Source organism: Zosterops lateralis (assembly GCF_965231275.1).
Source record: "Zosterops lateralis genome assembly, chromosome: 10".
NCBI classification, from domain to species: domain Eukaryota; kingdom Metazoa; phylum Chordata; class Aves; order Passeriformes; family Zosteropidae; genus Zosterops; species Zosterops lateralis.
In genome coordinates this window covers 14,570,403-14,786,761 of record NC_139770.1, presented here as the reverse complement: position 1 = coordinate 14,786,761, position 216,359 = coordinate 14,570,403, and the positions used below count along the sequence as shown (strand labels likewise).

The following is a 216,359-nucleotide window of genomic DNA, read 5'->3' as shown; positions in this document are numbered from 1 at the left end:
ATGTGCCCTCAGGGAGGGAGAGAGGGCTCTGTGCTCTGTGTGCTCCTGTGCCACTGCTTTGCCAACTGTGTCTGCACATATTGTACCCTCATCAGTGTGTTGTGGGTCTGTGTGCTGGGCCAGCAGTGCAGTTGTGTGTCCATCTCTAAATCTTCCATGATTATGACTCTCATTGTGATCACTCATTGGTGTAAGTGAGAAAGAGGGTGTAATAAACTTGTGTAATTTGTTTTCTATTTATTGTCAAGCTCTCCCACTTGTAAATAACACAAATTAAACTTCATCAATAATCCAGTCAATGTGCACTATAGCAAATCTTACATGTGTTTCTGAACTGGGCTGCAGATCAAATTGGAATGCGTTTCTTAGAATGTTTATAGCACACATACTGAACATTCTTTTGCATACTGAAAAACATGAGAAGCAATGTTAAGTTCATTATATAATTACTATAGAATGGTTTGGGTTGTAAGAGACCTTAGAGGTCATTTAGTTCCAATCCCCCCTTTAAATTTTATATATTTTTATTTTCTAAATCTAGTATTTAGTATAGCAGTATTTCAGGTAACCCAATTTTAAGTTTTGTCCCTAGATTTAATATTTTTTTCTATGTATCTGCTTTGAGGTTGATTCTGCTGCTTTTTTTGTACCACAGTGTTTTTGTGTAAAGTCACTTGAACTTCATTTTTAAAACCCAATGAAATAAGACTTCTTTGTACTCTTCTTGGGATTGTTGAATAAGAGTCTGTACATATGTTGTGAATATTGTTACTCTTATTCATGACATGTATATTTGTAGATGAAAAGCAATGTGAATAACTGTCATTGAAATACCTTTCATTCAATGAATATCCAAAACTACCAAGGTAATTCAGTGGGGCAACACCAGAGTTATTTTTGCAGAACTTATCAATAATTGCTTTAACTAGGAAACTGTTTTTTCAACACCAATATCTGGATAAACATCTGATGTACCAAGTGTGAAACTTAATCTTCAGGGAAAGATTTTATTGATATTTGAATTACAAGGGACAAGGTACTCTGTTAACTACTGTCTCAATCTGACTTCTTTCAAATGAAATGCTTGATACCTGTTCAGAGCAGATAAATAGTGAAGCCTTTTATGCTGAAATACTTTTAAATCTGCTGAAGGAAAGGAATTTCCAGGTTGAACTCACATGTCCAGAAGTTCTAAGTACATTTAGTTATTGAAATCATGTAGTCATCTACATTTTGATTGGGAAAGAACACTATATATGTAGGTATTTGCATAGGATTTGTGCTACTGAATTCTGCTCTAGAAGTTAGAGTACTGACTCCATAGCTGGCTTGACTTTTGGCAATGCCTTTTGCAACAGTTAATCCCACAAAAGTACTGTGCAATGTATGAATTTACACATTATATAGCAATAACTTATTAAGTACTGCTTAATTTGTGTGTACCTTGCCAAATCTATCCTTTGGCTACAATTTCAAAAAAGAGGTCTGAAGTCAGCCAACATGAACTTTCTGACTTTGGGCATTTGAAAATCTAAAAGTTAGAAGAATTTACTTTTTTAGGGGGGAAATGCCAATGAGTGTGTTAGAGTGGAGCTGGAGCAGAAAGTTTTCACAGTGCCTGGCACTGGTGCATTGGAGAGGTGATTCTCTCTGCTTTCTTATAGGGAATGCCTCATCTGCAATATCCCCCAGAACAATCCTTTGGCATTTTTGTGATGGGCCTTATGCAGAGTTTATTTTTTCATTGCACAGAGCTACTTGGAAGGAGGGGAGGAGGAAGGGCCTGAGTTTCTGGTGCCATCACTGTAATGAGAAATAAATTAGATGTAAGGAGCATTTGTGTTGGGCCTTATCATTTGGAGCTGTCATGCTGTGTTGTGACTAATGCTTTTTCCCACTTTATTGTTGTTGAAATCAATGGCAAAACTCCATTTATGTTAAGAGCACATGACAAGATCCAGAATAAGTGAAAGAAGCAGATGACTAACAGTAATGGATATAATTGGGAAAAACCATTCCTATCAAAGGATATATTCAGGGCTGATTTAGAGCACTAGGATCATTAGTATCAGACTCAAAACAAGATAAAGGCAACATCTATTAAAGGCACATCCACTGTGCACAGAGGGACAGAAGAAAAGGGTCTCTTCATCCATTTTAATCGGGGGGGGGGGGAGTGACTGCAGATGGTAGTTATGTAAATGATCTTTTAATTAATAAACAGGAGTATTTCTCTTTGCCCATATTTATTTTTTCAGATTAAACTTTTGCTTGTGCAAACAGTGCCCTCAGGCTGGTACACAGCAATGGGCATCTGTGCTTTTTCAAATCATTATCACTAGATTAGAAATTTTGGCCAAAATTCTGAGTATTGAGTACTAGCTTGCAGCACCTGGTTTCAGTTGATCCACATTAGGGTTGGGTATTATCCCTTCTCTGGCCTGTTTTATCTACCATTTTTGAGCCTTTCTTTCACTGAAGCAGCATTTCTTTTCCTGGCCTTCTGAATTTTCTTGTCCTTGGCAAGGGGCTGCCTGAGAGCTGCAGAGCAGCAGAGTTACCTGTGCTCCTGGCTCATGTGCTGTGCAGAGGGATTGCCTCATAGGTCAGGGATGAGCTATTTAAGAAGTTGATCTGAAGGTGGCCTCGCTTAATGTGATCTCAAACACCGCTCTGACAATATGAAGTGGCTGTAGTCTTTTTTTCCTTCTCAAAATGTATGCATGGGCAAGCACTTGGTGTAGCCATGAACCTGGACTGGAAGTATGGAGGAGAATGAAGCTGGGATATGGGCAGGTTAGCTATTTGCCCTCAGCTTTTGTTGTGGCTCATTTGGGATCTAAGTCACATAGTTCAAGCCACTGTCTTCCTTGGTGTGGTGCTACTGTGTTCAAGGAGTATAGGAAGATGCTGTTAAGTGTGGGACTGTGGGTAACCTGATTAATGTCTCTAACTCGACATTCATGTCTCCTGCTTGGTTTAGAGGAATGAATGGCCAGAATCCAAACTGCTCTTCTGTGACAGTGTTGTGCAGGGGAGCTCAAATTCTTTGAATCATTGCTTTTAGCTTGGTTGATCAAATGTACCAAATGGCTAAATTACAAGTGATGCCAGGAGCCTTGATGTGATCTCCAGTATTTATGTCCATCCAGTTTGTGAGTTGCATGGACACTGTGCTCTGCAGCCCTGAATCAGCAGGAAAGTTAGGTTAAGAGTTTAAACATTTAAACATTTAAGCAATAGAGAGATTGACATTAGAAAGCTAGAGATGTAAGCAGTTAAGGAAAATCTGCAATCCAGCTTATTGCTAGCACAGATCTTTGGTATTTTTACTTAAAAACAGTGGGTTTAAACCCCGTCTGTTTGTGGATCTGAAACCATATTTTGGTGGAGATATGAACCTGTGACCAGTACATTTATTGTAATTGACTGAACCTAAAAATGCATGACTTTAATTTCTTCCCTTAGAGTCTTTAGAAGCAGTTTCTGGACCTTGAGGATTCATGGCTTAGAATTAATGGCTTACTTTGACTCAGGAGAATTGCTGACTTGCAGAACTCAGTAGAAACAGGCAGAGATATGTAAATTTAATTTCTGGTTGCCGGTTAATTAGAAGAAAATGTCCTGTATCTTGGGGAGAAAAAGGACAGGACATGGCACTTGGGCACCTCTGAAGCCCCAGTTCTTGGCTTGAGCAGTAACCTGGTGACTCCAGCTGCTCTCCTCTCACTGTGCCTGGCTGTGGCTCCCTGCCCCACGGAGTGTGTTGATACAACTGTTGTAATATAATGCTATAAATGAGATCAGTGAGTGGGGGGCTGAGCCATAAATAATCAGCTTTGAACCGGGATTATGTCACCAGTCCTGTGAGCACTGGTGACACGGCCGGCAGGCAGGGGTGGCACCTCGGGGGGTGTGCAGGGGAGGAAGGGGCTCAGTGCCCGGGACACACCGCCAGGGCTGGCAACCTGTCAAGAATTGCAACTGTGTGCTGTGAGATGACATGTTAGGGTGCTGCATGTTCAAATGTGGGCTGCTACAGCGCTGTGGTTGGGTCCCTGGCATCAGGCCTGGGGTGTAGGTGGTGCAGAGCTGAAGGTGAGGGTGGCTGGCCCTGAAAGGCAGGTTGTGTGTGAAGGTATCTAACTGCTCCACCGCGGGCATGGAGGGCAAACACACACTGCTACAGCAGGCTGAACAGGGAGGTGCCACTGCTAACCTCTGGGAATGGAAGGGCAGAGCTATGCCTTGCCTCCCTGCCTTTCCTGGGAGCCACATTAGGGATGCACATAGTGCAGATGCAATTTCTGATGCTGAGCAATATTCCCAGGCTGTACTTTGTAATATGGCCAAGCTGTTGGAGTGCCCATGGAGGAGATGCAGGTTGATTCCTTTCTTGGCTGTAGATATGCCTTGTCATCAGTGCAAGTGCAAAGTGAGCTTTGGAGGGGTAAAGTCATGGCCTAGCCCAAATCTAGCTCTCACTGCTGGGATGAGGCTCAGAAAAGGGTGGGCAAGAAAGACCTTGGCTTTGTAACCTCCTAATTAGAGCATTCCCATTGAAGTGGTCATTAGGTCCTGCTAACAGGCTGTGATAGGCACTCAGTAAAATGTAATCATTCCCCCAGGAGTGAAGCAGCCACATCTTCCAGGTTGCACCTGTTGAAGGTGTTCTTGTCCCAGCATCTGTAACATCTCTCTGATTTTGTCAGGGCTCTGCCACTGGTTAGTGGTTAACGGGTCATGGGGAGAATGACAAGGCAGAGAAATAAAATGTTCTGTCTATGTTAATGGTTGAAATTGGGAAGTCAACCTCAGCTGGGCTTCAGACTGAGTCAAAGGTGAGAACAAATATGGTGCCAATCCATTATTTGGAGGATTTAGTCCTGAGACTTGTGAGCACAATCAAAATAGCTTGGCAAAGGTGCAGCTGAAACTGATGACTTGTACAGCTCTGCAGTGTCATAGGATGAAGCACTTATAACTAATTTCTGTAAGAACCACATTTTAAAGACAGAATAATTAATATTTGGCAAATAACGTGTGGAGGTAGTAGTCTTTACTGTGTAGCAGCAGTATATCCATTATTGAAAACTGCTGAGAAAAAGCAATCTACAAATGCCATGTATGGAAATCTCTTAAACTGTGCTTTAATGTTGGAGAAATTAGTAGGTTTTCAGTTTTCCTGGCTTTTGACTTTTTGTGAGCTATTTGGCTGCTTTTCTACATTCAGATTTCAAAAATATGATGTTCAAATCAAATGCAAAAGTTCAGCTCTGTTCAGAGACATGTAAGAGCAGTAGTGGCTGTTGTCCAGAAGCCCAAAGAGGTGGGTCCCAGAGACAGCAGAAGTGCATTAGCACCATGCTCTGCCTCTGCAAGCCTTCCCTCCTCATCCTAGCCTAAAGAAAAGGCTGCAGTCATGTGTTTATACTCTTTCCAGGACTGGAGGGGTCTGATGTCTCTTTAAAATTAATTTTACCATCTGTAGTGTCTCATGCTTGCTTTTACTGATATCTTCCTCTCTTTCTCCAGCAGACAAGTTTTAACACAAGCTGGAGAGGATGTTTGTTGGTAATATCAGTAGGAAAAATGCTGGTCTTGAAAGCCTCTCTATGATGTTTGAGCTACTGGAATAAATTACTGCATTGTGTATCAATGTTTTTTTTTTTTTAAGGGTACTTTCCGTATGTGATTACTCAGCCCTGTTTCTGTACCTCAAGAGTTTCTGTACTTAAAATAGCCATACTTGAGCCTAGTTTTGCATAGTTGTTCTGTGGTAAGATTTCAAGATGCTGCAGTTGATATTTTGGGGTTTTTCAATGCTTCTGAGGACACTGGCATGATATTACATTTCAGTCCTACCATAGCTGGTTTCTTGTAGAGAAGAAAACCATACAAATGTTTTAGAAGAGGATGTTAAATAGTTTGCTTATTGTTAAATAGTTTGCTAGAATCTGTAGACAAATTAATGAATATTATGTATACATTTATTTATATTAGAAATAATATAAATATCTATTGCATACAATAATAATATAAACATACAGTTCATTTTTATAAGTAATGTATATTATTTGTGACTCTACTTGTTTTTCTTGTGCTGCCAATAACTAGGATTGCTCACCTGGAAAATAATTTGTTTTTACCATACAAACTATTGCCACTTACCCAGGTTTTGTATTTTAAGGAAGTGATTAATGCTCCCTGTCAAGACTGGTCTGTTGCTGTTGGCTTTTTATGGAAGCTTCTTCCATTCATGCATCTATTTCTGTATATTAAGTTTGTCTTTCTTGGCTTATTTCTCTTCAGAAGCAGATCCTCTAACACAGCTCAGTTGCAGTTGTCACACCTGTGCTCAGAAAAAGACTGTGTTGAAGGGATGGTTTTGCTTTGGGTTGTACTGTGAACAGAATGACTCTTGCTAAATCTACCAAAAGACACAAAACCGAGGGGCTGCCTTGGAACTCTGCTGACACCTTGTATCCCAGAGTGGTTTGTGGAGTGACATCTTGAGTCTGTTGCCAAGTTGGAGGTGTGATATTGTGATGATTTTGGTTCATCTTAGGCTTGTGTTTATTGAAAGTAACTACAGGCTCAGGCTATTTGCTAACCTTTTAGGAGATGTGCTGATGACAGCAGATACTGACTCTAGCAACAATCTATCCTTAGAATTGATGTCCTCGTTTTCAGTGTCAAGAAGAAATCATGCAGCAGTGTCTGTAAAAGCTGTCCCACTTTAATATTCCCTGTTTCATATTTTTGAAACACTTAAGTATTTGGGGCTATTAAACTTTCACTTCTGGAGTCCTAAATTAACTATAAAAGGATATAGATATCTCAGTTGTCGAAATTTAGTAAAGACTATTGGTAGTGGGGACTGATCTAACCATCCACGTTTCATTGTCCTTGCTTTCCCATTTTGTGCCTTTTTACTGAAAACATAGCAGTGATCTTTCTTGGCAATCTTTAGTTGCTGTTCTGGTTTCGTACATGTTGACCAGAATTTTTAAAATTTATTTTTATTTCCTATTCCTGCCTCAGAAGAGGTAACTTGCATGACTACTTCTGTTGCCACTGGATTTTGGACAACACCTGACTAAATTGACCTATACCTGTGTTATGTCTGCCTGGCTTTTGGCTGTCCCTCTAATCTGCAGACTTGGCTGACAAGTTGCTTCCTGATAAGACAGAGTTGTTAATGATGGTCGGCTGCTAGCAGGGGTCTATTATCTTTGCTGGCTGTTTTCCACTGACAACTATTTTCTTCCTTGCTTCCAAAACTCATTACCATCTTTTACTTTGAATGTTCTTGTGAGGCTAATACTTATTTGTTTTATTCTTTGAATTTACACAGAACTTTGCTAGCTTTAATTAACAGGCATCCATCTGTGCTCTCAGAGCCCTGATGGTAATTAAAATTAAGCATCTCTACATTGTCCAAAGCAATCTATAGAACCAAGTTTTTCAAAACATTTCTGGAAATGTCCATGTGTAGGGGTTTCTCCTGCTGGCTTCCCTTAGTTTGTGGTGTTGTGGTGCAATCACTGCTGTGAATTAAGCATGTATTGTAACAGCTTTGCCTGCTGCTTCTCTTCAATGCTTAGCAGGTTTTTTTTTTATACACTTCTTACACACAAAGGAGTGGCATTTCCAAGGCACCCAGTGCCTGCAGCACAAATTCACTCCTGGTGGAATAGGCATGCCAGAATGACCCCAGCAGGGCCCCAGTATTGCTGCTCCTATGGCTTTCTGATCTGGACAAGCCATGGTTTTGGGTTTGGGGTAGGGCTAATGTTATGGTGAGGGTCAGGCTTAGGGTTAAGGTTGAGAGTCAAATATCCTACAGCTCCAAGAACAATGGGGCAGTGAAGGGCATGCCAAGGTGATCCTGGCAGGGCATCAATATTGCTGCTCCTGCATCCTTCTGATTTGAACCAGCCATGATGTTGGGATTGGGGTTGGGCCAGGGTTAGTGTTAGGGTAAAGAGATTCAAAGACCCTACAGGTCCAAGAACACTGGTGCTGGAATGGGCATGCCAAGGTGATTCTCCCAAGGTCACTCTTTGTGTGCGTTTTTACTATCTTGAATAGGGCTTCATGAGTTTTTTACAGTAGTAATACTTCACATTATATACTGGAGTTCACACCCTTTGCCCAAGGGGGAGAAGCTCCTTTGCCCACAAGCTCCTGTGAAATGGCAAGGCAAAATAGAGTGATGACATAAATGGAGGTTTTGTTCTAGATCATCCTGTGAACTGTATTGTTAAAGATTGTGCTGATAGTTTGCAGGAGGCCTAGCAAAGGAGGCTGTTTCTGGAGATTGTGGGTTCCAACCTGCAGCACCAGGTTCCTGCCCCAGTGCTCCCTGACCTGTAGGATACTGAACTCTCTAAACCCTAAGCCTAATCTCAACCTTCACCCTGAACCCAGCCCAACCCCAAACCCAATACCATGGCTGGTCCAGATCAGAAAGCCGTAGAAGCAGCGATGTTGATGCCCTGCTGGCATGGTTTTGGAATGCCTTTTCTAGCTCTGACGTTTTTGGAGGTGTAGTATATTTGACTTTCAACCCTAATATTAATCCTAACCCTAACCTTAAGCCTAGTAAAGTGCAAAACAATTGGTTTTCCCCATTCAGTGTCTTGAGTTCTAATGACCTTCTAGTAATGAAAAGGAATTGCTTTCATTCATTGATTCTCTCTCTTCATTCTCATCTCAAAAGCTGTAGAGTGCTTTTTGGAAACTACTATTAGATATCAGGGATTATAGTTTTTCCCTATGTTGCCAACTTGCTCTATGAGTATTAGTTCATTTGAACCTTCTTATGTCTGTATTGAGAGGCCTCATGGCAATGAAGGAGGGGGAAGGTGATGGGTTTATTGCACCACACACTGTGCTAACAACCTCACATGAGGTGCTTGCTGCCTGTTGTCTTGACACCTGCTTAGGTAAGAGCAGTCTCCAGTGAAAGTTTAGTCCTCCTTAATCTGGTAGAACAGAGGTTGCAGGACAGAAGGCTGGAGGGGTAATTTCAGGACAACTGGTAACCTTTAGGTAAAACTTGCCTCAGCCTTGAGGCTGGCTCAGTTCACAAGGGAACTGTGTAACCAACTTGTATTGTGACATTGCAGATACCACAAAATAAGCAGTGTGATTAATATTACTTAATGGGGAATTTTTATCTTTAAGATCGCTGTACTAGTGAATTGCTGATAAGGATAATGGGAGTTATGATGACAAGCAGATTCCAAGGATTGGGCTTTTTTGTCCCATAGGCTGTTCATATCTATTTTGAGATTTGAAGCTATTAGTTTGCCCTGTCTTTAACATGTTACTAGACAGAGTATCTTGTAACCCAGATGCTGTCAACATTATTCACACTAAAGTTTTCTTCTGGCACTTGAAACTGTGTGCCTGCTGTATCTTGCATACATCTGCGTTTTTGCTGTTGGAGGGACAGATTTGGGGGGCAACAAAAGGGGAGATTGAGGGTAGAAAAAACCACACTAAATATCTGAGATATGAATGGGACCAGAGGTTTTAAACAAACTGTACCTCACAGTTTGTTAAGGCCAAATATTTTTAAGTTGCTGCTTTGGTAGAAATATGTCAAAAGGCTGGTAACACAATCTTAGAAGCTGTTTTTTCCCCCAGTAACTGTTTAAAATCATTATGCTTCTGACTTGCAGATCTGGCATCATTAGTGTATTGATTTTCATATTTAAAAATATAAATTATATAATCCTTACACTGGTAGGTCTGGCATCCTGCACTTATTTAGCCATAAAAGACAACATTTATAGGTTGAAATTATGTATTTTATTGGGACATCTGATCCAGCTGGAAGAAAGTTGGAAAGCATTTGGGCACAAGATCTGCACATTAGTGTAGGCTTCAAGCTAAGGACATTAGCTGAAGAACTGTTGCACTTGCTGTAACCTCCCTGTATTAATCAGCTGAATAATTTCAAGGAATTTACAGGCAATTGTAGGTATGTAAAAATGCTGTTTTCTGGAAGACAATTCATGTGACTGTTTTGAAGGGCTGAATGTAATTTAGAAGCAGGCATATTTGCCAGAAAAAAGCCTTCAGATTAAAGGACTTCCAGCTTGTTTTTTAAGGACCATAGACTGCTTCAAGAATAAGACTTCGGGATAATTCAACAAAAATAATTTGTTGGCCAAAAGTAGGATTGACTGAAAAAGTCCATGTTTTATTTGTCATGGCTCAAAGGACTCTTCAAAAGACCTCTTATGTTTGGACTTTCTGGGAAAATTGCTTTTCAGCCAAATCTGAGCCTGTGAATAACAGCAGAATAAGCGCTGCAAGTCGTAATCCCACATTAAATTGTCACTCATAGTCAATGTTACTTTCTTTTATTTTTTTTTTTCCAATTGTGGAGTTGTTGGAACATGGGCCTGATTCCAAAGGGGGAAGCATTTAGTTGTAAAATAGGATGTATGGTGAGTGTAAGACTTGGGGTCTGAGCTGTTAATCCCACTCACGAGAGGAGAATTTGGAGACAGAAATCACTTGTTTCAGCGTGTGCTTGGAGGACCTCCTCATTACTGGTGGCTTTCCCTTTGTAGTTATTTCCCCACCACTGAAGGGGAAAATGTTTAATGTAAGTAAATGCAGTCTAACATGGAGGCTGGTAGCACTAGAGCTAGGAGTAAATTAAGAAAAGGCTCACTTTTGTGTGTGTATTTATGCAAGACAAGTGCTGAAGTCAGAACTGTATCTGGTTCCGTTTCCTCTGTAAGTCCATGTAAAAGCATGAGAAGAAGTATGTTCATGTATTTAAAAAATGTCATCTATACACTATTTTCAAACTTTAGAATACTGTTCCCAGATTAAAAAAGCAGCCTGACACCAGTTAGTGATAATTATTAATGCAAGCAGCTGATTCATGCTAGATGCTGTAGACAGGACACTTTCAGAAGAATACTCTTTGGTCCAAACTAATCCTGTGGGATGTTTTTGTGCATGGAACTGAGTTTGCCCTTATATATTTTCTACCCTGTTGTCCATTGTGTAAATTGCTCAGCTGACTGAAGGTGGTTGTGTACTCATGAGGAATCACAGCAGACAATTCCCTCTGAGAAACTTCAGGAGGCTGATACAGCCCCTGCAGCAACCATGTGGGGCAATTCCCTTTGGTAGCTGTGTCAGATGTTGCAGATTCTCCTGGGTAGGATTTCCTGTTCCAGCATCGCTGTGACTGGAAGCTCCTGGGAATGTGAACCTGACAGGCAATACATCTGGGCTGGGATCTAGACTCAGTCACTCAAAACCTTAAAATTATCAAGAAGTTACTTACCCATTGTGAAGTGCTTTGGGGGAATCTCTGTGTTTGAACTGTTTAGCATCTGCGTGTTTTACTTTGTGGAAATACGTAAAAGAAGAGAGAGGCAGCCTGGAAGAGCAGGTGGAGAAAAGATGAGTAAGGGGAATGAAACTGGAAGCAAAGGGAAGAGGTTGAGGGCTGCAGTGTTGCTGGAAGGGAATTTGTGAATTGACCATTGTTATAAATTAAATAGCCAGATTAATAATCAAAAGCAAATTTTATTTCACTACAAACAGCGATCATGGGAAACCACAATAAAAACGACAACACTGATCCCAGGATGGGTGTTGGGTGAACCCCCATTCGGCCCCTACCGCCCCAAACCTTCCCAGTTCAGGAATCCAGACTGAGGGGCCGGTTTATATACAGTTTATTTCCCCTAAGGCAGGTTCTTTGTCCGCTTTGCTCAGTTCGCATATTCATGTGTCTTCTTTTGGGACTTCTGTTTTCTGAGACTGCTTTGGGCAGGGAAGGGCTTGATGCCTTGATTAGATTTCTGAAGCCGGCATTGGGATGCACACTCATGATGACTCTGATTGTCTTATCCCAGATGCATATCAGGTATCAATCACCCAGGTGCGGCCCGACCCAGCCCTGGTAACATCCATCTCCGACTGCAGCATCTCTTTTCTGTTGTAAATTTGTATTTCTTCCTCGGAGCTGCCCGTGCTTCGCAGTTGCAAATCGGCCTTCCCTGGTCGCAGCTTGCAAGCTTTCAATTTTAGATTCTTTTATTTCTAAGCACGAGTTACTTTATACATATATCACATATAATAACCATAAAGTCTTGTGACCAGTACACACTGCATGTACACTGATGTACACACTGCATGTCCACACTGCATGGACACTGATGTGGTTTGCAGTGCATCCATTTCCTCCCTCTTCATCCCTTCTCTCCAATGAACGCTGCTCATGGCCTTGCTGAGGTTTGACCGTTTGCTTTGTGGCTCATTCTGGATCTCTTTAAGGTCCTGCATAAAAGAGATACTGTGCTGCTTGGTTGTGAACTTGCTTTATTGTGGATGAATTTGTAAGTCTAACTTTACTATTTTTGGGACTGTAAGTCTGCAGTGTTCCCTTTCAGTGGAATAAAGATGTTCAGGTAAGGATAGTGTGATTTACTCTGCCAATAAATTATTGATGAGAGGCAACTAAAGAAATAATGTGGGTTTTTCTCTGGCAGTTGGGGTCTGAAAGGCAAAAGTTGCAAATACTATTTCTTCATGATACCCAAAGGCATAGTTCTTGCAGGTTTGTTAGAACAAAGACTATGGATGTGAAACGTTCCCGTCTTTCTGGGTTGCTGACAGACTCTTGGTGTGACGCTCCAGTGTGGGGTCGGTAACAATCCCACCCACCTCCCTGCAGGGCTACAGAAACTTCTGTGCCTCAAAGCAGACCTGGCCTGGTGGTCACTGTTGGAAGCCCTGGGATTAAGGCACTAGAGAGGGAGGGAGGGAGGAGAGCTCTCTACAAGGCATGTCTAAGTACTTAATGCCATAACTCAGCATCACATGTTTCTCACCTTCATTCTCCATTCAAGTCTTTTTAAACACGATCAAGAGCATGTTTCTTTGCTTTATCTAATTGAATTAGGTCGTTAGATTGAATTAGCATACAGTAAATTGGCAAAGCAGCAGTCGCCTACAAAAACAGAGCCTGGGCACTAAGCACAGCTCAACATCTTTTCCTAAAAAGAAAAGCCACCCTTAAAGGAGAGAAAGTGAGCTGAATTTGCAAAAATGTTACCTTTTATTCCTTGCTGGATCCTCTGAGATCGCTCCCAAATCAACGCTCAGCAGAACAATGGGGCCATTGTCTGTGGGCTGGCAGCAGCATTTGCACAGCTTGCCTCAATGAATATTTTGTCAGAATGGTTTCTGCATTGCCAAACTATGCTAACCCCCACCCCCCAAGCTGGAGCTAATTAGTAATGCATAACAGAGGAAGTGGCTTTGTTTCTCGTCCTCTCCCCGAAAGAATAATTTGACCTGCTAACAGATAACTTTTGGGACTCTGGGAAAACAGGCCACAAAAATGTTTTTCATATAGTAAAGATGCAGCAGGAGGAATTGACTGTTTTGTAGAGGCTGTCTTGGGATTGTTTGCTTGCCAAACACCAAATATTCCACGGAAAACTGACTTTGTTTCTCAGAATTTTCCTTTTTCTCCCCTCTGTTGTTTTTTTTTACAAAATTGGATATACTTATTATAGTCCTACTGTAAAACATGTAGTTCACAAGCCCATGCTCTGTCACACCCACCATTTCTTAGTTTATCATCAGGAGTTTGTATGATTTGTTTTCTTCCTTTGTCCACCCACACCACAGCATCCCTGTGAATTCTTTTGTGGAGGCCACGGCTTTCTGAACCCTTTAGATGAGCTGTGAGAAAAGCATTATGAGCAATGCAGTGGCCTCCTCCAGGCTGTGTCTCTTCTGAAGATGGCAAAATGTAAATAAGCTGTTTGTACAATTCCAGAATCATTCCTGTTTTATAGCTAAGAATGGCTCAAGTAAAAATTTAATTTACAACATAGCTGAGGGAAATGCTTAATTATGCACCAGGAAGGAGAAAATGGTTAAGGGGGAAATGACAACAAGCCCAAAAAACATCAAAACTAATGTATGCTGTGAAAATCCATAAGAACCGAAGCAGACAACATAATTTATAAAAAACTATATAGGTTTTCTCTTTCCTTGAAGGAAGAGACATACTCTGCATTAATGTTGCCCTGAACAAAGCCCTTTTATCTTCTAGGGCTGATTTTGTATTCAGTGATATTAAAATAATTCTAATTCAAATTAAAATTACTTCTTGTCTTGAAATCACCTAAAGATATGTTTGACCCTAATTTCTGATAACTTATTCTTCAGGTACTGCTTTTCATCACTGAGCATTTTGCTCTTTTGTAAGCTGCATCCTTTTGTTCATGGGAACTCTGACCACCATCTCAGGCCAGAATAATTCAGTAAGGTTGCTCTTGGGTTTGCCAGCAAAAGTGAGAAGTCTTATTTTCTTCCTTTATTAAAAGTTCCAGCTTTTGGTGTTACTGAGGATAATGGAATGGTTGTAGCAGTAAACCTGAATAGAAACGGCTGCAGTTGTTGAACTTCTCATAACTGGTCCTAGGCTGTATTTGTGGATCTCTGGAATTCCATTGTTTGTGAAATATGTTGTTTAAATAGAGAAGTGAATTCTGCATCCCACAGAAGATATCATCAAATTGGGTGAAACTGAACATGTTGAGTTATAAGTGTTTTCTTGTTGGTTGTATTCTTAGTATTAGTATTTTTAATTAGAGCATTGATGGACAAGACTTCTGTTACTGTCGAGGCCTTAGCACAGTTAAAGTTGTCACATGCACAATTCTCATCTTCTCTTTCCATGACTTCAAGGCGACTATTAACTTAACTATTGTTTCAATTTAGCATGATTTACTGAGAACTTTTGTGAGACATGAAACAAAATTTTACTGAAATAGCTGTTTGAACACAACAAAAGATGGTGATGAACCTACTCTATAAAATACTTCCCTGAAAGCAGTTTTGGGTTTGCTTTTGCAAATAAATCTTTCTTGAGTGCAGCTTAAAGGCAGTGTCAAAATGTGCTTGACTGTTTCAAGTTTTTGATCTTGATAGGAGAATTATCAGAAACAGTTAGGAAGTCAAAATAATCATGGAATTAAGAGAAGAGGTGAAGACTGAGAGTTACTGAGAGCATGACACTTCTATCACTGGTAGAAACTAATATTAAAATGAGAGATTTGCTTCTAAAGAATTATATAAGGTGTATATTGCTTTGATGCCTTTCTTTAAAATCATAACCTTTTCTAAGATTTCTGTATGATGTCTGAGAAGGTTGAATGTAAAATGGTGCATTCTCTGAAAAGCTGGGACACTTTAGGGATCATGCTTAAGTGATTAGACTTGAAATCTCAGTCCTGGTGTCAGGACCTGGGAAACAGGAGCAGTGTCATCTCTGGTCAGTAGATGATTGTCCCTGGTGTGTGCAGTGATGCCACTGGCTCAGACAGTAAGAGAGTGTGTAGGATACTGGTATTATGATCTCATGAAAAGGCTGTTGACCATACACCAAATATCTTCTCCATCCTGCAGATGGTCTCCCTCCTGTATAATATGGCAAAGAATTTATTTTCCATCTATTGCATTTTATTCGAGGGAATCAGTGTACCTCACAATAGTCCTGTATGTTAATTCTTCTGTCTGCTTGTAAATTGATTTTGTGATAAATTCACGGAGACAGAAATTGCTTAAGGCTGTCTCAGGAAAAGTAGTTAGACACAAGACAATTCTCCTGTTTGCTTTGCTTTTTAATTGCAAAGCCTGGCTTTCAATTATGCATACTATTCAAGAATTTCTCCTCAGTGAGTAGCCAGTCATGAGGCAGTGTGTTTCAGGGGAGGTTCTTCAGTAGCTTTATCCCTAATATCAGAGTGTATGGGAGCTTTTTGAGCAGCTCTGCAGGGATGTACATCATCTTCCTGGACCATATGTTCATAAGGAACAGGAATGTTCTTCCAGTATTTTTCAGGCACAATTATTAAACTGTTTCCTGTTATTTCAGTCCAAGTGATCAACTGTGGCATTAGCATCATGTGGGGAGTTGTGATAACGTGTCCAGGGTCAGTTTCTCTGAGGAAAAGCAAGATGCACATTTTAAGGGATTAGTAGGGGCATACCTTTACTTCAGTCCAGGGTAGAACTGATCCTCGTGCAGACTCAAGGACCACAGCTGTGGTGAAGCTCCACTCTGAAAGAGCCATGCTTTCGAAGCATGGTCTGAGCTATTGAGAACAGGCTTGTGCAGGCCCTGGTGGATCCCAGGGATGTGCAGTCTTACTGACATGGATAAGAGCTGTCTAGCCCAAAGCCAGTTTGAGTGTGTTCTTATGTACTGCAGACACAGTTCTCAACTGCATTGCAGATAAACTGTATATATAACTTGATTTATGTATGTACATATTTATTCACCCTGAAATAGAGAAACACAAAGACTGTGTGCAGCATTATCCTTGCTGTGCAGAGTCTTCCAATGGCAATAAGCTGATTTCCAGGGAAAAGCTGTGCCTTATTTGCCTCAAAATGTTTTCCAACTGCTTAGTAGGGTATCTTACAGTTTTGACATCAACTTGCATCATCTTAAAGATGGGTACAGGCTGATGCACAGCAAAAACATTTGAGGAAACTGTCTGTGACCTACCTTCTGTGTGTCCTGTGGTACCAATGTAGTGTGTGTGTGATGCTCCCAGTGGTTAACATTTGGTGAACTGCAGTCACCTCAGAAAAATTGGAGAGCATGGTGTATGCCCAAACTGTCACAGAGTCTAAGATTTTTAAATAGGATTCCTTTATTATGGCCCTCTTTAACTCTTTGAGGGTATGACTACACTTTCTATTTATTTTCAATGAAGTGTTCAAGTGTATGAAAGTAGTGATATGTGAGGTGCCATAAAAATGGGGTAATCTGTAGCAAAAAGAACTAAGTGCACTCCCAGCAACTGTTGGGGGAGGAGGGGGAGAAATAGCAATTTAGCCAAAGGTTCAGAGAGAATAATTTTATGCCTTCACCTGCCTTTTTGCAGCTTCTGTGAGCACACAGCAGAGCCAGATTTAAAGTTCAACATGGCTCTAATTAGTGACCGAGGAAAGAAGGTGTATTTGTGTGTCAGCTGGAAAAATGTGCCTTCAAGGACTTGGCTTTGTTGATCTTAGATCTGGTTTCAAATTGGCTGACTTGCAAAACAGCCTTTTAAATTTAGATAATGCTTCAGAATGACTGTCAAAACAGTAGAAAAACCAAAAAAGTCCTATATATCTAACTCTGCAGTGTATGTGAAAAGCAGCTCTGGGAGCAGCATGGCTGACTGTTTTAAGTGATGTGCCATAGGCATCCAGCTGTGCAGATGTAAGGCTTCTTCCTCTGGAAACACATGTGCTTCCCTTTGTGTTTGCTGAGGCATTATCCAAACAAATATACAATATTTTCTTGGGAATGGAGCTGCATTTTTAAATGCTCTAGTGGCCTCCTCAAACAGTCTGGAAGAAATACAATTGGCTGCTGTATACATTTGAAGACAGAGGAACAATCACACCTTTTCCAAACAGGGTTACATAGAATAGAGGTTGGAGATTTAATGCTTATCCACAGGAAGTGGTGAGATTTTTCTGTAGCCTCCCAAGCTGTCCAGTGCAACTTTGTCCTGCTGTTCCAGCAGTGATTCTAGTTTTTTCAGATACATCTGTACATTTATGGGAGTATTCAAGCACAGAGAGGTTTAATCTGCTGCTCTTTTGGGCTCGGGTTTTGCAAAAATATATTTGCCTGCCTAGGAGTTCTATGGTTACTGAAGAGTTGTAGGATTCAAAGAGAGCAGAGTAGCTTACAGACTGATGCTAGAAAGAGCTGCTCAAAAGCTGGAGTTTGTTTAGGCAGTTTTGGGTTTGCCTTTCAATTCAGTTTTTATACTCAAACTATGTGTATGTACTTTTCAATAAAATGGGGAAAAAAGTAAATACTTATTGTGGTGTCAATTGATCCTTTTTCCCTAGAAACAAAGTAGGGTTTTGGATTGTTTCACCACTATAACTCTTGTTCTCTGAAAAAAAATGTAGAAATATAATTTCCATCTAGTTGAACACTTGTTTTGAACATTTCTTGGTATTTTTCCAGAGAACCTCATCTGAAAATGCAAAAAAAAAAAAATAGGTATTTAGACATCTTCAAGAATCCTCATCTACACTTTTTTTAAACATGTGTGCTGAATTTGGCATGGGGCTATGAGCATTTTGTTTTCTCTTGGAACTCCATTTCTTTGAGTTTGGAAATGGATGGAGAGAAAATGCTCCATCATGATTTGCTATTTGATGAGAGGCAAATGGTGTTTTCCATGTGCCCAGTGTTTGTGAGGGGACATTGCACAGACTTGTGTATTCTGTTATTTCACGTTACAAGACAAGCTCAGGCAAAACAGACCTTGTCCACGAGGCCTGTGGGGCTTCCTGGAGCTGCAGGTGGTGTTTGGAAGCACTAGAGTTGGAGGAGCAGCCTGGCTGATGCTGCAAACTGGGCTGGTATTCAGAGCACTTCTGCATTTGTAAGTTATTAGCTGCAAACTGCTATTGCCAAGCCTGGTCTTCCCCAAGTGTGTACATACGTGTCAACAAATTAGAGCAGGAGAACAAGTGGCCTGGCACTCCTGGCTTGGCTTACTCCCAGAAAAAGATCCACCTTCACAGTCTAGATTTCTCTTGACTGTGGAGAAGCAGGAATGAATTTAATATTCTGGTTAATAAACAGGATACTGGATTAAAGCAAGGGTAATGCACCAGAGTGGGGAATTGTTTGTGCTGCTCTGCTTGTCTCTTCAGGCTTTTTGCCTAGCTGGCCAACACCCAGGGAGCACCAACTGCTTTGCTCCAGGAGAGCAGCAACTGAGGGAAACTGGTTGGGAATTAGGTCCTGCTTCCCATTCCTGATGATGAGAGGCACTTACTGAGTGTAGCAAGGGATTTGATGGTTTTTCTAAGGAAAGCAGCTTGCCAGTACTCCAGAGGGAATGGCAGCTGCTCAGGGAAGAGGAGCAAAGCATTGGGTGCAGTGGTGCATAAGGCCAAGCCTACAGCTGTAACAGCAAATGTTATTTTAGAAACTCTGAGCTGATTCAAATAACAGCCTGGCTGAACAACTTCAGCATGTAACACTGCCTCAGCATGTAACACTGCCACGATGAAGGCATTGTGAGAGACCTGCCTGAAGCACCAGGGCAGCTGGAGGTCAGCAACTAAGGAAGCAAAATAGAGCAGCCTGGGAAGAGGTTTCAGGCTTGATCAGACACATGGGACTGTGGCTGCATTGGGTGCCCACCTGGATGCAGAGAGAAACTGTGGGCAATAGGCAGAGCAGCTGCCCTGGGGGTATGTGCAGACAGGGCAGCAGAGTCAGTGCTGCACATGAGGTTGTCACAGGCACTCTGGATGTGTGCAACAGGAAACATGCTCACAAGCAAAAAAGGGGAGAAAAGTCAGGCTTTAGTCATTAGCAGAAAAGGCTGCTAATGTTGACTATGATGTAGTCTAAATTGAAAGAGGAGGAATGGAGCATGGAGAGGGAAATGTTGAAACATAGTGGGCAAGAGGGATCTGGAGACTGAAAATGTCTTGGGACCAAAAAGTACACCTCTGTGAGCAGCTTCTACTACAAATCATCCTGATCCTCTGTGCCATAAGTTTCTCCCCTTCATAAAACAGGGACACTAACAATTGTCAATCTAATGTTGTGGGTATGTGCCCATCATTTGTGTGTGGGAAGGCCCCGAGACCCCCATCATCTTGTTATATCAAGTGTCGTAAACACCAGAAATGCCCAGACAGCTTTTAAAATAATTCATGTGTCATTTAAGTGTATTTATGTACCACTGTAAGGAAGCTGTTAGGAGAGCCCCAGCAATATGCTACAGCTTAAAAAAAGAGGACATGGGTGGGAAGTGAAGAATAACCGTGAAATGGCAAAAATCAAATAAATGAATCTCACAGAGTTTTAATTCTTAGTTATAGATAGGAAATAAAGGCATATAGGCAGAACTGAGGACGATCTTTCCTGACCTTTCAGTGCAGATGAAGATTAAAACCAAATAAGACTTGGGATACTTAGGAGAAAGGGGCACAGAATTAGAATGGATTATGCTGCTCCTGCTGTGAGAATAAAGGTGTTCATAAGTTCTTAGTCTGTAACTTCTGTGGCTTAATGAGGTGCATATTGTTAATTATATGACTGGAATAATAAAAGGATTATTTGGTGTCCTATATGCGTTATCTAGCCAACAATGTGGTATCTGGTTTTTTTTTTTTTTTTTTTTTTTTTTTTTTTTTTTTTTTTTTTTTTTTTTTTCCGAGTGAATAGTGTAGGCAGAGTGCATTCAATCCCAATCTGGTTAGAGGGAGGGTTGTTAAATGGGAAGTGGTTTATTGATTACTATTTTTGCAAGCTGTGATAGCCTACCTTCATCACTTTGAGAGATTCTTGTTTTGCCCTTTCACTTAGTGCGAGGTCATGGAACAATTGATTTGGCATTTGGTACAATTTGCAGTTAAAGGTATGAAAACCATGGGTGAGGAACTAAAATGGTTGCAGTGTTTGTTTTACTTCTTCTTCCTGCTCTTCTACCCTCCCCCAAATGATTACTTGCTGCATATTCAAGGAAGATTAATAATCAGATTGTCAATCTGTCTACAGATTTCAGCTTGATCAAATGCTCATCTGGATCAAATAGTTTTCTCCAGCAGTGTTGAAGACAGAATAGGATTCTTCTGCTCTCATCCACACTCTCCCTCCCTTTCCCTTCACTAAGAGAGCAGCAAATCCATATTACATGCTGTTATCAAAAAGTGTAAGTCAACATTTGGGGTGTGTGCATGGTTATTCTTTATAATTTTTTTTATTTTTAATCCTTTAAAAGGTTCTTGTTTAACATTACAGCTTTTAAATTGCAAAAAAGTGTGGTTTGACTGTTGTCTGAAGACACAATTTTGAATTTTAAAAACCTGGAACACACCACAAACTAACACTCAACAAACTATCTATGGCAAAGATGCTCTGTTGTGATGTTAGATATTGATTTGACATAATCTCCCTCATAATGCAGCATTTCTTTCTCCACAGGGGATAGAGTGGTCCTGCTGTAGCTTGAAGGCTGCCAAAACTGGTGGGGATTTTTATGCAGTATGGATGGGCAGTGGTTTGGCAGCAGCAGCAGCACTCGGAGGCAGCAGCTGAGTGTGACAGAATTCCCCAGCAGCACAGCTGGGGTGGCTGTGCTGCCTGGCCCCCCCTCACTGCCAGGGCTGGGCAGAAATGCCCTGCTGCACCCTGCACTGGGCACCTGAACAAATACATGGCAGCATTTGCCCTCTACTGAGGGCAGGCACAGTCAGAGCTGCTGCTGCGTGTGCCTGGGACTCACTGCACTCTAGGGTAAAATACGTTGTGACACATATTAGCTAGAGTTTATGATGGCTTATGCCCAGAATATATCATATTAGCTATAAGTTCCTATAGGAGACACTATTCTGGGTACTGGGAACAAAAATGAAATATAGACTGCAGAGATGTCTTTCCTTTTTCTTTATGAAGAAGAGTTTGTGATTAGAATAATGTCATAGAGCAAGTGCAAAAAGACAAACCAAATTCTGTGGTCTGGTATGTAAGACCATTCTAACTTAAAGAAATCTGTAAGGAACAAATTGTCCTTAACTCTATTTTCACAATGAAAATGGATAAATCTAATTAAAACAGAGAGAAATCTAATAAGCCCTTTGTCTTTAGTGATGATGGGACACTTAAAGCTGTCAGTAGCCCAACTCTTTCTGTGTAACCTCTCTAGGTAAGAGATTGCTCCTTGTGCTTTCTTAAGGAACATTTTCTGTTAACGAGCCCTATTTAGAATGTGCAAAGAGTTAATTATATCCAGTGCTTAATGAGTTCTTAGCTTCTGAGAATTTCTCTGGCTAAGGCAGAGAACTGTTGACATATTTCATAGGCAAACAATTTGCTGTTATCTCTGCTGTGGTGAAAGACTGCAATTGCTTTACCTTCTTAGGTGCTGGTAGTAGAGCAGAGAGGTGGATAATAGGAATGGGAATTCCCTGAGAAAACTGCTATAAAAAATGTGCTGTGTAAATTCCATGAGAAGTTTCTTAATTTTTGTAGCCTTGCTCTTTCAAGCCACCTAGCTTCAGGAAACGTAGTTGTATATAATGAGCTACCTGTGCCACAGAGGCATTTACAGAGGAAATGTGGGAATGAGGTGGCAGTTCCCCTAGATCTGGAAATAAGATGAAGCTGCCTGATTATTCCTTTACTTCATAATGGAGTTTGTGTTTATAATAAAAGATAAGCTTATTAGTATTGCAGTTGCTTCATCTTGTAAACTGCACTTGAAGGTGTGGGGAAGGCTTAAGCTGTCTGTCATGCCTACTAAATTTTATCTTTAACAAGAGTCTGTGCTTGAGAGCTATTGACTTTCATCCCTTAGAGCTGGGGATGCCCAACACTGGACAGGAGGGAACATTTTGGTTGTTTTTTGCTGATGTAAGTCAGGAGTAAAAATCCACAGATGTGCTGACATGGTTACAGTGAAAGAGAGAAGAATGGATCCCTAAGTTGTTGTTGTTGTTGGTTTTTTTTTTTTTTAAGGAATGCTGGCTACTGCAGTGGAAGTCTTCATGTGTGAATGATAATGACAAATGAATCAGGAAATGAATGGAGGAGAGCATGTCAGGAAATGGCAATTAATATCAACTGAAAATAAAATGAGCTGTATACAGCACTTAACACAGCCAGGAATGAAAAGGACAGGAGCAATACAGTTAATATGGCTTATTTCATCATATTTTTTTTTCCATGGGCCTGAAAGCCTGAAAATAAGCTGGAAGCAGCAGACTTTGTCTAATCCCCAAGCACCTCCCTCTTTTCCAGTGTAGCTAGGGGAACCTGGCATTAGTCATCACTGCAGGTGACTGGGGAGCAGGAGGGATTTATGGCTGAGAAGTGAAGGGTTTAGAAGTCAGTCACAATTCATCTAATCACAGCAACTGAACTGACTTTAATTAGAGAGCATTTGGTGTGTTGTTGGCAAGCTTTCCCTCTATCATAAACAAAGACACCAAATTAACAAAAAATACTTGCCAGCCCCCTTACCTCCTACAAAAAAACATTAAAAAGGCAAGTGGCAAAGACATATCTGATAAAGAATTATTACTGGCAGGGATGGAAAAGCATCTATTGATCTGCTTCATGTAGGCATGTCTATAACTCAGATGACCGTGTTAAGATGAAATAGCAGGTAGAGAGATGTGGTTTAGTATTAGAAAAGAAGGAATCTGCCTGTAATAATTATACACATGGGCAAAGAACCTTTTAAAGCAAATCAAACTGAAGCTTGGTCCAAATTCAACTCTACTATACTCTACTGAGGGCAGTAGTGTTACGCCAAGGATGGATTTGTCTTTTAGGCCTTCACAAAGGGGATGGTATTGAGGCTGGTTAAAAGGATTGACAATACACTGGTCTCACTAGGGGGTATTCAGAGCAGTAAAAGCCCTGGCCTTTTTTTGCCAGGCAAGTACTGCAGAGAGAGCTGAGGGCTCTGTGCTCCCCTCAGTGCCACAGGGAGAGATCTTTCTTTTTGTGAAAGGGAAAGGTAGTGATGAGAGAGAGAGAGAGATGGCAGCCTACCTGCCTATAGGAGTAGTCATTACCATGAGAGGAAATAATCAGCCCTTTGTCTGCAGAGGTGGAAACAGCCAACAGCCTTGCTGAACAAATGAATATGTTCAATCAGGTTATGCACATCTCTGCTGGGGCAGGAAAAGGAAGCAGTTTCAAAGCAAGTGCAAAGCTCATCTGGTAATGCTAGTCTGTGTTTTATTTACAGTTCATAGTGCTTTCAACTCTGGCTTCTTTGTCCTTACTAAAGCAAAGCACTGCTACACATCCCCAGACAAACAGCCTTCCAAAAAGTGACTCTGAAATGATTCTGTTGATTCAGTGAGTGGTAATGTTTTTTTTCTGACTCAATCCTATAGCACTGGAAGACCAGGGGACACTGCTATCTGTCATTTAGCTCAACACTAGTAATGAGCTCTTGGTAACTTCTGACAGAGAAGGCGCCTGTCCATCTTTCTGAGAAAATGTAAGAGATGTATTCCTGTGGAGAGTCAGTTGCTTCAGCAAGAAAAATTAGGTTGTTCTAAATGAAATTTTTGTCTATTGCTTTACACAAGCCTGTAAAGGTGTAAGGGCTGAAAGTACCACTTCTCTGCTTAAATTTTGCTCTAAAAAGCAGAAGTGAAGAGAAAGGCTTTCCTTGGCTCATGCTCCAGTCTCTTTCCCAGCTGAGGTGAACTTGGCTTGGGCAATTTAAAAAAGCATAAGAAGTAAACTCATTTTCTGTGAGAAGATGAAAATCTTCAAGTTTCTGAAGGGTGTAAATTCCAAGAAGAAGGAGGCTTCATTTACATAATGATGAGCAACATGCTGGGAGCAACAGATTGAAATTAAAGGAAGAAAAATTTAGGCTTTATATCATGAAATATTGTCTTTCAATGGAGCCTATGTGCCACTGGCACATTCTGAGGAAGAGACAGACCATGCCAGCAACTGGCTCTTTTAAAAGTGGGAAAGCTGAAGCTGATCCCCTGATCCTGGCAGTAGCTGGGGATAGTATGATGGTCTGAGAGCAGCATCAGTTCAGTGAAACTGAGGTTATCATTTTGTTTGTGCCTCATGCTGAGTGCTGGCATATGTGGCAGAGATTTGGGTCACTGCCATGCTCCCTGGCAGGAGCCATGCAGTGCTTTCCAAGCTATGGGCATGAGTAGGCATCTATGCCTTCAGATCTAAGAAACACCCTGAGAGCTGGTTGTGAAAAAATTTCTTCTCAATATAGTATATATTAAATATATAAATATGTATTAAATATATTTTATGCTCCCCTTTGGCACTGGAAAACTGAAGTACCTAGAGGAGATCAGGAGACTTGCATTGGTGACCATGTACACAGGCTTGTGGCAGAAACAAGGTGACAGAGGTGAAGGAAAGAATCAAAACCATAGTTGCGATAGGAGACCCAAACTATAATTCCCAACCTTTTCAAACTTCAGGTAGAGATCCTTTAGGCCTTGGTTTCTGGCTAGGGTCTGTCCATTCTCAGAACTGGTAGCACAAAGCTTGTTCCTCTCAGAGTGTGACTGTTGTCTAGTGTGTAGAGTTTTTGCAAGAGAAGTAAGAAGCAGCCTCTGATGCAATCTGCTCCCACCAGATGGGTCAGTTTTTATTTGTAGTGTTCAGCCTCAGCTCTCTGCTGCTCCGAATGTAAACCCACCATAATTCTATCCATCTGAACACACATTCCTCAGCCCATCTGCAGCTTGTCATACAACAGGGGCAAAGCAACAGATTTTTGTTGGAGTAAATGAGACCCCTCAGTTATCTAATAGTTGTTGATTTGCACAGAATTGCTTCCAGCAAACATAATTTGTTGCTTTGTTGAGTAAGACTAGGTGAATTCAAGTTGTCAGTTTCCTCATTAATATTTTGAGTGGGGTGGAGATCAGAGGAAATTAAAAAAGCCCCACAAAACCTAAACCACCACTCCCCCCTCTGAAGGCCAGGAAACAGAGCAGGAATGCATTATATGGCATGTCCTCTGTAAGAGTGGTTCAGCCAGCAAGAAAACATCGGTGAATAAACCCACTCTCAGAAATGTTCTCCTTTAACTGCCCTTAGTAACATCCCAGCTGTGTAACAGCAGTGCCTAAGTCCCCTGTCCTCCTGCTCCTTGGAGCACTGACCTTGAGTTCATCTTCTGCTTCAGCAGAAAAGATGATTCCAAAAGCTCTCAGAGCTTTCCCTCCCTGTACTGCAGCGTGTCTGAGTTCAGCTGAGGGCACTCACTGCCTCCCCCGTGGCTGGGTTGCTTGGCAGCACTGGCAGAGGAGGCCAGACATGCACAGTGACATGTGCCTGGCATGCCTGTCCTGGGAAACTTTCTAAGCTACATTCCCCAAATACAGTGGAGGCTCCATTCGTGCATCTGATCCCCAGACGCAAAGGAAGGTGGTGCTTTAGGGTGAAAGACAGACAGGATATTTTTGGTGTTATCCCCTTTAAGTTAAAACTTCAGTTCAAAGATCAGTGAATTTTTTTGATGTCTGCCTTCTGAGTCTTTTGATTTCTGAAGTCAAACTGGTCTCCTTCCTTAAAAAAAAACCAAAAAAACCCACAAAAAACCAAACAAATAAAAAAAAACCCCAAAAAAACAAACACACCACAAAAAAACACCAATGAAACAACAACCCTGTAAAATATAAAAATGCAAACCAGGTTCCTAGTCAGAAGGATATATTCTCTCAGAAAAAAACCTATTGGCAGTGCATTAGAGAAATTGGCTGCACTGTTCAGATGCATGCACTGTTCCATTCTTCAGATTGCTGTAAAACCTACTTTAGGTACTTGAATTCAAGCTGCTGATGCAAGACAAGAAAAAGCAGCACCAGAGAAAGGGAAACATTTACAGGGCAAGGGGCAGTGTGCATGGCAGGCACCTTTCTTAACACAAGAATACTGCCTGCTGGAACTAAATTCTCAGGATTCAGGTTTTCACACATAATGATAAACCTGGAGCTGGGCTAATGTGAAGATTAAGATTTCAGCAGGCAGATCTCAAATTAAGATCACACTGGTTCCCCATCACCTTCTTCTAAGGTGAACCACACCTGTTTTGCTTATATCTGAGAATCAGGATTAGAACTTAGGTATCTCAGGGCTGTTGGGGAGGTTTCCAGCAGCATCTGTGTCACCAGCACTGGAAATACAGGTGGGAGGATGTGAGATCTGCCTGGTGTCCCAGCTGTGGTGGCTGGGAGGGTTTCCCAGAGTTGGGCAGGCAGGGCTGCAGGCTGTGAGTGCTGCTGCTCCTTGTCTGGAGCCCTGTGCCCAGAGCCTACTCTCCTCTGTGCCTTAGGACTGATGGTCTGACCTCCTCTGGCCTCTCAAACTGAATAACACTTCAGGTTTTAAAATGTCCTAATTGCACTAAATCATTTTAAAATATGGTGAAAATAGGCAAGGCAAAAAAAAAAGCAAGGCAAAAGAAATGGGAAACTGATGCTTCTCAGTTACTTTTGTGCACTCAGCTTTCTTTTGAGCAATAATAAATTAGATTTTGTGGAGGAAAAAAAGGGCATTTTTCTGCTGTTTTGTTTGAAAAAGATTTTTTTAGTTTGTCCAAGAGAAACTTTGAAGAAAATAAAGTTTTTTCTTCTAAATGTAGAAGTCCTGATTTTATACTCGCAGAGGTGATTTTACTGAGGGAAGAATTCATGTACTTTGTCTCTTCAGAAAAAGTTTTTTTTCTTTTTTTATAAATGTTGATAGATACATTCTTTTTTTCCCCAGAACTTTTCTTAAACAAAATACCAAACCAAAATAACTCTTAAACACCAACTTTTCAAATCCAGGGAATGTGCCAAGTTCTTCCAAATATGATTTCTGTTGTATAGGTGTCCTTTTGACATAAGGATATGTGACACTTGAGAATATCCTTTTTCCCTGGAAGAGGATAAAATGAATATTTACCAAAAGGATAGCGTATATAAATGACTTATCATTTTTTAAAAATAGAAATCTGTCAACCATGTGCAGCTGGGTGTTTAATTCAGAGTGAATAATTTATGCAAGAAATTTCTCTTTTGTTTATTCATAAACTGGAGTTAAGCCTGAAATTAAGATTACGTTAAAAAAAGAATTTGACAGATGCTTTTCCTCGTGATCATATTAATAGACAGTTGTCCTTCCTTTAACTAGTGTGAGTTTCCTGGCTTTGTTGTCTTGTTCCCATTTAAACCTCTGGGGGTTTTGAGGCTTGTCATGGAAAAAGATTATTGCTGTGGGATGGAGCTTATTTGGTTGAAGCTGACGGGGAGCCAGGAAAGAGAGGAAGTGAGCTGGTTTGAGAGTGCTGGAGTTCATGTGATAAATGGCATTCTTTACTATCCTGTCACTGGCTGGAGTAGAGAGATACTTCTCCTTTCTTATCTGGGAGGCCCTGTGCATGTCCCGCATCCCCAGAGGGGCTGTGGGCTGTAGCAGTTGGGCTGGAAGCAGCCTAAAAACACTGTCAGCTAAGGTTCAAAGAGATGTTGGTGTTTTATGATGGTTAATCCTAGGGGGGACAGAAATTTCTTCCATCTGAAATATTTCCTCCCCTTCTGTACTAGAATAAAAGCCTAAAATTTCTTATGAGGACATTAAGTAAGCATTGTTGTTTCATAACTGAATTATTTTAAGATTTGCTTGTGAATTTGGGTATAGTATATGGGCAAATAGCATCACTCTATATTAATTTTTAATGCAGGAAAATTAATAATAAATAGGCAAATTTTTAACCAAAACAATCAAAATGATTTATGTTAGACTTCTGTTACATGGAACCTTTGATGAAATCACCACAATACTGTACAGTCTTTGATTTTGATGCAAAGGTCTTTTTTTGTTGCAAAACATCTGAGTGGCATTTTTGGCCAGTTCTACAGTAAGTGCCCTGCAAAACCAAGAGATAATTGAACCATGCCTGAGTCACTCTGAATTCCATAACCTATGGACAGAACTGCAGTGGAACAGCAAAGGTATGATTGTTCAAGAAGAAATAAATATAGAAAATGAACCATCAGTGAATGCCAAGCCCAGGGTTCTCTGACTTTGTCCTGCCAGCTCTTGCACTGACTTTGCCAGTTTCCTGCACTGTTGAGACAAGAAGGAATATTCTGTCTATAGAGGGGACAAAAAAGAACATGACTGATTCTGAGGGCAGGAGGCTTTATGGCTACGTTCAAAGGGATGTTTCTTGCTGACCCTCCCCTTTGTACACACACTGTTTTTCATGGGTCTCCAGGCAGATCTGGCCCCTCTAAAGGCGACAGGCAGGGGAAGCAGGCCTGTGAACAACAGTTTGCCATCTTCAGGGAAGCATCAGCATAACACTGTGGCAGCAGACACTGAGGATAAGTGCTGGGAATGAAGGATTTGTTTCTCCAGCCTTCAGGGGTGGTGGCTTCTTGTCAAACCAGTTTACCTGGGAGTAAAGTGTGGAAATACGAGTCTTTGCAGGAGGAGAGTGGGAAGAGTGTATTTCTTGTCTGCCTGGAATGGCTGCTGTCCATGCAGGTGTGGGCAGGCTCCTGCTGCCTTGGGACCTTGCAGAGCACGTCATCCTTTGAGGGGTCCTTCACAGGAACCTCCTTAGGGAACCTCCAATGCCTTATCCCCAGTGACTGATAACTATAATGGCTGGAAAACTGGGGCAGAGTTTGCTGAGGAATCATTTGTCAAGTAGGTGGAAATGGGTTGAAAAGTCAGGGATAAGGGCTGGAGGCTGTACTTTAAGGAAAATAGATATTAATGGATTTTCTTCATTGGACTGTGGTTTGAAGGTGTTTAAAAATGTTGTAGCTGTAGCTTAGCTTGCTAATTATTCAGAGATTTTAATGTCTAGGTAATAAAAAAATGTCTATAAGAACTGTGTGATGACAGGGGATGTATAGTGAAGTTGACCAGTTTAATTAGAAAGTCTTTTAAGACATCTTAGTTTCAAAGAGTTTGGGTCTCTGCTTCATAGTAGGAAGATGTATGATGATGAATTCCTGTAAACTGGAGAATTCTTTACTGTGGCAAAAAGTGAAAGCATTAGAGCTTCAATCTTCAATTTATGCCTGAAGGAGAAGCCTCAGAGGTGTTATGAATTATTTTCCCTGTATGCAGTATATCCCAGTATAAACTGCAGAGCTCATCTGTGTTTGTAGCTGCTTGTGAAGTGTATTTTCTTCATGTTTTCAGGATTTGGAAGAACAGATGGTGAAAGCTCGTCTAAATAAACTGAGTCCCAACCAGGGCTCTCTACTTGCGCAAATCCTGGATGTTAAAAGCACAAAAAATCCAGGAACTCAGACACTGGTCAATGCTAACAACCTCTTCTCAAGCCTTGCACTATTGTGTCCTGAAGTGATACCTTTTTGTATAGAAATTTCAGAAAAAATCCCCATCAACCAAGGCTGTTCTGAGCATGAGGCCAAAACATACAGAAGGCAAATGCTGGAGCAGCCAAGGGAAAATAAACTGCAACACACTGGGCTTTCACACAAACTGTGGCTCTGCTGAGAATTCACACAGACTGTTCCACACCACCTTGGCTGGGAGGCTGAACAAAAGATGAGGTCATCACTCCTCAGGCTTAGCCTGGTCCACCCCAGGTAGCCTTCAAAAAAGAAAAAGGAAATTAAAAAACCCCAAAACAAATCCAGCACCAATGGCCTGAAGGGGGTCAGTCCTGTTTCAGTTACTAATTTATTCCTTACACAGAAGCTGAGTCACCCTGTGATAAAATCAGTTTCATTCCTGGAATAGGGAGCTTATTGTGCCAATCAAAATAAAGTGTGTTTTATGCTGTATTTTTTGTCATGGAGGCTCTGCTGGTAGCAGTGTGTGTTTTGGCACTTCTTGGGCTAATTTCAGTGTGATTTTAGGGCTGTAATAGGTCTCAGTGTGAGATCTTCAGTATTCATCAGTTGCAAAAATTAGATTATTTAATAAGAAGCCCATGAATTTTAGGAGTTTAAGTTTAGACTCTCTTTCAAAAATTGTGTCTCAGTTTAACATGAAGCAAATCTTTGGACAGCCTTGGACTTGTAAAAAATGAATTTAGTAGTGAAGATGGATGGGGGGTTATTATATGCTGCTCCAACCTTTCCTCAGTCAGGTTTCTGTAAGAAATGAAGGGGTAGATGGCTCTTCTCTGCCTCAGTTCTCCAGGCTGGAGAAGTGTGATTTCATGGACTATTTGCTGGCTCAGGTCACTCATCACAGTGGTTAGGCAGATTCAGGGATACTGAAATAACTTTCTAAGTAATCAGAAGGCACTGACTGGTCTAGAAAAAAATCTGGAAAGTCCTAAAGGCAATTTTTTTTTTTTCTGTAGTGGTTTTCCTTACTTCTGTTGCATGCTGTGTTGAGCATGTGTTTATAACAAAAGCACCTAGTGGATGTCTGAGGTGGTTCAGATAATACTCATGATGCAACCATTGCTAAGCCTTTTGAGGAGCCACATGAAGTAAATTATGAGCTCTGGCTATTTTTAAGGGTACCAATGTATCTTTGTTTTTCTCTAATAAACCTTGTTAACTAGGCCCTAAATAGTTTAAACTGTCTGTGGAACAAACCAGATTTCCTCAGACCTGATTAAGTTGGGACATAAACCAAGCTTATAGGTTTTAAAATTATTATTGCTTCATGCAAATGCATTCAAACTTTGTTTTTGACTGTATCTTTATAGTACCCACTAAGTGAGTCACTAGTTGTTCATTTAGGGTATTGCATGAACAGGAAGGAATATTACAAATTACTTTTATAGTTGTATGGATAGAAGGTGGATGTTACTGTAAAATAGCCATAAGTGTTCTATTCCTTGTGAAGTTCAGCTGGAATACCTGTCTTTGGTTACAAACACCAATAGTGCTCCTTAGGTATATATGATTTTCTTAGGTGAAAGTTAACTTTTGGCAACTGTGGTGTACATTTACCCTCCCAGAGCACCTGAACTACACTAAGAATTGAAGAATCTGTATCCATGTACCTGATTTTTTACTGAAATTCTCCTCCAGTGCTTGAAAGTTTCAGTTCAGGGATAGACCACTGCAGTTTTCCTATGCACCAGGTCCGTGTGAAAGCCTGTCAGATGATGGCACATGGGGGAGCTCATGCAGAGGGGGAGGATGCTTGTTCTGAGCCAAATATAGGGAGTTTGAGGGTTCCTACCAGATCTCCATTACTGGTGTTTAGGTCTGCAAATATCAGGGGCTTGATGGTTGTAGACAGATTCTTGCAGTAAACAAAAGAGTTCAGAAATAGAACAGCGTTTTCTTAGTTTTTTGCATGGGCCTGACGGTTCATTCAGCAGAAAATGGAGCACTTGTCTCAAGTGTCCACTTCACACTAGCTTTCATTAGAAAAGGTGCTCCAGTCACTTCTGTAATCAGCAGTGGCAGCAGTACTCTCTGAGTACCAGCAGGAAAACGTGCCTGGACCACGAAAGAGCAGGAGAGCAGCACCACATTCCCTGCTCTGCCAGCTGGAAGCTCTGCTTGCTTTGCTGCAGTTAAACGTGAGCTCTCCCATGGGTTGGGTGAGGGAGCTGTCCCTCCTGGAGCTGCTCCAGGCTGTGGGAATATGTGCAAAGAGTGAAAAGAGAGGGTTTGGATTTAGGGTGTGTGTTGGTGCTCTTGCCTGTGTGCCCAAGCCTTTGAGAGCCCGTCCTCACTGAGAGACAAAACCATGCAGACAGAGTGCTCAGGTGATGCTGCTGCCTGGCATTGCAAACCTCATATCAGCCTCACTGAGAATTGCTCTGAGGCTTTTCTTAAGGGTTTTTTCTCCTCTTGGTTCCTGTAGTTAAAAATACATGAGCTCTTGCTCTTAGCATCTGTAGTGATAGAGAAGTGCCTAAAGGATATTTTGATGTGTTTGACCCCCTAATTTTGAGCACAATCACCACTTGGGGTAGAAGTTATGTGGTTCATACAACCTTGCATCACATAAACTTCTTTTTGGAGAACTATTTAAAATTGTGCTGGGTGTGGATATCATGCAGAAGGAGAATTGGACTTCATAATTTTGTTAGCTCAAGGGATGGGAAAAGTAAAGTTTTCATCTTAAAGGTAAACCAGGGAAGGTGTAAGAGATAACTGGGTGAAGAAAATGAATAGTTGGTGAAGGAGGGAGAGATTAAATAAGAGGACTTACATATTTAGTAATTTTTCCACTCTTCTGCAAATATAAGGCTTGTATTGCTTTTATTGCTTTCCAACAGTGCTGTTGGAGGATTAGCCTTTCATCTTTGGCCTTTTTTCTTAATTTTCTTTAAATTTGGTCAATTTTCAGCTGGTAGCTGTTCCTGCCTTTAAGTGGAATGCCTAAGGTTTGCAATATAGTAGTGTCAGGGCTATCTATGGCTCAGTATAGTTTTTAGGAGTGTTCTTTGAGATAATCCTTAGTTTCTCACTCTGCTTAATTTGGGTTTTACCCTGCAGTTGCTATGAATATCTTTCTGATCTTTTTCAATTTTAATCTCCTTGGCACCGCTTCTTTCCACCCTTGCATTGCCTCTCCTTTCTTCATCACTCATTTAGTAGTGTAGTTTTCTCTTTTATATTTTCATTTCCAGTCAAGCATGCATTCCAAATTTACTTTACCTGTGGAATAAGAAAACTCATTATGCTTATGGGATATTATCATGTTTCAATTCACTTATATATAACTTGTCCTAGACTTGCATGATGTCTAATATCATGGCATAAGATTATTTCTTTCAGTGTTTAGCTTGTTGAGGGTAAGGCTCCATCTAGTCTCAAGTCCTTATTCAATAACTTACCCATATTTTTTTATGTCCATCTGCTTTTGCTGTAGCACACCAGAAACAGCTTTGTGGTAAAAAGTGATGTAGAACAGTAGCTGGAAAACACTCCTGGATATTCTCTACTGGCTTCCTGCACCAGAATTTCAAGCTCTGCTGGGTCCTCAGAAGGATGATTAATTTGACACACTCAGATTTGGGAGCCTCTGAGGCCTGAAACAATATTTGTTCTTCCACACCTCGGATATGATTTTTGTAGGGTAATAATGTTGACCAATAACATTGAATTAGTTGGGGAAAATGTGGCTTCTGCTCTGACACTGGTGGGGAAAAAAAAGGTTTATTTGTTTGGTTATTTGGGCTGGTGGGAGGAAGCCAGTGTGGTTGTTTACACTGGGAAAGCTAGAAAGATTGGAATTCCAATTTCCTCACTGGAAACATGAAGCCTGTGGGTTTTTCCTGCAGAATTCCATGGAAGTATGAGAAAGTCTTGGCTGGTGGCATTTCTAGCACTGCAGCTGTAGTGGGTCCATGCTAGTGGTCCAAGGAGCTGTTAGGAGCAGAGCCAAAGCTGAGATGGACCCCTGACACACCTTGGGGTAACCACAGGAAAGTCTCTTTTTTGCAGAGGAAAGACAAGCCTGGGCCATAGATTGGCACCACTTCCCTGACTGACATTGTTTTGGGTTTTGAAGAATTAGTCTGCATTTTAAAACATGTGCCAGGATGCTCAGTAGGCAGTTTTAGGACTGGAAGTGTGATTTGCACCATAACCTGTTGAAGAGGATATTCAGCTGGCTGATGCCCAGCACTGCACTAGCCTGTCTTATTTTAATCACTTGAAAGACATGGATAAAGAGGGAGATAATTACTATATTGGCAAAGTTTTCTTTTGTACTGTTCAGAAACTTGCACTCTACGATGTGACCATGATGTAAAAAATGCATAGGTTACCAAGAGCAAAACTTCCAAACAGCAATAAACCAATATTCAAGGAAACATGTTTTGTCTGACTCTCCTGAACAGTAATATCTACCACAAAAACTAATTGCTGAGCCCAAGGAAGGGCAGGGTTTCATGATCTGAAAATTGATAGGTATTGGGACCAAGAGTGGGGGATAAATTCATATTTGCTTAGAAAATTTGGGTCAACTGGAGAACTTTCAAGTTCTGAAAGAGAGTTTCTAAAATAAACTTTTGACGATTCCTTTACAGTTCACTAAGCAGAACTCATGTCTGTTGGGATTATATTGCTAGAGAGGAGCTTCCTTGTATTAAGTTATTTAAAATGCTCAGAACTGGTTTGCTTTAAGATGTCAATAAAGGCTATTTGCCACTTTGCTAGGAGGAAGTAGGGGAAAAACAATTTTGTGTCTAGAATTATAGAATCACACAATATGCTGATTTGGAAATAGTATTTTCCAATTTCTGCAGTGGCTCTCAGAATATTGTCTTGGTTCTCTGAAGTTTATAGTTAATATTTGTATCCTAAGAATTCTCAATCTCTGTGAAAACAAAGAATTTCAAAAGCACACGTGTAATGCTCGTGCATCTAAAATACAGATCTGATTATTGCTGCATTTGTGTTGTACCCAAGTGTTCACAGCACTCAGGGTGTCATAGGACTCGTATTTCTCCATGGCTGGTAGCAAAACACAGTGGAAGAAAGGAAAGAGATCAGCTCAGCAAGGCACTTGAATAAGTTGCTAGGTGAAAAGGATATGAAGAGCTCTCAGGGCTTCAAGGCAATTAGTTTCCTGGCTGAAGTTATACACAGGGTTCATCAGTTGGAGATAGCCCTAATGTTGTTATTATTGAAAAGTTTAAAGTTCAGCTTTTAACACAGCAACATAGGTGTTTGCTTCCAATGACCCCTGTTTTCAGTGAGGTTACCAAATATTGCAAGTCTCTGAAAGTTATCATAGTGATCTGATATTTTCAGTAGAGTGTTTTATTAGACTGGCTCTGCTGTATAGCCAGGATTTGTTCCACTGCTTTCAAACGTAGCAAAATGCCCTTCATAGTTCTGTATAAAATGTCAGTTATTACTTTTGAAACCTGAAAGGTTTAGCAGTATTCCAGATTTCCACCTTGCCTCACATTTTGGCCTTCATTCTGAATATGCAGTCACTAGATTTTTGACAGTATATATTACATTTCATTTTCCAAGCAGTGTTTTATTAGATTTTCAAGTAGAAGGAATAGATTCACATTTATCATGAGTGACTTGCACATTCAGTCAAACACTGTGTGATATTGAGTAGTTTAAATCTCCAGTGTATAAACTGTAAATTAACATTAAAGGCCTCTCTTAACATTTATTACTCTGTTTAAACAATCATGCAGAATTACTAGTTGTCAGTAATTTTTTCTTGAATACAAATATGTCTTTTGTTCTAATGCTGTTGTAACTCTCTTGAGCACTCTCTCATGAGTGTGTCATGAAAAGAGTATCTTAAAACAGGGAAATGGTGAGTGTAAGGGACAACTGAGACTCTTATTGCCAGTTAGCAGGTGCTTCAGGCTTGCTTGCAGCTCATATTGCTAATTTTCCTAAAAGCCAATGATACTTTGGTTGCTGAGCATGATCCCAGTGATAAATGCCCTTCCTGCTGGGACCACTGATTCAGCCTCTTTGGTCGTGTTAACATAAAAATCTGACCTGTGAAGATGTGAAGTTGATTATGACTTGTCTGTCATAAGGGATGACTTTCTTTACCAAGTAAAGAAGCCTTTAAGGCATAGGGGTAGAACAGTGTTTAAATAATTTGTTGCAGAATTTTTTTATAAATAGAGAATTTCAGACCCCAGAGCTCTTCATTTATCATTGTACAAATGTGAGAAGCCTGGAGATAGGCACAATAAATAAATCAGGAAGCCTCTGTACAATATGCTTCAGGATGCAGTTCAGAGTAGAATCTAAGAGCAAAATTTTGAAGAGCTGGTAATTTCCAGTTCATGTTGCAGTTGTGAAAAACAGCTTTGCATCTTCATTACACTACAGCACTTTATTGATTTCTAGTATAATCTAGGGACTGGAATCCATGCTTCCCAAGAAACCTAGTAAGCCTGGTGACATGCCCTCAATACTTGCCAAGACTGAAACCAGAAAATGGCTACTGAAGTCAGGACAGTGTTAGCACCTACCCCAAGAGCTTCTTGCTGTGCTGCCACAACTTCACCTCACTCCAGTGTCTCTCTGCCTGCTTCTCCTTCCTCTGTTCTCTGCTGTCTCCCAGTAATTGGCCACAAAACCTTCCCTCCTTACCCATTCTCCATCCTCACTTGCAAGCTGCTGCACATCTTTTCCCAGCCCATGCAGCTAAACAAAGCAAAACACAGAGCTGGAAATTCAATAGTTCTTCTAAGAACTTGTTAATGCCTGAATAGTATTTGTTTTAAACCACATGAGAATTAAGGCCCCTTGAAGATCTTTGATTAGAATTTAAGACAAAATAAAATGCCAGTTTAAGCTTCTGATCCTTTGTAACAGCACATCTCCATTGTGTTCAAATTTATTCTTAAAATGTCTGTTCTAGAGTCACACATAACCAGAAATTAATTACACTGGAAAAGAATGACTCAAACTTGATTATATTTGTATTTTAGGTTTTATTTGTGGTGAAATTAAGACCTGTCCATCTTTAGGACTATTAATAGAGACAGTTTGATTTTTATTCTTCCAGATCTTCTAGATCATTCTTCTTGCCCATTGTCTTTGTATACAAAGAATGATCTTCCTTAAAAACTCCTGATGTTTTGACTTTCTTAGTAGGAACATCGTCACACATAGTTAGTTGAAACTTAGACTGTGAGGAAAGGCACGTCTTCTAACAAGAGAATCCTGGCTCTGTCCCTGGTTTTGCACTGCTCAGTTGCTGTGTGCCAAAGCTGCTCTGTACTAATGCTTGATAGTATATGGCAGCCAGCTGTATGTATGGCTGAGCAGTTGGTTATCCATTTACTGTGTTTATGCAGAACAATGAACACTTTGATACCTCTCTCTTGTTTTTTTTTTTTTTTTTTTTTTTTTTTTTTTTTTTTTTTTTTTTTTTTTTTTTTTTTTTCCCTTTTGTGTCTAACCACCACAGTCCTCATTTCTATTGTAACACTGAGTGCCCAGCATAAATAGAGAGACAGACAAATTTATCCTTGGAGCAGATAGTCTGAAGATATAACTGTTTTACAGAAATATTTGATTAGAAACAACTCTTCTTAAACAGTAAAAAAAGGAAACGTTTGGGTTCTTACAGTATATGTTTAGAATGATCTTTCAAAACAAGAAAACCTTTCCTCTATTTAAGCTTTGCAAGTTGCCAAGCTGAAATGATAAATGCCTTGTGGAATGGCTGCTGGGTTCAAATAGTGGTTGTGCCCATTCAGTGCTGCCATGAGGGGTGTTTGTTGCTGGTTTCATACACCTCGATGTCTCCTACCATCACTGTTCAGTTTGTGGCAGCCTAGTGAAGCCCTCTGTGGATCAAGCTATAAGGTGCATTTAGAAAGCAAATATTTGGCTGGGTGTCAGGAAAAGTCCATACTGTGAGCATGAAGGAGCTTTATCTATCAAGAATGAGGTGCATCACATACTCCTTGGACAAGGAATCTTCTGCTTCTTCCTTATAAATGTAAAAGCTACTGAGTAGTTGTGTGTAGATCTTGTCAGGCCCAGTTGTAGAAAAGAGCTGTTATCAAGTAAGCATGAATGTTAGGAAGCTATTTCTCTTCATTTCAACTTACTGAAGAGTCTAAGCAATATTCAGAGGCCTGTGTACATGTAAGGGGCACAATGCAGTCAAGTGCTGAGACAGAACATTTCTTAATGGACTTAGAGTGGGCTGATACTGCCCATGGTCTTTATACTAAAAAAAGCTATAGTCATAAAACCTGCACATGGTTGTAGATATATGGATATGATAGCAAACTCCTTTCCTGGGAGGAGCAGGCCTTTAGTTGCTGAAATCTAAATTTTCTTTGATTTTTTGTGCTTAGTACATTTTTTTTTTTCTGAACTCTTGTTCACATAACAGGATCTTTTGTTTCTTTGTTTTGGTCTTCTTTCTTGTGATTAACATTACACTGCTCATGCCAATGAATTCTTCTGTGGTTGATCTGCAGTGTGTTGAAGCTGGAGTTTGTATCTTCCTAGCCCTAGGTCTCCTTCCTGAATATCTTCCTTGCCTGTTGCCTGGATGGAGCCTGTGCTGTCCTGTGCTGGCACTGGAATGTGAGCAGACAAGTCATAGTTTTCGGTCAATTCATCATTATTGATGATATAAACTGTGTCGCCATCCTTCAGTTGATCCTGTATTCAAACAAAGAAAAAGATCTGTGGGAGAGAGACTCCTGAGGGAGATTTTTGTTAAAGCTTAAATCAACAACAACTCTGATGCAATTTCACTTTCATTTCATTTCATTACTTGCTTATTTTCTCAGGTGTTCACTTACCATCTTGTTGATTAAAGCCAATAGTTGCTTACCATGTTTTGCTCTCAAGCAGCATTGAGAAACATAACCTACCCTTCCGATGTTGTAGATAATTTCAGTGCTTAAATATTGCTGATAGGTAGCCAATACTTTCAGCATCTGGATAAATTGTTTAGAATATATCATTCACATTTGAAGCTTATAGTATTTAGTGGCCATTTATGAAAATGTACTTTGTGTTCTCCACAACTGAAAAAATTGTATAATTCTTAGCATTAAAAGTAAAAAGTTTTAGAAAAGGGACTCTACTGAAGTGTTCAATCTATAGTGGCAGATTTTGGCTAACACCTTAAGCTGCTGCTAGTCAAACAAGCTGGGTACTTACCCCATATGCAGTGGGGCTGGTCAGAAGCCTGGCAATGGGGTTGCACCATTCAGGTAAGGTCGATGTGAGAGGTGGCCCAGTGTGGGTTAAGAGAGGCTTTAGATATCTGTGAGGTTTGTTAAAGGATATTTGCATAGAGATACTGGTGGCAACATGCTTCTCTATTGCACTAAGAAATTTCCTTATAAAGCACAAGAAAATCATCTAAGAAAATGGAAATATGTAAAATGCTATCTCTTTACATTCCCCCCACCCCCTCATTACTGCATATATTCACCTGTCATCAGTCTTGTCTAATGTTTGTCAGTAACAGCAAATAAACAACCTAAAACCTCCCCCAAACCCCACACCATTTGATGCTCAAAACCTATCTTGAAAGGGTACCAGAAATGGCTGAAAGGAATGTCATGGAATACATAATGCAGCAGAAGCTGAAACACAGGAGGTGTATACTAGATTGTCTCCTGATCAAAATGCATAAGAAATCACACTTGGAGTAAGATGTAGAAGACTAAACAGGACAATTTAAATTGCCATTCTATCAGTTAATTATATAGGAATAGTAACAAATGTTTTCTTACACACCTGTATTTAGCCTTTTGGAAAAAATCAATGCATTTCTTCAACAGACAAAGTATATTTAATCAAATATTAAATTCCTTTTTCACTGGGAGTTGTTCTCTGTAATACTTAAGCATTCAATGCATTTCTTTTCCACTTCATCCATCCACTCTTCTTTATATAAAATTATGTAAGTTAGGAACAGGCTTTATGCTATTGTCTCATACCTGTCTTTCCAATCTTTTCATCCAGAAGTGCTTTATTGAGATAAAAGAAAAACCTTCTCATCTTGAGCAGTTACATCATCTGCGTATCTGACAATAACAGCTCTCCCGTGAGTCCTTCAAGTTGACTTCTCTTCTCTGCCACTTTTACTCACAAAGTAATTTTTAGCGTTCTTTGGGAAGCAGATCTGTCAGCTATTTTTGATGCTAGGGAAAATTTACTTTATTGATTTGTCATCCCACTTTCTCTCCCCTGCTCCTTTCTCTTGCCTTCTTGCTTGTGCCATCTTCCCCAGTCTTTCTCCCTGCCTCCTTAAACAAGAAAGGAACAAATGTAACAGTAGTGATTCAGGTTCTGCAGCAATATTGTAGAAATGCTGAGGAAGGACCACAGAGTCTTGGGCCTGTCCACACCAGTGCCTCCTTTTCTTTCATTGTTGGCTGTTTAAGGTATCACTGCTTTATACACAAAATACAAATTCTTTATCCTGAAGAAATGTAAAATATGCTTCAGATCTCAGTTAAAGATTGAAAGGTGAAATAACTTGCTGTGTCCTATACCCTACAGACACAGACATTGTTCTATAGTGGTGTTTGTATGTGCACATTTTGTATTTATTTTTAAAAGTTAAGCTGCATCTGTCAGAAGATTGGGTGATTTCTTCATACAAGGTCATCTATTAAGTTTGTGTGGAAAAATTAATTGAGTCTACATCAGAAAAGATGGTGAGATCTTAATATAAGTTCTTATCAGAACCATGATCAAGGTGAGAATCTCATGAGATCTAATTGTGTAGGGAAAGTTTAGATTTGTCTAATTTCTGTTAAAGTCAAGCCAAACAATCTTTTCTGATCCATTCTCAATTTCATCTGAAACCTCCAAACTGCCAGGCTGCTAAGAGCTATTATTAAAAAGCAAAGTATGAAAGCCATTAATTAGAGTTGTTGTTTTCAGCACTTCAGAAAAACCTAATTAGAAGGCCAAAAATGGAAATACAAGCATAATTCTAGTTTTTAATCTTTGGAAATATTTGCTTTGTTATTACAAACAACTTGAATTGTTTGAACTGAGTTGTCAGACTGAGCGTGAAAAATACAGGCTTGTAAGGGAAGTTGCATTTGATTATACTGAGTTCTGTCTCCTCTGTTCTTTCGTTCTCTTCCAGAATAAGTAATTGAAGATGAGTATTGCTCTACCTTTCTTAATCTGATGATGTCTGAGCTAGGCCTTACTTGTAAGCAGCCTTATAATTTTCTAATGAGCTTTTATCCCACTCTGTAAAAATGAGTCCTATTTTTGCTCACACTTGCGCAGAGCTTTGACCACACAGGTAGGGGCTATGTGCTGAAGCAGACAATCTACCCAGCCACCAGAGTAATGTTCAGTCCCTAGAGCCACTATTACTTTTAGCATAAACTTTTATCTGGTGTGTTTAACTGGCTAGTGTTTAAGTATGTGGATATTCTGAAGTTGAGTGATTACTTCATTTTGCAACAGGTTCTCTAAATTCCTTAATTTTGCATTTGCTCTGACACATTCATTGTGTGTTGTCCATGCTTCTGCTCTGAAGCCTCTTGAGATGCATTTTAAAGTAAATGCAATTTTCTTGTGCTTGTTGTGTTGATTCTGTAATAAATTATTTATCTTTGTTCCTTATTTAACTAGTTATTATTCAGCCCACTCAAGGAACTTAAATTGCACTGGCCTATTTTTCATTGTTTTAATAACCTATGCCATAAATGTTTCCTCTTTATAGTTGACACAGTTGCTTTATAGTATTACAGACATAATCACATCGTTTAGGGCAGCATAAAAGAGGAAGAAAAATCTATGTGCAGTGCTGACATTTCAAACACAAATCAGATGTGGGTCCTACAGCATTTCAAGGCTGGCAAGAAGCCTTATCACACTCCAGCTGCTCTGGTTTCATCTCCAGGGAGATGTAATTTAAATAGTGTAATAGAAAAAGGTAGATGTTGCACTAAGGCTTCTTTAAAAATTGGAAGAAACTAAGTGTAAACCTCTTGGCATGACTGGGAAATTCCAGTTGGATCAAATTCAGGCCTGTCCAGTTCAGGGATAGGGAGGAGATAGCAGGGCAGCACTGCTCTTGCACTTCAGCCCTCCCTGGGCAGCACAGCCCATCTGCACGTCTGTGCCATACAACAGCCTCTGCTAAAGAATGTTATTAATATTGGAAAGGTGGCAACTTCTGAGGTGTGAAACTGGATTAATGATGCCAGTATAGGCACATGCATAGAATTTTAATCTATATATAATAAATGCCCTGCTTTTATAATCAAATTCCCATTTTCCCATTGATCTCCTGGCTCCTGCTCTCAGTTCACAGACTGTGGAAGATCAGACAGCTACAGAAGCTGAGCTGGGTAGTGCCACAGACCTCCTGGCCCTGGTACAGTGGAGGCTGTGGGAGAGAGAAATTCAAGACAAGAACAAAAGTGAAGACACCGTGTCTGGTCACTCTGACTGCTCTGATCAGAGAAGATGCAATAAAGACATTGCTGATGCAAAAGTATGTAACAGGGACTTGATAACCAAAAAGATTGTGTTAATAAGGGTACAGGGGCAAAGGGGTCCGAGTGGAAAATGTTGTACAGACGTTAGAGAACTATAAATACTGCTGATTAGTGTAACAAACTAATAAAACTAATAAAGCTTGCATAGCATGGTCCGTGTCCTTCAATCACTGCAACATACCCAGAAATGTTTACCCTGGTTTGCCTCATTGCTGTTTGACCATCCCTTTGCCCAGGCAATTTCAGTCTTGCCAGGCACAGTTCTTCTCCCTTTCCATCTTACTGACACCAGGCTCAATATCTAAATCTGTTTCCTCAGTCCTGGTTCAGCTTCTGTCTATTCTGAGTTTGGCTGGTCTGATGTCCTCTTTGCTCTAAGTGCAATGTATTTAAAAATAATCTCATGAGGATTTATCAGTAATCAAACCATGGAATTGTGATTTTTTTTAACATTGTCTGAAACAAACATCTATGATGGAAATCTTCCCCCTGTATAGCTCCTGCTTCACAAAGATACAGGTAACCTGAAAGAACATTTTAAAGTGAGAAGTCTCAGGTAAATCTGAAGAGAAACACTACTGCAGTTAGCTATACTGCAGAATGTTTAGGTTTTCCATCATACAGAAACTGAAGATGTAAAAAAAGTTTTGACTTAATATTAGGATGAAAAATCAGAACCTAAAAATTTCTGCGACCACGCTTTAATTGACATGTTCTATCAAATTTTGAGGATGTTGAGTATCAAAAATCACTATCTTTTTGATAAAATAGCATTAGCATGTTGTCCTAGGGTGACTTCAAAATACTTGCATCCCCAATCATCTGTTCCATATATGCTGGATATTAAGCTCTGCACCTTTAAGACTGTTCAAATGTTCATGTTCAAAGACATGTTCAAATAGGGAAAGAAATTCTGGCAGAAGTGTGGTGGCTGTTTATGTTGGAGTCCAGGACATCCCCTTGGATGACCTGAGACCTGGGAAAGAGAATTTGAGCCCTGGACAGGGGGGTGTGGAACCAGTCCAGGGGGGTTGGAAACCTTGGCACAGAGCCCAGGAAGACACTGAGTTTGATCTTAGCCCATGGGAGAAACTTCCAGCATTAGGAGAGGAATTGCAAATCACCAAGAAGTGAAAATAGTAGTTTAGCACAGTAGAACATACAAAATTCAGTAGTTTTAGGATTCTTAGAATAGAAGTAAATGGGGGACAAGATGGTGGAATTTGGGTGGTACCTCGTGTCCCTCTCCTTCTTCCTCGTCCTCCATCTTCTGGGGTGGTGATGAAACAAGATAGTTAGCGTGGATTGGGTCAAAGCAAAAGTGACCCTCTTAGTGTAAGCACTAGGCATTAGTGTGAAATAGTAAATATCCTATACGTAATTATCTGTATAAATGTAAAGTGACGTCCCATTGGTGGGCAGTCGCCTCGTGTCCCAGCCGCTGTCCGGACCTCGGCTGGGAGCGGAGAAAAACTTTGTGATATCAAATAATAAACAACTTGAAAAACCAAAAAGTAAGGCCTTAAAGACTCCGCTTCTTTGTACCAACGCGACTCAGGGTTTTTAGAAGGCCAAAGACTTTAAACAACTTGAATCTCAAGTGAGAAAACCAAACCCAAAAGTTTAGATTTGGACTTCAGAGTTCACTTTCCTTTTGTCAGAGGAGCAGAATCCTAGTCCAACTGTGGCTGTGCTATGAAAAATATCATAGTAAGAGAAAAATCAACTTGCTGGGGTGGGGGACCACCCCCCATAAACCAACCACCACAACAAAAATATTCAAACCCAAGCACCCCACTCATCCCCTCAGCAAAGACGTGGTGCCAAGTGGAAATACATGTGGCAGCTCTGTAAAGCCCTGCATTTGGCCCCAGAGGTGGTTTGCTTTTTGCCTGATCATGTAACGGGGGCTCTGTAACAGAGGGCAATCCCATCTTCCTCAAAGGAAAATATACTCACATTATATTTACTATTAAAAACCCCCAAAGTATAAGAATTCTTGTGATATTAATCAAAATTACATAGAGCAATTTTTCAGAGGATGTTTTCTTATATCAGACTGCTAAAAGTGCACATTTATTACATATGTTGTTTGATATCCTACTGCTAGGTGTTATATTTCTGCTGCAGGCATGAATCTCTAAAAGTTAATGTCGCCATTCCCCAAATCCATCCTTTGTGCAATGTTTTTAAGATTTCTTGAGCTTCTCAGCCTTTTGTTTTAGTGTCCTTTTTGTGCATGTTTTGGAGTCTGAATTTTGAGATTACTTATGAGTTTTTAATATTACTTTTTGTTGTGCTTATGGAGAAATATAATTAAGAAAGGTATGAAAGTAAAGATGCGACTTCTATTTTTTTCAATCTGTTTTCTGTAATAAGGAAAACTCACATTTTGCTCTTTGTTAGAGTTCAGTTTGTCTGTGTTGTTTTTTCAAAGGATGATTTGGTATGAGTTATGTGTTAGCCTAAAGAGCAAACATTTCCATTTTGGTAGCGTTTGAGTGGGAGCAGACAAACCATGAAACTTTTCTGTGGCTGAGTCGTGCACGTGGCTGACTCCTGCTACCAGCTGACTGAGATTATTTGGGTGCTGCAGAGCACAGCTTTTGTGCATGACTGATCTGGGGAGGCACAGGGACATCGCCAGCTCTAAAGTGCATGTACAGCAGATTAAAATGCCCCAAGGGAGGAGAGGGGTTTTAGAGGGAGCTTTCCTCCTGGCTCTTGCAAGAGAGGATGCTCTACATGCTCTCATGTACCCTGGAATTTGTAGAGGATGGGGAGTTAGCAGTATAGACTGGTTGAAAAATTGGGCAATGGTTATGTTAGATTTAATTGTTAGAAATAACAGATGTGTGTTTGAAAAGCCTGTGAGATGTATGGTTATTTAACATGTAAAGGTAAGTTAGTCTGGACTGTGAAGAAAGCTGAGTAGGAATCACTAAATCTGGTATAAGTTATATTTTAATTTTAACTTATAGCTGTTACTAGCAAATTCTGCTCTAGTTCTTTGTGACTTTTTAAAATCCTTTCAAGGAGTGGTTTAAAAAAATTTAAAAAGCCCTGCTACTATTGTAGCTTAAAATACTTAACAACTGAGGATAAAAGGAATAATACTGTAGCTCTGCAAAGTTAAATCATCAGGTCTCTTTTTTTTTTTTTTTTTGAAGATTCATTCTTTCTCTCTTTGTCTTTCTTGTGTCTGAAAGACAGGAAAGTAATGAAAATCAGTATTAATAAAATCTGGTTCAATGTGTATTTAGAGGAAAGTCTGTCTGACTTAAATTCCAGATCCAATGTAATGTCAGACTTTAAGAATTAACTCTGGTTTTTTTTGCAGAATAGGGCTAAAATTTTGCTGCTTTCAACTTTGAAACTGGAAGCATTGCAGAGATGTGGGCAAAATGGAGGAAGTGGAACTGACATCAGTCACATCTTTTTCTATAGAAGTAGCTGCAGACTGAGAAGTGGCTTGTTCTCTTATATGTGCTGAGTATGATGTCTGGGGTATTTGCAGACCAGAGTCTTAGTTGATAGCTCCCTGAGGCAGAGCAGAAAATCAAGACATCTTACTTAAGTTATTTGAAGTCTATTATATCCTGAATATAACGCCTCCATGTAAGTAAAATTCAGAGACCTAAATGGAAACCTGCTTATGTAACTGATAAGTGGTAATGCAGCTACTCTTGAAAATAGGATAGAACATGTAAAGGATGTAAGAATACTCATATAAGATTAAAAAGAATATATGAAGAGATAAATTAACATTAGAAAGAGGTTTGGAAGATGCAGACTATGTGAGGCGGATAGAGTAGAAGAAAAACCTTCCCTGCCAGTTGTATAGTAATAAGGAAATGAATCTTCATCTGACAAAAAAAACCAACTGCCCCTCAAAATAGCCTCCCAACCCTCCCCAAACAAAATAACCACTACACCACCAAAATAAAAAGCCCAAACAAATGAAAAATACCCAAAACCTCACAACCACCTCAACAGCACCACCAGAGATGCAGAAGGCAGCTACACACAGTGAACAGGTAAAGAGTGTTGCAACTAATCCCATCGATGTTCAGGACATGCATGGGGCTTTTCTGACAAATGTGTGATTTTAAGTTGATGTCATTGGTATCCCTATTTTCAGACACCTTACAGCAGGACATCAGGCAGACATTTAAGCTGCCAGTCTTGCTATTTCACCAGCAAAGAGAAATGGCCAAATCCAAGACCTTTAACTCCAGCACTGCAGGATAAAACTAATTGGAATGAATTGAGATTAGGCTGAGTTTCTTTCCCGTTACTGGCTGTAAAACAGTCTAAACAATTAAATTAGACTTAGATGCCTAATAATTAAGTATCTAAAACTTGAATCTCACCTTAGAACATGAGAATATAGAATTCCTAAGGCAAAATATAAGAACTCAATGTGTCCTCCATACTAGGGAAACTAGTAGAGTATAAAAGGCATCCATTTTCATAATTAGAAAATACTGCATTAGATACATCTAGAAGAAAAAGGAAGGCAAAAAGCATATAAATTTCTGTGTAACAAATATGTTACCAAACCCAGCAAAAACTTCAAAAATGTTAAGCTAGGGAAAACCTGAGTGAATATGGGATTCATAAAAAGAAATTTGACCTCAGAAAAGTTAAAAGGATTTCCTGGCATGTTTTAAGGAATAGTAATTTCTCAGGACATTCCAAAACTGCTCTGCCTGTAGCTTGGCAATAGGGTTTCTTTCCTGCAGAAAAGGAACTTCTGCATATGGTACATTTAACATGATTACAGAACTGGAGATACCATTGGTATGAGTAAGACAAATTATTGCACTAGAAAGGATGAACACTGCTGTGACCTGGCTGTGCACAGACCCTTCAAGCCTTAGAAGTCTCTGGTGCCAGCTGCCTCAGGTGAGATCACTTTGAAGCTCTTCATGTGAAGTGCAGCTTTTGTATAAAACACTTGAACCCTGGTGCTGGCAGAGGGAACTAATTTAGAAGCACAGGCAAGTTAGCAGGGGTTTCTGCACTCTGTGTGGAAGATTGTTTCATGAGATTGTCCTTGGCATCACCATCTGGCAGAGAAGTATTCCAGAAAGCAGATGTGTGAAGAATGAGAGAATGAGGGCTGGCAGTGGTTACACCCCTTGCTAATGGCAATTTAATACCAGTGGCACCACAAATCTAATCATTTGCAGGGTGCAGGGAGAATAAACCTTAAAATTTAAATGCAGTGAAGTGTAACTACAAATTGTTTTTGATCAAGTGAATTACTTCAATGACAGAGGAGAACAGAGAAGGTCTGATTCAAATAAAGTGAAAGCTTTCAGAAACCTTTCATCAATAAATTTTGTCAGGTAAAATGAATCTGCACCAAGACAGCTCCTGAGGATAGCAGTGGTTGAAGTGGCTTTGCCCTGTAACAGGAGAACCTTGGACCAGGAAAATGGTGGAAGTAGAGGGTAACAAGAGAATAATGTAATCAAGAGTTTCCAAACAAATGGGCATCATTCTGCTCAAACTACTTCTGCTCAAAAGACTGCAGTGAAAGTAAGGCAAGAAAATGGCTGTTAGAACTTTGTGAGTAATAGCTGGAGTAATAGTCTTGCTATGGGCCTCTTGTGATGCAGATGGAGAGCTAAAGCCAGTGCACCAAAATTATGTTCAAATAGAAGAATAATTACTTGGCATTTTTTCAGGAAGTCAGATGAGATATTTAATCAAATACATGAGATATAGCAGCACAATAATAGTTAAAATAGTTCACAGATCTGTGGAGAGGGTTTTTAAGAAATCTCCAGGTTCTGTACTGCCATGAGTTAAAGGATGCTCTCAGAGTTTTGAAGGTACAACTTGAAAGGAAAATATGATCCCTTAAGAGAAAAACCCTGTAAAGAACTTCCTTTCTTGCAGCATTTAGTAGAAGGATGAGCAAAAAATGTGGAAGAAGGCTTGGAGGAACAATATCTCTTTTATTTTGATGCTTGCTTGTTTTTGTAAAGATTCTAAAAAATAAGAACAAAAGTGATAATTCACTATGTATTTTAGAAAAGAAAATCTGTATAAAGACAATAGAATCTCTCTTCCTTTATTAGAAGACTGTGGTATAAAGAATAAAACAGGAGATTGGTGTCATGTCAGAAGGGAACAGTAGCTCCAAGGAAAACGAAAATTCCAAAAAAGCTTTTTGAGGACTGTTTGGTACAGTAATGAGGATAGACTGGAGTGCTACTCTCTTGGCCCAGTATGAGTGTACAAACAGAACTTGTAATCAGGGATGTGTGTGTCCCCATGGAATGTAAAAGCAGGATACCAGCGTGACCTGTGCTAGTGAAGCCCTTTAGTGAGCTGACAGCACCTGCAAACATCCAGTGTAGTCATGGAAATATAGCACTGCTTTTGATTGTGGCAAACTCTGCTCATTCTAGATATGGAAGCAGATTCAAAAGCTGTGTGGCGAGATCAGGACATGGTTTAGCATTTTTAAGAAGTGTATTTTACTCAGTAGCATGTTGTATTCTGGCCAGATTGGTAATGAACATGAGGTCTAGGACTGGCTTAAAATAAGCTGTCCTTACATCTCCCCGTGCTGAGTTGAGCTGCTGAGAGCAAAACAACCTTTCTGAAGCCTTGCTGATACAGAGTCTGTTTAGTTTAAAACATCCTCTGAAAATCTGTACTCTTATGTGGTCCGAAGATTGTGTTCAGATTCTCCAGCAACTTTTTCCAATATGTAACCCATGTTATAGACACAATTAGATAGCTGGATGAAGTTGGCATTCTTTAATAGGTTTGTGAAAAAAAAACACATTAAGAAGGGGAGGGCTCAGTGTCGAAGATATGAAGACACATTGCCCAGGAATAGGTTCTGCTGTGATCCAAAGAAAGCAGCCTTCTGGCAGGCCAGATCCTTGCTGCTGTAAGGATATTTTAATACAGAGAAAGACCCTCTAGAAAGCCTTCACAAAATAATGTTCCCTAAGAGGTATGGAAATTCTAGTGCAAAGAACAATTGAGGATAATTTTTCAAATTACACTTTTTTTTTTGATGTTCCTAGTTCTCCTGGGTTCTATCTGTGTGACTACACTTTCTAAACCCTCTCCAGTTACTTAGCTCTGCTTCATTTATCTTGCTAGCATTCTGTAGGAGCACATCATCTTAGCTCCTCTTTGTTCTCCAGCAGTGGAATGAATACTTCATTGTTTCTGTATGTGAACCTGTAGTTCTTCAATGAGTTCTACAATCCTGTATTGGCTTTGTAATAATTATAATTATATATAATTATTAGCTTATAATTATAATTATTATCTTGAAGTTTGTCAACAAAGCAACACTTAACTCATTTAGCATATTGAGAAAAATGCTTTGTGCAATGTATTTAAATTTGAAGTAGTTTTTTTTGTTCTTGTTGTTAAACTCCTATCTCTAACATATAAGAATACAATTACTGTAATAGACTATACTCTCTTATTCTGGAAAAAGAAATCTCCAAATTGCATTCTAAATCTTGTGGAAATTGACACCAGTTCAAAGATTCCTCTATTTCTGCAGAACTGTTGTTAGCAAGGTGCAAAGGGAAAGCACTACCTCAGCCAGAACATGATTAGTGATAAATAGCTTTCAGAGGCTCAAATGTTTATTTTACTGCAGGTGTTGAACAAAATAGGTGTCCCTGGCAATAGATACCTTCAGAACTGTCACAGAAGCTGACTTAAAGCCCAGCTAAGTAGACTCAATCTCCATGAACATCATGATGATGAATGTTTCCCTGGTGAACAGCAGTAAGATTACCAGGCAGTGGCAGTATCCACAGTAAGTAGTTTTGTGTGGCTATAGATTGCCCTGCATAGCTGGGCCCATCCCCTCTGCATGCTGTGTCTGTCTTCACTCCTGTGCTCTCCAGTTCCTATCCTGGTGTTTTGCACAGCCTCTGCTTCTCTTGCACAAGGACTGCTTTTCCCTCCTTTCCTCCTGGCCCTGTGCTCCCCGAGGAGCTGGAGCAAACCTGTTTGTGACCGGCCCTGGGAATGCAGCAGGGCAGGAGGGAGCTGGGCTGGGGCAGGTGCTCCCAGTGCCCCTGCCTGGGATAGTTCCTGTCCCAGGGACAGATGCTCATCATCTGGGGAGTTAAGTGAACTCCAACTCAGAGATGCTGGTATGGTCTGATCTGCTTTTTGTCTACAAGTCTTAATAATATGGCAGGAGCTGTTATCCAGTGTGTGAATGATCATTTGTGGGTGTCAATGTCATGAAAGATTTAAATAAGGTTGCCACTCTTTAGTTATACTTTCTCAGCCCACACAAACACCCTGAAAGGTCAATTTTCTTTCATTCATTTGGATCCCTGACATTGCCATGGTCTAGATAAGATATTGACACTTAACTAAAATACGTATTTTTTACTCTGTAGCTAATTGTTTTCCAGGGCACCATTAGAGCAGCTCCCTCTGCTATTTCTGGTTTATACATGTCTAGATAGTAGACAAGAGCTCTCTTGTCTACAGTCTAGAGATGTATATGCCAAATAATTTAGGAAGTCTGGCCCTTCCTAAATTATTATTTTATGTATCTGTCCATGATGGTGGGTGTTGTTTCAGATTCTTTCATAGCAGTTTTTGATCCACCCTCAGGAAAGCTGTTTGATCAGTGAGGGATTTGAACTAAATTTCTGCAAGACATTAAATTATCATTTATAATAGAAATATCTTTGATTTCTCAGTAGGAGAGAATTCTGGGTTTAGATGCCTGACAGTTCAATGAAAAGTCAGAATTTTTCCAAGGGCTTTTTCATTCAGTTGAAAGCTGATTTTCAGTTGAAAAAAATTTGACCATCGCATTTAATACAGCTTTGTCTGACTTATGATAGTAGTCAAAGACAGAGATTTGTAAGTATTCTGGATTGAGGATGGCTATGTATGTGTCTGACCTCAGTACTAAACAAAGTCTTTGAATCACTTTTGAAGGAAAAGGGTAGTTCAAGGACGTGGAGTTACATGGAAAATTGGATAAAATGCAATGTGTTTTTAACAAAAGCTAATTGTGTCAGATTAGACCAGTATCTGTCTTTGATAAGACCTGTTTGGCTAGACAAGGTTGAAGTAGCAAATCAAATCTATATATGTGGTTTTAAGTAAGGCACATAAGGTGTGTTGCCTCACGGGACATTATTATTTGAGAGAGACAAAAGGGAATAGTATGCATTTGAAGACAGATAAGAAATTAATTTCCTGTTTGGCCAGCTTGGGTCATCTTAGAAAGGGCATTTAGAAAGGGAAAAGAAAGCATATGGGGTGTGCCTCAGGCCCACGTCTTTGCAATAGAGAGCTTTGAATCTGGTGGTGTTGCATGGCTGTCCTGTGCTGTGTTTGTAAATATCAGCTACTATACAATATCTTATGTCCTCTCTGTATCATTCCCTCTTTGGTTTTCGTATTTCTAGATGTTTTTCTCAGTATCATGCTGATTGTCACTTACAGTAAAGCACTCTGACATATGAGAAGTGCCTGAGACGTGCATGTTTCCTCTCCTGTCACTCTGGGGCACTGAGTCATTGTCCTGTGAACCTTCTCAGGTGAGCACTGAAAGGAGCCCGTGACACATGAAGTGGAAGGAATTTAAGATGCACAAAGGTCTAATAGCAGAGCAGTCTTTTGACATCACAGCTTTGACAAAGAAACTCTTAAAACATCATATTGAGAGGCAAGCAGAACTTTTTATCCTGAAAGAAAAGATGACAGCAGATTATCTTTTATGGCTGCAGTAACACTGTCTGAATGGTTAAATCAGGCTTCTGTGTTTGTGTAAAGATGAGATGGAACTGGGAGCAGACCTATCATGGTTTTGAGATTCTGTGTGTCAGGTTATTTTATTTGCCTGCATCTCAATTCTGTCACTGAGAAATGGAGAGAACTCATTCAATCTTTGGCCATAACCTGCTGAGCTACATCCACTTCAAGTTCTGTTCTTTGCTTCATCAATGTACAGAAAATACTCTGCAGTTTCCTTGAGGAATTGAGACTGGCAGGTCCCAGCTCCCAGGTAGTATCTGTGCCTTTGCTGTAGCAAGTGAATATTGCATGGTCTCTACCTGCAGGGTTTGACTTTCAGTTAAGGCACAGTTGATCCCTCTGTGTGTGTGTGTTTGTGTGATAACATTATGGGGCGGCCTAGCAAAGGGCAGAAAATTCAAATACACAATACCAGTACTAATATTAGTTTGGTTTTCTTATTGCCAGTGTAATGCTACCTAAAAGCTATTTTAGGTACTCATATAAACATTTCCATTTTGAATGTTTTTTTGGAATATATTTGTGATTCACTTTCTTCTGTCCTCCAGTTCTACACCTGCCCTAATGAGCTTTGTCTTTTAGATGCCAAGATGAACTATTATACACGTGCATTTGTGTGCTTATACCATGAAAATTAGTGTGAACTTGGAGGAGTTGGGAGGTGGTAACAAGGGACAAGGAGCAGCATAATTGGATGAATTTTGCAATTGGAAGATTCTGACCCTCTATCAAGCAAGCAAGATGAAGGAGTTGGGAGAGAAGACTCATCAACTTGTCATATTTAATTCATTCCTGATGTTTGGATGGAGAGTTGGCAGATGAGAAAAGCCTTCAATGAGAAGGTGGATAGAAAAAGTAGTAACATGTGCACCGACCACTCAAACATATCCTCCTTTTTTGTTTCTTCTTCCATTTGACTCTTTCTTGTCTTTTTCCCTGGGTTTTCTGCTTGACATAATTTTCACAGATAACTCCCACCCTATCATTCCTCTCTCAGTATTAAGAATTGTCCTTCTACCTCTGTTTTTCATCATCTTAGAATGTTATCTACAGATTACATTTTCCAGACTGCATGTTCTTTGTGTTGTCCCTTTTACTTCCACTGAGTTTTCTAGACAAATTCTTCAGAGAAGCTTTAACTAGTTTAAGTTCCTTAAAATATTATAATATTATATTAAAAATATACTATGTGATGGAGGGAGGCATAGAAAGAAATTATCTGTATACTCTATGGTATTATGTCTTTCAGGTTGCTGTCATGTAGGGTGTGGGAAAACTTTGGTTTTTGTGCAGTGTTGAGCACAGCAGAGCCTTTAGTTACTGATTGTTCTGAGAAAAAAAGAGTGTAGAAGTAATAATAAAAAAAACAAGCTGATGATTTCTCATTAATATTGTGACGTTTTCTATCATTATGTTTGTTCCCCATCATACCCCCCCAAATATTAAGTATAAAAAGAGATTTACAATTAAAATGGTGCCTACTCACTATTAAAGATCAAAATTGAAACTAGAAAAAGTAAAAACTCAAATCCTAAGAAATAATTAACTTGTTGTTATTTTTGTTCTGTTTCCTGTCAGTACCCTTTTACCCAGTGCAGGAGTGATTTTCTCAAAATGAGTTTCTCTTTGACTTTTGGGCATTAATGTGCCAATTTTCTTTCTGCTACTGAATATTATCTGATCCTGAAGCTGGCTCCAGTTGAATTAATATTGCTGTCAATCACAGCTGCTTATCTGAGTCTTATTGGGGCTGAAATTGAAAATTCCTTAATAGTGTGGTGTTAGAGCTTAGGTATTTCCTCTCAATGGCCAAATCACCTTCCCTCCCTCCTGGCTCCTCTGCATTCCCCATTCTGTGACCAGCTGCAGGGCTCCAGCCTCAGGCCAAGTCTTGGGTTGAACCTGTGCATTCCACCTGTGAAATGTGAGGGATGCAATGGCAGGAAGGGGTGTTAGCTGAGATTAGGAACCGGCCAAGTTCTTCAACTTTTGCACTGCAGCAAAGCTGTTGGTGCAGCAGCTGCTGGAAGGTGAAGCTGTCCTATCACACATGAAGGAAGATTCTAACCCAGGCTACCCAACCTCTTTTCCCAGGTTTTTCAGGATACTGTTTCCTTCCCCTCTACTGCACAGCTCCCAGGAGATGTTGGAATAACAATGTCCAGATATCTGTCCTCAAACTAACAACTCATATTAATAATTAATAATTTTGTTTGCTAGCAAGGCTTGTGTTTACAAGGACACATAACTACATTGTGAGCAAAATTTGATAAAAATCATGCTGGGGAAAAGCCAAAAGAAAGCATTAAAGGGTTTTTATAAAGTCAGAGTGGGAAATAAAGTTATAGAAAAGAAACTAAACCAACATGCAATTTTGAAGTATTGAGGAAGAACTCAACACACTAAACTCACCATTTTAAAAATAATCTCTATGATTTTCTATATATGCCTATATTAAGGGCACAATTAATTTCAATAATTTTAAGACTTAATCTGTGTTTATGCATGGCATAATATTAAGTCGAATTTCTACCCAGCTAAAGCATTGATTTCTGCTCCTTCAGAGAACTCACAAAACAAAGATAAAAGATCCTTTTTGCAACTTGTTTTATGCACCTTCTCTTTTATATTTGCTATAACTAGGTTGTGTCACATACTCTGTGGAAAATTTGGTTTAAATTGATGAAGCATAGCACAAGCCGAAGCAATGACATGACTTCTAGCACAGCCCAGTTTTGATGTTTAGGAGGTCTTGGGAAGTTATCAAAAGCACAAGACTCAAAAATCAGAACCAGAGGGAAACACTTTCTCTCAGACAGGTTTTCAGACTTCTTCCTCTGTTTACATTTCTGAGTAAATATTCTCAGGTTTTGATTCTGTGGAATTAACATAACGATTCATATGAAACAGTTTGCAAAATAGGTATAAGTTTGGCTTGTTTCAGAAAAAACTTTTGGAGTCCCATCCACATTAGAGTTTTTGATGAAGACAAAGCATGCTGATGGGTATTGGAGCACACTGAATCCCATTAGCCCACTTGTATGTGTGCACAGATGAATCTATTCACACCAGGAGCCAGGGCAGAACAGATGTTACCTTTGAAAAATTGATTTGTTCATAGAGTTTATTTATTCTGTTTGTGCTATTAAAGTTTGGCATCTCTCCAAAGAGCTGCTAGAATGCTCAGACTTTTTGCTGGGTTTTGCTATTTAATTTGTTAGCTTTGGGTACATTTATATTCAGGGCTGTACCACTGAAACTTAAATCAGGTAATTCAATCATAAATTAGGTACATTGAGTGTCTAGTGCACTAAAGGTGCCCACTCCAGGTTTTACCTGACTTTAAGTCAGTTTGAAAATATCTCTATGGAGCCAGTGTGACTTTGAATAAAGATTGGGTGTAAGTTCTCCACCTGCTTAATGGGGTAATGCTGAGGACAGGGGAAGAGAGATTTTTCACAAGTAACATCACAGACCAGCAGTCACATAAACCAAACTGCCAGATGAAAATAGCAAGCTCCTGCAACACAGTCCTGCAAAGATGGATTGCTTCCCTTTCCCCTTATCCTGTCTAGCCAGTGTGGCTGGGCAGGACTTTGTCCTGAAACAGAAGTACCCTGTGTCACTGCCTGGGCTGCAAACCTCCCTTAAAAACAGAGAAGGAAGTAACTAAATTTTGCCATCAGAAGTGAACCAAGTGTGGTGGTAGTTACTTAATAATGTAAAAAAGGTAATGAAAACTTAAATGTAGTTATGATATGGTTTTGTTATAATAGGTCAGGGGGTGCAGTTCTATAGTCCTTGTTAATAAACCATTTGCTCAGCAAGCCCCTGACCTTCTCATTTGTATAGAGAATGTACACATTTGTATAGAGAATCTCACTATGTGATGTACACAAGAGTTATGGAACTCCATCTGCTGAGGTTCTATAAAGTCCTTATGAAATATGTTTGTGAAACCGGTTCTTTGGGATATTTGGGTGTTGCAGCCCTCAGCACTGCATCACCCAACTGCTGGATCCCAAAGTGCCTGTGGGACTTGTGAGTTTGAGTTCTGTAATAACAAGGCTTAGTCATAAAGAGACTTTGGAGTCCTGATGAGTGAAAATCCACTGCAGCTACATTGAAATGAGATGCTGAGAGAGGGTGGGAAGCAAAAATACCTCTCCCTGTTTAGCCCTCTGCTCTGGGAGGCACTCACATCAGTGGATCTGTCCTGGGGTCTTGAACTAGAATCTCATGTTAGATATTCTCTGTGGGAAGCACTGCTGCCTCCCATAACTCCAGGCACCTCATGGCCCGGGGGAATGGAGCACATTCCAAAGCCTTGTTTCACATTCACTTTGCCTCATCCAGAGCTGCAAGGTGAACGACAGTGAGGGCTACATGGCATTCTGTGATAGTCTCTGTGGGTCCCATCTGTGACAGTAGTACTACTATTTATCTATTTAGATGTAAGCCTCAATTTTCCTCATATGAGGCAAAGACAGGCTTCAGTGCACTGATCTCTCTGCCTCAGGGACTATTTAATTGTTTAGACAATTAAATCACAAGGTAAAGTTGTTTTATTGTGAGAAATCAAGAGAACTTTGTACCTGAAGGGGTTTTTCTAAAAATTGAGATTTATTCTCTGATGCAAACATGTGGCTCTTTATAGCTTAAATAGCCAGTGAGCTCTGCTGGGATGGGGAAAACTGCCCTCAAAGGGTCTTGTCTTCTTGTGAGCACACCTACAGAACAGGAGCAGGGTGGCAGCACAGGCAGGGGATGCCAGTCTTCATGCGTGCTCCAGGATGGCAGCACTTAGTGCTGAGTTGAAGGCTTTTTGTGCTGGTGGGAATACAGACATCTGGGTCAAGAATTTACCACCACAGAATGCAGGTGCTTCTGGAAACAGTTCACAAATAAGGAGTATCATGTCTGTGATATAGATTGATAACCATCAGCATATGTAAAGGCTTGGGGGCTTCTAACTTGTTCTGGAAACTTTTTCTGGAAATTATAGAACTCTGGGATACTGCTTCTCATGCCCTGGTAATTTTAGTTGGGTACACTGAAAGTGTGTTCTTGAATCCAACCATTTTGTTCCTTTGGGTTTATCCTATGAATCATGCTATAGCTTTATGAAACAAGATTACAGCCCTAAATATATCAGGAGCATAATGTATATATATATTATTTTAGCTCAGCACTGCAGCCATTTTAGAAAATTATTTACACAGAGAAGCACAATAATATAAGAAATACGTCATGCGAGATGTCTATGCAAATCAAATCAGTATATACTAAAAACCAAGAAGTAATTGATGCCCTTGGGTGACAGACTAAAGACGAAATAGAAAAGTGATAAATAGCATAATAAATCTAAGTATTATTAGAATTAGGAAATCTGTTTAGGATATCTGCCTGCAAAATGGAAGAATATTTTATGGAATTTAATTTACAGTAGTTAGCCAAGAAGACTATTTACTGTGCAAAAATGACAGCTATTCTTTAACTTTGGGTTGGTCTTCTCTGCTTTCAAATGCAGCATGGTCCAGTGCTGAGTGCACTGATTTCTGCAGGCTTAGATGCTTATCCAGAAGATTGTTGTCAAGTCACGTTAAGGATTTCCTGTACTGAGAAAGCCAGGTGCATGGGGCATGGTATTTGGTAATAAAGTGGGCCCTTTTCTAACTGTTAACTGCTTTTTTCTTTTTAGTATCCAGCTAGACATATCTTTTGTGTGTTTGAAGCTGGATACTAAGAAAAGGGGCTGTTGGAGTCAGTAAGAAAGGTGTTCATAGCAAATACATACAGAAAAAAACCCATAGCTAAATGAATATATTGGGGAAAAAGAGTAGCTTAACAACTCAATTTTGCCCACATGAGGTAGTTCTGCTCTAGGAGTATTTTTTAGTCATCTTAGTATTACTTTAAAACAGTAGGCAAGTGGAGTAGTGCTCTGCTAATTAATCAAAAATAGATGGACTTGTCCTCTCAACACGTTCTATCTTTACAAGTCTTCTCAGGCCATTCCTTTAGCAACTCAAGGTCTGCCTACTCTGTTCAGAGTCTGCTCCACAGCAGCCAGGAGTGTGGAAAACAATAATCCTAAGTGGATCAAACTATTGAAAAAAGCAGGAAAGCAGAGACAGCTGGTAGCACTGGAGACTTTCAGTGAGAACTCACAGAAAAGGGGGAGGACTGGCTAATTTTCTTCCCTGGACCATTTTGCTTATCTCTGTCAACTGAACCTTATTATGATGGAATTAGGTTTGTGTGTTGCATTTCAAATATCTTGTAGTGTTTTGAATATTGTTGGCTTTGTGGATTAGTTTTAACTTACTCTAGCTTTTAGAAAAAGAACTGATGTCCCTGCTTGATATCTATCCAAAGAACACCAGGAAACATTCAGGTTTCTACTCTTGAATCAAAACGTATTTTTTAGTTGTAACCTGAAATATGTTTACTAATCTCCTGCTTTGCTGAAAGCATATTCTTCATTGAGAAAAAAAAAAAAAATCCTTAGTGTTGTTTCACAGTTACTACAGTATGAGTAAACACAAAGATCTATTTTATTTTTCATTCATTGTATTTCATTGGATTTACTACCAGGCATCAGATTTAATAGGGACTTATCAGCTTGTGCATTAGGCAGTATAAATTTTTTACCTGGCATTATGTATTTATCATGTAATTCAATGATATTGAGACACATTCTGTCTCTCCTATGCAGAACACTCAAAGACTTCTACTCAAGACAGAAATGAAATCAGTACAATGGTTTTACATCCTAATTTTAAAAAGTGCTTAAAATGGAGAATAATGGCTTAAAACTTCCTGTGTGAAGATACTACTTATCTGTCCTCTGTTCTGAAGCTCATGAGATGTCTTTCACACCTATCAAAGCAACAGGACCTAATCCTTCTTCCTATGGCAGACATCACTGCAGGCACAGACACCACCGCGCTGTGGTGTGAGGGCAACTTGGGCAACTTAAAAGAAAAAAGTCTGTCTTCAAGAAAGTCTTCTTGATCTGATTGATAAATGTTACTGATCAAACTGATGATGGCAGTATAACAGAAATCACAGAATATTCCATGTTGGAAGAGACCCAGCAGGATCACTCAGTCCAAATCCTGGCCCTGCACAGGGCACCCCAACAATCTCACCCTGTGCCTGAGAACCTCATCCAAGGACTTCTTGAGCTCTGTCAGGCTGATGCTGTGACCACTGCCCTGGAGAGCCCATTCCAGTGTCCAACCACCCTCTGGGGGCAGAACCTTTTCCTAAGATCCAACCTAAACCTCTCCTGACACATCCTCAGGCCACTCCCTCAGGCCCTGTCACAGGTCAGCACAGGGCAGAGATCAGTGCCTGCCCCTCCTCTTCCCCTCAGGAGGAAGCTCTACCTGCACTGAGGTGTCCTCTCAGTCTCCTCCAGGCTAAACAAAAAGAAATGACCTCAGCTGCTCCTCATACAGCTGCTTATGGCTGGTTTGGTTTAGACTGGCAGACAGTATTGACTTCTTCGCAGAAATGCGACAAATGAAAGGGTGGATGGGGAAGACATTGCTCTGGGATTCTCATCATGATATTAGATAAAATTCAGAGCTCTGCCATGAACTTCAAGATAAGGGAAATAAATCTAGAATATGATGAAGATACCTGTAGGTCGCATAAGTATGTCAGCCTACTGTAAACATATAGCTTTTGAGATGAGATTCAAAGATAGCAAAACAGAGAAAATGTTATAAAATGCAGATTAATAGGAGAAGAATAAGGCTGTGCCAAACTTTTTAGACTTTCTTCTAAATCTAGGGATGCTAGTGAAAAAACAGGGCTTGGAGCTATTCAGTTAATCTATGAAGACTCTATGTGGTAAGATAGATTCTCAAAGAGCAGTGTTTTACATAAGCTTCACTTTGTTCAAAGTTTCCAGTTAGTAGTTAATATTTTATTTATCTGAATAGTGGAAGAAGGTGCATTTTACTCCCTTTCTTACTACCTGTGGTACTTTAAAGGATTTTCCCCAAATTAGATTATTGCAAAGAAAATAATAGCCTGATGAGAGCTGAAGTGAGAGAAATGTACTGCACTTCTCAGGTAACAACAAGTGCTCATCTGGCTTTTCCAAGACTGGCCAAGGCTGACATTCCAGCTGCAGAAACCAGTGAATCATTCCCTTAGAAAACATATATATCATTTTTCCTCCCTTACAGGAAAAGAAGGGTGAGAAGAAAAATGTACAGTAATCCATGGAAAGGGAAAATGTCTAACATGAATTTTCAAATAGCAAATGAAATCATATTAATTTTTGGGAAATTGTATATTTTTAGTTATTGTAAGGTGTTTGTAAAGATTAAAATGTACTTTGTGTTTGTGGAGAGCAGGAAAATAAGAATACACATCTTTTAATGTTGGCAAGCGTGTGCAGTTTGGAAAGGACAGCTGCTATTAAATTTTTTCCCAGTAGGAAGTACTCTGAAGTCATCAGGCTTCCACATATAAGTAGGTCAAGAAAGGCTTCTTCCAAAATTTTTACTTTTTAGCTCCAAACAGGAAACTACTCCTCATTTTCATGTCCAAAAGGCCATACTAAACCTGACCTCGAGCTTATGTACAGTTTTACTTGACCTTTATTTAGAATCCCTTCTGCTAGAAAATTGCCTTTTGTTGTCATGAAAGATATTCTTCACTGTCAAAATGAGTCAGTATTCAAAGAGAAGAGCTTTCAATCCAGGATAGGGGTGCAGTGGAATCCTGACTTCAGTGATGTCAGTAGAAATGTTTCTGCCTATTCTGATGCCACTAATATTTTCTTCCACCTATTTTATTATGTCAATTACTTTCCTTACATTTTTTCCCTTCTGTTTTTTTCTTCTCTGGATTATAAAAAAGAACCCTTTTTTTTTTTTTTTTTAATTTATTTTTTTTTTCCCAATGGAGCAGCATATGTGTTTGTATATATAGAAGCATTCTGCATTTATGCAGTGGCAGTTACATTGTGTAACTGGCATTTTTCATCACTCCCATCTTTATGAAAGAAATGGTATTACTTTTGTTTGTCTTCAATTGTTAACATGTGCACAAAAGCAGAATTCACAGACTTGGTTCTCATTCTGTTATTTCTTCTAAATATCAACCTGTTTTTTTGTAGCAAGAACAGTGACCCTGCCTGCAGACAGCACACTTGATAGCATAAGAAATGCTCACTGGCCAGTTTTGTGTCTTGCTTCTCTCGTGACAGCAAATCTGATGAGAAAGTTTTGATAAGAGCTGGAACAATAGCAAAATAGAGATTTATGAAGTTATTTTTTTCCACCAGTGTAAAACATTCTAAGTCTGTTTTTTTTCTCTCCAGACTGCCTTCCATACCATGAACAATTTTCCTTTCTATTGGCAAGTGCTTTTATATCTTATGCTTGTGGAGAAAAAAAAAACACCTTATAAAAAGTGTGAATCATCTTTGAAAGCAAAGTTGCAGGTGCAATTTACTGTTACTGCATCTGTAGAAATGGATATCTGGTACTTAAAGGCTCTATACTGTGGTTTATTCAACTGCAAAAAGAACAGGGATATTTATATCATGCATGCTTTTGAAGGAGTAAATATTGTAGGTTGGTTTGAGACCCCTGCTGACAGACTTTGCTTACACATGCATTAAAGGCCAAAGAGGCCCAAATCTGTGTGTATCAAGAAGATAAAAAGCTTCCCTTGATTTCACTGGTATTGATCATGGCCCATGCAACTCTGGCCAGTTACATAGGGAAACTGCTGAGATTTAGAGCACAGAAATCAAAGGTCCTTTACCTTGCAAACCTCTGTCATATGCTAAAGTTTGTAAGTAGAAATTTCCTTAAGATTCTTCTCAAAAGTTCAGGGTATTTGTAATTCAGCAGTTCTTGAATATGTAGTGTATTTTGTGAAATTTGACTCCTAAAATTAGAGACATTTTTAAAGGGGAGAAAAAGAAATCACAGAAGTTGGGCAATACTCTTGCTTTTTATGTCCAAGCTGTATTAACAAATTAAGACATATAGCAGCAGCATGAAAACAAACTTGCATACTGTTTTGACATGTGCATCTCATGGAAGGATTGCTAATTGGTGAAAATGCCAATCATTAGAGAAAGTGATTCATGCTCAGAGGTGGATGATATCTACTGGTGCCACATGGCATAGAATCAATGCTGTGGGAACCAGTCATGACCAATATTTGAAGCATTTGGGAGAGATTTCAGCATTCAAAATAGGACTTCCATAGAAATAAAAAGCACAGATAAGGGAGAGTTGGTTTTTAGGGGACCATTGGTGTAAAGAAGAACAAGAAATTGCTGAAAGAAAAAAATTATGTATCCATATTTTAAATTTTGTTAAAAAGGAAAAATGATGTCACTTGCCCACTCTAGGCTCACACAGTGGTGCTGAGGAATCACCACAGACACTCATCATGGGAGTCGTGTGGTCTGAGGGGTCCAAGGGCCCAGCTGTTTGATGACAGCTGGATTAGGTGGAGTTCCCTAAAGCCCTGCCTGGGGAGGGGTGGTGCTGCCTCTGGGGACACACAGCCCCAGGCATTGGGGTTCAGTGGCTATCTGTGCTGTGCTGTGCTGAGAGAGGGTGGAGAAGGGACTGGGTGAGCCAGAGCTCTTCTCTTCCCTAAATCTTCCCCTGTGCCCTCAGCACTGAAAGATATTGTTGTTCATAAAAATAAAATAAAATAAATAAAAAAAAAAAAAAAAAAAAAAAATCACGTAGTTTTTCGCACATCCTTATCTCCCAAAACTGGAAGCAAAGCTTTTACCTCAATGTCTGAGGAGCTGTCAACTCTGTGAGCAAGGACATTGTTTGCTTTATGTTATGCCAAAGTTGGTTCTTCAGATTTGTCCTTTATCCTCTCGCTCCAAAGGTGCACCCAGTGCTGCTGTCACTGTGCCACTGTCGCTTCCCCGGGCTGCTCCCGCCTCTGGCCCGCCCCTCGCTCGGCTTAGGGGGGATCAATTGCTGGGGAATCGACTCAGATGTCAGGACAGGCACTGCTCTGCTGGGAGCAGACAGGCAAGACTTGTCATAGTCATTAAATCTAGTGAGATACAGAACATGCTCTCGTCTGTCAGGAATAAAGAGCAACTGAAGTTTCATTAACAGGGCATTATCAAATGCTTGTGAACATCAGAAAATAAGCTTCCATTCACACGAGGTTAACAATTTGCCTTCTCCACTGCCTGTTAGTCACAGCCTGTTGGTGTTAGAGCTTACAATTTGCTAAGCAGTGGCCATGCTGGGGTATATTTAACTGAAGAATGAGAAACCTCGAGAGACTTGCACTTGAATTGTAAAGAACAACATATTTAAAAGGTTTCTAAATGAAATATAAGCTAAAATGTGTTGCAGCAACAAAGGGCTGATTTTCAAATGGAGGACAACTCAGTGCTCTTGGGGGTTGGGGTAGGGAAGAAATTCAGCTACTTCAGAGTTTCACAGATTACCAAGACACAATTTTGTTAATGGAGCACTGGGGAGAACCTTTTCTTCCTGCATCCTTTGCAGACAGGTGCTGGGGAAAATACCCCAATGAGCTTTTCTGAATCACAAGTTTGCTGGCTTGTAATTTTCAGGCAGAAGGAGGAGAGCTATGTTTAAATATGTGTTCCTGTATTTCTCCCCTTTTAGATCAGTTCAAAGTACTGCAATTTGTCCTAGTGAGGAAGAGTGCAGATAATTACACTGGTGGGAAGCTTTGTGTGGAATTATGGAAGTTGCCTTCCACAGTAAATAGAGATGTTTTGAATGGCTCAGTTTGGAATTGTACTATATTGTGTATAGCTTAATTAATATTTATGAAAAGAATTGTTCTTATTTTCACATATATCTAATTCGTGTCATTTAATATATCTGAAACTTAAAAAAAATGTACTATATGCGTATGTACAATAAAATCTGCATGTAGCTCTTAACATCAGTCATGAGGCAACTTTAAAATATGAAAATACCATGATAATACTGAGAAAATGGATGATTCCAATAAAAGTAATGAATCTATGAAAAGAATGCCTGTTGATTTATGGTGATCTTTTAACTTATATATATATATAGGGGGTCATCAAAGTCTTGTTTCTTCTATGCAGGTGGTGTTATTAAATAATAGATGACATGCAATAGTTCAGATCAGTCAAATAAAACCTTAGGGTGGTCAAAAGGACAGGATCTCACTGTTTTTTTTTTTTTTTTTTTTTTTTGAGTGAAGATTTTACATCACTCTTACCACCCCAATGAAACAACTGGAATGAGTCACCAAGGAAAATTCTGCCCTCAGGTACAGCAAATCTAAAGCAGAGTAACTGACTCCATCTGTGCTGGGTTTAGCACTTGGAGCAAGAGCTGTTATTTCAGGAGTCATATCAATTCCAATTCCATTCATTCCAAAAGGCTTATTTTGGATTTACTTTTTTGTTGGGCTGTTTGTTATTTTATTGATGCTAATACAAGATGGCAGTGAATGTGTGCTATTTTTGCATGCAATACATCTATATACTTTTCCTGAACATTGTTTTTACAAGAATTTGTGTAACTGTAGGGGTTTTTTTAAACAGATCAAAAAAATCAGCAGTGTGCTCCAGTGCCATGCCTTTTACAAATGTGGTTGATGTACAGTCCAAGGGGACTAGCTGAAATTCTTTGCAGAATCATTACACCTCCTGATCTTCCAAGCTCTTTATCATTTACTGTGAAGGGTTTTTTTGCTAGAAGACTTTACTCACCTCTTTTGTTTCCCCTTCCCTGAAAGTTGTGCACTCTAGCAGCAGTCATCAAAACTGCAGGTATTAAGAATCACAGGAATCTAATAATCTCCTGACTGTGATAGATTATAGCTCGTGAGAATTAGTCTTGAGCATTGTTTGATAGTTACAGTTTTGCACACAGTAGCTCTAAAAAATGCTCATTGCTGAGGAACGTACACCCACCCCTGCAAGCAACTAGAATTCAAATGAATGGTAATGAGAATTGTTCATGCACCAGAAGGAGAAAAGAATGCAAGAAAAGTCATTTCTCTCCTGGAGCAGCCTGTCTCCTTGACTGTCAGGAGAAGGAACGCATACCTTAGGAAATCAGTCTTCTCTTGTTAATTCCAGCTGAAATGGCTCAAAAAGGTTTCTTCCAAGTGTTTTGACAGAAAGTACAGAGAAGGATAAGAGATTTATTCCTCTGATACTTCAGCTGGAACTAACAGAGGAAGGCTTTTAAAAAAGAGTATAGTGAGGGGGCTCCGTAGTCAAAATGGGAGCTTATGCATTATTATCCAAGTTAAAATAAAACTTCTACATCTGAAAAATTCAAAGCAAAAAGAAGGAAAACCTTGCTGAAAAACAGAAGCTTCTTAACATGTGGGAAAAAAAAAAAAAAGGATTTAGTCCTCTTGTCCAGTTCCTTATAAAAAAGGGCTCACAAAGGTTGGTGCTGACAGCACATCTTACGAGAGAAAGTCAGGAGGGTCCTCATGCACCAAATGCAAAGCAAATAAGCATTTTAATTCAATCTGTCAAAATTAATTAGAAACAAGTTTAGGAAAGCTCCTCACAAGCAGATGAAGCATTAGCTTGTTAACGTTAATTCCCATTCTGTTGTTGTGATAATCTGAGTCATAGCTATTTGCTTTGCAGCTGATCAACTGCTCTGCAGAAAGCTGGAGTAGAAAACACCTATTGTAGTGACAAGCCGTGGAGAGGGAGGCAAGGCCTTGCTGAAGCTTCTGCTGCAGAAACTCTCTCCCCATCCCAGAGAGCAGCACACCTTTCAGGGAAAGGGGATGGGAGAGGCTCCCCAGTGTATCCTATGAGGAACTCCTGAGAAAGCACTTGCGATGCATTTGCCTTGACTCCCAGCCTGATGAGATGCACAGTTCTTGCTGACAGCTGCATTTCACAGCTGAGCTCCTTGATCTGTTCCTGCCCGTGCATTCAGGAGGCAGCAGCTCCGGCTGGGCACAGCTCTCCCGTGTGGGTTCAGTGACAATTCCCTCACACATGGAGGCAGAGCAGCCACGGGAGCATCCGGGCTCCTTTGTGTGGGCTGGAGCTGCCACTGTGTGCATGAAATCACACCCCAAACTCATTCCATGCCTTGTGTCAGGTTTGATCTGAGCAGTTCTGATGGGATGTCCCTGCACACCCCGCTGTGTGCAGGGGTATTGTGCACTCTCAGAACTGCTGTGTGCCCAGGCTCAGTGAGGTTTGGTCCAGGACATGTCTATTGTCATCAGACCTGTCTAATATTAGGAAAATATTTTAAGTGTGTCATTACTGGAATAGGTAGCAGATTATTATCCTGTGCTGTACAGATGATAGATATGTTAATAGAGGAAGACTGAGAAAGCAATCCAAGATATAATGTTCATTTTGCAGTTGCACCATAATGGAAGCATCCTGTACTTATGCTTAAAAAATAGGATCTAGCTCTTCTGTGTGCAAAAGTAAAACTATCACCATAAATAAAAGGCTGTTTTGTTAAATCTGTAACAGCAGAGCCTAAAGCAAAAACATAGAGAAGTAGGTGTATTTATTGCTATGTAAGAAGTTAAAGCAAAAATGTATTTTTCAGCTATACTTTGTGTGCTTGGAAAAATTGGTGAATGTACATAAAAGGAGCCCAGCTGGCATTTTACCCTGGTAAGGCTAAACCACAAGTTACCTGCATTATTAGCCACTAATCTCCTTAGGTTCCTAATCATATCTCTGCCCATGCTAAGAAGCAACCTGGGCTGGGAAGACACGTATCAAAGTGGTGGATGCCTTAGTGCCCCTGTAATTTGGAAAGGATTGTGAAGATATTTCATTTCTGCCTTGTTTCCTAAAGTGACATGGTAAGTTAGTTGCCCTTGTACCATCCCTAACTCATTGAGACAGCAGTGAATTCTACCAAAAAAACCCCTCCTGCTGCCAGGTGAATTACCGGCCACTTTTTTTACATAATAGCCTAGGTGTTAAAGCACTGATCTGTGAAGGGAAAGATCAGGATTTTTGCTTCCTCTTAGCCCAAGAGGGTTTGAAACCACTGTTTCTGTTTCCTAAAAATATCCTAGCAGGCATGATAGAGATCAGCCTGTGCTGAGGCTATGCTTTCTCTCTTCAATCCTGCTGCTGAGGTTGTACTATTGTGTAAATGAGAATGAAAGCTGGGGAAATGACAGTAGAAAAATATTATATTCAATGTGGTTTGTATATGAATGTATGTTACATTTTAATATTATTTTTTATTCTTTCCTTATATTTAAAAACTAAGATGTTTTTGAATTGACAATCAAGGACAACTAAACATAATGGTGTTTTTATACTGCCTCTTTAAATTTGTGTGGCAACTTATGGAACAATCTGATCCACAGTTGTTTTATCTGCATTTCCATGGATTGTTAACCAACTGCATTTTCTGCATCACATGGAGTATAAGTCTTCAGTTTAGCTGGGAGGACCAAGCCCTAATGACCAATCACAATCTTTTTTCCCTCCAGTTCCAACTGATACTTTTTATGATACAAAATATCAATAGCAATTTAACTGTGTCCTAGCAGCCTGTACCTATATGTATTTTTTACTTGTGAGTTTTAACTAAATGGGAATGAACCTCACATGCAGTCACTTGTGCAGCAAGTGTAACCATCTTTTATGCATTTGAAACTTTTGGATGCCTACAGTACATGAAAAGCACTCCATGGGTACTTGCATTATTGAATATTTCATTATAATGTAATTCTGTATTAGATATTCTATTTATGCAGAATCCAAAAATAGTTCATGCTGTGTAGCAATGCAAATTTTGGTGAATAATCCACAAAGAATTTCAAAGCCTTAACCATTTGTGACATGCACTATTCTGTATCTTTAATCTCATTAAATTCAACCTTTGAATAAATTATACCAATCTTTTTATGAGTAAAAACCATTTATGTGCTTCCCCATTAAAAAGTGGTCTATCACTTCTTATCTTAATGGTATTGGAAATATTAGGGGTTATTGTTACTGCTCAAAATTTCTCAAACTGCTTTCAGATGCTCAATCAAGAGTAGAAGTGTAAATCAGATTTCTGCACTTGAAGGCTGTGCCCCCCTTCCCACCTGGCAGCTGCTCACCAGAGAAAGAGACAACATCAGCAGTTTCATGGCCAAGGCTGTGTAGGGTAGTGCAAGAGCTGAGGAAAAATCCACTTTCCTCATGCTTCATCTCAAGGAATCCAGCTTAAACCAATGAGGAATTAAGGGAATTTCCCACAGTGTGGGGAAACAGTGGATGTGAATAGGGAGGCTTTGTTTTACCTGCAGTATCTGAGACTGAAGTCAAAGCTGAGCAGTGAAAGGCCTGCAGGTGTGCCCTGCCAGCTCTCCTGGCCTGTGGGAGCCCAGACTGCAGGGCTGTGCTCAGTCAGGCTCTGCTGGTGTGGCAGGAGCTGAGTTGAGACCACAGGTCCTTAGAGGAACAAGCACCAAAATTAAACAAAGGGGAAGCTTCCTCTTGAACTATTTAAGAGATGTTGCAAAGCTCGGGCTTTCTACTTTTTAAAATAGATAGCACTGAGCAGAAGTTTCCCTACTGAGGATATAATAAATAGCAATTTACTGAATCAGTTCACAAAATCATCAGCTTGCTTTTAGCAAATTGAGTGAAACATTCCCTATAAACTCCTAATGAATAAATGGCAAAGCACTCTAAGTCCATCAGCACTAGGAACTTTTAAAAATTTGAATGAGATTTTACTATTAATAGCACAACTGTGTTCAGTACATAAATACATGGAAGAACAAAATAAAAAAATCTGCAGAATTGTCTGCCTAGATAAGACATCTTTTGCAATACTTTTAAATAAGTACTTAAGAGATTTTTTTTCTTTAGGCAAAATAGTACACGTTAAAAAAATTGAAGAAAATAATCAGATCAAAATACTTATTCCATTCCTTCATGTATTTAAGTATGCATTTCAAGAAGCTTGTATTATAGTGCAAGATGAAAGACAGCCTTTGTCATGGGACTTTTACATCCTCTGACAATAGTTAAAATGAGCTAGTCAGATGTGAAGATCTGCTGCAAGACCTCCTGCAAACTTGTAGTCAGCCCTGTACCAGCGTATTTATTCCTCTGCACTGTCCTCTCCACCTTTCCTTGGCATCCCTTGAGAAGAAGAGCTGAATTAAGAACTGGTACTAAGATTGGTTGATTCAGTCTATCTGAATGCAGGATGATGTTCATGTTCTAGTGAATCATGAGCCTATTTCAATATCAGAAATAGAAAATGGCTCTTGAGTTTCTCTGCTGCCAAAAATTGCTTCATTTTGAATTGCTGATTGCCGGAGTGTTCTTAAAATTATAGGCAAAACCATTTTTTTTTCCTCTCACGTTTGCACATTTGCCTCAGCCTTATTTGTGGTGCTGTGTCAGGGTGCGAAACTAGTTTAACTAAACTTGAAACTATGAAAGCCCAAACAAATTAAGGGGACCAATGGCACTTTTTCTGGAACAACAACAACCTAAAAAGGGGAGGATGCCAATAATACAGAGCAAACTTCCAAATAAGACTTGTGTGGAGGGTCTGGTTCACACCTACTTGAAGACACTGGAACATTCATTGACTTTATAAGGAGTTTGCATCCAGATGCCAACTTTCTGTAAAAGAGTTCAATTCAACAATATTTTCTGATGGGAAATCATTAATGTGCTCTTTGCCATTCCTGGTTGATAACGTTAATCATCCTGATTCCTTTAGTCTCACAGCTTTTACCGGAATACCACTGTAATTTAACATTAATAGCAGCCCCTTACTAGGAAGTATTACCAATTTCTTGCCTAGGTGATGTTATAATTAGCAATGTCTTGCTGTGACAATTGCTGCTGTGAAAGAAGTGCTATTTATAGATGGCATTACAGATGCAGCATGTGCTACATGCACATCCAGGCATTCCAATATACATTAAATGTCTGGAAACACAACAGTGGAAGATGCACATGCAGAAGAACACTTTAAAACACTTTAGATGTACTACAAAAAAACTTTTTGCACATACAAAGATGTAAATGAAATAATAAGAGACTTGAAAGAAGGTTTTAAGTTATGCTTGATTAAATCTGTGCTATAGGCTTCTGGCACTCTTATATCATACTTGGGTTTCTTGGGTGCTATTAAGTATTGTCAGCCAACAAACTATAATTTCATGCTTGAGTGAACTAATACAAGCCTAGGCTTCTGCTTCTTTGTACAGTCAGCCTTCAGTTTGCTGTAATAGTAAAGTGAGAAGGGGAGGGAAATAAAGAATTGTCACACAGAATGATAATACTTATCAGTATAGTCAGATACTATGATGGTTTAAGCTATAATTTGTTTGGGTCAATAAACTGTGAGTCTTTTTACTTCACTAAGCTTTAGATCAACTCCTTCAGGTTTTGTATTTTCATTTGACAGGTACTTTAACAGGCAGCTATGCAGGTAGAAGTAAGCTGCAGAACAGGAAGACATTTTTTGTTTGGTTTGGGGTTTTTTGTGGATTTTATTTTTTTTTTTTGAGTGGTTTTGTACTGGAAAGACTAAAATATATTTCCTCCATGAACAATTTTATTTTTAAATTATAAAATCCCATATAGAATGATGTTTGTGATTTCTGTCTATTGCAGGTTCTAATCATTCTTATATATAACATGAAAGAAAGTGATACAGCTGCATAAAGAGGCATATACTTGTACTGAGCCACTGAGAATCTGTGAGAAGTCTCTATTCAGCTGAGGTCCCTATTATCAGAGAACAGCACACACAAAAGGTATAATATGGCATTTGAGCCAGGATGTTAAATAAAAAAGCTGGTAATTCTAAGCAACTGTACACAATAAGATCAAGGTCTGTTTCTGCCTTAGATGCTGTGCAAAACTTTTATAAAAATCAATGAGCATTTGATGCAATGAACAGAAAACAAAGCCCAGCATCTTGATATTGTAAAAAACCCAGAAATTTTCATGTAACACCTTGTATTTCATTTTACATTAATAATGTTATTTAAGTCATGCTTAGTAATTTGTCATTGTAAAAAAAAAAATATCTGGACGTGAATGAGACTTTCAAATAATTGGCATGAGGGAAACTTTACAAATGAGAACGATTTTACTCGCTCATTCAGTGCGGAATTGTTTCAGAATTATTTATCTATGTTTCTTTCTGTGAATGGAGGACAAACTGAGGTCACTTTTTATTCTGGTTAATTATTAGCCATGTTTATTAGGTTAATTTGCAGACTTTCAACAATCCTTGAAAGAGTATGTCCTTGAAAGAGTCAGAAAATAGCACCAGATCAGCTCTGCTGATTATCTGTGCTGTAGAAAAAACAATGAGTTTTTCTAGACCATGTACTTGAAAATGTGTTTTGGGAATGAGCTTCAAACCAAGTTCAGGAAATTGTTTCTAATGATAAAAGGCCTTCTGGGGACCCTCCCAGTACTGCTTAAGTTTGCACTGTTTGAGGAAGCCTTTTCATACAGTCAGCTGTTTTTGTCGTGCTCATCTGATGAGATCCACTATAATTCATTTACTGTGGTTTGTGATTGCCTCTCAGCTTTTATGATGATCTGCTTTTAACACCTGCAAAGCTGATTCTTGGGCTCTCTTGGCATTTCTGTGCTATGCTGGCTACCTTTCCTGCCAGCCAATTCTACAGCAGTGCTTCTGTGGTACCTGCCTTGGCTTGAGCTGTTATCTAATGCTGCTTTGGTTCCTGACTGGACTGAATTCTCTCCCAGATAAGATTCTTTTCTGTCTGAAAACTGTGTAGCAAAATGAGTTTCTGGGCAAAAACTAAGACCCTATGTGCTATTTTGCTGCTTGCACTGAAGTGCTAAAAGAAGAATAAATTTGCTAATTAAGACACTTTTAGTTCTCCAGCAGGTAAAGGAAAACAGTGTGCATATGCATGCTTACAGACTATTCCTTGCCTTTTCCTTCTAAAATGTCTCTGATATGAGAGTGACAAGCCAGCCCAGAAGGAAAATTCAGCTGAAAAGACCACAAAATTCTGAGTTTATCTTTGATTGTCAGTTCACCCTAGAATGCACTTTTGCTTTTAGTAGGTTTTCCATTTTCTCCTGGGCACAGAATAGTACTTATCTTGCTCAATAGTCAGCCATTATGTCTGTTTTATCCACGTACAAAGCACAGGAGAAATAAAATGATAGGTGCCCTGATAAGGAGGATAAACTTTTGAAGTCTACGAATAATGGAATTCCTTTTGGCTGATTGATTTCAGGTAAGTGCAAAGGACATAAACAGCTTTTTTTTTTTTTTTTTTTTTTTTTTAGCCAATTTGAAAGGCATGAATCTGAATGAGGGATAACTGCAGTTTAAGCAGAAACACATTTAGGAGTTACTTTATGGAGAATTGTCTCACTCTGTCCCAGACACCTGCTTCTATTCAGTGTAACTTAGTTCCTCAGATTGAAAAGAAATCTGTATAGAAGGAAAAAGCTCTCCTCCCACTACTTTCCAGGTATCAATGTGTGTGAACCACTCAAAAAGCAGAGTTTTGTGCAAAGTTAGACAGCTATTTTGTTCTTTGGTAGCTTAGAGCAGTGCCAAGGGTGCAATAGGCCTGTCATTGCCATACTCCTAGAAGCGATCCCAGCCAGCTGACAACAATCACAGTCCCTCTCCTGCCTCCCTCTGGCCCCTCCCTTATGCCAAAGATAGACAACCTTGGTGCTCTGTCATGTTAGTCTTGGAAGGCCACATCCTGTGCAGTGCCACAAAAACATGATTAGACTTTGCTGCAGGTGGGTCCAAAACCTGTCTTACAATTTAACACTTACAAAGTATTTAAAGGAACTTACCATGCATTTAATGTCTTTGTCCCTCTTCCTTCCCTTCCTGATTTCTTCTGTTTAATCTTGCATATGTTTTCCTGTTATGCAGTAAGTGTTTTGTTCTCAGTGCAAGTTTCAGTGTGTACTGTCCAAGTACATGTCCCACAACACAATGTGGACTTCTTCGTATGATGATGGTGAACATTTCTATCCAGAAATACCTTACTGTGTACATTGCACTCTCCTTTTCTCATCTTCAATTTCCATTATTTTGGCATTATTTTTGTGTTTTAGTGCAGCAACCTCAAGTCCTTCCTTCTCTTCTCACTATAGAGCAATAAAAAGCTGGAAGAAAATTGTAGTTATCTTCCTGATGGATGCTACAGAACAGCCAGCAAGAGCAAGAATTGTCCCACATGAGGAAGCAAGAATTAGATGGATTCTGGGAGAGAATGAATCCCTAGTGGATGAAGAGCCTTGTATAAAATTATATGAAGCCAAAAACATTTGCAGGGTTTAATCTAGAGCAGCTGGAAAACCAGGTGAAGGTTGCTTGCAAGATGCTTTTATTAGACTAACTTCCCTTCATGTTTAGAATTGTAGCTGGGATTCCAGGCCTGTGTAGAGGAGGAATTCCAGCTCTAGTCAGGTACACAATGTCTTAGGACTATGCAGGCAAAAGGAGTAAGCAAGTAGAGAGGCTGGGACAGAGCAGAGTTAAAAGCAATTTACTTTTAGTTGGGAGTAAGGCTAGAACATTTTTGGGGATGCTGTGCAATGGAAAAGGTTTGCTTGCCATTTGCCTGAGCTCTGCCCATAAACATGCAGGCTCTTGCCCTTGCAGGATGAAATTTCTACCTACATGTTCGTTTGTTAACTAAACTTACCTATATCTGCTTTGAAAAAACACAAAAGCTGAAAGATGTGCATATAGTGCTGGATTGTAAATCTGTGGTGTCTTTTCCCTGATAAATTCTTGAAAACCCTTTGTTTACTCCCTTGCCTTCCCACCAGCCTTCAGTAGGATATTATGGCTTCAAATGGTGTAATGCACTGTAGGCTGTAAAAACAGAAGTTGACTCACTGGAAGTTGCCCCCTGCCAGATCCAAGCATTTTATTTTGCATTTTCCTTGTTTAAATTATTGAGATGGAAATCCTGGAGGATAACTCTACATACTAAAATGATCTGTTCTTAATTTTTATTATTTCAATATTAACATTTTTTAGCCTAGATTTTAGAGAATGGTATGTTTTTCCTAGCTGTCAATATCTGATTCAAAGAAACTTCTGCTGAAAGAATACAATCCTCATTGAACTCTTTGGCTCTGGATCAAGCTCCTGATGTTTCTTTCAGAATAAAAATAGAATGTGATTCTCAAACAGAATTGCAGGGATTTTTTGCATAGTTCTACCCCAGCATGGCATGTTGCCATTGCCTAAGATCACTGAACTAATTGGAAATCATTCATAACGACAGCAAGGAACAGCACAACTTTTTGATTTCCTTAGTGATATTTCCTCCCTCTTGCTTTCCTCCTGTGAAATAAATAAGCATAAGAGATGTTATTGCCAGAAGAGTGGGTAGATTTGTGTTAATGCCTAAGAGCAAATGTCAAACTATAGAAATGTCAGAGTCTTGTATGCTTTCGAAGTATATGAACAGATAGGTTATTAGTTTGCTGTATCTTTTCTTTGAAAACTTTATCATAATCCTCTCTGCAATCTTGTACTGGGGACAAGTACTATGCTACATGACAATTTCTTCTTCTAAATTTAGCCACGTGGCTTTATAATATTAGGCAGGGAAAGGCAAAAGAAAGTTTGGGTGGATAATTTTTCTCTCCTTGAAAAGAATGTCTTTCAGAAATAGTCATACCAAAGAAAAGCTTAGAGCTGTGAGTCACAGTATTAGTGGGTTGAACTATCATTCCATGCAGGAATATGGGCATACATTTTCAGGATTAGTGAAATGTAGATGTATTATTTGTAATAAATATATATTTTAGGGTAATGGCGCAGCTATCATCTCTGAACATCTGAATTCTAAAGAAAGATTATGACTTGGCTGGTAGTGATACTGACATGAATAAATGTGTTCTTTAAAAAAATACTATTTTACAAAATATTTTACTTGAAATATTTTCTTGAAATGCAAAGGACATACAAACCTGAATTTCTAGAATAAAGCATCAGGCACCCATATTCAGGATCCCCACCATACAGATAATCTCTGAGAAGTGGCACTTCTGGTGCCTTCCACAGACTTTTCATTTTGCATGTACTACTGTCTGATTTTTTCACATTGATTTCTCTTTCCCTCTTCTGCCTCTGTCCCTTGTTTTCTATCTCTGCCCTTGTCCTCTTTCATGTCTTTAATTCATGCTTCTGTCTTGCTTCTGCCTTCCACATTTTTTGCTTGCTCCTTTATTTTTTTTTAACTTCAGAGGAAAAATTCTCCCTTCCCCTCACCCTGTTCATCTGTTCCTCCTGACTTATAGTTCCTAGGATATACCACCACCACAGGCTATTTCTTCTGTAAAAGGGGTGGTTAAAGCCAGTCATGTGGGTACTCAGCATTAACATTTAAACAGATTTTCTCACTTCATATAACATTTACCTACTATTTCTATGTATTCTTGAAGAATTATCCAAGGGAAACATTTTAATGCTAAGTGCTTTTTGGCCTTTAAAACTGCTTGAGTAGATGAATTAAGGAAAAACATCCATTTTTAACCAAAAAGATGTTTTTCCATCAAAGTCTCTTTGAGGGATAACTTCAGTCGAACTCTCCAAGGAAACTGTATTCCCAAAGAATTACATTTTATAAATTGAAATATTTCATTCTAGTTTGCTGCAGCTGGCATCAGGAAAAACACATAAGCAACCTGAACATTAATTTCTTCTCAGTAGAGCAGGGTGACTGAGCAATAGATGTGCCATTTGATAATGGAGACAGTATTGGCAGGGCTTTGCCTGCTCAGCTTCTGGGCCAAGATGCACAGAAATCAGGAGGTGGGCTTTTCTTTTATTCACTGTGTATCTCTGTGAGAGGCTTAGGGTGGATTGGTACTGTGGGATCTCACTGGCTGCTCTGCAAAGCCTGGGCAGAGTCAGTTTAAAATGATAATAAATTAGAATGGTAGTGTTTACAGTTTTTGCACAGGCCTTAGTGTCAGACTGTATGTTCTGCCTTGGCTGAGGAAGGATGTTCTTTTGTCACTTAAAATATTTTCTTGAAAGGTAAAAGGCATGGAAACCAGACTTCCTGGAATAAAGCATCAGGGACCTGTATTCAAGGTCTGTACTACCCATGCCTCAGTAGAAATGTGAATAAAAGCATGAAGGCTCAGGTGTCCAGGAGTGAGGAAGCACGAGCTTCAGGAAAGTCCTGGGAACTTTTCATAATGGAAAGCCTCTTTCTCTGTTTTATTAGAGGTGTGGGTAAACCAGTGTTGCCTTATTTTTTCTTATGTAGCTCCTGCTTTCTGAGTATATAGTCAGGCAGCAAGCATTTGGCTGCTTCTGGCTCCAACCTCCTGGTTCCCCAAACACAGAATCTACACCCTATCTAAATAATGATTGGATTAGTTTTATCTAGGAATTTAAGAAGGTTAATTAATTTAAATATATTGTCTATAAACCACTGTAGCTCAGAGCTCCTTAACTTGTTCTCTCTTCCCACAGTCTCAGTTGTGGCTGGACCTTCTGCTGCTTTGGACTTGCAAAATTTCTTCTCCTTACTAAACACATTAAAATAGATCACAATTTTGTTTTGGTTTTTAAAAGTATAATGATCTTTTGATTCTTAAATATTTTGAAGGTGAATTGTAGTGCAACTCTCATTCATGGTTTATAACAGAAAAGGATACTTGTGGTCAAAGCCATACCATATTCTGAACAGCCACGCACTCTCAGCTTTGGTTGTATTTTTATCCAAGTCAGATGCACTCTGCAAAACAAACGAATGAAGTGAGAAGCATTTTTATAAAATAAATAAAACATGGAGTTCCGATATTAAAAATGCATGCCAGACCAAATTACAATTAACTGCACTTTTTTTTTTAATTTAAAAAGCTTTGTTGTCTCACAAATGTCATCCCTGTGAATCAGTTCAGGAGAAAATTGGCTCATACAGCACATTTCTCGTTGCTGCACTCATTGGAAGAATGCGGTGTTTACTTTTATGAATGATTCCAATTTTTTTTAAGCAGTTGAGAAGTGCTATACTGTGAGATCAGTAAAATGATATTTTGATTTAATTGCTGTTGTGGAATTACTTCAGTTTGCTCCTACAAGATCAGAGGCTGTTTGTGTATGTCTAACAAAATGCCTTTCCCAAAGGGATTGAGATATTCTAATAACTAGGAAAGTCCTTTCTATACTTTTTTCCAAGGGGAGGGGAACATAATTTGAATTGACAAGGCTCAAAATACCCTTTCCATTCTGCAAGCTAATTCTGTGACATGCTGCACAGGTAGAAAGGTGGACTATCCTTTTGCTCAGGGTCATAATTTGGAATTATAAATTAGGAACAGTTATCTGTACAAAGACAGCCAGTTTGGTCATACTTTAGGTATCACATCAGTACTAGTGGAATTATTACTAGCAGGGTGAAATTAGGAACGGGATGGACAGTTCTCCAAGGATACTCAACTATTGTCTTGTTTTTGTTTTGTGGCAAGTTGGGTTAGTTTAAATGAGAATATTTTTCCTTATGCAGTTTTAAATGTATTTGTTAATTTTCATGTTTTAATCTAATAATATATTGAAATATAATATGTTATTATAGACTAAGATACACGTACATTGGCTGATGATAACCTCAATGGTCTGGCCCTCAAAAGTGTAAGGTCTAGTTCCAAGGCAACCTGTTCATGGGAGCTTTGGAACTATGGGAACGCTGATGTCATTAGTTTTGAATAAGGTTAGACAGAATCCATGCTGTAGCTGTTATGATTTTGCTAATGTGGTCACACTGAAAGTGTAAATGCACCAAATAGAACCAATATTATTCTTGGGATCTGTTTCCTTGTTAACTGAATTGAATATTTTAGCAACTCTTCTCAGTAACTGGGGAAGCTGGAGGGTGGGGGGAAAGAAGACAGTACTAATCCCTTAGTGAGCAGCAGAACACTCTTCCAAGCATTAAACATCTAATAGTGCATTTTGGCAAGATAAAGATTAGGAAAAGGGTTGAAACATTTAAGCAGGAAGTGTGATTGTAGGTAAAACCTGTGTTAGGTCAGAACAAGAACACTGAATAAAGGAGAGGGAAGGACTTGAGTGCACAGGGGTAGAGATGAGGAAGAGGAGGACAGGCACGGAAATAAACATATTGTGGAGTGGGCTACTTGTGTGTGGTGCAGAGGACAGCTTGTTAAAGCACAGAGAGCTCTGTAAATGGCCTGTCTCCTTTGTTTGAATGGTAATGTTGTTGTTGGTTAATTCCTCTTTCCAAACTCATTGTATCTCTAACTTCCTCTTAAAGAAAAAGGTTTCATCATTCAGGAACATGAATTGTTCCTGTGTGAAAGCAGTGGACAAAGAAGTCTACACAGGAGTGTAACCCCCCAAGCATTTTCTGGCCTTGACCTGGGCCTTCTTTTATTTCTAGTTTGACATGTGTTGCACCTTCCTCCTTTTGTCTATGAAATCGGTGTCTGTTATCAGCTTTTGCAGTGGTGGGAATCTGAGTGGTTATCTGGAGTGCAGCTCCTGCAGAAACAGTACCAGGGATGACAGGAGATTTTGGTGTGAATGTTTCAGGGCTCTTGCAGATCCTTGGATCCTATTTTGGATCCTATGATTTTAAAAAGTAACTTTTCACTTTCCCTACAGTTCATAGAGGTAAAAGTAGGGGAGACAGTGCTCTATGTCTTCCAACAATTTTCTCTCTGGGAAGGAAAAATGCCAAAGTTTCTCACATCTCTTCTTCCATATGGGAATTGCCCATATGGAGATTACTCTCATTAGTCCTTGCAATAAATTCACCAACCAGCTGGCAGATGAAACTGATCAGAACAGTGTAACCAAATTCCTTATTATACTTAACAAGATGTAGGGACAGTTAAACTATGCAGCTTAGTTTGACAGAGATGATATTGAGAAGTGTTTCACAAGATATTTAGTTTTTCCCTGAGATCAATAGCATTTCTACAATTTTTTTTTTTAAATGCTTGTAGAAAAGGTACTCTTACCTTCTCTTAACTGAAGTTAACATAGCAGAATTTAAGATACATAAGCCATCTGAATGAAATATGCTATTGACTATCATTTTTAATGGGAATTTAGTTAACTAGCTCAGTGCCATAAAGCTTTTGCCTTTTTTAAATAGACCAACTTTATAACTCTCTTTAGTGATTATATGTCCTGCATTGTGCTTTTCAGAGTTAGCTTTTGGTGTTTATACACTGAATGTACATGATATGCAGCAAAGTGGTTTGTTTTTACACACTATTTTCTATACAATGATATATATAATTTTAGTATATATTATATAATTTCTTTCAGAACTAAGTTATGACAGTCCATCAATAAGTAAATGGGTATGAATGTGAGGCTATTTTCTTTTGTTTATTCTTATGCCGTGATAATGATTTAATTATAAGTTTAAGGGTGGCAAGACATAATTGAAACTGATATGCTTTTGATGGATCATGGTATGGTGAAGTGTAGATGTTAATTATACATGAAAAGGCTCTACGTCTTTTCTAGGAAAAGAGCTCTGGGTTCCAGGTCTTACAATTTGAACTGGAATTTGCTGCCAGCTGACTGCCAAAATTATTGGTTCAGGTAGTCCAAAATAGAACACAATCAGAAGTTCAGAAATAACTGTTTACATAGAATTATTGAATAAATCAAATCTCTTCACAGAAAATTGAATTTTTGGGAGGCAAAGGAAGGAAAGAAGGGAGATAAAGATGAAGAGGTAAGGAAGGAAAAGGGTTTTGCAGTCATGTAGCTGGTATTGCATCTGACAGAGTGCCCATGAGGTGGAAGGTCTTTAAGGGTTATTCTGCCCCTAAAAAAAAAATCTAGGTATGATTACAGACATGGATTGAGAGGTTGCCACAGCAAGGTACCCGTGTCCTGGTAGTTAAAGTGGTCACAGAGGAGCTAAATTCAAATCTCGGTAGCAGACCTCGTAGCTTTCCCATTCTGGCTGAGTACTCTGACTGAGCAGGGAGAAGCCTAGAGGTTTCTTTTCCATTAATTTTTGCTCTCTTTTAAACATCTTATTCTTGAAGTGATTTCATTCTTATTTCTGGTACAATCTCCCCCAAAGCTTCAATTAACAGCACTGAGAGTGGGCAGGTGGTTTAAAGTTCATCTGGGCGAGAGCTTTAACTGGCAGTGGGAGGTGCTGGCACCTGACACGTTATTTGTGCAGGGATAGATGTGCAGGAAAATCAACTGCTTTCACTGTGAAAACACAGGAACATAGGGACAAAATAAGAAGCAATGAAAGGTAAACTAAATATAAAAATCATTTTGGAAATAAAGGGAAAGAAAAGAGACACACAGGGGAAGAAGAGGAATGAGAGAGAGATATGAATGAGAAAATGAGAAGAAACAACCTGACTTGAATAATTATGAGAGGTACTGAGGTAAAACAGTGAGCCCTACAGAGAATACAGCAAGAGTCTGAATTACCAGAAGATTGAGATGTCAAATTAAAAAAAAGTCAGAAGAATGGAAATAAAATACCATGGGAGGGGGGAAGAATAATCTGAACACCAAAACTATTTTGCAAAGTATAATATACTACTATAAGGAATGCTGATCTGGACATGGTAAGGCATGAAAAGTGTTATATTTATTTACACCTTCTGTGTTATATTGCTCAGTTTTGTCAGGAGATATAGGTGTTAATTCACAGAGCACAGTTGGGACACTGGATGTGTTACTGTTGTAAATAAACATTATTATTTTCATTTTCAGTAAAAGAATGAGAAAATTAGATGCCTAGCAGCCTCTGAAGAAATCAGCTTTCTGCAAAACATGCATTCAGTCAATGTTATGCTGCATTCTGCATTCCCTGATCTTTGATAATTCATGAGTGCTGAAAAGCAGAAAATTTCTGCAATTCTGTATCTCTATACTCCAGTCAAGAATAGACTGTGGTTCAGTGACCTGCTCTTGTTCAGAATTTGGACAGAGGCATCGTAGGAATTCCTACCAAGATGCTTAAGAAAGTGAATTTAGCATGAGTCCTCTCAGACTCAGAATAAAACAGTGCCTTGCCACGGTGCCATGAAGGGTTATTCACTTTATGAATAGTGACTGGGTTGTAAAATGAAGGATGTGATCAGTGTGACTAATATTGGTTTTCCTTCTTTTAAAAGAAACATTAGGATAATTAGGCACCTGAATTCTACTTGTTATAAGGAAAATTGAGATTCACCTTATGTGCCTTCATGCAAATGTGTAAATGTTAGGAATACTCAGTGCATAAGATGTATTAAAGTTTTGCCTAATGAGACCTCTAATATATTTTCAAATTAATAAAATAGCTTTTATCTTCCTCAGCTTATTTTCTAAATTTATATTACTGTTGGGTGATTTGAATTTCAGTTCCAGTTGTGTTGTCTGAAAGGGTTCATGGGATGGTTGTCACCAGCATTTGGCACCTGTTGGGTTTTTGCTCTGGCACCTTGTCAGCTCTACTGTGGCTTCTCTACAGTCCCACTGCTGTCCCACTCACCGTGCTGAGCCACAGGTCAAGTCTCTGTGCATTGACTCTGCAGATTTCTCCTGCCACTGCAGGCAGGCCTGCATTGGAAACTGCACCATACATATATGACAAAAAATGGAAGGGCACAGATTTTTCTTGAACAGCTGCAGCATGTTCAGGGTTAGAGTTTTCAAGTTCACAATGTACTTAGACTTCCATGTGAAAAATAACTGAAAAAGTATTTTCATACACCCGACCTATTAGAATTGAACATTACACATTCTCCTTTTTAATTCTGAGGGAATAAACATTGTTCTGAGATGTATCATTTCCACAGATGCAGCCATGATCTGCCAAACCCTGAACACTTTTAAATTCAGCATTTATGTCCAAAAACCTGACATACCTGGCTTGCAGCTTTAGCTTTCAGATCTTCATCTGGGTCTACGCCAACTCTGTAAAAAAAACCCCAAAAAAACCAACTTGAGGACATATGGTAATGATCTGTAATGATGTGTATTAGACAGCTTTGAGTGTGAAAATGTTTCTTGTGTCATTTCCTACTAGGTGAGAAAAGAGGAGAAGAGCTGGGAAAACATTAAGATCACTTTTTAAATTAAGGAGGTTCTGAAGTTTTTAGAAAACTTAAGATTCCTTGTAACTGCCACCCGTGACACCTGAGACTTGAGCTTTATCCTGGCTCTGATCCATCCCTGAGAAGACACAATCAAGCTGTTAATCTGTGTTAGGAAATCCTTAATTGCTGACAGAAGAGCAGTGCTGAGGTGCTGCAGTTGGTAGTGGAGGATGGGATTGCAGAACTCCAGTTTTCTTGGCTGTGCTGCATTATGGATCTCTTGAAGCACTTGGAAAAGGCTTTACTTGGCACACCATGTACAGGGAGGCAACCAGAAGGGAGAGGAGACTGCAGTGTGTGATGTGTAAGATGATGATAACCTGGGTGGCATTTTTCCATCCCATATGGATAGGAAAAAAAAATAAAATTGGCTGTTTAAAGGGGTGTGGTGGAAGAACTGAAATCTTTTGATTATGGCTGATACTCAGAGCTGAGGAGAAATGCAACTGAAAAATATTTTAAGTTGAACAACAGAGGCTCATGCTGATGAAAGCGACAAGAAAGTGTGGAAAGCAGTGTGGGATGATAAATAATACACCTTATTATCACCCAAATCTGAAGCCCACAGCTAAGGTGACCAACAACCTCCATATACCTTTCAAGCTCCCACACACCAGCAGGTCCACTAAGCTAAACCAGAATTTACTGGTGCAAAGAAAATGTAGACTTTCACTAGATATTAATTTAAGGCCACTTCACTGGTTTTCTGATAGACATAATTCTTGAGTATAGTTTTTCTTTTGGTAATAACACATCACATTCTATTTTAAAATAATATTTAGTATTAACAATTACATACCTCAACACTCTTTCCTGTGAATGTTATGCATACACTCTTATTGAATTGGAGACAATGACAGGAACTATATGCAAAGAAGATGCTTTTTATATGTAAATACTGAATGGACAAAAAAATTAAAGACATTTCTTTCTATCAGAGCTCTAGAGCTTCAACAAACCTGAGTCCTTCAGGCATAAATATTTCTATATTTTTATTAAAAATAACCATCCTGTTGGTAACTCAACAAAGAGACAGAATCAATACCAGATTCTCTTTCTTTTCTTTTTTGTCCTCTCGGCCCTTAAATTGCAAGGAAAAGCTTCAGATGACACCAACCCTATTCATTAGTTTGGAATAAAGCAAGTAAGGTATTTCCATTTCATTAAAATGGAAACATTTACATATGAAAAAGAAAGTATCATTACCCAGAGGTTTAACCATCTCTCTGACAGTGGGTTTATCATTGCCATGTGCACAACAGAAGTGTCCTTATCTGTGCTCAGCCCTGTAAAACAGAGCAGTGGGAGACAGCCCTGCCCTGCAGAGGGTGCAGGGTAAGGACAGTGGCTGCAGTGAAGGCTGAAGCAGCAACACAAATGCAAGTGCTGTGGTCCCAAACTCATAACCCAGGTCAGAATCAGAAAGAGAATCTGTTTCCTGAACACAGTCCCAGGCCCTGTTTATTAGACTGTGCTGATTGAGTAGATGTGTTCACCAGCATCAGCATCTGGCCAAGGCAAGCCCAGCAGCAGTGCCTCAGCTGGAGGAGTGCACAGCTCTGGAAGTAAAACAATCCAACGTGTTTACATGTGGTAGGTGCAGCTGAGAGGCACAGGCTGCAGCACAGACTTCCCAACACTCCTCTTAATGAGCCTCACTTGACCTCAAGAAAGGTCAGTCTTGGGACAGAAGTAATTTAGCCTTCATGCAGTTCTCACCTTACTGGAGCTGAGAAACCACCACTTCTGGCTGACTGTGTGTGTTGGAGCTGTGATGTCTTATTAGAGACTGAGCTAAGAAAATGTTTCACCAGGACTCAAAGGGCTGTAATAGCAAATAGGAAAAGGGGGAGGCCATGGGGAAGACAGAACCAGAGTTTCTGGCTGTGATATTGATTCAGTAGCAGGGATATAACTAATAGCTACTTCCACTGACAACAGGAACTAACTGGTATTGTAAATCCAAATTTTTTTTCCTGAGTTCTGCAGAATTTGTGATGTGCTGAAGCTTCTCTGCATCCATAATTTCTCATCCTTATAGCTACAGAGACAGCTAGACATTTTGCTTTGTTTATTTTGCAGACAGCAGATTATTATAATACAGCACAAATGAAGATTCTCATATGACACCCTAGCAGGAGTATTACATTTAAAGCCAGAAAAAAGCAACAATAAATAAGGAAATCAAACTTAGGTTTTTCACATATGAAAAAAGAAAAGAAGGTTTCTATGCCACATGAATGCACAGAGCCTGAGCTGACACTTTTTTGGCCTGTTCTTTGCCCTCATTTGAAATACATGTTCAGATGTAATTGCTGTTTTTCTCATGGAATAGTATCTCACTACTGGGAATTAGTCTGGATACTGCAGTATTACCAAGTAATTTAAAGTCCTGTGGGAAAAGAACCAAATTATTCCTTGCATTTTATGGGAGATCTTTTTAATGCATTAAAATAGCAATATATTTCTGTAATTTTATGAAGTACAAACTAAGAAAACTCAGACTATTCAGTTCTGACATTGTGGCTAATTATTTAATATCCAAACATTGGCTTGGGAGCCTTATATCAGGCCCCGAGCATTGGAAATCATGGTCTTCTAGATTTAACTCTGATATATTTGACATGAAGTAGAATGCTATTTCTAAATATTAAATATTGAAAAAAACCAAACTATGCCAAATTATATGAGACAGTCAAGATGACTGAAATTAATCATAGATATGCACTTCAAGTTTACAACCCTGACATCTTCAAAAGACCTGCTAGATCTAATGTTATTGCCAGTAGAATTTGCAAGCTTAGAATATATATGTATTATTATAAGTGCCTCTAAGAAATATCCTGATTGTATTTGTACAAACATCTTTCCCCTTTTAACATTCTCATATTTCCACTCCTGTGAGAAGATCTAATGGATGCTCAGAAAAAAAAATTTCTTAGTATTTTTTCTCTTTTCGTGCTACCAACTTTTGTCTCTATTCTCCTGTTTTCTTTTGCTTCCTGAGGCTTCTCTTCTGCCTTTCTGTCTCACTTTCCCTGCCTGCTTTCTGTTCCTTGTTTGTCTTTGAGATATTGTATGCTTTTATTTCTGCCTATTTTTGCATCTTTTTACTCTATACATTAAACATTAGGATGATTAATCTTCCATGAAGACAAATGCAAAGGCTTCTTAATCAGGTCTACACTGCAGTGAAGTTTACTTTATGTATTTAGATAGGCTTTAGTAATATCTCAGGTCCAAATGCTCTAGCTAGGAAGGAAATCAAAGCCTGACAGCTTCTCTGTATTGTCCTTTTGGGTTTTTTTGGGTGGGGGATTGGGGTGTGGTAGGGGCATGTGCTGTGGTGGGTTTTTTTTGATTTTAAATGAGGACTGGATCAAAACCTGGACTCAGAGAATGCTTTGAGTTGCTGTGCTCAAAATCTGGAAGGGAAGTTTTGACTTCAGCCAGCCTCTAGCAATTAGGCCTAAGAATTGCTGGGAACTGTCCATTAATCTGCACAAGTACCCCTTGCAGTGGATGGGATTTAAATCCCTGTGTGCTATCAAGTGCATCATTTTTTAAGCAAGAGTCAGAATGTGTTTGATAATAAGAGAAGGAATTTGTCACTGAATACAAAGCAGCTGATAACATCTTTTGTTATATGGTTTGAAATGAAAATGGATCAAAAGATAAATCCCAAATTGTCAGGGGAACCAGCAGCAAGAAATACACACCCAATCCCTAGGAATACTGAGTAGTAAATCATTATTCAGACGTGGTAAACTTTTAATTCCCTCACATCATAACAAATTCAACAGTGTGGGATAAAATCTCTGCTTTCAACAGTGAAGTCACAAAAGACCCCATATAGACTCACATCTTCACGAGGATTTAAGCATTCAGAGCAGAACTGTTGGTGTCTATACTTACAAGTGTGAGTCTCAGCTCTCCCTCACTTTAGGTGCCGTAAAATCTGAAAATAGATACATTCCTTTGAAATCTGATTTCTAATTGCTGAAATTATTCTTCTGGGCCTGTATAGGCTTTCTGTAGTGGCACAGCAGAGCCTGGTTCATGCAAGTTAAATCTTTCTTGCAGTCTTACCTAGTCTGGTTTGCAACTACCACAACTCACACGGGTCAGTTGTGCTCCAGCTGAGGCAGCCAGGACTGCTTTTATTAAAAACTTGTTCTGAGAACATATAATTGATTCTATCTAGTTGAAGCCCCCAGAAAAATTGTTTGTATCTGTATTATTTAGTGCAGCTAATGATCTAATCAACAAAAGATCAAGCTTGGGAAAGAGAAATATCTCCTAATGCAAACAGCAATCTTCCCCTGATCCAAGAGTAGGATGGTAAATGTGCACCTGATGGAACAGGACATCACCAAACTGTCACATAAGGGTCAGGATTAGCCAAGTGTCCTCTACATCCTTTTCTACATCAGTGGGGAAACAAAGACAGTGAAAGAGGTGAAAAGCCTGGCATGTCTATCCTTTCTGGCCTCATACTATGAAATGGGGATAAGAATACTTCATTCACCCTATTGCTTGTCTATTTTGTGTATTTAGTTTGTAAGTACACATCCTTCATTATGTTTGTACAAAATCTAGCACAGCTGTGATTTTGTTTAGAGCTCCAAGAGTGCTGCTGTAAGTTAATTAATAACAATATTGACTGCTTTGCTTGTCAAAGCTTTCACTGGAAGAACTCACCTTGTCAGTGCAATCTCCTCAGCCTTCTACTGGCTGTCTCACTGTAACTAAACCCATCTTTAATCCTCAGCTTACATCTCAAAAGCTACACATCCCAGGAAGGGCTTTTTGAGTAAGTGATTTAGAACCCAATTTTCAAAGATGGCCATTAAACAGCATTTGCAGCAAGAGTCTTGAATATTTTTGCATGAATAAATCTCAAGCTTGTAGCTATCCATCATCAGCATATTGCATTCAGTACAGAATTATTAACTGTAAGGACTAGAAACATGAGCAAAATCCTAAAAAAGATTGTTTCATGATCTCTAATAAATCATTGTAATTGAAATTAAAAAACCTTCAGGATAAATAATGATTTCTCAGGACATTATTCTTGTCCATGTGGCAGTAAGTGTGATGTGTATTCCTAACAAATTGATACCTAAAATCTGCTTTTGCTTCTAGATTGCTCTATTGCTGCTACATGCTGCTTTTTCTGTGGACTGATGCTGTCAAAAACATCTGCTTTTTTATAGCACAGTATTTCATTGACATTAAACCCATGAGGAATTATGGCATGGGTATAGATCTTCAGAATTCAGCTCAAGCTGATTTTGTTAATAAATGAAAACACTTCAGTTCAAGTTTAAGGCAAGAGTAATCACTTGCATCTCACAGCAGAAAGAAAAAATCAGTTTAATTTCGTGCTGAGGAGGGTTAAAAGAAATTATCAGGTAAATGATGCTTCCTAAATGGTTATGACAGCTGTTTGTCATGTAGCTGATGCTTTCTATATTCAACATGCTGAAATGGGACAAAAAGTATAATTTTGAGCTTGTCGAATCATGTAAGAGGTAAAAGTGATATAGTTTGACTTTTGAACTTGGAATTTAATAAAACTGGTAAGGTAATTTTTTTTTTAAATGCTAAGCATTTGTTCTATGGTCAAAGTCTATGCACCATTTTTGGTGGATGTATGGAGAACTACTTGATTGCAGAATTGTTGTAGTAGATTCTATGACAAAATAAAAGATGTTGTTTATTATGACACTCAGTCTTGCTACATCAAAGATCACCAAATCTAGCTGGATAGGAAGTGCAAGTTGTATATTTATGTCCACAGACACAGTAATTACACAAATTACATCGAATTCCATGTCAAAGTGCAAAACCAGCAGCTACTGACTGTGCCAAACCCATCTGCCCCACTACCATGCTACTCACAGCGAGCTGAGGAGTTTTAAGTCACAGCACAAGGCTGCAGGTCAGCTCAGCACTCCTTCATCTTCAGGCAGTGGCTGCAGGGGGTTCCTGTTTTAACGTGTGATGCTGAAAAATGCAGGGCTTTACAAAAGTTTTACATCCTCATGTCTGTACGTTCATGTGGCCTTAGGAATCCAAACTCACTGTTGTTTCCTGCCTCTGATACAAAGTGAATGCATGGGAATTTTGGTTCCTGTGCTTTCTCTAGAACTGTTTTCTTGGATTTCACAAGAATTACAGAATTAAATATGTTCAGTATGTGGTTCACAGACAGCTAGCGAAACCCATGGACCCTTGGCAGCAATGTTAAGCATCCTCTTGGGACATCAGCTGGTGAACATGATTTTGCTTCTTTTACTTCCCCTTGGCTTTCTCTTCACCCCTCCTCCTCTTTTGATTTTGATTTTCCTATTTATATGTGCTTATATCATATGTTGTTCCTGTACCTTTCCTTGCACTGTGGTAGGGGATCCAGCTATCACCCTCTACTTTGGTGTTTATAGCTCAAGTCTGGTGAGTAACAACTTACTCACATGTTTTATTTTCCTAGCTCTGCCTTAGGGAGAAGAAAAATCTGTCATAAAATTATATTTTTAGGACTCCATATTTAGATTAATAAACTTTCTGTTCTAAAATATGTGGAAAACACCACCATTTTCCCCCTCTTTTTTAAAATCCTTATTTGGAAAACTTAGATGCAATTGTTTTTTCTAGGAACCCAGCAATGTTGAGATCCCTCTGACAGTTTGGCAAATCTCTGTTCTGTTCCCCCCTCCTCAGTAAGGACTGGTCTGTGTGTCATGTGCATGTCTGTGAGCCACTCCACTCTCCCTGCACCAAAAGAGAGGGTTTTTTCATCCATTCTTACCCTAAGCTGCCCCCACTGTTTTTTGAGCAGGCTCTGAGGTGCCTGCCACTCTGAGGAGTGTGTGAGGGGAGGTTTGCCCAGGGCTCTCACAGGTCTCACAGCTCCAGTCAAGCAATGTCACTGGTGTCATTGACTTCACAGGAGCAGAGTCACACCAGCACTGTGTGTTTCCAAAGACAGTTCCCCTGATATTTTTTCCAGCTTCTCCATTTCTGCGTTTTTTTTTTTTTTTTTTCCCATTTCTGAGTTATACTGGGATGTGGTGGTCATTTTAACTTTCCACTTCTGATTGTGTTGGCATCACTCATCAGCCTGGGTGTCATTAACTGGAGACTGGCACTCGCTGGCATTGCTGTCATTTACTCACTGAAAGAAGAGATCGTTTCATGCAGCTCATTTATGTAAAACCTGAGATTTGGAGAACGAGGTAAGCACTTTACTGCCTGCTTTTCAAGCATTTAGATTCTGTCTATAATCTCCCTTTTTGAAGTGCAGGAAGGGCAGGAATTCCAGAACAGGGTTATAAGGAGGCAGGGCCACAGTCAGTTAATAGGCACTACCCCTGACAGTGACACTGCACTTACTGAGCAGGGAGGTGATTACTTGTAGGCAATCAGACACAAATTTATGAGCAAAGGATGGGAAAGCTTGAGAGGACTGATTCTCCTGAATTTTTATTTTTAATCATAGCTACAGAAAAATAACAAACCCCAAACCCTCAGTAAATCTAAAATTCATGAAAACTGCTACCAGAAAACTTCTAAAATGAAACTCTCATGCTAACAGTAGATTATTAGATATCAAAATGTTATAAATTATTAAAAATTTGCTTTGTTTAGATTGGAAAAAATCGTTCAGACTTAGTTAAGATGGAGACACCTCTGGAGAAAAATGTGGTTACAAGGATCACATCACTCAGCAGTACTGTGTTCTAATCAGAGAAACTGAAAAATAATAACACATGAAAAATGTGACTTGAATAATTTTATAAAACTGCAGGAGAAGTTCAGATCTGAGGAATGTGCGTAGTAGCAGCTGAAATATAGAGAGCAATTATCACTTTCTCAGCAAGATGTCATTTTGCAATTTAGTTTTCACCTGAGTTTTATATCTCGGATGAGAACTGGGACTCAGAGAATAAGAGAATCTCTAGATATCTTATTACAGTATTGATGTAGCATTAAATTTGAAGAAAAGATGGGTTTGGGTCCCTTTTTTGGTAGTAATGACGTTATTTCTTTTGAGCACCAACCCAATTAATCCCGACAAAGATGAGCTTTTGTGATACTGAATCACAGAACAGTGTGGGAAGTTTGTCACAATGATGATGTCTCCCATCCAAAATCTTTATCCTTTTGGGGGAATAAAAAAAAAAAAAAAAAAAGGGAGGCAGATACATTTTGATTTCCATTAGTTTAAGTCAAAGATCTTGTATTTTCAACAACACTTACTGAGACTTACCCCAACCTCCATGTCTTAAGGAGCTACTGGTGACAACAGGTAATTGTTTTGCTTTAAGATGTTGCAAATAGAGAGGTTTAGACACACAGATGCATCTGTATATCATTTTTTCAATAAGAGGCAGTAAAGAAAACACAATATTGATCAGCCTCCATGTGCTTTAAGAGTTTCATTATTACCATACCTCTCCCCAAGCTGTGAGGAAGTCTACAGATAAAATGATCTCTACACAATATTGGAAATGTATTAATAAAAAAATCCCTAGAACCTTATTAAAAATACATTTTCAGTTAATGCAAAAAGAAAGAAACACCACTGCATTACTAAAAGTATCCTTTTTGCACATAGTAAATATCCTAACTGCTACTTTTATGAACTCCATGGAGATGATTAGAGCTTTCAAAACAAAAAAATTAAGGAATGAGGCTGTTTTGTTGGTGTCTTACTTAGGCTACTAATAAACTTTGTCAGCTAGGAAAAATGCGATCTGTATGAGGGAAAGAAACTGCACACAGATATATTTTGACAAAATCCTATAGATGAGATTAGTCAATATCTGGCTCAGAAATAACAGTTCCCTCCAATGAATTATGTCAATGATTTTTAGAGCAGTAAAATCTTTGTTCTCTGAATCACTTTAGGTGTCTGTTCCTTTATTTTCCTTGAACATAAACAGCACAGTGTTGGAAAGAAGCCCAGGCCATGGTAGATGCATTATATTATTGCTAATGTGATTAACCCAAAGTAAAACATTAAATCCTCCAGAGGCATTAGTCTAAATAATGAGATGACCAACTCAAAGTTCCCTGGGCTCATGGCATGGGGAAAAATATATTATACACTTCATCTCTTGCATTGACATTTGAAATTTATCATATGAAGCTGACACTGGAGCAATTGTGCACAGAGCAATTGTAAGGGAAAAGTAATGCTGGTCAAGCTTTGTGCCTGTTACAACCCAAACATGCTGAGTAAATGCCCCTGCCTTTGCCACTGGGATCTGGTGCCATGAAAACTCTCTCCCATTGCACATTTAGGCTGCTCTTTTCACAGGAAGTTTGTAAATCAGCTGCATTGTTTAAGATCATATTTAATTCCTGTTTTGAAATATGTTCACATAAGTTCTGTCTGAAATGCTCAGAAGAGCAGGGAATTATAGTAAGGACATGTATGGATTGATTGACCTAAGGCTGCAGAAAGCAGGTTGAAGGTATATTCTCCTGTATACCATCTAAGATATCCTGTACTTTTTTTTTTTTTTTTTTTAAATCAAAAATTAAATCCAAATGTCATTTCTGAATTCTCAACACCACGCAGCACAAGGGCGTGTAGAACTGAGGTCACTCTGCTCATAGGCAGAGATGCTGCAGTGCATAATCTGGGTAAGCGCTGATAGGATCTTTCTTTATGTAGGAAAAAGAGCTCAAAACCAGGGAAATGTTAGGTACTTAAGCAAGAGTTTTGCCTAAATTTTCACTGTCTGATGGACATAGTGCCAATAATTATTACTCTTTCTTTTAAATGGCAGACTAACACCTGGGCATGTTTGTGTCAAAACACTTTAAAGACACTTTAAATACAGCAGGATGAACAGTAGTGTTTTTTCTGAAGGCAATGTTCTAAGACACTGCTTAATAGAAAATTTAATTTTTCATTTCTTTTTTACCACCTTGCTTCTCAGCAACATGGCAATAAAATATTGACTCAAAGACTCATTTAATTTATTTTTTTACTATATCAGTTGAAAACCCAAACCTACATAAATTATATTCTCCTTATATAGCAAATATCAATTAATGCATAATAGCCTTTTTGACAGAGTGACTATAGAAGTGCTGGAAAAGTGTGCTTCCCTTTATCTAGTGTTTATGCTGTTCCATGTTGTTTTTATTTCATGAGTTGTTCTGATAATTGCACCATTTAGTTTAGACAGTGCAAATTTCTCTTGATTTTGAATTTGTTTTTGCAATATAATCCTTCCTTAAGAAACTTGGCCATCCTTACCAGTTTCAAGCAACACATTTAGATTTTTTGTGACTGTTTAAAACATTTAGGCCATTCATACAAAAACTTACTGTATCTAAAATACTGATCTATTTATCTATGTATGTATTTGCTGATCTATGTATTTGTACTGTTTGCAATGTGAGGCACTGCAAAGCTGTTACTGACATAAATGTGCATGTATGCATGCTCACAGACACCCTCCAAGCCCTTGAGCTGCAACGGTCTCAGAGAGAAAAAAAATAATTTCTGGTGCAGTTAGCAAATTTGGACCAGATGTCATCCAAAACTGTCAGCCCTGCCAGTGGCCCAGGGCTCATGGAGCAGCAGATGTGGCTTTGGGACAGTGTTGTTTGGGGGGGTTTGTTTCCTTTTCAGTTTGTGGATGACTTTTACTTGTACACCACCACCAATGAAGATAGACACTTGTAAGTTAGTTGCTGTGTTTATCAAGAACTACAGGAAATTGTCTTATTCCACAGTGTGCAAAAGGACCTTTGTAGAGTTCAGAAAGTACACTAAATACAAATTCTAGGCTTGGGGTTGTTTTGAATTGTTTTTACTTACATTTTTTGTGAATTGTTTTTATTCACATTTCTAAATATGTATGATTTGGGAAAAATTCACTAATTTGGAGAAAATAAGAGCTTAAATGGAATGCAAATGATCCAGAAGCTCAGATCTGATGCCTGAACAGAGATGAAATTCAACTTGTATACATGTATTTGTATTGTGTTACATGGTATTCAGGAGAATTGAGGAAATATCAGGCATTTGTTTTGCATTTGAGCATTCTTATTCTGGCAAAGCAAAGGTTTCAGATGTTGATGTTGGCTTTTTCCTTTTGTGTCAGCAACTCAACTGTGGCTGCAAACCTCTCGATTCTGCTAATTCTGTTGATCTCAAGTCAAAAAAATTCCTAATTTTCTTTTGGTAATGAACCAAATTGGCATTTTTGCCTTGTTTGCTGGGGCGTCTCTTATAAACATATGCTGTTTTGAGATTTTTTTTATACTGCCTGCACCAGTCCTTGCAAGCTTTTCATGAGCACCCAGGTGGAGGGTTAATCACTCATTTGTTGAACAGTACTTATGAATTGGGAAACACTGGTAAAACACCTTCATTTTAATTAAAGTCTCTCTTTTCACAAGTGCATTTGAAGACACACTTCAAAGTTTTTAGTGTTTGGGTTTTTTTTAATTTAAATTTTATTTTTTCTTTGCTCTATAGCCATATACAGCTTGAGCAATAATCCTGAAGCACCCAGTTGAAGTTTAAAATGAGTGCAGGGGAAAAGGAGTGCTGGGAGGATGAGATAGGGAGTGTTCTATAAAGTTTCAATGTTTTATTTAAGCTTCCTCTGTTGCTTTGTAGTGTGTTGGGAGGTGTCTGCTGCATCATAGTTAAGAAAAAGACTCCATTCCCATTGCCTTCTTGTAAAAATAAGAATAAACTGCAGCATGTAGCAATTATGAGCCAATAACTGAATTCTAGCTGTGATGACAAGGAAAGGAATAGCTTGCAAGAGATTAAGAAGAGACAAAGTGAGAAAGTAGAGTGAGAAATTGCCTTGATCAAGGATTCTGAAAGCATAGTATACTTCTGCCTACAGGCCAAGAAAACAAATGAATGTCATTACAACAGCCTGCACCAGCTGAGGATCTGTCCCCATTTCTCCACTGCCACTCAGCTTCCCTGGGGCTCTAACTACTTCTCTGTGGCCAGTGACTCCAGGCAATGTGATATTTCTGTCGGTGTATTCATAAATATGTGATATTTTGGTATTGGCTTCAGGTTCCTACCTTACTGAGCAGAGCCAGTAAACTTCAGGGCTGAAAGGCAAGTCTAATGCCTAAAACTCCCCACAGAGTCACAGATTCATTTAGGTTGGAAAAGACCTTTAAGATTGTCGAGTTCAACCATTATAACCCAGCACTGCCAAGCCCACAACTAAAGCATCTGTCACATCTACATCTGGAAAGGCAAGATCCTTCTTCCCTTCTTTTCTGAAACAAAGAAAAGATTAAATAACTTTACTTTTTAAAATGTATTGTTACTCCTTTCTCAGACATGCAAGTTGGGATATTTGTAATAAATTGTATTGACATTTGCTTAATCTAACTTGTGGAGCTTATTTATAATTCTGATTTTCAATGTAAGTAATAGGAAAGTGGCATACATCCATTATGACTTAGATTTCAAAGTCATAAGGGAATACAAAGAAATGCTCTGACAGAGAATTCAATGTCTCTTTCCCCAGTATTGGACTGACCATAAATAAGAAAGTACATTGGCTGCAGATGTCTTTTGGAATTAAGTTTAGAAAATAAAATTCAAATTCAAGTATATGTATATATAAAAGTTACTAGATCAGAAAGCATGTGAGCAATCAGTCTTCTGTAGACTATTGAATAGGGTACTGGAGGACCTGGATTCTGAACTTTACTCTGCAGAAGATGACTGTATTTTAGTTGATAACTCATTTAAATGGAACAGAAATACTTCCTTGGATAAAAGCTGACACCTCCTTAGTGAACCCATTAGTCACCAGTCTACACAATAATTTTATCTCATTTTCTGGTGAATTAAAATTATTTTCTAACATCTCTGTTTTCCTCACCTCATGATGCATATGCATCCACACGCAGAATTGATGAGGTTTGGACTAGAATTCTTCAAGAAGGGTGGAAGAAACTGAATGAGGCAGAGGAAGCAAACCATCAAACCCATGCAGACAAGAGGGAGAGCAGGGCTGCTACTGCTGTGTCTAGATGGGAAACAGGCTGCTATGGCATTTGTAGGGATCCTTTGGGGTGGAGATTAGAAAAGCTCAGGGATGGATTAAAGACTCAGATCAAGATGCAGGCGGGCTCCCTGAACCCACACTGTGATTTCTGACCAGGCTGAGTGCTCATGAATAAGTGAATAGCAAAGGCAACTGGGTACTTCCAAGGTCACCCTATACAACACCTTATCTACTTGTATGATAAAATCACCAAAGAGTGCTTTTGTAAGATTCCTGTTTGGGTATTTTACATCAACAGCACTTATACATAAACTTCTGTACAAACATATTTTCTGTATATTTATTTGCATAGCAAATTTTTGAACTTATAAAACCAGAATTTTATGTGTGCTTTCAAGATTCCTTTATATGTTATTTGTCACTAAAACAAAATGGTATATCTGTTTGAAGAGGTAAAAAATTTGGACACCGAATATAATTTTAAGGGCATTGAAATCAAGTACTTCTTGATGAGATAAGTGGTAATTTTCTCCTTTAAAACTCATTGATATACTGACCAGCCAGTCACTGTTGGGCTGTTTCTGATAACTCACTATACAAAAGTCTCTATTACACTGTAATTATCTGTTTATTCAAAGCTAAAAGCCCAGACTACCATATAGAGCCTCAATTACTTAATATCTGCTTTAATTAACTTTTCACATTCAACTAATTCTGGAACAATTTGATAGGCTTGTTATCAAGGATGCCAGACCTGTCCTTCCACTCTACATTTTAAAAAAGAGCACAAAGTTCAGAATTTCCAGAGGAATGTTTCACGAGAACTGCGAGTTTCATAAAAGTTGAAGTCACAGTTCTCTTCTGCCACAAAGTTCTCTGCAAACCCAGATGTATCCAGTAATGTTTTTAGGTTTCCTATTGTTTCATTAGAATATTTATGTCATAGTCCATATGTTGCATAGGACCCTCAGGGCCTGTAAGACCCCAGATTTTCCCAGGTAGCACCTTTATTACTGTTGGAAGACACAAGGTATGTTTTGGGGTTTTTTTTCTTCATGTAGAGTTTAAAAATGGAATGAAATGTTTTTGTGCTTGGTGGAATTGATAACGGAAAGGAAAACCACAGGAAAGCTTAAAAAAAGCTGAGAAAGTTTGAAAAATGTTGGGTTTTTTCATACTGAAATGATATTTTAAGTAATGCTGAAAACTTTTATCCCTTCTAAATGAAACATTCATTTCATATTTTCTTGGTGAAAATATTCTAGTATTCTTAGTCAAACAAAACAGGAGAAGGATCAATGTACACAATCTGGAAATTATGCAGACTAACAAATGTGAAAACCATTAATTCTATCCCCTTCTACTTTTTAGTCCAGCTGACAGTATCACACAGTTCTTAAATATGAAAGTTCAGTGAGTTTTGAGAACACTAATTTTGCAGAAAGCAACAGTTTCTGACCAATAATAGAAAGAATCAGGCAGTATCTTGTTCAATACTTACAGACCAGGAATATAGGATTTATGTTAGTAAATGTGATCCTTATTTTTTTTTAGAGTCCAGTTTGATACTACATATTTATCTCAAACTTTTAAAGGGCTAAACTATTTTCTGTACCTTTTGCTTATTTTCAAGTGACGCAGTTTTGGCATGTACTTGGAATAAACTGGGTTTGTGCTTGCACCACTTTAATTCTGACAGAATAGTTAGAGCTCCATATTAATTTGGGGTATCTTGATAGAAAGCAATAAATCATCAGTCTCATTCCAGAGTTCCAAATAATTCAGATGTTCCCTAGCACTGTTTCCAGATAGTTTTGTTTGATTCTTTATTGTAACTTGAAGAACTTAATCATACTGACTGCTGCATAACAGTTACCTTTCGTATGAAAAGGAGAAGAGTTTTAATGGGAGAAAAAAATTGTGCATTAGATGGAAAAAAACTTTTTTTTAGCGTACTCAGACATATCAAAGTAATGGTATTTTAAATTAGGATAAACTAAATAGTTTAATTGACACAAATCCAGCTGGATGGATTATATTCCAAATTATAGATTTATTTATAGTTTTCTGGAACTATTCAGGGTTTTTGGCCTCTGTAGGGTTCATTTTACAATTTGTTGCTAGTAAACTGAAAGGCATGAATCTTTTATTGTTGCGTAGTTTTCCTTCTCTCCTGTACCAAATATTCTAGCAATAAAAGTGTATCTTTCATATCTTTCTTTTTCTGTTTTGAATAGCCATGTGGAGCTAGAAATACAAGCTGTGTGAGGTGGGATTTAGCTGTCTGCCCTGTTAGGAGACTGTGCTCAAACTCAGACACCTCTGGCCAATAAAGACCAACAGAGTTGATAGCTGGAGTTGTGTTCAAGTCATGCACGAGTCACAGATGCAATCCAAAATCTCCTATTCAACATCTACCCTGGACTGCCTTCACAGTTGAAGTCAGAAAGCCCAAGCCCTCTGTATTTTAGTCCTTTATTTTGTTATCAAGCACAAATGTTTATAAATCTTCAGTGCCATTCTGGCGAAATGCTGTGGTGAATAACTGAGAGATCAAATGCACACCTTATCTTTGCAGAGAAGTACTTTGCGAATAAATGACAGGCATTTCAGGAGATCACTGAGATTCATTACTCGGATGATTTCTCATTTTCAGATAGAAATGAAAGGAAATTATCCAATTTCTTTTTTTATAATAACATCCAGTACATTTAATGTCCAATTTTATAGTGCTTCTTGATTTATAGCATTTCCCAGGCTAATCGTGCTCTAGCTACCATTACAAAAGCAGCTATCATCTTAACCCTTTCAGTGTGGATGTTCCCCAATAAATGTTTTCTTTGGTCAAAGATAATTTCATGTGAGATGTTGAACTCCTCTGGGTGTGAAGCAGAACGCCTTTCCAATACGACTTCAGTCAGTAGCTCCAGACCATTTGCTATTTCTTGTAGTTACTACATACATATGAAGGGCTTACATACCCACAAATCCAGAACGTGGCAAAAACCACCAACCAAAGGAAAAGTATCACATCTAGGAACATTTTTGTATTAAAAGAAGATCCTTGGCTCGGCTCTAACCCAGTATGTTAGTCTGTGCTACTACAGGGGATCAAGGGGAACAAAGTGATAAACCAGTCTGACCTTCTGCTATCTGTGTCCCACGCCACAAGTAATCAATACATTACTGTGCAAATTATTCAAATGCTGAATGATACTGATCTCTTGGCTAAACTTGCAATTGCTGATAGTTATTTATATTGGCTCAGTGTCCTAAAGCTGAAGTCAAAACTCTGCCTTTTCCACTGTCTTCCTGGAGCAGTTATTCCCCACCCTGCTGGATGGGTGAGTTACTGGGTGGACAGAGAGTGAGTGGCAGCCATGCAGTTTCCTCAGTGAATCCCTAATTACTCTTTTTTTGTTGTACCCAGAACATTGTGTGTGAACAATGATGGAGCTCATCAGCAAAACAGTGTGTCTTGAAGATAATGGTCCTTCAATAACTCTAGGACAGCATTTCCTCTGAGCCTTTGTTTTGGGCTGTCCATGAACACACAAAAGCTTCCTTGTTAGTTCAGTTTTACTTGAGTCATTTTCAAGGTGTTCTTCTCAATTGTGAATATCACTTTTTAAGCAGTAATGTAGATTTTGTGACCTGAGAGTCTGCACATTGATCAGTAATATCCTAATGCTGAGGAGAGCCTAGGGGTCAGCAACATGTTTTCTCAGGTATATGCCTTTAGTGGTAATGCAGGAATATTCAAACTACGATCAGTATAAAAGGTGCCAGCAGAAGACTGTCCTGTAGATGTTCACTGGAGAAGATGGTTGGCCAGCTAAGGACAGTATATTAAAAATAGTTGCAGCATTTATGGTTAGACTTGTTATATTAAATTACAGCTGTTTCTGGATTTCAGAGGGTTTTTTAGGATTAAATGCTTTTCCAGGCAAAGACAGTGCGATCTCTCTTGAAAGTGTGTCTGGGTGAAAAAACCTCAGTGGGTTGAAGTGACTTGGCTGAAATTGGCCTCTCAACAGAAGTGTTTATTGCAGTGTGATTTAAATGCACACTGTACCATGGCTAAAGAGCAATATGACCCTACAAACAAGATCAAACTTTGTTTTTTGGAGCTATATTTGTTACTGAGAGGGAACACCAGTTAGGCTGATTATGACTGTTCTAAACACAAAACAAAATAATAACCAGTACAAAGTGCACAGAAATACAGCTGTGCTTGAAAATATCCTGCCTTTAATTGCACTGTTCATCTCTATGTTGTGGTCACTTAAAAATTACAGTTGAAGATTCTGTTTTCAACAGTAAATAACAGATGCTTCACTTCAAATAAACTGTTTTCCAGGACTCTAGAGGAAATACGACCCAAAGGAATAAGATTATAGAAGAGAGAACTTGCCAGGGCCAGGAAAAAACATTTGTCTAAACATTCTTTTCTAAACTGACTTTCTTTCTTCTTGATAAATGGTGACAGGAAGATATGTTCAAAGGAATACAAGCAAAACAATTAACAAGGTTCATAATAATTTCTAAGTATTGAATTATGGATCATCTGAAGACACGTATACACTCTCTTGGCTGGTATATTCAGAGTGTCTCATGGACTAGCCATGTTTCAGGAAGGATAATCCTTGTGTGCCCATGTTGAGACATTAATTTTTAAGAAATAAGGACTTTAGTTAAACTAGATATTGCTGAGGTAAGATAGATAAACTTCCTTCTATTAACAGAAGCCAGATTTAAGGAACTGATAAATCATGAAGCCTGTTTATGTATTCTGACTAACCAGTAGACTCCAAGAATACAATCAAATCATAAATCAAACAGTCCTGGAAAAACAGGATTCAGTTGTCACACAACACTAAAAGGTTAAAAAGTCAAAGTGAGGAAGACCTATCTTACTTCATCATTTTGGGACCCTGCCCTATAAAAAGGACCACCCACCCATTTCAAAGAACAAACTACACATGCTTAATGGCTTTTTGGCTAATTACCATATGAAGCGGGAATGGGATGTACCAGAGTTATGAATATGCAGTTATGTTTTGGGTGTTCAGTACTCCTGTAGATAAAAGACCCTGTGATGATCTGTAAATTGTGTGTGTTTATTTGGGAGCGATCCCGCACGCTGCCCAGCGTTGTAATAAAAATACCTTCTAACTTTAAACTGTTAGAGAGTCTTTGTCCGTCATAGTTGGATATTGGTATTAGATCAATATCCATATTTTTTAAATAAATCAATGTGAGGGAGAAAGGAAAGCCAAGATGTGTTTCCTTAATTTAGGAATGAATGAGAGGCACTAGAGATCAAACTCTAGTTTGACTCTAGTTTGACTCTAGTTTGACTCTAGTTCATAAGGAATGGCTGTAAGGAGATGTACTGTCTCATTCTCTTCTCCATGAGCAGAGCAGCACTCAGGGATGCAGCACAATATTCTTATGAGCCTTCTCTTAACCAGGCAGCAGGATCATTCCTCCTTGCCTCAGCTGACTGCAGCCTCATTACCCACATCACCTGGCAGGAGACCATTGTGTCCAGTGCCTTTCTGCAGCACCTTTTGAGCACAGATGAACATAGGGAATGCCACTATAGAGTTTGGCAATAATGAAAAGAAAGAGTATTTTTGTTACTGAAGCAGCCGTGCTATAATCCTGGCCAAGATCATGTTGTTAATGTGGTTCCTCTGCCCATAAAATTCTGTCTTTCAGCAGCCTATAACTGGTTGTTAAAGAGCTGAGATAAACAGAGAATCATATTCTACTAAGCAGGTTTCTGGGTTTTTTTGTGGTAGCCAGCCACAGTCATGCATAGTTGAGGCACAGCATTTCATCCCACTGCCCATTTACACCCCTAATGAGCCATTCTGGTAAACAGTCTATTGGATACTGAAGGGTCCAAAATGTTGCCTACTTCTGCTGAGTGAGATGCTTTTGCTGTGAATGTGAGTTTGGTCAGCCTTGGTCAGCCCCCAAAAATGGGGTATACCAGGCCTCAGTATTGAGAGAAAGTTGGATGTTTGCAACTGAAGTTTTCAGTGAACTAGAAATTGTGCAATTTTAAGAGCAGCCAGGCACATAGACAGCTCTTGTAAAATACATTTACCAACAGCAGTGGCCAGATAGGCACAGTAGTAAAGGTTACTACTCAATGCTGCTTAGTATTTATTTAGAATATGGAATAAAATTCTTCCTATTAACTGAAGAACCACTGCAAAGCAGTGCACAAAGAGTCTGGAAATCCCTTGAAAAACATTTACACAGAAGGTGATGATAAACAAACAAGATCTACCACAATGCTTTTATACGACAGGTTTTATTAACAGCTTTGAATTTTTGCTCTGCTTGTCAGGAGAATCCTTTATCCTCAAACCTCTCAGTGCAGATTTACTGTAAAGTGTACCTCTCTATTTTTAATCAGAGCATGGGGAATGAAGGGAATCATATATCCAAAAGCATTAGCAAGTAATGCTCAACATCTCTGAAGGCACATTTATTGAACAGCTCAATTTGACTGCGAACTTAAATGCCTATCTCTGTTTTGCTGTTGATGTATTAAGAAATTATTCTCACATGCTGATCCGGGTTTATTCATTGTCTGCCAAGAACTGAATATGGTAGTTCTTTCTCACAGGGAGTAAAAGCAATATTTTTTCTTGTTACAACTGTCAGATAAGTCAAAAGACAATACATTATTTAGGAATGTGGTGCAGCGAGTTCTGCTCTGAGTGTGGCAGCTGATAATGCTGTAAACACAATGCACGTGCCTCTGTGCTGCAAAGTGCTAAGTTACTGCACCAGATAACTGGGGACTTTTAAATATGACCTCATTTTCAGATGGGCAATACTCAACACTCCCTGAAAATAAGAGTTTCAGGTGTTTAGAAAGGAGACAGCAAAAATAAAGAAAGGAGACAACAAAAATAAATAAGACATTTCATAAAGTGTGTTTCATTCTTTTAGGACAAAGTTAAGAAATATTCAGTCTTTGCCAAGGATTTTAAGACTCATTTTGAAGGCTGCTGTGTATGAGTAAATGCAGTAGTAAAATGAGAATTATTGGTATGGATTTCTTTTAAAACTGTGTTTTGACATATAGACACACTTAGACATAAATTCTGTCCTTAGCAGGTCATATTTCCAAGGCTTTATGAACTTTTCTTAGATTCAAGATTGAGATTAAGTGGGAGTAGATGTTTTAATATAATTAATTTGTTAAAAAAGGGAACAAGAATTCTTATTAATAAACTTAGTAAATTCCTGGGATCCATTTAAGCTCTTTTTCCCAAAAGCTCTTAGCTGGTTTCTTGTGACACAGCTGATTGATGTTGCTGCATTAAATGGGAGATAGAAGCTGAGCCTTTTTCAGTAGCACATGGCTAATTTTAATAGTGTATGTTACTATATGTTTTAGCAACAATTTGCAAGTGTTGTATAAGCCATACATATTCTTGGAATAAATCAACTTGTAGTTATCTCTGAGGACATGTCTTAATCTTTTCTCTAAAAATAGAGTGACAGATTATATTTACATTATGTTAAATTTTAACTGAAAAAGAAAAGCTCGGATCTGATGCTATTGCTGTGAGAAGAGGGGGAAAATTATGGGAATTCCAGTTATTACGGAGATTTTTTCAGAATTTTCATTCCTACTCTTACTTAAAATTTGTCATTGTTCTATTCCCTTATACACCAAGTGTCCTGGTCACTGTCGTGAGAACTTCACAATGTAAATTATGGAGAATGCAATAAATAATTGAAACATGCTATAATGTGTGGGCAACAATATACAGCAAGAAGGCTGTACAGATCTGGGCGCTGTCTTCTGCCCTAACCCTGTAATGCATTATGGCAGAGCAAATGGTAAATATATTGGTGTGAGTCCTTTCTGATTTATGTTATTTTCTACGTATCTTGAACTGAATGGATGATAGATTCTTTTATGTTTTAAATCCACCAAACTGTTGGTAAGATGGTCCATATAAACTCAAGCATTTGTCTCTAGGATAAGACTGAGTTGATGGACCTTGAGAAATTTAGAGTTGCATCTCCCAAACTAATGATGAGAACTGGAGTCTATTTCACAGAAGGAAAGAGGACACAAATCAGTGCATATGAATAAGATGCAATCCATCCAAATAGATTCAGAAATAACATGCTCCTCTCTATTAGTCTCTGGATGCCTCCAGTTCAATTAAATATATTATCTGCTGGATAATCATTTTATGATGAAAAATTGGCAAAAAAAGCACACTCTGCTTGGAACTGTTATTTGCTTGATCATGCTGTTTTTGACCATTCTCTCCTGAGAAAAGAGAGTTATATATATGTACAGCAACTTGTAGTTTATGTAGGGAAAGCCAGAGTAATCACCCTGACCATTCATAAATTTTTAATTTCCTGTGAGTACTTCGTTTTGATGAGGTGAATAACTTCAGTTGTTTAGATTAACTGAGCTAGATCTGTGCTTTGGATTTGACTGACAATGGTAAATCTGGTTCCCTGGAGCACTGGGGAATCACACAGCAGAGTTTCAAACTGCCCTAGGAAGGAGCCTGAGGTGCATTTGTACCATGAAGGGCTCTGTGAGACCAGTCCCCCTCTTCTCTGCTCACAGCCATGGTTGCAGCATTTCCCTGACTTCACCCCTTTTTCTGTAACTGATGACAGACACACAAACCCATTCCAGTAAATCTCTTCAGAGACAATAATATAATTTTTGTACTTATAATGCAGTTTCCCTTGGCTTTGTGAGCTGAACCCTCAAACTAGCTTGAAAAATACCATCTTTTTCTTCTAAAGAACCATGGTGATAGATGCAGCTCAGAATTGCTGTTCAGGCATAGGTGCCAGCATGCTGGGGGACTATGCCAAGCAAGCTGGTGTCATTTGCCACAGCTCCATAACTTTCCCCAGCAAACTTATCTGCCAGAATCCATACAAGTTATTCTTATGAGTCATCACCATCTTGAAATACAATTACTTAGCAAAATTACTTAAGACTAAAAAGACAAATGTTGGTAGCTAAGGACAAAATTCCACAATGAAGTGTAATAAATTATAAAGACAATTGAACATCTTCCCTGGAAGGAAAAATCAGAGCCTCAAGATACATTTGTAATTAAAGATGTCTATTTAAAATTTTATCTCAATTTGACCTCCTCATAATTTATGAAGATATATATTCCAATGGCAAGAAATTAAGTGGAAATTATGAACCTAATATAGTCTTTATATTAAGAAAAACTATATCCTGATTACAAACCAAATTTATTTTATTGGTAAAAATGTCTGGCAGATCTGATGGGATTCAGAGGAAATCCTCAGGGATGAGCATTTCAAATCAATAATGATTGTCTACTTTTGGTGTCTTTGGTGAAACCTATTGTACAAGAGGCCAGAGAAAGAAGCATGTGCACAGAACAGTATAAACAGTTAATATGAGAGTCAGCCCCTCACTTGTGAGTCTTGGGGAGCTTTACATCCCTGGGTAGCACTAAGTAGCAGAAGAATCCAATTCAATTGCTTGCTACTGAAAGCACTTCACAATCTTAATTTAAAAATTCCCTAGAGAGCTAAACCATGAGGGGTATCTAGTGACCCAGGCTCTTAGACTGCACATTGACTACTGCTCACAGCCTTTTTCCCTGACTGTACTCTCAGCATTATTCCTTATCTCCTATTATAGAAACCCAGACTGATTTTCTCCCCAAGATCTAATGAGAAAGCTCTTCCTCATCCACACTTCTGTTGCCACATAGGAAAACTCTTGCTGACTGACAGTGAAAAAGGGGCAAATCTTGGAAAGATGACTGATAGTGCCAGAGTGTATCCAAACTGTAATGGCCTTGATTGACATTATGGGACATGAGACATGTCATGAAGAAGAATCAAACTGTCACAGAAATAGAAAACCTCCACACTGTACATGGATGCCTGCATGTTATGTTTATCCAGTACACTTGTATACTAGTCCTTGTTTTGTCTGCAAGTTTTATCTATGCTCCTTGTAAAGGCCTCAATTTGGTTATCTTCAGCTACTATTTTATAGCAAGAGTCTGACATGAAGGCTTGTAATCAGACATCATTTTGTAAACAAGGAAAACAGATTCTATTTATAGAAAAAATGATAAGGAATTGTGAATTGCAGGCCTCCTGATACTGAGGTTTTCTGTGGTGATCTTGCAAATCATAGCAGGGAGTTCTGAATGGATTGTGAAGTAACCAGAATCAATAACCAGCATGAGTACACTCATTATTAAAAGTTGGGTTTCAGAAAAGCACAATTGGAAGGACATTGCATTTAAATTAGATCCTTTTTACTCCAGTTTTCTATTTCCCTCTCTCTTGTCATTTAACCTCCCTTGTCGTTCATTGCTCTCTGTGAATACAAGTGACTATGAAGCAATTTAAAAAATAATATAGTGATGAAGAATATATAAAACAATACACAATAAATGAATGCCTGAATAAGGCAGAAGTGGAGGAAGATTTTTCCAACATATTCTCATTATAATGAGAAATACACAATTTATTACGTGTTTGAGTAATAACTACAGATTTTAGGATGAGGGCAAAATCTGCCTGTAGAGCTCTTTCTTTGGCAGCAAGGAGGACACTTTTAAGATGTATTCATAGTATTTAAAAGGAGCAGTAGTGAAACAAACTCTTAGGAAGCAAGGATGTGTCTGACCTATGTCTAAACCCATAACAAATTTAGGAAGAACCTGTTCCTTGTGGTCTGGAACCTCTAATAGGTACATAAATACTTCATTTGTGCATGTCAAAGCTCATAAAAAGCACATATTGAAGCCTTAGTGATTGATGGGTAGGGGTCCTGTTCTGTTTGCTGTCTGGACAGTACTGACCTGATCTGCAGCCAGGTGAGCATTGGTGTTGTGCCTCCCCCAAAGACCCAGACTGTGAAGAACACCATCAGCAGGGCAGTGCTGAACATCATCTGCTGGGGCTGGGAGTTGGTGTCCCTGATGGCCAGAGCAAATGCAATGGCACCTCGTAAACCTGGAACGAGACAGGCACGGTGAACTCAATGGGATGGACAAACACAATTTTAATCTTTTCAGTCCAAACCCAGTTCCAAAGGCAGAGGAAATTTTCAGATCGTAATCTTGCTTGTAAAGTACTGAATTGTGCTAACTGGAAGGTGGGATTTAATGCAGCAAATATGCAAAAGTGAACAACAAAAGTACTCTTATATTCACGTAACAATCACAGTTTTGCTTTGCATCCACTGAATTTTTTGTCTTGAATAATCACAAATTAAGTAGTAATCTGATCTTAATACAGGCTGAAAAAGAAATCCATATGCTGCATTAAGTGGGACTACTCATGAAGTCAGGTGCAAGTGAAAAAGAGGATTGATGTTAAAATCTGTACCCAAATATGCTACTCATTTCTCCCTTGAACATACAGAATATATTCCTTTAAAATAATTTAATGTTCTAAGACTGGTCAGAAAAAACATGACTTAAAAACAATGAATAGTTTTTCCAAGATGATTTTAAATATCTAGAAGGGGATGCAGAATAAATTAATGTACTTGAAACATTATAATGGTTGTAAAATTATACACCCACAGAGACTGAATAAACAAGAAATTACAAAGGTGTTGAAAATAGCTAAATGAGTTTTTTAAAAAAAGCCCCATAGGTAGTAATAAGGTGACTAAATAGGTCTTGATAGAATGCCATGTTTAAAAATTGAGGCGGAAAAAGCCTGCTATTGCCCGCAGCCCTCAGGATGCATAATACAAATAACACTCTATAGTTTCCAATGCCTTTCATTTATCTATTTAAATCTACTTTATCGTTTTCAAAAAAAAATTCACAAAATAAGTGTAGGGAGCAAAGTCATTATGTGTATACAATACACACTGAGTCCAAAAAGTACTTTGAAAAGTATTGAGAGATTAAATCTAGTAATCAAACCTCTTGTAAGGCACTGATGACATATGCAGAATCATTTAATTAACTGCTAAATGCAGCTATTTTTGGCCTAGAACTCTACAGCTCTTCAAGATTACATAGTTAGAATGTGAATTATTTAGTAGAGAAGCTGGGTTTCCAATTATTTGGTATAGAAGTTTATCCAGGGAACAGCACAAAGCCATTTCTGAAAAGAAGGAGCAGACTGGAGTTGCAATATCTGAAAATACTCAGTGGCAGCAGGTTCAAAACCCCACAGGCAGACACTGGGCTTGTCCTTGGCTTTGCTTTTGTGTAAAAGACATCTCTGAGGATGCAGGTGCTTTACTATTTTCTAACAGGGAAAGAATATCAGCTCATTTTAAACACGTATCTGAGGAGGGAAGGAACTACTATTGAAATGGTCTTTATTTCAGTGGTTATAGTGGTAATGTGGATGATTAACACAGCTACATTTCAGTGGAAAACAATGCTGCTTCCCACAATTGCATCACACCTTTAATTTTGAATCCAGAACATCTCTTTTTGTAAGAAGAGATCTGTCTGTCTGTCTGTCTGTCTATCTATCTATCTATCTATCTATCTATCTATCTATCTATCATCTGTCTCAATCTCAAAATACTTTCCAGGTAATGATACAAATGAAGGAAGGGAATTTTAACAACCTCAGAAAATGCTGAGATACTGAAATTAAGGAAAATTAAATTTTCTGTAAAACTTCAAAGAAAAATGTCACTAAAATCCAGTGGAATGATTGGATGCAGTGGATGTTGGTACCTCAGCTACACCTGGAGAGAGTGGTGCAGCAGAAGGACCAGCTCTGATGAACCATTAGCAGAGATTCTCTCCCCTCATCTTTCAGAGATGCACTGATGGCAGCTCCCCATCTGTGTTAATCCATTCATCCTTGGGCTGAATCACAGATTTCCTAACAGAATTTTTTTTGTGCCAGCCATAAGGGATTAATCTTTAAACAATATTCTTTAATGTGCCAGAGCCTTCAAAGCAGACCTGCCCAGGATGAAGCTCCAGAGTCCAGAGTCCCCCAGAACAGAACCTGTGTGCCCTGTAGGGCTGTTGGCATGAGGTGTACAGATAACAGAACCTGTGTGCCCTGTAAGGCTGTTGGCCATGAGATGCACAGATAACAGAACCTGTGTGCCCTGTAAGGCTGTTGGCCATGAGATGTACAGATAACAGAACCTGTGTGCCCTGTAGGGCTGTTGGCCATGAGATGTACAGATAACAGAACCTGTGTGCCCTGTAGGGCTGTTGGCCATGAGATGTACAGATAACAGAACCTGTGTGCCCCATAGGGCTGTTGGCCATCCTTTGCCCATACCCCACACAAACACCTCTCCAAACCCAGCCCTCTGAAGAGCCTGTGTTTGTTGGTGGCATGAAAACAATCTGCCAGGAAAGAAGACTTTGTGTGGTGTTTTGGTTTCAACTGTAGTTTTCTGCTCCTTTCTTCTTTGCTTTCTTTTCTACTTAGCTGATTTCTTCAGATATTTACATCTCTTGGACAAGGTCACATTGCTGCTTCCCACCTCCATGTCTGTATGAGTGTGTAGATGTGAATGTCTGCACAACAGCTGCCTGTACACGGGCATTTTTTGGTTTAATTCTGCATTTGTTTTCATCCTTTTCAGACTCCACTGATGCCGTAATGCCTTATATTAACAGCTACCACCCCTGTAGCACTGTGTCCCACAAGCCTCTCTGCTGCCTATTTATGTGCTGTAGAGAAGAGGAAAGCAGTAAAAAGTAAATAAAGATGTTGGGAGAAGAGTGGAAGGAGCTATAAAGTCTAAGACTTTAAAATGTCTCTTTTTGACATAAGCAGAGGCTGTTGGTGCTCACTTTAGCTGATGTTCAATTTGAGAAGCTCAGGATTAATTAGTCCTGCATAAAGGACTAATAAAGTTTTCATTTACAATGGAAAGTTATCAGGAATCATGATTAAAAACAGTTGTAGAAGTGAATCCACCCTCTGAAATTTATTGTTAGAGGAGTGGCAGAAGCAGATAAAGAATGTGATAAATCAAAATGCTCCATAATTCACCTCCAAGCCTAACTCTTCCACCTTTTCTGAACTGTATTAATATGCATCAAAAAGCGGAACTTAATGACTTCAGGAGAGTTCTTTGCAGAGTAAGGTATAATCAAATGCTAATCAACAGTGTGCTTGCCTGACCTTAATTGCTTTTCTCAGCAATTTTTCTCAGCAATCATTTTGGTGATTGTGGCAGCAAAACAAGCAGTAAATGTTTGGTGGATCTGGTAATGATAAAATAGAAAACAAAACTAACCCCAAATTCATTGTTTTCTACATCTGAATGTGTGATGCTGTGGTGAATGAAGGCCAGTTTGTGATCAACTAGAACCTGAAGATACACCAGAACAATGAAGGTGGTAAAACACACGCTGGTGGTGGAGGCCCCATCCCTGGGAACACTCGAGGTTAGGTTGGATGGAGCTCTGAGCATCCTGATCTAGTTGAAGATACCCCTGCTCACTGCAGGGACTAGATAACCTTTAAAGACCCGCTCCAGCCAAACTGTTTTATGACTTGCTACTGATCTTTGTAGATAATTTCCTTCAAACTCAAATTCAGTGTCTTGTTTACTCATCAGGAATATGTCTCCCTTCTGGCATCCACTGTCCTCTGTTTATCACTATATGCAATATGATCAGTTTACAGTACTAAGAATGTTATTGGTAACTAAGCACAAATCTTGGTGCATCTTAAAAAATAGAATTACACAGAAAATCTCTGTATCCTGTGTTCTTCTGTGAAGTGTGCAGCTGCTGGCAGCATGAGAGACAGTCTTTATTATTATAGTCGCAGATTATGCCATTATTTTATTATAAAGTAAAGATGTTTTTCTCCACAAAATAGAGGGGTTTTTTCTTTAAAAATAGTTAAAAATTACTTTTCTGAGAATTTTAACATTTACATTTTAAAAGCCTGCAATACTACTGTTTCAGTTCTCAGCTGCCAGATTGTCCTGGAAAGCTAATGTGTGTGAGTTCTCACGTTCAGCTGCTGGCTGCAGGCTGCTTTCTGCTCCTGCTCCGTGGAGAATGAAATTTGACTGCAGAAAACCAGGACAGAAAAGTTAAAGAATAAGAGAGATTTCAGAAGGTTTTCCATTCCACACTTGAACTGATGAAAACCAAAAGCCAAAATGGAGCCCAGGAACTGGATACCAAATGACATGGGGCTATTTTACATTCTGTTGTCTAGTTGGCCACCTGCTAGGCTTTACCAGAGGGATCTACAGATCCAAGTTACCTGTGGAACAATGGCAGGGGAGCAGTTGGGCTGAAAGGCAGCTCCTGCTGGAAGTGTCATCATCCCTCACTCCAGTCTCGCTGGAATTAGCTGACATTTTCAGTGGCAGCTTTTAGCAGGAGGATTGAATGGGTACAGAAATGAACTGCTGTGTTGCTCTCTAGAGAGTTGGAATTACGTAGGCACAAATGAGGCCCCCTGATGTGGAGTACTCCTGATGAGGAAGTTTGAAATGCAGCACATTGTATTTCACTCATTATCTGGCTAAATGGATCTCTGTACATCAAGGCTGTCAATCAAGAACTTTCATCCATACAAATGTGGAATGAATTTTTTTTTGCATAAAAAGCAGGAAAAAGAAGCAAAAAAGGCGCTGAGTTTCTAATTTTAAAAAATTGTATCATCAATGGCATTGGGGGATCTGCATTTCCATCTTTTACTGAACAGATATTCTTAGCTTATGAGTGAGTTTTTCCTAACTAGCATCAGAAGGTCAAGTGGAATTTTTTCTAGCTTGTACAAGTAAAAAATACGGAATCCAGATGAGCTTTAACAGTTCTAGGGATAATGTGCAAATCAGACTAGAACATGGCTCCCTCTTCTGGATTTTTAATTTTTTTTATTATTATTATTCTACACAGTTAACAAAATCAATAAAATTAAATATCAAGCTGGAATACATATGAATGCACATGGAAAGGTCTGTGGAATTGAAGTGTTCTCGTCTCATGTCTCAAAGTAAAACTGTTCCTGAAGTTTAAGGAATTGGCAAAGGCCATGTCTGATCTGACTATCAGTACTAACACTGTCCAAGTTGGACAGTATTTGCTGCTATGTATAACACTCTCAGGTATACCACAGATGCCTCTAAAAAAGCACAAAAAACATGGTATTCCCAAACTGTTATAGAAGTGTAGATAGATGGGGGGACAATGGATTGAAAGACAATGGCTTCCTGGGCAGTGAATTTCCAAAATGATAATTAAAATAGGTTGAAAGCACAGTGAGGTTGATTAGAAGGCATCCATTTGCTTCAGTAGCTTTGGAGAAGTGACCTTAGGTTTAAGATAACAAATTCTTTGTGATAGATGTGGCTTTTTCTAGTAATAGATAACTATTTTTGTCATTCATTAAAGGTGGACAGGAAAAATACCAAAAACCCAAAATAGCTCTTACCTGAAAACATCATCATGTGCTGAAAGTTCCCGGGAATCTTTTGTTTTCGACCCAGATTCAAAAGGAAAGAAAGTGGATATATGTTGGCAGCTCTTGCTACAAAAACTGCCACCTAAAATGTAACATGTTGAGGAAAATAGTGGACACACCACTGAGAAAACCAGAATTAACCCAAATATTTCTCTAAAATTATTTTCGGGTGTAATTAAACAAAGATATTACCTTCTTTCATATTTTACATGCCATGTTCTAATGCTTTCTGTGCAGTGGCAGAAATCTGCCTTCCCCAGACGTCTTGGTTTTATATTCATCATCATATATCTCACTTCAATCACTCCAGTTCTACTCATCACATTTGTGTCACATGTGATTTCATCTTCAGCCCTTCAGGAAAATGCCCATCATCAATTGCAGAGAGAGCATTATCTCCTTGAGCAGCAATTTGCAGAGAACAAATGTGCTTTTTGGCCTGATTATTACTTCCTTATTTCCTGGCGATTCACATTGTCCATATCCAGCACTTTTTGTTTTTTCTTCCCCTTCTCTGAGGAGATTCTTCCTATGAAGTTCTTTATTATTCCTCAGTGAGACTATCCCAAGAGTTGCCTTAATTAGAAACACGAGGCTATTATCAGATTTCAAGAAAGGCAGTCAGAAAAAGATGCTTTTTGCACGTTTGTGCCCTCCCTGTGTGCTGTGGCTCAGTTCCTGCACTCCCAGCCTGAGGCACGCCATGCACTGCAGAGCAGCTCAAGTGTTTGGGAGGTGATGTCTGTGTCCCATCCGCTGCTCCAGGAGCTGCCTAAAGCTGCACAGCTCGGGAGAGGAGCCCCAGGAGCGGCTCAGGCAGCCCCTCTGCAGTGTGCTGGCTCTTGGGGACAGCAGGGACAGCGCCGGGCCCCTGCACTGCTCTGAGTGCTGCCCCATGCAGGGCTGCCCCATGCAGGGCTTCCCCATGCAGGGCTGCTCCATGCAGGGCTGCTCCATACAGGGCTGCCCCATGCAGGGCTGCTCCATGCAGAGCTGCTCCATGCAGGGCTGCTCCATACAGGGCTGCTCCATGCAGGGCTGCTCCATGCAGGGCTTCCCCATGCAGGGCTTCCCCATGCAGGGCTGCTCCATACAGGGCTGCCCCATGCAGGGCTGCCCCATGCAGGGCTTCCCCATGCAGGGCTGCTCCATACAGGGCTGCCCCATGCAGGGCTTCCCCATGCAGGGCTGCTCCATACAGGGCTGCTCCATACAGGGCTGCCCCATGCAGGGCTGCCCCACGCAGTGCTGCTCCATGCAGGGCTGCTCCACTGCCTTCCCTGCCAGTGCCCTGGCACTGCCCTACTGGGGACATTGAGCTCCTGGCTCCTCACTGCCATCCAGCCCAGCCTGCATCCAAGGGAGCTCTTCTGCAGTCCTGATTATTCATTTAGAAAATACATATAAAAATTACTGTGTGTAAGAAGTATGCTCCCAACTTTCAAAGCTATTACACATCATTTAAAAGTGATAAGCAGAGGGCTGCTGCTCTGAGCCAACAAAAATCATTGGATAAGTTGTCAATGTGAAAAACCTACACTACTATATAAGTTCAGTGTGAAAAATCTACAATACTATATAAGTAAGATTTGTTGAGAAACTATGGCGGAATTGAAGGCACAGAGCTTTTCTTACCACTCTTTTAGGCACATGATGGTGTAAGTAATTCCATGTATGCTAGAGATATCAAGTATAAAGAAGGAAAGATTTGAGCAAAGCAGGGATGTGTGATTTTTAAGGATTTCATATCATTTAAGTAGTTTTGGGGAAGTTCTGCTTATGGCACCCGTCTGTCTGGAGGCAGCTCTCCAGTCTGTGAATCTACACCAGCTCCAGAAAGGAAAAATAGTTTTGTGTTACACCTGTCCCCACAGATGTGTCCCAATACTTACCCCAATTTCCCACCCCGCTTGTAAACCCTTGGTAAAAGTTCCCCAACTGGTTTAAAGCTATTTGCCTGGAGCAGAGGAAAAAACCAGCAACTGTCCAAAGAACAAGTGCTGACATGCATTGGGGTAGTTATTAGGATATAGACAATTGGAACTGATGAAAAATCTGATCTTTGGTAATCAAGGAACTGAATGGTTTGCCCGTTGACTTCTTTTTTCACATGGAACATGCATTCCTTTTATATATATATACACACATGTACAGAAATATGTAATTCTTTAAAGCAAAGGATACAAGTGCACCAAATATGAAAAGAGGGTTGAAGATGTGATTTTGAAATGTAAATAGCGCAAGTCCCATGTAACAGAAGATGACATTCTCAGCCAAAAAATTCATGAACTCGAACAACTTAAATGAGAGAGAAAGAACATAATTATGACTCAGGTCTACAGCAAACTAGTGATTATCCCATGTTCCCTTGGAATACAGAACTGTTTAGATGAAAGGAACAGAAATTGCTGCTATTTCAAGGATGACTTTTAAGCCCACCTAATTTGCTATACAGTATAACAAGGTGTCTTTTTGCTTTAAAAATCATAGTTGCTTCCGTGTTTTTCTTTGATTTGTATAGGAAAGCTTGACATAGACAAGTGGTAAAATACATAAACAGCAGGTAAATTATATGAGCTTCAATGCAAACTGCCAGGAAGCTGAGGGAAATTAGCTTCACTCATGTTTGCAGGGGAGGGCCTGGGAAATGGCTCCTGGTTACACAAGTGGCTGTGCATAATGAAGTCCTGGTTTTGGGTACACTAAAGCATAGAGAGAAAAAATATTCCTAAATGGAAGAACCTGTCCCTTTAAAATATAGCACAGTCTTTTTTACTACTGAGAATAGTATCTTGCAGATGTAAACTCTTATTGCACTCTATCTATAGCATTATCAGGACTCATTTCAAACCAAACTATTTAAAATATCATTTAAAGGTATTGTAAAATAAGCTTCAAATACATGAGTAGGGTGGAATTTCTTCTGTGAAAAAACAAGCAAAGTCAAAATATTCATTTGCCTTGCGGGGATGTTCTTGATTGTATTTGCAACTGATTATATTAAAACTAATAAAATAAATTTTCCTATTTAACCACATCTGGAAAAAATCAATCATTGCTGCCAAATAACCACAGGAAGAAAAAGGGGCATTTCATTTCTGAAGTCACTTTTGAGCTCAGGATTCTGTGCCAACAAATCATGATGCAGAGTTAGGACTGAAGTTTGTCGGTCTGTCTGCAACCAGCCATACATCACTATCCAAAATGTTACTATGGAGATGTTTTATTCATCCTCAGTGGGCTTATGTATATTTTGTAATATGTTGGTGCTTCTAAAAATAAATATCCAGTAACAGTCACTAAGATTTAACAAGGGAAAAATGAGACCTGTCACAATCATTAAAACAAATTTGAGAGGCAAAATGGCATAAAACCCATTAGTATATGGGAGGATATTTTGGACCCCAGGGTAGCACCATCAATTATCCCAAGCACACAGTCCATAGCCCTTATTTTCTGCTGCAATACTGAACAACATGAAAACAAACACAAAAAATATTTGCAGGTTAGCAGTCTTAAATTATTTGAATTAAATTTAGATGAGAGAAACCAGTTATCAAAAACTTCAAAGTACGGGATCTTGTGACCCATAGAAATTATGATAAATTCTTGCATTTCCACTTGGGAGCAAACGTGATCCCATGTCTTTGTGGGAATATCACCTGATGTATTGTTTGAAACAACTGAAAAACGTATCAGGAGTGCCACAACAGGATCTACATCTCTATAAAATAGATATCTGTGTGTATATGAAAATCTTTCGAGGGAAGGATACTGCTATGAGGAGCCACAACTGCATAATTTAATTGTTGGGATGAGAGAAGTACTCCACAGGTTTTAAAGCTGAATTATATTTATTTTTTTCATTTAGAAAATCTCATTTGAGACTCAAAAACATTTAAAGCAGGTGTACTATTGATGCATTTTAGGAACAGAAATTCTTAAACTAAATTTCCCTACTTGTATCTTCAAAACTTCTGTTAATATAAGTTTTGTTTGAGGAAAAGAGATTGTTTTCCATATTATTGCCTTTGCTCTATACTTTTTCTCAGCAATCTCACTAAATTCAAGCTTTTACTCTTGCCTGAAGTGTTTTCATGGCGTAGCTGATTTTAAACTTCTCACCCCTTGTCTCCCAGAAATCTGATCAAGATATAATCTTTATGGGTGTCTTGCAAATCCAGTTTAGTGCATCTTTTTCATTTCTCCATAATTTTAAGTCATTTTACTCACTACAAGCATCCTGCTTCTTCTACTTCAAACTTCCAGGCTGATTTCAGTAAATAATTGTTAAAGAGAAAAAAATCCCTCATTCTTGTCTGGGGGTTTGCACTCAACATGAACAACACATTTTCCTTTGCTCTCTGGGTGAATGTGTTGTGTCCCACAGCACAGCCCTGGTGGTTTCCTTGACCTCTATTTACTGTGATTGTAACATTTCTAGCCACAGCATTTGTGTCAGATGCCTCCAATGCTTGAATTGTACTGCTGGACATTATTTTTTTTTCTTCTTTTCTTTTTGCAAGAGCAAATGTAATCCAAATCCTTTTATCTTTTTACTTTTTTTTTATTTTCCTGTGAGTTTTTTTGTGGTGTGGGGTTTTTTTTTATTATTTTTGGGTGTGTGTGTCTTTGCTGAACTGTGCTGGTTTTTTTCCTCTTATCTCTAGTTTCTCCACATTTTGATCTTTCACTATCAGAGCATGGCTTTCTTGCTAGAAGATTAAACCCAGACAACTTTTCTTCCTTTGTGTAGCAAAAATCCAGGTGCTATTTCAATAGCTAATTTAGAGCAGGCTCCACTCCTCCCTATTCCAGGCACAACCATGATATGGTCTATTATCAAAGACTCAGCTCCTTAAAATGGTAAAAGTAGCTTGTTAGCTTCATTCAGAATCTTCTGTGCTCCCCACATAGTTTGCTCTCTTTTTTTTGAAAGTCTATCACTCACTCATATGACACATTTATTCACTGACTGCAACTTATTCAAATTTCTCACCATGAGTTACAGAAAGTTAAATAAAACAACTGTCTCAAAACCAGTTATTGTCATAAAAGAGGTGATATCTGAATGCCTTGTCCTGGAACATGACACTTGCTGATATAAAATAAAAATTACCTACTGTTCTCCTGACTTTACTTTTATCTGTATATTTAAGTGTAGGGTTTTATTTAGTGTTCAGCTTCTGTGTTTTGTTCAACACAATACCGAGCCCATGGAGAGATTCCATTTAGCACTTAACTGTCAGTGCTGTGCAGCACAAATCCCTTCAGAGAAAAACAATTTGTTCTAAAGAGATCTTCTGAAAACTCTGTTAAGAAACAGCTTCCACAGGAGCATTTTCCCAAATTGTCATACCTCACAGTCAAATGTTTCTGTGCTTATTTTAAAGAGGAGATGTCAAGACCTTTCGATGAGAAGTAAAAAAACAGGAGTAACAGGCTTTCAACTGGAATTTAAAAATTCCTGGGTCACCCAAGTAGTTGCACCATACACAGCAATCTCTGGGTGACATCCTCTCCTGACTGAGGGGCCAGAGCCAGGTCCATGCTGTGGTCCATGGTATGATAAATGCCACTCAAAAATTCTTATTATTTTGAATATATGTATTTGCAAGTGGGATTACTTTTGTGGGAAGAAAGTTAGAGTTAAAGGCCTCGATAACTGAGTGTTTGGAAGTATTTTTTCTATAACCATTAATTCCTTTCCCTTGTCAACCACAAAGACAACCAAGCTCTTTCTACTCTAAATGAAATTGGCATAAAGTGCTTATACACCACTATTAGCTTTCCCAGGGCTACCAGAAAACCATTTTAATATACACGGAGCAATAAGACATATTTTTGTTATAGAACTAAAACCCCTCGTGTGTAATGTGGCATTTCTAACTCTCCACAAAGTCTATAAATCTGGTTATACTTTTAATGTAAGAGCTGTAATAAATCACCAATGTCAACACATTGCAGAGTAGAGTATTAATTACAAGAACACCAGTTCAGAACTAATCCAGGCACTTGGTTTAGGTGTTTAGCTCAGTGAGTTACTGAAAATGGTATTTGCTTTGCTTTGGTAATTTCCTCTGTAAGTAGAGGTTATTACAAAAGATTTCTATTAAAATTGACATAATATTTATGTATTTAAAAGCACATCATTCATGAAATATGCTTCACTTTTCTATTATTCTCAGCTGTTGTCAGTACTAGGAGAGAGGTACAAAAATTCTGTTTTAAGATGGGACATTGTTCTGGAAAATGCTACTTGCAGTTCAGTTCTCACTGGCAGAGGAAGGAATCAACCCAGCCTACCTGCACCTTAAGCCTTGCTGTAACCACTGATTTTATCTTTCACCAATGTTTTATTTTAACTCAAGTGAAAAAAATTATATCATATAAAAACTGAATTAGTTTTATCTTTTCAGTGAAATAAGGAAAGCACCATCTCTTTTCCCCCCCTTCCTTTCCTCCACCTCCACATTTAAGTTCCAGCCAATTAGAGCAATAAGCTACGCCAGAATGGCTTTTGCAACTCAATTTATTTTCTAGAACTACTTATATTTTCACTGAGTGTTAGAGAGATCTTCTAGGTAAGTAATTAGTGCACCTGGAAGATGGAACACACTAAGTACCAATCTCATCTACAATGAAAATAGAATTCCTTAAAGGAGCATCAAAAAGAGAAAATGAACATAATCTGTGCCACAGTCCCCTTGTGGCCAGGGAGATGGAAAATGTAAGATTTTTCAAATTCTGATATTTTAAGGAACATTTCTCCTCTCAAGGGAATAAAGTTAGTATGATGGGACTGGGTAAAAGCAGAATGGCAATTAGCATTCTTTCCTCTTGAGGGAACAATATTAGTATGGAGTAGAAGCTGAATTACATTCTCGAATTCCTTCCAGCAAAACGTAGTGCATTTGAATCATTGACGGCAATATTGCATTTGTTCACTTGATTTAATATCTGCTGAAGGAATGTCACCCACCTCTTGAAGGTACCTGCAGATCTTCTGTAGTTGCACTGATTTAGCTAAAAACATGGAAAATGCCACCTGTCTGGGGGTGTACCCTGCAGTGATATATTCTTGCATCAAAACAGGGAGAGCATCCATAGCCCAACAGCAGCTCAGAAGCTGGGATGTAAAATTGGTTATACTTTTGAGAGAGATCTAAGGGTGGCAGAGCTATTAAAACCCTAAGAATTCAGTGTTAAGTGATGGTTATAAAATTTACTATCTTTGAATAATGCTATTTAATTATATCATAGATACACAAATACTCACAAATACACAGCACAAATATTCCACAAAGGATATTGATAAATTAATAATTGATGAAAATTACTTTTCCTTAACTCTTTTGAATTAAAATGCAGTGAGAATTCAAACTACCATAATTTTTCTGAGATTTCCTATAGAAACCTTTATTATAGCCTAATTGCTTTATTTAATTTCTCCTCTGATTAGAAGTTTCAAAATTGGGAAAAGGTTTAGATTTCAACCTCTTTCTTGAAATCTTATACAGCTATATTGAATGTTCACAGCATAGTGATATAATTCTCATTTCTGAATATGCTTACATGAAAGAATCAGCAAAAGTAACTCAAATTCAGGATAGAATATAAACTTGTTTACGATGCTAATTTTGATAGGCAAGCATATCTGAGTCTGAACTTGCAGACACACTAGCAGAGAGAAATTCTTACAAGATCTTTAATGTCCTGGGGAAAAAATTCTGGCCTTTTTTATCAGTAGGCTTTGCTACTGAATTAAATGAATTTCACCCCAACAGATTTATCACAGACACACAATAACTTTCTATTTCCCTATAGATCTGGGAGGTTTAAAGGATTCATAAAGCCTGAGGAAGAACTGGGAAAGGAAAAGATATAAAAGAAAACAGGAGAAGGAAAGGCCAGCAATATTTTGCATTTCCGTGGTATGGCTTACTCTTTCTGGCATAATCTACTCACCATCACCAAAGTTCGGTTTGGGAGAAGCTGGATGAACTACTGGCACAGAATGCACTTCTGGCCACCAGCAGCAAAACAAAACTGGCCTCAGATAGAAAGGCAAATCCTACTATTAAAATTATCATAGGTCTTGAATGGCTTTGCTTAAAAAAAGATTTTTAAACCAAAAATGTTGAAAATTTGGCAGCCAATAGGAATTTGGCATTTAAATAAAATGTTGCCTTCAATCAAAGTTGTATGTAGTTCTTGATCATTACCCTTGCTAAGTTGCTTAGAAAAGGGGATTTCTGCAAAGTTGTTTTGTTTTTCAAATGTGGCCCAGTTTGTAAGAGAGGGAACATTTTTAGATCAGTGTCTCCTTTTCATGCAGCACAACCAACTTTTGCTATTATACAGCACCTTAAATGGTACCCAAAAATCACCCCAGAATGACCCCTGAATGGAAGGTGTCACCAAAAGGGAAGGGATGGTGCCCTTTCTCCTACAGCTGGTCAGCCAAGTTCTTTTTTGGTTCACAAACTTGAAACAACCATTTTCAAAGTGCTTATTTATCTTAAATTCCTGAACTGAGATGTTGCAGGCACAAAGGAAGGAGTCCCCCAGTGCTCTGTTGTCTCAAGATTATGTGCTCAGGGATTCCTGCAGTTCAAACTCGCTAAGTTTATTTTAGCAGGGACTGGTTTCTGCAAGGATTAAGGAAGGGTTCTGCTCTGGATGGGCTGTACTAGAGTGCAGCTGGAAAATTGTTTGAAGGGATATAAAGAACTTCTGACTTGTCAGCAAATAGTGGTAGTGCTGGAACAACTGTGTTCAGGCTGAATTTGGAAATTTTTGTGGATATTGGTGCCTCTGCCATTCCCTGATGGAGGCAATGATGGTGATGGAAAATGAAGGGGTTGTTAACAGCCTGTGCTGTCCAGGATTAAGCAAGTATTCTTATGAAGCTGAAATAAGGGAACAGACTCTGTGTAGAAGAAAAAGAATAAAAAAATGCAATATTATAATAACATCACTGAAAATGAAGCTCAAGGATATGGTCTGAACAACTTGAATGATGCTTTCTTGGAATGTTCTTTCTGGGATGGCAAATCACTGATCGTGTGGAAGTGGAGACATAAACCCAGAGTTAAGAGCTATGTGGAACAATGATTAAAAAAATAAGTGAAAGAAAGAAACAATTGGTGGCATTGCCAAAGCAAACTTTAGGTAACAAAGGAGACTTAGTTGCTTTAAAACATGACTGTTCCTCTTCTGATCAAGGAAGAATAGGAATGTTGTCAATGTAATATAGTTATCTTTAAAGAGGCAATGAGTTAATAGATCCTTCACATCTCTGTATTTATTAGAATTGGAGGAACTGCTGCTGATTTTTCAAAATTATAACAGAAAATCAATTTCATCTTTCCCTTCCATTCCTCTCAAGTATGTTTTTTATTTTTTCAGTGACCTGCCACCACAGTCCTGACCTCTTGCAAGCAATTTAATTTCTAAGGAGGACAAATGCAATTTATTCTATTTCAATTTTCTGAGAGGAAATATACTCTAATACTAATTATTGAAGTGTGTTCTTAAAAACAGTTTCCTTCCTTGCCAAGGTTTGGATGTTGGAAAGAAATTCAGTTAATCTCTGACATATTAGGAATTAGTGACTTATAAGGAGGCCTTTAACCTGTCAGGACTAAAACCAAAAGGTTCTTATGAAGTCTGGGATGTCTTTTCTTCATGACTATGGGGTTTCACTTTCACTGCCAGTCTGACACTACAGGACAAATACTTGCCCTCTTTGCATCTTTTCTATAGACATGATACTGCAGCTTCTATCTACCAGTAGTAATATTTCCCTTCAAAGTCTGTAAAACTCTGTGAAAAAATAAAGCTGTAGAGCTATAAAATAGGAATAACCCTATTTTACCTAAGCCAGACAGCACCAGTATTCACATGCATTTTTTCTGATGCCTTTTTTTTTTTTTTTTTTTTTTTTTTTCTTCCAATTCAGGGCCTAATCTAAGACAAAGGAGTTCTTACTGAGAAACTTGTCTAGTTTCTGTCTGACAATTACTTGTTCAAGGTTTCCCATATTTACACTGCTTTGTTTATAAAGGCTGGAGGGGAATGGACACGAGGACTTACCAGTTTTTAACACAGGAGGAAAACCCCCATGCTGAGAATTGATCTTGCTCTGAGCTGTGTGGAATAGTATGAGATCCTCATGATATTAAGCTCTTTTTAATTTTCTGAAAGACTTATTATTAATGAGTCAACTTTTAACTACATTACCTTGGCAGAAAGCCACCCTGGAGTTACATTGGGCAGAATTTTTTGCAATTACTCTGCAATTCTAATATCAGTATCTGAAGCAGGATACTGAACTAATATGCTCACTGATCTGCTCTTATGTGTCTATATGTGGGAATTTGGGGAATTCTTTTGTTTCATTTCTACAGTCATCTTTAAACAGCTTCCCTGCCTCCTGATGTAGGCTGCTATTCAAGAATTTGGACAAGAAACTGAGAAATGTGGATAGGAGCTGTGTTCTGTGTGTCACACTTTTCCCCTAAGTATTAAAGTACGTGACTTTTCCCACCTAACAATCCTTTACACTTAAAGCTGTAATCTAGAGTGCTCTATGGAGATGTGATAAAGGAGACATAATTTGTCTACAGCTGAAACAGAATAGAAACTGCTGAACTGTTGGGGAAAGTATTGCAAAGATTTCCAGTGTTTTCAGGTCTACTAAATTACTTGTGGTCTCAGTGGTGATGTTTTACTGACATCACCAAAGGGAAAAAAATAAAAAAAGACAGTAAACCGAGCAGAAATTAAAAATGCTACTCTTCAACTGTACTTAAATCTGTACTTATACATCTTCAACTGTACTTAAATCTGAGAGCTCAGGTGATATTTTACATCAAATTAAGAATCTGTAGTGAAAAGATACTAATGCACCTTAAAAATACCTTCTGTAAGATTCTGTGGGAAAGCAGAAGGTGGGTGAAACTAGGGACATATCATCGGGCACTTCAGAAAAACACTTCTACAAGAAAAATATTAATTACTACATGATTGTGTGCTTCTGAGGGTGCTGAATGTCTGATTGGAATTTTCAAACACTCCTAACTCTTCTCAGGTCCTCTGGAGGCATAGAGTGGTCAATACCTCCTTTAATTTGTGCGACTGAAGCTGAATTAAAAGTCAAAAGCTTGAAAAAGATCCTCAAACTTGTACCCCATTTAATTGTTGTAGGTTAATGAAAGTATATAGGTACCAAAATATATGCAAAGATATTTGCACTTATTTGAATCCTAGTCATGATTTAGACATTTAGTCTGAAAACTTTTGACAAAGGGCTTTTTAGCTCTTAATTATGTGCACAGACGGTGCAATGAGAATGGATGAGCTATAGTCAGCTGTTTACTGTGTCTTGCACTGTGCTACCATTTGGTACAAATGTCTCTTTGGAAGGTAGGAAATCCATTAATCATGTAAGGGAAACACAGCTGTGCAGTCACTAAAAAGACAGAATGCTTGCAAGGGCTTTAGACTGTTACAATGCCTTATTTCCATGTATTTATCTTCTTGCAGCTTATTGATGGAGAATTCTAGAGTTACCTACATGCTTCCAAAAGTTTTGACCGAAGCTTTTGTGCAGTTCTGACAGCTGATGGGGAACTTTGCAGGTAATAACCCTTGAAAGAGAACTGTGAGGAATCAGCATTCCTGCAAAAATCGTGTAAGTTAAAACCGAGAAACATCAGACTGGGAGAATGGAACTTTGTCAGCAGCAGTTTGGGGCTGTTGGGAGTCACACAACAGCTCAGGTTCCTCAAGGCTCCCATTGCCCCAGGGCTCTCTGGGCAGGGCAGAGGCTTTGCTGTCTGAAACAATATCGAGTGAAACAGTAGCAAAGCTCCCAAATCAGGCCGACTGCTTTGGGGTGAGGTCAGTCCCCATTCGCAGCAGAACTGGATGCTCTGTAGAGATCCCAGTATAGCCTCTGCAACCACACCAGAAATAGAATCTTAATTGTGTTTCCAAACACAGCCCTCACAGGAACAGCAATTATGAACCTGGTGACACACACTCATGCAAGTGTAAGGCAACACAGGGTTCTAATTAAGGAACCCAATTACCAATACCCTCAACATTAAAAACTATTTTAACCTATGCGCTGAGCAATTTTACTGCATTCCAATTTAGCAGTATAATGTACTATGCACAGAAATACAAAGGACAGGTTTTTTCCTAGAGATTTATTCCATAACTGAAGAATTTATTGATAAATCCTGTATTAAAATCATCTAACACAAGAACATGAAGTGTCAGTGTTTCCAAGCTAGAAAAAATCACTACAGTTATTGGGATTATAACTATATTTTAAGTAAGAGACTGAGTGTGTTTTCCACTGTTATCATTATATATATTTAGATCTTGCTATTTATAGCATAAGCCAAATGTCATTGAAGTCAAAAGGCTTTGGTTCCTTATATAAAATTCTACTAATTAGTTTACCTGTATGAAAAATTAGGGAAGACTTAAAAGAAGAATCCTTCCTCTATCTTCTATCCTTGTCACAAATTCTCAGATGAGGGAGTTCTGATTGACTACATTTGAGAGAATTGTTTGTAATTATCAATTTTCACAAAACATGAGATTGTATAAGTTATACTTCAAACTAAATTTAACCATATTTGTTCTAAGTATGGGATGTTCAAGTGCACCCTGCTCTGTCCCAGCATTGCATGTTGATGATGGGAGAATATGTTCCCCACCCAGGGCCCAGATTGATTCTGGTTTGCTTTTTCTCTTTATGCATTCCACAGTTGCTCTTATGAGGGTGGCAATAATTAGGATGGGCTTGATTTCTCAGGCTCCAAACAGAGAGAGACTTCTCTTCACAAAACCAGACGTGCTTTACACAAGCGGGGCACAGGGCTGGATATTTGCGTAGTTACAGACTTACAAACTAGGGCTAAGTGCTCACTACCCAAAGCAGGGAGAAGTATCTCAGAGGCGGCTCTTCAAACCTCTTATGAGAAGACTGACAGCTGCACAGCAGCAATCTGCAGAGTTCTTTGAGGCTGTGTTTGGCTTCTGCAGCAGCTCACACAGCCCCAAGCAGTCTGCACTGCACAGAGCAGGACATATGAGAGCCTCATCTGTGATTCAGGGCAGTTTCAGAGAAGATACAGTACAAGTCTCTCTTCAGAAGTTCCTTACATGTTTCTCCATATGCCAGTGGGTTTTTGGCCTATTGGTTATAATTCCAGTTGGTATGTTGGTGAACTGCTGGCATCTGATACTGCGCTGTAAAGAGTAAACTACAACCTTAACAATCAAAGATCTTTATTAATATTTAAAGAAAATATTTAATGTTTAAACAGATTGTAAAAACTTTAATGAAGCCATTTGGAAGCTAGTTTGCATATGGTATTATGTTCCTTAGCCTACCAGCATCAAAAATGACATCATTTTTCAACAAGATGAGCTTCTCTGTAGAAATACTGCTTCATTACAGTTCTGGTTTACTTCAGGGTATGAATTACATTTGAGTGTGTTATTTTACAGTTTCTATGCTTAAGCAAAATGAAGGAAAATGTGTTTTTTTCTTTGCTTTTCAAGAGAATTTCTCTTCTTCATAGGTCCAAAATACTTTTCTTTATTCTCTGTGTGAGTTTAAGACACTAGAATATGATATATGATAAAATGCTGATGACAAAGGGGCACATGCTTGCTGGGAGCTAATGATGTGCAGAGCACATCTGCACATTCTCAGTTAAGGAATCACTAATGCAGGTGTACAAAAAGAGGGAAAAGGGAAACTACAGAATGAAGTGTAGAACTGAATATTCTAACAAGATTTCTGTATATGGACACCAAATATTTTCATTATTATGGAAAGGAAAGCAGCTAATTTATTATATAAACCATAACTGATGGAGGTAATTACTGATGCACCAGTTATAAAGTCTGCTGTTATTGGTTTACTCATAGCAATGTTTCCTAGCTGTTTACATCCATCATGTAGCTCACAGCTGAAAGAGAGGAAACAATTACAGCATTTTCACATAAATTTAAGGGGATTCACATGTAAAGAGACTGTAGATTAACGTTCTTTTAGCATGGTTAAGTAATCAGGAACATCAGTCAAATAATGAGGGGTTTTGTTAAGAAATTCAGATTGAAAAACATGGTAGCAGAATTCCTTCTGCAGAAATCAAGATTTTCTTGTGTTGTTATGATCCTTCTTGTTAAACCCATACAGTAAGCAGCTTTAGATTTCTTTACAGCATTATGCTGTTCTATAGGGTTCCATAAGATCTTATGGTACATCTGGTCAAACAATTCACCTGGCACGTTTCCAACCTTCATCTTTTTCTACTAAACACAGAAAATAGCCGTGCAGAGAACTGGAATTCATTGTACACTTCCTGTCAATTGCAATCCATTTTAAAGGTAATAATTATTGCAAGCACTCGGCATGTGGTGCATATTCAATTAGAGAAAAGAAGCAATTGCTGGAGGAGGGCAGGCTGTTTGTGACAGACCCAGGGCTCTGCAGAGATGCTCTGGCTCTGCAGTCAGGAGCACAGGGCTCAGCCAGCACGTCTGACACTGCTGGAGCCCATCAGTGCCTCAGGAGGGAAAACTGGAGCTTAGAAGGGAAAGCACAGGACAAGAATGAGGGGCTGCTTCTCTTCAGGGCACATAGGCTGGAGCTGTAATGATAGCTAATGTCTAGAGACCTCAGCTTTTGGACTTTTAGAAGGGTAGAAGACTCTGGCTTGTATTGTTTCCAATATAGGTTAGTTACCTCAAAATTAGCAATAGTTTTTAACAACAGTTTCAGGTATCTGATCCTAATAGCCATAAGATAAATGCTGCATAAATCATTCTTTTTAAAACTGTGATTACAACCCTTTAATGAGTGTATAATTTTCTTCTCTCAATAGGAAAAAAAAAAAGGCACATTTCTATGTTCTCCCTGATTGTTTTCAACATATGCAAAAGGAAGATTTTTGCTCTAGGCCTTGTCTCAAAAAAACAAAAACAAACAAACAAAAAAACCCCCCCCCAAAACCCCCACAAACAAACAAACAAACAAAAAACCCCGCAAAAAATCAACCGAAAAAACCAAAACTGGGTGAACTACCAGAAGACAAGGACATTATTACTAGTATTAATAATTTCTGAAGTATTTAAGCAAAACTGGCTAAAACATGGACAAAACTATACTAATGCTATTCCAGTACAACTAAATCTTTCAAAACATTATTTTATTTTCAGATTCTTGTTATCAAAAGGAGCATCTTCTCCAGACTTTTCTACTGAGCCCTGTTAGTTGGTCACCTGTGCTGTTTCCTGAGCAGCACTGCCTGAAGCCTCAGTCTTTATTACTTTTGAGTCTGAACTTGCAGGAGTTCAAGGAAGCTGGAAATTAGGGATTTTATTTTGTTCAGCTGCACAAAGGGACCCGTGAGATTGTGTCCATCAGAGCTAACTTTTATGCTCAATCTCCACTTAAATGGGAAAATATGCTTCATGCATGCAACCTATTTAATGCTAACCAAGAATTTGGACTTTACTGGATTCTTAAGGCAAAGACCTCTTGTGTATTTTTGAAGAATGCCAGGCCTGAATGCTGTGGATTAGTGAAAAAGAATTCCCAGTTTACTCTCAGAGGACTAGCCATCAAATATGTTATCTCATACCAGACAGCCAGCTATATACCTTGGAAGATAATAAAGGCCCTGTTCTGGTATGAAACTTTCCTGTAGACATAGTGATTGTGGCACACTGGGAAAACAGACTCCTCCTGCACAGCACAGATGCAAAGACTGATTAGAATCTGCTGCTGGTGGTAACCTTTCTGAGAGATAACTTTTCTCTCAGTCTTTCTCTCTGCCAATCATTTGTGTAGAAATACCTGACCTCTTGCAGGGCCTTAAAGGTCATTTTTCCCTAGGAAGAGTTGCTGAACAAATCACAACAACTGTCAATTAGGCTGCTCATTTCAAAAGGATGAGTATCCTTTTGTATCCTTGTGTATCCTTTTGTATCCTTGTGTATCCTTATGTTTTGTGGTAGCTCTGCCTTGCTAATAATCCTAATAATCTGAGACATTTTGCTGTAAGTAAGGTTTTCCTTACCCTTGAAATACTCTCAATATTTTTTATAAATCCAGAGCCTGAATTATAAGAGCCATTAAAACCTGACATTTTTGCTTGTACTTTTCTTTCTAGAACTATAAACTCATTATCTATAAACAGTCCAATATTTGGTAACAGAAAATACTAGGCATTAACCAGAGATAAATTAATATAGAAACAAGCCCAGCTCTCTTTATTTGGTCTCTTAAACACTCACACAAATAGCAGAACCAAAGCCCCAGGGCACACACATGTCCAATGTGACTGTGGAGGGTTTAAGATAAAGGCACCAAACCATTTCATTTTGTGCTACAGCTCCCTAGGAAGGTAGAGGGCTGCTTCTCCCAGTTGTGGGTGCTGGATATCTGGAGTGGGACCCTCACAAACCACAGGCAGTTTGGGTGTTGGTAGAGCAGCATCATCTCTACCCAGCTGCTCCCTTCTCTCAGAGAAAAATAACAACAGTAGCTGCAGTTCCTGGCATGTGCTTTTAACTTCAAGAGAAGTCATTCTGCTGCCAAAGCAGAATTTGCAGTGCATTATTTATTATCTTATCAAAAGACAGCTGATGAGAGAATCCTATAAGGCAGAATCATGTATCTAGAGAAAGGAGATTTGTTGTTGCAGTGCTGGCTGTAGCCCTGCTTGTGAGTGGTTTACAAGATACACAGGCCAGCAGAAAAACAGTAGAATGTCAAGATCCCAGTGATGGTGCTTCATTTGGACACAGTGACTTCAGTCACCTCTCTGCCTTTAGTCCTGCAATGCCCTTTTTAGTAACTATTGTCTGTCAGCATTCAGGTAACACTCCTTTGATTAATTGATTTTTTTTCCCCCTTTCAGTTGATTTGGACATCTCCATTGCCATACTTTACTTTTACTCTACTGTTTTGCTTTGCTTCTAAAGTGAGTCCCTAGTCATGGAAAGAACAGCTCCCCAGGGAAATGGTGGAATTGCCATCCCAGGAAGCGTTCAAAAACAGAGTAGATGTGGTATTCAGTTGATTATTGGACTCAATGGTCTTGGAGATCTTTTCCTATCTCAGCAATCCTGTTATTAAAGGACTAAAGTCTATAGAGAGACTGTACTATAACATAATCAAGGGTCAAGGCACTATAAAGATGATTTCCAGTTTTTGAGAAACAACAGCAAAAAAGTTTTCTGACTGTTTTTTCAACCTGTTTTGATTAATGTTATTAAGTAGAATTAAATTAATATGCTTAAAACCAAAATCCTTTTACACCATAGTTTATTTGGAATGCAGCTTAATTTCTGATCCAGCAGTCATCTGATTGATCTCTAGCCAATGTCCTTGTTGGAAGACATATAGCTGCATCACCAGTGAGCTGGGAACATTCTGAAAGCTTCATGTATTTTCCAAGGATTTCCAGGAAATATTAGCTGCTCCCCAGCAAAGTGATGACTTTTATTAATCAGAGATAATCATGTCTGCTTTATAGTGTGGAGATTAAAATTTGAAGCAATCAGTAGTATGCCCATCAGTGAGCAAAGCCCAAGTCCAGTCCAAACTTTCAGTCCTCCACTGCAAACTGACTTGCTCAAGCCTCTGAGTAAGACTGTGGGTATTGGTAAAGTTACTCACAAGTTCAGCAGCACTGAGCTCTCTTGGTGTATCTTTACCTCATTCTCCTGCCTCTGTTAAACCTTGGAGGTGAAGGGCCACTGAAATCTTAACTTGGAATCTTGTGCACACAGCACACCCGGTGCAGCTGAACAATCAGGCCAGGAGCTCTTGGCCCCCAGGCAGCTGCTCCCTTAATGGGTTTGCTATCAGGAGCAGCAAAACAGGTGAGTAACTGTTTAACTCCTAATGTGATTAGAAAGGCTACTACAACTAAAGTGACAAAGCAACCTTCACCAAGAGTTAGACACACCTGTTTCAGAGGTGACCATGAGAAAAAGGCTTAGATTGGGGAATGAAGGGAGACAGGCAGGGCAGTGTGTGACATACTCCCTTGTTGGCTGGACATGTTTTCCTGTGTCTTCTTGTAATTCCCTGCCTCTTCTTCCATAGGTGATGCATTTCAGAATTCCCTTTCCAGAGTTTATAACTTGCTAACACTATTTTGTCTGCAAAGAGAATGAATTCTTCATACCCTTGTACACTTAACCAAAGAGAGGTCTTGTCCTGCCCCACTCTCATTGTTGCAGTTGTTCTCCAGAGTTAAAGGAACATAACCAGAAATCATACAACTCATAGGTATGATGGATAATATTTATGGCTATTAGTCAGTACTCCACCACTAGGAAAATGTGCTGGTCTTAGCTTGGCATTTGAGTGAAAGTGATAGAGGACAGAGAGAAAAACAGAGCAAGGAATGTCACCTTCCTGTAGAAAACACAATATTATCCATGAATCCTTTTCTGGAGGTGACCTGTTGGGATTTACACTCTGCCCACTTTTAACAAGCTAGGGATTTCTACTTATCTCACAACACTCTGCCCAGCCACTGACTTACTTGTAGCAGAGCAAATCAACCCAGCCCAGCTGTACCTCTGAAGCCTGATGTAATATCTGAGCTGTAATGTCCCAAGATTTAGAAACAACTGTCTGGCTGCAGCATATGTGAGGGGGGACAGCAGCTGTAAATGATTCTGGAGAAAGCTGCTCAGAATCAAACAGCTTTTGATCAGATCCCAGCAGTTTCATCTTCTCCTTCACTAAAAATACATTGGATAAATTTAACTGCCTGAAATTCAGGATCACTCTGTTAGACACAACCTTGTTGCCATGGAGGGCAGGGTCAATCTCACTGCTAAAATCATGATGGCCCTTGTCAGGTCAATGATGATGATTTAAAATAACTGCTATAAAACATCACCCATGTTAAAAAAATGATAGTAAAGCCACACAGAATGTTTATTAATACTTAATGAAAATGGTGATAATTGAATTGAATGGAAACTATCTAAAGCCTCCATTTTCACTAAATTTTTCTTATCTTACTTTTCTTATGAGAGTGTTAAAATAATGCATTTATTTGTGAAAAGATGTGTTGCTTTATAGCTTCAGATTCTGTAAATTTCAGATGCTTGAAATCTAATATTTCTCTTTCATGGAATCAAATAGTGATTGACAGAATAATAAAGAATACATGGGGACTAATAATTACATGGCTTCTTTTAACAGGCCTTTTTAATGGAGGCTCTTAAATTCTCATTTAAGAACTGTAGATAAGTTCTCTTTTTACATCAGTGACTGAAGAGAAAATTTTTCTTTTTTTTTAGAGCAAATTTTGATGTATTATGGGAAATGCAGAACTTGGCACCAGGATCAGAAATACCTTTTCTGTCACTGTATACTGGATTTTACCACCAAGCAATAAAATTTTAAAAGTAAGTAAAAAAATAAGGAAAATTATGCAAAGCAGTAAAGAAAAAGTATTTGTTTAAAACCAGCTAACACAATTTTGGAATCTGATTTACAGTTTTAAATCTAATTTCCATGAGTTTTGTGAGCTTCAGCTTCAGCTTTAACTCACTGTTTTGTCAGTGTGCATTACAGTTCAGCACTCCTTTCTGAAAGATCTGTCATAATGTAACAAAAGAGAGAGACTGCTTTGGAATAATTCTATAAAAGAACTGAAAAGCCCTTGATTTTGTCCAGTAATGAGTAATAAAAATGACTTAGATTGGGAGCAAAGCCAACTGTCTGAGCAACAATATTCATTGAAGATGCACTGAAGTTATATATGATTATGAGAATGCCAAGTGTGTGGCTTATTAAATTTGCTTGAAGAGAATTCTTGGGAGGAGAGAAAGAAAGAGGTAGTGCAGGTCTCACTGAAAAAGCTGCATATGAAAGGGTAATATTCGGATTAGAAAATAAATTAGAAGAATTCAAAGGAATTCAACAACAGTGTTTGAACCATATTGTAAAGGAGGCTGAGGATTAAGGGCTTATGGGGAAGAGAAAACCAGAATAGGAAAGTGTGCATAAAACTCAGCTCCACAGAGAAACACATAATCCCTTTTCTGTGTGTTCAAGGGTAAATTTGGTTTATTTTCACTATTTTGTTTTGCACTTGTTGCATAGGAGGGAATAACAGAGTAAACATGAACAAACCCAGGATGCATTTAAACAAAATATTAGTTAATTCTGCAGCTGAAAAGCTTCATAGGTAATTAAAAATATCACAACCTTGGCTTTTTCTGTCTGTCTCTGAGGCTACACATCACTAAAACATGCAGATGAATCCCTGAAAAAACCTTCTATTCAAATTGTAAGTTATATGCAAGAGGAATAATGGCAAATGTAATTCAGTCCTTCTGCAAAACAGAAACAATTCTATAGTAGATTTCAATGTCCTTCCCTTACAATACAGTTATCAGAAAAAGGTTAGTTCTCTGCTGGAATATTTTCTGAAAGCATCAGCCTCTACTGCTATGAAGAAATACAATTGAAAAGACTTATCCTGCTCAATAGCTAACACATTATTATGGGAGTACTGACCAGAAACTTTTTTGTGATTTCAAATCTATGAGACTCTGACAGTTGAACTGATACTGTGGCCAGTTTTTTTTTTTTTTTTTTCTATCAAGCTGTTTTTGATAGAAAATTGGATTTTTGATTAAATTGAGATGTGCAAGAAGTGATGAATTTTTCTACGTAAAATTTCCAATGCTTAAAAGAAAGGAACTGCTGTAAAAGGTATGAGATTGCATCATGAAAATTATAGTATTGGGCCATAAGTTTCCATTTTGTTCTAGGAGAAAGATTTCCTACAACCTGGGTTTCTTCAGACATATGAGTCAACGTTAAAAGGGAAGAAAACTGCATTTAAATGACTTCTTCAAGGATCTAGGTAGTGGCAGGATTTTCTACAATAATTCGTGCTGAAAAGTATTTTGAGCACTGCAATGCCATAGATCTGAGAACAGCCCCAAGTTTAAAAAAATAATTACAGGTCTAGTCACTTCTTCAAACAAAAACCAGATGATCAAATTTCACATTTCTAAACTCTAAATAACACAATGGAAAGAAAAGGTCTATCTTTCCAATTATGACAATTTTTAATGAAACAGGAATAAACTATGAGATTGCTTAAATCTGTGGCCAGACTGCAGCTAATAAAACCCCTTTGCAAAAATCTACAGGGATCCAATATTTCAGGCCACTTCTGTCTTACTTACTAGAGCTCTTTGTTTTCCTTTATTTTTAAGCATTTTTGTATGGAAGTTGGTTTAAGCTGTTATCTCCATACCTGTCTGATATTTCAGGGCTCTTGGGAAGAACAGATTCTTATATTATATTTTGTGCTTATCCTGGTAATTGTTACTGTTTTCCTGGCAAAATCTCCAGTCATTCCCCTGATGAAGACATAAACCTCTTGCTTTGCATTAATGAACTCCCATCCAGTTCTATTCCAGTAGCTGTTATTCCTACACCTGTGTAAGACATGATGAGAGTTATTTCCATGTCCTACCTGTTTAGTTCTCATTTTGGAATCTGGTGACAGATTGTTGTAGGTGTAATGGGCCTGTGTGACTCCACAGAAAAGGACAGCAACAATACCTGCAATTCAAAGAGAAAACAGAGTTAGCTGCTTCTATTTTTTTACTCAGTTTTGCAAAAGGCTGCATAAAAAAGCAAATTAGTCTAACAGCATTTTATAACAAAAGAAATTTGAGATATATGTCCTAAGGACAATCATGCTTTCATAGTATTTCCACTGTTGTGTATTTGGAAATTCAAAGGCTGTAGAAAATTTGTTTCATTTAATACATGGTATGATTCAACCATAATCTAACTGACAGTAATTGTAAGTGCAGGACTAACATAATCGTAATATGTAGGAATTTGGACTATTTGAAAAAAATTGGCAGGGACTGAATAGAAAAGGAAAAAATAATTTTGTTACATTGAAATGGTTTGAGACCACTTAGTGCTGAATGACTGCAACAGGGTAAAATCATTTCAGTCTGTGCCTGACTGTAGCTTATCACAAGCAGTGTGTAACAATGTCAAGGTGAACAACACCACGTTGGTTAGAAGTGATGCTCTGGCAGGTGCAAGCTGTGCTGCCTGGAACAAGCAGGTCAGTGACCGTAGACATGTGGTAATTGTTATATTCCCAGCTTGTGGAAGATCTGGAGGGAAAGCAGGATTGTTAGGAATAATGATAACAAATTTGTTTTATAGGGATATTTTTCAATACTTCCTTGGCCCTGGCTCTAACTCACTAGAATCAGAGTAACATCAGTGTAATGCAGTATTGTAATTTAAGTAGCTGATAAGATTGTGAGGTTTGGACACAAATAACGCAGGAGGAACCCACACAGGGAGAAAACAGAAAACCAAAACTAGTGTCCATCAGTAGCCATATGTAAATGCCCATGGAGGAAGAAAGCTCTGTTTTTTTCTTAAACTCGGAGAATGTCTACATAGATAATTATTTACACAACAGCTCAGGGTTTTCTTGTGTCCATTCTGGTCATTGTTCTCTGAAACCCTGCACAAACACTTCCCCAAGCAGGGGGGTGGGCTGAGCACAGAGCGAGCCAGCAGTGGGATCTCTGTGTGCCTCCAGGTCTCACCTACACACAATTCCCCCCCGTCCACCCCACAGGGCTTTAGTCCTTGTGCCTTTCAGCCCTTCTCCCTGCAGGAGCTGCAGCATGCCCTAATTAGCCTTTTAGTTCTGCTTCCTCACGGGCTGCTCCCCACACTGCTGGAGAATTTTCAGCTCACAGGCTGCTCACTTGTACTGACACATTATACTGATGAGGCAACAAAGCAAGCAGAAAGATGCCTGTCCAGGTTTAGGCACTGTTCATCCTTGTGATGTGATTGTGCTACAGCTTTCTAGGCATTTATGGGGTTAAGCAAGCATGAACTGAAACATATAAACCAGTTGCACTGGAAGCAAAGAGCATGAAGTGGAATGGTGAAAAGGATCTCAGCCTGTTCCTCCAGTCCTGGCCTGGAAACTGGATAAAGCTCCCTCCATCTTCTCCAGGATGGTGACTCTCCTGACTTTTTGGGTGCCAGCATAAAGGGGCTCAGTAAGGGGGCAGAATCTGCAGCACTGCACCTTTAGCACAGCAAACCCAATACAAACAACCTGCTACTCCAAAAGGATTAACAGGAGCTGGCCAGGCTTCAGAGTCCTAGGAAAAATGGACGGACATATACCAAACGAGGGTCAGTTGCCTCAACCACTGATGCCTCAACAGGTTCTTTAACAGGCTTATCCAAATCTCTAAATGTTTGAATTTTAGCAGCAAGAGGCAGGTGAAATATCCTCCCGCTCTGAACCACAGCATAGATAAGGAAACAAATCAAAGTAATAATTTAGACAATGCTGAAACGATTTCATTTGCGGGAGATTGTGTGTGTGGGATCTGTGAATTCTCACATAACAGTTAAATTTATCATTACCTTACCATGTCTTTCTTTAGACTCTCCTTATATTGCTAACCAAGAAAATATTGGCCAAAAAAATTTCCAATTTTCTTGCAAGCCCCTCTCTTTTTTTCTGGGAAGAGCTGGGGCTTGGCATTAATATGTCTTTGATGGAAGAAAAAGTATGGAGTAAATACTTCTGATTTGATTTGGCACAAGGGACAACTGTCATCAGAAAGAAAATGAGGAAACAAGTACATGTTTTTCCCCACAAACCACTGTGGACATTTTGTTTGCTTCTGGGTTCTCTTTATATTGTAAATTTACCTGTACTGCTTCTACGGAACACTGACTTTTTAGCCAAGAGAAATTCCACTGAGCTTTTAGTGTGTCTTTGTTTTTTATATTTATTTTCTTAAGTCTGTTTTGATATTTACTTTTTTCTAGCTACACTATGTCTTTTCTTCATGGTAAATAATGTGGGGTGTGGTGAGATTGTCACTGCTTAAATATATTCTAGGAGGTTTATATTTTTATGAGGTCTAATTGCTCTCATAAATGTGTCTAATTCTTTTTTCTCAGTTACTGTATTTGATTGTGCAGAACTGATCTGGGGAATTTAAAAATTCTCAAGGCATTAATAATATGCACTGGGATGCTCAAACAATGACATTTTAGTTAAAAATACAGCCAAACAGTAATATTGCTAAGTGTCACTAGCTCCAGGCTCAGTAACTGAAATGGAGATAAGAGTTTCTGATGCAGTTTCTTCTCTATTAATCATCAGGATGTCAAGTCTTGCATTTTTAAAATAGACTATTAAATTCAACTGTGATTATAAACTGGCTTTGACTGCTAAGAAACTGTTAATTATGGGTAGTGAGAAAACTGAGAGAGTGTCATGAAGAATAAAATGGCTTAAATCTGATTTTGCAATAAGAATAAATGAACTGAACCATGCAATTATGCAAGTGTAGAAACCAGATACCCTGTTTCCAGGGAAGACTGGGGGAATGCAGTGGAATATTTCAATTGCTACTATTGAAAGCTTAATATGTACCAGCCACGACTCTCACAATCAATAGCTTGTTAAAAGGCTTAGAGAAGATTGTTTGCAATGAATATCCATAAAAATGATTACTTAAGAGTAATGACCAATTACATGTTAACTGAAAAGGAAAGAGAAGTACCTAAAGAGGCAAACACAGAACTCATTAGTTACAAAGCAATCTGGATTTCTTTGTAGCGCTATTAAAGGTGGATTTTGAAGTTAGCTGGGTAGCAAAATACTGCATGAACAGAGTATGGCACAGAATGGGGTTGCTTTTGTGGGCTTGCTTTCACAGAGAAACAGGTAAGAGCAAATAGAGCAATGCTGGAGTTGTAAACAGAAAGTATCCATTAGATGCAGGGAGGCAGATAAAGCAAGATGGCCTTTTAGTTGTCCTCAATTTCAGGCTGTTAGAGACAGCTCACTCACTCACTATTTTAAAGTGGCAAAATTAGCAATTACTGAAGCAGTACTACAATTGCAAAATAAAATGCTAACTTAAAGTAACCAGGGAATGTTTTGAGCTGAAACAGGTGGCAAGCTGTTAAGTGCAATACAGCTCCTTGTGCTTAGTAAGAGGTTATTGGAATTTTTTCTCTTAATATAAAGATGAGAGACTTCACAGAAAAATGCTTATATCACTAGTAAACTTTCAGCTACAGATCAACCTCTTTGAAGAATTTTCATTAGAAATAAAAGCCCTACATTTCTATTTGATTTTTTGTGACAGAGAAATTGAGATAGCTTGTTAGCTGTTAATACAACTAGAGAACTTATTCCTACATTAGTTTTTACAAATACATGTAGTTGAAATGGTTGTTGAGCCAAAAGCTAGTAATATAAAAAATATAGCAACTATATAGGGACTTGTGCATTTAATAGTATTTTGGTGATAGTGTGAACCTTAAAATTGTAGTGTGGGAATTAATTTACAAGTGCTATTCTGAAAATAGCTCCCATATTGTCACTACAAAACAAAATCTTTTTTTACATCATTTCACAAACATGCAAATAAGGAATGTCAGAGAAGGGCAGCGTGTGCAATGTTCTTTTAATGCAACCCTGGAAGTGAGTGGCCACAATCAAACCCTGAGAATTTGCTAATTTGAGAGACTAAACCAGGCATTTTTCTCCAGCTGTCAGGTCTTTTAGTGGTAAAAAAAAGGGAATTTAGAAAAAGAAAACCCCCTAAACTGCTTTCTTCTCAGGGAGCAAAAGACTAGATAAAAAAGTAACCTTCATTTCAAAAGATCTGCAAGCAAACTGACCAGTTTTCATCCCAACTTTGAAGGTTTGTAGAGTTTCTGGGATGTCTCTCTAAAGATGCACTACAGACTAAAATCTCACAGTAAAGCAGCAGGAACTGGTCTTTCATCAAAGGTGGTGAAATGCGTGGGAAAAGGAACAATGAGGATTGGGTAAAAGAGAAATTATTTAAATCAGCTAACATTTACTTTGGAGTCATATTTATGCCAGAATCTCCACAGCACCTCTTGGGATGCAGACAGAATGTGTGAGTGGCAGGAAGTGAGACTGTGCTCTGCCTCAAACTGCTGCAGGAATAAGGCCATACACCCAGTGGTGACAATATTCCTGTCCAGCCTGTTTGCACTGAGGGTATGAAGTGTGACTAATCATTTTCTTGAAACTAAAGAAAAGATTTGAGGCTTCTTGCACCAGACCTGCACCAATATAGAACCAAAGCTCGTGCTTTGTTCATGAGGCTTTTATCTCTGGAGTTGTCTGAGGTTGATTTTATGTTGAAGTGACAGAAAGCAACAAAAGATTGAGTTGAAGGGAATTTTTAGGCCCTTATCTGTTCATTGGTGCTGCACCTGGCTGCTTCAAATGAGACCTGGGATTCAGTGTTGTACTTTTGTAACCCCAAATGAATTGCTGAATTCAATTTACATTGGAACTCCTATGGTGACATATAACAGCCTTTATTCTGGACATGCTAGGAGTGCTTACCCTGTTTATCCTCAACCCCTGCACTGGCAATAAGACTCCACTATCCACATTTTATGGAGCTGATCTTTGGTCTCAGCTTACTGCCTTGCTAGAATATGTACTTTTCTCTAAAAGCAGACACATTTCTCCTTTTTTTCTTACTGCCTTAGAAGACTGTACCTACAGCAGCCCCTAAATCAGCCAGAGCCAAGCCCTGACTGCAATAAAGGTTCTGCAGCAGACCAGCTCAGTTGTCCTCTGTCTCTGCACAGCAGGGCAAATGCCATCTTCTTGCCTATTGTTCTCCTAATTAGGCTTAGATTTCATCCTGTGCTCCTGGGAGTGGCAGAACCAGAGCTTACAAGAGTTGTGGTCTCTTTCCTTTTGACCTGAAAGCCAAAGTATCCCTTCTCCCTCCTAACTGGCAGGAATCTTCCTACTCTGCATGACACAGCATGGCACATTACTAATGAATAAAGAAAATAAAACCACACAGTTTAGATTTTAAAGCCCAGAATATCTTATTTGTATAGAATAATGTCAGCTCAGTGAACTAAGGCCCATCAGGCACCAAACTGCCTTGGGTTCACAGTGCTCACAACTGCAGACAGAAATGTTTTGGTAGATCCCTTCTGAGAGTGTCACAAGAGCTGGTCACAGCATCTTAAAAAAGCAATGAGGTAGATGACAGATTCTAGTCAAATCACAGCAAACAGATAGAAGTGAACAGCATGAGGATAAATGCACTTTGTCAGCAGCAGTAAAGGAAATGGAAGTTGGTGACATTAACTCTTGATATGTCCTCAATACAAAGGTAGCGCAAAATGGCCCCAGTGAGACCAGATCTTTGGACTCATCCTGGGTACCTCATTCATAATATGCTGCTTATTTATTTTTTGGAGGAAAAGCTTTCCTGCTAGGTAGACTCTGATCTCCTGTGAGCCCATAAAGAAGAAGGCAGATGTCACAAAGCCGAAAACATCACAAAATATTCAGACAAGAATTGCTGACGGTGAGGAAGCAGCAGTAATTTATTATCACAAGCTTTTTGCTTTATAATGATCAGAAATCAAAGGGCTCCGAAAACCAGTAAAGGAACAAAAATGACACTCTCCAACAATTTTTTCCTTCATGGTCTATTGTCTTTTTTGTCTTCATAATGCAGGTCTTTACTGTGTAAAAATCAGAGGAGCTTGGCTGCAATTTTGATGCCTTTACACTGAGTCACTGTGTGACTTTGAAGTATGGATCAATTGAACACATACATACAAGTCAATTGCCATACACATGCTCGAGTGTATTTCTGCAGGTAAATTAATCTCTTTTTATTTGAATATCTGGTCACTTCAAACAGCTGTAGATAGAGAAAGTCTAACTGAGATGACCATTAAATGCCCATGTAGATCATGGAACCTTTATCAGACTGAGTGATCATTTAGAATTTAGAAACTTTTGTTATTTATAAATCAATATAACAAGCAATTAATAAATGCAAGATGTACTTTCCTAATTTATTTCAACAAGTGTTTAATTTAAATTATTTATGATTTTTTTCATAGCTTACTAGTAAATACTATGTAATGAACTTTGCAAATGAAAACAACTCTATTAACACTGACCTTACTCTAGTATTCTGTTATTACAGCTTTGCTCAGCAGTCAGGAATGATATACTCCAGGGCAAATGAGAAAATGCACAAATTAGGTTCTACTGTATAAGAATCAATTTATCATGCATATGTCACTGCTTGATGATATAGCTACAAGATTAATAACCATAACATTAATTTATAATTTCCAGTTCCCAATATAACAATAATTGTGTAGTCATCCCAGATTTTTCTTTTGATTTGCTGGTTCAATCACATCCATTTTTCAACTAGGGTCGGGCTCATATTTTGTGTGTTATATATCATGGGATGTCTTGAGGCAGAGCAATGAAATATTTTCTAGAATATTGACCTGTACTACTCTCCACTTAAATTTTATTTTAGAAATCTGCAAGCTAAACAACTGAGCCCTACCACCTACTTTACCCACTAAAAAAAACAGTATAGCCCATTATTTTTAAATTATGAAATACTTCAATATTACACTTCAAAAAGCTCAGAATGATTGAAGGACTGCTGTGGAAAGCATTATAAGAATAAAATTATTTTGCAATTATATTATTTAGTAGCTACAGGGAAGTACTAGTCTAGTGTTAATCCTTTGAAGTTCATTTAGAAAAATGAACAGAGAAAACACAATATCCAAGGAAAATTAAGATGAATAGAGCCATAAATGTCTAATGGAACAAGTTACTTTGGAAGCTTGTCAACACTAGGAGTGTGGTCCATTGCATGCAGAGGTGCAGCTGTGCCATTGCTGGATTGAGGCTCCCTTTAGGGACAGGCACAGGCGACTGTAAAACCAGAACCTGCATGCACTGAGACAAACAAAGGGCAAAGCAAGAAAGCTGGAAAAGACTGGGAATGATGGAGGGTGGATTAAGAGCTGAGTGTGTCCTGAAGCCTGACTGAGTTTTTCCTGGTCTCTCTCTGCCTTCTGCAACAGGTGCTTTGTGTGGACCCACCTGTGTGGGCACTGCACACAACTGCATTTTGCACATATTTCCTTAGTGTGGGTACAAGAAATCAGAGCTGAACCAAAGTCTGGTGAAAATTTCTTGACCAACAGAGTATTTCTGCTGCTGAACTTGGAGTTTAAAATAATATTTTGAAAGGAGGGAGTTTGAACTATTTCAGAGGAAACAGAGAAGAAAAAAGCCACATCAAAACTGGTTAAGCCAGACAACTAAAGGGTAATGTCAGCACAGTACTAATAAAGAAAATTCATTTATAAAACACAGCTTTGAACTTCTGAAGCCACAAGAAAGGCCCCATGATTTTTTCTGTAATAACAGGTTCTGACAAAAGCCTTGTACAGAAATTAAGTGATAAAGATTTAACTGGTAGAAATTTTAAGATTAAACTTTGCCTTCTCAGAACAGTGTAATTAAACAATTTCCATGTGAAACTCAGAACCCATGAAAAAATACTCATGAAAAAATGCTAGTGACAGACCTAAAAATGCTTGATACTTTATATTGGAATATATGTGTTGGTGAAGTAATTATCTTTCCTCTATCAGTTCTTTTTTTTGATAAGAATTAGTTAAATTTCCCAACAATTTTCTATTTTTTGCCTTAAATTGGAACTTTACTTTGGTTCTACTCTCTTCCTTCCTCTGTGTTTGCCTCTGTCCATTTAAAATTCCTTACCACATCTACCACCACCATCTGTGGTATTCAATAATTAAGTCTTTTATTTCAGATATTTTATATATTACAGCAGGAAAGAGCAATGAAATACTCTTCAGGGTAACCACCAGGAGAGACTCTGCTGTCCATCATCATGTTTGCAGCATGCAAAAAAGACATATGCCAATTATTTTTGTCTGGACATGCTGTCTGTTCCTATGCCTGAGAAATGGAAATTACCTTTGGTGCAGCACCTGAGGCTCTGAAAGATATTAGTGTTTCCTTTACAAATCTACTTTTTGTGTATAATGTATAATCAATTGTTCAGTTGCAGTAACAGCATCCTTGTGCTCTGTGAGGAATGCATTTTAAAACAGTCTTTACTTGGAAGTCACTGATTAGGAAATCAGTACCTCCAGTGGCAGGCAAGAGATCAACCATCATCCTCCTTTGCTTCCATTTTGCTGTAGTATTCTTGCCACAATTTTAAAAGCTTGTTGAGTCTAACCCCAGGCAGCAGCTCAGACTCTCACAGCTGCTCACTCCCTCTGTCCCTCCTCCCCGGTGGGATGGGGGAGAGAATGACAAGGGTAAGAGTGAGAAACCTTCCTCCTCCAGCTTCTCTTGCTCTGGGATGGGTGAGCTGGGATCAGCTGTCCTGGCTGTGTCACCTCACAGCTTCTTGTGCACCCTCAGCCCCTTTGCTGCTGGTGTGAGGTGTGGTGAGGAGGAGGAAGTCCCTTGGCTCTGTATAGGTGCTTTTCAGTGATATCTGAAATATCCCTGAGTTGCCAATGCTGTTCCCAGCTCCACATTAGCTACTGTGAAGAAAATTAACACTACCCTTGCCCAAACCAGCACAGAGCTGTTAAGAGACAAAATGGACTTTCATTCCACCTGGTATCTGATTTTCTTGATGTGATGAAATACCACTCTTTTGTTCTCTTCATGTCCCACTGTTTTTATTCATTGGCCTGAAGAATTTGGCAGTAAAAAAGAATGCAAAGTTATACAATTAGTTAGGCAAAGATGCAGATATTAATACCCATTCAGGAACAGTTTGATTGTGTGGCTGATATTAAAAAAGTAACCTGCTGGCTCCAGAGAACTCAGTAAAAATGTAACTGTTGCCTTCAAAAGGCTTTGAACAATTTTGCAAACAAACCAGCATGGGCTGCATTACCACTCCATTAAGCATTTTTCTTCTCCTGATTTTCCCTGACATTAATTAGAGCACTGGATTTCAGGGGTGACAACCACAAGAGCATTAAAACAATCAAGGTCATAGAAACTTTGTTCTTTTGAACCACACTATACAATAGCTTGCTGTAGAGGTAAACTATATCCATTTACAAATTTTGCCTAAACTTCTGTGTACACTTTAATGGAGGCCCTGGGTACATAATTGACTGTGATTATATAATTTCTTTCCTGGCATTAATGAAAAAACAATCTGATCACACATCTTTCTACCTGTCACTGGGACATGGCTGTGCCAAAAATGTACATGTAGGTGCACTGAACAAGATGACTTTTCTCCCCTAATTACAGAGGTGGATGCAACCCCCTGGCCCTGCTATTGGTTTACTATTGATAATTGGTCTCAATTATTGGTAATTGAGACAAAGGAGAAGGGCCCAGGATGTGGAGTGTGTGCAGAGGAGCACAGTCTGCTAATCACAACTGCCTAGTTCCCTCCTTGTACTTACTGTTATCTTTGCTCCCATAGCTGGCCAGAGAATAGGGGGATTAATTGAGGGACTAATAGGGATGGGATAATGCAGGGAAGAAAGACTGAGGACTTGAGCCTGCTCTATTATGTCTTTGGAAGAACTGTTCAATGTCACTACAGAATTGTTCTTAAAGATGAAACAATCTTCAGTACAGCAACAGGCTTTTAGAAGCTTTATATATGAATGATGTCAAGCCTAAAATAAACCATGCATTTTACCCACACTAGAGGCATATTACAAAATTGCTTTTATTTCATTAAATGCAACACTTACCTGTAAGCCCAGCGGCTTCTGCTGATAAGAAGGCACTCCAGGATAGGAGGAAAAACAGACCTGTCTCCAACATAGGAAACTCACAGAGCTTTGTAAATTTGGTCAAGTGCTAAAAGATTACTAAGGAAAAATAAAAACCCAGCTTGTTTTATAGGCTAAAATTGCACTCAATCTGAGAAAGGATGAAAGAAAGAAAGCTCCTCCACCATACTCATCTACATGTGTTGAATTTGGGAAAAAACTGCACAACTTCTAACTTATCTCAAGGAGAAAAATCCAGAACAGATTTTAAAGTCAGCTATTTTAAGTACTTTTGTGGAGTTTGAATTAATACCTAGTTGGTTACATTAGATATTCTTTTTCCCATAAAAAAGGAAAAGGAAGTAATTTTTTCCAATTTCATAAAAAACCTGGCATTTGTTTACATTTGTGTGAATGTAAGAAAGATGAAAATAACTGACCTTTCTGCAGTAGCACTTTATATGAACTGTAAAACACAAGAAAAAATGCAGGGCAACAGACAGACCTTTCATTTGTAGCTTAGTTAAACTGAATGGGCTTGTTGGTCACACTGACATGGTGTAGTGTTTCCCTGGTATTTTCGTATAATTGCTGCTAGCCTGGAGTTCATAGATAGGTTGCTGTTCTTAATAAATTCATGTTTGAGCCTCAAAATAGTTGAAAACACTTTACTTAAGATATAATTATTTGCAAACAGGATGATAAAGGCCAGAGTTCTGCCTAATGGTAAAGGTAAAAAAGAAATTTGTAGATTCTGACAAGTGACATTTCTTGTCAATTTATGATTTGTCTGTTTCTTTACAAACACTTGAGCCTAGAGTGAAAAGCTTCAGGCTCAAACTAAAGATGGTCACTCTCAGATATTGCATATTTTTTCCAACATATATTGATTTGTTCTCTGAAAACAAACCATAAAGGATATTAAAGCTGTGACAACAGCATAAGAGGATCCCATGGCAAATGATCCAGCAAAGATCCCCAGAAAATTTCCCACTGACTGGAAGAAAGCAGCAGCATCAAAAGCATTAGGATTCTCCTTAGGACTGTAAATGGATATAGAGCTGAAAAGAAAACAAAAGGGTGGGGGAGAGGGAGAGAAAAAAGAATAACAAATTCAATCACATTGTAACAATTTTGGAATCAATAATTGAAAATTAACAGTTTTAGGCACTTAAAATGCAAAACAAAGCTTCTCTGGGCTAATAGAGGATGAGAGCAAAGCAGATGGAGACTGGGGAGAACCAATTTGTTTTCAAGGTATCACACTGGAAATAGTCTACTGCCAGTCAGCAACACTTTTATACTAGAAGTGCCATAAACAATATTGTTTCCAGGCCAACAAAACATTAAAAGGTGGTAGGTGGATAAGAAAACTGCAGGGAAGATAGATAACTTTGAATTATTTATTGGCCATATGTCCTCAGAGCGGTTACATATTCACAAATATTCTTGATAAAAAGTGCAGCTTTGTGGCTGAGGTTCAAATAGGTGACACAAATCACAGCATGTACCACACATTCAACAGCAATTTTGTCACAAACCACCAAGTATATTCCTTCTTGGTGTAACCCTTCATAACCAGGGCTGGAGCTGTAGCAAGAGCTCAGGAATAGGAAAACTTGTGGACAGGATGAATATTGTCCCACAGAAACTGCTGCACTTGTCTGAGGTCACCTCCTGTTTCCCACCCCAGAGTGCAAAATACCACAAGTATTTTGGAATGGGAAAGGATGCCACCAAAGCAAAGGGGCTGTGCACCACATAATGCTTTGAGTGTCTCAGAGTTATTTGCCACCAGCCAGTTATCACCCAGAACATCAGTAACTCCATGTATGTATGTCTCTTTTCTGGTTGAAATTTTATCTAGAACAGATACAAAATAGCTCTAAGCCTCACAAACTAATTAAGCAACATTTTAGATCTTTGTGTTCTGTTGCTTTGAGCACTGTTTTGGGTACTTTTATGATCCTTGTCAGAGAAAATGTGCTGACCTTGGCACTGGATTCCAGAACGCGTCTTGGATTGCTAGAAAACAATTGATATTTTAAGAATTAAAATGTTAGAATTTTTAAAAAGTTGTGAATATTTTAAGCTTTTGGAATATTAAGAATGTGATCCTTGCAGTCTGATGTTTTTTATTTGGAAATCAGGCTTAGAGCTGAAGTTCTGCATAAAGGATTTTCTAAACAGTTGCATTGAAATAACACAAAAGTGTGAAAACAGTTTTCATGCTTTCAGTCTGCAAAAATGGCACAAGGATTCTCAAGGCATATGCTGGAGCACCACAAATATGAGGGGTGAATGCTCATGTACTGCAACAGAAGTAACTAAGCACTACAATCTGTTATCTCCAGTTATGATGATTAGCACCACCACAAAATCAGTGAGATGATTTCTAGTGAGAGGTGCTATTGATACAAGGACACAAAGCACTGGCAGCAGAGGAACTGGTAATCAGCAGCATGTTGCCATCTAAATTTTCTATCCTTTTTCGACTGTGGCTTTCCTAGACCAGGGGATCAGTTATAGTTCTTTGTTTCTCTTGCCTAAAAAGTTGTAGGTGTGTCTTGACAGCAAAGCAGCCACTTGGTTCTTTGATGTTTGTCCCTGCCAAGCACACAGAGACTGCAGCTGCTGGTCTGCTTTGCTCAGTGAATTATAAATCAGGAAATGATCTTTTGTGCTGTGGCTTGCATTGAGTGGTGAATTCAGAGAGGTCCTAAAATCAAGGGAAATGGTTCTGTTTGAATGATGGGCTCTGACCGTGATAGGGATGCTCAGTGACAAAAAAGGTCTTGACATGGAGTGAAAATGTATTAGTCAAATGTAAGCCATAGTCAGCAAATGGCTTTTTATTAAGTATGTTAATCTTAGGGCAAGAAAAGTTGGTTTTATTCAGATTGGTTAGGGTTTGCCCACCAATCTACCAACAGGTTTCAGGTATGAAGAAAACTAGAAGAAAACATCCAATTCTTAATGCAGTTATTTCAGAATCAAATATGAAATCACTCATTCTCACTGAAAAAAATTTCTACTCAGTGTGCCCCCCATGATTTTTTAAAAGTGCCATAACATCGCATATGCTCATTATACTACTGTGGTTTCTGGTCTAAATCTTTCCGGAACTTCTGTTTCCCTGCAGTTCAAAGAATATCTACTTCTATATTTAATTTTGCATTATTCTCTACTAGAGCTATTTATTTTTCTGGATATGTTTCTTTTTAGCACTAACTTTTAATGCTTTCAAGCATCCAAAATACACAGCAATTTACCTGACAGTTTTTCTATATAAGCTGCAATTTAACAGAAGAGGATTTTATCCTGTTTATTTCACTACTTCCTGCCAAACCAATTACTTGACCTAAAAACAAAATTGCAAAGTTTAACACTGGAGAGAACCATAATTAAAATTATAGTGCCTCTACCCTTCTTCTTTTTCCTTGGAGAGCAATTCAAGAGGCCTGCTGGCATGACTTGCCCTCTCTGCTATCTGCTCTGTGCTCTCTGTTCAAAGGGGTTGATTGCAGTTCATTAATAAGCAATGTGGGAGAGTTTGATACTAAATTTCAAACTGGTTTTAGGTTTTAGATGTTTTCTAAACGCTGAAAGAGTTTAAGAAAAAAAACCCAAAAACAAAACCAAAAATCAAACAAACCAAAAGTGTTTATTTCTGCAAATTTGTATCAGAGGTGGATTAAGGGAGTCCTCAAAGTAAATGCAGTGGAAAACTGTTTTCTACTGTTTTCTACTGACTGGTAAATGAACAGATTTGATGGCAAAGGCCTGCTTTATTTGCCACCCATAATGAGAAAGGGTGCAGGGATAGGAATGATATTTTTGGCTCCTCATTGAATTTTCAATACATGTATCTCACAAACCACTGTCCCAGTCCCTCCTTATACCTGTCTGTGTGTGAGCTCGGTAACCTCTGCCTCTCCTTCTGGCTGGAGTCAGGAATAATACTTCACTTCCTGACTGGTTCTTATAAGGATTAGCCAGCACTTTCTATATTAGAAACTATTTAACAGTTTTCTTTTTATTTCCTGTTCTGTGTTTCTTTGAGCCAACAACATTGGACAGGCTCAAGTGCTTTCACAGCATTCAGAAAAGGAAATATAGGCAGTATTTATAAATGCAGTATATTGCAAGTGAGGGTGGTAGTTTTTCTTGAAGCAGATAGAAGGATTAACAGTTTGTGTCAGTTGTACCACGCTAAGCTTTCCACTTCCCTCCTCTCATCTGTTGAGATCACTTTAGCATGACAAACACTTTCCTTCTGCACACTTTATAGGGATTTAATACTAAAGGTCTGCAGGATAGAAGGGCTTTTGCAATAGAAAGTCCAGTCACGTCTCCAGTTACATCTTAACTGATTACTTTTTACATCTTCAGTTATTCTTAAGCAAACTCTCATTTATTCATAAGATCTTTTTCTTCCTGGTAGTTTTCCCACCTGTGAGTACAGCACAATGTATTTTCCTTGGAAAAAAATAAATGAAATAGAAAGCACTTAGCATTGCAGCAAAGGTTTTCCAGTAATATGTGCAAGTTTTTGGAGGAGAAATCTGTTGTTGAGGTTAAATCTTGTATCCCATTTTTGTTTCTGTCCAAACCTGATGTGCAGAGGGCTAATGCGGCAGCATCAACTAAAGAGAGGTTAATCAGCTTTAACTAGCAGAACAGCATAAAGAGTCTTTGTTTTGATATAAGCTAAAGTGAAGCAACACCTGTATTGGATGAATTTTAGAAAAATGCATTATGCTGAAGAAAATACACTCAAGCATCAGAAGGAAAATGTGTGCAAACGAGACAATTTTTAAAATAGAATTATGTAGAATCAGTTATTATAAATAACCAGTAAAGAGACTGGCTTATTCCTGTCTTTCTCCTGTCTATTTGGCCAACATGAAAATAAACAGCTTTGGAGAGGAGCATTTCTTTCCAAGCCAAAGGCCTTTCTTGCTAAGCCAAAGGGCTCCTTTAGCCAAGTGCCCTTCTTCCTCCTTGTCACTTCATCACTGCCATGTAATACTGCACAGAAGAGAATCAGGAACAATGTGAAGAAAAGAAAAAAATACCTGAAAATACAGGAAGGTCAGATGTTCCCTAAAATACCTTCATTGAATAAAGTGGGATCTCCCTCAGGTGATAAATAATTATAGAACTACATGGTGATTTCATCAGCTGCTAATTAAGAAAAATAAAACAGGCCAGAAAAAAGTATTACAGAGTTCAAGGTTGTTTTTAAGAGGCAAAGAAGGTTATTTTTCCTGAGATTATAATTATACAGAAAGAGGTAGGTCACTACAGCATGTTAGAAAACTTGGATATTTCAGAGAAGTGGATTGAATCAAACAGTTTCTGTTCCCACACAACATTTTGGCTATATAGTTTTCCTAAAAGTGTTGGAAGGAAGCCAAACATCAGAGGTGTCATTTACCCCCAGTATGTGTTTGAACCAGAAGGCAGACGTGAAAGCCCATGCATAGGACCAGACACCCACAGCTCTTGGCAAGTTGGTAGAGCCTGCTTAGGCTTCCTCACAAAAGATCTCCTCACACAGGAAGAATAAAGATAAAAACAGTTGGGGAAGTTTGGGATGTGACTATGAAGCAGAGAAGTTTGCAGGCAGTTAAGGCAAAGCAAAGACACACCAGAGCAGGAAGGACTATCAGAGGACTAGCAGAGGCAGCCAATTTTAACAGTTTTGAAAAAATATGCAGAAATCTTTTAGATAAAAATTTCAAAATCCAAACAAACATGTTTTTCAGATGTGTTAAAACAGTGATTAGTACATTAAAAGAACACAGAGGAATCTTTTGTACATCTTTCTGTATAAAGGAATCTTTCTCCATGGAATTTATTCCTGACAATATTTACAAATTTTTAGGTATTTAAGGTTCCTGAAAAAGAGACTTTGCAGAAATATAGTTATTAAGCTTTCTATTTATATAGACTTTTATATAACAGAAAAAAAAAAAGGTACTGGTAGTTGAATTGCTGCCCAAGTGTCCTCCATTATGGACACCCAAAATTTTATTCTCCTTGGCAATACAGTAGATCATGGTTTTTATTCCACTTACAGCCTGTTTGCATCACTGCTACTAGTATGATTGTTTTTAATTCTAGGAAAAGGTCTAGCAGTTCTATTTAGAAACTATTTTCTATACGGGCTTACACTTGTGTTTCTTTTTCTCTGTGTCATGGTTCTTTTCTTCCTCTGTTTTCTGACCTTACTTTGTTCCTTTGTAGGCTTTTCCAGAATTTCTAAAATACTAGAGGCCATTTTATCTTGATTACTTTAAACCAAGCTAACACTTACTATTGTTGTATACGGCTTTCATTGCTCTTACACTGGTAGCTATTTTCAGTTTTCTTCTGTGTCCAAGCCTGAGCTGACACACAGCAGCAGCAGTGTTGTCAGAGAAAACAACAAGTAATTTGTGTTGTTCCAGGTAGACTTTTCCTAATGCAGATCTAAGTTTTCCAGTACCTGCAGATATCAGGGACTGCAGAAAATCTGTCATTGTCCCTCCTCCTTCTCTGTCTCCCAACCTATTTCCCTTAGGAACTCTGCTCTACCTCCTTAGGAACCCTTGGAAACCATTTATCCTGGTGATCTCATTCTTGCCTTATAATTCCACCAACCTGTGCCATAAATGGACCTGGAAACTCACCCACCTGAAGGGGGTTGAACTCAGCTTCCCTGGTGCCCAGGAAAAACTGCCATTCCCTGCTGCCAGAGGTGCTGGACACCCTGCATCCTCCTCACCCTGCTCAGAACTTGCTCTCTACAGGGCTGCAGTCACTTTGACTCATAGAAAGGAGATGTGAGATGATGGTTTTGACAATGATTAAGGACCTAATGAACCTGCAGGCAGAGCAATTTCAAGTCTAACATCATCTCTGATCTGGTGTGGAGCTTCTCTGCCCCAGTGCATCTGAGAAATGGTGTGCACTGTCATCTGTACAAGTATCTTAGCTTCTCATTACCTTGTTCTAACCTGTTTTTATCTTTGACAGAAAGAAATCCTGATGAACAGCAACATGGGCTTAAAATCTATGTAAAAGGAAACGAAGGCTTTAACAGTAAAATTTGTTCACATATCTCTGAGGCTTGGCATAGGAATATTTCATTCTCAAATGACTGCTATTGCTTCTAATTGCCTAGTTTCCATAAATCTATTTGGAAATATCACAGTCACAGTGACAACTCTTTCCTGTCCCATATCTTTGAGAGGAATGAAGCACATCAGGAGAAAACAGATGGCTGATAGTGGGTTGTCTGTGACAGCATGTGCTGTGTTCTGTGTTATCCCTCTGACTTATGAGCTGATCATACCAAAAGGCACATAATTTACACATTTCTGTGCCTGCAACACAGAAATTCTGATATCCTTTCTCATTTGGATATCGGAACTGTAATCCAACTCACTGTTTAATTTCCATTCTTTTTAAACCTTGCATGAAGAGGAAAGGCCTGTGTGCATCTAGAGCAGCTTGAAGTCTGTCCTCCTAGTTAGGAGATTTTAGTGGCTTCAGCAACTGGGAAGATGCACATGGTGCTAAGAAAGTAGAAACAAAGAGTCAACCACCAAGGAAGAGATAAATATATTTATTGTACTATTACAAAGAGCTGGATTTCTCCCCTGCCTGGCATCTCTCTGTAATCACTTATGCAAAGTAGAACTTACAAGGTAGAACAGTACTGTAAAAAATAGGCTTCTTTTTCTGCAAAGAAAACATGACTGTGAAAGTTACAACCCATCGACCCTCTGAGTTAACAAGAAACAATGAACAAGTTAAAAATTCCTCAGCCAATATCTGGAAGACAAAATGAAATAGTTTTCTATGTTATTTGAACCAAATCTGCTGCATGATGGTAATTGTGCCATAAGGGGAGTTAGATGTGCTGTATGTGTTAAGACTCTTACTAATTTTGGTTCATGAGCCTGAACAATCTTTTTGGCTTCCTACCCCTGACACTAGAGTTGGGAGCTATTGTCCACTCCCAGCTCTTGCACTACTAACTTTTCATTCTTCTTCATTATTCACCTTTGTGCTATCTTTCAATTTTTATCTCCAAAGTTACTTAAAGAGCTAAAAAATATTTATCAGAAACATTTACACAACCATCCCTTTATGTGACAGTTCTTCCCATAAGTGCAGGGTGATGAGACCCTGGACTAAGGATTTTCTGTGAAAATTATATATCTCTCTTGAAAGCCAAAAATTGAATTAATGTGCAACTGCAAGTGTTCTTTCAGCATAAGCAAGAGTTTAATGTGCTCCTGGAGGCCTAATTCGATCAATGCCTCAGGTTTATTTGTACAAAAGTGGCAGAATGTGATACTATGGGACTTCATTTACTCTGTAAACAGAGTGCAAGGAATAAAACAGCAGAGCACATTCACCAGACACTGACTGATGCATCCACAAGGGGTAGGGTAGGTACTGGAAGAATGGGGAGTCTTAATTACCTCCCCTTTTCTACTTTGGGATAACTCAAGGATGAGGTAACAAAGCCTTTCAATACTGTCTTTCACAGTGACTTCACTCCTGCAAACAAATTTTACATTTATCTGTGTCAGTTGAACTCCACCTGCCTGTTGATAAAATGATGTGGGCTGGTGGTTGCCTGCACAGAGCATTAGAAGGCTGCAGCAGATTAGCAGGAAATCACTGATTTACTGGCATCCTGCTCTAGAGGAGAAACTGCCTCAAATCTCCCTTACAGTGATGAGTATCTGAAGTAACTCCACTGATTCAGTGCAGTTGGTATAGATGTGCACTGGTGTTACAAAAAAAGCAGGATATGAGCCAAACACTTTAAGGAAGGTTTTAAGCAGCTTGGTTAGCCATGAAAAAATCCTTTGCTCTTATGGACAACTAGCAGAGATTAAACAGAAACAGTGTCCACTAAATCTTGATAAAATAGTAATTTTCTTATAATCCCATGGCCCATGATTTTGCTCAGGAGTGATTTAAGACTGAAACAACAGAAAATGATGTATATTTTATGCCAGACAGAATTTCCTTCATTTAGGCTTTGACTCATCCTCCAAACACTGCAGGAGAACCCACTAGAGCACTGTGAAACACCCAGGGATGAAGAGCAGCATTTCCTTTGTAATAACAGCTGCTTCTTATCCTTCACAAATGCATAGTGCTACTCACCTCACCCTCCTCCAGGCTTTAAACCAACTTGTCCCTGAGATTTAGCTGGTTAAACAGTAGTACAATACACTGTAATCTTCTCTGAAATCCCCTTGAATGGAAGCGAACAAAGGAGTGAGGGGTAATATCACATTGCTTAGCTGATCAATGGAAGAACAATATACAGCAGGTTCCTGTTTAATATTCAAAGGGCTTTTTTTTTTCTTCTGTGACTTCTGCTTATGACAATCTGATGTGTTCAAGGGTGGTGCGGCCCCTGCCTTTTCACAGACAACATTCCAAATGTTGAGGGAGCCTGTCTGTGCACAGCTCAGTTCTCACAGAGGCAGTGAGAGGCTCCCAGTGCCCAGTCCTCCTCACCTCGAGTAAGGCAGACTGTGCTCCCTCTGCTTCTCTCCTTTGTCAGTGGGACAGAAAAGGACCCCATTGTCACCACTGGTCTGCCAAGCCTCAGCTGTCCCCTGGAACTGCTTGTGGTGAAACAGTGGGTGTGAAGCTTAGGAATCACCTAACATTGCCTAGGAACGTGGAAGGGGAAGGACAAAACTGGGATTGTGCTGCTGGGAACATGCTACAAAGAATTGAAAGGTTAAGTGAGAAAGCAGGAGAGAGAAAACTATCTTTGTGATTTCTACCAGATGTCAGTTTTATATTCTACCAGTCATATATTCTACCAGATCTCATTATAAAAATACAATGTATTAATTATATGCTTTCATAGACTTTTCTCAGGCAGGAGGTGTAATTTTGTTTTTTCTTCTGTTTTGCCTGTTATGTCCCTGAAATAAATTGTCTGTGACACAAAAGTAATCTAATGAAGTCAGACTATATAATAATCTTTGTTTGCAACAAACCTAGAGCTTAGTAAGTATGGGTACTCTTTGTCTTTTAAGAGATTTTTATGCTACTGTTTGTGTTTAAATTATACCCTAGACACAGCTAAGTGTGCTGCTAGAGGGTGCAGGTAGTCCCTGCAGCAGGTGGATAATCCACTGCCAGTATTATGGGGCTGTGCCAAATTTCTGGCCTATCAACAGCCTTGGGCTTTTCCACTTCCAGAATGTTTTCTGTCAGAGATTAAGAAAGGAGCCCCTGGTCCTGCTGCTTTCACTGAATTTCAGCATGTTTAGGAACTTCTGAAAAGAGCAGTACACTGTGGGGGCTGATGGTGAATGTAATTGGTAAAGATAAGGTTCACTGAATCCCACAGAAATTAGAGTGGAAGGAGAATGAAAGGATGTCTAAAGTTTTTTTCTATTTCAGTGTTCTCTCTCACTCTGCCCAAGACTCTCTAATGTATAATAAATAGGAAGAAATGTGATCCTTGGTATGTGGTATATCATCCTTGTACAGCCTGTGCAGGCAAAACAGATTCTTTCACAGTCAGAAGGGGGTTAAATGAGAAAAAAATTACAGTTCATGTAGCTTTTTAATATCTGGGGTACAATTTGTCTATCTTGTACCTCTTAGAGAGATTAAAAGAAAATAATTAGTGCTCCAAGAAATATTGTCAATAGATGCAAACAAAATGGTTCCCATGATTTCTAATGTGCCCAGACCATACTTTACATGACTCCACCTCAGTCCGGGCTTGGAACAACCTTGAGGTTGGTGCCAAACATCCCTCTTTAGCCCCATTTTACTCAGGAAAACAGTTCCCTTCTCTCAGGTAACACAGTGCAGTGCAAGGGATGTGAAGGGCAGGACCTGGAGCCCTTTTGTGTCAGCACTGCAACTGCCTGTGCAGTTTTCCTTTGCATTTGTCATTAGGTCTCCTCACGGATGGCTCACATCATTTTTTCCCTCACTGAAGACACACCCTGTGTTCTCAGCTGTCTGTTTCTGTGCTGCATTGGGAACATATCTGCTGTGGGAATGGGATTTTCAGGGCTCCATACCCCTATTGATTTTTCCATGTGCCCATCAAACAGCTGATAATTTTTGCCTCTCGTTAATCTGGATTTGAGATGAGCCAGTAATCTAAAGAAGAAAATCTTTTTAATCTCCTGAGCTGTTCAATCCCACCTACATTTCATTACTGAAAATATTTTCTATATTTTTCTTTTAAAAAATGGAACAGCTAGGGAAAAATGACTCAGGCATTGTCTGAATGAAATGCTATCCTGCCTGATAACAAAGCTTCTCTCACAAATATTAGTTCCACTTCTATTGCTTTATAATAAATGGTTGCAGCTGTTGCCATGGCAATCTTAATTTAAAAAAATGTATCTAACTGAAGACAAGAAATGCAGCTGTTGTTATGAGAAAGTTGAAAATAAATCCAGATGTGAATTGTATGATCTAGAGTTGGCAGTAATAATGTCAGAAACAAAACATGTTACAGGTTTAGTTTTCTTGATATGCTGGAGCTGAGGATGGGGATTTAGGGATATTCTGAATTGTAAGTCTCTGTTCCTGATCCAAATATAGCAAATAAACAGAATGAAATTTCACCTTAGGGAAAGGCACTTCACTTGCTAGAAATGCTGGTCAGTCTTGCATAGAGAATGACAGTAATAGTCCTGTAGGAAAAAGGTGGGCCCCAAGATCTCCTCTACATTATATATGCTAACATTTTATTTTTTACAGCTTATAAAAAGAAAAATCTCAGCATAGAATTGCAATATTACCTATTGTTTACTCCCTTATCACCCTACAGCCTGAAGTTCTTTAACCAGTTATACCTTTAATGTTAGAACATTAAAACAAAATTACTGGACAGTGCTCTACAAAGAAAGCATAATCCAACAAGTCCCAGCACATGTACTAATAGTCATCCACTGGAAAAATCCACTGTGCTGGGAAAGTAAATAGTCCATGTAAGTCTCTTTTGGGAAAAAAAAAAAATATTTAAAGGTAGAATTTCTGAGAAGGTGATAAAAGAATAGGTCCAGACTTATTTGAAAGGGAACTTTAGTTCTGGTAAATGCTGCCTGGAAAGCAATAGCTCAAAGCAGGAGCAGAGAGGTGTTTGGGGGCAGCCTGTGCAGTCTGACCGGGCAGGGGACTCGGGCAGGGTGCAGATGGGCTGAGAGGTGGCTTTGCATCCCCTTGTACCTTTTCTCCTTGCCTTGGAACTGCAAAGGCTGCTCTGTCTGAAGCCTTTCTGAACTGTGGCTGGCTCTCCACAGCCTCGGGGGTTCATTTCAGCAGCTTGGGGCTGCTGAGAACAGAGACGGGGCTGCTGAACCTTGTGGAAATTGGTTTGCTCAAGTGTTCAGTCAGTGCTGATTAGGGCACCTGCCAATACCTCTTGGCAATCTGCAGGATTACTGAACTCCACTCATGGTAAAATTAAACAAAGAGAGGGAATCACCACTTAGGCAGGGAAGTTGATGTGGATAGAATTTCAGTCCCAAATTCCAAGGCAATCAAAACAGTAAAACATTCTTTTTATCCTTAAGGATTACAGCAAGAAGAGAAAACAAGAAAACACACACAGATGCACACTCAAACACTTATTCTGTTTCTCTGACTCCTATCTTTGGGGATATTTTACTCAAAATAATTGGAAGTCTGTATTTCTTTATCTTTTGTACAGGAGTTTTGAATGATAAGTCACCTTTAAGCCTTGCTACTTAAACATGTGTCACTTGAAGGAAATCTAAACATAATTGGGAATCTTGAAAATAACCTGGATAATAAAATCCTGCCCATCCCAATTTCCTAAATATAAATCACTTGATCAAAGTGACCTAATACCAAATATACTGGATGAGAGGTTTTGCTTTGATAAGGATGAATTATTTGTAAGTACACAGGCTAAGGCTTTTGGACACACAGCTGCCAGCTGATTGTGAATTATTCCTCAGTGCTAAGATTGAAAGAGTTAAGGAACATCTTCCTTTGCTAAAATTAAGGTATATGCTATTGGCCTATCCAATGCACTGTGAAAAACCTCACAGAAATGACAGGCAGCCAAACAGATAATTTTTCTTCCTGGCTTTGTAAAGACTCCATTGATTTATGGATAAATATGTAGTATAACACATTAATTTCCACCACTTAGCTTAAAAATAAATACTTTCCCTAGTCAGGAAATTCTATGAGGCTTAAACACAGCTATTAATAAGAGGAAAATAATTCTGCCTAGCCTCATTACCCTCATAATTACTAGAACGTAGGAGTCTTGCCTCAGAAACTTTGCATTCACTTCACTCTAAGAATGCACAATGAAAACATTCTCCAAGCTATGGACTAAGTCCTGCTAATGGTAGAAATAGAATGTAAAACTGTGAACATCTTCTAGTGAGAGTTTAGAAATACCTTTCACCTTACTCTCTAGGAATAAAAACACTGTATCAAAGAAGATGTACACTGTTAAATGGTTCAGGAGGTGACATTTTCTTTAGGAATATTTTCATCTAGCTGTAACCTCCTCCCAGTGGGTCTGAAGCAGGGAACAGCAGCCTGCTAGGCACTCCATTATTCTCCTTTCTCTCTCTATCACTTCTGGCTGTTCATGCTACAGATCAGTAGAATAAGGAGGAAAGAAAAACTGCTTGATTTCTTTTAAGTGAAAATAAAGTAAACATTCAGTGAATGGGGATACAAAATTAAAATGCTTTAAAGTCTAAAAACTATGTCACTTTTGTGAGATTTTGTAAAGGAGAAATTTCTAAGGGAAAATGTGAATATCAGTTTCAATTCAATGTATTGTCGGAATACTACTTTGTTCAAAGTTTTAATAATATTTAAAGCTTCTTTTTCAAAATCCAAATTCTAATATCACTATGTCTCCCCAGAAATGTGCTGAAATTTCATTAGGAATCCAAATAACATACAAATATGCACATTACATTCAGAATATGTAAATCATTATAATTAGAAATTAGTTAGGGAACATCAACGTTCCAAATGCATTAAGAGCAAACTGATAAAAGGACTGGATGTCTTTCCTTGGTACAATGGTCTTCACAGGGAATGTTCACAAGTCCCATTGCCCTGAACAGAGCAGAAATGAACGAGCTCTGTCACACTGAGCTCTCTCAGGGCCACTTGCACAACTGCTGCCCTGAGTGTGTTTTGTCTCTGTCATGGCTTGTGACTTTGCCAAAATGTCACCATTGAGACTACACTGCCATGTTGCATTTGCAATTTCCATGAAGATTTCTCTCTCTCTTTCTCTTTTCCCTCCCCACCCCATACTGGCATTCTGCAGAGCCATTATAGAGAGAATACCTCTGTGCTTGTTTTGGACAGAAGCCTCACAACCACATAATTACAAAGCTTTCTCACTGTACCACTTTGAAATTCAGACTTGTCATTTCCAAGGGGAGGAAAGAGGAAATTGCCCATCTGTTTCCTACATATCTTTCGCCCTTGTGAAAATGTGACAAAATTATACAAATTTTTAAAGGTTTCTGAAATGTTTAGTTGACAAATCTCAGTGGGGATCTGATCTACTAAAATTTTTCCAAGATCTCATTTTTTTAGGCATGTACCATCTAAAACTTAAATATGTGGTTTTCTCCCTGCAGCTGCTGGTCCTCAGACTCAGCCAGCTGCTGTCCCCAGAGCTGTGACCATCACATCACCCCTCTTGTCCTCATTACCTCCTCTGTCTCAATGCGACAAGAAGGATAGCGAAGAGGTGCTTGTACCAGAAATGAAGTCAGTGTCTCTCTCTACTTTAGAGTATGAAGCAGGTTGGAGTTTACAGTCCTAAAATATCTCTAGAAATAATTTTTTATTATCTCAGGTGGGAGAACGAGGGGCTGGTGAGTGCCACAGAAGTGATGGAGTTGGTCATGCAGTTCAGGGCAATGGGTAGAGTGAGATGGGGATTGTGACCATTGTATTGTGAAAAGATCAAGGAGAGAGAAAGATTGAGACCAACACAAAAGCAAATGGATACAAGGAGAGAGTGGAGCTCTATAACCATTGGGATAAATTTTAAGGATAGAAATTTGCTGAGTCTCATAATTTAAGTAGCTGTGAAGTGCAGTAACTAGAGCTTTACAGTCACTCCTGCTGTGCCTGGCACTGAAGGAAGGCAGCTGACGTTACTGTTATCAATTATTCTCTTTGCTCTAGTGACAAAAGTATGTCCTGAAACCATTAAAGCTCCTACTCCAAAAGGTGAAACATACACACTGAAATGATATCTTGGGTATGGAGAATGGGGGGGGGTTCTGTGTATGAAAAAATAAATTTAAAATTACATTTGATTAAAATGTTTACAAAAGGTACCTCTCAATTCCTTCTTTGTAAGATACGAAAATTTTTGGGCATTATGTAACTTTTGAGTGTTTGATAACATTTGCATAATTTTGATGTGCTTTATGGACAGTTCCCCATGCACACAGAAAAACAAATATTTATACAGAAATATACACATATACATATATATATATATTTGCACATATGCACACGCAAAAGAATTTAATGGAGAGTTGTGTCAGTTCTAACAGCCTCAGTGGCTTAAGGATTTGAGCCTTAAAAGATCAAGGCTTGCAGGAGCAAGCAGTTTACCTAATATTGTTGGTAAAAAAAAAATGCTTAGAGCAGGTGAGAATGATGAAATTCAAATTGAACTGTAGCACAGAGTATCTGGAGGGGTTCACAAAGGGATCACAAGGGATGTCAATCTTTCCTAGTGTTCCTGGGTAGCCACTGGAAATAGTCCATTCTCCCATAATAGGAATGGGTTCTTTGTTCATGTAATCATAACCTGATCTCCAAGGAACAACAGAATTTTTATGGAGTATCCTGTTGCAACAAACTCTTTGTTTCTCTGAGATAGCTGTGCTCTCCAGGACTGTATTTGTGGGGATTTGGGCAGTGAATAGGAATTGGTGGCTACCCTGCAAATGAAATGGCAGAAAAGGCTCCCTCACCTTTCTGACACACACTCCTCCTCTGTCTTCTCTGCCAGGAGACATGATATGTATGTTAATTTATTGCAAGAGCCAGACAGACTCTTACATACAGTATTTCATCCAGAGAGGATGAAATAAGCTTTCTTTTGGAACACTTCAAGGGAAATAATGTCAATACTATCATTTTAAGCTAAAAGGGAGTTCTCTGTAAGTAAATTAGACTCTGTATTGTAATTATCTTCCTCTCAGGAAAAATCTGTCTTATTCACTAGAGAAAGGTTATTTGGACAAGAAAAAACATCTGGAGGAGCTCAAAAACCAGGCTGACTTGTACCAGGGTGTACTTCAGATTTGAAGAGTTCCCAATAGAAATCTTTGAAATGAAGAAGCTTTGATGCCAGTTTGGTAATTTGTAAGGAAGATGTAGCTAAATAATTGTCACTTAGGTGTGATTTGCAAGGACTGCAAGCAGCGTTCTTAATTCTGAACTTTAAACTTACCTGTCTGTTTGTGTATAAGTGGACAGAGATACCTGCAGCTGCTCTGACTTGATTGGGTCTGACAAGTACAGACATTCCCAGCTGATTTGAGCTAAGCTCTATCTTCATCCATCCCTCAGGGCAATCTCCATAACACTGCTCACTGAAATCTACTCTAGCTTAGCAGTCTGCAATGAGGGCTGCCTGTTCAAATAAACTGCAGAGACAAACCAGTGCCAATTAGAGAACTGTGGTGGGCTGACCCTGGCTGGTGCCCACCCAGACACTCCATCCCTCCCTCCTCTGCAAGATGGGCTGCAGGGAAGAAAATATGATGGGAAAAAGCTCAGGAGTGAAGATAAAGGCACATTAATAAAGCAAAAGCTGTGTGTGAAAGCAAAGGAAAATGAAAGTTTTATTCTCTGCTTCCCATGGGTGGGTGATGCCCAGCCAGGTACATGGAGCAGTTGCTCCAGAAGATAAATGCAGTAACATTTATCTGCCTCTTCCTCCTTTCTCTTAGCTTTTATTGCTGAGCATATCCTGTGGTCTGGAATATCCCCTTGGTCAGTTTGGGTCAGTTGTCCTGGCTGTATCCTCTCCCAGGTCTTTTCCACCTCCTACCACTGGGATGCTGGAGGGACAGACCTACTGCTGGGCCAGCACTGAGCTATCAGCACCCTCCCAGCTCCCAGGGCAAAGCACAGCTCTGTCAGGGCTGCTGGGGGAGATCAGCTGCCCCTCAGACACACCCAGCACCACAGAGAGTAAGACCTTTAGCATAACTAGATCCTAAGTAAAATTTTAATATGGCCCTAATATTGGAAAAAGAGATATGAAATACTGAAATATGAAAAAATTGAGGAGTGAGAATTGAAAAATGTTCTCCTGAAAATATTCTGCTCCGAGTGCCCATTTTTATACTGAAATTTTGGCTTTAACAAGCATTAGAGAAACTAAACAGCATTTTTTTCCTCTGATTTAAGTATAATACTGGTCTGTATAGTAAAGCTCATGGAGGAAAAAATAAAGGAAGTTTTATTAAGCAAGGATACAAACATTTTATGTGGGATTTCCGCTATTCTGGGAAAGAAGCTCTTTTAAAGTTCCTGCTAATAGCAAGTTTGGTTAGTTTCCCAGTGCTCACATCTCCTGTTCCAGATGGTCAGTGACGTGAAACTCTAATTATCATCAACAAAATAAGCTGGGACTAAACCCTTCCTCAAAGGTAAAAAGAGCAGATGGACAACCATAATTTCATTATTATAGAAATAATAGAGAAAAAGAAGTCCTCATCTACCTCTTAAAATCACTCACTAACATGTTGCATAATTAATTCCTTGCTCTATTAATATATAAATTACTTTGGTTTTTGATTCTTTGAATGGCTGCTTGGTCTATAAGCCTTTAAAACAATATTTGGAAAAGTAGCCAAATTCATCTCGTCTAAGGGGAGCCAGTAAGTGAAATTACTGGACTGAACTTTCATCCAGCATTTCATTTGCTTTCAGGTTTTCAGGGGATTCTATTTTATTCTCCTCCACAATGTTATAGATGTCCCTCCTCAGGAATCTTTGTGCAAATAAAATCACAAATAACAGTTTTTTGGAATGAAGCAAGGTCTGTATCCAGAGATCCAGCTAGTCACCTGTCCAGAATTGTAGCTCGCAGACACTAAAATCCCTCAATATTTGTCAAGGATCCAAGGTCATGCAGGTCAGTACCATGGAGCAGCTCTCCCTGTGCCTGTTGAGTTCCAGTGCTGGTCTTACTTTGAGTTGGGATTTCTAGGTCAGGTTTTGCAAAGGCAACCCCTGATCTGCTCAAACTGAGCTCCTACAGGCTCAGCCCCTCCAGGGCTGCCCAACCAGTCAATGTAAAGACAGCTACAAAGAAAGGGTCTGGGAGCAAGCCCCTGGCAGAATCTCACTCCTTTTCTGAGTTCAGATTTACTGTCTGATTGCAGCACATCACTCTGTAGAACTGATTGGCCTAATTCCTATTCTGTTGCCAGTTTTCTACAGTTCAGGAGTAGATTTTGATGTACTACTTAAGGATTTCAACATAGACATTCATAAGAAAATAATATAAAACGGCAAAATTGCACCAGAGAAAGATAATCAGGTTTTCCTCTGCATCCCTGTGAGTAAACAAGCTTTTCTTCCCTCTAAAGAGTCCTGGCTACAGGTTTATGTATCACTGTCATGATCTGTAGTTACACAATGTGCCTTATCTTTGTTTCTTGCTTTTTTTCCTAGCCATGTCTTCATAATATCCATTTGTTGCCTTCAGCAGCTCATTTTCTTACATCTTCATTTCACCATCTCTTCTCACCTTAGAAATCCATTTTCTTTAAAGAGGAAAATGTTGCATGTGTTGATACTTTTTACCTTTCTGTCACCTGTCTGATGGCACAGGCACTTTTATTGCCCTTTTTCCTTCCTGGAAATGCTCTGTGCACGCTCTGTACATTACTTAGCAAGGAGTGAGTCTTTTATCTTTTTGAAAAAGAATTACCTAAGCTGAAGAGTTCTATGTGTAGGTACACTAAAGCTATTAGCTGTGTGTACATAAGGGCCCACTTATGGATAGAAGCGTTTTTTTACACTATTTCTAAGTACTGATATGTCTAGGATGTGCGAATAACATCTTGTCTGCACTCAGATACATGTTGAAAATAAATAGAACTTAAATGAGTTTCATTTTCACTCCAGTGGCTGAGACAGTACTGTAAAACACACTAAGAAATTGCATGAATACAGGGTTTAAAAAGTGGCTAAAAATATAAGGGCTATAGAGAAATCAGCATTGTTTTTTTCCTTATGTGATGACTCAAGACTTTTTGCCATTTGCTAATAGTGCCTAAGAAATCCCAGCATGAGGAAGGGGATTCAGGCTGACAGAATTCCTTGTGTTCTTAGACTGAACAAACTCCCAGTTACCTACAGGTGGGGAGGAAACTGAAACAAAGGATTAGGTAAGAGAAAAGTCTTTGATTCTTAGTTGATACACATGAAACAAAAGACTTTGACACAGTACATATGGAAGCCCATGATGTCACTTTTAAAGGCCAATTTCTGACTATAACTGCAGTTTGTGGGGAAGATAGGATGTGGGAACATTCAGATGTCTTTCCTCTCTAAAATTTGTTATTCAATGTGCTCAGGAATCAAAGTGTGGCAAAAAACTACACAGAATAATGCTTCAAAAAGCATTGGAAGGGCAAAGGATCCAAATTAGAAACAGCCCATGACAAAAGAAAAAAATATAATCATAAAGAGATCTTCACATCTACTGAGATCTGTATCAAGGAAACACCCATCAAAACTTTCAAAGCCAATATTCCTGCAACTCCCAGCTGCCAACCTAATTATTCAGGAGCATAGTTACAATATCTGTTCTTGTCTTTTGCAGAACAGCTGATTTTTATGTAAAATACACAAGGAACAACAATTAGAAATTGTGCAAAGTAGGGAAGTAACAGTGGCAGAGAATGGACAGTTACCTCACCAGACCAATGACCACATGAAATATAGACCAGTTCCTTGTAACTGCTTACTAAATACTTGTAAATTTGATGTTTATCAAAGATCTGTTTCTTCAGTCTCTGATTACATTTCTCTCTTATGAATGCTACCTTCAATTCAATGACATCATAACAGAATTAAACCCACTGAAATAATAACAATACAGGTAAGCAAGTACCAAGCACCAGAGGGATTTAAAGATTCTTGTTCATTTTCTATTTGAGGTCCATTATATCAGAAATTTCTTATATTTTGAAAAGATCTAAACTGTACTAAAATTAGCAATACGATGACTGTGCCTTACCAGTAAGAATCACCAGTGTGGCAGAGGGAATTCTATTGTCTGCCCAAGATAATTATAGGAATCCCTGTCTGAGAAAAGACAGCCTTAGAGAATGCTCAGCCCAAACTGAGCTGAACTCTGGCTTCTGAGTTATTTTCCCTGGAAACTGATATTGTTTTTCAATAAATTTGTTACCCTTTCAATAAAACAGTTACCTTTGCCATGCTATTTTAGAAAGTCCTATATAACCTTCTGCTAAGAAAGAATGGTTTGAGCATGATATTCATTTGTATAAGGTACGTCTAGACTAGAATGAAAGTATTTTTTGAGCAAAGAAGAGGTACTATGACCTGAGTTGGTATACGGTCATCCTGGGAATATTTAAGAGGAACCATGAAACTACTCTTATCAGGATTTTCCTCAGTCAGTATTCTGGAAAACAAAGTATGAAGGAAATATTTGTGGCATAATTAGTCATATGGGCTTTTCTGGGTAAAAGCAGACATGTTTAATAATCTAATAAGTATTGTCTTGTAAGGCTCTGCTATAATTTTTCTTAAGTACTTTGAATTCTTGATGTTTATTTTCTGTGAGAATTCTCACATGGTTTTATAAAAAGAATTTTATCCTAATAATGAAAACTTGTAAGAAACTCTGGAAGCGATTTCTATATGAGAAAATACTCATTGCATCCCCAATGCCCTTGTCTAGAGGGGCCCTTGTGTGTGTGAGCTCTCCCAGATGCACAACAGCTTGTCAGCCTTCCTGCAGCCACTGCTGTCAATTTGAGTCACAGTGATCCCTCCCGCATGGATTATCTTAAAATAGCACACTAAAAATGAAATCTTGCAATTATCCCAAACACCCAGGTGTTTGGTGGGGCAGGATGGCCAGAGGAGGGCTGTGAAACCTGCCCAGAGAACTCGTGTCCTTGGTCAGTGTTTTCTGAGGGCAGTTGGCCACGGTGTGCACATCCTCTTGCAGCAACACAGCTCGTGTGACTTGCTAAATCCATAGCAAAATGCAGGGGTAGCTGCTCCTGCTGCTGTCCTTCTTACACTAAGTGATAAACAGCACAGGAAAAATAGAGATTGGAGGGAGAAGCTGAAAGAAAGGAGGGAGATCAATCTAAGCCCTTGTTGGCAGACAGCCACGCTGCCTTCACCTTGCCAAATTGCCACCTCCAGCCATGAGGACCTTCTCTCTTTTCTCCTCCTGCTCCCCTGCAGTGAGTCACTCCTGCAGACATTATCTTACTTATTCTGTTAGATAATGAAAGACAATGTGTATTTTCATATTCTATTTTTTGGTTATCATTATGGAGCGTACTAAATTACTTACTATTGCTTTTCCAGATTTGTAAACATTATTCTCACACCCTTTTAAATAGACTTCTATTGCTGTAATTATGAACATGTTGTGTTTGCACACAAGAATGGTATGGGTTACAGGAAAAAAAATAGCTGTTCTTTCGCAGTGACAGAAAAACCATTTTCTTCATTTTAACTCAGGTTGGTTTAGTAGGATGTTAATGACCTGAAGCAGGCAATATTAACAGTATATCTTCACTTAAAATGCTACAGGAAGATTATATTGGGTTGCAGAACCATTTTATTTGTGCAGAAGATGATTATTTAAGCCAGAGAGAAATGAAATGTGAAACTGATAATGCCATGTATTCTCTTCAGCCTTCTACAAATGACTATAGACATCAACGAACCAGTCACAGTGAATATATAAAAAACCACATCAATTTTCCAGTGACAAGAAATTCTATAGTAAAGATTTGTAATCTCCCATGTAGCAGCAAAGAAAACATGAGAAGTAGATAGGCTGAGGTGCATAACCTGGACTTGAGTACTGGGAGGAGCAGAGTTTAGAAACTCATGAATCATGTAATGGAATACTGATGGAACTGGAAGCTGATGGATTTTTCTTTTTAGATTTGTTCTGCAGTTGGGTTGCTCCTTTGGGAGATCTGTGTGCTTTGGCATCAGGGTGACTGAAAACCAGAGAGACTTAAAACACTCTGGGTTCCCTGGAGTTGCTTGGAGCCCTCCTGTTCCTCGTCTGGGAACTTTGCACTAACAGATGAAGAGTCTAAATGAGCTGAAAATGTCTCGGCTGTTACTAAACAACGCCAAGGGAGAGAGATAAAAATCTCAGACTTATTGCCACCTACACACTTCTTTCCAATTCTAATAGCTGCTTCAATGCTTCTCTGTCGGTTCTCTCTACCCAGTTGTCTGGGCTTTGCTTACTTTTCCTTTTGTCTATTTTTTTACCTGATGTACCAGACGCTGTCCCAGGTGACACATTCCAGCCCCAGTCCCTGGGTGTGACAGCCGTGCTGTAACTAATCCTCAACTGCTGCGCTCAGACAATTGACAGCGTTAGAAAACATTGCTCTTGCTCTGGAAACTGTGAGCAGTTTAGTGTAGGTGAAGGTTACTGGATTGCTAATTGGAGGATGATAAATTAAATAGGAATACTATTTCTTTTTGGTATTGTGAAACAAATTTGGTGAGCTTTTGCAAAAATTATTATAAGTTGAAACTCCACAGGGTTTCAGACAAAATATTAAGGTCATTTTTAAACTACTGTAAACTCTCTAAAAGTGGTGGGTTTTTTTTGTTTGTTTGTTGTTGTTTTTGTTTTTTTTTTTTTTTTTTTTCCTCCTGAAAGGTAGGATAAATCCTTGTTCAAGAAGCCATGTTTTAAGGAGAAAGTTGGCACTGAATTGAGGCTTACTGTGAAGCACCTTCAAGCATCATAGAGAACGGAATTTGACTTTACAGTTCTGTTACTTTTAAGATTATCTGAGAGGATTATTTGTATTTCTAGCAAAGCTTAGGGAAGCATATAATACATGTAGAGTGGAGTAAACTTGAGATCCTGTTAATCATGTACTTAGCATCTGTCTTTTTAGGACAGCACATACTTGTGTGATTTTGGCCCATCATTTGTGTTCTGTTTGAGGATTCCTGAGAATAAAAAGGCTATATATAAATTTAAGATAATGTGATCAGCTGAAGCTCTGCCAACTTCCATAGACAGAAGTAGATAAACAGACACTGTGTACCACTTTGTGGTTTTAATCTTGGAAAATAATGGATTGCAAAAAATAAAAAGAACCTGTCTTGAATTTTATAGTTGCCCTATGTCCCAGGTTTAGCATTTCATTTAGTATTATTTTTTCAAGATACCTTGTTTAGATGAGAAAATAAATAATAATAAATTAAGTTTACCATTTCACAGAATACACTGCTTTCTGGGTTAAAGAACATGAACTTATATTGCATTCTGGATATACAGTTATTATGAACAGTATTGAAATTCTGGTGTTAACAAACTGAGAAAAATTCTAAAACGACATCTTTGTAACAAAACCTTCAAATGGTATAGCTATACTTGAGCAAACTATATCAGTGAGAATGATATCAGTGAGTAAAGCTTTAATTGTCTCACCAAGTAAAGAGTGGAGGTGGGTGTAACTTACTGAGTCAGCACGATGGCCACAGCATCATTCAGGACACTCTCTCCAAACAGGAGTGTGTATAAATCTGTATCCACGTTCAGCTCATGGAAAATAGCAAGGACTGTCACTGTATGGAAAGAAAGCAATGTCAGTTGTTATTTTCATATTCCTCTGGCAGCTCAAGAAATAAAGTGATGTTAGAATACTGGTTTTGAGAAGTCCAGTCCTGTATATTGCCTGAGTGGGTAAAAATGAGTTAAGAAGGATCAGCTGGAAATATATAAGATCCTTTAATTCATCAACTCTAAGGCTCCTTCAGCATATCAGTAGTTTAAGTTCCTTCCTTCTCCCTGAGTTATACTCTCTATTTGATTTTCAGTTTACCAGTGCAATAGGAAAAATAGAATGTGGTGTATTCACATTGAAGGTGAGTAAATAGTTCAGACATACATCCTCAGGAGTATTTAGGCATTTGGTTCACATTCAGGTAATTAAGTCCTGTAGATATTAACTTAGGCTTTCTCTGCTTATCCCTCTTCCCTGCAGACAGAGGATCGCAGTCCTTCTTATGGTCTATCTTGCACTTCATAATCTCCAGCTGGAGAAGGCTGTCTATGTTCTGTGTCTGTATTATTCAAAATCTTATTATTTTTATTATTTTCTCTTTGCATGGACAAAGCAGAGCTGTCTCATTTCAAATAGAATTTTATTTAAAGACTCCCAATTACTTGTCTGGTTAAAAATTAGATGGTAACTCACTGCTTCACTGGTGATCACTCTAGTACATAATTGTGCAATTGACTCAGTTCTCATAGCCCAGGAATCCCAAAGACTAGGAGTGCCTCTGGGCTGCCACGTTCACATCTGACATTTTAGAAATAAAAATGATATACTTTTACATTCACATGACTGCTGATAATTCCTACAAAACCATGACCAGCTGATTATGATTTGTCTTACTAACACTTCTTGGAACTTCCACAGCTTGCTGCTAAGATTTTCTAAATGGCACTTAAATATCTATGTCATCTCAAAATCTGTTTATAAACCCAAAATAGATTCTCAGTTCTCCTGTGAGATTTTATGTTAAAGTGATCTCTGATGTGTTATCTCTGAAGAATTTTGTAAGTGTTATTCTAGAGAAGACAATTTAGGAGATGTGTGTAGCTGAACATTTGCTGATACAGCTATATTTAAATTAGCCAGTTATATTTAACCATCCTGGTAACCTCACCCATCTACTCCCACTGCAGTTATAATTTAAACTAGAAAAGAGTTCTTTCCCCAGAATAGCTCAAAGGTGTAGGCAGAAGCTTTATTGACAAAAGATTTTCTTGGTTCACCAACATCTATATTCAGGTTTTTGCCTGATTAGCAATGCTGACTTAATGTGCTAAATGTGGGACTCAGTTTAGTCTTCTGCTCTCTTATGTCATTGGCATAAAACCAGACTTGTTTTCTAAAACTATTTGCCACTTTCAGCTTTTGCTTATTAGCTAATTAGTTTGGTCTCTCGTTAATAGTCCCTGTGATAATGATGGAAAGAAAAGAAAACAGTAATCAAAGTCCAAGGTACTGCTGAGGTGTGTGTGTAGCAGGGCAGGCCAATTAAGCAGATGCCTACACATTCCTCACCCTCCTCTTGCCTCCTAAGTCAACAACTTTCTCCTCTTGCTTTCTCTCCCAACTCTACCTCAAAAATATGACTTGAATCTTTTCACATGAAAACAAAATAATAAAACAAGCAACACAGTAATGCATCAACTGCCTCTTCTGGGAGAAAATCCCTAGTTCACCCAGTTCTCAGAAAGTATCTTCCATTTCAAATGTTTTCCCATTTCCAGGGCAGGTTATCGGACCTTCTTTACCTGTCCCTGACTGAAGGGTGCTGGTCTCTGCTCTGTCTCTCTGCTTGTCTGGCCCAAGGCAGGGCAAACTTCAGCCCTGCCACTGCTGACAGATATTTGTGATTTGTTTTTAAAGAACTGAAATGACGCTGGTTCCACAAATCCCAAGGGAGTCCAACTCAGTCTTCAGTATTCATGCAATTTATAAATGCAATTATTCCTGAATCATGTCTAACCCAAATCTCCTCTCCTGCTTTTCAAGTCTGCAATTTCCATTCCTAGCCTAATGAGAGACAAAAATTTGTCATATTTATTCTGATTTTCTTTCAGCAGAATTTGTCTATTCAAAGACTCATTTCAGACATCTCCTCCCTAAAATGACTCACTTCTTTCAATCTCCTCCTTTTAGTAATGTTTTCTTGCCCTCTAATCAGCTCATATCTTTCCTGAAACACAGTGCCTAAAACCAGACCCCAGTAATGTAGCTGACACATGCTGTCAAGAAATAGAATGAAAAAATGCTGTAGAACATGTTAATAAATTCTATTTTCCTTTTATTTTCACTATGTATTGGTACTTATGACTCATTTTCATAGGTTGTAATCTTGAAATTGTTTTCAGAAGTGAATGCTCACTTCTTATCTGCTATCCATGAAGATTTTTTTTTCAAGTGTAGTATTTATCCTTGTCTATTTTAAATTGTTACAGGAATCATATTGAGCTCTAACCAGGCCTTTCAAAGTGTTTGCAATCTCCTTTCAGCAGCATATTGTACAGTAAAGAAACACCCTCTGTTGAGTTAGCCAATTAATGAAAATTATAAATAGTATCTGCACAAGAACATAGACCTGCAAGATCTTTAGCACATCCACCCTGTTTAAGAGCTCCAGAAAACATTTTCACCTGGTTTTGCCCACCAGTGTCTAGGCACCTCCCCACAATCACATTTGCCTTCATTAATTATGGGAATCTACAGGCCTAGGTCAGAATGGACACATCAAGAGGGATGTGATGCTCTGCTATGGAAGAAAGTTAATCCAAGTTACCTCTGTATAGAAAAATGCTCTAGGAATAGTCATCATGTCCAATGAAGTCACATCATGTTTTGTCTAACAGATGACTTTAAAACTCAAGGGAAGTAATTTAAAAATAACTCTTTACCACAGTAACACATCTAGTCTGTGAGAACTTTGATATCTAAGTAAAGACTGCAGATACAGCACTGCAGGCAGCTTGGCCCTGGCTTTCTGAAGGCACTGCTGGGGAACAGTAAGTAGGACTTGGTTCTTGTGTGGTAACTACTCGAACACTTGTATAATTCATTAGATACAATATGTGTTATAAAAATACCAAACTACTTTTTGTTAAAGAACACAGCATCTCTTATTTCAATGTAAGCATGTGAAGACAGGAATAGAGGCAGGTAAAGGACTGCCTGGAAGGACAGGTCATTGGAGGAGCACTAACACCTCTTGTGGCAGTAGAAAACTGACACCAACAGAAATAACATGTCCCAGAGCTGCTGACTCAGAAAGGGTTGTGAACTTCAGTTAAAAATTCAGTGATGGGAAGCAGGAAATAGTGAGGCATCTAAAATGTTCACAGTATTTATGCCAACAGAAGTCTGATTCACTTCTTCCTTGACTTCATGGGCTGAGGTAACATCTGTCACAAGCTAAGCCCAACATGATTTCAGTTTTACCCAAATCATAAGAAGTATTTGTGGAGCTGGTTTGTGAAAGGTATCTTTTGACAACTGCAGAAAGAAATTGGCTAATTATAGATCCCTGTAAAAAGTATATATAACTGAAATATCACCAAACTACAACAATCTCTATGCTAACTGTATCCAATGCTACTTTGCCTGTTACTTTTAAAAGAATAGGGAAACAAAAAACAGGTTACACCATTATATAAAGTACTGGTATTATTGTAGTTCAGTCTTCTGACTAGACCTGTTAATATCTTTCATAGCTCACAGGCCTAAATTATTTTAGGAGTGCAGTATCAAATGGGAAGAAAATAAAATTAGAGAAATCTAACTTTTCTTCCCTATTGACTTTGTGTAAAAATAAAGATTCCAATTTGAATTATAGACATCTTTCCCTATTAATAAGTCACAGCACTCACAGATTAGTTCAGTGGTGAATAAGAAGAAAGCAGACGTGTATTTTAATTGAAAACACATTTATAAAGAATGTTTGAAATGCATTACCTTGTATTTATATACTACACTTTGTAATGCAAAATCCTTCGATTTTATGAGAAACAGAAACTGTTCTTTCTGATAAATATCCAATTTTATCAATAACAAGAGCAGCGTAATCCACAGCTCCAGTTCAGCTGTAACCATAGTAACTTCAAATGGGGAAGAGCCTTGTGATTGTCAATGTGACCAAAGGTAAGGGGGTTCACAGAACTCAGAAACAACTGTGCCTCAGCAAATCCTGTGAAGGTAAATCAGTTTTCTATACTTAGAATGTCAAAAATTAGAAAACAAAACAAAAGGGAGGGCTAAAGGTGTGTGAAATGTCTTTGGAAGGGAAGGTCGTTGCCCAGAATGTGTTAACAGCAGCAGCCCTGGAGACTGCCAGAAAAATGTAAATACTGGTCTCATGTTTTAAATCAAAGAATAATAAAGGGATAATGTGGGAATTTAAAAATTCTGTTTCTTAAAATTTAACCTCACCTGAAGTTTTAAAATGAGAAACTTTCTCTACTGAAAATGATAATTTATTGGAAGGAGATGTTCTCTGTAAGACAAATGATTTGGTCAAGAGTAACCTTGTTTCATACCTGAAGTTTCTAATTGTCCTTTCTAGAGATATGAAAGTTTTTTGAGGTATCACAAAGTTGTTGGTATTTAGGGATCACAGTCTATAATGCAAAACACAGTCCCAAGTATACCCAGTCATAAATTAATTTCTTAATCTTAGTTCAAGTGCTACTTTTCCATGTAAGAGAACACACAGCATATAAGAGCGATTTTTCCGAATTATTTTTATGCCAAAATATCTAGATTAAAAATGTAGGTTTTCTAGAATGAAAACCTACAGAATGCTGTGACATTATTTGCTTCTTAAAAATACTAGAAAATTTTACCTGGCACACGTTTGTTTTCTGCCCTGACAGTAAAAGTCTTTATTTAACACGTAAACACTTATCAGTCATCTTTACTATCACAAATAAGGAGCTCAATCAAACCAACTTCTGTCAAGTCAATAGATCAGTTTTTAGCATCTGTTGAGACTTAATTGCTTTCCATAGCCAAGGGAAATCAAATCTCTTTTTGAAATGAGTTTATAATCCTACACAGTGAAGAATTAAATGAAAAATCATGTAGCAAATCTGAGAGGAATTTGTTATTTCATCTTAAGACTAATTTATTGTTGATAACACTAACAACATTTTACTAAAGATTTCTTAAAAAACTCCAAAATGAACCCTAGTTATCACAGATAAAATCTTTATACTGATTATTTTATGCTCTAATATGTATCACTCCTCTAGGGAACCATATTTTAACTGATTTTGGAATGCCAGTGAGATTTTTACATACTTGGAATTATAATTCATTAGCAAACCCTTCAAAACAATGAAATACTTTCAGCAGTATCGACCATTTAATTAATGAAAAACTTAGTTCAAAATTATCTTAAGTCTTTGAGGAGCTGAAATTTGTGGATAAGATTAGTGAATACATGAAACAGCTTAGACTATTGTGAGTTGATGGCAGAGGGAGCAAGACTGAACATTAAAAAACTCTTGGATGTGCAGACACTATATAAGCAGAGAAGTAATTAGCAACAATATTAATCAATGACAGTTTGTCACACTAAAAATAGTTTTCTCAACTTCAGCTTTAGCTTTTTAGAGCCTGTCTAAAACTCTGGGAAAAGTAATCCTTGTAACTTATTCCTCACAGTGCAAGAGGAGCTTCTGTTTTGCTGATTTTTTTCCCCGTCTTGATTGTTCCAGATTAATCAGTGGTGATTTAATATCCTTATAATCAAAATCAGTGCCTTTGTCTTATACATTACTTGTCATAAGTCAACATTTGTGAAACTAAATAGTCTTGGATTGGAAAATGGGAAAAGAAACCAAGCCAGCTGCAAAACCCTATTCATAGCACTATCAAGAAATACACTTGGAAATTGTAAGGATGCATTTATTCCATAAGCAGTTTATTTTCCTAGGTTTTCCTTGTGCTTCCAACATTTGTGTTTTTCTCTTGCACTGAGGACAGGCTTCAATCATGTGCGGAATCTTATTAATATAGCTGGGTGATCTAAGAAGTGGCAGCATATTGGATGTGTGGATTAATTTCAGAATAACAATTTGATGCAGCTTTTACAGTAATTTTGCAACTGGTTTTGTGGAAATAAATTGTTTTATACCATACTTTTAAAAGCTGTCAGAATGATAAATCATAAGCCCAAAATTTTTCTTAAATATTGAGACTTCATTTAAAGACCGGAAAAAACTGTAGAGCTGCAGAATTGCTTTTTCTCATTTCTTCTAAAAACCAGAAATTTGAAAGCTTTACTCCTGAGTCTCTCAGAGAAGCTTCTCAGGAGTAGTTTTTTAACACTAATGTGACATTTCACATGCATTACAAAATGTTTTTTGTTCCGCCCCCCTTAACAGCTCAACTAAAAATTTTTCAAAAGTCCAATGCACCCTTGCAGAATTTGTACTTTGTCTGAGTAGACAGCCTCTAAAAAAATCTGTTCACCTTCTCCTTTACTGTGTTCCCACAGTTGCAAATAGCAATACTTTTCTTTTAATATCTGAGGATTCTTATTGATATTTTCAACATAACAAAACCTGGACAAATCTATGAAACCTAGGCTAACTTTGAGATTAGACTGTTTCAATTAGAAGGTTGGACTAGAAGACTTCCAAACATTCCTCCAAATCTAAATCATTCTGTAATTCTGTGATTCCTAAAAAATGGAGTGAGTCTGCTTCCCAGACTTTGCCATTTACTGTAACTTTGGGCTTTAAATCTCACCTCTGGAAATTCAAGTCAATTTCTTGGTATTTGGTTTTTCAGAGTTGTGTTTATCATGAACACTTCATTGATATGATATAAACAGTATTTATATTGCCAAATTTGAACGCTCCATTCCCCATATCTTTAAACTGGGTTAGATCACAGGTGGGTTGTGATTATTATCTGTGAGCCTCCAGCTTACAGCAGTTCTCATATCAGCAAGCAACAGGTGGTGCCCTCAACATCAGAGAACATTTTCCCAATCTTTTCAGCAACCTCAATTATAAAGTTTGTGATCTCAGCCTAGGAAAACCAGCTACTAAAAAAACCCACAAGGGACCTCTGGAGCTGAGTTTGACTTTGATTGACTTATGATTATCGGAATATCAGATATTTAACAGCTAAGGAAAGAAAAAAAAACAAGAACAGAGACCTTGACCATTTCTATGGCATATACAGTTCTTATTTACTCTTCTGACTTTTGAAAAAGTAACTTATTTGAAATGGTTACCTGGATCTGTGGCAGACATCAGCGATCCAAAAAATAAACAGTCAGTGAAGTGGAATTCCCATTGCTTTAATTGGCCAATATGTACCATGGCCTTCACAAAGCCATACATTATCAACCTGCCAGGGCAAAAATAAGACTGGTATTTATACAGAGTATTTAATACTTATGCTTAATTTACAGTATTAAACAGGTTCTTATTCTCTTCAGCTTCTTTCCAATGAATGTATCACATGAATACTGAACATAAACTGGTATATAAAAATTCTATTTCCTGTGCAACTGTCAAATATTGTATTGAAATGTCAGAGACAATTCCAAATCAAAGGTTTTCTGGGTAATTTTCATTTGCTGTTAGCAGAGAACAATGGTTTGGGCTGTTTATTTTTCAAAAGGAAAGATAAGGTAAGCTTAAGAAGACATTATTAAGACAAATTTGTCTAATGTAGACATTTAAACAAAGGCAGTTCTACTATCAGCTCTGTGGCTTGCTCTGTATTTCTAAGTGAATTATTTTATTCTATCAGCTTTTAAATGTTAGCAGCACTCAAACTTTCACATAAGGTCTCTAAATGGGCATATTTAACAACTCACAGTGACAGTGAGCCAACAAAGTCACACTTCAAAATGCACTGCTGCAGCCTCACTAGTTTCACAGGAAATGTTATCACTGGTTTATGTAACTAGACAGTGCTCTCTGAGATGTGCATTCCAATTAGAATCTTGAAATAACTTGGAAAAAAAAATTCACTCCTTGTTAGAATCTGTTGCAGATTTTTGCAATATTATCCATGTTCAGTCTAGTTAATAATAAACCCCATTGCATTCAATGCCTGTTCCATAAACAAGTCGACAACTGTGCTCTTCTAACATCAGACTCTAAACCAATCATTTAAACAAGTCCCATGCATGCTCATCCTGAGCTGGGTTTTGCCCTCAGCTATCCTCCTGAGGTACTCCCCAAGTCACAGAAACACAGATCTGAGGGACAGATAAAGTGCAATTAACAAACAGCCTGCGAGTTAATTACAAATTGCTTTCAGATCCTTCACCAAGCTCACTGTATTGCACAAGGAGAGAAGCAGACAGGTCACCACAGCCTTCCCCAGTGGCCCTGAGTATTTGTGTACATATTTACAAAAGCTCTCTAGCAAACAGTTCACCAGCTATTGCCCTAAAACACTGTGTCCAGCTGTGGCTCTCCTTGATTGATGAGCTCACTTTCTCTCCCTTCCCAAAGAATAATGACCCAAGACCTTGAAAAGAACTTAAGTCTTTATCCCCAGCAAAATTTGTCATCTTTAAGGAATGAGTCCTTCAAAATGTTACTGTGGTGCTGCTCTCCCAACTTTCAATTGTATCCAAAGCCACAGGAATGGAAGTGAGCACAGCCATGTCTTTAGAAATAATTGCATAAACCTGCTTGCAGATTTGACCAGAGATACTCTTCTTCTTAATTTAAAAAAATATTTAAAAATCATAAATAAAAGTAAGTTCTATTTGTCAAATTTAGTAATGATAATTCTTTATATTGAAAAGTTGGATCCCAGCTGGATACCTGAGCTCCCAATGGTAGTGATATTACATGTCATCCAGTAGTGCTCAACACAGCTGTTCTTGATGGAAACCCAACAAGGAAAGCACGTCCCAAACACAGCAGGACATTAATCCCAAGGAAATGTTCTGCACTGATGGTACTACTGCTATTATAAAGTGGAATTGGAAAAAAATAGTCTTATTAATTTTAGGGTTGCTGTTATTTAATTTTATACATTTAGTATTTTTTAGCAAGTTTACACCAAGTGTCAGTAAATCTGATTGCTTTATTAATCAAACATCCATGTAATATATGTTTAAAAATTTATTAAATGTCTATTAGTAAGTTGTAAATAAATCAAAGCACCAGTGACTCTGAATTTCCTGCAGGAACATGTTCCCACCCAGTGCTCACCGCTGACACAGAGCAGGCTATGGGCACCCAATGTAGTTAATACAAGCTCTGAATCTGTTGGGTAGGATAGAACTTCTATTTCCAGTTCCTGTCTGTGAAATAATCTTTTTTACTTTTTTGCTAATAGATAATGCTATTGTCCATTTTTCCTACACCCGGGGCATGCCAAACTAGGGTCCCAGTTCCTACAAGCTGCTCCACCTTGCTCATAATTAGCCATTATTCATTAAATTAGGCAGTTTGGATGTGCATGAGTGTGAAAGTGTGATGTGCTACCAGGTGCTGCGTGTCCTGCCCTGGGTGATGGAAGTCTGACCTTAAGCCTACTCTTTGAAGTCAAATTCTTTTCCCTCTGTCCCTCTACCTTTGTGTGGGTGCCTTGAATTCTGCTGGGTGACAAAGGGTCCCAAACAATGCCATTTTTTGCATCTAGGCATATACGTCTGCTGTAGAAGCTACACAGAATAGGTACAGAGCAGGGAGTTGACTTGGAACTGTCCTACCTCCTTATCAACATCTTTTTGTCATGAATAAATCTTCAAATTCAGCAATGTATTTGTGAGATCAGAAACATTGTAATTTAGAAATAAATTGCAGCTAAATTGATCAGTAATTAAAAGTGGCTGAAAACTTCTCAGTTGGACTTAGCAATGATTTGGTTTTTCAAAAAAAGTTTGTGAGTAACTGATGTGTCATAGATTCGGAACATTAATAAAGTAAAAAACCAGAAGAATAAAACACAGATTAGCTTTGCTGCAGGAGACCTGACATTTTCTACACCCAAACATTTTTTTTTTTAAAGTCTGGGGAGGAGCCCATCAAGCTAGAGCAAGTATTTTATCACTTCAGCAGGAAAAGAGAAAAACATGTGTAATGAAACACATGAGGATTCAGAATTTTCCAGATTACGCAAGTCTGGCACTTACAGAGTGCCTCATCACTGAAAAATGCTACATAGAATGCTGAATTACACAGTACAGGAGACACCATATGAATATTTGACTTGCTGAAGTAAGAATCTTCTGGGAAACTGAACTTTAACTACCACAATTTCCAGCATGAACCAGCAAGTAAACCACACAACCCACACAAAATCTCAGCGCAACAACACAAAAAACTCCCTTTAAACTGGCAAAACTAACAAAAATAATAGTAAATAACAGACTATGAAGAACCAGAACAAAAACTCTTCAAGGCTTTAATTATTCTGACCATTGGGTTGGCCCTAGATTTTTGAAGCCAGACTGAATTTTGAAACTTGTTGGTAAAAAAATGAGGGGGGGGAAGAGTGTCCATTTGTGTAGGGCACAAATGTTCTGCAGTGCATTGAGGAAAGGAGTTTGGAAAGCACACGGGCTGTCTGTGTGCTGCTGGAAGGTTCCAGTGAGTTTGTTTATAAAGCTGCTCTCTAGGAAGGCTACTCTGGCACTGGGACATCCCTGAGCTAGCTGCTGTTTACTTGTAGAGGGAAAAAAAGAGACCCATCTCCTAAGGCCTTTAAGGGGTAATTATTGCTCACAAAACTTTCTAAATGCTCAGGAAGAGCTTTAGATGCAGCTCAACTGAGGCTTATTATTATTATTATTTGCAATAGTTTCCTTTAGCAGCAGCTGGTTTTAAGGGATCTGAAAAGAGACAACAAAATTGCTTTGGGGGTTGTTGGGAAGCTCTTGTCAGAAAGCTCCCAATAGCAAAACCTTTCTTCAGCACACTGCTGGTAGAAGAGAGATCCTTGGTAGTTTTAGAGCAGAGGAAGTGGGGTATGTCTGATGCAGAATGGGGAGGCTGCAGGAAAGATGCAAAGGAAGAAGCATTGTAAATAGTCACTAACAGGATCAGACCTCAGTGGGAAGGGAAATCCTGAAGAGACTTCAAGAAAGGGAAGCTGAAAGCCTGGCAGGAGTTTTAGCCCTCTGGGTGGCTAAGAAAGGCTATATAGGTAACACATAGTGAGCAGGGCACTCCTGACAGGCAATCAGGCAGCAAAGGGCTGCTCCTAAAGGCAGCTGGTGAAACCACTCCTGGGAACATCAGACAGCAGGGCCCACAGGAACTGCTGAGAGCAGCTCTGTGTGCATGAACAGTGCACACAGGGGGACGAGATGACAGTGCAAAAGGTACCTTAGGTATATGTGAGATGAGACAAATGCAAATTGAAAAACCCCTTCACATCCCTTGTGGTAAAAATATGCCTCAATGGTGTAGTCAGGCAAGAAATCTGTGCTGATCTTTGCCTCCTAAAAATCCCAGCCACATCTTCAGCCTGCAGGACCTGGCATCACAGCACCCATCCCTCTGCAACAGACCCATCTGAAAAAAATCTGGCAATAAATACATATTGCAGGTTAGTTTATAGGCTACTGCTTCTTCTAAAACTAGCTGCATCCTCTCATGCAAACTAAAATGGGAAAATCTACCAGTTCTAAAGGAATTTACTCTTAATTTAAAGCTCTAGGGAACATAAATAGAATGTGACAGAACCTGCTAAGTGGAGATATAAAGCACACCCACAGGCCCTGTAGCCTCAATACAGATAGCCCCATCCTGCCTGATGATTTTATCAGCAGTTGTATTTTCTTCAGCTTTGTTATTCATTGCATTATCACTGTGGAATCTCACTGTGGGTCTTTATTGTGTTAAAGGTTTTAAAAAGCATAATTCCAGATTTAAAGTGTTTGTGCAGTTATGCTGTGTAGAATGGAAGAGACTTGTAATTTAAATCTTTCTTGCCAAATATGTTTTTGTAGTCTGCAGAGAATTTTTTATCTCATAGTCTAACTCCCTAAAGAATCTTACCCTATCTAGACTTGATTATCTTGTAGCTTGAAGCCAGTTGAACATGGCTACGGATTGTAATCACGCAAGCAAAAGATGAAATAATATTTCTTCCTTCACATTTCTTCTTCTTCACAAGGAATAATGATATAAATAAGCCAACAACAGAAAAAGGGGATGATTTTATTCTTGCTTGTATATGAAGTAACATAGTGATTGGCTGATACCACAATAGAAAAAAAGAAGTAATTTGTCAGAATTTAAAATATATGGTAAAAACCACAAATAGTAGAGATGAAAATTAAAAACTCATTCTTTTATTTTGATCTTTCTATTTCCACCATATCTGTGTATTTCTATACTTTTTTCCCACACAATAGAATTCTTCACATCAAATATTCTGGCCATAGCAATCTGTTATTTCAAATTGCTCTGTGTGCTACTACTTCCTTTTTTTAGTCTTCTTTTAAATCAGTTTTGTCACTAGAAAGGCTACTATCATGGGCTTTTCTCCAAAAAATCATTTCCTCACTAATCAAAGCAGGAGAAAACCTCACTGAAGTGTGTCAGGTAACAATAAAGCAATAGTAACATTACCTAGAGTTATATTCTGTATAAATCACACAAGAAGAAAACCCCTCTGGCTATAGAAATAACAGAGATCAGAAAAGAATCCAACTTTACAAATTCACTGTGTCCCCAGTTACCTGGGGCACTGTGACTGTCCAACAGCTGAGCATTAAAGTACACAGCTTTAGGTCTCACACAGCTTCAGCATATGTGACACAGCTCCAGAGAGCACTGAGCAGTAGAACAACACAGCTTTAGGTCTCACACAGCTTTAGATCCCACAGAGCTTCAGCAATGTGATACAACTCCAGAGAGCACTGAGCAATAGAACAGCACAGCTTTAGGTCTCACAGAGCTCCACCACCAGCAGATCTGACACAGCTCCAGTGAGCTCTGCTCTCTCTGGGGATGTGCAAAGGGCCCTCTCTTGGCTTTTCCCCACCAGCAAGGGAAAAGATAATCTTCTTTTCTCACATCACAAGTTGGGATGGCAAGGCTAAATGCAGAGAAACACACTTCACACCTCAGAGACAGGAAAAGAAAGGCTGTTTCAGTAACCTCAGGTCTACAGGTAGCCTGGCTCCTCAGACACTCCTGTGCTACTGGAGTTTTGGGAGTATTGAAGGCTGTTCAGAGTTATTCAATCAAGCAAACAGGTATTGAAAGTAAATAAAATATCTGGCCCAGGTTTCTTTGTCAGTCAGTTTGGGGGCCACTGGTAATAGAAAAAAGGGAAGAGATCTAAAAGAGGCTTCAAAATTGCAGGTCATGTCCCATTTTTTCACTTGAGGGAAGGCCAACCATATTTGTGTTTGCGGCTTTAGGACTGGCTTGAACGAGATCATGCAGAAGGGCCAAGTGCTCAGAAAGCCTCAGTGTCTGAGCCTTTGCTTAACTAAAAATATCCTCCTATGGATTTGCTCTCATGAAAGTAAAGAATAGCTACAGGTCAGTATGAATTTTATAACATTTTTGCCCACGTTCAAAATTTCAAGATACAATTGTAGATTTTGCTGGTAAATGTTAACAGTATAGCAAAAGTAAGGAGTGAAAAAAAGGGGGTAGGGCGTGAACACACATGCGATGAAAGTTAGTTGAGGTCACCAATCTTCACTGGAAACTGTTAATAAATGGCATTTAATTTTTTTTTTTTTTTGGTTGGTTTTTTTGGTTGGTTGGGATTTTTTGGTGATTTTTTTTATTTTATTTTTCTTTTTTTTTTTTTGTGGGGTTTTTAAAAAATCTCTTATCTCTTTTTTCAGACTGGCTTTCAAATAGCCCTTACTGTATCAGAGTTTTGCAACAGTTTGCCTCACAGGCATGCAAACCAATTCACCACCACTCATGACTGCACACTATAATTTAATGTATTTTTAATATTTCTCTAATGAGTGTGACACAGCTTCAGGATCCCTGTGTTCCTGAGCTCCACTTAAATTAGAGCCATCACACATTATACACACAACAACCTGAACCTCTGCAATGAAAACCTGCACTTGATCTCAGAGTGCTGAGTAAAATGTAATAATTACTTGGGTAAATAAACCATGAAACACTGCCAACTGCACTGTGTCCGAATCATAGTGCCACTTCATATTTTATTGCACTACACAAATTCAAACATTACCTCAAGATTTACTTTACTCAGCGTAATAAATTGAGAGAACCTTCAAAAAGGTGACAAATTACTGACAGTCTTACAAGTATACTTTGAGACAGATATCCTCATGACATTAAAAATTAAATCTAGAAAAAGCAGACATAAGACTTTCCAGATACAATAATGACAATTATTCTAGAAATTCCTAAATCACTGTTGTACAGAAGGTGTGGCATTCTAAAAAGAAATTAGTGACACCAAGAGACTTTCATTATGAAAAAAGGACTGAAAATACCCAGTTTACAGAGAGAAAATAAGACAGTGGTTGTATTATCTACAGGAGTTAAATGTAATTGAATGTCAGTAACTCAGAGTTCTCAGATTACACAACTGTTGTCTCATCCTGAACTCACACACGAAGTCAGTCAGGGGTTGGTAAATTGGGTTCACTCAGTAATTGGCTCAGTCAGTCAGCAATGAATTCACTTCACCAATGAGATACATCAATGATTACCATAATTCTAGCAATCATAACACACAAGGTTCTTTCTTTGCCTACAAGAAATCAATATTCTGAAGAATTCAGTCTGGTCTAAATAGTTAGGGGTTTTGTAAGCTCAAGAAAACCTGTTGCAGCTCATAAAATTGTTTCCAGTATGAGAAGTTTCTCTCTAGTTCTCAGCTGAGTGGGTGCTTTGTATTCTGAAATGTTAAAACCCCTAATCCCATCCCATTATCTATATAAATGTCTGACTTTAATATTAAAGACTCTGCTAAATCCATGGCTTTAACCACATCTGATAGCATTTAAGTGTCACAGACCAGCTATGGATCCAGAACAAAACTTTGTATCTGTTTACTTCACCTTTGAAGCTTCAAATGTGCCAAAATTTAATATCACTGTGTATCACCTTATTATTATATTGAAAGAGGGATATATGAGGATAATTTTGTCTTTTTAACCTCAAGAACATTCCACATGTGAAAAAAACCTCTGCGTTTTCTTCAAAACTCCATATGAGAGAAAAATCCTACTTTCAGAAATAGTTTTCAGGACAGTCAAGAATATTAGTATAAAAGACCCGTCTGTGAAAAGTCCTCAGACCTCTCAGATCTGAGTGACTAAAGGAAAAAAAAAAAACAACCAACTAAGCCTGATTGAGCAGAAATTCAGAAGAATAGTATTTTGAGTCAAGAAAGTGAGAGCCAATAATGTTTTGAACTCCCTCTCCAATGATAGGAACATTGCTGAATCCTGCTATCAATCTATGTTAAAGGCAGACTCATGCTTCTGGTTATTATTCGTGCTGAACTAATTAATGAATAATTCATCTATTCTCTAAATTTCAGAATGAAGTCATCCAAAGATTCTGAAACAGTAACACTTTTGCTACACATTTGAAACTACAGTGTAAATATTGAATTTAACACATAAAACAAGAAAGTATTTTCATTTAACATTTCATATCAAAATACATAAACCCCATGATCTCATTTGCAAGGAGCTTCTACAACAGGTTTTCACTGCAGCACCTGATGTTTGCTTTAAATTAGCTTGTATTATCATTAAAAGGCAATTAGGATCAGTTTGTGATTTCAGAATAATGTAAATTAGATTAGAGAATAACCTGCTGTAAAATAGGGCATGAAATGAACTATAAAGAAAAAATGTTTGAAACAGTTTTAGCATTTTTATTGGATTAGCTCAGTCAAATAGTGGTACAAGTAACTCAAGAACAAAGAAAAGTGGAATTCATACCTGCACTATAAATGAGGATTGCCAGGTACCATTGACAGGCATTTAAATTAGTGCAGTTTTCAAATGTGAAATTTATTGTTTGATGAAAAAGCTAAATGTGTTTAGGACAGAGAGGGATATTGCCAAGGCTTGAGAGTTTCCAGGCACATACCCAGGCTTGGTTCAGTCTCCCTTAGGAATTGGGGACACTTTGGAATATCAACCAATTTTAAAATACCAAAGTTCCACATTTCTGACTTAGGGTGTGGTTACATCTTAGGATATGGATCAGTCTTGTGCCTTAGTAATTGAAATCTAATATTTATCTCACCTCTGAAATTGTGAGAATTCCTACAAGTGTATAGACAGGAAAAGAAACACATCCAACCCTTAACAAACATTTCAAGTTTGGGTTTATTTTTAAAGAGAATCCTTGCTCTGATGAACAAAGATGGAGGAGAATGATAAAATTCTTGTGCCCAGGCTAGCTTCTGTTTCTAGGGACATAAGATTATTAATGTGCAGTGATGAGTGAAAACAGCGTTTTTGTTGGAAAAGAAAAATTAACTGATGGACAGGCATGCAGATAGGCCTAAAGTGACATGAAACTACTGTGATGAACTTTCAGAAACAGGAACCTTTTAAGCCAATAAAAAAACTTCTCAGGGAGAAAGTATTTGTGGTTATATGATTCAGAATGAATCAGCAGGACATGAGCTTCAAAACACTTAACTTGTGGTAAGCAGGTTATCGCCTGCTTTTGCTGTTATCCTTAACTGGTGTGCTAGATAGAAATGGGTTTTAATACACTAAATATAGCAGCAGGGTCCCCAGAAGCCCACTGCTGTGCTACTGTATTTTTATTTTAAACACTCTGATTTTATAAGTTTGTGGCTTCCCAAGTTGTAGTAACAAGTTTGGCAGGTCTCAGTGTCCTATAAAGGAGGAGTCTGCTGTCTTTGGGAGCTGCCTCTTCCCCACCAGACTACGCTCCTGCATCACATGGATTCTGTGCCAGTAGAACACAAATATTTCAGTCAGCTCCTTCACACAGGGGTGTTGGCTCTTCTCCATAGCACACGGCCATTCCTTCGTTGTAGTTTTGTTATTTTTATATCAAAGTGCATCAAATATGTATCTGTTCTTTAATTATGGCTAATTATGATAATAAGAATGATGTGCAGAAGATTTGAGGTTTTCCTCTGATCCCTCAAAATGTGTATGGCAAAGACCTGGGAAGCTTTGGGAATGGGGGAAGAGTGAATTTGGGCAACAAGAGGGAAGTAAGACAACTGAACATTTCTGTGTTCCCTGTCCAGTCTAGTCTTGCTCCTCAGGCAGCCTCAAGGTTTATGCTAGTGACTGGCCTGAAAGGTCTCAAAATTTTCTGCCACATTGGTTGCCAAAAATATCTGCCTTCAGCCTCAAGAGGTGCAGCATTTTCATGGTAAATCTCTTGGAGCAAAGACTCATAATAACCAAACAAGTGGCAGGTTAGGCAATTCCTGTTTGTGGAGAATGTGAGGGGTGGGACAAGAGAAGTCATTCCTTGATCCTCTGCTTTTAAGTATGTTGTGAGGAACTGGACAAGTTCAAGGTAGTGATTGAAAATGCCAATGAAAACATCCTGTCCTCGCTACCAAGAAGGTTCTAGATATTCAGAGTGCAAGCTGCTTTCTGTCACATCTGGACATACCAGGGGTATCCTCACAGGCTTTAACCACATAAAAAGCCCTTTGTAGAATTCTTTTTTCCCTTCTTTTCTATAGTTCACACTGCACAAAGCCCACCCACACAGCAGTACAAGTTTGTTCTGTGGCTCTATCCTATATCCATGCTCCTCACTGACAACAGCCAAGGACAGACCCCATTTAAGCTTAGGAATTGCCAAAACATTTGGTTAGTTATTGCTAGCAGAAGGCAGTAGGTGGAAGTTATTTCTTATTCCTTCTGAGATTTAGGATATAAACCTATAGGATCCTTCAGGATATATGATTGAACCTCTAGCATAAATCTACAGATGTGTCAAGATCTACTTCACTCCCTGTCCAGGTTTTCATTTCCTTTCCCTTGAAGGCAGAACAACCTTCTAAATAAATGTATTTTATTTTTCTAGCACTGGGATCTGATAAGGACTTACAGAGGCACAAGTTGGATGTATAAAAGAGAGTTTTACCACAGCACTCCTGAACAGTTTGTGGAAGCAACGGGACAGATTGATTTGGGGTATCTCATGTAGGTCACTTCTCTAACTAAGGAGTGCACGTGCCCAGTGACAGGACACGCTGTTCCCATTACAGGGTCTTTCATGATTGTTGTGTCTCGTTTAACAAACAAAGTTTCCATTCTACACGATGAGGTTTGACAATCTTTAAAATCCAAAGCTACTACTTTAAAATCCAAAGCTTTTTGTTGAGATGATTAAATGGAAAATTGCCATAAATGTTTCCTGGGTGAGGCAAAAGAACGATAATTAAATTCATTAAATGGAAATTCAGTTGTGGGGTACTGGCTGCTTTCTCATGGAAAAATTTACTTTGTAAATACATGAAAAATGAATGGTTTTGATGAGAAAAGATTGAGATATTTGTTTAAATGATTTTGATTTTGGAATAGTGCTAACTGTGACAGTGGATTACAGGAGATAAAATTCTTAAATGTGTATGTAAAAATATCATGGGACAAATGATTTTTTGTCTGACCCACAGACAAAGTTTATTGGCATTACACACCCAATTAAATATAAATATGACAAAAATATGGGATTACAACACTTCTGTGCTGGGTGATTGAAATTAAGCAGCTATATCAGCCCTGAGAACTGCATACTAAGCTTAAACTGTCCTTAAATTTCCAGAGTTGGTGAAGGCAGAACAAAGCTACTGATTAGTAGAAAATCAGGTGCAACTCATTAGGATTCAGGGTAAATATACAAATATGTGTCACACTGTGCAGCTACGTTTGCATCAGGATGTAGCAGTGGCTCGACAGTGCTTATCACTCTGATAAAGCATGCAGAACAGGGAATGAGAAATCACCTGCAGCCAAAACTGCTGGAGAAGTCTAGGTGAGGAAAATGCAGTGGAATTATTAAGGCTAAGGCTAGCATGGACATTGGGGTAAATGTTACTGTTCCTGGAGAGGTGTGTAAGGGGATATTTACATACCCATTATTTAGGCTTTTACAGGTCTAGAAACACAAACATCTTTGCATGTTATGCTGGGCAGGATTCTATTAGAGGTCCAGCTACTGAAGCACTGACAGGCACTGCTCTATTGTTTCCTACACACCAGCACTGCTTCAAAAAGTCTCACCCAGCCCTCTGGTGATGTGGGCAGGGCAGGGGTGAAGTGGCTTTGCAGTAATGCACTGCAATCAGACACAGATTTGACAAGAGGCTGGAAAACATTTTTCCAGCAATAGGACTGATTAGGCATTCACAGCTAGAGCTGAAGCACTGTAGAAATGCAAATAGATTTGTTCCCTATAATGGCAGCAATTACTGCTTTGCTTCATCCTATAGCTGGATCAAAGCAGAGAGAAAAGGACTGACATTTCTGCACACTAGAATTGCTCCTTCTTTCTTCCCATGCTCCCAGGTTTTTAGGTATACTGGACAAAGCACCCAAGAATGAACTGCAAAGCCTTTTAGGGGTGGAATAATGAGCTCTACAGTCTAATAGGTCTTTTACTGCTCTAATTTCTATGCCTCCATGATCCACTCCTTCATTTCATCACTTCAAAGATCAGAGAAAGATTATATTCTTAAATGAGCACGACTGAAGTACATTCCCTCGCTGGGAGGACACCGAGACAAATTAACTGATACTACATCACTGAGCATGACTTACCATGAACTACAGTAACTCTTGGGATTGATTTTATACAGCAGCTGCAGCCAAATTTGTTTAACACTGAACTGGGTTTGTGTGGTGGGATTTTGGTAGTGAGGAGAGCTAAAGGGGGTGGCTTAAAGGGGTGGTTGCTGTGAGGAGCTGCTGGAAGCTTCTCCTGTGTCTGGTGGAGCCAATGCCAGTAGGTTCCAGGACAGACCTGCCTCTGGCCAAGGCTGGGCCCATTGGCAATGGTGGCAGCACCTCTGTGATGAGGTGCTCCAGAAGGGGCACAAAACCTGCACAGATGGAGACAGGAGTGGGGATATGGAGAGAAACATCCCTACAGCCACCAGGGTCAAGGAAAGAGGGGCAGGAGGTGCTTCAGGCACTGGAGCTGAGATTCCCCTGAAGCCCATGGAGAGGCAGCTGTGCCCCTGGAGGTCTATGGAGGAGCAGAGATCCACCTGCAGCCCTGGAGGTCTATGGAGGAGCAGAGATCCACCTGCAGCCCTGGAGGTCTATGGAGGAGCAGAGATCCACCTGCAGCCCTGGAGGTCTACGGAGGAGCAGAGATCCACCTGCAGCCCTGGAGGTCTATGGAGGAGCAGAGATCCACCTGTAGCCCCCAGGGCAGAGCAGGTGGATGTGCCTGAAGGATGCTGTGACTCCATGGGAAGCTGGAGAAGGGGAAGAGTATGAGGGATCCTCCTCCTGAGGGGGAAGGAGCAGCAGAGACAAGGTGTAATGGTGTGATGAACTGACCACCACCCCCATTCCCTGCCCACCTGTGCAGCCATGGGGAGAAGAGACTGAATGTGTGACTGGTTAAGCTGGGGAAAAAGAAGGGTTTTTAAAGATTTGTATTTATTTCTCTTTATCCTACTCTGATTTGATTGGCAGTAAATTAAACTAATTTCCTCAAGTTGCTTTCTTTTGCTGTGAAAGTGAGTGTTCTCTCCCTGCCCTTAGCTCAACCCAAGAGCTTTTCATTGTATTTTCTCTCCCCTGTCCAGCTTGGACAGAGCAGCTTTGGTGGGTCAGCAGGGTCAGCCCAGCACAAGAACAGTTTAACAGAGTCTATTTAGCCCTCACTGTAAGCCGTAAGTTGCAGAAATATTTTTTTTACCCTCTAATCTCATATGGACAACTGATTACTCAAAATGCTTGCCAGTAGCAGGTTTTTTTTTATAGGTTGAACCTCAGTTCATCAGATACTGCTCGTGTCACATTAGAGAAGTCCTTAAATCAGGCCAAGCCTTCACAGATGGAAAAAAATTTGGGGCTACTCACAAAAATTTTAGGCTGCCTGTTGGTATAGCTCCAGGTAATTAAGTCAGTAATTATTTCTGGATTTTCTTGACAAAACTTTAAAAACTGTTCTTAAGATCTCTACTTCCTTCAGTTTGGGGTTCTTGCTGTGTTAACTTTATATTACATGCTTCATATTATGTTTCAGGTGGTTTTTATACATGCAGCCTTTTTCTTTCTCATGATGCTCTTGTGTACAAAATCACTGTTCTTTGGGAGCAATGATAGAGGTGTGAGATTTACTCACATCCCCAAACTGCAGGCACCACTCACTTGGGCTGAACAAGGGCACAACAGTGCCAATGTTTGCTCTGGTACCTGAGTGAGAACAGCTGAGCTGGCTGCAGCCAAGCAGCACCACCAGGAGCCAGAGGGCACATCTGGATCCCTCACACAGGCAGAGCAGGGTGGGCAGTGCCTGTGGCATCCTGGCCCTGGAGCCCAGGCTGGGGGGAGCCCCAGCACACGGAGCCTGTATTTGCCACCCCACATTTGGGGTGACACACAGTGTCCATGGGACGGGCAGGATCCTGCACCAAAGCTTCTGTCCCAGAAGCCAGTCTGGCAGCACCATGAAGTGTATGGCCGGAATCAGCCTAAGGTATTCCCTAGTATGGATTATTCCCAATTTTCCTGCTATTCCCCATCTTGTTGCAACTTGAGCCCGAAGAATACCTGTGCCTTGTTTGTCCTAGAAAGGCTGTTTGTACTTGCTTCTGCTGATTGAAAATATCCAGTCTCAAATTAATTTCAGAGACTGTTAGGACTTCTGAAGGATAAAAAAAACTGGTCCAGGGGCTCCATTTACATTCACTGAAGCTTGAGTCTGTTCGGTGGCACAGAAAGCAGAACTGCCTGCAACACCTTGCCAGGAGAAAAAGCACAGATGAAAGGAGGAATCACAGAACTAAGGATTTTACATTTCCATTGCACTTTGATGTTCCGCTCTCGCTCCCCTCCCTCCCTGAAGCAAGCTAACACCACCGTGTGTGACTGCAGCCTTCTAAGTGCTTGAATCTGCCTCCAGGCGTTCTCCTCCCAGTCTTTCTTGCTACATTTGAAAGATCATCTGCCTCCCCAGCCTCCGTTCATGAGTGATGATGATCAACGCCAAAGGGAGAGCAAGGGCATCCCAATGGCAATTTTATCAACTGGAAATCATACGTGAGCCTTTCGAAATGGGCCAGCAAGAGGAAATTAGGAATGGGTTAGAATATAACGATCAAACAGTTCAAAGAAGTGCGAGAAAGCAACTCAGACATCTTTTTAGAGGCAGAAAACCCTGCAGGAAAGGAAGTATGAAGGCACAGATACCTCAGCAGAGTTTCTTGGCACTGCACTGTTACACATTCCCTTGAGATAGCATGGCTTACACAGTATCACTATGGTGAGAAAAAATATTCCAGCAGGGATATTTGCCGAATAGTACTGGAGTGTTTCCATCCCCAACATGTTAAACACCCAGCAAAAAATAAAGAAGTTCTTAAACAAGATTTTTATTGAATTACATAGTTTGTACTCTTTGTATTGTTCAGCTTTTAGTTTGCATCTGGATCATATTTCCCAGTTTTTTGTCTTAATGAGGCCCTAAAAAATAATTCAATGTGATGTTTTTGTGCAACAAGAATATCCTCAAGAGTAGCACTATAATTAAAATATCAACGATAAGGAGGTTTGCAAATAAAGCCAGGTTTGATAACACAGAGGTGTGGCACTCCTGTGAAATGGGTTGCCAGGCTTCAGCCATCTGTCCTGGCTGTTATGGAAGGTTTTTGTCCTTGTAACACAATGGGGCTAGTTGTTGTTGAAAAGAGACATGTAGGCAGCTTGAATAATTAATTCTTTCAAAGCAGGAGCCACACAAGGGCCAGTAATGAACAGAGGAAAAACACAGAGGAGAAAAAGTTTTGAACGGGGTGGCAAAGGACACCTTGTTTTACAGCCTGTAAGGAGCTAACCTCAAGGTGTGGCTTTTTTTCCTCCTTGGCAGAAAAGCCCTCCTGAGACTCTGTAACTGGGGAGAATATTATCTGAGAAGCTTTGTGGAACTGTTTTTCCTTCATGGAGCATCTGTGGGCAATTATTGGGAAATGTGTTAAACTGCTACCAGTGCTCTATTGAAGTGGAAGGAATCTGTTTGGATGCTCTGCAGCTCCCAGGTCAGTTTTATGGAAGAACAGCCAGGTTTAAAGAATCTACGAGAAAAACTGAGGCACAGTGGAGAGATAATGACGTTCCTTGACTACATGCATCACCACATGCTGTCAGCCAGACTGTGGTGTGAGGGACACCGAGGGAGTGCTTGGGGACAGTTGTGACAGACGGATTCCTAATTATACACATTTCTTGTCTTAGTGGAATACCTGAACAGGACCCCCTACTGCCTGCCTGAGAACAACTGCTATTGCCCTACAGTAATGCTAAATACATTTAAGTCAGTCACTATGTTGTTGATAGATAATTCTGTTTTCAATTTTTTTAAAAAATAATATATATATATACATATATGTGTGTATATATATGCGTGTATGTCATCCTTGCTTATAGAAGAGTTATAAGTAATAACTCTTAAGTAGAACAATAATAATAAGTAGAACATCCACACCACTAAACAAGAGTTTTATGGGGAAAGGAAGCTACTTTATGTTACTGCATGTGTCTTGGCTCACTGGGAAAATACTACAAAATTTATGTGCTTACAATTATCATTAGATCCTAATTTTTGGCAGGTTTAACTACTACCTTCTCTTTCCATTTATTTTTAAGTGAGTTGTGAGTTGGTGAATGCGCCGGTTTGATGGCCCCAAAGACAGAGAGTGTCTGTTTGCCTATAAAGGCAATATATTTACAACATTCACTTCCACAAACTGCTCCCAAAAGAGCGCTTCAGCGGCACACTTGAGGGGCTAACAAGAGGATCAGTAATGTAAAACCCCCGTCAACTTGCCAAGATTACTAATGAGGCTGCAATTTGCCAGTGAGAGGTTGCAACTGTAATGGGTTTTGCAGTCTATTCCTTTTACTAGGGGGGCATTGTAACAACTCCTGCAGGCTTCTGAGTCACTTCCAGTCTTCCGAGTGTTCCCGAAAATTGTGTAACTTTGTTAGGGATGTCCTTAAATCCTTGAGTCACAACTCCAGTAACGAAGTCCCTACTTAGAAAACTACATGAAAACTTTTGAAAATCAGGATGATTATTAACATTCCGATATTTTTGCAGACTGGACAACAATTTTCGCCAAGAAACTCTGTTGCATCCCCAAGACATCCCTAGTTTTCTAACAGTTGTTCATCAGAATCGTTTCAATATCCACTAATACAATTGTTATCATATTATTCAGAAGCCCTGGGTAGATCAGTGTTTGAAAACTGACAAGTAAAGGATGATGATTGTTTAGTAACTTGTAGTAAACCCAGTACAACCCGTGCTCAAAGTCCGAGAAAAGAGAAGTGAGAGTCCTGGCTGCTGCAGACTTTGGAAACTGCTCTGTCACAGGATAAACAAGAGAGCGGGGGCTGGCTCCCTCTGATCCGGAACAGGAGCATATCCTGCGTCTGGATGTCCCAGGCTAGGCCTCCCACATGGCCTGGAGTCCCCAGGGCCAGCCTAGAGAAGCCTTGAATAGAAGCCCCAGGTGTGAAATGAGCATGGCTTGCCATGAACTACAGTAACTTTTGGGATTGATTTTATACAGCAGTGTGGAGTTTTGCTGGCTCTGAGCTGCAGCGCCCATCCATCCGTCCCTCCATCCACTCCTCCATCCACTCCTCCATCCATCCCTCCATCCCTCCGTCCACCCCTCCATCCCTCCATCCCTCGTTCCTGCCGCGCCCCGAGCCCGGCCCGCCTGAGCCTTGGCCGAGAGCGGAGCGCGGGCGCCACCTGCTGCCCGCTGCGGGCACTGCGGGGCCGCGATAAACCGGCTGCGATAAACCTGCTGCGATAAACCGGCTGGGATAAACCTGTTGTGATAAACCGGCTGGGATCACCGGCTGCGATCATTGGGGGATCGGGCGCTGCTGATAAACGCCTTGCTTGCTCCTTCTCTCGTCGTTTGTTTGTGTTTTAAAAGCAGTCGGGATGAGTTTTTTCTCCCCTCTCTGGCGCGGGGGAAGCAGAGGCGACTGCCCGGGGCTGAGGGCGGAAGGAGTTAAAAGTGTACAGCCCCAGGCACGCGTGTTGTGCCTTAGACCGCGATCAGCAGCGGAATGGGACCGTTCAGAGTCTGAAGGAAACCAGGAGTGAGCCTCTTGCACCGGTCTGATCCGGGGGGATCAGACACAATTGAACGTTTGGCCGCAGCCGAGGGTGTTTCGGAAAGGGGCCAGAATGGGATTAGGGCAGGAAGGCGGATCCTCGGTGTCCCAGACACACCCATAAAGCTGCTGGCCCGGGTGTAGAGCTCGCTGGTGCCCGTCTCTCTGAGGCTGTTCTCCCTTCGTGATGCCTGAATCTTTGAGCCGTGGGAGTGGTGACGGCAGAGATGCTTTTCAGACAGCCGCGGTTGTGCTGCAGCCCAGGGCAGGGCAGGGCAGGGCTGGGCAGGGCAGGGCAGGGCAGGACAGGGCTGGGCAGGGCTGGGCAGGGCTGGGCAGGGCAGGACAGGGCTGGGCAGGGCAGGGCAGGGCAGGGCTGGGCAGGGCAGGGCAGGGCAGGGCAGGGCAGGGCTGGGCAGGGCAGGGCAGGGCAGGGCAGGGCAGGGCTGGGCAGGGCAGGACAGGGCTGGGCAGGGCTGGGCAGGGCTGGGCAGGGCAGGACAGGGCTGGGCAGGGCAGGGCAGGGCAGGGCAGGACAGGGCTGGGCTGGGCAGGGCAGGGCAGGACAGGACAGGGCAGGGCAGGGCAGGGCAGGGCTGGGCAGGGCAGGGCAGGGCGGGGCAGGGCAGGGCAGGGCAGGGCAGGGCTGGGCAGGGCTGGGCAGGGCAGGGCAGGGCAGGGCTGGGCAGGGCAGGGCTGTCTCCAGCTGTCGCTGGCTCCGCTGAACAGCCTCACCCTGTCCCTGTCAGCAAGTGCGTTTGCCACATCTAGAGCGACATCAATGTGCTGCTTCCTAGAAATCAAGGCCAGCTTAAAAGGTGTTTTTTGAATGAGAAGGTCAGAGTGGCAGGCAGATTAGACAGGTATTGTGTTATGCTTTAGCACAAAGCACGGATTTCTGTATGGGCCCGACAAGATAACTTTCCTAGGAAGATTACTGGAAGCTGGTTAAGTCACCCATCTCGGAAAGACTTGGAAGGTGGCCCAGCCTCCCTCCTGCTGGGCTCAGAAGTAACGAGCACTGGTTTGAAACCCAGCTGCACTCGGACACTGATGCTGCTCCTCAGAGATGGACACCAAGGTGCATTCCAAATGTGGCCAGCAGGCTCCACATAATCTGCTCCAGCTTTTTAAGTAAGCCTTGTTTTTGTCAGGGGATTGGACCTAAGGTCAATTCCATCCTAAATGATTTGTTGAGTGTGACAAAACAGTGGTGAAGAGCAATCTCACTCTGAATGTTATTCACAGGGCAAGAAACTGAAACCAGCTGTATTCACATCCTCATGAACAACAGAGGGCAACTGTATAAACCACAACATGATTACCTAGAGAGAACAACTTCAGATAGATTCCCCTCTTTCTTACTTTCATTTTATGATACTTATTTTTCATTGAGGTTGCATAAACATTCACTCTTTCTCCTCCCCAAATCAAATAAGAGGAGATCATTCACAGGGAATACATCTAATGTTTTCATGTGCAGCCCCACTTGGGTTAAATGAAATAGGCAAACAGAACTCCAAAAATAATTCCTATTCATCAGGAAATCAAATCTTTCCTTGTTTTCATCAATCAGTGGGTAGTAAGGATGGAAGAAAGAAATGTGAGCAATTAAAAAAAAGATTTGGCTTTTCATTTTAAGTCTGAAGAATAGCAACCCTCTCATACATCAACAAGGCTATGAAAAGGCATTGCTGGTGCAGTCTCTGGGTCAGTCCCTATTCCTGTATATGTCCCTAAATTCTTGTTGCAGAGGTTTTGCTGTTAGTCATTATCTTTTTGCAGATCAAGTGGTTTTGTTGCTTTTTTTTTTTTTTAACCAGTGACACCATCCTGCTCAAAATTTTCAGTGTGCACATAAAAACCATATCAGAGATAAAAGCACCCATGGTCTCAGTAATGGAGAGGTCAAAAAGGAGTGGCAGGTCTTTTGACATTTCAATTTTGGTTGCTGCTAAGCTTCAGCTAGAGAGTGGTTAGCTGGGGAGAGGTGGTGTTGCAAAGGAAGTGTCTAATCAGTGTATTACAAAAAGGAAAGTGATTTTTTTTCCTTTTTAAGGTATGGAGCTGGCTAAGAATTGAGGCTAATTAGCATTTTAAGAGTGATCTTCATGCATAAAGTCCTTGCTTCAGAAGGAAGTGAAATGATCCTAACTTTTTTTTTCAGAAAGATGTTTTTATTGCAGATTCCATATTTCAACTAAAGCTGAGGAGAAAGACAAATATCCTTCAAGATAACTGTTGGGTATGGGGTGATGGAGACCAAGATAATTGAACCAGGAAAAGTGGCAGAAAATTTAAAGTAGAAAAAGGCTGAAAGAGATGACTAGGGGCAGCAATATGTTCCACTGTATGCTTTGTTATTCACAGCAACATAGAATTTAGAGTAACTTATGTTAGAAGGGACCAGAAAATGTCTCTAGTCAAAATTCCTACTCAAAGCAGGGTCAGCAATGAGCTCAATCCAGAGCAGTCAGGGCTTTAGGCATTAGGTTGTGAAAACCTCTAAGGATGGAGATTACATCCAGCATCTCTGGACAACCTGTTCTGATGCTTGAGTGTCCTCATGAAGAAAAAGGTTTTTGCTTATATCAAGTCAGACCTTTTTAAAATACAGTTTGTCTGTCAATTTTTTCCTCTCATCATGTATTACTGTGAAGAGCGTGGCTTTTCTTTCTTGGTGATCTCCCCTCAAAGCCCCTCTTAGGCTAAATGAACTCAGTTTCTTCAGTTTTCTCTTTATGGGGCAAACCTCCCAGCCCCTGTGCATCTTGGTGGCCATCCACTGAACTTGCTGCAATTTATCATCATTGTCAAATGTGTCAGATATGGAGTCTAATGGAGTGGAGTTCTTACACAATCAATATTTTAAGGAGAGCCAAGACTAGGGACACACCTGATATGATTTATTGTCATCTTAATAATCAGAAGAAAAGCTCTGTGTACTATTTAAATGTCATCTGCCTCTCACTGTGTATGATCTGGTTACCTGACCAGACCCAGCTTTTGTAGGTTCTGTCTCCAATGAATGCAGCATCTGTCCCAGGGCCATCATGAAAACTGGTGTGTTCACAGGACATTTCAGGCCAAAACCAGTTGTGCTCTGTAAAAGACTTGTCAGATACAAGAGCACCATTTGATCAACTGGCTCAGAAGTGGGGTATGTAAAATGGTGGTGGGTGGGAGGACAAAGCCTCCTTTGTGCTGGCATATTATGAATTTTTCAAGGTAAGAGGCAGGAGATCTCAGTCACCCACTCTCTCTCTGCTCCAATGAGCTACTTGCTGCCTGTACACTTCCCAGTGCTGCTCAGCATTTGATCTGTCTAACAATAAACACGTCAGTTTGAAGAGACTGCATGTTGCAGGTAGCTCCATGCTACTGTAGTGGAATAGGTTTTTCCCCCTCTGTTTTAAATTTCTGTTGCACCTTGCATCATGAGGCAGCTGAAAGCATTTTGCAACCAAGTCACAAGTCCACATGCTCCTGATAGAGGTCACACTGTTGCCTCTTTTGACTCAGAGGGAAATGTGGCCTGGCTCACTCCCTAGCAAAGCCATACAGGTGTTTATGGTTGGAGCAGTGCACAGCCTGGGCTGGAGATGCCTTCCCCAGTCATAGGCTTGTTGTGCAGGTTTCCATGCAGTATGGAAAAATATCAGTAAGAGGTGGAAAATGAACTAACACATCAGAGTCAATGCACTTCCCTCTGCTTTCATCTCCCCTGTAGCCTGGAATTGTTCTGGAAAGATAGGATGTACTGAGAAAGGCAGTGAATTTCAGGATAAGGGGCCATGAGGGATGCATATTTTCCATTTCACCAGCTCTGTAAAGATGTTTTCCCTGAAAGTCATTGTAGAGACTGCAAGAGCAGACTTGCAAACTTGAGACTGCAAATGATGCTGCAGCCAAGGAAGCTTTTTTTTGCACACATATATAGATGATCTATTGCCAGAGAAATAGGGGACTGGCAATCTTTGGAAGCCACATTGGTTGTTAATTCTTAAAGGATGCATGAACATCAGAGAATAAGACATGGGGAGCTCTATTCAAGAATATTAATTCCTGCAGTTAAAGCTTTGACTTTCATGGCAATTGGGAAGACACTTTGTAAAAAAACCCCACAAAACCAAACAAAACTCACACAAACAAACTATTCCTTCAAGGATAGGGTTTCTTCTTGGGAAATATCTGGACTTGAGTGTTTGTCCTGTTTTGCAACAAATGTAATTTGGATGTTTTTCAGAAGAGTGCATGATTTAAATTTTTGGATAGATTCCTGGGTATCAAGTACCAAATTAAACATCCTTTTTATTTTAGATGAATCTCCCACTATTCCAGGTTCTTTTTGTCTCTGCAGCCCCACACCTTTGGTGTTCCCTATCATACATTTCTTTCCTTAGTATGATGAGGCATTCTTCTGGATGATACAAATAATTACATCCTGCTGCTTGGCACATCTGTTTATGAGAAGAAAAACTGTTTTCTGCATGATCAGCAATGCTGCAGTAAACAATGTCAGATGCTTATTGCAAAATAGCTACAAATTCTGGCTGAACTTGCAGCAGCACATACTTGAAGGCATCAAAGTATTCTTGGAAGAACTTTCCACTCTGTGTGGGTGTCAGTGGTCTGGGAAACACTATTTTACATCAATGTCTTGATTTAATCCAGTTTCTTATCTGTAATTTCACATGTCATACAAACAGGAGGTGCTTTTTAGAATGCTTTGCAACTTTTAGGCCTGCCAGAATTCTCTGAGTCATGGCTGTGAGGAAGCCTCTTCCCTCTTTACTCCCTGTGCAGAATTCCCCAACCCAGGTATCACACTGGGTGTATATTTTCAAACTTCTCTGAACTTATACTTTACAAACCCATTTTGGATTCACCACAAACCTTTGAACAAAAGTGAGAAGCAGCAACTACTCCTTGCAACTGCAGCTCTGAGTTGCAGGTGGCAGCTCCACAGACTGCAGTGGAATTTCCTCAGATTTGACCAACGACTCAAAGCTACTGCTTTGGGCAACCAAGCTGCATATGAACAATTAAACCCCAGTTCTTTTCCTGCTGGGGCTCAGTGTTCATCTGCCTTTGGAGAAATCTGGAGAGACTTAGCTTGATTTTTCAGCTAAATAATCTCTGTTGAGTTTCCTCAAGTCAATGCAAAACTGGGGCAATACAGTCTCATGACTGAAAGAAAATGCCTGCAATTCATTTTAAGGTGGGACATGGAAGCAGCCAAAACCTCAAAAAGGGCTACCAGCACAGGCACTGAACTCTTACAACAGTTATATCACATCCAGTGAACGTAGTAGATAGAATTCAGTCTTGTCTTTATTTCCACTCAGAGGCTGAATATCTGACTTCAAAAGATTGTGAGAAATTACTGAAGTCAGACATCTGATGTTCAGAGGGTTTTACAACTGAGGAGGGCAAGTGGTATATTTATAATTTTTCCCTCTTTCTCCCTCAGTTAATCTCAACAGCAGCACTAAGATACTTTAACACTCCCCCTCATCATTTTCTGTTTGTACCAAAAATAAAGCTTTTATTCTTGCTTGTGGGGAGGTTAAGTGCTATTTACAAGTGGTGTGTGGAGGAAAGATGGATCTGGGGGGGTTTTATGTGTCATTTGATGGGAACATGCAGTAAAAAAATGGTATTTTTATTAGGAAAAAAATATTACTTGTACATGAATTAGGCCTAAATTAATACAAAAGTTATCACCTGAAAGGCAAGAGCTTAGCTGGTGCAGCAGCAGATAATCCTTGTAAAGGTATTTTCTTAGTTTGTGGAGAGCTCTGTAACAGAGAAGGTTTTGTTTTTTGTTACCCTTAACCTGGCCCCATTTTCCCTTGTAGAAAGAGTTCCAAAATCCAGAAGAATCCCACAGCACCACACAGTAAATTCAAGCCAAACAAATTTGGCTTTGCTCTGCTGAAGCACATAGCTACAAGTGTTTCATTTCCAAGCTGTAAAGTCTATCCATAGCCCTCCAGTGAGAAAGAACAGCCAGATTATAAACTCAGTACTGTTCCCTATCAGCAGACCCATTAATATATTCCATTAAGCTTCCGGCAGAAAGTAATAAACACACCCATAACCTCACTAAACTCCCCTCCAGCCTTTGCCAAACTACCAAAATACTTCTGAAAAAAAAAATCTCCAGCCTTGTAGAGCTCAGTAACCACAACTACTTCCTGCTGAAGCTTTTGTGTACGTGTCTCCTCACTTTTAGAATAATGTTTGGGTTGGTATAACAATGAGAGAACTAAATCTTTGACTGGACAGTTGTGTCAGGAGGCATCTCACCCAGGTAAACTGTATAAAGGGAAGTTGAATGCTTCTTGCTAATGCTGCATTTGAGCAGCAGTGTTATTAATTCAGCCCAAGCCATTTTTTAGAAGGCACAAAGAGGCACTGCTATAACAATACAGTTAAGAGTGAAGAAAAAATTTCATATGATGGTGGAATCTTGATACCACAGACATTTGAATGGAGAATGTCTACTTTTATAGAAATTTATGATGGGAAATCTAATCTCATGATCAATAAAAATATCTGGATTGGTATTTGATATTTTTGATACTCCTTTTTCTCTTTTAAAAAAATTTACTTATATATGTCTATGTACAGAAACAAAAAATAATGTTCTGGTTTTAAGTAAAACCATTTAAGATTCATTTTTAAAAGAAAGAATATGCTAATTATATTATATTAATTATATTTATTATGCTGTATTATTATAGTCCCAGAATTTAGCGAACATATGCAGATAGCATTTGAATATTTATTTGTAGGATGGTGAGGAAAGGATTCTTGACTGCCTGTGAGAATCAAGTATGATGACTTATTCCTCACACTTGAATTTAAATGTCAGAAGAGACTTTATCCAAACTGTTAGTCACTGCAGTTAAACACAGATGCACAAAAGAAATACTTTGATTCTATGAGGTTTTTTAATTAGAACTGGAATTTTGAGCACTGATTGCCATGAAGTGATCTGACATGGTTACTGTAAATGCAGCACCCACGTGCTCACAGATGTACTGGAATGAATCAAGCCAAACTAACCACCTGTGGATCCTGTTGAAATAAGAAGTCCTGTCTCCCCAGGCAGAGAAGGCTGTGCAAACTGAGCAGCTAATAAAAACACCAGCATCTTTCCTCTTAATACAGGGATCATCCTGGAATGATTTTTCCTAACATCACTATTATCAATTATTCGCAGTTTGTAACTTCATTTGCTCAAAACTATAATTACTCTACTTTTTCTGATCCAAACCCCATTTTTTATCTCAGCTTTATTCAAGCAAAATTCTTACTGCAGCCACAAAGACAGATCAAACTTGGCCTATGTTTTCTGCAAATACATTTGTTATTTGAGTTGCACACTCAGAGAGCTTTAAATTCCAGAAAAATCAGGCCTTGCCAAATGTAGTAGACAGGCTGGAACAATATGAATAAGTGACTGCAAACATTCTGCATTCTGAATATTGAAAATGTGGTTTTGGCATTGCAATTCACTTGGGAGAGAACCCAAGTGAAACCAAATAAAAAAATCACAGATAAGACCAATTTAATGATGTCAGTGCTCCTGTGCATAGGCATCTTGGCCCTGGCTGTCACTGAGAATGCTGAGCAAAGAAGTCAAAAGAATTTCAAGAGGGGGGAAAATGCAAATACTTCTACACCCTCTGCCATTCAATATGTTGCTCTGATAGGTTGTTACCACAGTGTCAAGATTTTTCCAAATACTTAAGCACTCTTCCATTATCAAAATAGAAAATATCTATGACAGATGCCAATTCTGGAAGATGCTCCCCAGCACAGTTTATTAAAAATAGAAGTTAACATTATGTCCTTCTCCCTGCTTCTTCCTAAGATGTAAAAAAATAATAAAAAAAAAAGGCAAGAGGGGGCAAGAGGGGGCAGGTCTTCATTTAATACTTCAGCAGCCCAGTTTTCATGCACTCACTGAGTCGCATCAGCCCAGTGGTGCTTCAGCTTACAATGGTCATAATACACAGCTAATATTGAGGTACCTGTGGAAAAGTAGAGCAGCCCTAGGCAGCAATGCCACAGAAGCATGGCTGGCTACACAAGTATGTGCAGGAAACCCCTGGAGGATATCAAATGGAGCACAAATCAGAACAAGACTTCACAAGAGCAACTATGAGTGGAAACCACATTGTGTTCATGGGAGCACAGTGGGCAAACCAAGAGAAGCCTTTTAGTCTTTTGTTGGCACCTGGGAGGTGACAGTGGAACAGAGTGTTTCATTTTGGACTCCACTACAGGGAAGGCAGAGAGGAGACAGCTCAGCAGAGAACCACCAAGATAATTTGAGAGCTGTGGAGAAGAGACAGAAGCTGAGCTTTCTCATGTAGATGAGGGAGTGGAACTAAGTGCTGCCTCAGAGTACAGAGGAGGTACAGAGAACATGAAGCCACCTTCTGAAGGCTGCATAGGGAAAGGACAGGAGGCAAAAGTTACAAGGTGAAGCAAGGGAAATTCCCAGTGGATAAACAGAAAGACACTCTGTAGTGAGGGTGGTTAAGACTGGAACAGATATCCCAGAGTTCTGGATGACTGCAGACATCCAGACATTGCTTCTAAACAAAGTTTTCTCTGAGTCTATGAAACTCAAGAAGTCTCCTACAGCAAAGGACTGTATCAGGCTGAGCCTCAGAGAGACTTGGCCTGTATGAAAGAAAGAGCTGCCTCAGTGATTATTCTACACTACTCATCAGAAGATAGGAAGCTGGAACCACTAACAGACAACCACTAACTGGATCTTATATGATCTTTATGTCATGCACACTTGGAGCCAGCAGACTGCCCACCATGAAGGGGACACTTCAGCAATTCTGCAGTCAATAGGGCTTGGAGAGAGGGAGTTTCCCCTTTCCCTCATGGCATCTCTCTGCATGGATCCTTGCTAGTCAGATTTGGTGTGAAGGGCATATTTTTGCTTTGCTGGGAAAGCTTTGTATCTTCTTTTTATCTTTCATGTGTGTTAAGTGTCTGGGGACAGTCTTACAGCTAATATAGGCAGGCATTCCTTAGAGCAGCACTCAGCTGAAAGCAAGTACATTTTGGCACAATCTTCACTAAAAAACCAATCTCTTTTCTCCTTCCCCCACCCTCAGTGGGAATATCTGATTATAGCCTTTTCACTCAAATTCCACACAGCTCCTCTTTCTTGAGGCCTTTCACACAAAAGGCTCACAAAGAGCAGACAGGCACCATTGTATCCGTGTGTTCCATGGCAACGTTTTAGCACTAAGAGTTTGCAGCAAATCCAAATGATGTTTCTGTTCTTTATTAATGATATTTCCCAGCTGTTTCTGGTTGACAAAGAGAGGTCTGGTCCTTCTTTGTTACAGGCTGTGCCCTGGCACTTCAGGGAGCCCTGGGAGGGTTCACACATAGCTCTGTAACTCAGGCAGCAGGAGCACAGCCCCAGTGAGAGGCTGCAGACACACAGAGCTGGAGCCTGGGGATATCGAAGGGCTGCACATGTGTCTTGTGCTCATATAATGAGGAGAAAGCACGTTTAATTGTACCTGTGCACAAAATATTTGTCTACAGCAATGAAACATAGAAGCACCCCAGGGTTCTGCCCTTTTATTTTGTGACAGCAGCTAGCTCTTCACCTTTTCTCCCTTAGGATGTATTTTTCTTTTAGGACTTACTTTACATTCCCTTCAGTAAAGTTTTCATATCATCTTTCTTCTTCATGCAGTCATTATCTCCTTCTTATCCTGACGTGTACATTATGCAAACATGCTTCACATTCACACAAGCCCTGCTCTGAATATATTACTGCCTTCTCTGCAGTGATTCCAGTGGGGGCTGTGGGTTTGTACAAGAACACAGTGCAAGACCCAGTGCTTACTACTGTTTACCTTAAGGTTTCCTTTTTTTTGTAGCAGATTCTATGTGCATTTATTTCTAATTAGTATTTGACCCAATGCCTAGGACACTTCTTGGCTATCCACAGGTTTTGCCTTTTCCATCTCAGCATTCCTTGAGCAGGAATTATTTTATTTGATATGCCAGATGCTAAGTATATTGACCATGCAAGCTCTGCAATTCTTTTTACAGTTTAGTTTTTAATTGAAAGAAATACCAAGCATGTGATAATAGCAGAAGGCACTCACTTACCCTATGACAATGCAGGAGATAGCAGTTCCCAAAAAGGCGTAGGTTAAAATTGATCCCAAGTTACGAAAAAAATGTCTCTGGGGAGGAAAGTTTGAAAGAAAGTCCTTTGTTATATAGCAAATAAAACAGCACTCTGACCAAGTAGAATCACATCTAGAAGTGCCATTTGTTACACCACATTTCTCGTATAGAAGATGGAGCAATATTGGCTACTTCAGGTATTTTGGAAAGTACAACTTAAAGGTATTTAATTATTTTCCCCCGGTGAAATGCCATCAAAGTTCCCTCTTTTTTATGTATCTGGCCAAATGTTTCAGAATCATAGCAGAAGTTCACACTGGAAATATCTGAAGCAAATGGTATCATAACCCTATCCCTTGAACAAAGTCCTGATCAGGCAGGACATGAAACACAGGCTGTTCCTGCCTGCAGTTCACAGCATTCCAAGTGGTCTCTTCTGAAAACAGGGATGCCTAAGTGTTATAAACTGCACAACCAGATCTTTGCACAGGGACAGAAAGAGACAAGAATGAGGGCCATGAATCATTCATTTTAATCCATTCCTGCCAAGTTCTTCCCAGGCAATAACACTGTTAGCTGACTGTCCTCTGTCACTGGTCTGTTGGGTCTACAGAGCAGCAGCCACACTCAGTCCCTTTTGTCACACAAGGAAAAGACACATACCTTCTTCAAACTATATCCAGCATGAAATATAATGGGTGGCAGCAAAATGTTGAAGAAGATGGAAGGATCAAAGGTCATCTGTTAGGAAGGACAAAAGAGAGGTAAGGACAAATAAAGCAGCATTTAATTTGATATGATAGTTTTTAATTGTATCTTCTTATCAGGACTGATCTCAGGCTCACCTCCACTGTTTGTGAGATTATTCTGAGTTGTTTTTTGGCAACTATAAATGTGTAGCTCCTTATGGTTTATAGATGCAGATTGCTACTTGAAAAGTATCCCTTCAAGAAGGAGATCAGTGATGTGCTACATTACAGGGACCACATAAAAGCAGAGTTACCTGTGACAGCAGCTGCCCTCCCACACATCCAACTTGACAGTCCCATGACATTACTCCTGGTTCAGACATGGATCTCCTTTCAGGAAAGACACATCAGCAGTGTTGTACCTCAATTCCCCATGTACAGAAGGGTGATAAAAGGCCTACACCACCAAAACCAAGGTAACATTTCCTTTGAAGGAAATTATTTATAAAATAGCCATTAAAAGTTTTAAAGTAATGCTGGAATGAGGAAGTGCACTGATCATATTGGCCTTCAACTTTTGGCACAAAGAAAGACCAAGGACATTGCTCAGCCATTGCAATTCATTACAAACAGCTTTCAATAGAACAGAATTCTCTTTAAAATAATGGCATTGCTGGAGAAAAAAACCCAACTTAAATAAGCGTGTGTAGTGCTTAGTGTTCTGTCAGTGGACTATATTATATCAATACTCTTCAGAGACAGGAGGGAATTAGTGCAAAGGCTTGCAGCTCCTTTGTTTACATTAAGTGATATTTTAAGACTACAGAATTCTAGATTATTTTTCTTCAAAAGAGTAAGACCTGCCTACAAAATTGCTTTTGCCTTCTTACTAACAGACAGCTGAATTCAATAAACAGGAAGTGAGAGCTGAGACTTTTTTCCATCCCGCTCACTTTGAATTATAAAGCCAAAAATCTAGCTAAATAACCTGCCAACAACATTAGCTGTGCTGGCACCATCATTGAAAACCTGATGGAAAAAGAATTTTCTTCATTTATGAAACAACATTCTCAAATGTTAATTTTGGAATTAATTCAGCAGATATGTTAAAATATCTTTTCTGTGGGCACCAGAAATCCTGAATGCATTTTTTAAAATTCAAAATCATGTCCTGAAGAATACATGTTTGTAAGTCATGGCACAATCTATTGTTTCTGGTAAAAGGCACTAAGTAAACGCTTTTAGTGCAGTCAAAAGGGAATTGCAGTTGTACAAAACCCAGAGCGTGGTGTGATCATGCTTTCTGTTTTTTACATTTGTGCTTTTGCCAGCCAGAAAGGCTGCCAGGCATTGTTATTGTCTCCTAAATACAGCTGAATACATCCTCCTTTCCTTTTTTATTTATTTTCTTTTCAAGAGGGCGTCTGCCAGGTAATTTTAAAGGAAAAACAAGAGAAAATTCAGGCAGATTAAGGTCTCTCGAATAATTTAGAGGAACTACAATTCACAGTTGAGACTTTCAAGAGCCTTCCAGCAAAGTGAGACTATGGAAACAAAATCAGCCAGTTCCCTGTGAGGGCAAGAGATATTTCTGTGCAAGTCATTGCTCCTCCTTTCTCCTTAGTCAGCTTCAGTGCCAGGTCTGATGAAGTTGATCAAATGCAATGGATTAGTACATATGTCCTGGAAACTAAACATGCACTTTGACCAAAACAAAGCTGCTAATGCAACCAACTGCAGGAAAAAGGATGAAGATTCAGCAAAACCTCATCAGTCTGACTGCCACAGTATTTTCCTGTCTCCACCCACCACAGTTCTAATGGTCCTTGACAGTTTAGTTCCTTCTGACAAGGGCAAGTCTGGCAGTAACAGCAGACAGGCTCACAATGGTGCTGCATCAGCAGGAAATTTGAGCAGATGGTAAAATCCTAATTCTGCTGAGCTCTTCAGTGTACATTCTGAGCACAACTTAAAAGTTTTCCTAACAATAACCATATAATACACAGGATCATGTATTACTGTGCTAGACCAACAATAATACTTGGAAAAAAGCAAAATAATACACTGCAATATTGGAAAAAGCCATTGGTAAGGGCTGAGGAGCTTCATGTGAATATACAATGTCTTGAGCACAAAATCCAGGTTTTAAAAAGTGCCTCTGCACTCCAGTGTTCTTCAAAAGGCTGCCGTTTGAAAAAAAAAAGTGAACATTATAAGAAGCAAATATTACAGGGGCAGGGAAAGACTATAATAACAAAGTATTTTTTTTTTTTTAATATACTGGAAAAAAAGAAAAGGCCAGGACATTGTGAAAGACTGTAAATTTCCTCCCACACTTCCCCTTTTGGATCCAGCCTGAATTGCCCCAGTGCTGTCTCCCCACGGCAGTGAAGTCCCTACTGAGGATCACTGCAGGAGTGGAAGAACATATGAGAATTCTGTGATGAATTTAAGTGTACATTAAGTACATATTTACAAGTTTGTGTTTTGAAAAATGTTTAGAGTTTGCAGTTTCCTGTGCTATCCACAGGAGGTAACCTCCTCTTGCATTACCCTGCCAGAGCAAGTCACTTTGAAGACAGAGGAAAAATGAAGCTATCAGTGGTGTTTGTAAAGGCTCAGTGGCAATGGATCCAAGTTAACAGCTGTGTCTGCAATGAACTCAGTGACTGCAGGAGCTGGGACTGTCATATGAAACAGCTCAGGCCACCATTGTGTGAGTGCACAGTCAGCTTGGAGCTAAATGATGGTCAGAGTTCTACCACAGTTCCTTTACTGCTCTTCCTCACCTGCCTTGCCCGCCCTAAATTCAGAATAGACTGTGTCTCATTTTAACTTGAAGTTAGTTTTCCTCTTTCAAGCATGAAAATAAAATAAATATCCTACAGAGCAAAAATAAGATAGGTTTTACCTTTTGAAGCATTGCATTGCCCTGGTGACCATTGACATTGTGGTGGCTGATCTCTCTTTTGTACTGATATTCATAGACCTGATTAGTTATATTAATAAGCAGAGTGGATGGCCCAGATTTCAGCTTTTCGCATTCATAAACAGTCCCACTTTCAACATCTGGTGATTTTGTCACATATCGTATAATTAATCCCATTACAAGGCCTGGGGAATAAAGAAAAAAAGAAAAATTAAAGATATTCAAGTACTTTTAAGTATTTGATGCCACACATTTAGAGAAAAAATTAGCTCTGCCAAAGCTAGGATACCTCTCAGTGTTTCTACATCTACAGAACCTCTCCCAACACTTCATAGATGACCACAAAATACTCTTCCAAAATGGTTATTTCATTAGAATGCAATGACATTGCACATATGCACATTCATGCTTCTATTTTTGTGATCCTGTTGCTGGCATAATAATTAACTGAGTTTCTCATCCATTGCCTTTTCAATAGTTATTTAGAGCAGGGAGATGTCTGCACAACACATGTGCTGAACAGAGCATATAAACATCAGCTGTGCTTTTGGGTATTTTACACACTTCATTTGTGGGGACAAAACTCTGACACATCCTCAGGCACATTCTGCTTTCTGCAGAAGACTGCATTTTTGAGACTGTATAAACAGAAAAATAAAACCAAGAAGAAGGAAAGGAACAATAAGACTATCTACAATTTAGGGCTCTTACCTAAGACAGATATTTTGTTTCCCTTTACAATTAACAGAAAGCAAAGTGTACTTCTGCAGCCATCCTCTGGATGGTTTGGCTTTCTTTTGGCTCTAGTGGGAGGCTGCATGTTTACTTTAGGAGAGGTAATATTTAGCTAGATAACATTACTGAGAATATTTCCTCCCTCAGAGACTTTGATTTGGTTTCAAATTTAATTTCCATACTTCTTTTATGTCCTGTATGCTTTAAGTCCCATGTATAGAATGAACAGCTTTACAGTTACAAATTATTAACACATTCATAAAGTGCTAAGAATGCTCAGATGAAATATTGATGAAAGACACCCAAATATCTAGACAGATACACTTACTATTAAAAAATAAGAAAGAAATTAAATTACATAAAATGTCAGAGAAGCATCTGCAAAATACGATGTTACAGTTTCAGTTTGATCCCATAATTAGAAGGGGATACAAGTGATCACAAGGACCTTGAGAATCCTTATTATTGTCACATCTTCTCCTAACAGAGACTCTTGGAATTGCAGATTCCTGGCATACCTGTAAGTCAAGTTTGTAACTTCTTGGAGTGATGCTGAGTATCAGCTGTATTGCCTGGTTTAGTGTGTGCATGCATTTGTGCTTGTTTAGAATCTATTGTTTAGTATGGTTGCTTTCTGTAAATGATAAAGTATTTCAATAAGCTGTAGAAAATCCCAAGACCTCCTTTTTAAGTTACACAGCATTCCTGCAATAAATCAGATAATAAATCTAGCTGTAGTAAAAGGCAGAATTCTTCTGAATGTTGGGGAAAAGTCTGTCTATGTAAAGGGAAGCAAACACTGCATGTGCAACTATGAAATACGACTTCCACAGCGGTCAGCCCAGATGGCCAAAATCATGGGTCAGAAACCAGGAAAACATTCATTAGTTAAAACTGTCAGGGCTTTCAGCTTATTTTTTATTAGATTTCCTCTAGAAGAATCATATATTTAATTTTTAAATTCAATTTCAAATACATTAAAAATTCAACCTAATTTGATGCTTGAACAAGACTTGATGATTTTCATTTTCTGGAGCAGAAAACTTACAGGTTTTCCTTTATCCTGTTTGTCCTTAGGACTCAGTGATTTAAACTACAGCCACTGATACATTTCTATTACCAAGTATTACTTAATCTGCTCAAGTAACGGAAGTATTTTGTAGACATTAACCAAGGCCTGTGCAAGGACACGGGCAGGAAAAGACTATTCAAGAAATGTTTTAAGCACATTTATTTAAATGCAGCATTGAAACAGAAAAGGGTGTCACTAATGTTACAGCTTTCTTTAAAAAGTCTCAACTTTAAAAGTAAAAAAGTCTCAACTGTCCTTTGAAGTCGGATCTTGCAGCAAAATCTCACTCTAACTACAGCTCAGTCATGTTTCAACTGAAGGCAATGCAGGTTTTCCAGGTTCTCCGGTGGAATCAGGATAAAATAGTTAATCATAGATGTGACCATTGGAGGGATTTTTTCATCATGCCAAACTCCTGAGCTAAACAAGACTGTTCTCTCCCCAGGATTTCATCAGTCAGCTGTTAAATGCTTTCTGTAGTAATAATACTCAGGGATGCAGTTTTAGTCATTACTTGATTTTTCCAAATATATAAGAGTTTGTTTCAAATTTCTTTGTCTCAAGAACAATGCTCCTCTCTTCACCTCATCACTACAAAATGTCAGTTTCTGCCTTAATTGTGATTTTTCTGTGCTGTCTCTGAGTCCCAACAACCTTTCTTCACTGTGAATGTTATAATCAGGAAGACAATGAAATACTCTGTTTTATTGAGGTTCAGAGATTCCTCTTTCTGGGACCTGTTCCATCCATTTGTGCCTGTGAGAAATAGGGATACTCAGAACACACCATCAGAAGGCAATTACAATTATTTCACACAGGAGGCATAATGGACTTAGAAGGCACGAGAATCACAGTGTTCATCATCCACCAAAGCTGAATCCAGAACTGATTGTGCCTCACTTCTAAATGCACTAAATGGGATCCTCAGAAGGGGCTGCAAAGGGCTACTGTGAGTCAGCTTTCCCTCTGCACACCTGTCAAAACCTAAACCTGTCCCCTCAAAGCCTGGTGAAACACCTCTAACCCCTACAACCCAAAGCCATTTTATGTGAATACTACAATGGCTCTTCTGTCATTCAGCCTTTTCATGTTTTCCTTCCAGTCTGATCAGCTAATCCCATGGAGCACTGAAGGCTGGTACATCTGCAACAAGCCTCAGCTCCACCTAGGGGGTACTCCCACTCCCTAGGGGGGACAATTACTCAAGCTGAGAACAATTTCAATTGAAATTTGGTGATTAACCTCCCATATAAAAGGCACAGCTTGGCTTGCTGTTGGTTTGGGTTTTTTGTTGTTGGAGATCAATTCTGGCTGCCTGCTTGCAGGAGTGTTTTAGCCTCTTACTCAGAGCTGAGTGGTGGTACCTCTATGTGAGCCTGATACTGAGGGGAGAATGAGAAATTTGGATACTTGCACTAAGTTTGTCACTGTGTAGCTCTGGACTATTGCTGCATTAATGTGAAGGGCCAGGACTTACATTTTGTTTGGGGAATTTGGTACTTAATGGTTTATTGCTGAGGCATTTAAAGATATCTGGCCTTGCAGGAGGTGGCTACAGGCACTTTGGTGTTTTATTGGCTCATGCGTCTTCTCCAGCACTGAGGCCACATCCTGGGGCCTGGTGTTATGAGAGGGGTCACCTGCTCTGATCCCAGGCAAGTGGCTTTGTTTTCTTCAGTGCTGGTGTAGATCATTTCCCACACTATTCCCGAGTGTGCTCTTGTACAGGAAACTCTCTCATACCCACCTATCTCCCTGGTATACAGAAATCAGGAATTAAGTTGAGTTTACTATTTGTGGTCTGTTTATCAAGCCCAATTACAATACGCAGAGAAATTTGCTCTCTGAGACTCAGGAAAACCAAGGAATGAATGAATGAACAGGTGAGTCTGTATTCTTCCTTGTTGTTTGTGAGTGATTTTTCAGCTTGATCTCAAAGCATACAAAGCAAATTGACTCTTTAAATACTTTCAAGCTAAATGCCTTGCTATATTTTTATCTCTCTCTATATATATACACATTTTGTGAAATAATGTTGAATTAATTCTTGTGAATTAATTTGGCATTATTCAGAATGCTTTGGTTTTTTACTTTGTAGAAAGATTTTAAAATTAGTTATACTTATTAAGCCCTTGCTTTGATTAAAAAAAAATATATATATACCTCATTTATTCAAGTTCCTAACTGGACAGCATAGTTGGTTTTGGTTTTTTTTTAGCCGGAACTATTCAGCCTAAAACTGAATTTTCCTACAGAGCCTGTTAAAAAAAAAAAAAAAAAAAAAGCCAACCCCCCCTTTCATTTGTTCTCTACTTTAAATAGAACTTTCTATCAGGCTGTGTTCAATTTGTGGCTGTTCAGCACTTTGCAGTAACCATAAAACTTCCTGGTTTTGTCTTTCTGTTTTTTCCCCTAGTGTTCCTCACTCTTTGCCTCCCCTGTCCCCTCCACTGCTACTTCCCTAAGGGCACAGTTGAGGAATATGGACACACCTGTCATCCTGTGGGACACACTCTGCATTAAGTGCCATATCCTGCCACTTGAAGCCAAATTATCAGTTCATTGTATTGCTATTCACATATCTAATAAAGAGCTCAATGGGCTGGAGCAAAGTAAACTGTAAGGACTGGGACTTCTTTTTGTGCAGAAAAAGTAGAAATCAGAGTTGTTTAGATAGGGAAGGCAAAATTAAGTGAGGGCAGGACTTGTCCCACTGTCAGTGCTTGGTGTCATGAGGATTTTCTCTCAAAGTTGCTGCCTGTTGATCTGACAACCTCTCTTATGACCTCTGAAATTTCACTTTCTTTTTAATATTGCCATTCTATGGTAGATATAACTACACCCATACTTAAAATTTTGAAGGATAAGAAGGACATCCTTAGCTTTTTGGATCCTACAGATAAGCTTTTTTCCCTGTTTGAAGATTGCCATAAATAATGCAAGACTAAAGAGATAGTTTATTTACAATCATGAGGAATGCTTTAATAATTCAAAAGCTCTGTCCTGCTAGAGCACTAATCTCTTAACCAATCAAAAGAATATCAGCAGGTTATCCTCATGATGTGCAGAATATGTTCTGAGCAGGCAGAAAAAGAGAACCAAATGACAAAACTCTAATTCCATACTTATTTATTTTTGTTTTGTATTCACCCATATTTTAATTTCTGTTTTGACTGGATATTGTCTAAATCTTCAGAAAATGCCCATCAGCTGCACCTGGCAAACAGTGCAATAGTGAGAAGGAAGCTACTGCAGCAGAGGCACCCATCTTAACAAAATCGGGTTTAGGTATTACACTGCTAGAGGATGTGGTGTGCACAGAATGTATCAGAACAGGCCGGCACTCAGGTGATGACTGAGCTGCTGATTTCTATCTCCCATTCTGACAGTCTGCCCCCCTGTATGGACTGATGGCAGCAGAGTCAGAGTGAAACAGCACTAAGAGAATGACAAGAGAAACCATTACAGGTGTAAGTGTGTACTGCTGAACCAGAGAGTACTTAGGGGATAATGCAGAAAGCTCTCATTGAGAGCCAAATGCAACATGGCAAAACTTCATAAAAGATTAGAACTAGACAGGCAAACTAAAGTTGCCCTACAATGACAGCATTGAGAGCGAACTTGAGACACATTCTTCAGTGTGTTTTTCAAAGGCACAGAGCAAAGCCAAAAGAAAGCTCTCAAGATCATTCAAACTTTATTAGACGACATGTCTGTATCCACAAGGCTCCTTAGACTAACAGCTTTGAATGTTATAAAAACCCAAGCAAACTGTTTTTTTGTAAACAGTAAACTCCCCAGCTCTCTGCTGTCTGGCCACAGAGGAGCAGGATGCCAATGCTGGGGGGAACCAGCTCCTTACAGTTGCTCCCCATCAAGACAGCCTCTGGCTGCTTCAGGAGAGATGCTGTCACATCATTATTTCACTGTACACTTATGGAGCTGATGGCATTTAATTCAGCACATTTCTGAGCTTTGTCAGCACTTGATCTCAAGTGCCTGATCATAAATATGCAACTAGTCCAATGTTATGCTGGCACTTGAATTTATACTCACCATAAAGCATAGCTCCTCCAGTTTCGTGCAGAAAGCGGAATCGATGGTTTTTAAACAACCAAATTGTTAATATTGTAAGAATGAGTAGAAAGTTAAAGATTAGCAGCTCCACAGCTCCCTGATGATAGAAATGATCTTCATCTTTCACTGATACATATTTCTTGAACTTCTCCATTTCATTCCCTTTATAGAAAGTATGCAAAAAATAAAAGAAGAAAAAAAAAATCACAGGAAGGAAAGTATTGTCACCTTTAGTACAAAAACTCCAGACACTACAGAAATTCACAGCAAGCACATCTGTTTCATTTGCAGCCTCATGGTAAAGTGCCCCAGCTCAGAATTCAGCTGGATTCTAGTTACAGCTTCCTGTTTCTCTCTTAAAGCTGCCTTGTCTCATTTTTAATGTTATGATTGTGTCGCTGGACTGCGCTGGCTCTGGCTGTGGATGCACAAACTGCCTCCAAGGCTCAGACTCTCCATTTCTAAAATTCTGTTGTAAAACTCAGTGTGTGTTCATAATGTTTTGTTCCTGTAGCTTACAGTCCAATCTGAATCCTAGGAGTCCTATTTTGTCTTCACAGTTTAAGATAGAAAAAATTATGTTAAAAAAATGGCATAACAATCTTTACTACATTTTGGAAGTTTAAAAATCTTTCCTCTTTCCCATGTTTAAATGTAAATGACATAGAATAAAGGTGGCACTTTACTATGGTGCAAAGACAGAAGAAAACAAATTAATGGATAAGGATTTAAAGATTTAGGCACTTGTATTGATCCTGCTAGAGGACAGATCTCTGTAAAAGCAAAGGTCCAATTACCTGGAATTAGAAGCAGTTAAACTCCCCTACTGCACTGAATAAAATGCAGTGGAATATACTTTTCATAATTTCTGCTGTTTGCACATTTTGATTTATTTAATTTGTTATTCCATTAAGGTAGAAAAACAGTAGAAAAAGGCAGGATAACTGTTGCAAGATGTTTGTAAGTGATAATTTTATACTTGCATTGTTGGGGAAGTATATTGGAATTAAGTGGTGCAGGACCTTAAGAGTGTTTTTTTGCTTTCAATACTCTGGTGTCATTTGGCACCTACAGGCTGCTTAGAGGGATGCCTCCAATGTTCAGAGCCGTACATGGAGAAGAGTAAAGTGAAAGCTGTGGGTAATAGAAGAGCCTGTATGAAATGTTTCAATCCTGTTAGTTTTGTTACACCTTGTCCTAACTGCTGTGGCTGTATTATTGTTCTCTGCATGCCATGTGATTTTATTAGAGCTACACAGAGCCAGAAACCTCTTCAGCTAAATTAAGCCAGATCACCTCTCCAGTGTTTCTTCAGCAAATTTTTGTTATGTACAGTTTTGTAAAGAAGGATGAGTCTGAGTCGATTAGGAGCAGTTCTACTGAGAAAATGAGCCTATGGAAAATACACAGAAAAACACTATGGACTCAGAAAACCTTACCTGGGTTTGCAATAAGGTCTCACTTGAAAAACTGTTGGCAATGTGACCAGGAAATCTGACTTTTTTTGTGCTCAGGTCTTTCCACATCATTTCAGGTAAACCTATTTTTAGGGTTATCCAGGCCCTTCAGCAATTTCCCTTTCTAAAAGTGGAATAACTTCTCTCCAAGTTTTGGTTGGTTTGCAGGTTAAATAGGAAAACAATCTGTTGCAACAGCTGCATCATATTTCCAATATTGATACAGATGATAAATTAAGAAGGAAGAGAACTTGATAAAATAGAAAGGTACATTTTGGGTTTAAGAACAGGCTACCACATGAATGAAGAAAGTTTTCATGGGGAAGATATTTTGAATATTACTTAACAAGTGAAAGAGACAAAACAAGTGAAAGTTTTTCTGGAAGGCAGTACATCAAGTAATTCTCATAATACTGTGCTCTTACTTCTAATAGTATTTACTTCATCTCCTCTGGCATGGCATTTTAATGAACAAAAGGTAGTAATCTTACTTACTTTCTGTGTTCACCTTATCAACTCTGTGGATTTCACAGAACAATAATTTTTAGCTTGGCTGATGTAGAAATCTGCTCTAAATAGAAACTATCAAGATTAATAGAAAGCAAGAGGAGTCTTGTAAATCAGTGGAGGGATTCTCACCTTGGAAGATATAAAGTCAGAAAAGGAGCATAATGTAAAAATTGTAATAAATTATAGTTAGTGGGAATTCCAAGCAAAGATACTATGCTTTAGGACCACTGGCAATTCTGCAAGCATAGGAAAAATACAGACAAGAGTAAAAACAAACTTTAAAAAAAAAAGTGCATCTGTATATTTAATTAAAAGCCCAAGCCAAACCAACTCTGAAACTGAGAAATCAACCACTTTGTGAGTACATAGATAATAAATGTTCTGTCACAGCTCGCTTGCCTAAAATCCCCAGACAGACTGGAACAGGATTAGTGGGATCACAAGTGGTTATCCTTCTCTAATCCATTCCAGCCAAGAAGATCTGCCTTGCTAGCTCCTGCTCTGATACACAACTGCCCAGGAAATGCTGTGGGCTAAGGCCACTTAAGGCCACTAAGCCCACAGTGGTGGGCTAAGCATCACTTATAACTGCCAGGCCTCTGTGCATTTTAAAATCTCTTCTTCTACTGCTTAGAATAGTCTTCCTGTGAAACCAGTTTATTTGCTGACTGCTATTGATTTTTTTTTCCCGCCTTTTTTCTGAGGTCAGACTGGTTTTTCTGATTTGATATTACTGATATTCAATCAACATGGGTCACAGGGCCTCTAGAGACAGAAATAAATCCATATAATCTATGTATCTTTATGTTATAGCTATTACACTTAGCTGAAAAATAGCTTTAAAAATAATTTCTGCTTACTGGAATACAACTTTCTACCCAGAACATAAAGTCTGTTTTGGTTTTCTTTTTCCCTCGTTGGTTCAGAGCCTGTTTTACTGACTTTTTAAAATACTGTACTAATTATGATTAATATACATTGAATTGAGTGAAACTGGACTTTTAATCTCCCAAGACTTGTGATCCTTCTGCTCATATGTCACTGTCTAGAGGCATTGTATCAATACAGGAAAATATTTTCTCCTCTTAGAGCATGAATAAATTTGATGCACCCTGTGATGTAACAACTAGTTCATCATGTTGGACTCTTTCTTCAGAGACCGAATTCAGTTTAGACAGATCTGAAATGCTCATGTGTGCTTTTCTCACTGAGAGGACAGAAATGCCAGCATACCTGAAGAAATAAAAGCTTTGAAAGATAGGAAGCACTTTGGTTCTATGAATTGTTACAGGAGAGTTAATCTGTTCCAATTTAGACAGTTTTAGCCAACAGGTTCAGAACTAAATGAATTCTTACAAAATTGTGGAAAACTGATATTACTTGTTGATATTAATCCACACAAATGAATGTCAGGATTATGAAGGCAGTATTTCCAAATTTACTTCTGTGCATTTAATGTTCATTTTCAGCTTGAACTGCTGCCCTGTGGTATATATATTTTTTTTTAATTTTAATAAACTGAAAAACAATCTAAATATTTTTTATTGTTGCAATTTCAAGTTAAATCTTTCTAAATTACAGTTTCCTGGTAGTAGACAACTCTGGGGAGCTGACTTGTTCAACTCTTAGAACTGTGGACTTGTGCATAAATGCTGGTTTAAGTTTAACTTTTTACAAAAGCAGGCATCAGTCTTACAGACTATGCTACAAGCTGGAATGTGTGTACTAAAAACGGAGGCAAAAAGGTCATTGAATTCCTTTGTCTTTTCCATGCCCTTTGTCACTTGTTTCTCTGCCCCACTGAGCCTGGGTCTACACTTGCAGGGGCTGCTTTTGCTGCCCTTTTCCTTATATCTCTACTGACTTACAACTCTGTTTCAGCATTTCTCTGTATGCTCAGGCAATGTCTCTATATTCCTCCTGGGTTACCTGTTTCTGCTTTA

The 216,359-nt window shown here is 39.0% G+C and overlaps 1 protein-coding gene across 1 annotated transcript; it reads right to left on the bottom strand.

Annotated features, from left to right (window-relative positions):
* Nucleotides 1–37,340: 37,340 nt before the first annotated feature.
* Nucleotides 37,341–212,763, bottom strand: SLC9A9 (solute carrier family 9 member A9). The gene is made up of 16 exons (XM_083868679.1): nt 212,429–212,763; nt 206,548–206,750; nt 203,611–203,688; nt 202,927–203,003; nt 174,724–174,839; nt 167,391–167,496; nt 144,530–144,665; nt 143,584–143,692; nt 133,418–133,506; nt 114,039–114,152; nt 111,825–111,936; nt 106,274–106,427; nt 82,141–82,189; nt 76,930–77,009; nt 39,148–39,253; nt 37,341–38,640 (listed from the first exon to the last, which is right to left on the bottom strand). The coding sequence occupies exons 1-16, from the start codon at nt 212,601–212,603 to the stop codon at nt 38,419–38,421; spliced, it is 1,926 nt and encodes a 641-aa protein (XP_083724805.1). The 5' UTR covers nt 212,604–212,763; the 3' UTR covers nt 37,341–38,418.
* Between the last annotated feature and the right edge of the window lie 3,596 nt (nt 212,764–216,359).

What these genes read in the sequence shown, in the direction of transcription:
- SLC9A9 (XM_083868679.1), bottom strand. Translation starts at nt 212,603, where the DNA reads ATGGAGAAGTTCAAGAAATATGTATCAGTGAAAGATGAAGATCATTTC. An exon ending in AGAAGCCGCTGGGCTTACAG is followed by an intron (nt 133,507 to 143,583) that starts GTAAGTGTTGCA and finishes TTTGAATTGCAG; the next exon opens with GTATTGTTGCTGTCCTTTTC. An exon ending in AAGCTAAAGCTGCAAGCCAG is followed by an intron (nt 77,010 to 82,140) that starts GTATGTCAGGTT and finishes TTTGTTTTGCAG; the next exon opens with AGTGCATCTGACTTGGATAA.